The sequence below is a fragment of the Spea bombifrons genome, chromosome 5 (genome assembly GCF_027358695.1).
Source record: "Spea bombifrons isolate aSpeBom1 chromosome 5, aSpeBom1.2.pri, whole genome shotgun sequence".
Taxonomy (NCBI): Eukaryota; Metazoa; Chordata; class Amphibia; order Anura; family Pelobatidae; genus Spea; species Spea bombifrons.
The window spans coordinates 86,000,184-86,288,541 of record NC_071091.1 but is presented as its reverse complement, the minus strand read 5'-3'; the positions used below and the strand labels follow the sequence as shown (position 1 = coordinate 86,288,541).

Here is a 288,358-nt window from a genome sequence, read left to right as displayed (position 1 = left end):
TAAACTGAGGTTGCAATGAACTTTTTCCATGTAAAGCTATGTAATGGAAAAACACATTACTACTTCTCACTGAGCATGTAGTTTAGTATCCTTTTCTTGGACAGCATAAAATATCTCCTTTTTTCTTGCATGGTAGATCCACAAAAGGTGGCATGGCTCAATATCTGTTGGGTCTTGCAACAGATTATGGGGTCAGAGAACTGTAGCTGCAGTCTCTTTGTTTAATACTAGATAGAAATAGAAATATTTGGTCAACATCTTATCGGGGGTCACTTGCCACACAATAACTAATTAGAACTGTAACATTGTTTTGAAAGAGCAATAATAACATCAAAATGGCACAAAAGCTGTTTCAGGTGGTAGAGAGCACACGTTAAAGTGGCATTGCTGTTACTTACTTTTTCAGCTATTTCTGTGTAATTCTGTGTAAAGCATGAAAAGTTGGATATATTTTAAATGTGAGGTTTTATCTTTCAATTAACTTGAAATGTCATCCTCATATTTGGCTGTTTGTTTAATCAAAGCACTGCCTCACAGGTACTGGTACCTTAGGCCTGTACCACCCCAAACTTTGTTAATTTGAAGTACTTGTACCAACAAGCTCTAAATCTCCTATGCCAAACTACCTTTAAAGAGCTGGACTCTTTCCGCCTTTTCTCATGTCCAATTAACCTATTATAGAAAAACTATTAGTAGTATTTACAAAAAGGCTTTAAAACATTGTGTCAAACATGTTTCATGACACACTATATGGGAGCTTATAGGTGCTCAAGACTCTAATTGGTGCTTAAGAAAAATAGAGGAAAATTCCTTCAGATAAGGAAGATCCTCTCAGGAAAAGAATCCCTAATTGCAACCAACAACAACTGGACTTGGCATTTTCACACGCAATGGTCTTGTTCTCGGTTTGATGCAGGGATTGGTGGCTCTTTGAAGAGAGAATATAAGTAAAAAATCCATATTTACTTAGCCAAGCACTAATGGTGGTACACTATAACTCCCATCAAGATATACTGAGCCAGAGATTGACGGTTGTACAGCATAACTCCCATCATTACATAGCAAGCCGTACACTGGCAGTGGTACAGCATAACTCACATCATTATATTGTAATCCAAAAACTTGAACCGGCTTAAAATCACTCAAGGGAGCCGGAGGTCTGTTAAAGACCTCCGATACCGCTCCCTTGCGAGCCTGCTCCTCCAGCGGCGGACATTACTGTCCGTCTCTGGAGGGGTGCCAGGTGCCCCCTGATGAGCGGCACCCGGTGCGGACCGCCCCCCCCCCGCTAGGTACGCTGCTGGCGGCAACATCCAGGTGCTCAGCATCAATTGCCGGCGCGTAGTGATTAGGGAGCACGGAAGCCAGGGTTTGAAGTGTCTGACCTTGGGCTCCCTATTGATGGGCCGGTTGAAGGGGGATTGTGATCTCCCCAACCAATCCGGCAGCTGCTCAATCGGGACTGTCCCGCCCGAATCGGGACAGTTGGGAGGCATGCCCTTATTAGTGTAAGTTATGACTAGAAACCATAGCTTCCAACTTTGGTTAAGGTAGTCCCTGCAGCAACGTTTTATTTCCTGAAACATTTGAACAGAATATTGCTCATTATGACTAAAAAATATTGTTCTGAATATTAAACAATCCCTCAATGCCTAATTTTCCACTGTCATTTACTAAATATTCATGAATGTAAGTTGATTTGTGAATTGCACTTCTTAAGGTAGAATTAGATGAAAATGTAAAAGCAATTTTGGATTTTAATGTTTTTCACTTGATTATGTTATTAAAATTAGATCATAAACATAGCTTTGCTGTGCTTCATGTCTATTGATGCCCTTGTCACAGTGTGGTATGAAGTGTACATTAAAATAAAGCATAAATATTTAAGTAAAACAGAAAATTCTCCATAATAGTTTCCTCAAATATACCTGGTATTTACATTCTGCTTTTTAAATTCCAAAAATAACTTTTACTTTCATAAACGCCAGTTTATTTTGCCTAACCCTTTTGTTTACAAAATCAGGCTATTACAGTATTTTATCCTAAAGCTAAAAATCTAAGAGCAAATTTTTTAAACACTTAGGGCAATCATGATTCTGTAGAAGCCTTCAGTGTAACCTATTTTACTGACAAACAATTATATTTTAGATTGAAGAGGTGAAATGATTAAGAATATTTGACTTAGTTGCCATGACAGCATGCATTTTTCATCAGGCAGAGTGTAATTACTACAATTTCAATGATGTAAAATCAAGAAAGATGATAACAAACACCAGAACCATGGAGATATTGCCTTTGCAACTAGGTTACCATGACAACAGTGATAATAATCCCAGTGATAGATGTTTTCTCTTGCTCTTTCTATTTTGTTCAGTTATAACATTCTGAGCCAGTTTTTACCACAGCTTTTTATAGTTTATTAGACTGTCAAAATAGTTTATGAGATGTTGTTGCAAAGGAAATGACTGAGTTTCTCCATCCTAATAAAAATGCCAAATACTTGGTTTCCATACTGGTTCAGCATGTATGAAACATTAAAATAAAGTATAAGATATATATATATATATATATATATATATATATATATATATATATACATATATACTGTATATACACACACCCTGGTATTTTTTTTGTTATGTAAAGTAATTTATAGCAACACAACTATATTTGCTATTATAAAGAATAATATATATTATTATATAATATATATTATTATATATTATATTTCAGCCCCCACCTTAACACTATTTCATCATATGTCGTCATGTAAGGGTTCTGGAGAAAAGGTCATTTTTACCTGATACCTATTGTATTGTTATGCTTGTGACTGATTTATTGTTTTTTTTTCATTTATTGTTGTGCATTAGATTTTTTTAAATTACCATCTGATTACCAGCCAATTTCATATCCATCATTAACGCTTGACGGTGAGGTCATCATTCGACAGAGATGTATGGGATCGATGTTTACAATAGAAAAGCCTGTTTGATATCATGTTGGATTAAACATTTTATGAATGGGCCCTCATGCTTATTTTTAAATATTTTAGTTTTACATTGAGCAAGTAGTCGCTAACACTCCTGTTAGCAATCAAAAGAAAAAAAAAATTATATATTTTCTGCATAATTTTTTTTAATAAAGTACTGAATACTGAGATACTGAGCTAGGCTTTTCAAGACCCATGTGGATAATAATGGATAATTATAGATAATAAAGCTCACCCCAATACTGTCCTTAACGGAGTAAATAAATTATGCAGAAGAAATTATACAAAATCAAAGAATCAACGGAAATCATAAGGAACAAATTAAAGTCCATAGGGATATAAACACTAGATATCAGAATTCACTAGGAAAAAATTATTATGAAAAAGCCCAAGTCTTAGATCCACGTGATTTTTCATAAAAATCGCTTTGTCTCTGGCTGAGAAGGACCTACCCCCTGGGGGCGGCAGAATCCCAAAGAGGGCCCACTCTAGCGTTAAATCAAACTGAACGCCCAAAACCCGCACCACGAAGTGATGAACGTCCCTCCCAACACTCGGATACACCCAGAAGCCATGAAACAAGTCAGCTTCCAGAACACCACATTTAAAACATTGGGAACTACCCCCAAATCCCACGGCAATGTAAAGCCATCTATTTTTGTTCTATAGAAAAATAATAATACATTTCATTGTATTAAATATTTCATACAAATGCATCCAAGTGAATGCAATGATTGCTAACCATTATATGTGACTTATGAATAAGTTTATCAAAAGCAATTTAGTTCTGTCTGTATTATTTTTTGGCACCCTTCACAAATTGTAGGTAAGAACTTAATCAGATAGGTATAAGCACCCTCAGCTGATCCGTACAGCAGCATTAGCCATTGCCAGATAATACATCATATTTCTAATTCTCAGAAGCTTATATTAACATGCTCTTATATGTCTCTATCCACAAATGAAATGAACTGTGTTTGGAGGTTTCATATGTTCAGTGACTCAACACATATACATTTTGCTTAACCACATTTTCTACTTAAGTCACGTGATCAATGTGCTTTAAATTGTTACATCTTAGAGGTAGCATGGCACTGGCCGTGGGCAAAAATGCATTAAAGAATTAATTTATTATGAGACAGATATTGTAGTAGACAGGTTTGATTTAGATTTTTTTTTTAGTATAGAAATGTTCAGTGTTATATGATTGTTAATGTATTGTTATTATTATAGTCATATGAATAACTTAAGAACAGAAAATGGTATTTAAGAAAAATTGGCCACAAAACGAATACTGAGAATTTAATACAATAACCAGCATTTAAGAAGAAAATTCACGAACCTCTATTACGCTCTTCCATCTACACAATCTGCTTCTCTGGCAGTTAACATTGATATGAAAAAATGGTTAACCCAAAGATATAGAGAACAATTTGGTAACCTATAAATATAAAAACTTTATTTTAATAGGACCTAATCTAAAAGTGTACAGACCAGCAAAACATGCACCAAAAGGAGTAGGTAATTAAAGATACGGAATGAGAAGCCAGAAATATAGCAAATGTGGCAAGTGGCGAAATAAAATATGTAGACATTCCGAATTAAACACAAACTATCTGGGAATATGTGCTGTACACATTCATTTTAAGATTGCCATACAATACTCTCAAAACAAGTTCAACATGTTTTTTCTATAAGGCTTCATCAAGGGAAGAACTGTATGTTTTTACATTATATTCATTAAATTTATTCAGTTTTAAATATATTTCCCAACTTCCCAAATAAGGCCAGCCCAAGGCCGGGTTCGAGCCCTTTGTAATAGTTCACACCATGTGCAAAGTGTCCTGAAAACAGGCTAGTGTATAATTCTGCATACCTGTGTACAAAGCGTTATTTCAATGTGTTTTACAGTGGGTGAGTGAGTGAGGGTCTTTCTCTATGTTACGTGTGTTAGTGTTTGTGTGTAAACATGCTAGTGTCTGTGTGTGCTTAGTACAGTTCCCACGAGCCAGAATGAGCCAGCTCTCCCCTGCTCTGTGTTGACAGTTCTACCACCTTTTCTTTCATAATTTTATCAAAAAAATTGTGTTCAAAAATCAAAACTATGTTTCTGTATGCAATCTTGTGATTGCTTGAATATGTCTTAAGACAAATATAATAAATGTATTTGTATTATATCTTATGTTTAACTGTTGAAAGGTGATCCAAAATACTTTGAACTATAGTATTTCTGTGACGACTGTTAGCTTCTAAGTCACATTGTTTTTTATACTAGTTAATATTAAGTTTTTAATCTAAAGAGACTTAATCATATACCCTTAAAGTTGAATTCTACTTTTGGAAGAGATTTTGAACAAACCTGTAAAGCAAAATTCAGACTGATAATGTCTGTTTTTCAACAGTAAAATCCAACTATTTGAATATGTTACAGCTACATATATGATAAGGAAAGAAAAGGGAGATATATCACAAGCTTTAATACATTGGCCTATTCTTAAACAAAATCATTACATAGCCTTTTTCATACAATGTAGCTTTCAGCAGCTGAACACATACTTGTATTGACATTCCTTTCATATAATTTAAAATGAAACCTTTTATTAGTCCGGAGTTCCCTGGGACTGGAAACAATAGTAGCTCAGGGAGAGTAATTACTTTGGTCCTGTTGTATGGGATATTTAAGCCTTTGATTATTTGCTCAGCACTTTAGTCCTCTAACTCTTCTATGATTAATAATATGAATTACTATTTACTTTAATTGCATTCAGACAGCTTTGTTATATTTATCTATACATGTATATAATACACATAAAACAACCTCAATATTGTCAAGCCATAATATAATAATTCATTTTGTAATGTTAAATATTTTGAATCATATATTGCTAAATTACAGGCATACTTCACAGAGCTGCTAGCAAGTTCAGGAGAACTACGGATCAATTCATAGAGTTATTTTTCACAACTAATACCATATCTGTAAAACAAGTTCTGTGACTTTTCCCAAATATTGCTTTCTGCTGTTCAGTACTCTAAATAAACCTATGTAATATTGTTTTCGGGGGGGGGGGACACCACCACAGCGCCACCATTTGGGTGGAAGTTGCCAGTGGGCTATGTCGGCCGCGAACGGAAAAAGAAGATAGCAAATTAAAGGAACATTTAAGCATGAGAGTGAGAAAGAGAATGAGAGTGTGAAAGAATGTGAGTCAATGTGGACCCATACATTTTGCTTTGTTTACATCCAATTTGTGGGAGGTCTGGCCTTGTTTTCAGGGCTTCGCACAAATTGCAGAATTTACCAAAATTTTGTTAATTTGCAATTCATACAAATCCAAATCCGCAAGTCTATTAATTACCACACTAATACACTCTAGAGACTTGTAGACTATACTTTAAAACACATTTGGCACAGGACATTGCAGTATTGTCAAATTGTAGAAATATATATACAGGTGAATGTAGTTTTTCAGTATTTGATAATTGTCTTTTTTATTTTAGTATGAGTTGGTTACTTTTTTACTAAAAGAAAACATCCATACTTAAGTATCTTTGAACATATACTTTCGAAAACAAACCTTTTAATGGGTGTTTTATGCCAAAATTCTTTTAATGGCTAATAAAAAGTTCTTTTTTATTTAGTACAAAAAAATTTCAATTTCCATCTCTTCAGCAAAGGAATATATTTTATTAAAGAGGAATGTGAAGGCCTGAAACATGGGCTAAAACTGTAATAACATCGGGATCATAAATTTTGTTGAAACTCTAGATCACCAAATACTTGAATCTAACCTTTTGAAAAGATTTGTGAATGCTGACCTTGAAACTCACTAGCATTTTCATGGACTGAGCTTACCGGGCACTGTTAACTCTCAGTGTTTAAAATGAAGATAGATGGTTGTAATGGCCCATACCTCTCTAATGTTGACAGAACATTCTGGTTTACATGCATGATGTGGTGATTACCACAGTAAATAAACAAAAGGGTTGCAAACTGTCCTGATTTCTACAGGATGGTCCCTAACTTAGGGATTTTAGCCCACATTCCACATAACTATAGTAGGGACAGTTCTAATGTCCTAATTTACTGCTACAAAACAGGCCATCTGAACTGCCCCTTATAAGACAGACATAGAGACCACTGTCATAAGGCAGGAGGTGTTCGCTGATTTACAGCTCCTGTGTTGATAGAAGCGGACAATCTATCTAGATTTATCAACCTCAAGTCTGCCCTGGAGAGGTAGCTGATCCCACACACACCTCTATTAAAGTCAGGAGGTACACCAAGGACTGCTGTGTGTTTAACAGCAGGCACTGTAGATAACCATACTTTGATAACTATGCCTTGACTAGGGTTGCCACTAGTACATTTAAGACAGTCTGAGGCTTCATGCAAGATAAGTTAGGTATTTGTGTCTGGGTGCATTTGTGGGTGTTAGTGTGAGTGTCTGGGTGTTTGTAAGCGTCTGTGTGTGCGCGCATTACCGAGTGTGTTAGTGTGAGCATCTATGTGTGTCTCACTCATCTCTCCTGTCCTCTAATTTTTTCTGTACTCTGTACTTTCTTGCATCCCTTCTCGTTTTCTATCATCCTACCCTTCTCCTGTAATTTTCCTCCTTTCTTCCCTTGTTTACTCTTCCTTTTTCCCTTCTTGTCTTTCATCCATCTCCTCTCATTTGTCTTTTCTCTCATCATCATCCTCTTTTTTTTCTTTTACTTCTCATCTTCCCTCATTTTCTCTCTTCTGTCATTTTTTTAACCTCCTCTCCTTTTGCTTTTAGAAAAAGGTGGAACCCTAGTTCTGACCCAGCCACTGGCATGCACGCCATTTGGGTCATTAGTGTCACACTATGATGTGTATTAATTTGAGTAGTGTAGGGTGGGTGAGAAAGGTGTGTGTGTGTGCAGCTAAGTGTAGTGTGTGTGGATGCCCGGCCAGTTATGTGGAATGTGGTAGGCATGGTATAAATCTCAAGAGTGCAGATCTGCTATTCCCTCTAGAGCAAGGACCACTCTGGCATATAGGGAGTTAAAAGGCATATCATGGGACAGAGTGGCATATAGGGGGTTAAAAGGCATTTCTAGAGGCAGACTGGCATATAGGGGGCATGTGTTTGCCTGCAAAGAATGCAGGCGTTACGTGAGAGGCACCCATTTTTTGCAGATAATCTTGGAAAGATTTATGCATTTCTTGCAAGATCTATTGACCAGCGTAAGGTGCTACTTTCTGTTTAGACATTTTCAAGTTCAACCAATCCAAATACCCAAATCTGTTGATTTTGCCATTTAACTGTCCCATTGTTTTCTTTTATCCATCTGCAGAGAAATAGCATGCAGTTCCAATCACATTAACTTATATGACTCTGTGTCATCAGTATATAAATAAGTAAATAAAAAGGATGGTACAAAGGACAGGGCCCTGGGCTATACCATTCAAAATGTCTGTCCAAGTGGAAAATGGTACATTAGCAGCAACTCTCTGTAGTGTGTCTTCCAACCAATTCACAAAGTACAAATACTTTCTCTCAATCTTATATGTTTTACACAATAACTGATTGTGCAGAAGCATCTTGAGAGAGGAAGTGCAGACAGTGCTAAGCCGTTTTTGGAGGAGAGGGATGTGTGTGTATTTTGATAATTTAACCTATTTGATGATGGATTTCTAACTTTGTGTGTGAGCGTGTGCATAAGTAAGTAATTATTTAAGCTCTTCAGTGTTGGAGTGCAAAGCATCAATTGCCCATACAGTAGCATACCTTAATGGGGGTACTGCTTCCCCAGCGTGGGAAAACAATTTCCTCACACAGTATGCAGGTGCCACAGCAGTAAGCTGCGGGCCCACGATAGGCAGCTGTCGGGTCACATGTCTGCGGGACCCCAGTACTACTCGGCCGGCTCCCGGACCAGTGAAATCTTCAAGAGAGGTAAGGGGGTGTGGGAGAGTGAATGAGTGAACCAATGGGCGTGTCTAGAGGTAGAAATGGGACAGGCAGGCTATTTAGGGGGGGCAGAGGCACAGGCAGGTTGCAAAAGGGGCAAAGGTGGCACAGACTGGTTGCTAAAGGGGCAGAGGTAGCACAAGTAGGCTGTTTCAGGGGTAGAGGTGGCACAGGCAGGCTGTTTTAGGTGCACAGATGACACAGACAGGCTCTTTCAGGGGCCAAGCTAACACAGGCAGGCTGTTTCAGGAGCACAGGCAGGCTTTTTTAGGGGCAGCTGTGGCAAAAGCAGGCTGTTTTAGGGGCAGAGGCCTACCACGTCAATTACTTAGTGTATAGTAATGGGAGTTACGCTGTACCACCATTAATGTCTGGCTCAGTATATACAAAAAGAGAGGTTGGAATGCAGCACTCAGCAGTGAAATGGTGCACGAGCCAGGGTACCACCAAGTCCCTCAATAAATCCAAAATGAAGAAGGCTTGAGAAAGACCTGTGCGTCGAAACGTTGCCTGTGTGAAATAAACTCACCTTATCATTTGAGTGCTGAGCCTCTGCTTCTTTATTTTGGCTCAGTATATAGTGATGGGAGTTATGCTATACCATATCTGTTCAGTAAATGTAATTTATTTAAACAGATTTAATTTATTTATGAGTTAATATTTTTTTTTAGATTACTAGTTTTTCCAGTTGACATACAGTTTACAAATTTGTAAAATAAATATTTCACATTATTTTTGTGTGTGTGTGTGTGGTGGTGGGGGATGTGTCACATACAGAATCCGCTTCGGGTGCCAAATAATCTAGGTACGCCCCTGGCAATACAACAGCTGCTGCAAAATGAGCGAGCGTCTTATTATGAAGTTGTTAGGTATTTAATATGGCGCTAGGGCACAAAATAACTCACAGAGATTCACAAAGAGGCCCCAAAGAGAACCCCAAGGGATTTCCAACTGAAAATATACATACACAGAAGAGTGAGACTAGATAGCACTTAAGTGGCCGGTCCAATGGTGAATCCCTACTGGGAACAGTCTAAATTTTCCATCTCCTTATGTGCAAAGGTGAGTCCAAATGTGTACAGAAGTATATTAATGGCCCCTGATTTACCAGACCTAGGAGAGGCTGAAACTGCCTAGACTGCCCATATGTGAAGTAGTCTTTGATGGAAGCATTAAAATTTGTGAGTTACAATTTGAGACTCTTCCTATTTTATAGTCACCATAGAGTAGGCTACTTAATCACAGGCTGTTCTCCATTGAGTCTCACTCTTTTGTGTGGGGGTTTGGCCCCATCCCATTTTACGAAAGAAAGCTTTCATATTCTAAGAAATTATGTCTTTATATGTGGTTAGCATACCTTTTAAATGATTAATGAGCTGTTTTGTTGCCTAAGAAGGCATGCCAATGCGTTTCTACTTCCCTCAGTTGGTGTCTGGCATTGTAAACAAACCACAAATGTTACTCCTTAAAAAGGTAATTCCAAAAATATAATTGGCAAAAATATGGCCAAGTTAACAGAAGCAAGAAAAACATAAATGCACTAGCAATCTTTTTTATATAGGGTTCATGTTTGAGTCTTTACATACGGTTTTACTTAAAGTTTCTTAAAGATTGTTGGTAAAATATCAATCTAGGTTTCCATTTTAGTAGCATCAAGGGGTTTTCTGATATTTAAATAAAGTGGCTTAAATAATCTTTAAGTACATTTTACAGTTTTCAGTGATTATTTATAATAGATTTTCTTTCTATAGATATTTGTGTCATCATTTCAACAAGATTGCCATTTTGAAGTTTAACAGGTAGTTTATTTAATACTATTTAAAGAACAGTGCTTGGTGCTCCAAATGTTAAAGATCTGGAAAGTAGATGTTAAAGGTAGTAATTAGTCTGTGCTTTTTAAATATGTTTTAAAATAATAATTTCAGTTTATACGAAAGATTTCCAAAATAAACCATCCAATTCTCTGATAATTAACCAGTTGGTGTTATTTTCTACTGCATGTTTAAAAAGACTAGTAAGCTAAAGAAAAGGTCATTATGTGAGGAATGTGTACAGTATTGGGTGTTTTGCAAGGATAGTTCAAAGGAAATATGTGGAAGCATGCATATGTGATAACAGGAATAAAAAATGAAAAGAGCAAACTAATTTTATGGTCCTGATTATCAAACGAAAACCTTCACAGCTACATTTAACAAATAAAAATAAGTCCAGGAATAAAGAAACAATTAATATGCTATGGTATAAAAGAGTGTTTTATCAGTGCCAGAATTGATCAAGGCTGTAGATTAGGTTCATACGATTACCTGCTCTGTGCGACTGAAATATAGTCATCAGCCAATAGTCCCAATTTACCTATTACGCTAAGTTACGATAACTTAGTGCAGGTTTATGAATTAAGTAGACTATATTGTTTAAACAGTATGTAGATGTGTGAAAGATGGAATTAATACTTAACTATTATTATTATCAAGGAAGACTAAGGATTTTTTAGTTGTATGTGATAAAAAACCTTTAAATACGTAAAAGGATTTTACATAGCACAGAAAGGATATTTATTTCAAAAGAGGAGAAGTGTTAGAATGAGTGCTCATAATCTAAAACTAGAGGCTTAGATGTAATGTAAGGTCAGAGGCTTAGATGTAATGTAAGGAAGTTTTACTTTACTGAGAAGCTGGTGCCTAGAGGTCAACACAGTGAAGGAATTTAAAAATGCAAAGGGTTGGCATATAGGCATATGGTTATCTCGAATAAGGTGAGACTGAATAAGGTTTGAGTCTTTAAAGCATAAAAAAAAACCAGGCAGTCTAGATGGGCCAAATGGTTCTTATGTGCCATCAAATTCTATGTTTATTTGTTTAGAATTAAAATGAATTTCTCAAGAACAAAGGGAGAACAAAATGCCTTAGGCTGTTTGCCAGCTTTATATGCAACTAATGTATCCGGTTGAATTTTGTTTCTCAAATTAATGTTTCCTTTTAGCTATAATTGTGTACCAAGATAACATAATTGACCAAAGTAATCCAGTTTTAAAAGAAAAAGAAGTAGATATGGAACCTTGCCTAGTTGACATTGTGTGGTATATGCTCTGAGTATTAAGTAAATGAGCTATCTCAAAGCAATGTTCCTCAAACTTAGGGTAGGAACACAGTAATGAGTCATGAGATGTCACAAGGTCATACAATGAATCCCACTTGGCCCTCATTGTACTGAGCACTGTACTACATGTTAACTATAATTGCTTTTACAAAGACTTTATGAGGTAATGGAATCCAAATAATGATAAAAATGGGTTTTGAGCTTGCCCAATATGCCAACAGTTACCTGCCCTTCCTGCAAGCACAGTAATGGGGTTGTATATCAGATATTACTACACTGAATAAAACAAAACAAAAATTAAAGAATGTTGTGCCACTCTGTATAGTATTAAATACTTGTTGGTTAACACCAATAGAAAAAAATCTTATGTAAAATGATTGTGCCAAAATACTAATTTAAGTACCAATTCCCTTTTAGTCTACTTCAATTATATGTCAAAAGTAGCTAAACCATTTGAAGCACGGACTTCTATCCTTAACAATTCTGCACCTGTGATTGAGGTAATTGTAACTAAATAAGAGTGGGGTTTATGCAAGATGTCCATTGTTTGCTATCGAGCAAAAGATGAATTCATTTTATTTTATTTCTGTTTTCTGGATTATTTTCTTCTTATTATTATTATTATTTAAACTCTTGGTTGACTTTAATGTGGGCCAAAATTGAGGATCATTGACTTTGTAAAGCACTGCTGGATATGAGATATCATCATTACTTCTACCTTCTAGGACCGCCAGACTCTAAACAGACTTTTAGAGGTATCCTTATTTAACATTATTTTTTTAGCCCTAAGAGCTGAACTCTTTTTTATCTTAACATGGTGTGTATATGAAAGTACATTTCTCAGACATAATTGCAAAATTCAGACTGTTCAAATTCATATTTCACACTTAATCAAAATGTCCTTTCCTGTACAGTTCTTACACTAAAACATACATTTCACAAAACTTATGTTTGTTTAGGCTTTTGTTGTGTTTCTATGGATATATGCTCTATAATTATATAATGACAGTTTCCAAGAGTGTGAAGAGCATCCCAGAATCATGAGGTAGGTTTAACAGCACAATGATTTGTAAGCCATTAGAATCAAATACAGGTATTGGAAAAAGCGGCCTATATGGGTACAAATGAGAATGTCCCACAAATACATCAAATACAGCATGACAGCCTTAAAATGTATAGTCCTTATTTTGCTTAGACCATACAAAACTACTTGAAACACAATGGTCTCACTTGGTTATTGGTGCATTTCATTTCATTTTTATTTCATTTTTCTCAATTAAATTGACACACTCCATAGTTTTCAAGGAATCCACTCCCAACTCTTCTCAGCAATAAGCATAAAAAGCCATAAAAAGAAAACTTGCCTTTCCATAGTACAGACGTAACATGACTAAAGGAGGAAAAACAGTAATATACGGTATAGCAATTACATAGTGAGTAGCAAACAGTCCAGACCATATGCTAATTTCCAACAGCCAGTATATCAGAGATGAGAAGATGGAAAAAAGTAAAATGTGGCTACATTTATACCTTCAAATACCCATCCTAGGTCTAGGAGAAGGATGACCTAGCGTACCTGGCTGTCTTACAATGAAGTGTAGGGTGGAATGATTATGCTTGCTCTGCAGAAAGTTGTCGCAATACGTCTGTGCCATCTCTTTATGACACAATTTTTTAGTGTAGTCTTGGTGCATTCTTCACAGCCGTTAAAGTGTTTTAAAATTAGCATTTATGTGCTTACAACAGATGCAACGAGCAAACTGAATAAATGCAATCCGAAGCCATCCTAGTTCTTCTTCTTGAACATGTCATTGAAATGGCTCACATCATTTGACACAACATTTTTTTATGAAATCACCCAAGATGTTGCATTTTACATTTGATTCTAGACAAAATTAGAAGAATGCTGTTAAATTGGTGAGGGTTTTTTTACATGATGGAAGGTTCTGGCAGCCATCAAATCTTCCTTATGAGCAAACACTACTGCATACACTTACTGAATAGAAAGGTTAAAGTCCTTAGTGCAGTGTTTAAGTGGCAGAGAGCCCAGTCATGGCATGATACCAACATTACTAGTGACTAGGGTCATAAGCCAAGGGAATAAGTAATGGATATTCCTCTGTCTGTCTCTATGCCCAGATACCTATCTTTGTTAACAATATTTTAATCAATATTTTTATGATGTACAATGTGCTCTTATAAAACATATTTTTTTTACAGTCCTTCAAATGTCCACGACATAAACTGTAGTAAAGGTGCAGAAATCCAAGGGGTATCTATCTATCTATCTATCTATCTATATACAGTTTATAGCCATATACTATACCATAAACCCATGATTTAAGTATGTAATGGAAGCAAATACTTTAAATTTTAGTAAAATAGTTTAACTTCTTAATGTACACTGTACTTAATAATTATGTATGGTACAAATAATAAATAGGTTTTTTGAAAATGTATAAAAATGCATTACTTTATTTCAGGAACATTTATGTGAACAAAAATGTATTTACATAGGCACTGACCTATATTCAACTGCTGAGATACTGAAGCCAAATATACTTTTAATTAGATTAATTCTTCATAACTTATAGGGTCTCAAGAAGTTCCTGTAGAAAGAAAATGAAATAGTCTGTTGAGGTGTATTATTTTTTAATATAAACGCATACTTGCTGAAATTATTGAGAAAAACACATTACCAAAAAAACACCCATAATAAATTATACTATGTGTACATTTTAAAGAACTTTTAACTGCACAAAAATGCAAAACCTATGTAAATAAATGTGAAAAGGTATAATGAGTGGGTAATTCTGTCCCTAAATTAGGTGAAATGATTGCACATGATTTCAAGGCACTTATATGCACTAAATTATTTCTACATTGCTAAACCTCTCTATGACAGCATTTTTGAGTCCTGGATTTTGAATAAATTAAACACGACATCTGTTTTCACTCTATGTTGAATTGGTAATGTGGCTAATCATAATTAAAATATTGCCATTTTTTTGGTGGAATAACTTTACATTTATCAACATGTCATATGTCTTCTACCTCTGCATGCCTTTTTGCCTGATCATAAATAAACTATTAGTTCACACCTTAGTTATCCTTAGGTTACAGGTCTTAAGGAAGGCACACATAACTGCATCCTCCTTTTACTATAAGGATATGGCCCACCATAGAGGATAAAGAGTAAAAGCTGTGATCTTTCCAAGGTGGGCTACCCAGAACTCTACATCAAGGGGAAGGGCTAGCCACATGTATGGGTGGAGCTAGCCATTAGAGTGGTGGTGCTGGCAATGGAAGGGGTTGGGCTAGCTGCAGGCAATGATGGGCTGTCCTCCACTGTCTTAAATAGGTTGGGAGTGGTTTGGGTAAGGGTGTGGCTAAATGTCATCACCTTGCCAGGAGGCTGATTTCCTAGTTGGGTCAAACTCCCAAATATAGTAATAAATATAGTAATAAAGAGTAACAGCAATCTTCCATAGTAAAGGTAAACTGTAAATGACAAACGAATAGTTGTATATATAATGTGTTAAGGTTTGAAGAAGGACACATTGCATTGTGGAGGACCAAGAACATTGTGCTGGAGCATTGTCAAGGACCAGAAAGTAGTGAATCCTGTTGACATGGATGTTTTCAGCCCATTAAATAAAATATCATGTCGGTATGAACTGTGAAATGCAGCCTGCAGTCTGGCCCATTTTAATTCTCAACTAGTGAGCCTCTTTAGTGTACAATAATATGATGTATGATATATACAAAGCATGTCTATCCCCTATAACCAATATCTGTATACAATAAATGACAATAAATGACAACAAAGTATCCCACCCTCTTTCAATACCATATTGGCCCGATTATAGCCCACACAACCCCACTTTAAGTCTATATAATTGAGGTTTAGTGCAGGGATGTGCAATCTGTACTGCCTGACGCCCTGGACATGCAGTTCCGGGTGCCGGGCAGGTGTTTTTTGTTTTTTTTTTCATTTGGCCGTGCTGTGGGCAGGCAGCAGGGTTGGGATCCAGAACCCCCACAGCGCTGCAGAGTACCTGTATCCAAAAAATGTTAAAATACATGTGTTCCTGTTGAAACTGTTTAACCATTCCACTCATGTGTATTTTTTCTTTTTTTCAAACTTTAAGGGTGTGGCCTATAATAAGGTGTGGCCTATAATCGAGACAATACGGCATTTGCCCATTTAATAGTCTTAATACATTCCAGGACATGCCCCTTCTTCGTTATTATTCATAGCAACACTTTATAATTACTGTTAGGTGAGTTAATTCTTCCACAGTAAAATAATTCAATTTTCTGATTTTTTAAAAAGGGGTAACTATTTAAAAATACAATATCCATGCTTAAAATTCAATGTATGCTAAGCCTTTAATATACTTTTTAGTACTGCGAAAAGACAAATCTACAACCCAGATTGTATCCCGTTTCTGTTCCCTTATAGTTTAATAGTTTTACCTTTTTATAATTTAAAAGTTAATCTTATCACTCTTCACATGGCTTAGTTTATATGAGATAAAAATCACATAAGTATTGTGGAGTTACTTGCTACATATCCTCCCCATTACATCTGGCAGATTCATTAATCATACTGAGTATTTTACTATTAGAAGTTGCTAAGGAGATGACATCTCATATTTTTTTTCTTTCAGTTGATAAGCATGTATTTTTTTAGTAGATAGATAAAATACATTCTTAGTCTTAAAGAGCCTCTAGATATTTTTTTTCTCATCGTCATTTCGAAAATGCCCTCCCATTTTGCAATGCAAAACACATAATTTCTTTTTTTTTTCCATTTCACTTAACTACAAGATTAAATAAAATACATATGTTTGGATAATGCTAGAGAGGTTTTTTAGAATTAAGTGCCTGTGCACATAAGTCATGTTTTATTTAAAGAAGTACGATCCACTACACATTGAAATAATTAGGTGTGAATGACCCTATTCATGACACACCACCAAATTTTAATTGCTATGTTAAATACAGCACACAAAGAAAATCATTCTTTTTATTTGCATTAAAGTAGAAATGAATCATAACTTTTTGTAATGAGCACGGCAAATATTTATCATTAGAATTTATAAAATATTATAACTAAAGCATGTTTATTTCTGCAAGAATTGGAAACATATAACAAAAAGATTTCAAAATGCCACTGGTCAAGGGAGCCATTTATTTTCCATGATAAGCACGCATGAAAAGATTTAACTATTTTAGAGTATTTTTGAAAAACCTAATTAATGTAAGCCATTTCTCTTAATCAGTTTAAATCATAGAATATAAATGCATTATTTCTTTATTAATTTTAAAAAATGTGAAATGTCAAATGGAAATGATTAATATCTGAACATTGATTTAAATGAAATCATGGGAATTGTGCTCTGGGGCGTTCATTGGATCACAAGGTAAGAGGGGTTCTGGTTAGTTCAATCTATTCTATTCAAGTTCTACCAAATCCTTGTTCTATTTATCTCATTCTCTCATCAAGCATAAAATTAGACCCAGCTACAACTGCCCCCACCCTCTCTGCAATGGTTTAAGGAGATCTCAGTTGTTCTATAAACTTATTTTTAAGTTGAATGTTTTGAATTCTATGTACATTTACAGTAATTCTTAAATGCCCTTATAAAGTGTTGCACGGATTAACATGTTTAGGAATCATATGTTTTTGGCTTCCTTTAGAGATCGGTTTGGTTCTTGTGGCTTGGGTGATAGTGAAACTTGAGGTGGTAAAGTACACAGTGTTTAGCTAGTGCTCACTAACAGCAGATGTAAGTGTTTTTTTACTAAGCTGTCTAAACTTGCAACATCGCTGTATTTTGTGAATCACGAAGCCAACTTTACTTCCCAGTTAATAAGTCGTACTGGTTTAAAATTGTTTAGAAAGGGCCCTTCCGACCTGGACCGCACCTGGCCCTGTCTAAACTATTTTGAACCGGCACGAAGGACAGGAACGTATCAGGGTCATGTAACGCCATGGGACCCCGTGGATAGCAAACTGCAGGAGCGGTGAGAGGTAAGTATGTGTCTGCGAGGATGGATGTGTACTTTTCTGTGAATATGGATGTGTAATTGTGTGTATGTGAGCATGGATGTGTAATTGTGTGTGTGTATGTGAGCATGGATGTGTAAGTGGGGTGAAATGGAGTGTGTGTTAGTGAGTATTAGTAAGTGTGTGTAATTTGTATGTTTACATATGTTTTATGTTGGAAGGAGACTAGTTGTAGTTGGGGGGCCCGAGGGGAATTTTCGCATCAGGGCATCAGGGCCCAGTGGTTTCTAGTTACTTCAGTTGAATATAGCATGTAGTATAAATATTTCTGAGATTTTACATGCAACATCATTGTGGGTAACATAATTCACAATGAATCAAATTTTAAAACCTGGATAAAACTAGAATTCACTAAGACAAACCAATACATTAAGTAAAGAAGCATGGCTCGCAGGCTTACAATCTCTTGTTCCCTAAAACTTCTTTGATATGCGTGTCATAATACTCCTTTGAACAAAATATTTCTCATAATATGTTTAGAATTAAAGTCCTGTATATATATATATATATATATATATATATATGTATTTCATTTTAGCCTGAAGTCAAGGATTAGTTTCATAACAGAATGACAGATAAAGTTCAGATGACATTTTAAACAATGACATTTAGACAGAACTTGCTTTACTGAGACTTACCTTAAAAAATTCAAAGGTCAAAAGGTGATCATGGAATTTAATTTTGAATGCAGTATTACTAACTAAAATAAATACATAACTATGCGAGGTGACATTTTCACTATGATGTAGTCCATCTGGCAAAGACAGAGGTCTTAGTCTAATATGGCAATGAAGTATCTTTTGCAGTAGAATTCATCCTTGTTAAGGATAACCGAAATATCCAGGACTTTGGTTTCTTAATGGCATGCTTTGGTAATCTAGTGATGTGAACTCTTGTGTCATATGATAAATAGGAAAACATTGCCACAATGTTCTGACCTTAACATTTTCCAAATGGTTGAAGGCCGAACACAGAACTATCTATAACTCATACATAATATGCATAATCATCCAATAATGAATGTTATGAGTCATTTGACATTGTGTTGTTAAACATTAAAAACAATTCATTTTTATCCATCTATCCATGACTAAGGATACTAAATAAGACAAGTGGTTCTATGTTTCCATCTCTCTGTATGTACTGTATGTCCTTGATCCAATGGCATGTTGTCACAAAAACACAGTTTCTATGGTCTGTCCTCATCAGGCTCCCACAGATTGTCTGCTCAGATACAAGATGTAACATTGTACTTTTAATTGATAATAAAAGTTTGAATAACTGATGTCTGAACATATTGGTAATGTCTCCTGAATAGTTCAGTTTTTATATTAGCTCACTATTTTTTCCACAATACAGTTGTCATCAAAAGTTTGCACACCTTTGGAGAATTGGTAATATACAGTAAAATACAATTTTTAAAGAAAACATGAATCAGCAGGCAAAACATGTTTCTTTTATTTTTTATGGCATTCATATTTAACTGTAGGTTATAACAGAACGGCAGAATCATAAAACAAAACACGACAACAAAGAAATGAAATTTGTCTGTATACCCTTAGTTCATAATACTGTGTATTGCCCCTTTTAGCATCAAGCATGCAGTCTTTTGTAATAGTTGTCTATGAGGCCTCAAATTCATGCAGGTGGTAAGGTGTCCATTTGTCATGGCAAAATCCCTGCAGGTCATCCAGAGTCTTTAGTCGTCTTGCATGAACCACGCGTTTGAGATCTCTCCCGAGTGGCTCGATGATATTAAGGTAAGGAGACTGTGGTGGCCACTCCAGAACCTTTCACCTTATTTTTGTAACCACTTGAGGGTCAACTTGGCCTTTTAAGAGGGCCCCATGTGCAGCTTTCGTGCTGAAAAATGCAAATCGCCTGCCAGTATTTTCTGATAACATGCTGCATTCATCTTCCCATCAATTTTCACAACATTCCCTGTGCCTTTAGGTCCCCCCCCAAAAAAACAACAGTGAGCCACCACCATGCTTCACATTGGGGATGGTATTCTTTTAGCTTCAACATAGCGCTTATGGTTGTGGCTATAAAGCTTTATTTTGGTCTCGTCACTCCAAATTACAGTGTCAGAAGCTGTGAGGTGTGTCAAGGTTTTGTCGGGCAGATTGTAACCGGGCTTTTTTGTGGCATTGGTGCAGTAAAGGTTTCTTTCTGGTTACTTGACCATGCAGCTCATTTTTGTTCAAGCATCGTCTTATTGTGCTCCTTGAAACAACCATGCCATTTTTTTAAGAGCAGCCTGTACTTATCCTGAGGTTAGCTGTAGGTCAGTACCACAACTGTACGGTTACCACTTTCCTTCTTTTTTTCCTCTTGATATACTGTAATTCATTATTTTTTGTAATACTCTTAGGGCTGTATTATACTAATATATATATTTTCCTTTTTATTCTCAGAGGATTTTAAAGTAGTCAATGAGAACGTTTGCATCCATATACCAGAGTTATAGTATGAGGCTCTTTTAGGCTAACAAACTTATACAGGGTTCCTAGCTTCTTAAGCAACCTACATCTTTGACGCTCCCTTCTGCATGCACTTGTTTGCTAAAATCCAGAAAAAAAGGGGGGGTGGCACCCCTACCAGCTGAGACGACCTTGAAATAAGACGAGGGGCATTTTTCAGAGCATTTGCTCCGAAAAAAACCTTGTCTTATATTCGAGCAAATATGATAATTCTGTCTTTTTGCCATTTATTAGTTGTGCAATTGTTTTTAGTAATATGTATTCATTTTTTTCTTTTTCTAATACTTTTAAACACATTTCTCATGTCATTATTATTATTATTATTATCTTTTAATTATAGAGCGCCAACAGTTTACGCAGCGCTTAATACAATACATAAATTCAAGGGGTATGAATTGACAGTATTTGTTTCTGTGAAGGAAAATCATTATTTTTTTAGTGGATGGCTATTTATTAAAGTATTTTTATATAACACATTATGCTTTTTCCTTTTTCATTGGTGAATATATTTACATCCACAAGAGACTAACAATTTCCCTTAGAGAATTGCGTAATTTTTCTACTGTCCCTTTTGTAGTGTTTTTAATGTGTGTTGCACCAATTTCTTTCTTTAAAGGGAAATATTTTCACATATTTTAATTCTATTTTACTGTTCTTGGAGAATCCAAAAAGCTTTATAGCCTTGCTAAAATAGTCTAATTAACTTACCTTATATGTAAATATTTCAATTGATTATGGAAGATATTGACATATTTAAGAATGCTCTTATTCATTACAGTCAGGTTTCACAGTAAAAATGAATGTTATCTTAAAACATAGACAACACAACCAGAAAACATTAAAGAGTGCCATAGTTTAAATATATTGAGATATTTTTTGGACAAAATTTAAAAGAAGATGTAGATCTCCAACACTGCCCGTAACCTATGTCAAGCAATCCCTACCTATGAGGATGCAGAATGTTACCTTTCAACATTATTTTTTTAAAACTTTTTATTAAATAAATAATCAGTGATCATATACAGTAGTATTTATACAACCAGGGCCGGCCCTACAATGGAGCCGACTGGGGCAATTGCCCCAGGCGGCACTTTAGAAGGGGCGGCACTTTACCGCCCCAAGCGTTTTTTTTGGTTGTTTGTTTTGAAGCGGAGGAGAGAGAGAGAGGGGCACCGAGTAGTTTTCGCATACCCGCTCGGCACCCCTCTCTCTCTCCTCTGTGGCGAGTCTCCCTGTTCAGTCTCGGTGCCGGCTTGTAATGCTGGGCGCCAGAAGTGACGTCAATTTTCGGCGCTCAGCATTACAAACCGACACCGTGGCAGAGCAGGGAGACTCGCCGGCAGGACTCTTTAAAGGTAAGTACCGGGGGGGGAATAATGGCGTCAGCGAAGTTTAAAATGCCGCCCCCCCCCCGCGTCGGCGGGGGGGGGGCGGCATTTTAAACTTCGCCCCAGGCGGCGTTAAGTCTTTGGCCGGCCCTGTATACAACTTCTTATTTTTACCCATAAACCTATTGTTTCATTAATTTGCTTATGAATTATTTTAATAATATATAATAATTTTTTTAAATAATTAGATTAATTGGAGGGTAGTAAGATTAGTAAATTGCACAGGTAAGTGGGGAATTATAAGGGCTACTTCGTATGGAATTTTGGGGACAAGGTCAGGGATACTTTAGGTAGTAAGTGAATTGTGTGGGTGTGTTGGAAGTCATTAGGTCTAAGCTTATTTAGCATGGATAAATGTAATTTTATTTTAATTTGGTAATAGGCTTGGATATTAGTAGGTAAGTAATTAGGAAGTAAAGTCCTGTATTACCAGTGCTCAGCCTGCTGGAGGTCTGGATAGACCCTCTGGGAACTCTTTTACTATGTTATTTACAGAATAAGAATTCAGCTTCATGCAAATTCCATACCTATTCAAATACATTAACATCTAGAAGGCAGTACCACACAATGTTCTCTTCTACAATGGAGAATTTACTAGAACCAAAAAAGATGCATACCATTTTGACAATAGAGCTATATCATAATGTCACAGAACACTTTAATTGGTCCATGTATAGCATTTTCAAACTTAACCTTCATAGCCACATATATAATTTACAGAGAATATATCTTCTAGGTTCTTTTCCCAATTTTGTAAGCAATTTATAGAAATAAATTTATGGAAAGGTCAACTGAAAAAAGCCCAGAGCATATTTGAAATCAGAAACTGGATACTATATCTGCAGTCTTAATAACGCAATAACTTATTTCGCTATTTGATAGGTTATTATCTTTTTACCCAAGGCAGAAAAGATAGTTCAAATAGGTAGTGAGAACATATTGACATTGCTAAGGTTAATGACCCAGTGATTAACAGGACAACACACACTACCAGTCAGATGAATTGTTGTAAATGCATCATTGAACAATGTCACCAACAATCTATACAATGTTCTGCAATATCTTAAAGAATGTCTTTTTGATGTTAAAAATAGGAATTGGGAACATGTCATTAAATTCAAAGTCACTTTGCAACATATTCATGGGCAACGAACACAAAGGACGTAACAAGTTTTTGATCTTTTCATAAATAAAAATAAAAAGCCTACAAAGATTCTGATTCCCCTAAAAAAAAAACTCAGAAAATATCAAAATGTTCCACCCCTCACAAAAAAAATCTTCATCCCACCACAGTTTACAGATCCCAAATAATTAACCCAGAATAAATATAACAGTGTTGATACCTTTTTTTAATTTAAAAACAGTTCCAATGGTTAATAAATATTATACTTTATTTTTTACAAGACAATTAAAACTTACATCAATAAAATACAAAAAAAACCCAAAAAACAACAGCTATTAAAAAATAATAAAAAAATCAAAAAAATAAGGAATAATCCTTGTTAAGTGCCTATGTTAAAAAGACATCTAATTTCTCCCATGCCAATTTTTTCACACAACTTCACATCCATATATCCACATTTAAAAAAAAGATTTTAAGATTTTAAATTAGGCGTTGTAGATAATTGTTACTATTCAGATGTGTCAAAAATAGATTAAGCTCTTGCATCGAATCATGCCAAATAAAAAACACATCATCAATGTAGTGTAACTCTGATAAGTTACCAATTTTTTACCTAGATATGTCCAGCAAAATATTGCTCCCAATAACAAATAAATTGACGTAGCTCAGTGCAAATTTGGTGCCACTTGCCATTTCTTGCTTCTAGAGGCAAAACTGGTCTTGGAATCAAAAATAATTGTTATGGAGAATCGGATTTATTTCCTCCAGTATAAACTCCCTTCGGGTAGCACAGTATTCAGATCCACTGCTCCGCAGCCTTTTGGATGAGGAATATTATTATATAAGTAATTGACCTCACACGTAACTAATATACATTCCTTATCCCAAACTAATTCTTCCAATATCTGTAGGATAACTCAAGAAAGGAGGCCCAGTGGCTGTTATGAATCTTTATGCCCCTTGGGCAAAAAACTAAAACCTGGTATTTTGTATTTATAGCCAAATATTGAAATTATTTTTGGTTTAAAATCCCTGTTGTTGTTCCCTTTTTTAAGTACTGCCAATTTGTCTTATTCATATCTAAAGTGAAGTCAACATTATCCTCCTGTCATTTCTTCCAAGCTACACATGTTATGATCCTTCAACCTTTCAGGGAGAGAGAGAGAGAGAGAGAGAGAGAGAGAGAGAGAGAGAGAGAGAGAGAGAAGGATTCTAAGTCCGCTCACCTAAACTTGCTTGCTTTGTTTATGGAGATCATGAAGACAAGACAAGTAACCACAACCGGTCTGGCAAAAGCACTTCCCTCTAGATCCCAAAGCTTTACCTACAGTGATATCTGTGAGTTGGCTCCTAATCTACTTGTTGTTAAGATAACTCTAGTAAGAGTAACCAGCTAAGTAGACGCCGCTCTGAGTTTGAGTGTGTGATTAGTATGTATTTCTAGAAGAAATGATGTATAACATCACTATATATTGGTATTCCAAACTCTTAATTATACTACAAGCTATTTAGCTACATAAAGTTGAAAATGAATTCATTAAAGAACAAAAGAAGCATCATTATCTCAAAATGGATTTTTAACTTAGATCTGCATCTCTAAATAAGAGTTTTGTTCGGCAGTGACTGGTATCGATATCAAGTCACATTAAAAAATCTATTTATCATGTCTCTGCAGATTTGTCTCTTAGATGCTGTAATAGGAAATTGGAATGCAAAAAGATAGCATTCAGCTTAGGTGCTAATATATATCCAGATGACAACTCCAGTACTATTTCCTTTTTCAAAAACAACAGCAATATTTTTTATGTTTGAGATTGGATGACTTTTAACTGAAAATTGTTCATTACCCTTGTAGGTATCTCAGTGATAAAACTCTTGCCATAGGTAAATTAATCTATTAAAACTTAAATACCTGGTTTGAAAGTAAGGGATTCTTTTAGATCATGGAAATACTGGAAATGTTTCATTATTTTCATTGAAATGGGTGGATACATGCTATGTGCATGCTTTTCTTCTTGCAGCTTAATTCCTAAATTTAGCATGTGCTGTATACCCAAAATGTTGTTGTAGTTTTCTTAATTGTTGCTCAAAGCACATAAAGATGCCTTTCAGATATTAACCCACCTTACTTCAGGAGAATATGTTGATAAATTATTTATATTTTTCATGATTTTTAAATATAATCATTATCTACGATTTCTTAACATAATTCACTGTTATATCACTAGTACTTATTGTATTTGATACCACATTTTTCTTGAATAATGCCCTAAAATATATATATCTGGCCTAATGTCACATAATCTTATATGTATAGGTTGTGCTTCACCCCTGCTCTGGTGTTTGCATTTCAGTTCTGTTGGCCATTCATTTAGTCTATATACATTACTCATTGCTCACCAAAGGCCCCCTGGCCCATCACTAACATTACCCATTGGCTTTAAGCATCTAATTGCAAGTCCATCTTTTAAACATTTATCATCATGGTTTCTAAAATTTAAGAATCCATTTAATTGTCCAATGTCATTTTTTTGAGAAATACAAAGGGTTTGCCTGGGTGAAAACATTAGATGAGGCTAACAGCACATTGTGGCTTCTGATGTAGCCTATGAAGCAACTCCCATGTCAAAGAGCGTTTGGAATCTAACTACTATCAGTCATCTTTACACTTGAAAATCAGAAATGATTAAAGTTCTCACAGAGCATACAATTTCCAGTCTTCCAAAATGAATGAATTAGCTTAGCTTTTAAGTAAAAAGCACAGTTCTGTGTTCAGTGAGCTATGAGATGGTATCTTACGTGCTTTCATTTTATTTTCACTTGTGTTGCTACAAATAGATTAGATATACACTCAGAATGTGATTATTGTATCCCTCTCATAGCACTTGTTCATGAATAATTTGGTCTTTCCTTCTCTGAGCTGAAGATAGATCAGTAGAACTCTGTGAAAAAATGATCCACCCTAGGTAAACAGGCTATATTATTTGATGCACCGTTTTCCCTAACCAAGATATGAATACATTTAATATACGGTATATATATATATATATATATATATATATATATATATATATATAGTCTTTGCAAACACTAAGGGGTCAGCCTCCTATACAGCGATTCTAGACTCTCCCAGGTGAGAGTTTTCCAACATTTCTGGACTTTGTATACATCTGGTGGCAGCAGCACATGGGCAAGTAGTTGATATTGTGTTATTAAAGCTGAATTCTCTTTAGAACTAACACTCAGTGGTGACTACTCAGTCCTGTTTAACGTGTGCTCATCTAAAAGACTTATATAGAGTAGATACGCCAAAGAAGGATCAAGTCTTGCTGCCACTATTTCTTAGAATTCAGACTGTGTGGTCTACCAGGCAGCTCAGTAGCTTGATAAGGAAGTGCATAAAATAGTGGAACACATTTTAAAACAAGGCAAGAATTCAGTGTATATCCATTCAAAAAAGCATAAATATTGGGGATTATGTCACACTATATGGCTATATATTGCTTAGCCTCCACCGTCAAAGTTTGGGTCAGTCCTATCTAATTTTTCATAGCTAAAAAGAGACTGTCAAGCAATTTAAAGCCTTCTCTGGACACCATTAATGAGGCACCTGTGTGGCAGAAGGGGTTGCTTAACCCTAAGGTTTGGTCAGTACCTGCAAAAATGCAAGAAATATTTAGAAAAAAATAAAAGTATTTAAAAAAAATACCAGGGATATATCCATATAGTTAAACTGAAAACATTAGGATATGACATTAAGTTGTGATTTTTTCTTGCAAACGCACATGCAAAATAATTCTACAAATGGTAATGGAATATACATTTACCTAGCAATTACAGGATCTAATATTATTTTAAAATACATGACACAAAGTATTACTCAATTTAAATAAGTCTTGCTAACATTAAATTATTATGTATTATGTAGCTGGCAACTATAACCTATGGCATCATTATGTATCACAAGCAGTCAAGCGAAGTGATTTGTTTTAACAAAAACATAATTGGACTGTATACAGAAAAGTTTAGGCTTCGGTGATTTAATTCTTCAGATGTACAGATTTAAATTATTGGTGTTTAAAAAAATCACTAAGTGAAAATGTATCACAAATCTACATGACAGGGACAAAAATTATGCTAGATGGTTTAGCTATAATTTCGAAAATGCTTTAAAACTTGTACTTTCATTTATTGGAATACATTCCTGGATTAGGTGGTATATTCGGCACCACAAATGTAGGACTACTGTTTGATATTTTTCAGTATGGGGGATAGTCATATATTGCCTACCACACCAGGCCCATTATGCTACTTTAATGGAAGATACATGACTGCGGCCACCACTGTACTACAGTTTTTTCTAGCAGCTAGGGTACAATTTGCCAAGCAAACATTGCATATGTGATTGGCACTAAAAAGTTGAAAGGTCAAGACGGTTGCTGGTTGGATACCCTGACTAGCTCCATAGAGAGATATTTTTTTTGCAGACAGGTTGCATACAGTAGCTAGTTCCTGACTGGCAGACACAGAATCATGTATTTATTTACTGACTCTCAGATAGGAAGCTTTTTATTTTACGCAATGTTTTTCACACTTTTTTTTTGAGGGGGGGGATTAAATACAAGATTGGAGAACATCATTTTCCTTTGTCAGCAATATATTTGCTTTGAGAACCAAAGGATGTGCAAGTATAATATGTAGGATTTGTTAATTGCTAACTAATTTTATTCCTTTCTAATATATTTATGAATTAGACTCCTAATGTAAATGGTGACTACAGAATGTGAGATAAAATTAAGATGAAACATGGAAATGGATGATGTATTTGTGATGCTAAATTATGTCAGATTTTTTTTCCAATGTTCGTGTTTTGAGACAAATCATTAAAATACAATTAGGAGTATATGTTATTTAGCACATATTTTAAATATAGCATATAGTTTTATTTATTTATTTTATATGTTTTGCACATTTATATTTTAAGGGAAGTTTTGGGACAAGATATTTCACTGTACAATGCAAAAACTGAGAAAGTAACAATAATATAAGCATGGAGAAAACAAACTATGAATTTAGATGAAGTTATGTATTCATTGTGATATGAAATTCCAAATGCCATCAATGCAGTCATATACAGCATTATGTGTTTTATTGATTACAACCTTCTTGTGTTCATAAATAATGTAGGATTATTCATGTGGAAAAGTACAATGCACATAGTATGTATACAATGTTCCAGCGTGTCCTTTCTACGACCTTGATCAAATAATTAGTTTGTAAGTCTTTGGGATAATAATTCATTTTGACAGTATTGTTCTGTTTTATTATTCCATTGTGTTCATTCTACAAACATAACAGGAAAAAATCCTAGCCTCTTTTGTGACATACCAGCCAACAAACAAATTCAATAGATTTCTAGATACAAGGACAAAAAAAAAACTTCCTTGTATATAGTGAGAAATATTATGCCATCTCCCACAAATGCTAAGAAACAAAACAAAATGTTTTCTGGTAAGAACTGATAAGCATAAACTGTGTACATAATTATTTAAATAGTCTTCCTATTTATCAAGTGTATGCAAGACAGTTACTGTTGCAGTCTTCTTGAAATTAAATAAAAGAATAGAAAATTAAAGTGCACTATTATTATACAATAGAAATTACAAATTCATTAATGGTATTGCAAGGGAATTATTATGTATGTTAAGGTAATATATAGAAATTGTACAGAAATATATAATTGCAGAACATATATAATCGATATCTCATGAATCCCGAATAAGCTTTTAGAAACTACAATTGAAAGTATCGGACATAACCTCCTCCCTCATGATGCTACTTCTGCAGCTAAACTACTTTTCTTGCCAGCAGCCACCCATTATTATTGTTTTTTATTTATATGGCACCATCTTATTCCGCAGCACTGCGCAATGTATAGCATCAAGTGCTCAACTGCTGTCACCCTAACGAGTTTGCTTGATTTTGCTCTCCCTCCCTTACTTCTCATATTCAGTCACTCACTAAATTGTGTCTACTTCACTTGAGAAATATATCTTGAATTTGTCCATTGCTCACAGATATTAAAATGTTAAATAATTCCCTTGTGATATCATATCTTGGTTATATCAGCGTCCTACTAACTGGCATCCTCCTCTCCAGCCTTTCATTACTCCAATCCATTCTGAACATCTCGACCACACTAGCCTTCTCATCCCATTGCTCTTCATCTGCTTCCCCACTTCGCCAATCCTTCCTGGGCCTCACCTACCGAGCCCTTCACAACAGCTACAGAATCTGTTGGAGCTCTACAAATTCATAATCCATTCAGTAAAACTGGAAAACAGGTAATATTCCCTTAGATATACTCTCTGTCCTCACAGTTGTGTGTGCTTATATTTTACTCAATTCATTTTTTTAGAAATCACATAAATAGTAGCCGGTGTTAATACTAAGAAGTCAATACAACCAACACAACAATATACAGTACGGTATTCATGAGCGTAGGTGTGAGCCATCATTGAGATGAAAGATTTCATGACCTTATGTTATGAAAGGACAACCCCAGAGGTTTTTTTTTCACTGTAAAAAGAGCTGAGTTGGCGATGCACAGTTGATTTTGTGAGATGCATTATGCAGGGCAAAGACAGTCTTTCTTGCAAGATAAACCTAAAGAGAATTTCCATTTACATGCAAAGGTAATGACGCGAAATGTTTAATGTTTTCTGAATTCACCTAAATCCCTAACTCAATGTATAATTCTTATTATTGATTTAAAGCTTTAGATTAATTAGAAACCTTAGAAAAGGTGTCACTCTCAGTACACAGTGTTTTAATATTACTGTTAAAACAATATTAAAATACTTTGCATGTTTTATGAAAGCAATATTAAGACTGTACCAGTATATAACTGTACTGTATGGCACTGAGCTTTACTTTAACACGCAGTCTTATTTTTTCTGTTCTATGGTCTGAGTCGTTTATAAAGAGTTCCTTTATTTTAACAATACTATACAGCCCTTTTCTAGACAATCATTGCAAAGTGTGAGCACAGACGTGTGCCACCTCCACAAGTTTCAGGGAGGGCTGGAACCTACTTGCCTATAAGGCAGGTAAAGCGAAATGCCCAACTTGGTCCCTTGCCCCCTTATAACATATGCACTAGCATACACACACATATACACACATACTCTAACACACTTAACACACTTATGCAAACACACACTTACCTACTAACACAGACATACACATTTAAACACTCACATTAACACACACATAGGCATAATAAATAATCATGCTAACACACACACATACACATTAATGTCAACACACATACAATTACACATATTATATATATATATATATATATATATATATATATATATATATATATATATATATAAACACTCATGCTAACACATTCACTTCCCACTAGCACATACTTACACATTCACTCTCCAAACAAACACTTACATATACACATTCATGCTAACATACACACTTACATATGTTATGCATACACACTAACTCTATCATCACACCAATAACATCATCTTCACACCCTTACCTTGCCCTGAGCACACTGTGTGTGATCAGCTATGCTTTTAAAGCATGGTCACCTTACACTGTGTTCCATGTTCCTCTTCCCGGTGTTCCAGCCACCATTAGTGGGCAGGTCCACATCAGACTGGCCTTTAATAAAAAAAATTTGACCAACCCGCCCTTATCCTTGGCACAATGCATACTCATGTGTAATGCACATGTTTAATTTAGAAGTAGATTTTTAAGGAAAACATAGGCATGCACCTTCTTGTACGTTTTTATAGTTAGTTCAAGTAGACTGATTGCTGTCTTTTGGGAAGCGTACTAATGAAAGAGCCTCCTGAGCTATGTAAGGTCAATTTTAATACTGTCAAGGGTACTTGAAGACCAAAATTGAGAAACCTTGAAATGTTGATTATTGTTCCTGTGAGTATTCCATCATTCTTGGGACACTAATCTCATTTCCAGCCTGTGGTATTAAAGGAAAGTTGAGGCATTCTTCATTTTTTTTTGACGTATTCATTAGAAAGGCACTGTATACAATTTACAACAATTCCATTAACATGCTTCTTTTTGTAGATAGATTTGTAAAGTATCAATGGTTTCGTAGATATATGGAATAGTTGAACATAAGGAAAACAAGTGAAATATAGTATGTCATATCTGGAAATGGGTACTTTAAATCATATGTATTCAATATTATGCATTTGGATGTAAATGAAAAACATTTTCTTCTCTCTTCGATGAAAGATAAAAATGACTTTCATCACATTCGTTGAGGTTATCGTCAAACTGAATGCACAAGTTTTCAGTGCTAAAGCTGTAGTAATTATCATTTTGAATATAGTCATTACTGCAGAAGAAGATCAATTTTCTCTCTAAAAAAATAATAATTATTGTAAATCGTTTTTTTTTAGGTTTAGTGATGGCATCATAGTAAATTATACATTAACCAATTTTAAATGGTGTTATTTAATTAATGGCATTGCATCTTCATATATTAGAAGGTAACAAAAGTGTACACATGTATAATAATGTTATTGCCAATTTTGTATATTGTCAACTTTAATGTTATTGTTGATCTTCGCTCTTCCCCATTGTAAGTGTATAAGGAATCTGCTTGTGCTCTATAAATAAAATGTAATGTAATAATAGTACGAGATGGAGCAGAATGTTATCAAGTTCAATTTAGCTAAGTTGGTGAATTCACTTTTTTATCTCTAACATTAAACAAAAGTTTTAATTAAATAAAGACTGGTAAACATAGAGGCAGTCCAGTTAATCAGACAGATTTATGCTTGGTAACTTTCCGGTGAATTCAGGATGAATGGACTGATTGTCAGCACATTTGGAGCTGACATCTTCATATTCCTATTCCAATTTGATCATATCTGAGGATTCTAGCGGGTGTCCCTTTTCTCTAGTACACCATAGCGTAATTCACTACTTCAGGGATGGGGAACCTTTTTTCTGCCAAGGGCCATTTGGATATTTATAACATCATTCACGGGCCATACAAAATTATCAACTTAAAAATTAGCCCCACATTGTATATTTATCCCACCAGACAGCCCCCCTTTTGTATTGATTTATGTGATTCCCCCAGCCAGGCCCCCTTGTGAATTAATGCCTCATTGCCCCCCACAACCTTATGTATTGCCCTCAGCCAGCTCCACATTATATATTTATCCCACCACCCAGCCTCCATTTAGTATTGATTTATGTGATGCCCCCAGCCTGCACCCCTTTGTGAATTAAAGCCTCCACACCCTTATGTATTGCCCCCAGCCAGCCCCACATTGTGTATTTATGCCACCTAGCCAGCCCCCCCGTTTAATTTGGGGGGATATTCAGTGTCCTGTACGGTGGGGCTGGATATGTGCCCTGTGCACCTACTCCCAGTGCCCTGGTACTACTACTGCTGCTGCCGCTGCCAAATCACCTTTCTTACTCGGAGGGATCAGTTAATCAAACTAACATTTTTGGGAGAAATTGAGTCCTATAGTATACTCCTGGATGTGTACCCATTGGTGCAGTGCTGCTGTTGCTGGATCTCTTCCTTAACCTTGAACATCTTGGAAACAACATTTGTTGCCTGAAAATAAATGCTCTAAAAACTAAATGAAAATTCCAGTTTAGTAAATATCATTAAATATCTGTATTGGTTAAAATAAAAAAAAAAAAAATATGGCTGCTTTTCTTCTTTCCCTAATATTTTCTTTTTATGGCCAATATAATTATTTATAAAGTTGTGTTCTTTTTTAACTATTTGGATGCTAAACATATGAAATTAAAATTTGTTACTCTAAAAACCTTTAGGTTCAACATTTGATTTAGTGGAAGAAAAAAAAGCTGTTAAAATGATTATATCCTGTTTGTTTGTATGAAAGGGTGAGATAATATTTCATCTATCGTATATATTTTAGTGTTAGACTTTATTAGCCCAGAAACTAGTTTCATTTTAGTGTCACTAAGATCAATTTTCAGATACTGCTATCTATTCCCATAAAGGTCAAATCATGACTGAAACATATCTGAGATTAGTGAATTGTAATAGGTCTATAGTGACAGCCAGTTTACATTATTCTTGCATCAATGTCCAAAGCCCATTACGGGAAAAAAAAGATTTTGTGCAAGAGGAAAGGTTAACATAGAGAGGAAAGTAATATGACTCCAAAAAGCTATATGATGTTATGTTATCATATCAATCTAATTCAGTCTGTCTCCAATTGTTTACGTGGCAGATTCATTTTTTAAGTATACCACATGAAAGCATATGCTATATAAAACCATACAATTTGTCAAATGCTGTGTTTAGAAATGCATATATAGTTTAATAAAAAGTTTTGTTTTAAATGTATATAGCACCAGCAGATTCTGCAGTACAGTACAATAAAGGCATGTGTAAAAATGACATCATAATTAAAGAAATGTGTAGAGCCCTATTTTCTAGAGCTTATATATATATATATATATATATATATATATATATATATATATATATATATATATATATATATATAACGTTTCTAAGCATTACATTTTTCAGCTCACTCTGCAATTCAGTATTACTGGAACATGCATCATACTGGAAAGATTTAACAGTTGAAACTAACACTAACATTTCTCAGATTGATGAATACTTAGTGGGTTATGAGGACAGAGGCTGGACAGAGATCTAATGATTCTCATAGCAATGAAATTACAATTACACACAGGCATCAGCTTTTTGGTAGGAAGCGATTGGGATACCTTAACTTGCTCTACTTGTGCTTTTTTATGTAAATGTACTGGAGAAACGATCAAGTCCATGGAACCCTAGTAGGTGTCTACAGAGACCTGCCTCCCTGGATATAGGAAAGTTCCCCTAGAATTATGTTACATAAGAAAACATTACCCCTTCAAATATATATTAATATGTACATAATAGAGATTATTTTCAATTACTGCGAACTGGATCCAAAGTCTAACTAGCACCTAATGCATCAGATATAGCACCCATAGGCATATATAATATATTGGCCACTAGGCTAACAGGTAATGTTCATTGTTAATCATACCTCATACCCAGGGTTGTCTGTTAGACTAAAATGTTACTTGTTAGTCCACAGGCCAATAAAATCATTATATTCCTACTTTTGGTGATTGTGGATGATGTACTTGACCTTTCATTAACTTTTAGCTTTGATCTAGCTTAAACATTCTACAGCACTTTAAGGAACATGTTTAAGATTACATAAATCATGTTTTGGAAAATGCAGTGATAAAAAACTGAATATGGATTACACTGGATGCATGACTAATGTTACATAAAAATACAATACAAGAAATGCTCTTGACATAAACAGTCTATACATATCATACAAAAGCATTCCTTGCTTTGTACTTTTTCTTCTAGGATCACCTTGAGTACATTGCCTTTTAGGTTGCCCAGACACATCAGACACTGGAGTGAGATTCTTTAAAGCTTGGCATGTTTTATTTGTTTCCAGGTATCAAAATAGATGAAACAAAACTGTTGGTCTGCTAAGCAGCCTCTAAACAGTAGTCAGAACCTAACCATACTCGGACAGCTTGTCTGTTTACCAAGTTACCAAGACTAAAGCACAAGAAGTAAAGTTATTATAAATAGCCAAACCCCCATTCTTTATTTATTGTGTATATTATTAATCATGTCATGTACTGTAGAACATGGAACAGCATAGTTAAAGACAGGTCTTCAAGGTCAGGATGGTGCTGTCATTCGAAAGCACCACATTAGTCCAGCCATCATGGAGGATCACCAAGATGGAGGATCACATGGGTCGGAGGCACAGGGGGAGTCTAGGGGAGCTTCAGCTGTAGTGGAGGTAGCTGAGGGTAGCAGTGAAAGGGCGGACTTGTTGGGTACTGTTCAAGACCCAACCCGCCAGAATGCGGGCCCCCAAGGGGTGCATCCTAAAATGGAAGTGAAGGAGAAGATTTGGAAAGGGGAGTTTGTGGGGATATTTTCTCTGCTGCCTCTGGAGAATTATAAACTGATTTAAAGGAGGATGATAAAAAATACATTATGAAAGAGGAGGAAGAGAAAAAGCGCAGGTATAGGAAGATTCACAAGACTTTTGGAAACTGGCTGACAGCATTCTGCATTATGGGTAGTGAAGTGGGAGAAAGGGTGCCAGACGAATGCTCAGCGCTGTTTTGTTTTTTAGATAGCATTTGGGAGTCATATTGTAAGTACGTGGTGGAAGTACAACTAACAGTTTAGGCAGCACAGAAGGCCTCACCCTTTCAGCAGAGGGCTGGTGGGGGAACGAGCAGTGCTTCATCTGCCTTTATCCAAAAGGGTTAATCTTGGCTCTTTAATGAAGGCCAATGAAATATGGTTCAGGATGTAAGTTTAAGCATGATTGCTCAAGATGTGGGGGTGTGGGGTATGTGGTTTTTTATTCCAGTTTGGGATCATGTTAGCGGGGGGTTGTTATAAGAATTTGAGGTTGGTTTTAGAGTTCCCTGAGGCGGTGAGGGAGAAGTTGCGTAAGGAGGTGTAGCTTGGGAGGATGGTGAGGCCATTTACGGAGGAGCCTGGAAATTGATTCTGGAAAAGGGGAGTGTTAGCTCCCGTAGAAGGAAGTTGAGGGTGTTGAGACAAGCAGCGGCGGAGGTTCGAGAAGCTAGGAAGGTCATGTTGAGGCAGCTTCAGTCTTTAATGGGCCAAATGAATTTTGCATGTAGAGTCATACCTATGGGGAGGATTTTTAATGGAAACTTGGCAAGGGCAACGGCAGAAGTTAAGGCTGTGCAGCACTTTATCAGTTACCATGAAGAGGATTTGGGGGAAGTGAGAGACCTTTTTGAGGGATTTTAACTGTACAGTGATTTTTAGGCAACGGGCAGTATCGTCAGTGGATTTGAAGCATTTTATGGATGCATCTGGGAGTATGGGTTTTGGGGCTTATTTTAATGGTAGGTAATGCACAAAGCCATGGCCAGAGGCTTGGGCTATGAGCCCACTGATTCGGAACATGGCTTTTTTGTTATTGGTGTGGTAATTTTTGGGAATGCGGAATAAGAAGGTTTTTTGTTTGTTTTTTTCAAAGATTTTATTATTTCTTGTACATACAAATAAATAGACAAAACAAAGGAAAAATAAAAAAATTGTTTTCGCCCAGAGTGATGAGTGAGGGGACAGAATCTTCATACGTCAAAAATAGGCAGGGCACTCTGCTGACAGGAGCATTTCAATCTTATCTCCACATTTCTCCCATATATTAAACAGTTTTGAGTTGCAGCCTTGAGATTTACTTAATGCCCTTTCCATTCTAATTTGGTATAATAGTTGATTAGTCACTTCGGACCAAGGGGGGAGTGGTAATATCCTTATGAGTCCATATATACATTTTGAGTGATTCTATTGTCAAAATATATAAAATCGATCACAAGGGGCAACCTTGTCTAGTCCCATTTTTAAGTCTAAACCATTCCGAACAGATATTAGGGCCCACTGTTTTAGCTGATGGACGTGTATAACGGCATTATGGCCCGATGTATCCAGACCCTTATTCCATAGTGTACCAAGGAGAGACTCATAAGTTCCCAACTCACTCTGTTGAATGCTTTCTCTGCATCCACTGACAAGAGTCAGAAGGGGAGTCGCATTCCTTGTAGTGGCTTGTAAACTTATTATCCTTTTAGAGTTATGTCTACTTCCTCTTTTGTTATTGGGTGATTCAAACTTTGGCTTTTTGATCAAGTAATCTTCTGTTTCCTCACAGATGTATTTGTGGGCAAGTTATAGAGACTACTGTAGTAGGTATTAAAATATTGGCCTATTTTCTCTAGGGACATATAGACTTCGTTGTTGTTAACCAGTTTAACTATTTTATTAGCACCGTTTTTATTTCTTAATTTACTTGTTAGGAGTTTGTCCGCTCTATTTCCCTTGCTGTAATAATTTAGTTTTCATTTTCCTAAATTTTTAACTGTAAGCTCCATAAGACATTTATTAGTTTTAGTTTGAGTTTCTATTAGTTCTTGTAAGAGGCTATATGAAGGATCGCGTTTAAATGCTTTTGTAAGTGAATTAAATATGTAAAGTTGATAAAAAGTGTCCTCTAGTTTTCATTTTCTTGGGCATTGATGCTAATAAGATGCCCTCTAATCTTTGATTTAAGGGCACACCAATTTATGGCAGCCGAGTTGTCTTCCGGGCAGTGTAAAAAGGCTGTGCGAGTGAGCGTATTGGTCGCCTGCAGGGTCTTCCTCTGGGTTGATGCCAGAGGAGGTCCCTGCAGGCGACCAATAGGCTCACTTGCACTGCCCTTTAACCCCTGACGCGAACCTCCGGATTTCCGCTTCCGTCAACTCCTGCGATGCCGGTAGATGTCTGTAGATATTGTAATAATAATCACCAACTCAAGGTTTGGCGCTTTAAATGGTGAAGAGGTGGCAAAGTAAAGGAGCCTGTCTGACATGCATCTACAGTCAAGTGATATATTGTAGCGGGATCTGTGTATTCAAGATGATGCTCGATAGTGTTTGTATCTGTTGTGAAAGGTTAGGTTCTGGCAAACAATAGTTTTTGGTTATGTAAGCAGGCAACGTGATGTAGAAGAAGGTGTATTAGTTGTGTGGTATTTTTTAAATAGAGGGGGAAACGTGAATATAGTGCTTGTTGTCCAATAAAATATGATAGTTATTTTTTAATTTTTACAGTCACGCTAGAATACAAAAGGGAAGCATAGCATTGTACAAAATGCCTTTATATGCTGAAGGGGACATACCAAGACATTTTGAACAATACTATGCTTCCAACTTTCTAAGAACAGTTTGTGTAAGGTCCTTTTCTAGTCCAGCATGACTGTGCCCCAGTGCACAAAGCAAGGTCCATAAAGACGTGATTGGATGAGTTTGGTGTGGAAGAGATTGACTGGTCAACACAGAGCCCTGACCTGAACCCCATCGAAAACCTTTGGGATCGACTGGAACGGATATTGCGAGCTAAGCCTTCTCATCTAACATCAGTGCCTGACCTCACAAATGCGCTACTGGATAAGAGGGCAAAAAGTCCCACAGAAACACTCCAGGAGACTGTAAGCAGTAATAGCTACAAAGGGGGGAACAACTACATATGTCTATGTATTTAGAATGCAATGTCATAAAAGTCGCTGTTGGTGTAAAGTAAGGTGGAAATCATTTTTCCATATAGTGTATAATGGACATGTGCAATGGGACAACAAATTACGTTCCCTGCCCATTAGGTTTGGCTAAACGAAATTTGTTGCCTGGTGCTTAGATTCATTCTCACTCACTCTCTCATACTTACATTGGAGGATTGGGGAGAGGACGTCACCGGAAGCGCCGCCATTTTGGCTGATGTTCCTGTCGGATTATGTCCGCTTTTTTCTGATTCCTGGGGTGTCTGGCCTTGTTTTCGTTGCTTTGTACAAATCATTGAATTTACAAAAATACGGTACAGTATATATAGCATGTACCCATTGTGGAATTGCTGACTGCTCTGTGCTAGTTTAAAGCCAAGATCAAATAACATTGCACCTCAGACCCTATCTGACTCAGTGTTCTAGTTTCCAGCATATTTACCTCCAGCTCTGTGAAAGGCTAACCAAAGACAGCATTACTTGGCTTCCTCTCCCGTCATGCCTGGGGCTCCACTTTCAAAAGAAGTCAGACTTACAAGGAAATTATGGAGGACCGTGCCGAGTTGGCACATCTCTCCATAGAGTTAATGGACAGGTTGGGGTGATCTCCCTTTTGACCGGCCCACTGAGTAGTGGTGTTCAGGTGCCATCAGCCTACCATCATAGACCTATTTGGCCTAGGCCGGAATAAGCCACTGAGGCATGTGATGTTACGCAGCATGTAGATATAATTCATCTGCAAATAGCTTGTACTAGTAAAGTTATATGCATTTGGTGCGCCTTAACTTATGTTAGGATCTCATTAAGCATGGCAAGATCTCCAAGACTGTTCCTCAGCACACTTTGTCTCCTATACACCTTAGAACTTTAGAGGTAGGTTTGTGTGAAAGGTTGAACTTGATGGCTTGAAGTCTTTTTTCAAACTACCATATTATACTATAGGGCGAAGTAGTATGTGATGTGTATGGAGAGAAACTCGTGGAGAGAGGGAGACATAATATGCTTCAAAAGATGCATGTCAGTATATACGGGCATGTATGTCAGTATAACGTAATAGCAATTGTACATTCTCACAATGAACAAGACTGCTCTAATATGGTATACATCAGGGGTTGGAGCAGCTCTTGTTGCTTGTCTTACATCCTTTTTGTTTTAAAGGGTCCATTGTTTCTTTACATACAAGCTGCATTAACGAAACATGAAAAATTCAAAGTCCTCATAATGTCTTTCTTAAAAAAAGGATTAATTACAGTCTGAATAGGTCAGTCTGTGTGCCTGACATTTCCTTTCTGTTTCCTCTGACCTTTTTATAATAATGCTTCATTTTACTGTGGGGGGAGGGGGCAGTTGGCAAGATTATGAACTAATCTTCTGTAAATGTCCTGAATAAATATGAATTGTGAAAGTGTATCTAGAACTGTACAAGCCAAAAAATAGGTATCAGAATTTATTATAAATTAGCCCCTCAGTTATCAATCTACTTGTATAGCCTGTTTTAATTGGAAGTATTTGTAGGAAGCCATTAATAATCCTCATGTCAAAACATTTATATAATTCTAGTGTATGCAGTGGTTAGTAAAGGTAGTTTGGCCCAAGTTAAGCCAATCCTGAGCCAGCCCATGTTCATGCTTTTTCCATCCCAACAAGTAAAAGGGCAATTCCCACATTGTACTAAAGTCTAGATCAATACCACACCAGCTCACCTGGCTTGAATAAAAAGCAGATTTTCACCCTTTATGTATGGGCTTTCTCAAAGTGTAACTTTCTGCCTTCTTTCGTTAGTTTTAAATGTTTGTCTGAATAATGTTATTTCTGGGTTGGCTTTCATTATATTGTGATATTTTTGGTAATAGTCTTTTTGAAGAGAAAATCTCTGTAGCGTCATTAATCTAGCCATACTAGTGCCATCTTTTTGTTGTTTAGTTTTTCTATGGAGGAAACATTTCCGCTATTTCAAGCAATCTGTACCCCTTTGGAATTCTCATGGTAAATAGTTTCTGTATTTATGTATAGTTTTATTTTTTCTGGTGTGGTGTAAATGCTCCTTCCTATGTATATTTGTTGTAAACTTTTTTTTACTTTAAATTAGAGTGAAATTATATGATTCATAATTTCAGTAGATTTATACTCATTTTAACAGTCTATCACAGAGATTTGCTTAAGATAGCCATTAAATTCTAATGTGATCATAAAACTGTAATTTTGCCTTCAATTTTAATGACAATTAAAAAACAAATAGAAGTATAATTTATCTCTGTATTATTTTACAAATGCTACATTTATTTGGAAAAATAATGTAATCAAATGGCACTTTAGTGAATTGCATTATACACAGAATCAAATCAATGATGATAGAATAGCTCTTCAGTAATAGCTGAGCTCATATTTCCCAATGGAACATTAACTCTGTATTTTAATGCCATATTATTGAATGGAGTCCAATGTAACACATATGGTACATTCAACAATAACGGTGAATAAAAGACATTTTAAAATAAATCTATATAAAATATTTTATTTAACACACATGCAGGTTAATATACATGTTAGTTTGATCTACAAGAAGACAAATTAAATAATTTATTTCCTCTTGTTCAGAAAGCACATCCAAATACTAAAATTCCAGATGATGTGGTTTGTGTTCTAACTATAGAAATAGTCCTTAATCTGTTAATTTCAAAAAATATAATTTGAGGGATTAATCACACCCTCAATTTGTCCTCAAACAAGGCAAGTCCTTATTGTGCTAGTCTCTCTGGCGCAGTCTGGCACAGTCTCTGGGTGGGAAGAGTTGGGAATAGTTTTTATGATACTATTAAAACACCTGGCCTTACCTCTAAGGCTGGAGTTACCCATTCTACTCCACTGCCAGGGCCATGGTACAAACCAGACCTAAATCATGTGAGATTTGAGGTATATGGATTCTGTGAGTATCTCCAACTGAGAATGCTCTAGTAAAAGTAGGTAGCAACTAACAACAAGCTCTAAAATGCCCTACAGACACCAATGACCTTCCAAGTATTGTAACTTGTGTGTCTATTGTATCAGGGCTATTACCTAGTATTGTTTGAGTCTATATCAAGCATTCACATAGATTTTGTCTATCCAACATTAAGAAACACTAGACTGCTGTTTGCTAGTTCAGTTGGTTTGTAAGGAACAGCAATGCAGTTTGCTCCTCCGTGAACTCGTCACAAACAGACGCATGAAGAGTTACACCATACTATTGAGCCATCTCTCTTTGGTTTTCATGCTTTCCTTCAAATTTGTATACACGTTACCTGGCAGTCTGCTTTAACCCCTGTCATATCTTCTCTCTTCCAGGTATGTCCACACTGCAACTGACCCCTTCTCATTTCATGGTTTGATTATCTATTTTTGAATTGGTATATCAACACTACTATTCACGCATGGAGGTGGGAAACATTTGCTTCCTGTATGTCATCAATTGTTCTGGTCACTTGTTAGGTAGTCCTATGAATTCTGAGGCCCTTTGCTTTGAACAGCAAGGTACAGTAGCTCATTCTACACAACTGGAGAAGATAAGAATCACTTTGGTTTGACTAGAGTGAAACTGCAAGACCTCATCTCACTTCCTATGTTTATAATGGTTTCCTCTTATCTTTATCCTCAAAACAACCCTTTTGCAAACCACAACTCACCTAATACTCTATTGTTGCAACCCACTGTAATCAGCCTGTATACAGTATGGAACGCAGAGTCCATAGTGATCTTACTCTGCACTGCACATGCAGCCACATGGCTGTGGAGGCAAGTGGTGGGTGGTGGTAGCTGTAGATAGCAGTCAAAACACATCTCTGGTTGCCACAGCACAGTACAACCATACACTAGCCTCAGGTCTAGATAAGGTTGCTGTTACAGATTTGGCTAGTCTGACTGACTACCTCTGCTGACTTGTGCTCCCTTAGCCTGGGACAACACACTTTCCCGGGTTTCCCAGTCACTAGCCGAGACTCAGTGTAAGGTATAACCAAAATGAAGACTGATTTATTTCTCAGACACAGGGCTGGATATATCCAGCAAAACACACATTAACACAAAACAAGATATTGGGGTACAAACCACCCCCTAAATATGCCTCCCAGAGACAACAGGGGCAGTAACTGGATTAACAATACAATAGGGTCCCAACCTCCACTATCTATTACTGGCCCAAATCAGTTCCAAGGTTTGGCCTGGGTAAATGTCTGTAGTGGTGGAACCGGAGAAGGAGGGGGACAACATAGTAGTGCACCATGGGGTCAGGGGGTCTGATATTAAACTGAAACAATAGTGGTTACTCCCTGGTTGCAGATCCTGGCTGTCTGCCAGAGATAATCCCCTCAGCAAGTGATGGGATGATATACTGCTGGGGGTAGCCACAGAAGTCTTTACAAAGTCAGGGCCCATAGTCAATAGGAAGGAGGCTGGCAGTCAGGCCTCTCCAGTGGCCCCAGTGATGGAGATCTTATTCGTGCAAGCTTTGAAAGGGCAGGGGAAAGAAACAGTACAGTACAGGAAAGGAATAATGTCTATTGCGCCTCATTAAGACTCATCTCAGTGTCTCGTGGGGGGAAACAAAATACAAAAAAAGCACAAGTTATATGTAGTATACGTTGGTTTAACAAATCAATGTATTCATAATCATAACTGTGGCAGCCATTAGGAAGCATGTACTACAAAAAAAATCAAAACAAAGTAGACCTGGCTAAGATGTGTATGCGCTTTTGCTTATTGACAATGACAATGCATAAATTCCCTTAAAAAAAAGGATTCAATTGACTGAATTACATATTTTATGGTTTATGTTCTTACTTTTTCTCATTTCAGTTTATAATAACTCTTGATATATTGGAATTATTAATTTCAGGTAAACGCCGGGCTACTAAATTAAATTATAATTTCAAAAGATCAATTGTAACAAATTACATTTTCAGGAACATTTCTGATGAAAACATGTTCTCTTCCATGCTAAGCATTTCCATTTATGCAAAATTATGAAACAGAGAAACTAATGCCTTAGACACATCTGCTTCCTTGACCATGTGGGAAAAATTTGGAGGCACAGCAGGAACACATGCAATTACAGAGAAATAAACTGCCTCCAATGTATTTGACAGCACAGAAATTTGTAAATTGAATGGATACATGATCTAAAATCATTAGTAATTAGATAAGGAATAAATTGAAGAATGTTAACCTGGCACAGCGGACATCTGCTCTAAGTGTGTTAATAGTTATTCTATTAAAAATAATTTAGAACATAATAAAACAGAACACCAAATCTTTATCGGGGGATTTTATCCCAGTGCAATGCCTACGCCTCACATAACCTTCAATAGTATTACACAGTTGACAAGTGTATTTGTAAGCTTTGGTCTCTAGAAAAAGTAATAGGAATAAATTAATGTGTTTGTGTTGTGTGTAAATTAATGTGTTTGTGTTGTGTGTAAATTAATGTGTTTGTGTTGTGAATATACTATTTGCAGAGATAAAAGGCAAAAAAGTAAGTGGATGTAATTGTGGTAGAGACGGTAAGATTTGGTATAGAATGTAATCAAACCAGTTGTTGAAAGACTTAAAAAATAATTGCCGTAGGTAGGGTAGGGATAATATTAATCCTATAACATTTCTTAAAATATATTATAAGCTCAGAAAAGCCATATATATATATATATATATATATATATATATATATATATATATATATATATATATATACAGTATCTCACAAACTTTTTTATTTTTTTTGTAAATATTTTATTATATCTTTTCATATGACAAGACTGAAGAAATCCAAAATAAAGAAGCAGAGGCTCAGCACTCAAATGGTAAGGTGAGTTTATTTCATGCAAGGTGAGTTTATAAACTCAATAAATAAACTCACCTTACCATTTGAGTGCTGAGCCTCTGCTTCTTTATTTTGGATTTATTGAAGGACTTGGTGGTGCCCTGGCTCGTGCACCATCTCACTGAGTGCTGCATTCCAATCTTTTTTTCTGTGAACACTGAAGAAATAACACTCTGCTACAATGTAAAGTAGTGAGTATACAGTCTGTATAAATTTGCTGTCCCCTCAAATATAACTCAACACACAGTCATTAATGTCTAAACCTTGGCAACAAAAGTGAGTACACCCCAATTAGCCATTTCCCCTCCCCAGTGTCATGTGACTCGTTAGTGTTCCAAGGTCTCAAGTGGGAATAGGGAGCAGGTGTGTTAAATTTGGTGTTATTGCCCTCACAACTGGTCACTGGAAGTTCAGCATGGCAATTCATGGCAAGTGGAAGGTGAGGAAGCGCAAGGCCTCTAATATCAAGAGTGGCATATTAGGACATAGTGGCATATCAGGGGGGCAGCGTGGCATATCTAGGGGGGCAGGGGCATATCAGGGACAGAATGGCATTTCTAGGGGGGGCATAAAGCATATCTGGGGGACAGAGTGACATATCTGGGGGGGACATAAAGCATATCAGGGGGCAGAGTGGCATATCTGGGGGGACCATAAAGCATATCAGGAGTCAAAGTGTTATATTAGGGAAGCAGAGTGTCATATCTGGGGGGTGAAGTTATATTTATATATATATATTTATATAACAGAAGTAAAATGCACAATAAATGTAAAGAACTTGAATCAAACCCAAAACACCCCGCCCGCGGTCCGTGGTAAAATTGTCTTCCACAAAACCGTTCCCTGGTGCCAAAAAAGTTGGGGACCACTGAGCTAGACTACTAGTTGTTCCCAAAGTGTAGCTTTTTGAAACCATATACTAATAGTGAGCTTTATTTGTAGGTTTATGGTAGATTGATCATTTTGTTTATTTGTAACTTTTGTATTTATTTTTATAGTGACATATTACTTATTTTATATAAAACGCTAGGCAGAGTAGTAAAACAAGAAACAAAAACTGTCTTCTCTTCTTACCCTAATAAAGTTGGCAACAAATATATAAACATAATATAAATGAGAGGTTTTGGTTATATGAATTGGCCAAAACATAATTAAGCTCACCCGCCATGTCAAGGCACACTCTCAATAAGGTGAGAACCTACTCTCACCTCCTACATAGTGGGCACACAAAGCAGTTTATACTGCTACCAAAACCTTATTAATGTGTTGGGGGAGGTGCAATTAAACCTCCTCCCCATTAACCCCTGGACAGCAAGCTACAACCAGACTGATGAGGAGCCAACAACCTCAAATATGTGCAAACAGGGAAAAGAAAAAGTGTCGGTGCGCTAAGCTAGTCACAGGCTCAAATAATACAAATGTATAATACGAGGCCTACCAAACAGGTGTAAGCATGCTGCAAAAACAGTGTATTGGCTGTACAATGTATACAAAAAACAAAAACTGTCTGCGCTTCAGAGTAGTAAAACAGGTCAGGGTTCAAACCCACCTTCAGGATGCAGTTTCTCCAGGAAATCAGCCGACCACACTAGGGTGCTTCCGGGTTATTAAACTCAGCACCGAGTCTGCCCTGCCCCTCATTGAACATCAAGGGCATGCCCCCTAGTGCACATAGACCTCGCTCCTGCTAGCTGCACTTTGGGTGCCAGTGGCGGGTCTCCAATGCGTGACACCTGCAATTTGGAAGATTCCTACTGGCCCTTCTTAATGTATAGTTAAGCAATAGGTTAGTTTACTGAGTAAAAGCCATTGTTTACTGAAACTAACTGACTCAACCTAACATTTTCTGGCCATAAGTTAAAGCGAGTTTAGAAATTCAGAAGACACTGTAAATAAACATCTGCAGTTTGACCTGTAACACTCATTTTCTTGACAGCTTTCTACAGCAATGTCAATTGAAGCTGGATAACTGTGTGAATTATTGATTGAAATCATATTGCTTGATGAAAGTTGAGGTGTGACTGATAGGCAGATATTTCATTCTCACTTTACAAATAAAAATAGATCAAGTGATTGATGTAAAAATGAGTGTTCAAGATTTCCAGGGTATGTTGCAAGAAAAGTAAAGAATAACAAAATAGACAGAATATACTAAGTGTTTTATGTTAACGTATGTGATTTAAATATCACAAGCATTCTAGCATATATTCATAAATTAATAAAACTGGAATTCAAGTCCATGCCTTATAATTATAATTTTTTTCATGGTTGTGCTTGAAGTAAACAATAAAACTATTTTTGTATGGAAATAGGCACTACACAAAAAAACTATAATACTCTATAATACTATGGAGGTAATAATAGTAGGAAAATAATTCTGGGGTAAATTTTCATTTTTGATGCAATTATAAAAGGAATGCTGGACAGAATCGGGGGGGGGGTGGCATTTCTGTCATATTATGATTTAAGTTTGTTAGAAGAGGGGCCAACTACAATTAAATATGTAATTGGTCTTAAATTCTGCTTTACTCCTACACTATTTGAGCAATATTCAATACAAAAAAACTAACTATTGAGGGAATTTTGTAATGACATTGAATTTGGTAGATGTATTTTATGGTATTTGAAACAGTTAAAGCAAAATAAAAGGTTGAAGTTGAAATACAACTTATATAAGCTTAAGAAAGTTACAGAGAAAACACTAAATGGGGCAGAAGACTCAATCAGGACACTGTCCTCTGAAAAGGGGGCTATCTGCTTACCATATATTTTTACCATATCATATAAATCACTTTTCATACATATTTTACGGTGTATTCAACCCTGTGGTATTTGAAATCTCATATGTTTGTATCAGCCTTATCCAGGTTACAAACATTGTGTAATTATCACTAGTAGCAACAAATAGTGAGAACTACCAATATTCATTTCAAGTACTCTAATACTACCCCTAATACTACCTCCTTCCATTCTATCTATTTGTTAAGTTACTTGAATAAATTTCTGTACTGAAAATAAAGGCTGCTAAAGGTGGAGGTAAGATTATTTTTAAATATTATTCAATGATTTTGGATGATATCTAGATAAATTGTTATGTTTCATTAAAATGCATGCATGTAAAAATGTATGTTATGAGCATATGGCTGCTTGTTTTGCTTAAAATAGCATTCATTCTATGTATTTTTTTTCTATGTTCTCTATGTATTCTAAGTTATAACGGTGTGTATTATATAATAACATTCATATTATTTGTATTATTATATATGTCAAATTTCAGAGAGATCTTGAATTTTCACACGATTTGCAAAACTGAAAGGAATGCAGACTGATAAATGAATCCGATGATTAAGTAAATGAGAAACAGCAAATTTTATAGAAAAGGCAAAAATAAAGATAGGGGCATGCATAAAAAAACTGTAAGGAATGAAATATAAACAGAAAGGTGTGCCCTTTATATTTTCTTCCTTTTTTTCTTTCTCACATTGCTATGTATGAAATAATTTACACGTCTATGACATTTTAACTTCAATCACATGGGCAATTTAAGCTAGTTTCCACTTTGATCATTTCTCATGTATCTTGTTATTACACTGTATTGGTTGTTTGCCAGTTGTATTACTGAGTCATTTTATCTTCTCCCACTTATGTTAATAGTCCTTTGAAACCCTATCACTTTGTTAGAGGATTGATGTAAGTCTTCTGCAATTAACATAATTACAAGCCTGATTATCTTCTAATTGCATTATGAGTATTTGGATATTTAGTACACAAATTAGTGGAAATATGGATTCTCTGGTGTGAGTGGCATGTCATTTTAATCAATATTGAATATAACTTAATGATCTATTGGAAAACAGCAAAATCCCATCAGAATCTATGTAACATATCAAGTACGGTAAAACCAAAATGTCACATGATTATTTTTAATATTGATTTTTTTTCCTGCTAGTCAGTAATGATTAACCTTTCTTACATGCATTTATTAACACAATAGAAATTGGATCATGGATGAAGTTTGTAATACATTTTCCTGGCTTAACATTTATACATAACATGTAGAGTCACATAAGCTTCAAGGCTTTAGAGGAGCCCTCAGATTACTATTAGAAGAGCTATCACAGACCTCATTGGACATGTCTATTATATTTCAAACATTGGACATCTTGGAAAAAATACAGATATTATAGATGTTTAATTAAATATGTATCAGGTTCAGTCGTGCATTTCCGCAGCAATATGCACACAGAAATCACGTGTGAGCCTCTGTGAAGCTCACTATTTAAATCTTGGAGCAGGGGTGCACTCACTTTGGCAGGTGCGAGGGGTACACCGCACCCAGGTGCCTCTATACTGGAGGAGCACTTGAATCTGGCTCCCATTTTACCTAAACATATCCTGTCTCGCTTAGCTGCTTTTTATGTGTATTAATTTAGGTATTGTGCCAGCAACATGAGTTTTAAATATAGATAAATATATATATATATATATGTAAATATATATATATATATATATATATATATACTGTACTGTAATCTATATATATACTGCTAAAACGTTTCATCCATTTATTGCTAGCTGCAATAACTTAGCACATTATTTAGGGCTGAACTGGCAATCACGAGGAGGCCTTGGCACTTTAAGGCCAAAGGCTGCCTGATGATGTAAGTGTGGCCAAAGACTGGATATGCATAGCCACACACTATTTGGTCGACAAAGAAGGTAGGGAAACATTTAGAGCGCGTGAGAGAGAGTGAACAAGAATGAGAGTGTGAGTCAGAGTGAATGTGGGCACTGAGCAACAACTTTGGTTCCTGAATTTGAAATGCCCCCTGAATTTTGGGCCGAACTGAATGGGCAGGGAACGGAAAGTGAACTGAAAATTTGTCTGAATCGTTTTTGTCTGATTTTTGTACGTGTCTAGTTCTTAGCTTGAAGAGATTAGATTTCCCAGTTGACTTGCTATAGTTCACTAGGAATTATTTTTTTTTTCTATACTGGTCCATGATAATTATCTGCCTTTGTGACACCTGTTTGTCCAGTAATACAATTTTATAGCGTTATGAAGTTACATTACGCAACTGTTTGTTCTTGTGAAGCAATGTGTTTACTTTTGAGAATCTACCCTACCTTTGGTAGCAATCATTTAAAATACAAGTAATGCTCCAGATACCCCTTAGCGTGTAATCTTGCCCTTAATAAGTTATTATATAAGGTATTATAAATGACATTATGTTAACATTATTAACATTAACATTATTCCAGGGTAACATTTTAATTCACTGAGAAGAACTCAGAATATACCATGGTTATAATACCAAATCTTCTTTTTTATTTAGTTATTTTCCAGTATGCAAGTTCAGGAAATGTTTTTCCCTTGTCGCCAGGCATTGTAGGTGGTATCATAAAATCTTTATTACCAAAAATATTGACAATTTGTACAGTGTACAATTACTTTAAGATGTTTTATTTCAGTGTGGTTCTTATGCTTTTTCCTGTGTTATGATAAATACTGCGTTCATTATACATTTCAACTAACCGAATTAAGGATGCATGTATAAGATACTGCTTGTAAGAACTATATATTTATATATATATTGGGTTTTACTCTGAAAAAAAATTGAGATACATATAAAAAAAAAACTTTAGAAATCTTACATTTTCTGTAATAATAGTGAAAGACATTAATATGTCAACAAAATAAGAGTTCACTTGACTGACTTGACTTGCATGCTTACAATCGCAATGCTTCTTGCATATTTATTAAGTAACAGGCGAGAGCATGCAAGTCAATGCAAATTTAGCCCTCGCCTTTAAATCACCAAATTAAACCACCTTTAGTACATTAACATTTAAACCTCAAAATTAATAGGTTTAAGAAAAAAACTAAACAGGAGACCCCAGGCCTAATATTAACAAAAGCAACAAAAGCTTAACGATTGCACCACTCTCTTCCTCCACTCAGCATGCGGTGATAGTAGGTAAATTGATAATTCTGGGGTACATACAAATGAGCAGTGAATGGGGGGGGTTAAAAATTATAGACAGAAAGCCCTACGCGAGGTACAGACCCCAAACTTGGGATCCCAAGTGGCATGATTTACACTTAACTCCCATATTCTATTCCCAGTGTTGGGGGGGCCCTGCTTGGGGTCAATGTCTCCTTTTATATAAAGGAGCATGTACAAATCAGTTTAGTAAATTCCCCCGTAAATTAGCTTTAGTGAATCTGTGTGAGAAACTACACAGACTTTTGTGAACAGACTTGCGCTGTGGGTCTCAATAGTCTCAATAGATGAATCCGCAAGTAAATGTTTGCAATGGAATGGAAGTGTTAGGATTTCCTGTAGTCAGACATGTCTACTTGTAATGTTATAGAGACAGCAAGTGTGTACAATCTTTAATCAAGGTGTGCCATAGTTTAATTGAAGGAAGAATGCTAGACAGCACAAATGGTATGTATTTTAATAAATTAGCTAAAAACTATTAGTGTGCATTCCATTTAAATACAGAAGAAGTGAAACTATTAATATGTAAGAATAAGTTGTTGCATTATTTGAACGTAAGGCACATCAGAATTGTAGAGATATGTATTTATGATGACACATATACTAGGCAAAGAAGAATATTACAGTATTGAATACCTTGAATAAGTATATGCGTAACTACAAGACATTAATGCCTTGAGGGGAATCATAAATCACTTGTAGTTGTGATTTGGCATGTGTAGTTATTCTAGGGAAAATGAGGGACACAATGAGTATCTTCCCATGTAAATACATTATATGTCTGTGCCGAATGCCATTAATTTCCTTCTAAACAAAACTTAAAAGCTTGTATAACTTTGCCAGGTTATAAAAAGTAATGATAAATATATAACTATTCACACAGATCCATTCTCAGTTCACTGCCAGCTATAATCAAAATATCAAATTGCCCAAAGGGAGGTTGTATTTCAAGATATTGTCGTTATGTTCTTTATTTCTTGTGTTGATGTTACAGTTACTTAGTTCAATTTATATTTCAATTAACTGAACTCGGGATACATGTATAAGATATTGCTTATGAGAATTCTATGATGTTAAATCTTGAGCAGACAAATGTACCTTGCTAATACACTTAAAAGCATCAATTTCTTTGAAGGCACAGACAAAGGAATCGTGGTTAGAGGTTTGTGCTCATTTTCCTCGCAAAAAGGTTTTTGAGACATTAACTACGTATCGTTTTTAATAATAAATTTCTATCTATCTCTATCTATCTATCTATCTATCCATATTTCTGTCCATGCATCTTCTGAACAGTGTTTGAAAATACAATGCAGTTGTCACTTTTTATTCTTCTTGTTACCTTTTATTTCTATAGTGCTAACAGATGCCACAGTGCTGCAGAATGAGCATGGTTAGGCATTCCAATAACTATCTGGAACACAGAGTAAATGCCTGGTGTGCCAGTGGACAGTAGCTTGCGTTCTTACCCTTACTGTTCAGTCGCATTTGTACAAATTGCAAATTTAACGAAACCTAGTTAGACTTCCATTCACTCTCTCTCACTTTCTCTGAATGTTTTCCTACCTTAACCAAGGTCCGCTTTCGCTTCCACGTCTAGAAGCTCTACTTCTTCTCTTGCATCTTCTTCATCTTCTTGTCTCTTCTGTCTTTTGTCTTCTTTCTTCATGGCGGACATGACTATCCAATGAACGCTTGTAAAAATTGCTGCGCTACCGTTGACATTATCGCCCTCAATTAGAGGATCAGGGGAGAGAGTGTGCCTGGAATCTCGACCATTTTGCACGGAAATAACCTCCCGTGAACATCCGCAAAAATGACAGAGCTTCCGGTGACATCTTCTGCCCAATTGGAGGATGTCACAGGAAGCGCAGTCATTTTTGCAGAATTTCACCTGTCATAGATCTTGGAGCCCATCCCTGCGGATGTCATCTCTAATTTAATCATTATCTGGGTTTTAATCAGGACCTTATAATCAAACAGTATTCAGGTGTATTTCTCCTCAATGTGAAAATATTAACTTAAATTAGAACTAGATGTATTGTAATTAAGAAAGAAAAAAACACACCAAGACATTTGTTAGTTAGCAGTATACTACCTTCCACAGAATGGCCATGAAGGTGTTGCTTTCAAACATCCAATAACATAGTTGACATTAAATATTGTCGTACACATGCCGACTAGCATAGTAGTTTGCCCGGATTAACTAAATTTATTAAGGTACTTCATACACATTTTGTTGCTTTAAAAAATAAAATATTTACTTTAAATAAGATATAGAACTGGAAACATAATTAGAATTTACCTTAGTCTCTATATGAATGTTTCTCCTGATCAGTTGAAATGGCAAAATGGTGAAAATGCTTTCTATAAAAAGTTTAAAAAGGGAAAAATGTTCCAGTGCCCAGCAGTATTTTGAGAAGTATTCATATCTAAATAGATGCTTTATCTTACTGTAATTACTGTAATTATCTTACTGTAATTTTTTTATATTGCTCTTGTAAACTCAAATAATTCTAATAATATTTACAAACATCTTATATGTAAATATTCTGAATGCTGTTTAAATAATTTTATAGGTAATCTGCTAAATTTATAATGGCCTAAGTAAAATACTGTTCTCCTACAACAAAAAAGTGAAGAATACCAAACACTAGAACAGCTACCAAAATGTATTTCTCTTACTCGAGTTGGTGTGTGTGTTTTAGAGCTTGTCTTTCTGCAAGCAGCATATTGTGAAAAGGCCATCACCGGACATCTGGCACACTGATCGGCCAGTGCCCAATGGTCCCTCCTATATACCTTTAATGCCTCTCATGTGGACAATCATGTCCTTTTGTGCATAGCCACCAGTGAGATACACACTGATGCACACTGTGTAATGTCAGGTGTATCTAGAAGGCAACTGTAGGTCTGTCATTAATAGCCCACCATTCTTAAAGCATCAGGGCACATTTCAATATGTTCATGATCGTAAACTACATACAAAGTACACATGCCCTGTAACCAGAGCCGGTCTTAAGCCCTGTGCGGACTACTCCTCTGGCACCCCCTTCTCACTACCCCCCCTGCCCATTCTCACTACCTCTCCCCTCTGCCCCTTCTCACTATCTCCCCCCTCTGCCCCTTCTCACTATCCCCCCCTCTGCCCCTTCTCATTACCCCCCTCTGCCCTTTCTCACTCTCCCCCCTTCATCCGTCTTCCCGCTCTGCTGCGGTGCCGACATTTCATGATGTCATATTCCGGCACTCAACATGAAATGACGGCACCGCGACGGAGTCACGGAGAGTGAGGTGCGCCGAGCGGTTGCTGAAAACTTCACGAGCAGCCTCTGGCACAGAGCCACACTATTCAAAAAAGACTATCCTGATGTTCCAGTACTATGCACATTCTTTAGTAAGTATAGCAATACTGCCTCTATAGACATGTATAGCTTTATAGTATGAAAAATGGTGGATCATTGTTGTACCCACCCAAGATTACCATCACCTGGAAAACTTTGATGGTCTAAAGAACAAACAACAGATTCCCCTCAAGACAAGCATGTGACTATAACACAAGTCAGATCTGCAGTCATTCCTAAAGAAACCTTACAATGCTAACATGGGCTTTTATGTGTACATTATGGAGAATATAGCTTGGCAAAGGTTCTATGGGCTGTATCAGGTTTAAAAATTATTTTTAAAATTCTTCTCTTGAATGAATTTGTCCATGACAAAATATGCCCTTCGCACCTTCAGAAATACTAAAGAAAAACTAAATGAAATTTATTTTGGAAAAACCTTCAGATATACTATCCATAGACCAGATAACAAAAAAGAAACCCATCTGTGGTTGAACAGCATTTTTAAAGCAATGAATGATGTGATAAATACCATACTATTCTAAACATTTTTTTACTATGCAGAGAATTATAGCATAAAATATTCATAAGAAGTATAATAATGCTAATTGTATTCATGTATACCACATGTGACTGACAAGCATTTTTAAGGGGAAAAAAACCTCTTATCACAATCATAATCAAAAACATTCTTAGAGTAAAATATGCCTAATGGGATTCTTAAGATAGAAAAAGATAAATGTGGTTTCTCAAACTATAATAAATAAAATCAGTAAAAAATGTATAATTCACAAATGAATACTTGTTAAAATTCAAGCATTTTAATTTCAAGACACTAGGAATGGTAATGTAGCTTAAAATATTAGATTTAAAACGTGATAACATCAAGATTCTTACAACGATATTGACATCTGTTACTGTATTATATTTATCTTTTAGTGATGGATGCATTAGAATGCATTTGTGTAATAATTGTTGAGTGCACATATATTTATTTTCATAAAAATAAATAACCATTTATAATTCATTGATCAATCTTTCTCTGGTCTTGGTTGTCTACCCAATCTTAATTCATTTAAGAATAAGACTTACGGACTATATTTAATTTGCTGTGGAATCTCATAAATGTTTTATTGTTACAATTCGCTATTATAATTCAGATCAGGCCAGTAATAGACAATAGACCATTTATTGGGAATCAGAGCTGTATTAAACCTTTTAGTCCATCCAGCTTGCTTAATTACAGGTTCCTCTATCCACAGGTTTCACATTAATGTTGCTCAACTAGAATGTAGACATTAAGATTACAGATACTGCCATTTGTTTGAGCAAAATCATCCAATGTGTCATAAATAACACCACCTTTATATTTTGCTGTGACATCATCATGACGGTCTATATGTTGGCAAAGAAACAGATGCTTAATAGTAATGTATAATGGGAGTCCCCATCCTGTAACCCCTATGATGTGTATCTCTGTATCAAACAATGGAGAATATGCCCTGTTGTGAGGTTATCAATCCATTACACCTTTTTCTTCCAACATCTCAAATAGGCAAATGGGTGTGGATAGGGCAGGTCTTTACTGAAACTTTTTGTATAACTGAATTTTATTTGCAAAATGAAAAATACAAACACCCTTTCTATTGTTTCGATGATATGATGCATTATACACATCAAGAGAACAGAGAGCGACAGAGGGATTTGGGTCCAAAAGATGGACTGTCCCTCCTAAAGAAGGACACTCACTAGGTATATATATTTAATGTGCAATGTCTGCTTACACTGCAAATTAGGTTATATGTACTATCTATTGTGTTTATTGTATGCTTTAACAGCCACAATTCATTCAATTTGCATCTAAATTTAAATTTGGAAACAGGGAGATGGAACAAGTTAAATGCCTGTCATTCTTCACAGTGCAATTTACAGTCCAAAAAACACTCATGGGTAACAGCAACAATGAACAACCACCTGCTTCCCAACTGCTGAACAGGGAGATTGGAAGTCATTTTATTGTAAGATGATAAGGAACACATGCTTTGGGGCACATAATACTAGACAAGTGAAGGATGATATACTGTAACAGAATGATCACAGTGGATGTTACTATTATTGTCATTCTGGTAAATCCTTCCATTGAGGAAATGTATAAACAAAGCTGTCTCTCTAATGCATACCTGGGTCTCAAACTGTCAACGCAAAATAACTTGAGGACTGCCTCATGAAATCCGACACATGTTAGATTGATATTTACAATCTATGTGAGTATGTCTAATTTAACTTTCCATAATTTGATATTTTATTTAAATACATCCCATACCATATAACATGGCTCAACAAATCTAGTTTTAAAGAATCTATAGATACAAACTGAATTGCAGGGTAACTCATAGGACAGTGCTGAGTGATCCATAACATTACTCATTCATTTTATGTTTAAGGGATACCGAAGCCATCAATTGTATTTTAACCCATATCATAGCTAAAAGGTCCCTTTTCCCACGCTGTACTCTTTGGGGATTCTGCAGAATCCGGGCCATATGCATTTGCCCTTTTGGTTTGTCCCTCAGCTATTTGTTGTGCAGGAGATGTGTTCGGACATCCCTGCACATAAAATACTGTCCTCCAGTCAGCTATAGTGCTGGCTCTGTGAACGCTGAGAAAAGGGGTCTCTACTGAGATCCCAGCATGCATGCGGGAACAGCATTACCATTGAATTCAATAGCAGCACTTTCATGTCACTTATTGGCTGGCCCAAACCAGCCAATCGATGGTGTGAATCATCGGACTACAGAGAAGAAGTGCAGATGCAGCAGGAGGGCTAAGTGTTTTTATTTCTTTTTTCCCCTGTATGAACATTGTATGTACTATTTGTTTAGGGGTCTCACTGGGACACTGGAGTGTCCTTTTCATGAGGCATATCCTAAAACGTATAATATTGTATGTGTTCTATATGAGGCCTGTCAAATTCCAGTTTCTGGAAGCCATGTCTGTCAGTAAAACCAGCCACTATTAAGAAACACTCAAGGTCTCTGGGATGTAAATAGTAAGGCATTGTGACATTAGCCAGTCAATATTCAAAGATTCCAAACAAATTTCACATGGAATTCACATTCTGGCAGGAGATTTGGAGTTTAGACTGTGAAGCTATTGTTGGTTCTATGCATACTGTTCATGTGTCGCAAAGCAAATAAATACCAAATCCACTCAAATAAGGGTGGCCCCATTTACAGGGAAAAAATGCAAGCAGCTATTTTTTAAAAAAAAATTAAAAAAATCCTAATTGCAAATATATTCCTGGCATTGCAAAGTTGTGTTATAATTTTTTTTTTTAGTAAACGTTTAGTAAAAATATACCATATATGTCATGTATGCTTTCCCAAGTATTCCAAATATAAAAAAACAGCATATACTTTTCTTGGTTTTGTGGAAGATCAGTAACAGACAACAATTAGGACCATCTAAATCAACAACACTGCATAATGCTGGAATACTGAGCTATAATATTTCCATAATAATTCCACATCTAAGCATCAGTTTACTTTTTTGCATCTTTTACAAGACAGAACTATTCTGCAAACCATACTGAAGGTCAATGTTTATTTATAATCGTAGCACGGATCTAGTTGCTTGTTAAGGGGAAAAAAAATCACTATGTCAGGTAAAAAAAAAAAAAAAAAAAGTGAATGTTTAATTTTGTATGAAGTCAAAAAGTTACAAAGTAATTACTCTTTATATGCTGTTCCAGATTTGGAACTCTAATTGAGAAGCTTAGATTTATTGACATATTTAGACATAAATGATAATACTAAATTCTCAATGCAGTTTAAATGTCCTTGAACAAACTGTATAATAAAAATCCCTCTCCTTGAAACGACACTGTCATGTCACAGCCTTGTATAGTTTTGGTCAGTGTGTTCAATATGTGAAACCGTAGAAGCTGTAGCTGGAACATAAAATCTACAAACAAATAAATCATAACAATGTTGCTTAACAGCAAATGTATTTATAATGGAAAATGGAGAAAAAATGCATTGATTTTTCTGTTGATTGACAACTGTGCTCAGCGCATGGCTCATCTTTATACATTTTGAAACAAAATCCATTATCTTTCATTGTTAGTTGAGAAATGAAAGGTCTGTTACATTAAATGAGGTGCATCTTGCAGCATATGAGTCATCATTGGTTTGATGGCTGTACAGATTAGACCTTTGGAAACTTTAACTCCACAGACAATTACGACTCTTATTCAAATTCTCTTTCAAAAGAATATTGTTTGCAAAGATTTCATAAAGATACAAAATGCAATTTTCTTAGTCAAATACCGTGTGATAAAATGTGTTCACTGTTACTGTACAGTTTATTATTTATTTGCTTATTTGGCATATAGTTTTATTGTTCCATGGTTTATAGCCTGCGAAACAACAAAAATATACCTTATGCTTTTTTATATTTACATGTATTTCATATTATGAACAACAGAGGGTGAACAATAAATGAAAGGTTTCAAGAAGAGAGAGAAAAAAACAGGTAGAGAAAAAGAAAGAACTGGGTTGGGTGACCAGGGTGACCCCTGGTTTATACCATAAAATATATAGATAAAAATGTGGATCTGACTGTTGCAAGAGGATATCAATATGAATGAATTACCCCACCAATTCCTAGGTATAATATCAGGACACACAGGTTACTACAACCACTTATGGGTCTTATGAAAAACAGAATTTTTTTTACAAACAAATCAATTAACACCTCATATTATCTATCTATCTATCTATCTATCTATCTATCTATCTATCTATCTATCTATATATGCAGCTAAATGTATATGTATAGCTAAAGGTATAAGAAGGGTTAGGAGGAAGAATTCGTAAAGTCTAGGACTGTAGAAACTCCAAACAGATCACTGCATGTGGCACAGGGCTAAATATGCTACTATATTTCTAATGGTAAAAAATTGAACATCTAGATAGATGACAGACACAGATGCTTGAGATACTGACTGTAGGTCCATAGGTCCATTTTCTTTTCTTTGATATGTTAGTATATGGGATAAATATCTATAAATTATGTATTTCTGAGACCAGGGCTGGTGAAAGGATTTTTGTCACCTTGACTCTGCCCCTTGTATCGCCCTTGGGGGAGGAGTCATGTGATCGCATTATATACATGACCCGCCCCCCCTGCATTGACTAGGCATAAATTACTGTATACACACCCCAAAGGCCAGCCCCACACACATAGAATTTGCCCAGTACCCAGATTGCCACATAGAACTTGCCCCAGCACCCAGATTGCATCCACAGATCTACCCAGCATCTATATTAAACACATATGACTTGTTCCAGCACCCAGATTTCACACATAAGGACTTGCCCATCACCTAGATTGCACATGTAAAACTTGCCCTAGGACCCAGGTTGCATCCAAAAGACTTGCCCAGCACCTAGGTTGTATCCACAGTACTTGCCCCAGCACCCAGATTGCACATATAAAAACCCCAGCAATCAGAGACTCAGGGGTCCTCTCGATTCACACGCGCCCTTTATTCATTGTATATCTTTTAGGTCCAAAACTGAAACAGTAATGGATAAACTATCAGAATACACTCATACTGTATACTCTCCAAAAATACACACTCCTGCGCTTACACACATATATACATATGCAAATTCATGGTCGCCCCTACACATAAATATCCTAGCTCACACTTGCCCTTGCATCCAAATACTTGCTTGCCCTTAGACATTATTGCCCCACACACTCTTCCCCCTATCTCATTATCTCTGCGCATCTCTCCCTATCTTTTTCTCATTACCCCCCTTTTTCTTCCCTTCTCTTTGATCCTCCCTTGCTCATTATCTCTCCCATTTCTCATAAACATATCTCCCCCCTTTCTTGTTATCTCTCTTTACTTTATCACTCCCTTTTCTCCATCCCTCCTTAACTCTCTTCTTCTTTCTCTTTATCTCCTCTTGTCTATTTCTCCCCTTTCTTTTTATCTTTATTGTCTTCTCTCCACCCTTTTTCTCTCTCATTTCTTTTCCCCTTTTTTCTCCTTTGTTTTTATCTCACCTCCACTTTTTCTTTACCTTACTCTTTTTCACTATCTCTCCCCATCTGCCCTCATCTTTCTGTTTATCACTCCTGCTCATTCTTTTTATCTCTCCTCCTCTTTCTTTCTCTTTTCTCAGTTCTCATTGCTCCATTGCGCCATCATATGCCGGCACCAGCAGCATCAGGAGGGAGCTATGAGACTGAGGTCTGAAGAGACCTTGTGCTCCCTTTATTTAGGGGAGGTTAGAGGGAGATCCATGATCTCCCCAACTGGCCCTGCTCTTCTAGCAGATCTATGTGGGGGCAACACATAGATCTCCACTCTAGGCCAGCATCTACCTTGCCTATAGGTACCGCTGGCCCTGCTAGAGATTTTCCCCTAGAAATGGATATATTTAATATATGTAAAGAAAATGATGGTAACTATATGTCTTAATATTTGTATTCCATATCTGTAATAACATGTTATATATACAAAGTAAGCCATGCCTCCCAAAAAAGTATATTTTTCACGGAACCGCATTTGTTAGTTTTTATAGTTCTGCTGATCTCTTTCAGTACATCTGTAGAAATCTTTACTGTCTTGCTCAGACCATTCCTATTTATCATTGTCCCTTTATCATCTTTCCAAATTGATTTCTCTATCTCATTACTACAGTATGTTTTTCTAGAACTTGACTTATTGCTAGAAGCTCAGTTCTATTAAACCAGAAAATGTTGAACTGTCAATGTACTTTATTCTTCAGACTTTTATCTATATTTCACTGTTAGGTATACCTCTTTATACTCATACTGCAGTGTTATCACAAACCAGTCCCTTAACATGTTACTTTTATCCATTACTTTGTCTCAACAAACTATTTTGCCTTTTCTTAACCTCCAAAACTAACCTTTATGACAGTTCAAAGGATTATACATGTTACTGGCAGTACTGTTTTCTATATTATCTTTCAAAAAAAAAATAGTCAATATATTTTTCTTTGCATTGAAATTTTATTTTAATTTTCTCAAAATTGGATTGGGTAAAAAGAAAGGTGTAAGTTATGCGAAACAAAATCTAGGATAATGTTCTGGGAAGGTAAATTTGAATGAGGAAAGTGAGAGAGCAGGAAGGCTGGCTCGGCCCTTTACACTAGTAAAAAAATAGACATGATAATTGTTTAATTTTATTATTTTTATAATTTAACTAAATGCAAAGCAAGTGAACACAAGAAAAATCTAAATCAAATCAATATCTGATGTGACCACCCTTTGTCTTCAAAACAGCATCAATACTTTTGGGTACACTTGCACACAATTTATCACAGTTCTTCTGTGGATTTAGGCAGCTTCAGTTGCTTCTTCATGTAATCCCTGACAGATGATGTTGAGATTGGGGCTCTGTGGGGACCATACCATAATTTCCAGGACTCCTTGTTCTTCTTTATGCTAAAGATAGTTCTTAAAGACGTTGGCTGTATGGCTGTAGGCCAATCATATACCTCCCTGATGGTATTGCATGATGGATAAATCACCAAAAATGCAGACATATGAAGGAAATTCCACCATGCTTCACTGTTGCGGGTAAACAGTCATTCTTCTAATGCTCCCCAGCCCTTTGGTGAACAAACTGCCTTCTGTTACAGCCAAATATTTTACATTTTCACTCTATTTCCTCCTTTGGCCATCTTACTATGCTGGCAGAGTACCTGATGACCAGTAAGGCGTATGTGTTGATGGTGTGGATCTTGTTCTTCACATTGAGCTGGGAACTGCTTTATCCTTTAATGGTACTTGGATGTTGCCGCCCTCTTTGCCTCCTCATCGTGGTTCCCATGTGAATGTTGGATACCAAGGTACTTATAGCTGGTCTGTATGTCTGCTATGTGGCCTGCTGGTAATTCAATCTGATTAAGTATTGTCCCTCTTTTTACTACAAGCACTTTTCCAGTCCGAATGACATCCTAATGGCTTCACTGTAAATTTGTGTCAGGTGGATCAGCGAGTCACTTTTTCATTCACTCTTGATGTCATCCATGTGGAGGAGGTGGCTGACAGTAGTTCCACTCTTGAACCTGTACCCGTATCCAGTCCTTTCGATTAGAGGGAATTTAAGCCTATACAAAGCGCATCATCTCTTTATATGCCGGACTTGATGGTCACTTGTGCTACCAGTGTTGTTGAGTTCTTGAGGCAGGTCCTTAGTGTCCTGTTGACTTTGTATAGCTCCAGACATTCACAGATCCATGTTTGTGGCATTGAGTCGTAGGCTTTCCTGTAGTACATCCTGGCTGTGCTCAGGTTGGCCTGTCGAGACTTTGAGTTTTGGGCAACTGCCCTGTCTATGAGCAGTTGGTGCTTGGAGCCTCCAGTGTTGTTCCCAATGCCCTTGTGAGCTGTGCTCATGTACTAGCCCATGTGGTCCTTAGCTTGGTGGCTATGATGCCTGATTGGACTTTCCATGTTGTGGGCAGGCATGTTATTGGCAGGTTTTGTACCCTTATGGGGGTCTTTTACGATCAGAACTGTCCTTCTATTTGTTTGCCTGTCTGTATGGAAGCCTGTTGGTAGCAGGTGGTTCATCTGTACTGCTAGGTGTTAATATACTGCTGTCAGTTTCTTCAGCCAGTAGGTATTGACCATATCTGGGCCAAGTGCTGTCCAGCTCTTCATGTTATTAACTTGCTGTTGGATGTCTTTTACTTTGGGGGGTACTGGTTCCTGTTCTGGGAGATTGCTGTGATCTGCTCTCCTGAAGCCACTTTGCCTTGGTATTATGTGTTTTTTTTTTCTTTCTCCCATATGTCCTTTCAGTACCGCTCAGTTTCTGCTGTTACTGTGTTGTTGTTGCACTGCAGTTGGGAGTACACCTTGGAGGGTTCTTTGGAGAACAAAGCATTTACCTTTGTTAGCCTCTGCTTCTCTTGTGTATCTCCTTAGTCTGGTGCCCAGTGCTGTGAGCCTTTGTTTAGCAGTTCAGATGGAGTTAGGCCCTCATATTTTTCCAGTAGGTGAGCATTGATCTTAATCTTCACATCTTTCTGTAGTTCTACCAGCTGGCTAGCTTTTCTCTTGGCTTCCAATCTCATTTGCCATGGAGAGTATGTTCTCTTCACCTTCCTTCTCCACTGAGCCTTGGTAATCGCTTGGTGGTTCGTTCTATTAGCCTATCAGATTTCCCTGGTTCCTTAACATCTAGTGCGGACCTTGTTTATCCAGGCGATGTCCAAGCCAGCATGACTTTCTTATTTCATGCTCCCACATTATGGAGGTAGGCGTTATGTCTAGCCCAAGGACCCCTGATGTAGGTGTAGGTCATGGCAGGTTCTAGCTGGGATTTGAAGCCTGCTCTCCTACATCAGAGGCAATGCTCTTAACCATATGAAATCAAAGCAGGCCAGAGGACAACTGCTCACCTGCCCCTCCGTGTGTGTGTGTCATTACCGGTATAGGCCACAGCCATATTCAGTAGTTTCTTAAGTATTAATTGTTGTTCTGCAAGATTTGATCCAATGTCAAATTTTAGATGCAACCAAATGCTTCAAAGTTTAGAAAAATATATACATGTACACCATGCAGCCTAATATAACATTTGCAGTGTTGCCTTGAGAGCCTAACATATTTCAGATGTATTCAAAAGTACTATTAGTAATAGTAATACTAAGCCATCCCTGGATATGCCCCATGCAACTGCACCTTTGGCTGCTATAAATCTCTCAAATTACACCAGGCCCATTAAATATTTTAAGCATAATTTGTGCATACTAGAGACAACAAAACCTTCAAGACATAGAGCAGGATTTACTCACTACCACATTTTATTCCAATAGGGAGATTCAAAACACTTGGTCCATTAGTGTGCCTTGATAAGTGGTAACAACTATACTTGGGCACCAGGGAGGTCTTTGTGTTCATCTTCGTGCTCTGGGTTAACACGTTACAGACTACACAGCAGCTTTGGCGCCAGTATTTTAAATGTCTGTATGAGCAGCATTGGTCAGGTGTTAAAGGGCAGTGCAAGTGAGTCTATTGGTCGCCAGCAGGGGGCTCTTCTGCCATCAACCAATGGTTAACCAATTGGTTGATGCCAGAGGAGGTCCCTGCAGGCGGCCAATAGGCTCACTTGCACTGCCCTTTAACACCTGACGGCGAACCTACAGATTTCCGCTTCCGTCAACTCCTGCGATGCCGCGAAGATAAGGTAGGCTAGATGGGGAAGGGACCAGGGAGATTAGTAGACGAAGACGATCATGAAGATTCTTTGTGTTGTGTGTCTTCGTCTTCGCTACGTTTTACTGCCGCTATCTTCTCTTCTTCATGTCTTTGAAACGAACACAAAAACGCACTCTTCGCGTTTATTTTCATGTTCGCCCGAAGACAGATGCACAAGTCTAGTAACAACTCCTGTCCTTCAACAAACTGTTTGAAGATCATGAGGACCAATGACTTTTGTATTTATCACACAGTCCATATGGTTGAAAAGCCTATGGACAGGCCCAGATAGGCCATCTGGCAAATGCCTGAAGGGCTAATGGTTGACTGCCCACCCCAATGCTTACCTGATCCGCTGCTGGAATTGCAGATCAGGTGCTGCAGTGAGTGGCTGCTGGTTGAATACGCCCAGCTGCATTCTGTGAAAGATTAAAACCATAATGTGCGGCAATGTCCATGCGTATTCAGCCAATGGCTGAATTTATGTCATTTGGTCATCCCCAGTTCGGCCCTGCCTCTGCACATTCATTCCATGCAATATGGATTTGTTAACATATGCATTAGCAATCATACAATAAATAAGTTTTTTGTCCTCAAAGTCAAAATAGAATTTGGAAAGGCTAGTTCTATGATTTATGGTAATAGCAAAGCAATGCAAAGATCCTGTGTGCCATTTTTCACTTACTGCAATATAAATTACAATCACTATTTTCATGTTTTTTTTTTTCTATTGTGAAACAAAAAGTTGCGCGGAGAATAAAAAATGTTCTATGCATACTATATTGTAGAAAATGCTTCTGGGGACATTAAAACATTGTCAATTTTGTATTAATTCTGACAGCATTTGTGTGATTAAAATGTATTAATTTAAACATAAATCATATTTCTGTTCATATGTCTGTCAGACAGGGATATATATGAATATCATACGTATTGTGAGATAAGGTAGTTACTAGAAAATACATAGAAACGGAGTATGTTCTCAAGACAAAGGGAAAGTTATCTTTTACCAGTAGGTGGCGCTGCACCGGTCAACAGATCCAACGTGTCTAATAAATGAAAACACACTCATATACATACATACACATACACAGACACACATACACTGTCCCTCCTCCTTTAACAGAGCACGGGGCAGCCATTCCGATGGCTGGGGAGAGATAGATCCCCTTCTCTTTCTGTTTCCTCTGCGAAAGGAGAAAAAACAACAATAGAGCAACTTAGAGAATTGCACAACTGGACAAAGCACGAGTAGAAGCAGGCAGACGCACAACTACGGAGACCAAGAGAATTACTACTTTTTGTTTCCTGACTTGCCGTAGATTTGATTGAGCTGCTCTCATCATCTTTGCAGGCTCGTGCCTTCTGGGGAGTTTATTGAAATCGGTTTGATCTGTGTCTTAACCACAAACGGATGTGAAGGAGAAAGGTGCTGGTTTAATTCAATCTGAGATACCCCTGCCTGGATCTTGAAACCATCAGTTTTTTTTTTGTTTTTTATTTATTTCTGCTGTTGAACATAGAAACAAGAAAGGAGTTTAAAAGGAGTTAACTTGATGTTTAAATGGATGTAAGATTTTACCCACCAGCAGCTCAGTCTGCTGCAGTTCCTGATACCCCCTGTTTGGGACCTTCTCCCTGCTTGGATCCCTACTATTGCAACAAGGTGATTTTTTTTATTTTTTATCTGATTTTGTACTCTATCTGTCCATTTTGTTTGCTTTTCTTATATGCATGCACACAAAGCAGTATACATCTCTGTGTTAACGCAACATACAGCTGCAAGCACACGATTCTTCTTTCTATAGCTTGGACACAGTGTGGATGATGTGCTGGAGGGTCTATGTTAAGGTGCAGTGTTGGGGGAGGTGAAGTCACATAACCTCCCATTAACCTTTTGAGTGCCAAAACGACTTACTTGCCCCCCTTCTGGGACTCAAGGAGTTAAGTCCTTGATACTTCACAGACATCATAGGTGTCCATTACCTCTGTTCTTCTTAGTCTACAGTCATTATAAAATGATCCATAACTTCAAAAGAGTCCAGGTTTGTCCAGTGTTCTCTGAATTGGTCAGTGTTTCCTTAAAATGTTTTAGTTCTCAACAAATAATACATTGGGTCTTTTGTGACTTGGGATGTGACAGCTGCACAGGTGCTGTCTAGAGTGGTGACATTGTTGCAGAAGGTTATGTAAACAGTAGCCATTTAACACTGGGTATAGGGCAAGTGACCACATGGCCTCTGATGTTTCAATCAAGACTTAGTGTTTAGGGTAGTAGGTATCCAGTTACCTGCCTATTTATTTTTCCAGTGGCTGAAATCATTTCTTTTATCTGGTTTGATACTTGCTAAAGTAATGCACTTCTAGTAAGTACATTAAGTGATACATGAGAATTAGGTTTAATTAATGGGGTTATTTAATTTTAGACCTGGTAACAAAAGGTGAAACAGTACTGTCAACTGATGAGCAGTGGGCTTTTACTATCTGCTTTACTGAATATAGTAAGCTTGTGTGTGAATTGAGGGTGACTAATTTTGATACAAATATGACTAAACCTAGCATTTGGCACTTTAACATCGATTCCAAAAAAGTCTTGTGCTTAACAGGTTTTTTTTGCACTAAAAGTTTGATATTGATGGTGAGTGGGAGCTCTTGGAGTCTTAATCATCTAATTGCTAGTATGACAAAGGAGATAATGGTTTGGAGAGCAACAATAATCCATATAAAGTATTTCATAAACTATCATAGTGACTGCTGTTTAATACCTTATGGGATATTTACATGCTTTCAATGTGCTTTTATTTTTACAAAAATGTTTTGAGAATTATTATTATTATTATTACAATTGCAAGTACTAGTTGACCATTAACCTTGTAAATCTGTATCTTGTGATCTAATAATGAAATTCAGATCCTTTGTCTATATAAAAACCTACTTTGTATAAACAATAATTACACCCAGTTATTCAGTCAATATATTCCATGCCTATTCTCTAAACAATGTGTCTGTTCTTATTCCTTTAACATTATTGCCTAATATATAAGTGATGGTTTTTAATGACAGCATCATAAAAATGAAACATAGTACACATTCTACACCACTTCTTTCATCTCTATATTTATCGACTTAATACATTACAGAGCTGCAATTGTAAACCCAGTATAATTATTGTTATAGATCATTCATAGAGGATACTGAATATGCATGCACACCACACTCATGTGGTCTAAAATTATATAGAGAAGAAAGAGACAAATGTACAATGTACTGGTAAAAATGCTATAGAATATATATATATATATATGTATATATATATATATATATATATATATATATATATATATATATATATCATAGTACAGTATCTGTACTAAAATGCTGTGTGATTTATTTAGATAATAGAGAAGAACAATATATGCATAAAATATATCCATAAAAGTCACAAACTGAAAAAAGCATGCAAATGATATTACATGCAATACACTATCACTCAACACCACGCTTATTAAAAATTAATTGCAACCAAAAGTAACTTTTTTTTTTTAGTAAGTTATGCCTGTAAATTTTGCTACTATAATGAGAAATTTATGATAGTTTATCATTTGTGATTAATAGGCTGAGGGAAATGGCCTTTAATGCACCCTTCTACAAAGACACAGCTTGTAAACATGTCATTAACAATTAATGTGATATTTGTTTCAGCAAATCTTCTAAACAAGCAGTGTGCTATAAATGTTGTAGGGTTTTTGTCTTTTTTTGTGTGCTACTAAGGGTAATTCTATACTGATGATAGAAAAATGATATGTGGATACTTTGTTTCTATAAATGGAGCAGCATTAGTCAGCTAGTGTATTTTCTTTGTAATTCTGTAAAACTGAAACATTTGAAAATAAAGTGCTTTTTCAAATGTGTTGCATCACAACATTATGGGCCAACATAGCTATTAATTTTGAACAACAACAACCAAAAAAAAAATATATATATATATTGATACATTTATTTTGTGTTACACGACTTTAAAAAATATGTTAGTAATGTGTGATATTTAAGCATAGTCCTTTTTGTCTGAAATAGATAACAGTTGCTTCCTGCTATGCTTGCTTTATTAACCTTCTGACCTAAAATATCTAAAGCAATAAGCAGTTCTGTATCGTCTCACAGTAAATACATCAAAATTGGTTGGCCAGCATTAGAAGAAGCAGCAGGATTTGATGGTAGACTGGACAAACAGACTTAGACACCTTGTGGTGTTCTTAGCTGGAGGGGTAGTTGTCAGACATTTGTAGAACTATCAAATAGCAACCACTAATCAATACAAGGATTCTTTAAGCATCGTGTTCCACAGCGACTGAGTTAACAATAAATCCAAAGCAAAGATTGACAAAGACACCCGCCACATTGAGATTGATGTAGCTATTCAGCAGACCTGCCCAGATTGCTTTATAAATAATCCAGTGTCTTTTTATTTACAGTTTTTCCATGTCCATTGAAAGTTGCGAGGCTGTTTGGGTTTTGTATTTGTACAATGTTTTTATGTGTTATGGAATATCTCTTCACATAAAAATGATGGTAGGCTAATGATATTTTGACACTTCTAGCACATGTTAGTCTCACTGATGAGAGGGAGCCTGACCCCTGCCTTCAGTGGAAGAGAAAATAATGGTCTTTCCTACTCCCTATGGTGAGCCTCAAAGAAATGTGCACTAGATTGTGCGTGCTTAGCTCCTTCAAGAGAAAATGAAGTCTACAACCCCTTCACTTTCCAGCCATACAGATATTTTACCTCTCGGGGTAATGAAAGCGTGTGGAGATGCACTTCAACTCTCCAATGGAAACTGCAGTGCCAATGATCTTTGGACTGCAAAACAGCAAACATTTATAGCTAGGGTGCTTTTTAGTCACCCAACTATTTCCCATATATATTATGTAACGCTAATAAGGAAATCATTTGAGAGTAAATCCATATCATGTGACCTTGATATCTACAGTATATTGTGGTATCTTGACATGCTTTAAGAATTATCATGCTGGAATGCTTTTTTTATATTTTTTTTATTTACTGTTATTTCTAAAACATGCCATTATAGTGTCAGATTACATTTGTGGATAAATGGGGTGATGTATAAACATTATTAAACATCTTCACATACGACATGTTTTGATATCTATCCAAGTTTGTTGCAAACTGGAATTTCTTCTTAATGCCGAAATGCTGGACAAAATGGTATTTCCAGTTTAATTACTTCACTACCCATAGTAGTTTGGATATACTCAAGTATATATTTTTTTATCTTTTCCAAATATCTTACAGAGGTCTAGGATTTGTTTTAATAGCTTCACTTTGGAGTATTTAAGAAGAAAATAATAATTCAGCATTCACGGTTCTTATTTTTTAAGGGACATGACTCTAAAACTTGTAGTAGCCTTGTATTTAAATAATCTTATATTTCTGGAAAAATCTATTTTTTTTCTTGGTATGTAGTATTCTTTAAAAATAAACCAGTATATCTTATTATGCAGCAAACATCTAAATAAAATAATGAGTGATTTAATACTAGAGGTTGAATTGATGTCAAAGAAATACACAGTTAATCCCTTGTGAATGAATCAATCCCCAGGTCCATCACCAATTATACTTGTGGAAACTGTTAAGTGAAGCAGTTGAGTTTCATATATCTCAACTGAACACATATGCACAATGTGTTAAAACATTGAAAGGACTGGGTTCCAAGTAGGGCGACCATGTTCAGCAATTTGTCCAGGACATATATATATTCACATAATGCTGACCAGCATTTGTAAAGAACTGCCTTGCAGGTGAAGGTGGTCATCCTAAAAGTTGCGCAACTCACAGAAACTCATAGAAACTCACAGAAACATTTCGAAGGGACTCATCAGTGTCAATCAAGTTTCTCATATGGCTAGAGTTGAATTGAAGATATAAATACTGATTTTTTTATGTTTTTAAAAACAACTCGCAAAAGTGAAAAATCTCCAACTTTAGTGAATTTCTCCTTTAGCAGAATCATCCTGCAGTGGGCCCATTAAAGTGACTGGGTAAATCACATTTCCATCTTCTGTCCCAATAACATTCTCATCAGAGAAACAGCTTTTTTGGTGGATAAAAGAAACAACCATGAAAGTTTCTAGCAGGTTTAGTCATTTTAGAACAAGAACGGGCTACTTTCTCTTTAATATCATTCCAACAGACACTTTGTCTTTTGATGTTTTTATCCTTGGAGTAGCTCATCATCTTTCATAATGAGCTGATGATATTGTTGCATTACTTTGCTTCTTTTCTGCTGTGTGGTAATTATGGATGTTATGCTTTGTTGCTTTGTACATCATCTTAAACATTGTTTTCCAGGGACAATGAGGAATTCTACTGGGTTATTTGAACTACGCATCATTAGGATAATGAACACATATTACAGACATTTCTGATATTGCCAGTCAAATTTGAAACACTATTTCACATCTATATATTTTCTACAGGCAAAACAACATGGTAATATAATACATTGTAAAGTTTGAAATTAACGATCATCTGTGTTGAGCCACCATGGTAGCCAAGGATGGAACTCTGGTGCCATCTAATATTTGAATTCAGTGTTAGCATCAATAAATGTGTCAACCACAAAATAGACATAAAAGGCATAAAAAGCAGTCAATTCTCAAACAAAAAATTAAAACTTACACTATGTAGTTTACTTTGATCTCCTTAAGAATTTTTGAATTATCTCCAAATTATGTGAAAATGATGGCCATCATACATTAGCATTTGTCTCCAGTGAAGTTAAAGTGTGAATGGTCTAGAGGCCATGAGTTAAATCACAGTTGACCCGGATCTGACATGTATAGTTTCCTCAAATACCATTCTGGATGTCAGTGAGGATCCAAACACAAAAGCTTAAAGGACTAACAAGAATAAAGGTCCTTAAAGAGGAGTGCCTATTAAAATGTTTATTGCTACTATCAGTTAAAATACTTTCTAAAATATTGTGTTTTTTTTTTTTTTAAAACAGTTCTTTTTTTAATCTTTAATGTTTTGAGACAGCTGCATATTAGTCACATGTAAGAATGTACTGAATAAACTGCTCTCCCCAAGGATGCCATCTCAACCCATAGATTGACCAAAATTATATTACTTGCTTTCCTATATGTCCTATTTTCCCACATACTACATGTATAGAGATTCTGATACATAACATGGCCCAATTTCCTGTATGGAAAAAAAAAGTCACGTGGCTTTCTAGCTTTTTCTAATGTCCTAGGTGACATGGTGGTGCTTCCTACAACATCAGTGTTTTATAGTTTACCTATATGGAAGGGTCCTCTCTGTGATAGCAGCAAGAGTGTACATTTGGATAAATGTTAAGTGACCCATTTTACTTTTCCATATGACCCTGCCTAAATAAGTTTTGTCATAGGGAAAAGGGTCATATTATTGACTATAATATAGTGTATTATAGTCAACTATGTATATGAATATACCATATTATTATATACTGCCTTTTTATATTGTCATGATAAAAATAAGATTTGCTCTGAATTCTAAACTGATTGAAGCTTATGAGAATGTTTTACTGCTACAAAGGTGATCCTTGTAATGATGTCCATTCGGAACAGTTAAAATAGTTTTCTCTTCTACACCTTTTATTGTAGATAAAGAGAAAGGTTAGGTTATTTTAGCAGTGTTTGTCTGTTATTTCTACTATTGTATTACAATGAACCATAACATCTACAAGAAATTTGTATGTTATTCCTGGGTAGCTACAGGACAAAGTATGCATGTCGATGGGTTAAAATAACCAACATCTGGAAACTATAACTAGCCACAAAGAATTAGATGTTTTTGTGGTGTACTTCATCTCAATTATTTTTGCATTTTATTGGGTTCCAACTGGCTCAGCCTTTTTGATGATAACCTAGGATATTTTCAATGCTATTTCAAGTTTAAAGACATATTGAGAAATCTCTCTGTCCCAAAAACTGAACCTGCATAGAATAACATACTACACCTTCAGAAAAAGAGCATACATGTGGACATCTCTAGATAACAGATACTGCTCTAGTCACACTGACTGCCATCAAGTGGATCCAAAAGAGCATCTAAATAAAAACAAACTAGGCCAGGAGTTCAAACAAATGATGTGATAGTTTGGTGCGTTCGCTGCTATATAACACATAACATTTCAAAGGGCACACAGGAACAGCAAGTTGGTTGGTTTCTCTAAGATCAACAACTTGACAGCTTGACTTTGCATTTTGCAGTACATGCTCCAGTATGCCTGAGACATAACTGTCCGCTACACATAGTCATATGCCCCCAATGTACAGCTTCCAACATTTCACAGATCAAAATCCAGGCGGGTATCCTAATTAGGATTTCCAGGAAGTCGTTATCATTTCGTGAATTAAATTCTCAGATTTTAAATGTAACATATGGAAATTGTAGATTATTTTCTTAAAAAAAAAACGTTTACCTTTTATATTTTAAAATATTTACACTCCCCACCTTAAAATTGCTATTCAGTGCACATTATCTATATTTATAGCAGCACAATATAATTTTATGCCTTTCAACCATGACTTACTGATTTAATGTATCTTGTACGTGGTTTGTGTTCGGTCATTTAAATCAATATCACATTATATGAGATGGGTTCATAAAAGTCTGTTTTAATGGCTTCAGCTGCTTCTCAATATGATTTTGTTTAATGTACAGAATTATAATTTTTAGCTTACAGAGACTTTTTTTTGTGCTAACATTTAATTTCTTTTCTTTTGCCACAATATTAAAAGGTCCTGGTTTTCTAACGCATTTATGGTCCTGACTGCTTTCAGAATTGCTTTGAAGAGTCAGCTGTCTATTTTTTGCTATGACACTCCATTAACGCTCTATCAGTACAAGTACATTATCATATACCATATATGTATATACCATACTCAGTCGGAGCATACTGACACATTCTCTTAGCTTTTCCATGACTGAATCATTCTCCCTCCCTTGGTTGGGTATGTTTTAAAAGCACAGCATGTGTGTGTTTAGGCAACTAAGCTTCTAAAACTGTTATTTGCATCTTAGAACCTTGGCTAAGATCCTAAAAGGCTTTAGAGGAGGCTCCGCTGTGGTTCCTATTGATATATTAAGTATTTGATCAAAGATATCATAGTAACTACTGGCGCTGTGCAATTGCCTCTATGCAGGAATATTTGTCAATATTATGAATTAGGCCCTGATTGTCTGCAAACCGTTTAAAATAAGTTCATTTCCCCATTTTTTATAAAAACAACACTGAAAAAAAAATGAGAATGCCAGATTGAAACAAATGTGTCCTGCCTACATGGACATATATATTTTTTTCTTTCTTTTTTTTAGATGTGGATCTGAGGATTACTGCCTTATACATTATTTAAACCTTGATCTGGTTCTGCCCCCTAAAAAAAATCGTGAATGCAAAATGATGACATTCTTTTCACAAAAAGAATATATTTCACCATTTGACAGATGCAGACATGACCGCTATTAATAAAAAACCTCTTCACAGTGGAGGCTTAATATCAAAGCTAATGATTTATTTTATGTTAATGACTTTCTGCCGGAGCATAAAAGAATACTTATAATGGACTTTTCAGTTGTGTGTTCAGTTGCTTCGGCTAATGGCCTAATCTTTTCTTTGCCAGATTCAAGCTTTTGAAGTAAATCATGCTGTTGCTTTTACAAGCTTCATTCTGGAAATGCATTGTAAAGTCTAATTTTACAGAGCTGGTTGTAGTGGTAATTACAAAAATGTGAAAAAAAATATATACTTTTGCATATAAACCAACAAAAACAATGTACAATAATGTATTTTTTACAATGTGATCATGATTAGAGTAAAAAAAAAAAAAAAGGATTTTTTTTATTCATTAACTTTTCCTTTTTGTATTTCACTGAAATGAAGGTGATTGTAACCATTATGATTCATGAATTCGTGTATCAGTAATTGACTCTTTTCATTGACATTTTCTACTAATCATAACCAACAATGTATTATTTATTATAATAATAAATAACTTGCCTTGTAAAATTCACATAATGCCCTAATCACGACGAGTTACTATAAACACTTTCTGTCCCACTCCCATGGTGCCTATAAAAAGACTATTATATTCAGTGTCAATGTTAAGGTACAGCTGCTCATTTTAATGATACCGTGTTGTATTACTAATAAACAAATCAATCACCTTAAAATCAAATGAGCCCACATTCTGATTTGGTTACAGTAATGTAATAATGCACACCTGTGTTTTAATCATTTTGGTGGCGGAACTTGCACAGAACAGGCAGCCTCAGTTAAAGTGACAGCAGAAAATAAAATTATATTTAAAAAAAAAATAAGAGCGTTAAATGTTTTCAGGCACAGTGGTCCTCTGTATTACAGAATTTATAATATGATTTTGCTGTTTGAAGATCTGGTAGCTGAAATGCGTTTACTAGGGTCACATATGTCATTGATTTAGTTCGTATTTGATTGGCATATGTTGAACATGCAATACAAGGCTTTTAATATTAATGTAAATGCGTGTCTATAGAAGCTACATATACACAGAGGATTTTAAACACATAGTTAACTGTTGTTGGACTTCAAGATGTGATGGTGGTTAACCGCATGCAGATAATTGTTTTTATGTTGCACATAAAGAAAATACATACAGGGTCTTAGATGTCTTAAGAACCCCCACTTATTTGGGAAGTAAACCTTGCATTAGAATATAGTAAGATTTACCTTGACAGTCGTCTAACTGAAAGGGTTAATGTACTGCACAGGGAGGTACGATCCAAGAGGTCTTTGGCACTGGGTCTGGTGTTTGTAGTTTCTTGTCACACATTGTTCTTTTACACATCATTATTTTGAGTCTGACACAATTTCTTTCCCTTCGTTCTTATACAATTGTCTTATAGAGATATGACACAGTATATTATGGTATAGCAAAAAAAAATTAAAAAAACTCTGGAAAGCAATTTCCAGTGTTGAAGTGGTAAGCATTTCAGCAGCTGTTTCTTTATGCGGAAACAATGATAAGATAAAACGTATTGTTGGATACAGAAAACGCATTAAGATCAAGATCAAAAAAGTACACATTATTTATCGGTCAGTAGCATAGCCTTGATTTAACTTTTAATGTATTCATTTATCCATTTTCATCTGCTTGTAACTTTAACCCTGTTACAATAAGACGTATGTACAATGGCTTGCAAAGGAAATAGCTGTTTACCCAGCTGGCATGAAAGTAGTTAAAACTGAGGCCAAAGTGAATTAGACTGATGTTAGTTTACCAGGCAGAAAATGAATAGGGGCACTTTAAGTTTGAACTTCTGCCAATTTTGCACAAACTACGTGATTGACAAAAGAAAAGAACATTTCAAAGTGGAATGCAAAAATATAAGTAGAGCCTTGGAAAAATAATACTAGGCAACAGAAAACCATGCTGAGGCTGGATCTACAACAAAATGTCTGTGTTTCGGAAAACCATTTGTAACTTTAGTCTTATCCTTTTTATAAAGCTGTTGGGTAAACACAGTATTGAGACATAATTTATAGTGTGCTGTGTTATTTAATAGCGCCCTAGGCCCTAGAGGCCTTTACCATTGTTTGTTATTGGACCACTGCTAGAGTCCCCAAGTCTTTCTGCATCTGATAGTGGAAAACTGTAGTTAAATCAGTTATGGCACTTTCAGTGTGTAACATTCATTAGCAAGGCAATTTGTCATGATTGTTAACAGTCAGGATGCATCTGCATCTTTTCAGTATAAGGTTCACTAACTGTGTGGGCAAATTTCACAATATATTGAATTATGTGCTTTAAAAAAAAAACACTAGTCAATAGTTAATGGCTGGAAACCTTTAAAAATGATCTAACGCAAGCTGAACATTATTTTTTTTTCTAAATGCATAAGTAGTTTGGAAATCTGCCGTTGTTAAGTATTCACTAATTAATTTTTGTAGTCATTGCAGAATAGGTATTGATTATGCACTGTAAACACACACACACGCATAATAATGTTAATAGCTGTTGTTCATTAACAGGAAATGTATAATTTGCAGAATGTGTTGTAAGAAATGTCCATCGCATCTTCAACTGTGATTCCCATCATCCTTAGGGTTGGAAGAAATAACATCTGGAAAGCCACACACTTCCCAACCTTGACTTAATTATTAAATGGTATTGTATTGATTTTTAGTAGAACTTGTTACAGGAGATTAAAGGAGTAGATATGTAGACACAGATAATTTTTTTTAAAAAAAGTTAAAAAACCTTAAAAAAAAACAAATCACATGCTTCTGTGAATATGGCCTGTCTGCCGATCCCAAATAACATTTGACTCTATTTATTGTATCTTTGTCAAAATGCAGAGATGGATTCTTGTTAAATGACAAAGCCACACGTACTAGCTTGGCCTCACTTCATGTTCTCCATGTCTTTTTAGAATGATATTGTTCACCACCCTAAATGTGAAAGCATAAACTGTTTCCTGAATACAAAGGATAACTTTGAATTTTGCATCTCACACATGTTATTATTATTAAAAGCCATGAAATTACAGTATCATGAGTTAAAATGGAGCTTAGCCTTGGAAAAATATTTTGTATTTATTTTTCCATTAACAAAAGCTTTTACTTTTTCAGTTCCTGTTCGTCGCTGAGCAAGTACAGTTCAGTGAATATTGTCAAAAAGACTTTTCTACTGATTGACAATCCTGTAGGAATGTGAATTGATATTTTAATTGTATATCATCAGTGCACATCAGAGAAAAGGAATAGACTAGTACCGGGTAACGTGTTTAAAGATCACAGTATCTGTTACTTTTTTATATATTTTATATGTTATGGATAAAAAAGCAAGTAATATATGAGGGTAAACATACGCAGCCGAAGTAGAAACTACTATTAATCATATAAAAGGATTATATTCAAATGTTATTCCTGGTTTTTTTTCTAAGCTGCATTATCCCTGTCACTTTTCTTAAAGAGCGTAGCAACAAGTTATTTTAGTAAATACTAAACACTAATATGTGCTGATATGCATTGGAAAACTTCAATGTGTTAGTGCTCTGCTCAAAATCTCTACTGAAGATTAGGCTGGAGAAAAGGTTTTATTTTATTTTGTTCCGATAAGAACTAAGCTATATTTGTACCAACAGCTGATGTGAACCATCCAGTTTGATGGGATTGTTTTTGTCCAGAATACTATGGAAATATCAGTTGTTGAAATGTATGGCTCTAGAGAGTTCATTAACCAGAGAGTTATAGGAAAATGTTATCTCACTTCATTGACTATGTGTTATGAAGACCAATGGCATATGTTTGCCTTTTTTAACAAATTTTTACTATTCTTGTGTTAAGACAAGGCATCATATTACAAACGGTACGCATGTCCAAAGTCTGCGATAACAAGAAAAATCTTGCACACAAGTGTGTATAATTATGAATCCTATGAATATAATCAGAGATACATATAAACAAAAGGTTGACAGCAGATAACCTTTAGGCCCATATAGTCTGCCCGTTTTTCCTGATGTAAACACTCACTTTAGTCAGCTCTTGGTCATATCTTATGTATGCCATATGCATGTTTAAATTCCTTAATATGTTAATCACAATTATTGTGTAGGCTTCGACATAAGGAAACCATGGCGGACGAGAGAAAGAATCTGTGGAGTAGTAGATAGAAGAGAAAATGAATGTTGTGCAAAACCGCCTTCCCTCCAAGCACACCCAGCTTTTGCTCCATTAGCTTTGTAGTAAGCTAAATATCACAAAAAAATTATTTCATTTTACTTTTACATGAATGTGCATCAGCTACTGTGATCCCTGCTTTTGCATATCTCTAAAAGTAAATATTTGAAAGATATCCCTTTGATTAAACAGGGCATCAGTTTTTGTGTCCTCCTATACTATAATGTGATATAATTTCACAAAACTATGCACTAAAAATCTAGCCTGTTTTTCCCATGTATTGATGTGAATGGCAGACATTGTTTGTACTCCATGAGAACCCCCATCTGTCTTAGAAGCAACATCTTAGGTTTTGCATATAAAGGGTTTTGAATGGGTTAGCAGATATATTAGGAATTTGAAAAATGTGTGTGCAGATATCACACCAAACCCAATCCAAAAAGAAGATCATTTTATTTGAGTTACTTTATCTGTGAAAACCACTTCTTTTTTCACCAATGTGAAGAATGATAGACTTACAAGGACTAATTGTATGAATCATAAAGCTGCCTGGAGGGTTCTCTAGCCTTGATATGTAACATTCATGTGATATAGATAGATATAGTGGCAAGAAAAAGTAAGTGAATGATATGTATCCAATGTACAATAATGAACAAACTAATAATAACACACAAACTATTGTATTGTACTTTTTCATATTGAATACACCATTCAAACATTTACAGTGTAAGCTGGAAAAAGTTTGTGAAACCCTAGGCTAATCACTTCAACAAAAGTCTATTGGAGTCAGGAATTAGCAAACCTGGAGTCCAATCAATGAAACAGATGTGTGTTTTAGAGCTACTTTGATAAAATAAAAAAACACTCATACATTTTTAGTTTGCTATTTTTAAGAAGCATCTGCTGATGCGAACCATGCCTCACAAAAAAAGAAATCTCAGAAGACCTACAATCAAGAATTGTTGATTTGCATAAATTTGGAAAGTTGGGCACCCAGCCAAGATGACTCTAAAGGCACAATGCAAAATGCTCAATGAGGTATAAAAGAACCATAGAGTAATGGCCAAAGGCTTACTAGGAATTTCTGTTTCCGTTCATGAGTCTACCATTTGGAAAAATTTTCATGGAGGCCATGGCAGGACACCACAGAAGAAGCTGGTGCTCTCCAACTTAACATCGATGTTCGCCTAAGTACCTTGACACTCCACAACACTACTGGAAAAATGTTTATGAAACTAAGGTTGAATTGTTCAGGAAGAACAAGCAGCACTATGTATGGCGTAAAAAGGGCACCGCATATCCACATGAAAACATCACCCCAATGGTGAAGTATGGTGGAGGGAGAAACATGATTTAGGGCTGCTTTGCTGTCTCAGGGTCTGGACTGCTTGTCATCAATGAATTCCCAAGTTTATCAAGGTATCACACACCATGTCGGGGTGACTGTCCATCAGCTGAAGCTCAGCAGATATTGTGTAATGCAGCAGGACAATAACCCTAAACATCAAAGTAAGTCTACTATAGAATGGTTTGAAAAGATAATCTGCCTTTTGGAGTGGCCCAGTCAGAGGCCAGACCTTAACCCATTAGAGGTGCTGTGGAATGACCTGAAGAAAGCCATTCACACCAAAAACTCTAGGAATATGTCTGAGCTTAAGCAGTTATGCAAGGAAGAATGGTCTAGCATTCCTCCTAAATGTTGTACAGATCTGATCCGCAGCTATCAGAAAAAACTGTTTGAGGTTATTGCTGCCGAAAGAAGGTTCCATTATTTATTAAATCCAGGGGTTCACTTACTTTAACACCAGCACTGCAAATGTTTAATGGGTGTATTCAATAAAGACATGAAATGTTATCATTGTTTGTGTGCTATTGGCTTAAGCACATTGTGTTTGTCTATGTTTGTGACTTAGATGTAGATCAGAATTTATGAACAATTAATACAAACAAAACAGGTAATTCAAAAGGATTCACTGGCTTTTACTTGCCACTGTAGATGAGTAATCCCTGTTTAAACTATGTAATTGGTTGTACTTTTACTTCTTAGTGATATCTTGAAATGATGAATATTATGTTGCCCAACTCTACATCAGTGTTTGCAACAATGCATAATGCCGCTATCCATTCTGTAAACTTAGATAGTGAAAAAAAACTATGTTCATCTGGTTCATGAAACACTATAGAAACACTACAGTCTCAGATTAATGTTTTACAGGTTCTTAAAATGCTATATTTAATTAACATAATTTGTAACAAGTCAAATATTTCTCCTTACAATTTAGAGATATTCATTTTAAAAATGTCATTATTATGCACAACAACATTAAATAAAGGAGGAAACATAATAAGCAGTGAAATATGAATAACAAAATATGTTATTTTGATGTAATTGAAATGTTAGGAACATACTAGATTTAAATCATAAATACACACACTGTACAATATATTAGTGTTGCCAGTACTTGTTCGTTAAAATACTAACAATGGTGGCCTTTTGTTTACATTTTCAGGAACAATGCTGACAGATGATACTTAACAAAAACAGCTGTAGACATTACATACAAGATACATTGAAAACCCTATCCCTTTTTTAATAAAATTGAGTTACGATTGCATGTTTACATTTTTTATTATGGTTGCTGAAAAATACAAATTATAATTTACATATAATATTTGGAAGCAAAAGATTGTTGATGACTGTTAATAGGTCACCATAGTTTCACTAGCCGTAGCATTTGCCATTACAAATAAATGTCTTGTGTTTATGAGATTCATATCTTTTCAACAAATTTGTGTGATACCTTAACATTTAAGTTTAATTTCCAGATATAGTATTTACAATACAATTTAAGGGGAAATATTATAGCTGATATTTTGGAACATGAACACGTGTATAAATTTGGAGGTTAGAAAATGTTGCCACCAATAATGCTGATCACCAACAAGTCCCATTCGGTTTGTATCCTGGTATAAGGCTACATTATTCAGTATGTCAAAATTTCAAATAAATGCAAATTACAGAGTTTAAAGTTTACAATGTACATACAGTAAGAACTATTTTTCAATGATGTTGTTCTTTCTAATATAAGGAATCAATATCAATACACAGAGTTGAATTTCTTGACCAACAATGTTTAAAATCTCTGCCATCAACATTTCACAACTTATTATTGAAACATTGGAAAATAGTAGTTATGGCTGGTTGCAATGAAAACATTACATCATACATTATACACCGCAATAAACACATTGTGATACTTATGTTTTATAAATGTAAAATGTCAATAAATGTACTAAATACCACAAACAACTATACAGGGACTGGGAGGTGATGTAAAGTTCTTTAGTAATAGTAAAAATTAAATCTGATTTGAACATGCTGGAGTACTGTATTATGCTGTTTTCAAAATAAATCTGTAATTATCATAGAAGTGCTCTTGTATATTCATATATCACTTTAAGAGCTGATGTTACAGGTCTGATTCCACACAGCACAGATGTATAAGCAGAATATACTACCTCCTCTTCCTGGATGGGAAATAATACTTCCCTATGCTCATTTGCAATGGGCCAGTTCATGGCCCATTATGTTTTCATCCCACATCTTGCTGTACCCATGTACCCAGTTTGTTGTGGAGGGATCAGTGTAGGTGGCAGGTATGACTGGGCTGTGGGACTGGGGTGCACCATGAGAAGCTTGCCCGTGGTACCATTAAAGTTGGCCTAGGCGCTTATTTGGTTGATGATTAAAATAAATGTAGATATTATGTATATAGAGGCAATCATAGTTGTGCCCTTATCCTCAGTCGATTTGCATCCAGTTACTATTAAGTTATATAGTTAAACGGCTTTGTAGTAAATCTAGATTGCATGCAGGACCCTCTTTACCTAATATCAAAGTTTGTATTAGTCTGTAAATTCTAGTTTTGTCATACCCTTTGAATGTATGCACTGTAAGAAGGGCTGTTCAAATTATCAGGTCTATGTAAATAACAGATAATAGTAAGTCAGCTTGGCAATGCCAGCGCAATGTTCTTATATTTGATCCAATATACCTAGGACTTCCAGGCTTAACTATCAAGAAATATTCTTAATACACAGCTGGTCCTTTCAAGTTAATTTAGGAAAAGCAGAACAGATGGACCATGTTACATTTGTTTTGAAAAGTAGATCAAGTGGAATCAGCCGCTCAGCCATACATATGCACCTTTGTCATGATTTCTCTTGTATGGTTTGATTGGTTTCTGATTAATACAATGCAATCGTTATTTGGACGAAGAGTTTTGTACGTATAAAAAAAACACATGAAATACGGTTTGAAATTAGTTTGTAAAAGATTTACTGCAAAATATATTTTGTACCATGTTGTGTGGAGTCTCAAAAAGAATATACAATATTCCGGATTGTTTAGTTAATGTTTTGAGCTAATAAATGATTCATGCCACGGGGGCACTCCACTTTTTTTTACTTACTTCATTCTACCATCAACAGATTAGATTAAATCCCCATTTACTGCATTATATTAATATTTTCAGTGGCAGACTAATCTAAAGAAATAAATGTGTCAGTTTCTATGGAGACGGTGTAATGGGTACAGGCATAAGAGACTGCCTCTAGGCCACACAAGAGGCTTAATGTACAGATTGGATAGGAGCACATTATGTATTACTAAGCTATCAAGCCAGGAGTATTTAGTGATCTCATTTTTATATTTTGGCTCATTTGACCTAAACCAATTTGCTTAGGAGCTAATATTGAACATTTGCAAATGCAATATTTTGATCCCTATTAAGTATCATCGAAGACTAACATTATAGGAAATTTAAAAAAAAACACTTAGCAGGAGAGAAAAGAATACAGGATTTGGGTCATGATGTATAATCACCAATTACTATTAGCAGATGTTAAAAAAAAAATATATATACTGCCATTGGTTACAATATCTCACTGAATCAAGGAAATTACACAATTGTGCTCTAATGTTATAAACAGAGTCAGCTTGAAAACAAATGGATCCCTGGGTGAAAATTAGCCTTAAACAATGTGTTTCTAATTCCCATATGATTAACTGGTCTTAAAGAGCTATATGGGCAAAAGTATTGGGACACCAGACGAGAAGGCCTGGCTTGCAAACATCAATCCAGTTCATCCCAAAGGTGTCCAATGGGATTGAGGTCAGGGCTGTGTGCGTGCCAGCCAAGTTCTTCCATCAGGCTAGGCCCCTTACTTCCAGTGAAGGAAAATCTTAATGCTTCAGCATACCAAGACATTTTGAACAATGCAATGCTTCCAATTTTGTTTGGGGAAGGCCCTTTTGTATTCCAGCATGACTGAGCCCCAGTGAACAAACCAAGTTCCATAAAGACATGAGTTTGATGTGGAAGAACCTTACTGGTTCAAAGACCCTGTTGGTATAACGGTCAGGTGTCCCAATACTTTTGTCCATATAGTGCAAGTTGGCTTCTGTAGGTAGTCTACACCAGGGGTGTCCAAACTGCGGCCCTCCAGCTGCTGCAGGACTACATCTCCCATACTCCTCAACCAGCCTCTTAGCTGAAAGAGTACTATGGGAGATGTAGTCCTGAAGCAGCTGGAGGGCCGCAGTTTGGACACCCCTGGTCTACACTATCCAACATCTCCACCTCTGCGCACCAAGAGGATATGTGCACCATGTAATGGTCACTCATTTCAGAGACATTCAATGATCACATCTCAGCTTAACTTTCTATTTATTAGCATCATCTCAGCTGATATAGCACACGTTTCATAATGACAAATAAAGCCAAGTTCCAGTCAACACACAATAATGTTGGTGTGATATGACTCAAACCCCAAGTGAATGTCTTTATTCTATAATAATGTGTTTTATTCATTTGGTACCTTTTAGGAATAGAATACATTAAACCACCATTTTCATTCTATGTATTTTTGTAAGCTTTTTTTTATATACAAAATTATGTTTTATCCTGTCAAATTCTAATATACAATACAATGTTGCCTAGAGCTCAACGCTGCAGGGTCTCAGAGAGTGTGGCCCGCCCCTTTAGACTTCTCCCTCTGTCCAGGGATCTCGGAAGGAAATGTTCTTTCCATAGCTACCAATGTTTATTGTGTAAAATGATGTATTGTGCAATCAACCAGCTAGCATTCTGGAAAAAAACCCTGGTTCCTGCTAACATGCAACTATTGTGATGTTGGGGGTGCTCTAAGAAAATAAAGTCAACTTTAAAGAAAAAAACCTTCCCCTTATCTAATCAATTGCAAAGATGTACAATGGTTTATTCAAATACATTTACTTCTGTAATTATGTTGATGAGCTTTATGTACTTCAGCTATCACCCTAAGCCAGAATAGTATTGATAGGTATTGATGGTTGTAGCTCTCAAAAGCAGGGGTACTAGGAAGTGCAAAAAGGATTAGCCAGTGAGAACTTTAATATAAATTCTTCAAAATGTAGCTGACTTCTTCTTCCAAAGACCAACATTTCTTGGCGCTGATTGGATGCTTGAAGCAACCAATCAATGTAAGGAAAGCGCTTTCACTAAAATAAATGGGAGCACTTTCTGTGCACTGGCCATGGATATAACCACAAGGTCTACATCAAGTCTCTATTTGGTCATTTGAAATGTTAAGAGGTATGCTATTATATATGTTTTTAAAAACATTTGCCAAGTAGCGTGTTTGATATTTTACCATGGAGATATGTGTTGGAATAATTAAACCACTAAATCACCCATTAGAACATGTTTTTGTCCTGGTGTTGAGTAGAAAAATACTAAAATGAAATGCTTAAAAAGCATTTTATCTTCTCATGGTAATTGTTCTTCTGCTTTGTTAACAGACAGCAGGTGCCTTGCTTTCATCACTGGGTAATGATTGAGTCCCTTTAGTATTTTTTTTTTTTGTTCCATACTGCTTAATTGTTATTTTTTTCACAATGGATGTTTAGAGGGAATTAGTAACCTAGAGATGTCAAACAATCCTCTTTGTGTGCATTTGTGAGCTATTTAACTCTAGTCTATGGTATCTAACACTAATGGAAATCTTAGGCAATGCAAATAGTCAAATATGTTTTCAATTCATTATCATGTGAAGTGTGTGATTTAACAAACTCCCACGGATTGAGAAAAGGAACATTTTGATGGTTTGTAGAAGGGGAGTTTGCCATGGAGCATATTATATAACTCTTGTTTGTATGGGTCTGATCAAATGCTTAGGTAATTACCCTTAATGGCTGGGTGTAGAAAATATGTATGTATGTCTTATATTATAATATATAAACACAATATAGTATACATAGAATAGGTTAATATTTATTATTTTTGATATATGCAGTTTGGATCATAAGTCAAAGAAACAAATAGAAATATGCAAACAATTTAGTAGTCTTATTATTTTGCAGATAATTTTACATTTGCAGTATTATGAGAATAACAATTTCCACCATCTAGTGATGCTGGTTTATCATGTAACTTATCATCTTGTATTCAGTGGTATATACCGGCCTTACTCTTTAGCGAATCCATACCTCTGCATCACACTTAAGGGAGTCTTCTCATCATTTTGTATTACTACTATCAGACAAATAACTTTTTTAAAGGTGGCAGAGTGGGGCTAGTGACCCACTTACCTTACAAGAAGAGTCATCTTATGGTGCTCAGCTTCAGAACGTCATAGCAAACTTTAAAAAGTATACATTATAATGACCTGTATGAATCTCCAACAGCCCTGCCGATTCTTAGAGGAGGCCCTTTTGGCCACTGGGAGCCTTAAGCAGTTGCAGAATTTTCTTATATCTTAACTGGAATATAATCGAACCCACAATGATGTTCATTGCAAATGGACTCTATACTTTTTGGCTTCTCCCTGTCTCCAGAATGTGTTGTAATGGCCATTAACTAAAAGACATTCTAGAAATTCATGCTCGGCGCTCCTTATGTAAGTTTCAAGTTTAAAGAATTAAAGTAAATATTTTCAAGAAAGCCAATACAATGTAATATTTGTCGAATATATATTATAGCATTTTCAGATGAATTACATCAAAACATTTTGATATATTGGTATTAAATGTCAAAAAGCTTCAGTTTGCAGCATTTCTAGGGTATTATTGCTTTTTTCACACTATTTGCAATTGTTTGTCTCCTACAGAATTATTTCATTTTCCACACACAGGCTATTTGTGCAAATTCTAGAGAAGTGCTTCCTGAATTTAAGTGCTATGTAATATACATGAAAAGCATAAGCCTAGGGTGATTTCAGGGGCTGAAATAGAAAACATTACTTGCAGCAGAAGTACTTGAAAGGTATGCTCAATCATGCATTAAGAGACCTCATGCATTCGCATTACAGTTTACTAGCTGTATTCAGTTAATTTGGTTTTTGGGGTTTCTTACGTGCAGCACATAATTACTAATATACGCTGCCAGAAAAAGCTTTTAAATTTAGCCTTACCACAAATATGCAATAGTATAAGTTTATGAGGTTTGGGCTTATGAATGTATGATTGTTCATTTTTCCAATGATCCCGGCTCCATAAATAGGGCCTTGTTGGGAGTTAATAGTTTTGCTCTTACCATGGCAATCTGAATGCTTATGTGTAAACAGTCAGTCATGTTCCTGTATTATCAAAGTAGCAAATGAGCAAAGAACCTTTCGATATGTTATCCCTGTGCAAACAAGCAGCAGATGCACTATTGTTCTAGGTCTGCAAATAAATATAAATTTTAATGACCCGGCGAAGGGAAAAGATAAAGAAAATGATAACATGCTTAGAAATGTCTTTGTTCAAAAAAAAAAAAAGTAATTTCCCAGATAATACTTTCAGCTACCATTTAAGCTATAATTTTCAAATGATTATTTTTTTTTTTTTGCAATGAAATTCAAATTGAAGTCAATTTTTTATTGATTGCGACACATGGTAACAAAAAAAAAAGGTTAACACAGATTCTTAGCAAGAAACGCCCTCATATTTAAACTTGATTCATCTTGCTCTGAGGTGAATTATCTGAAATTTTAGCCTGAGGTAGACTAAATTATATGCATGTGCTTTTTTTTTTTTCAACAGGTCTGTTCATGAAGGTCAATTACTTAATATGCGCATGTCAATTATTTCATTATTTATTATAAACATGCACGTAGAAATATATGTATATGCATAGAGAAAAAGAGAAAACTGAGAAAAGAGAGAATCCTTAATACAATCCTTTTTTTTCTTATTTGATTGTTTTAAGTTAAAAACAATTGCTCTTACTATAGGTACCATGAGTGCTACCACATCTTCTTCTCTATGTCTAAATGTATATGTGTGAGTGTATATATGTATTAAATTATGTGGTGGGGTTGAAATAAATGTATACGCTCCGTTTTAAAAATAATTCACCGTTCTACGGATTTTTTTGAAACCTTTCAACGGCCGACTAATTTTTGCAGACTGTTTGAGAAAGTATTAGTTATTTTAGTACATGTCAGTCATGTTTTTAAAATAAAGTCTTCTTTTTTTTTTTAAGTATGAAAGGAGTTACTCTCTGCTATTTAATTTCCCTGCTAATACATTGGCATGCTTTGTTTTAATCTCCTTTCTGCCAGAGGGGTTAGTAATACATTATCTCTCGCATACATTCCTGGCTGCTTTGGTTGCAAAAGAGTTAATCAGTGCTTTAGGAACTTTATTCTTAACGAAAGGAGCCTTTTTTCATGTAAGTAGGTTAAAATGTGAGTTGTACTGCCTCAGGGCTTCTTTTTTGTTCTACGTTAAAAGCCCCTTTAAGTGGGCCTCTTTTGCAACGTTGGAGTCGTATACTTGTAAGGTTGATTTAAATTACCATCAGAATAGACCTTTTATATTTTGTATTTATATAACATTCCTTTGTGAAAAATATGCACGAGTAAAAAAAAAAAAAAATTGGGATAGGCTAGACTTAAAACTTTATATACGTTGCTGAAAATATTTCAAAAATGTAAACGTTGAATATGTTAAAGGACTTTAAATAAAATGATTTCCCAGACTAACAAATAACAGTGAAGAAATATGTGGAAGAGGAATTATTGTAATAGTTTGCATTTAAGGTATGCCATCAAGTCCCCCCTACTATTACTTTCCATAATATGACCCATATACATACCTCCCAAACACCAACAATAAGCACTTTGTTTTATCGTAACTGAAAACAGCATATTAATAGGCAAAAAGTTAAATGTGCTGTAAGAGAAATATGATTCTAGCTTAATGACAGAAATCTCACCTAAAGGGACACTCCAGCCATCATATTTCATGTAGCCCCCATTGCAAATACATTGAGGGATTCTGCCTTTGAGGGCATCCTTGCCCCCTCTCTCCGCTCTTTAAGAGTTCTAGAGATGTCTAACCAGATGAGCATAAACAGAAAGCACTGCCATTAAATTCAGTGGAAGCAGTATTCTGCCACTGATTGGTTCTATTAAGCAGCCAATCAGGGGAGCCAGACATCGGGCCACATAGCAGTCGTCCTGGAGCTGCAGCTTCTCCCCAAGGTGAGCTTTTTATTTTATTTTGGTAGGTTTAAGGAGTGCATATTTAAGCAATTACAAAGCACTTTAATATGCATGTCCTTCTAACACTGTAATTTTAGAATTGTGCACCACAAAAAGAAATACAGGGTTGTGCTAATGTACTCAGGTGTCTCTAGACTTTGACCAGGAATGGGGGCCTATTTTTGCTTAACATGGTAACTCAACTCTGCGCTCAGTGTGATAATAAGAATAATTATAAATTACTTGCCAAAAAAGAAAATGGAAAAAAATGAAATGCTGAAAATAAAGTTTTTGGCTGCAGTGCGAATAAGCTTGTTCACAACAGCAGTCGTGCAGAGTAGGTCAAGAGAGATAAAAAAAAGAGTAAATGGCTTTCTTACAAACCCTGAATCACCCGCGGGGTAAAACAAATATGGATTAGTGGTCTGTCAAATATGAACATTTCCCTATTTTAGTAGATAGTACATGTATTTTTTAAATAATTATGTTCAAGATGTTATGTCCATAAAGATTTGGTTTTGTTAATAAAAGTAAGCAACCTTAGGCTCTCTGCTGGTTTGGCATTGCTACTTTACTTATAGGACACATGCCACCACTGTAAGTTTTGTTTATCTTAAATTAGTAATGATTTTGTTTGTAATGATGTTTATATGTTTTATATACAATACTGGGCAAAAGTTGTAGGTGGGTGTGATACATGCTTTAAAAAATAGGCATGTTAATCTTATTTTTTGCAGAAGTAAGTGAACAGAAGAAAAATCCAAATCAAATCAACATTTGTCATGACCTTCCTTTGCCTTCTAAACAACATCAATTTTAGGTACACTTGCACAAAGTCAAGGATTTTGTAGGTATATGGTTAGGTACATAATAAACCCAACTAAACTACAGCTGTGTAGGGAGAATAAAACTGGGTGAGGAAAAGCCAAACTCACTAACAAGGTGAGGTTTTCAAAGACAGTTTAATGTCAAAAGTCATATACCAGTGCAAGACTGAGCACAGCAACAAGACACAAGGTAGTTATACTGCATCGGTAAGGTCTCTCTCAGCCCGAACTTTCAAGCAAATGTAATTGGATGTAGTAAGAATTAATGGTCTCCTCAATTCTGAGAGGTATAGGCAGATACTATTTTTCATGCATTACCATCAGGGAGGTATCTGATTGCCCCCAAATTTATTCTGTAGCATGACATCCTATACAACCAAAGACATTAAGAAGTATCTTTAACGTGGTGGTATGGCCCCATCAACATCATCATGTCTGTTTGGGGTTCTGTAAAGAACAAGAAGCAACTGAGGCTGCCTAAATCAACCTACATAAACACACAAAAGAAAGCCCTGCGCTCAAACTCCCATCATTCTTGGGCGGCAGCAACGGCTATAGTATTCATCAGCCCAAAATACATAGAACAAACACCGAAAAAAAGTTACCTGCGCACTATCCCAAACACCTGTGCTTATTTAGACAAATGGAGGTTTTTAGTTTCACTCCAATGGCCATTAAAATGGAAGCTCGCCTGCCACGTCACGGCAAACCTCTTAGGCGAGTCCTACACTATACCATTCACCTCGCTGCTGTGAGCTAAAGGTAAAAATCTCTAATGAGATAAAGAGGGGTATTCTCTTGAACCCCTACACATTTATTAGCCCTTAATAGGGACCACATGGGGTGGGCGGCAGCAATAGCAACCTGGCTGTGAGATACAAAATTGAGACATAAACACACAAAAGAAAGCCCTGCGCTCAAACTCCCATCATTCTTGGGCGGCAGCAACGGCTATAGTATTCATCAGCCCACCCCATGTGGTCCCTATTAAGGGCTAATAAAATCAACCTACATGCCAGGTTCCTTAAAAAAACTGTGTGCAAGTGTAAGATTTGATGCTGTTTTGAAGACAAAGGTTGGTCACACCAAATATTGATATGATTTAGATTTTCCTTCTCTTCACTGCATTTTTTTTAATGATAAAAATAATAATAAAACAGTAATGTGTATATAAAACCAATCTTATATGTGTACTAGTGTGTGCAACCATTATAACTCCTTCCCAAATATTCCACGGTTCCTTTCCCCGTATTGCGGAAGCTTTACAGGTAGGAGTGAGTCAGAATATGTCCAGAAAATAGTGAAGAAAGTTATTAGGAACACAAATAGGCTTCACTTTTAGCTGAAAAGTCCTGAATTTTGGAGCAAAAATCTCATAGGAAATTGGTCTTGCATTGGTCCTCACAAAATATATATTGACTAGAGAGGGTCACCATGGTTTACGTGGTTTATGTCAGTCTCTGACCTATTGATAGGAAATAATGTAATTGAGCAAGGCATTTAAATGAAGAATATTAAATGTTATGTATACAATTTAATTTGTAAACACATTTCATGCTGTTTCTGTCCTCGTTATTGTGTTGTTTAAGAGCTATAAAACAGTGTGATACACTCATACCCAGCAAATATCTTTAGCTCCTAAAAGAGAGGGACACCAGATAGGAAAAGAGGAACAGAGGCATTTGGGTCCCAAACAGAGGCTGTCTGTCCTAAACAGGGACACGTGATACATGTTTTGCCTATTGCAACTATTTCTTTTATAATATTGCAAAAATACATAATTAGAATGTAACATTTCTTTCATTTTTCAAATACTTCCATAACTACGTTATTTTTTTTAGTATCTTATAGGAAGCTGGTTCTGTTTAACATCATGTGTTATGCATCCAAAAACCTAAAATTATTGCTTAACATTACATGAGCAGGAGTTAGGGTCTGTATGACTGTAACATTTGGAAAATCATTGGGTCCACTAAGTCAGCAAGAGGAATTTGAAGTGTTTGTAAACAATTTATTTATTTGTAGGGTTCTCCATCAAGATTGGCTGAGCTTGCCCTGTGTAATGCTTTATCCGATGAAGAAATCTCACTGATGTAACTGTGTATATATATATATATATATATATATACTGACAATTTACATTGGACAGTGGATTTGGTTCATTTCCCTTATTATGTCTTTTATTTTATTCAGTGTGATTGCATCATTCATATACAGTTAAGTTTGCACTTAATGAAGTGTTGTAACCAGGGGGATATACGTTTTTTAAGTAGCCCTCCACTAGAGTTGATATGTAACAAAATCTGGTATACATCTGCACAATGTCAAGTATAGTTCACTCAACTGCAGTTTGTCTGACCAAGGTTTGTAGCTTTTCCAGATGGTAGATTTTATTTTAAAAACAGTTCCATGTATTACATAATAATATACATAGTGCATTTTGTAGCATAGATTGTATACATATTGTGTTACTGAGCTGCTTTTAACCAGCTGACATGGAACTTAAGTTTACCACACTGGGGTTTTAGTTCAACATCCTCTGGGTTGGTCAACATTGTATAAATTCCATGTAACTTCCCGAATGGTGTATAAAGATATCATGTTTCTATTCAGGTTTTACTATATTTTATTCATATTAGTGGTATTGATCAGTACATGCAAAACGAGTAAGTCTTTACTTATCCATGTTGTTAAGAAGTCCAAGTAATAAAGCCACTGAGAATGCTGTATTATATGTATGCTGTCTTATTCGTGTTCTCTTAGCTAGTGCATGGCATTCCACATTGTCTACTTCCTTCTCACTTCCCACCATACTCGTTCAAAAAAAAAAAGAGAGAGATATTAACATTGGGTTTCACCAAGAAATAAATTTCCAAGAAACATATGAATTTAAAATAAATAGTTTTATGTAACCACTATATACAAAAAATATATAAAATACTTTTGTACACTTATTTGGATCACATTGATCAAATGAACTGACAAACATGTTCATTCTTCTTCATTCTTAATTGGTGCAACCTTATGCATCATTAAAGGCATCATGCGTATACAGCCAGAAAGCATTACACATCTACTTCCAAGGAATTTTCCCAATGTTTTTTTTAAGTCATGTTTAAGGCACCTTTGTATGTAAGTTAACCAATATAGCTGTTACTAATATACTAAATCTATTAGAGGACTTAATAAACCCTGATCCATTTGATGAACACAATTAATACTAAATTGACCGTAGACCTATGTATGGATATAAAAAAATATCAAAAATTAGTTTAGATATTTAGTACAAAAAAGTTTTGCTTTACATTGGCAGACTGGTGTATCATTGTCTGTCACACTACAAAATATTATTGATTTACATATGAGATGTCCTGCTTTTTGTCATTAAATTGATTAGAAAACTTATATACTCCTATTTTTGAGTCTTACAGCTGGTAATTCTTTAAATGTATCAGCCACAGAATACTAAAAAGACCTCTCCTTTTTTAGAGACTGCACTAATCTAAACTTTAGGAGCATTCAATTAGAATACACGACTTTGAGAAAACAATAACAATATATCACAGAAGATGCAGTTAAAGAAAAATAAATTATCCCTGTATTTTCTGATAAAAGTCATCATTGGTTTTAAAACTTAGATTGAAGAACGTTTACTATTATTTCTCTACATAGATACAATTCTTTTCAAACATGGTGTAATGTAGAGTTATGCTACAAGATCATTTATAGACCATTATGTTGGAAATCCTCAATATGGAGTAAATAAGTATACAGCAGATGATCACGTAGGTAGGGCAAATTTAGGCTGATGACAACGGCCTATGCATTTATCCCAGTTAACTTATGACACTGGGCAGTGAGGCACGTGTATTACATGCACACATTCTAGAGGAAGTGCTAAACGCTGAGCAGTTAAGACAAAACATTTAATTTCAATGGAGATTTATGATAATATTTATCACTTTGCCCTAGAATTGGCCTTTTGTAATATATCCCTTATGTACATATTTTTTTATAATTATTTTTATAGTGCAATTATTTGTCCCACCTAAGGTCTGTACAAGGCGTCCATTGCATTGCTAATCAGACAGGTGGTTTGCAGTGGATCTTAGATCCGTATGACCTGCGACGGGTAAAAGGAAGTGTTGCCAGAAAAATAACCTTGCTGCTCGTTAAACAATGGTAAATTGGCCACAATATTACGTTACATTGTGAATAGGCACGTCCTCTACACAACTATATTTGTGTATTTTCCTTTATTAAGAGTCATGCAGAGTAGTAGGTCCCTTCTTTAAGCCATCCAATAAAATTGCATTCTGATTTGAGTAGGGCTGCAACAACTAATCGATAAAATCGATAATAATCGATAATGAAATTCGTTGGCAACGAATTTCATTATCGATTAGTTGAATCGATTATTATCGATTATAAAATGAGGGTTTTTTCAGAGCAAACGCTCTGAAAAATCCCCCTCATTATATAATCCGTTTAGTCTGACTCACCGTCTCACAGCAGCAGCTCCTACTTACTCCCCCTCCCTGTAATCACTGTGACAACTGGCCCCGCCCCTTCCTTCTCCAGGCCAGAACCACATGGCTGTGACACTCATCTAACTGTAAGTATATGTGTATATAGATATATATATATATATATATATATATAATGTGTATGTGTGTATATATATATATATATATATATATATATATATGTGTATATATATATATATGTGTGTGTGTATATATGTATGTAATATATATATATATATATATATATATATATATATATATATATTTGGGCTGCTGAAAGTTAGGGGAGGTGGGGGTTAATTTAGGGGCAGTTATGGTTAGTGGGGTGTTTAGGGTTAATTTAGGGGCAGTTATGGTTAATTGGGTGTTTAGGGTTAATTTAGGGGCAGTTATGTTAATAGGGTGTTTAGGGTTCATTTAGGAGCAGCTGTGGTTAATGGGGTGTTTGGGGTTAATTTGAGGCAGTTGTGGTTAATGGTGTGTTTAGGGTTAATTTAGGGGATGCTGTGGTTGATGGGGTCTTTAGGGTTAATTTAGGGGATGCTGTGGTTAAGGGGGTGTTAAGGGTTAATTTAGGGGCAGTTATGGTTAATGGGGAGTTTAGGGTTAATTTAGGGGAATCTAAATCCTGGGGGCAGTGAAGTGACATATCTGGGGGTATAAGGCATATACAGTATATAAGGCATATGTGGGGAGGGCAGTGTGGCATGTCTGGGGAGGACGGAGTGATGTATCAGGGTGTATAAGGCATATCTGGGGGTAGAGAAGTGGCATGTCTGGGAGGCAGGGTGGCATGTCTGGGGAGGATGGAGTGGGGTATCAGGGGATATAAGGCGTATCAGGCACAGTGGCAGATGTGGGAGGCAGCGTGGAGTGGCAGATGTGGGAGGCAGCGTGGCATATGTGGGAGGCAGCATGGCGTGGCATATGTGGGGAGGGCATGGTGGCATGTCTGGGGAGGATGGAGTGGTGTTTCAGGGGGTATAAGGCGTATCAGGCACAGTGGCATGTGGGGGGTAGAGTGGAGTGGCATATGTGGGAGGCAGCGTGGAGTGGCAGATGTGGGAGGCAGCGTGGTGTGGGATATGTGGGAGGCAGCGTGGAGTGCTGTGGTAGGCAGTGTGGCATATGTGGGGGGGCAGTATGGCATGTCTGGGAGGCAGCGTGGCAAGCCTGGGCTCAAATGTGCATATATTGAGGGGCTGGTTGGGAAATAAAGACAAGAAATGTATTATCAAAGTTTTTTTATTCTGCTGTTTGTATTTAACATCATTTGTTTAGTAAATTATTTTAAATAAATGAAAAATTTACATTCATTTTTTTTATCCGATTAATCGATTAATCGAAAAAATAATCGGCCAACTAATCGATTATTAAAATAATCGTTAGTTGCAGCCCTAGATTTGAGTACAAATGAAAAAATGGTCACGCAGCCCTTTTTTGAAATCGGTTATATTGATGCATTTCACAGCCCACGTCTTTTTGAGAATATCTTTTGGTTTACATACAAATAACACTTACATAACTGATATGCATTGAGTCAGGGGATTTGAACAAATAGTCATAATGGGGAAAAAAAGTAATTTTGAAATTGCTTTTTTCCAGGATTATATTAAATACAGCAACTCAGTGTTTTCCAAACCGTAAAAAGTGCATTTGTTAAATGTAGGTCATACATACCCTTGTTATTTGTATGAAATGCAGACTTGCACGTTCTGATAACATCAGAAGAATGTGTACACTTTGTTCTAGCATTAAAATTATTAATACCATAGGGAATGTCAATAGTTTTAAGCTGCATAAAGTACTGACTGCATCACAACAAACAAGAATATTACTATATCGTTTGAAGAAGAGTCTTTCTTCTATGAGCTTAGTATCTTTGCTTCTATTTATATTAGACTCTTATACGATTAGAGCTAATTACTGTTTAAATGAACCAATACAATGGCAACTTTGCAAAAAAAATTTAACATTCATAGGTGGTTATACATTTTCAGTTGGACATATGCAAAACGTCATTCTTCCGTTCATTCATACACTGTTCTTTTAACAATGTTTTGTGCTTTAGTTAAGTCCATCTAGTTAAATTCGGTATCGTTGTAAATAACGTTTCTCTTTTTCTCTTAGATACATTATGTAAGTGTTTATGGTATCTATAATACTCTATTTTAGGCATGTACAAATGGACCAAAAATGATTTGGATTAATTTTTCGGTTTGTTTTTGGGCCATTTGTTTTCCGACAACAAATTCAATTTCCTGCCCATGCGTTTCAGATGAAAATCAGGGGCTTTTTAAATTCGTTCAACACCCACATTAGCTTTCACTCTCACACCCTCGTTTACTTTCACTCTCCGAATGTCTCCCTACCTTCTTTACCCGCCACTATGAAGTCCTATCCCAGCGCTCCATAGTGAGGATGATGAGTTCTCGAAGAAGGGGTGGTTGGGCTTCTCTGTTTTAGGCCTTGGGCCTATGTGTTTAATAAGCTAAAGTAGATATATATATTGTTAGTCCACAGGTTAGGGTCGTACTACAAAGTACTGGAATCTGTATGCTTCAGTAGTACCCCGCTGCCATCTGGAAACTCAACATGAAGAGTGAATTGTAACACAAACATTTCAAGATACTCACCACCTCTTTATCAATGTGTAAATCAAATTTAATGACAAAATCAAATATAAAAATATCAAATATAAAAATATAAAAATCCCTCTAATTTTTGCAAAGGTTTTGAAAGTTACTTTTACAGTATTAAATCATCACTTGGAATCTTTCGTATTATAATATGCAGTCATACTTTGCCTGTACCCCATAACCCAACAACATTTCAGGTGCCCAAATTGGCTAGTAAAGGGAGTAGGCAGGGCCATGGATAGAAGTGGGTAGGAGACATTATCACCCACTCACCTTACACAAAGAGCCATCTTGCATCACTCATCTGCATAGCATTGCAAGGTAGCCATGTGGGAGCTGCAGTGGAGGTCTATGTGGAAACATAAATGCCACGTGTAGTAAATGTGCTGGTGAGAGGTTTTTTTGTTCATGTTTATTTTAAAATGTTTTAATGCAAATATGAACTTCTAAAGAAAGTAATTTGTGATCTTGAAAGATTTCATGAAAATCCCTTACTCTCTGAGCAGTATCCTAATATAAAGTGATTATTATGTACCTTTCACAGTTATCAAGGGAATGTTCCTGCTTATTAGTAACTTCCATTGATTGCTATAGTGACTTTTTAATTTTATTCCAAAGTCACTATATGTTGCTACTTACAGTCACATGAGTGTTATACGGTATATATAGGTGTGCGTGTATATCGTTTATGGTTTAAGAAAAATTCTTGAAATTAGTTTGTTCTTGAAAATACCAAATGGTTAAATATTGGTGCTTCATAAATTAGTAAAACCTGCTGCGAGGATCTTGGAGCACATCGTAGTGACTGTACCAGCCTGGTATTCAGCAACAACTGGGATGATTTTTTAAACTTTACAAAAGTAGCTTTAAGAAGTAATGTGTGGCTCAGATACAGTAGATTCATTAAAGATAAGGCTGCCCTGGATATATTGACTATTTTGAGGGAGTCAAGAAGATTTTCAATACCAAATGTGTCCCAAGACAAGGTTAGAAGGTTCCTATATTTATATATAATATAATACACAAAGTATCGATTCTAGATATTTTGACCCCATATTTACATGAATATCTATCTATCTATCAATTTCCCTCTATCTATCTATCTATCTATCAATCTATCAATTTCTCTCTATCTATCTATATCTCTATGTTTATTTCATGGCACTCCTGCTTTAAATGTTCAGTGCCCACGGTGCATTCAAACAGCAACAAAATATCTACCAATAATTCAAAGCACTCATGGGTCTTGTATCAACAATAAAAATATTTTATTCACATAAAAAAAAATGTTTTGTCCCCTTCCCAGAAACCTTTACCAAGGATAAAGTTAAAATGCATCTAAGCAGTGTAATATACAATAAATATTATAACTATATATATATATTGATTCTTTATAAATTGAAACACCTACGTTCTCTTGTACAATTATATTTTTTTAATATTAATATATTCATGTTTTAATATTTTGCAATAAATCATATCATAGTGTATTTTAATATAATATATGGCAAAACATAAATCATTCATGAGATTTAATTTAAGACAATAAATCTATTTTATGAGACTGAACACAGTTTGCCTATGTCGCAATCCTTTTTTTTTAATATATATATTTCATAATTGGTTTAACACTGACATTATCAATTATTGCATGGTGCAGTGGTTTTGACATGTTTCATATTACTTTTTTGCCTCTATCTGCAATAATTTAAATGGAAATTAAGTTCATTTGGAATATACATTTTCTACTTTAAAATGTGAATCAGAAATTCTGTGGAAAATACTGTAGGTAAAATGTAAAAATAACCTGTCTGCTTGTTACTGTAATATTTTTCCATTGCAGTAAAATTACAAGTGGGCTTGGAAACAAATACAATAATATGTTCAGATGTAAAACATAAAACATCAATCTGCTGAGATAACTTACTATTCATTGAGAATTATGTTGTTATTTTCAGTTCTACCTTTACCTTTATTGTTTCAATGCAAAACCATGTAGCAACTGTTACAGTGGGAGCCACCATCTTAACTTTGGATAATTATTCAGCTAAGGTTTTGTTCTTCAGTGTGTTCTGTATTGTATGAACATTTATGGTGGTCTCTCAGCTCTACAAATGGTCTTCCAATCTTTCTAGTCTGGATGCGTCATGGTTCCATAACACTGTTTTCATCTGTATCCCAGATACCTCACAAATATTGAAATCAAAGTTAAGAATGAATATTTAAATTTGAAAACAAGAAAAGAACACATAACTCAAAACTTTAACAACAACTTGTACTACCAACATTTTACCTTGGTACTGGTTCCCCCTAGCAATGTTCTCCCCTATTCCATCTAGGTCTTGCCCAGTGCCTCTTCCCAGCAGGTCCCCTCCAACCAGGAGTCTACCAGCGTACCATGAAGTATATTGAAATGTGTATTGAATCTAGGATTTTTACATAGGGTCCCCAGATCTGGACACATTTCTTGGTTTTTAGTTATTTGGCACATTTCAACCATTCCATATGTGTGGAACTGTTTGCCATGGATGTTAGTTTTGGATTCAGTCAGCGATGGAGTATAGATTTCTTACCTGCAGCAAATATGACTATACACAGGAGTTTACTAACCAAAAAACTGACCAAAAAGACCAAAAAACTGTGTATGGTTGCCATGGCAAAACCCCCCAGCTTTTTACTATTGTCATACCTATATAACTTCCTCCAACTTTTAGCTCTGGGGATGCCCACAACCCATGGAGCATGTTGGGTATTCGCAACTAATGAAAGAGTATAGTGTACTTGTAGAGTGTAACTAGCCTTGTCATTCATAATAAAAGTGTCTAAGGGATTAATCCAGTTTGCCTGGGCAAAGCGTCTGAGAACCAAAGTAATGTAGCTCGACATTTATATGTAGCCATACAATGGGATATGTAATGTGGGGAATTTATCTTTGTATTGTTGTAATGTTATAACACATTGATTAGATGTGTCTACAAATAAGACTGTTTGACATTCCATCTTGTGCCATTGTAAGACGGCAGTCTGAACTCTACAATCTTTAAAGTCCTTATTCTGTAACAGTGGTAAGTGAAATACATTTTATAGCACATATTTTAATCACACTTTAGAGTTTGTGACAGGCAACCTCTGGATCCCATGGGAACTTTAGCCCCTTTATAAAAAATATATTTCCCATTTGTATGGCATACAATTTGAAACAGAACAGTGGTCACCATTGTCTTGTTCCCCACACAAAAGCTTCCTTATGTGCATTTGTACAGTCAGTTGTTTCATCTCTTTCAACAGCTGTTTTATTGATGCATGGAGAAATATATCTGCATTATTATTTTAGACAATCAGAGTAAATGGTGTTTTTAGAATATGATCTTCATTTACATCTCATTGTGTGTGCAACATGTGATTTTCATGTTATACATTATTATAGTAAAGTACACCATTTATTTTTCTTAGCTGTTGCTAAATATCTTCAAAATAATGTTTGTCAGAATGGAATTCTAGACTATGTGTTAAATAACACTGCCTGCTTTGGAGAAATAAATGCATGCACTAAAGTTTCATCCCTTGTCTTTCTTTTAGTTATTGTTTGTTTATATAAAAAAAAAGTTTAAAATCACGAAAAATGTATGAAAATGATTTCCATAATTATGTGAACATACAATTAGCCTCTCCTTTTCCTGAACACCAGGACAGTGTACAACATACAAAAATGAACTTTAACCTGCTTCACAGCAGATGGTACCTTCTGTGAACAATTACCCGTGTGTAAATGTTAAGTTGTTTACCTTTAGCATGCAATGAGTAAAAAACTACCAGCATATGCTGATCAACTTTCACGTTATCAGGTTTTATTACCATTCAAATCTACTTGTTCTGCAAACATTAAAAAGTGGCTAGGCACATGGCAGATGCATTAAGCCAGCTCAGTATAACTTGTATATTAAATTATCCTGTTTACAATGAAAACATACAGAAAAAAAAAAGATCTACAAGACTGTGGAGTTCTACGGTAGTTATTTAATTGAGAAATTGATGTGTACCAAGTGATATTGCTATTAATTTTTATAAAAATTACATTTATGTGCAGTGCAATTAGTAAGCTTTAATGATGATTTTTTTAGACCTTTGCAATAGGTAGTTTATAAGGAATAATAGCTCTGTTTAAATCCTGCTCTTTAGTATTTTAAACAGATGGCAACGGCTTTGCTCTTGATTATAACTTTGAGGCATGCTTTACTAAATGGAATCAGCAGGGTTCATTAAGGTCCGATTTGATGTATCAGTATTATAAAAATACCATGTTAATTATCCTCAAACGTTGCAAGTTACCTCCATTTTCTTGCAATCAGAAGATGAGAGAAACCCTGTGAAGCAAATTAGTCCTAATTGAAAGAGGGCTGATTAATATTTAAATAAGGCATTGTGTGAGTGATTCTGCCATGAGAAAAATAGGGTGAACATCTGAATTAATTGCATAGCAGGTTAAATTAAATTTTATATAATGGGCTGGAGGATGAGTTGGCACAGTGCTCTAACAGCGAGTACAATAGCTGAAATACCATGCTTTTCTCTCACTCTTGGCTAAATTCCACTGAGATCCTTGTAGCCCTCAAGTCTTTGTTGTCTCTCTTTTAATAAAAACAAAGGTACTAATACAAAATTGCAACATTAAAAAAAAATCTTAATCCTTTTGTAAGGGTGGGGAATGGCACACAATAGTACGTGTAACATTTTTAAAGAAAATATTCCTACCTAAATCCTAAAAAATGTAGATTAATATTTAGTACCCTCTTCCTTGCCATGTTTAATAAGGTTCAGTGTCATGTAATAGAAATGACATAGACGAGGTTAGAACCGCACTATTAGCTGGTTATCATCGTCTGACATTTTCACTCCACGGGATCATACATGTGGTGCCTTTTTAAAGTGATTGGGTTACTTAAGGATCCCTGTAAGGGATATTTAATCCAACATAAATTACTTATGCACTTTGTTAGTGTTCAAAGGAAAAGTGTCACGTTCTACTTGTTGGCAGTTTTCCAGTCAAGAGCTGTTAATTACTGTAAAGCTTGTGAACATATCCCGTGCCAAAAGGGAAGAAAATATATCTATATTTCATCTAGTTACATTACATTCACATTGACGAGAACAGACCAATTAGATGATTGTTTCTTTTTCTGTAATGAATATCAACAAACAACTCCATTTTTAAAATTCTGTTTAACTTAAGAAGACAATGCTCACAGTGAAGTGATTAGCTGATGGTAAGCCCTGTGTAAGATTTATATCTAACAAGCGTAAATTACATTTCGAATGACATAATTGACGCAGCTTTGTAAACAGTTTAAGAATGTTTACCCTGAATGTGTATCTCAAGGATGTATTTTTTTTATATTGTGTGTTATACAGTTACAATTTTCTTAACCCTACATTTTTCTGTAAATCAACAGGATAAACTTTGCTCAAAGAGATATTGTATCACGGTGTTACATAAAGGTGAGGAAGCTGGCCTTAGTATGGCTTGCTTGGCACAAGCTAAAGTAAGGGTTGTGCCAAACTCTGGCACTTGTCACACTCCAGAGACAAAAGTCCTTCTGGATACAGTGCCATTTGTGACTCCAGAGACAAAGGCCCTTCTGGATACAGTGCCATTTGTGACTCCAGAGACAAAGGTCCTACTGGATACAGTGCCATTTGTGACTCCAGAGACAAAGGTCCTTCTGGATACAGTGCCATTTGTGACTCCAGAGACAAAGGTCCTTCTGGATACAGTGCCATTTGTGACTCCAGAGACAAAGGTCCTACTGGATACAGTGCCATTTGTGACTCCAGAGACAAAGGTCCTTCTGGATACAGTGCCATTTGTGACTCCAGAGACAAAGGTCCTACTGGATACAGTGCCATTTGTGACTCCAGAGACAAAGGTCCTTCTGGATACAGTGCCATTTGTGACTCCAGAGACAAAGGTCCTTCTGGATACAGTGCCATTTGTGACTCCAGAGACAAAGGTCCTACTGGATACAGTGCCATTTGTGACTCCAGAGACAAAGGTCCTTCTGGATACAGTGCCATTTGTGACTCCAGAGACAAAGGTCCTACTGGATACAGTGCCATTTGTGACTCCAGAGACAAAGGTCCTTCTGGATACAGTGCCATTTGTGACTCCAGAGACAAATGTCCTACTGGACACAGTGCCATTTGTGACTCCAGAGACAAAGGTCCTACTGGATACAGTGCCATTTGTGACTATACCTATATGGGAAGATGATCAGTCCATAATTATTAGTTATTTTCTTCTCAAATTCTCAAATTCTTTCTGAAGCCCTCATAATTAACAAAGCGTCAAGTGTTCTCAATATCATTGTAGTGGTTAAAAGTTGGATATACTTGGATATACTTTATCAGTTTACCCAAAATCTATAGTTTCCAGACCCATACACATGTTTACATATTAAAATAAGATATGTACATGTATTAAAACTCATATTACATATGTACTATGGGGAAAGTATCATATTCTCATCATTCTTCTCCATTAACTACCCATATTTCCAAACCTTAAATTGCTGATTGTTCATGTAACCTTTGTATGGGTAAGCAAGAAAGGTTAGATTGATTAAATAATGTTGGTCATTTCACAGACATCTGCCATTCTCAGTTTCAATGAGGCAGACTTCTCACAAAATATCTCCAAACTAATAATACTGATTCGCAAACAAAAACATAAGCTTTAGGTAGGTTTTAATTATGCTATAATCTGTGATAGTTCTAAGATTGGGACAAAAACACTGAAACTGATCAAAACTGGTCAAAACACAGATCCTTTCCCTATAGAGACCACCATAATGAATATTCCCACTTTCACATAGTTATGGAAAGGCAGCAAATTCTCCTAAAAGCAGTTTCCTCCTCACGCGAGAAAAGGATAGTTTGGGTGCATGAAAAAATGTCAGGTCTTTTGTTATATAATGTTTTCACAGGAATGAGTTCACAAAGTGAGTAATATGGGTATTTGTGTAGCATTCTAGATCTGTAGGTTTGTGAGATGTGACCAAGCAGTGTAGGTGCATAGAGAATGTTTCTGTATGTATGTATCTATCTATCTATCTATATAAATCAACATTATTAAAGTATATTTTTAAATGGATCTTATCATCAGTTGTTGCTATGTTGAACGGGTATCAAAAAGTATAGTTGAATGCTGTCATGTTAAATATAACTTTGGTGGCGGCGGAAAGTTCGTGTCCGTTTTTGTGTTCGTTTTAGGGGGGATCCACGCATTTGACAAAATGTGTTCGTCGCCATCTTTGACGAAATGCATCTAACTTTTTCATTTTCGGAAATCCCATTCGTCCGTCTGGGTTGCCATGGAAACAAGAAGCTGAATTAAAATGGCCAGGTTGTCCTCATCCTAGTGTAGTTAAAATGACGGCCGTGGCGAGGAACGAATGGATGAAAATGTACGCATTGCTCACATTCGTTTTCTGTTTCTTTCGTCCAATGTTGCATTTGCTTGTTCGTTATACAGACGAATGAATCAAACGGCAAAATTCAGCACAAAAGCTCGTTCGTATGAAAACGAATGGGCAAGACTATAATTTACTAGAAGGATGGCCATTTCACTCAATTTATTGGTAGGTGACAGCAACACCAACACGTTTAATATAACCTGCCTTTAAATCATGACATATATTTCTATTAAGCAGTTCATGGTGGGATCAGCAGATAATTTAGAGTATATTTCCAATTAGACCAAGAAAATATGTTCTATACATCAGGAATGTGCTTTAATCTCCCGGCACTACTATATGACTTCAACTACCTCAACGGCACAGTGTGATGTAAGCAGCTCAATATACTGGCGTGTCCAAATTAAACATTTTCTTTCTGGTTAAATTATGTCATCATTCGTCTTTGTTCGGTTAACACACCTCCAGATCTCCACACAAATAAAGTAGAAAAAAAGTTAATTAAATAAAACAGCATAGCTGTTGTCCTGTGTATGTAACACTAATTTTCACATGTTTAATTAACACATTGTTTTTTTGTTAATAAATCAGGCTGATTGGGAATCATTTTCTCAACATATTGTTCTGATCATGCAATCATTTTAGGATTGCCTTATACTTTTGACAGTTCTTTTGTGTCGGCCAGGAAAAAGGTAGGCTGCTTGCCCTACATCTGTCTGTTTTCATTATCGTAGCATTTTATTGTATGCTCGCTATCATCGGTTGAGTGTGTTTGCTGAGAGGATAAAGCTTCTGAAATGGTTTCAATATGATCTAGCTTCATAGTTACAGTATAGATGCTTACTATTAGTTATTGTTATAGAAGAATACATACATTAAGTGTGAAATAGTTAATAGTTATTTTAATGCAGGATTGATTGTTCATTATGATTTATCCAGGATTTTAAAAAAACAAAAAAAAAGAATTGCGACACTGATAAAAGTGTTAAATGGGTGGATATTTGGAGGAACAGCTTAAAAATATGTAAGAATAATTTAGTGTAAAATACATTGGATCAGGCACTAACTATTACCGTATTTGCTCGATTATAAGACGACCCTGATTATAAGACGACCCCCCAAAATCTGAATATTAACTTAGGAAAAAAAGAAAAAGCCTGAATATAAGACGACCCCAAAGGAAAAAAGTTTTACCAGTAAATGTTAATTCATGTAAACTCTTTTTTTAATAAAAGCTATGATTGAGAAAAAGATTTCTTTTGTTTTTATTTCTTGTATTTTCCAAACTGTCCCCCAGTTACGCACATCTGCCCCCAGGCTTGCCACTCCAATATGGCACTGTGGCCCATGATATGCCTCTTAACCCTCTATATGCCACTGTGCCCCATGGTATGCCTTTTGACCCCCTATGTGCCACTCTGCCTCCAGAAATGCCTTATACCCCTATATCCCATTCTGGCATTTAGGGGGTTAAAATGCATATTATGGGGCAGAGTGGCATATAGGGAGGTATAAGGCATTTCAGGAGGCAGAGTGGCATTAAGGGAGTTAAAAGGCATTGTATAGAGCACTCTGCCTCCAGAAATGCCTTATACCCCTATATGCCACTCTGCCATTTAGGGGGTTAAAAGGCATATTATGGGGCAGAGTGGCATATAGGGAGGTATAAGGCATTTCAGGAGGCAGAGTGCTCTATTAAATGCCCCCTTAACGCCACTCCAGAAATGCCCTATGCCCCCATTTAACACACACACACCCTATAACCCCATTTAACTAACACACTCTCTCTCTCTCTCTCTCTCTCTCTCTCTCTCTCACCCCCTCTCTCTCTCCCCCCCTCTCTCTCTCACCCCCCTTCCCCCGCTCTCCCCCCTCTCTTACCGGTGCTTCCAGCCGGGGCAGCGGGTTGACGTCGCCTTCTGCTGCAGCCGGAAGGAGGTGTGGCTAGCAGCGGGGGTTTGTATGCGTCCGTCGCGTATACTTTCCCCGACTCTGACAGTCGGGGAAGGTCTATGCGACGGACGCAGACAACCCCCGCTGCTAGCCACACCTCCTTCCGGCTGCAGCGGACGTTGTCTACGCGCATCGCGTAGACGTCAACCCGCTGCCCCGGCAACAAAGCAGGAAGCACCGGTAAGTGTGTGTATGGGGGGGGGTGGTCGGGTGAGACAGGAGGATCCAGGTCCCCTGCAGCGGTGCGGGGGATCTGGATCTTAGTCTCCTAATCAGACCTCTATTTGAGGTCTGATTAGAAGACGACCCCGATTAGAAGACGAGGGGTATTTTTCAGAGCATTTGCTCTGAAAAAAACCTCGTCTTATAATCGAGCAAATACGGTACCTTACAAAAATAAATCTAAATCAGAAAACTTAAGCCAATTATTTATACTGGAAAAATTCTCAAAAACTATGGTTTCAATGATTAAACGTTTGCTGAGGATATCTTTTCATGCTAAAGATTATACACAAATATTTCTTATTGTTAAGAAAGCACCTTTGTTTGAGGCTAGACCTTAGCGCACATAGGACATCACCAAGCAAGATGGTAATCCCATCCTGCTCAGTGCTGACTGATAGCACAACCTGATACCTTTGATTTTAGAAAATCATCCCTACCTACGACTTAGACCCTAGTGTAAATATTTAAGTTAAAATGATTCTTGGGAGACCTTGTTGTGTCTGCCAAGGGCATGCTGAATATGTAAAATAAGTTAATGTTTTGTTGCCAACTGTTATCCTCTAAAAAAAGTAACCAATCATTTATATTACACCAGTCTTCCACCATGTACATCTGTGTAGTCTTGTTGACTGCAACACCACCCTTTATCTAGTCTTGAGGATAATTTGTGTTTTTAATGGGTTTTAATTTTCCTACTTAATTAGTTCTTATTATGATACCTGAAGTTATGGAACTCTACCCCCCAATGTATTGACTTACATAGTTTAAACGCAAGCCAATATCAGCAGTCTCACTGGTAATGGGAAGTCCTTAAAATGAGTGGAGCTATCCATATGAGGAAACATAGCAATGGTCTGATAAGTACATCTAAATCAGATACAAACCTGTTTCACTTGTTGATGATAATGCTGTTTTTGCAGTAGACCTTTGAAATATGAGTGTTTATAATCATTTGAATTTACTATAACTAGTAAACAAAACACATTCTGCTAACAAAATACATGAACTGGAGAAAAAGTTCTTTGGGTAATGATCAGAGGTGTTGTATCGCATGTCGCTTACGGGATGTCCCATGCCTTAGAGATCAGGAATATAGGGAAAAACATTAGATATGGTGGTGTGTTTACAATGGCTGTATGGGGGGACAGGTAGGTGAATGCAGTGTGTTTGTAGGGGTATAGAATGTATTTATGATGTATATGGAGTCCATCTGGATGGAAAAGAGTTGTGAAATTCTGCTTATATTAGTATAAAATAAACAAATGTTTTCAGCATGACAGCACCACTGGTGATGGGTTTAGAACAGGCTGTTTATATTTAAATGAGTCTCTTTTAAGTATTTATTCATTGCATACATTGTGAGTGATTTTGGCAAGCTGTGTCATCACACTCTTCTAATTTGTTTACATTTATTTTATTACCATTTTTTTGCTTTTCATGTTTTCTGTCATATATTCTAAACGTTATTAATCAACTGTAAAACATAAATAACTCTTATACGGACGGTCAGATCTATCTTCATCATAAATACACCACCACACTGTAATCATACAAAGGTTTTCTGTCTTTGTTATATGCAGTGGTCTACAAGCTACTAGTAATTGAATTGTTAACTTTTTCTTTTGGCGGGATGTTCATAATTTGTAAATAATTGGCGATATCTTTTAACATGTCGTGTGGAATGTAGAACACAAATAAAAAATGTATTTGAGACACAATGACAAATGCTAAATTTACAAAACATGGGGCAGGCGATACAAGGACACTAAATCAAGGAGTCGGCAATAAGCAGATAACATTATTTTGTAAAAAAAAACATTTACCTCAAAATAAACTCAATTATTCATCAATCGCTACTGTAAGAAATGTCAAACTATTACAGCTATGGAATGAGGTACATGGAATCATATACTTAATATAATTTAGAATTATACAACATTATAATGGAACATTTCAGGTAACTTTCAAGCGCATAACTGAAAAGATGAAGAAATGTAAGAGATTTAGTCAACCAGTCTAAATGCGACCTATAGCTTGTACCTTATCTCACTCCGAATGCACTCCTTTTGCAGTCTCAGCATTAAATATACCCTGACAAGAAGACCTATATCTCCTCACCTTGTTTAATATATTCTGTCATGGCTCCTACAACCATCTGTCACTGAATGCTAATCTTATGTATGAGTGTTTCAAATGTTTTAGCTCTCTTCATTCCAATGTGACCTACTGCAACGTGTGCAAAATTAGAGAAAGTGAGATTATCATGATTGGCAACTGTCCCATTTTTCCCGGGGAAGACCAAGGATTTTGGAGCTTGTCCCAGTGCTTTCAGTGAATTAGAGCGGGTGGAGTGTGTACGAACAGTGTGTTAGTGTATTGTTTGAGTGTCAGGTGTTAGAACTTGTATTTGTGTATGGTGTATAGAGTGACATGCATGGAGTAGAGTACCGAGTAGGGGGCAGGGCAATTATTTCCGGTGCGTCGGTGCGATGCACCATGTGTAACTAGCTCTCTACAGCTTCTTTACTGATTACTGCTCTGCTCCATAATAACTAGGTGGAGCTAAATTATGCTAATGATGGGGGTTGAGTTGAGTGGCCAGTAGATGCGGTAATTTTCAAGTAAATAATTGATAACTGTGCTACAAAGTGTCCCTAGATTTTTTTTCAAACCGCAGAAAATCACGCAGAAATGTCCGATTTAAATGGCGTGATTAACACATACATACTAAATATACACTACAGACACAACATGAGTTAAGAAGCCTGCCCAACACCATTTGGCCAAAAAGAAACAATGTCCACAAAAACATTTTATTTTTTAGCAGAGGGCTTGTGGTGTGTCATGAAAGCTTTGATAACTTGCAGTGAGCCTCTCTCAAGATGGTGGCTAGCAGAGGGCTTGTGGTGTTCCAGGGAAGTGTTGATACATTTATTTTTAAATGCATTGTTTTTCATCGGTGCCTATACTTGGGATAGTACAACAAAAGCAATTTGAAAGATTGTTGAATATATATATATATATATATATATATATATATATATATATATATATATATATATATATTGTATGTTGCTCCTCTGTTGACCATGCATACCATGAACCCTCTAAAACATTGGGGTCTTAATGACTGTCCAACAGTGTTACTTTCTGTAGTAACAATGAAAACATTTTGCTCTAAAGATACAGGAAAGAACCTGAACGTGTTATGAATGTTTGTGAATGAACAATACAGGTTGACAATATGGCATAGTGTTACGTTCAGCTTTACTTATAGATTGCTAGCAGATTCTGTAGAGCTACTGCCAAAAGGACTGTGAAAATTAATGATAACATTAAATTTGGCAATATGCAAACTGACAACAATACTAACACGATTTAAAACTTTTTGCTCTGCTTGCGAGCTTACAATCTATTAGAATCTATTAGGAGTGCAATCCATTGCAGCTGTCCCCTTTCTTGTTGTGTATGGCTATTGAGCTAACTATTGGTTTCTAAATATATTTTCTTACCTTTTGCTTTTATTCTTTGATCTGTCCCCAGCTGTTATAAACAGAACATTGCAGGAAATCTTGGTGAGCAGTTACAGTTGAGGCAAACCTATTTTTTACACACATCTTTAACTGAAATAGCTATATCAAAAAAAATATTGTTTTTATCTTCTGGTCTAGCACCGTTCTGAGCTATTTTAAGCCAAAGGAAAACTACAATAAAACAAAATCATATATTTCACAAACCCCAAGACATAATTTAACAGACTACTATATAGTCAAATACTTTTTTCAAACATTAATTCTTTCCTAAGTAGGTAATATTCTATGTAGCTATTTTATTGTAACAAAAATAATCACTAATTTATATGGTGTTACCTAGATAATAGTTGTTTTTTTCTGTCTAGTGGATTGACAATAATCTACATGTCTTCTAAAGACTACTAGAGGGACACTCCAGCCATTGAATGCACTTTAATGCATATGATAGGTGTGTGGTCCCCTTAAATTTTAGTAGTCCATTGGCAAATGCATGAGGTATTCTGAAGAATCCTCTAAAATTTGCACCTTTCCCTACCCACTAGATGAATGTATTCGGCAAAATGCCTCACACTATACAGTACGTGATATATTCATCTCCAGTCGGCTCCAGCCCTGGCTCTGGTGAACACTGCATGCAGGAATCCGTTAAGACCCTGGTGCGCATGTGTAAAGTTCTCCCATTAACTTCTATGAGAGCCCTTTCCTGCCCCTGATTGGCTGCTTAAGATGTCAATGGGTGACAGGACTGTCCTCAGTGATTACATTAGAAGTACTTTACCGACACTGATTGTCCGCTTAACTAGCCAATCAGTGGCAAGAAAGGAAATACGATTTTGCAGTATTGCTGAAAAAGTGTTATTTTTACTTTTTTTAGTTTTGGAAGAATGCATATTAACGTATTCACAGAAGGTTAGGGTTATTCACAGAGTTATTTACAAACATACATTATTCTGTAGTAGGGGTTGCATGGACACTAAACTGTATACAAATAAATGATTTCGATTTTTTAAATAATGTGTTGACATCTTCAACAAATAAACATTACTTGTTTTTGCACAGAACTTGAAACTGGATTAGAATCTTGGTTTTCCCATGGTGCCATTTTTTGACCTGTGTCTTTGTACATGTTTAAAGAAAGCAAATTGCAAATCTGTTTGCCATGTCAACATTCTATTAGATTTAGAGCTCATTCTCCAAACAAACATAACACTTTGTTTAAAGCTGAAGCTGGTAATTATATAATTTCTAAAATTCTGTTTTATTTTTTGGGCATGGTCACATTCATGTTTTAAGTGCTTTAATTAAATCATGTTAAGGACTGGAAGTGGTTGTATAAAATAAGACAACTATTTAAATAAAAACAAAAAAAAACCCCTTTAAAACAGATCACTTGAGTGCAAGCTTGTGCATTGTAGAATAGTTTTAGTTTTATGGTTAATAATGTCTGGCTTAATTACCACAATATAACTGATGATTACTGTAAAATAACTAATGACAAAGTCACTAATATTAATTCAACTTCTGATAATAATGACAAAAGAATAAACATTATTAACATGAAGCATAAAAGCATTCATTACTCATCTTGTTAGCAGAAGGCAGAGTTATGTTTGCTTATCCAACTTGATAGTTTCATCCAGATGGGGAACCGAGAATAAAGTACATCTTCTGCTAGATAAGAATATAGAATTTATGTACAAATTAATTTTCCAGAACACCTTGCTTATAGCGAACATGAATAATTCTACTACCATTAAATTAAAAGCTTATCTTTTATTTTGAAACATAAAATGTAGAAGTTTTCAAATAAATTGTAAATTTGTAATGGTAAACACATTAGCAGGATAGGTGTTTTCAGTAAACTTTAACATTTCTAAAAATACAGTTTTTAAGAGGTTATTTTTTTTAGAGTCAGCCAATTTTAATGTTCTTTTAATTGGGGTTTTCCTTTTAATGGTCTTCAAAGGCCATTGCTTTGTAGCTTCTGCACATAGAAAAACTTACACGTACATAATAAAATACTGGTGAACCAATTAAAAAATATATACTAATTAGTTCTGTGTTTACTCATTTTTGCTGAGGCATATTATTGTGGATATTTGTTCTACCTCTCCATTTTATTTCCAAATGGTCTTATTTGGGGGAGGAAAAAATGCCGACAAGCATAATTACAGTTTAAAACAACTGCTATTGGTTATGGAAAAGTACATAGGCATCTGTTCCGACAATACTACATATCTGTCTTTTTGCTGCCTTTAGTGTATACAGCTATATATCATCTGTATAGTTAAACAGATTTTCCTTTCCACGTTGACCTTCTGATGCCCTTCATCAGGTTAACATGTGCTTTGGTTTTTTTTTTGTTCTTTTGTTTTAACTTATCCAAACTGTTTACCTCATTAGCCCTAAGCCTTTGCAAATCAGTAGACAAAAGACTGCATTTTCCATTTCTCTACATTTACCTTTTTTTTATATATAATTAATTTACATTTTAAAATCTTGGAGCAGCAAATGAAATCGGCTCTGAGAAAGATTAATTCAGTCCTGCTTGCAGCTGCAAAAGATTGTGAAAATAAATATCATCTTGCAATAATGTATTCTTGACAAAGGGCATAACAAAAGAACGATTTCCACTTGGAGGCTGTGAGGATATTTATTTTGCATGTTGGGGGAGGGGATATGGGCGATTGCTTGAAACCCTGACCTAGTTTTTTTTAGCTTATTATTATTCAGTTATACGTGGGAGGAACTGGTGTAATTTAATTTGGCATCTTCTTCTGCACCTATATGTGCATTTCTCCACCTATATATAACCAGGTGGAATATATAATAAATATATATATATATATATATATATATATAATACACATGTACACACACTTATAAATTCAACTGCATAATGCATTACTCATAAAAGCTGTTAATTGTTACCAGGGAACTGCCTTATTTTAGAAGGCATGTCTTGTTCCGAGCCCTGCCATAATTAGTAACCACTGTTGACATTTAGACTTAAATTGAATTTTGTTCTAATTAAACCCAGAGGGGGTTGATCCTTTCAGTTGTACAGGTTAATAAAATTAGTCAGAAACTGTTAAACAGTAAGCCGAATTCTCTGTGAGCCCTTCTTATGTATCGCTATTCTGTAATTAGAATCTACTCCAAAAGAGCCAGTAACATGTTGCCCTGTGACTCTCTAACCTCAATAGGTAAATATGCTAAAATAATTTTCTGGTGATGGTGTATGATTTCCTTGAGTACGTTTTCCTTTTAATTTATTTGTGAGTAATCATCTGTTTATTGTACCTTGATAGATGTTTCTTTTGCTCCTGAATGCAAATGCTGCAGTCAGTAGCCCTGTTATTATGAGCTATGGAATGAATCAAATTGAACACCCTTTGAAAAAATTAACTGCTTAGATTTGCATAATTGGCTACTTATTTTGGTTCAAATCTAGATCTGTGATCAAAGGGGAGATGGACCTAAATTAGATTTTGTAACTGTTCAGCTGAGGGCCAATCAGTAGCCTTGCTACACGTGTTGTTTCCAGTATTTCTAAATGAGATACATGGTTTGCCTTCTCTGGCCAATCATACACATGTGTCAATCATTAATGTGATTTTTTTATGTATATATGCAATTTTTCATAAACATGTTTTCATAATTAAAGTTCCTTAAGGTATTTTGTACTATTAATTTAAAAAGATTGATTCTTGTCCCCTAGTATGAAACGTACTCTTGTTCATGGACTGTGTTTCCTCTTTATGTAGATACCTAAAATGTGACTTAATGAAAATTTAAATACTGTGTATATTTTTGTCTGGTTCATGTATGCTACTTCATAGACGTGATATGGTGTGAGGCCTTTGTTTTTTTCTTACATTGTTTATTGGTTAATCTCTAAAACTGCACTTTTTACACTGTTAACAAATTGTGATCCTGTAGAAGACACAGATTATTCACAACCCATGACAAAGAAAATGTGTGAGTCCTTTAGGCTTAAATTAAAGGCTTCTAAATTGTAGTGCGTAGTCTGTCTGAAATACAACTGTGTAGATTTCTATACTCACAGGAAGAGCTTCTTCAGTTGAGAACCCATATATTTCCCACCCTACAACGCCTATTGTATCACGTTGGTCACCATCACTCATTACCATAAATATTACTGAAATGCCTTCCAGCTGTAACAAAGTAGATTACGAGATCAAGAATGTAGTGCAGTTAATGCACTGCTTACAATATGGCCTGGCTTTAAAAGAGAAAGACATACATAAACATTTTACACATCTGATAGGTTTGACTACTTGTGTAAACATGTAGATAGATGTTTAGAAATCAAAGCAAAATTCCATTGGTTTTATGTTGATAAGGCCACTTTTGCAGCTTAAAAGTATGTATATATTATACTAGCTTAAGACTGGAAACCCTAAATGCATAGCAGGCAATATGCATGTTGTACCTTAAAGATGAACCACCACTGGCACACATTTAAAGATAAATATAAGTTAATTCAGTGAAAATACCTGAAGCTTTTGCATTTGTCTTTGTAAATTAGTGTAATTGTTCTGGAAATATTAAGTTTACCATATAAGCTTAGATTGAAAGCCTAAGGCAGAGGCAGCATCACACCGAGACTGGCCATAGGGCACAAAGAGCAAAGCAAATGCCTAGTGTTCCAGTGCCTGATAGCGCCTTCTTCCTAGCTGTCATTCCTTTTGTAAGGCCAATGTACTCTTTTGGCATGAAGCTGTCTGCTGGATACATGCCTTGCGGCAAAAGTAGCACGTAGCCACATGTGCTGTGTGTCTGACTTATTGGCAACTGGCCTTAAAGTGCCAGAACCGATTTTCAACCTCAATCGGGTCTTTTGGCGGCATTATACAATGACAATATGTATGACATAGTTTGCTGTGTATGAATTATTGCTTAGGATTGTATATATGTAGATACAATAACGAAGCCATAGAATTGAGTAACATTAAATATTCAGGGGTTGGCAGACTTACAGCAAAACAAGTAGAAGATTAAGTATTTGTTTTATCTATTTTAACGTCAACACTTAATATGTTTTTTATTCAAATCAAAGTCGTATTGTTATATGTAATTTTTTAGATAATGCTGTTGCACAAAAATCTGATGTTAGTAAGCAAACCATTAGTACTTTGTAGGAAATAACAAAATATGTCATCCATAAACTCTCCTCTCTTTAATAATCATGAAATGAATCATTGAACACTGTTTAAAATTCTTTTTGGGTAGTTCATTAAATATTTATAAACTTAACTAATTATAATATCAAAGTGGAAGCATAATCTTATCATATATTCAATGGGTTGTGGGGCAATTCGATTTACTGATATAGTGTGTTGCTCCAAGTATCTTTTCTTTTTTTGTATTTATAGTGCGTACTGTTTGTACTGCTACCATTTTTATAGAACAAACGCTACATATAACGTGTAACTAAAGCCCGTTGAAATTTCTACATTCTTCAGAACTGTAGTGGCTTGTGATAAATTGTTTCCTAAAGGTTAAAAATTCCTTAAGAATACACCATTGTACTATTATACATCGTAAGGGCATCAATGAAACCGAGATTTATTTACCAAAAAGGAAAAAGGAGAATTAACTTAAAACATAAAACCTTTTTTTCCACTGTTGTAACTTAGCAATAACATATATATTTACTTGCTAGATATACCGTATGTGTATATCCTGCTGAAATCATAATAAAAAAAATTCTGTGATAGACACAAAAGTGCATAATTATGGAATGTAACTAAAGAAAAGATTTCACCATGGGTAGTAAATTATAAACCAAGCGCTACAAAATCTTTTTTTTTTAAGTATGATGTGATTGTTTTGTTATAGGTATCTGCTACCAGTGCAGATAAATGCAAATTCTAAAAAAAAATACTGGGAAGAAAAAAAACACACAAACTTAGATTTCAACTTTTTTGTAGGTTTGTAGTTGTACTTTCCAGACAAATGTCAAGCAGACTAATGGAAATTTCTTTGTTTTTGATTTTTTTTTTCTATGAATCATATAAAATGGAGATGCCACTTCTGGTCATTTTTAAGTTTAAATAAATTCTGCTTTTTTTCAATTTTTTCTTTGTACGTTGTGGTGCATTGTGGTTGTCTGTCTTACCACTGAGAGTTTATATATATTTAGGTTTAATACTTCTGTATTGTGATCTATAGAGGGACATATCATGTTCTATTTGCATTATATGTTAATGGATTGGTTGTACAGTAAATTAAGGGTGGAGGTGGCCTTTGACTTAGAAGGTATGTCAAAAGGACAGATAAAAGAACTGCTTATTTTATTAGGAGGGTGCAGTATTTGTTTAGAATTGATTGTATGCCCCTCCAAGATAAATTAGAACATAGAATACTGCAGTAGAAAAGTGGTTTAGATGTCACAGTAATAGTATGGCTATTTTTATCTCACAGTTGTAAACCATAGCTTATACGGGCTGAAATGACATTGAACTGTTTTCCTCTTTGATGATTTACAGCTGGGATAGTGCATTTGTAAGAGCAGGTGCCACATTTTATATATTGGAAAGTGTCAGCCCTGATGACTTATGTTTAAAAATTCTATGCTTGAATCAATAGAATGCCGTGATTTCCATTTCTTCGAAGACTATTTCCAACATAATAAACATCATATTTCAGTCATTTTAATGACACAGTTCTGCCCTGTATTTAATAGAAATGTGTTTTTTTTTTCCTTAAAGGTTTTAAATACGATTGTTTAGTAGTAAAGCTACGGTCAAAACATAATTTCTAATTGTGAACTTGAAGTAAAGATGGAAAGAAAGAATACATCTTATGGTTATGTTTTGTTTTTATCCCAATTGCCTAAATTGCCCTTGAAAAATGACAATATTTTTCATTTTTCAAAAGGTATTCTTTTTTATATAAAAAAAGGTAAGGAACTTGATCAATTGTATTTAGAATTCTGGGTTTCACAACACCCCCTAACAAACCAAAAAAAACATTAAAAAGGAAATCAATTTACTTATACGTTGCTGTAGACTGAACAAAGAAAATAAATTCTGGCATCCAGTATTAAACTAAAAAGACCACAGTGTTTGTATTAAAAAACAAACAAAACATGTTTCGTTTTTGTAGCTTTTCATTGCACTTCTTGTAACCTCTACTTGTTCTTTAAAACACTAAATAGAGAAATTTGCATTTAAATCGAAATACTCCAGTCATCTGAGATCTAACAAAACACACTGTTCTTTCTTTCTGCTTAAGCTAATAATTTAGGTTTGTACTTTTTTAATATTGTACTTTTATATTTTAAATATTAAGAAACGTGTTTTTTTGGTTGTTGCATACTATTACAGTTTTTATGAAAATAAGAATATCAATAAATGTGTCAACCTTTTTTGGGAGTTATGTTTTCGTAATGAACGCTGTAATATATTTACTCATAATGCATTATAGGGCAATCTTCATTATCATAAATAAAAATTGTAACATACCTCCCAACTTCTACCCCTGCCGGGGGCAGAGCTTGGGATGTAGACTGACACTCAAAATGGCAGTGCTTCTGTGCATGTGCACAATTCTGCACATGTGCAGTATGCATCCTCCGGTGCCAGACTCTGGTTTAACTAAATTTGCAGATTTTAGCAATTCGTACAAATCTCCAAAAAAGAGGTAAGACCACCCATAAAACAAACGATAACAAAGCCAAAAAGCTCAGAATTTCCATTAAAATTTTGTGGGCTCATAAACTCCCACTCTCTTACTCATGCTCTCTGAATATCTCTGTACTTTCTCTGAGGAGCGTTTGTGTCTCGCAGCTCTACTTGTTCTCTAGCATCTTCATCATCTTCTTGTTCTTCTTTTTTCTGTTTTGCCCAAAGATAACCTTCTGTGAACCTCCCCAAAAATGGCATTGCTTCCGGTGACATTCTCTCCTCAATTGAAGGATCAGGGGAGAGGATGGGCCCAAAGCTCCACCATTTTGCCTGAACATAACATTCAGTGAAGTTACGCAAAATTGGCGGAAGCACTGCCATTTCTCCGGAAGTTCTTCAGGCGGTTGTGTCCATGGAGATACAGACGAAGAAAGAAGATGGAAGGCAAAAAAGAGAAGAATTAGGAAAAAAGAACATGAGGATGATGCCAGATAAGAAGCAGAGCTGTGAGACACAGAAGAACTTGGTGGAGAAGGTAGGGAGCCATTTAGAGAGTGTGAGAGAGAGTGAATGAAAGTGTGAGAGTGAATGTGGATGTCAGACAACAGATTTCATTTCCAAATGTAAATAGCCCCCCTGACTCTGCTTCGTAACGAATCGGCAGGAAACGGAATTCGTTGCCCGAAAACAAATGGGTCATTTCCGCATGTCTACTCAAAAGACTGTATTATGAATAATTTCAAATATGAGTGAAAAAAATACTTAATTTCGTTAAATAAGTTATATGTTAATAAAATAGTTTTCTACACCTTATCATTGATGGTTGTCATTTAATTAAAAAAAGAAGAGCTAACAATCAATCATTCACTTAATCATTATTGGATAGGGAGTAATTATTGATATAATGCCAAAATAAGTACTGTTATTATTATCATTATGTACCCATAAAATATATTTGATTATTAACTTAATCCGAATGAGTATGTTGTCATTTTTATTAAAGGGAATATATTGATTAATTGATTTGATCAGAGTTTTTCTTCAATGGAGCTCAGCAAATCAGATTTACTTTTATACTGTTAATGTGTAACTGAGTTTCCTGAAACCCTATATTGATGTAATGTATAATCAATGCAGTAGCTCTGAGTCAGCTGAAAGTTCCTATAATCCATGGCTTATTATAAAGTTGAAGTCAGGATTTAATAACGTCAGCGTTTAGATATCATGTGGTTCAGCTTTTTCAAAAGATTAAGTTGTTATTTGACCATATGGTTTACTGTCCTAAGACCCCTCACTGAATGAAGTCTATGCTGTGCCAGCATTGTTTATTATGTAAGAGTTGGGTTATACATGTTCTGGATTGTGGTTTATTTAAGCGGGTGAGTTGAACATCTCAACTTCTTCTGCCCTGTAAGTGTGCCTTGAGCACTTAACTGGGAACCACTCATGGATAGATAGGTTGGTGAGGTGATTTATATAGCTTTTCTTGTAGGAGACATTCACTAAGGTTGCCCTTTTCTACTACACAGTGAAGTTGGTGAACTGAAAACTCAGCTTGCCTAGAAACATACCTGCAAAGTAGAGAATTTTTAGTTAACAAACCCCAATGGTGGGAGGGAACATGGAGATTCAACACAGGATATAAAACAAGTGTATATCCAAACTAAGGCAAACCTTTTCAAATTGGCCCTGCTTTTAATTATGTTTTCATTGCTGACTAGGCGACAATGGCAATTTATTAATATGGCAAATATAATGATAAACTAAATACATTAAAAGTAATAATCACTCAAGACTTCGAACAATTAACAAATAAAGATATACTGTTTTGTTCAGATATGCAGTTTGATTTGTTTTGTCATTATAAGTGTAGCTAACATGTTGTGTGTTAACTTGATATTATCACTTTACAAATAGTGTGAATGTATTTTGCTATCTCCCTAGGCTGTTGCATTACGCTGTTATTTTTCATATAAAAGTTGAAACCTGCTACCCTATTCTTTTTAGTAAACAACTGTTTTAACATACGTTGCTAGGCCGCTGAGAACGGTTTGTACAGCAGATAGATTGCCTAAGGTAGACCTGAGAGCTTTCATTTCATCAATGTGAAAAACATAACAAGGCCTTCTAGGTATACACAGGGAAACCCTGGCTTTAGCATCTATATCATGTGGTAAACTCCTGCCAGCACAGGTCTTTTGCGGTGATAGATTGGTAAAATTTAGACTCTGCTGATCATGCTGCTTTTATTGATTATTTTGTAAAGAGAATTAACTCTGTCTAAGCTATAGAGATCCTGCACCATTATAGGTAACAGAGCTTGGCGTTGGGGATATGTGGCTTTATGATCTGCTTTCCCCTATAGTAATTATATGTTTTCATGGAATAACCACACAAAAAGTAGTGGTATGCTGCATATTGCTGTTTTACCTAGGGTCTGGTATGATTTTTTTTTTTAATTTTGTTAGGGGTCTCTATTTAGACAAAAAAAATGAAGCTATGGATTTTGTAAAGTAAGAATTTAAGTTCACCCAAAAAAGTGTATACGTAAAAGTTCAATGTGAAAGACTATTTGAAGGTATGTGTTTTGCTTGGGATCTTCTTCTGTCAGAAGATTTAAGGAAGAAAATGCCAGGGAAGATTGTTTTATTGTGGCAGGTATTGATGCTCTAAATACCCCAAGTTCTGCAAGGAATAGTAACATATACATTAGGTAGCTCTTTTATCCTTTATCTACATAGTTTTAGTATGTAGTATTATAAGAATCATTATAATAATTAATGAAATAATTTTGAGTCACGAAAATGATGTACTATTTGTATCTAGGCCAAAGTATTATTTTGTTAAACAAATTGTTTAATTTGAATCCGTTAATCCATCACACACATAAGAGTTTATTGATTCAATACAAGAACATTAAGGTGTACTGAATTCACACATGTCATCAATGATCAATGATCATTCACAATTTTCCAAATACCACCTTTGGAAAAGTGTGGTGGGCCACGCTTGTTGCAACTTCCATCACTGAACACCATCCGAGGGGAGAGCTGTTACTTGAAGATAATATATGGCTAGTCAGACCCATAACTTATTTTCTATTTCCAGACATTTTCCAGAAATATCCAACAGGATCCCCCCCCCAAAACCACTTTGACATATATCTAACCTACCAGTGCAAGGGTGAGTGGGAGTTACTGGTGTTTCTTCTGAGGGTTCTTCTCATCCTAGAACAACGCTCTTTCAGCTAACAACAAAGAATCTCTCTCGACATTGCCAGCTTCCTCACTCTGTCATGCATCTCTTCCACCTAAGCCTTGCGCTGGACCATCTGTAAAAAATGTAACCAAGATGCCATGTTTTACCTGCGATTGTTTTGCAAAACAAATGGCATTAAAATGTCAAGTCATTGTAGGACTAATCTACACCTGATTAACAGAGTTACAAGAGCTATTAGAGTAATTCACACAATTATTTTTTAAATGTTCTTTAGCTTAATATCACATGACATTTACTGTTTATTTTTGTTTATTTTTTTGAAAGTAGTCACAATATGGTGCATCTTCTCAGTTAATATGTTTCCTAGCACAATCTCCTATTTACTTAATTGTTTAGTTTATTTATGTATTATTGATGAGTTTAGATGAACACTGATTTCCCTGGAGGCTGTTTGTATAATCTGTAGAATAATCCTGTCTAAAACACTGAATAACCCAGTAAAGCAACAGAAAAACTGTTGCCTTCCATTTGCATTCATAAAACTCCAATTTAAGTGTATCCAGCGATTTGTATATTTTGTGCAATTAAAATAAATTGCATAAACCATGCTGTGCTGTGATGATGGGCCTAATATATTGAGGTGTATTTACAAAACTAGGAGTTTGCAAGTGAGCTGAACATTTACACTCCCAGATATAGCTAAACATTGTAAAGAGCTAAGCACAGCGAGGGTCTCCTGCAAGAAGGGATGAAATGACCACTTACAATGTACAGACACATTAGAAAGTGGATATTGGCACATACTGTACGGTATATATAACATGGTATAAAACCCGCTATTCCCATATTCCATATATTCCAATATACTTCGACTGTTTACTTTTATCGTGTACATCAGGGCTGAACTTGCAATAACAGGGTGGCCGTGGCAATTTAAGGGCAGCAGCTGTCTGGTGACAGAAGTGTGGCTGATGCCACTGGCTTAACTACATGGGACCCTGCGACCCCTTCTTCCTGTATCCTCATACCGGTTCAAAATAGGTTAGAAAGGGCCCTTCCGACCCAGACTGCACCGATAAATAAACTCGTTTGAATCAGCACAGGGAGACAGGAGAGTATTGGGGTCACGTGACGTCATGTGACCCCACGATGAAACAGAGGCTGCCCGCACAGTGTACGAGCTTCTGGATAGCAAGCTGCAGGAAAGGTGAGAGGCAAGTGGGGGCACGTGGGATGTATGTGCTGTATATGTTTTGTGTATATGTATGTGAGCACGGATGTGTAACTGTGTATCAGCATGGATGTGTAATTTTGTGTGTGTGTCAGCATGGATGTGTACTTTTGTGTGTGTGAGCATGCATGTGTAATTGTGTATGTATGAGAGCATGAATGTGTAATTGTGTGTATCAGCATGGATGTGTTATTGTGTGTGTGTCAGCATGAATGTGTAATTGTGTGTAAGGATAAATGTGTAAGTGTGTGTGTGTGTGTTAGTGAGTATGACTGTGTGTAATTTGTGTATGTGTGTTTACATATGTGTGCCATAGTGTATGTTGGGAGGTGGGGCACAGACAATTTGGGGGGCCTGGGCAATGTTTGCACCAGGGCCCTGTGGTTTCTAGTTACGCCCCTGGCTGATGGTAAGGATTTTTATGGTTACAGAGCTTGCTGCCGGACATATCCAGCCACTGGCCGCACGCTGGGACAGCAGATCAGGTGAGTGTGTGCCAGATGGCCATTCTAGGCCTGATATACACACTCCCACTCCAGTCGGATCTCTTTTCAATACCCATAATTTACTTTTCTTTGTTGGGTGTGTCATATATGCCTACAGTTTAGCAAGTTTCAGCTTGTATTGCATTTTGATCTGCCCCAAATAAAGAATACATTTTATAATTTGTATAATTGTATAATTGTATAATTGTATCAGGTGTTTTTGTCTCTATCCCAATATATATATATATATATATATATATATATATATATATATATATAAATATTTGGAATTAAACCCATTTTATGTGTGCCTACCGTATGATATATAATGTCTTATATGTGGGCTTTGCAATCATCGCATGCAGATTACTTATAACATCATCTTATCCCAGGGAATTACAATTCAAACATCCTGATTTTTTACAGCATCTGGAATAATGCATTAATAAATGACATATGTACCAGTTTCAGTGTTTGAATAAATGTTCATTATTGTCTAACTCTTCTATGTGAAATCCTCCTACTGATTTATGACTAACAAAATGACAGAATGGAAGGTGTAATTGACACACCAGTCAAACTTTAGTCTGTATGTGTGGAAAATCAGTGCCTCCCTTTAAATAACCAAGAAAAAAAATAGAGGTCATTATTTGTTTCAAATACGTTTTTCTGTGGTACGCATTAAACCATGTAAAGGTATAAAACTCAAACTTTAAGCCTTTCTCAGAAATTCTCACGTATCCAGTTGTCAGCTGCACTTATGTAATCAGGCTGCCGCTGGCCTTAAAGTGCCAGGGCTGTCTCGACATTATTATGCACAAATTAAGTCTTTTCTGTTGTTGGTGGGTTTTTTTACTTTTAGTTTAAGTTTATAAAACTGAAGTAGGCCACATGAAAAGAAAAAAAAAGAGAAAATATGAAAATTAGATACAAAAGCATTATTGACAGTCAGGAGCTGTTATCTGCCCGTTGCACTGTGCAGAAAGGAGGTAATTCAAAGAAAGTAATGAAGGAGATTGCCCTTAATATCATCACACATTCTTCATGAAGAAGAGAATAAACCACAAAGCGATGGCCTCCTTTATTGTACAAGCGGCAGGATTTCTGCTTTGAGTGGTGATGTTAATCTGGAGGAGTTGTTAAAGTCAATCATAGATGTGATTGGAGGCAAAGGAAAGTGATAGGGCATTTGTGAATGGAAGCCAGAGAAATGTACTCTTTTATGAATATACTGTCCTTGCTCTTATTTTAATCTCATGTATTTGTAATCTAGAAGGAAGTAATCAAATCAGTTGATACTTTAAAACATTTCAGTTGGCTCCATAATTCCCAAACATAATAAAGATACTCGTTGATAGTTGCTCAGGGACAATTTCCCTCTGGGTGGATTAGGCACATAGCAATGTCAACATGTCCAGTTGCTATGATTTTGACTAAACTCTGTGCAGTTCCCACACATTTTCTGTTCATGTCCTGGTCATTTATGCGTCTCCCACAATGCCAGGAGCTACAATGGTCTTTGTGGCCAGGGGTGTTGATGGAGCCTTCCACTGGCTGCTAAACCTAAGGACCACCATTAACCATTGTACCTTGCGTAACAGCAGCAACGTTATAGTAGCTTACAAAAACAAGCACCATTTTTATTTAAACCTTTACAATAGAGCCCATTGTATTTTTTTTTTACATCTATTCAAACCGAAGAAATGTTTGGCTTATATTATTTCTAGATGTTTATTAATATTTACAAATGAAACAATTAGCTCATGAAAAGCTTCAATTAAATAGGTTTACATCCATTAAGCAAAAGAAAAGCCAGTTAGAGTGAAAGCAAATGTTTGCTTTGCTACTCAACCTGCAATCTAATCGCCATCAGGGATTTCTTAATCTTCCATTGATATTTTAAAGGAAAAAGGAACTTCGCTGATGGGTTTTGGCAGGTATGGACAGCAAAAGGTAACCCTTTGAGTGCCAGAGGAAACAATAGTTCCTTGCCCAGCAGAGCATAGCTAATCCCTTTGGTACTCGGTTGTCCTGCCCCCTCTGGTGCTCAAAAGGTTAAGCAAGTGTTCCCATTGAAATAAGATATCAACATGGCCAGTATCATCGGACTACCTCATTTATAAAGGTGTCACCACTTCATGCATCAGGTAATCATTTTTGGTGGTTGTATAGAAAACACAAAGGCTCTGTAAGTTTTCCCAGGCTTTTTGTAACAATGCTGACTAGGCATGTTGAAGAGTACAGAGTGTCTATTTCATGTTCGTCACTTCTCTGGCAAATCTGTGATTTGTTCTGGTGGACAAAGAAGGCCAGAATCTTGACAGACATCCACTAGGGATGCAACTGATACCACGGAGCCCTGTTTCCATAACACAGAGGTTGATTTGGTATGGAGAAGACATACAAATCTGATAATGTCGGAGTGTATATCCATATGTGTGTATGTATATGTGTGGGTGTGTCCACATGTGTAACACCTTCATCAGCCCCTAGTGAAGGGATGGTGGAATCTCTGGTTACTTTGCGAGGTCCTTAGCCTCTGCATGAATGAGAGATTGAAGATTTGCTTCAGATTTCAATGCCACCACTCAGTGCTGAACAAGATAGTTTCTGAATGGAGTAGATATGGTACCACCACTTTTGTATAAAGAAAATGCCTTGATACTGTATAACCAGGAGCAATTAGCATTTACTGATTATGTATAGAAAAATGCAAATTTAGAAAAAGACAATGTAATGTGAATGCTTAATGGCAATAACCAGCAAAATAATATTGCCATTGCTTATATAGTTGCAAACTAATATCACTACCATATGTGAATGAGTATATGTGAATAGCCTCAGAACAGGGTCAGCCTGGTGATGGCCAGGTGGCCCCGGGCACTTTAAGTTGGCATGATTATGCCAATTCAGCCAACAGCTAGAAATGCGCAGCCACATGCTACTTTTATTCTGTCCGTGCTGGAGCAGCAGATCGGGTGATCATGTAGGGATTTTCCCAGTGTGCTACATGGCTAGTCCAGGCTTGGCACAGAACAGTTAGGTACAAGGGTTGAACTTGATGGTCTTTTTTTCAACCTTATGTACTATGTACTATGTAACTATGTATGTAACATTTCAAATGACCAAAGAGGGACACACTTGCTTTACGGGCTGTGGTTAGAGGTGTGGCTGGGGAGGGGCATCTATAGAGGCATTTAGAATAATTTAACATAAAACATATTTTTGCTGTTTCTATACACATTATTGTAACTTTTAGAGATCTAGAACACTGGGATACACCAAACATAACATAGAAAATAAGGACATCGGAGGAGGAAAGAGGGATGGGAGATTTTGGAACTTTCCCTTTTAATTAAGGACACTCGGGAGGTATGCTCCTGCTCTGGTACATTGTTTTAGGAATTGACAACAAACATAAGACCAGACCTTGGGAAGGCCTTTGTCTAGACTGCACTAGAGGACTCCACAGAAGTCACTTAGTCTTTACTTTTCCGGAACAGCCTGCACTCAAGATGGCTGCCTTGTCATTTGTTTTTTTAAGCTTACTTCTGATTGGCACACTTTGATGCCTATTACACGGGTTGATGGAGAACAGGTTACCTTACTAATCATAGAGGAAAAACAGCCCTGTTGTGGGTGAGCCCATCACCATGACAACTGGAGTTCTTGCGCTACGGCTGCATATGTAATAGTTTTTATTTGGTATATTTTTTAACCACTTAAAATACATTGCTATTGATTCAATATTCAGTGAGCAGTGAGTATAAATTGCCGTAATTTTTTATTTTATCGTGTGCAAAATCACAGATATGTATTTGTTAGCTTTATGGAAAGCATACCCAATAAGAATACAAACCATGGCTACTGACCAGAAAACATGCACAGCAACCATCTGTTCACCATTAGCAATATAACTTTTACCTATGTATTGAATGTGAACTCTTTTAAGTCTTCTCTTATGGAAAACATGACCTTGTGTAATTATTATTCTCTTGATTTCAAATATTTTCTTTGCCAAAAGGAACACATTTTTATGACTTACACTGATGGCATGTATAATCACTTTCTTTGAAGATTTCAGAAAGACACAACAAACAATAATTATTTTGCCAGAGGCATACGGCTGCATTTTTCATGGTGATAGGAAGATAAACCATCATTGCTTACATTACTGTTGACAATGAGTAAGAAGCCGTATAAAATGGTTGAAAATAGTTCTGAGAAAATTAATGGAACAGACATTCTGACTCCTGCAGCATGCAGCTAATATAACCAGTGAAATTTCTGAATGATCATTATCTTAAACATACATGTATGTGTTTCTCAATAACTATATAATGTGTGTGTTATTAAGCAACCCTTTACACTGCTATTAAACACAGGTGGTCCAATGTCATACTCAGGGCTGGACTGTGTATATCTAAGCAACCTTAGCACACCAAGGCCAGTGGCCTCCATAGACTTGCAGCCCAAGATATGCGGCCACACGTTACGTTATAATTCACTGCACTTAGGAAAGCAAATTTGGTACATAAACCATTTTATTTTTTATTTATTATTTATTTATTTTATTTTTTTAGAATTTTTTTTTAGAATTTACCATTTACCATTTTATAAACACCTTTAATCTTAACTATGGCCATATAAGTTGATTATGTGGTCTTAGACCCTGGGACAGTACAATAGCTGTTAAGTAGCTTTATGGTGAAATGAAATCTCGTCCTGTCCCATACAGGTCTATACAGGAGCAAAATCAGGGATAGCATTTGCTTTATGGAATGAATCACTATAATTTTTGTATGGGAATAGCACTATATTTATATTCATATATATTCTATTTAGTACTATATTTATATTTTAATTTTTTTTATTGACGCTCTAACAATCATGTGTATGTGCTGAATATTTAAATGATTTATTTTTGCTTGTGGTGATTCACACTGATGCTGTTCTCATATGATGTATTGAATACATGTATCAATTAATTTACCTATATTAATGTTTCTGTGAGTGCTAATGTGGGGGGCTACTTTACAAGGGGTAGTGTTGCCCCTGATTTGGTAAATTAATTTTTATAGCTCCAAGCATTTTGAATTAGGAAATGATGGTGCATGTAATATATATGCGTGTGGATATATCTAGATGTAAATATTATAAAGGGAGGCATAAACACAGTGAGGGAGCACTTCTTATATTATTTAATGATATGCATAACTATAATAGATATCTGCTTCTATTAACTTCAGATAACCCTAATATAAAAAGACAAGAACCGAGGCTGTTTGCCTACTTTTCCTTTATGACTTGCTCATGAAGAAATCATGTTCCTTCTCCCTAACCTAAAATCGAATCAGATACATATTTTCATTTTTATTCGCAATGAAACATTAAGAAATATATTGTTTTAATATGATAATACGTTTGAATATATGATTATACATTTTGGAACCAGCCTAGGATTCACCCTCTCCCTTGAGAAAATACACAATTTATTTTGTATTTCATTAGGCCCGGCAGCAGTATCTGTTCACGGTGTACACACAGATCCATTTTGTTTTGTAACAGATTGTGGATGAAAGGAAACCATTTATTTATTGTGGGTTTGGTATAATTACCAGTGCACTAATTATCCCAAATCACTGCTAGCTCAATGGATATAGAACTACAACAAAACAACATGGAAACTGATCTTTTTTTAACTACACATGTGCCTTATGTAGCTTGTATGAAGAAGAGATGCTGATAAGACGTCACGGTTCTAAAAATGCTTATTTTATTTTATTTGCAGTTTGATGGTGAGAACATGTATATGAGTATGACGGAACCAAACCAGGACTATGTGCCAGCAAGCCAGGTGGGTTAATTAATCTTCTATGTCTTGCTTCAAATTGTAATTAAACAAATTGAAAGAGCTGCAATGCAAATGAGTGGCACTATACATAACTGCCGCAATCAAGAATTGTCATAATTTATCAACAAAGTGTTTAAACCTTTTTTTTGCCATTTTATGAGATAGGACTGATGTATTAAAAAAAAAAGAAAAGAAAAACATTGCTGAAAAATTATCTTGTTCTCTCTCCAACGTGTAAGCAGCTGTTTTGCCAGCATGATCCTGCCTAAACAGTTGTTGTTACCTTAAGGAATCAACCTCTTACAGGTGCTGCTTATTTGGATCTGTAACTGCAGACACGTTAATCATTTTAAGCTTACATGTCACAAAATGTTTTAATTAGAAGCTGGAAACAAGCTGAGTTTCAGCACACATTTTATGGTTAAAGTTTTTAATGCGGAATTCACATTACTCAGAAACAAAGCAGCAGGGCCCAAATTACTAATTACACATTAACAAAATAATGGAGTTTAAGTGAGATCTGTGATGTTTTCCATAGAAAGACCAGGTTTTTTTTCCCTCTATTTACAGTCTGTGGAGATTTAAAGGGCAAACATTTTAGATAAGGGATTAATCGTATGGTTAATATTATTTAAAATGTACTTAGAATATAAACATTTAGTGCAGCTGCACAGAACTTCCGTATGGTTTTTTAATCATAAATTAAGAGTTAAGAGTGTAATATAATCCGGTGCTCACTCAATGACAAAATGTACAATAAAACAAGATGTATTGGTTTTAGTAGGTACTGACGAAAGTGAAATAGCATGACGTGCACTGCCATACTCTGACCTAAGTCAAAGAGGCTAAGGACTAGGGTGCCAGGGTTGAGCAAAGCTGCAACTTCTGGGCTTTTGTGGCAAGGGCAGATTACCCCGTTAGGAGATTAGCCTTTCCGGTGTAGTTGGAGAGATGGGCTGGTTGAGGAGATTAGAGATATTCTTTGAATTTGCACTATTTATTGTTGTTATATAGTGCGAACATATTCTGTGCTGCTGTGTTATGAAGGATACAAACAAAAACAAATATAAGAGACTGAAGATTTTGAAAGATTTTAATTTAACTAATTTTGTTCAATTTGCGTGAACATTTAAAAACGAGAAGGGGCCCAAACGAAACAAAAGGAAACGAAGCAGAGAGCTCAGAATTTTTATTTGCATTTCCTTGGGTTTTTTCACTCTTTCTAGCTCTCTCTCTGTCACATGCTCTCTTTCAATGTTTCCCTACCTTCTCTGTGTGTTCACTTCTTTCTCACTCTGCTTCTTCTGCCTTCTTTCTTCTTGTCATGGAGCCTCAGTGCAGGTATGAGGGAAAGCCAGTCCCGGTGTTGTGAGGTTTCACCCTGTTGCAGAAATACTACACATAGGCAGCTGCCCGAAACGTAAACTGAACTACCCATACATACCACAAGAGAAAAAGGTCATTAGGACATTCAGTTTATTAGTTTTGACAGTAGCCATCTCCTCATAGGCAATACTTTGGACTGGATTCCATGCCAGGAGTAAATATATCATTAATAATGAAAGAGATTTGCTGTGTGGGGGTCGGATTGCAATGGGGAGTTTTTGATAGAAAATAGAGATGCATTTTATGTCAGTTATGGAATTTGGGCCGAAATAACCATGCTTTTTATCTCATTTCCAATTGCATTATATGTGAGGATTGTTATTCAATTGTGATATTATTGTGTAGGGTATCATAGGGTATCGTACCTCCTGACCGCTTAGTTAAACATTTGAAAATATGGTCAATAAAACTATGATGTGTATACTAAAATTCAACTAAATGCATAAATACTATGATACCTCTTTGCCTTAAATGCATAACCTTATGTTTTTCCATGTCTAACTGTATCTATTACTTACTGACTCTTAAGATAATTAAAGACAAATTGATTGTCTTTGTTTTTAAAAATATATTTATTTTTTTAACAAAAGATAGTATAGGTCATACCTAGATTGAGTATATGCCAAGTAAGCTTACAGTTCCTAAAAATAACCCCCTAATGTTCCATATCACTCCATATGTGCTGTCTGACTTAATAGGATGCACGCGGGGTGGCAAAAGACACTATTACCTCATTTCTGCTCAAGCCATCCTATGATTAACAACAATCTCCGTTATAACATATCTCATGCAATACAATGTGACTATTGCTCCATTATGCACAACTATTTTAAATATTGAGCCATACTAGTGGCTGACTGGGAACCTTATCTGTCGTTGACTACAACTTCACTAAGTTGCAGCCATTTGGCTGAATATAGTAATGGTTGCATTCTATGCCATGAGTGGCCTATGCCTGACCTATGGGTCCTGCCCCACATTTAAGAGTAATGCTAGAGTTATAGAGTACACTAGACAGAGAGTGATGTAAAGCACCCAAGGCCATACATATACACAAAATTGCACCAAGGTGAACCAATAATTGGTTGGACAACATACTGAATTATATAAAACCATTACCAGTTTTCCTGTAATACAGTAGAAACAAAATAATCATGTTAAATGAACCAACTACTTTTTGCCTTATAACTGTTATCTTGGTACGACTTTACAGCAAAAACAACTCTATGTTTATCAAGGGAAAGAAATTCAATAGAAAGTAATATGTTTTTCCCTAGATAAACTAGTGTGACATTCTTTCATACTAATTATGCTCCAGGATTTCCTGTTATAAAAACATAAATGCGGAATATTGTGTTAACCTTTTGCAAAACTATAGTTTCATTTATAATTCCTATACTGCAGCCTTTATCTTCTCTTAATTCTGTATTTGTGTCGGCAATTACTATTGTTTTTATTTTATAATCTTGGTGTACTTTCATATTAGTCACATGACTACAGCTATCTTATAGTTGTGGATGGCTGATAAGTAAAAAATGGAATTTGAAACTGGTGGCCACTGTTAACAAAACTGGAATTACGCTTGTTATAGATCTCTCAAAATATGTAATAGACGAGCCTCTGGATGTCTGGACTGTTACTATAAATGATTCCCTTATTTTAGATAAATCCACAGTATACATTGTCCTTCTTTTGATTACTATCAATATATTTTTAAATCTTCGTTATTTTGGGGTTGCGCCCATATGTCAAACTTTCGCCAATTATAGGCCTTTTGGAACTTTAGCAAGGTTTTATATCTTCACACATTCAATGTTGTTAGACATACCTGTGTCAGGCGAAGACTCTTCACACATTGTAAACAGTATTAAAGTAAGTGATCTTAGTAAGATGGACAATACTTTGTTTGTCAATGACCAAGGTCCCCTTTTCATTACCTTGCTTGTATATGTACACATAGATGCAAAGGCACATTCACATATTCTCATTTCTCTATTTAGTGAGCAAAAAAACTACGGAATGAATCGACTTTTCCTGTATGGTCTGCTAAAGATTTGAACAAATGAGAGCATCTTTATTACCTTTTGAGCTTAATGTGTCAGCTTTGTTACCATCACAACAAAGAAAATTAAGGCAAATTTATCATATGTCCATCTAGATACATTTGTGCAAATGGATCAAAAATTATTTGGACACATTTTGAGTTGTGTTTTTGGCCCATTCGTTTTCGGATAATGAACTTTGTTTCCTACACTTTTGGTTCAGATGAAATTCGGACGACTTTTTCCATTCAGAAACAAATTCGTTGTCACTCACCCTCACACTTTTTCACACTCTCTTTTGCTCTCTTACACTCTCACGAAGTCTCTCATTCACTCTTTCTCACGCTTTTACCCAATGTCGCCTCCAGCGACCGCTTCCATGTCCCTGTCTCATTTTTCACAGCTCGATTTTTTTATCTTGCCTATTTTTGTTCTCCTGTATTTTGTCTTTATCCGCTTCTCCCTGGTATCACCTCAGTTCACTAGGCCTCCCGAAGCTCTTTTGCAAAAATGAGCCACGTGCACCCCCTCTCCCCCCGAATGGACAAACAAGGAGAGGCTGTTCCTATGGTGTTCACTGTGGCTCCGCCTTTTGTGAAATCGCTCTGGGAAGCCTATTTAGCAGAGCTGTTACCATGAAAGCCTATTTAGCGGGAAAAGCGAACAAAGAAAGAAGACAGCGTTTCAGCACCTCTCTTTCTCAGTGAATCTTTATGTATTATTCTGGCCTCTCTGAGTACTTCTGCAAAAAAAACAGCCTCTCCCTGTCCCTCCAATTGTGCATAACTGCACCGGGAGGCCTGGTTATTGGAGCTGATACTGGGGAGAAGCAGACGAAGAAAGAAGTTAGAAGAACAAGAACAAGAAGAGGCAAAGCGGAGCTGCGGAAAAGCAGCCAGGGACGCACAAGCGATTGGTGAAGAAGGTAGTGAGATATTGAGAGAGTGTGAGAGAGCGTGAGTGAAAAACCAGCAAAATGCAAAAGCATTTCAGAGCTCTCTACTTCCTCTACGGATTGGTTTGTTCCGTTGGGGTATTCAGATATTCAGATATCTTATGGGAGTCATGAGAGTGAAACCAGGGTAGATAATTTGGATCCATCAGCCCCAGAATATCATAGCGGCCAAACAACAATTAACTGGGAGGGCAGGCAATAAAAATGTGTTGGATTCCTCCACCCTTCCACAGAGTTTCTACTTAGAACCTTCGTTTTCAAGGCAAAACTGGAGCAAATCTATGGGCTGTCTACAGAAACGTTATTGGTATCTTTGGCAATTGATACTGACTTTGGCAATGTTTCTAAAAATACTAGTTTTGCATTGACATTGATATAGCTCTTTTTTTTTTCTCATCTTCATCATAAAGGACATTATTTTTTCTCATTTTGTCAAACCTATAGGAAAAGGAAATTTGATCAAAAAAGTTCAATGATTTAAACCTTTGCTAACTCCACGTAGGTTAAACCACTGTAACAATATTTATTGCCTGCTCTGTATGCACTGTGAGTTGTTTATCACTACTTGTCCACAACTATGTTATCATTTTATGTTTATTTCTAACATATGTGCCTATCACATTTGCATACAATTATACAGTTTGAATAATAGCAGGATGAATTTGCATACATATGGTTCTTCTAAAAACCTGGCTTGCAGATAATAAAAAAGAAATAAGAAATATGCAATAACTGATATGCAAATTATTATATATTGTTGCTATATTAACTTTACACTTCCTCAGTGGGCCTTGAAGGACACTCAAAAATCATTGAAGGGAAACATGCAAAAAGTCTTAATGAAGATTTTCTTTTCAACCCCCCCTCCCCCCTTATTTTTAGGTACGTTAGGTTTAAATTCTGAATGCAGAATGTTGTTCCCAGGCCGAGACTGGCCATTTGGCACACTGGCTAAATGTGAGTGGCCAATAGGGCCACATACTTACTGATACTGCAGCTCCAGAGGTAGATTGAGTCTTCCAGTGAGAGGCTGCTGGCTGGGTATGTGTGGCTGTGCGCCATGATAGCATAAAAACATAACAAGCGGTTGTGTATATCCAGCAGGCGGCCGCAAGTGCATCATTTGGCAGCCGCTGCATTAAAGTGCTAGGGCTGCTTAATCATCTCCAATCCAGCCCTGGCTGTTTAACCAGTGACAATTGCATAGCTGCCAACAGAACAGTCCCGCCATCCAGGCAGTACATTTATGGCTATAAGCTCATATTCCGGGCAACCATTACACTATGACACCACCACATAATGTGGGCATTGATTGACAGGTGCTGCAGTGTGCAGCTGTGTAAATCCACTCGCTGGCCGCACCCTCCAACACATGAGCATAAAAACACAACCAAGTATATCCAGAAATTGTCCGAATTTACATCACCAGGCGGCCGCTGGCCTTAAAGCGCCAGGATGCCCCGTCATCGCCAGAGATCACAGCATGTATTAAGTCACAAAATATTTCTAGTAATTTTAATAGGAGGTGAAGAGTGAATTTAATTTTAAACAGTATATATCGAGCCATGTTTGTGTTTTATGCAATTATTTCCTTTAATCTTTTCACAACAGGCATTAGGGTTGTAAATAGGATTAAAAAAAGAAGCATGTGTATGCTTTGTTTTATGATTCTACTTCATTTATTAGAGAACTCTCTGTGACCTCTGTATTGCTTTGGATGTATGGCTATTTATATTACTACAAAGAAACAAACAACACTATTACATTTCTTCTTTAAAATATTTGTTAATAGTAAAATATTTTTTCAGATATGAGTCCAAAAACAGTGCAGACAATTTCATCTGAGCATTAGATTAAAGAGTCCTGGTATCATCAGCTTACTGCCTTAAGGGTTTTGAAGTGCAAGAGCTAATTGAATTTGTTTGAAACACTGGAAACATGAACTTGGGGAATGAGTGTTATTATAAAACAGCTGCTACCTTCCAGAAAACCATGTTAAATTATTTTGAATAAAGGACTTAAAATTCATACATCTTCTATCTTTACTCTCTTGTAAATTATTATTTTTCTGTAATTATATACATAACACTGCATTTTAAATTTAAAGTGGCTCTGCCACATTTCCTGAATACTACATTTTACAGTTTTATACACTAAATAAACAAAATGCAATACAATTTATTGGTATACCACATGGAATTTAATTTATTATCTCTCCTATATTGTTGAGTTGCTGATTTTTGTTGATTAGTTTAAACAGCCTTCAAATGGTAACCCTGCCATCATGAAACATAGATCCGTGCTTCCATGAGGTTAACATTTAAATTTCCCTAAAGAAAACATGAGCTGTAGGTAGATTTGATTTTTGATTTTTATTATGCTAAAATCAGTGACGAGGATAGTGTAATTGTAAAGAAATAACCTTCTTATATATAGTATTTTTATACATATATTGTATGCTTATTTCTCTCATAAATTAGGGTAAGTAAATGAGCAAGAGTGTCTATTGGAAATTAAATTACATTTTATATGAGTACCAGCTTCACAAATAAGCTATTACTTTCATAAAATAAACTTTTAGCTAAGTCATATTTGAGAATGCTTTCCCATAATAATATTAAGTTATCATTTGGGGTCAGAAAATCTCCAAAACTACAATCCAACATCACCAATATTACCATAAGTTGTTTGGAAGGGTTTTAAGAAGAAAACCTCTACTCTCATCCAAAAACAAACTCAACCATCTTCAGTTTGCCAGACACTACTAAAACTTAAAATAGGATCAGGTTCTATATAGAGCTTTTTGGCAATAAACACTAGAGGTAGGCATATGGAAAAGTACCTCATGCCCACAGTTAAATGTGGTGGCTCTTTGTTTTGGGGCTGCTTTTCTGCCGTTGGACCTAGACATTTTGTTAGGATAAACAGCACAATGATCCAAAACATATATCAAAATTAATACAAACATGGTTTACTGACCATAAAATCAAGGTCCTACAATGGCCATTCCAGTCCCCTGACTTGAACCCCCGTAGAAAACCTGTGGGATGAACTTTAGAGGAGAGTCCACCAGCATCAACCTTGAAATTTGAAGGATCTAGATAGATTCTGTATGGAGGAATTGTCTCAGATCCCTTGCCATGTATTCTCTAACCTCATCAGGCATTATAGGAGAAGACTCAAAGCTGTTATCTTGGCAAAAGGAAGTAGTTTAAAGTATTTACTAAAAGGTTGCCAATACTAACATACATATACTAACATACTTAAAAACACTAACAGCTGGAGCTGGTGCTGGGGGCCACTTAGGAATGAGGGAGCTTTAGGGGCCTCTCTTATGACAGTGGTACGGAGACTCTCTTTAGAACTAAACTGCGTATTATGGTATTTGTGTCCTAGGAAGGTAAGATGGATGCTCACATGGTGTTTCTCTAATACGTGTAGCTTACATTAATAATCTGTAACAATATTACATTGGTTCAATATTGTACTGTAATGTCAAATTTATTTGCCAAATTATAACAATTTTCTATGATACTTTTCACTTGACCATTGATTACAATAAGACTCCTTTACTCTTTTCCTGTAGGATGTGCCCTATAACAATGAAAAGGTATCATTAATGTAACCATTGTGAAAAATTGGTTATCTACGCTAGGGTGACCACAGCAGGCATTTTGATCCGGATACATATCATTTCCACATATTGCAGACCAGCAAGTATTAGAGCTGGATTGTAATTGCTGTTATCTAGCTGTTTCGGTTCCAACCCAAATTAACTTGTAAAATGTAATATTTTAATAAATAATCATCAGGCCGGCAGAACATGCCTGAAGCTTGAGTTTTATTAGATTATTCTTAATAAAAAAGTCAGAAATTTTGAATATCAAACATGATCAGGCTATCTATAAGCTAGAGTTGTTTACGTGGTGTATATCAGAGCTGTCACAATGTTAATCAAATTCTGCTTTGGAAATTTATCGCCAACTTGAAAGCATCAGAAAGTGTGATAGTGGTGATATTGGTTTGCATGGTCAATCGCCAGTTCATTTTAAGAATACCCAATAAATGTAGTAAAAACTGCATAGATGCTTTGTTTTGTGTTTCAGTTCCTGAAAAATAATCTCAGTAGTGTTAAAATAGACAGTCACCCATATGAAAATAACAATGTTGTTGCTGTTAAATGTCATTGTTTGTTGTGTCATCTTGTGAGCAGATAATTAGATGATATCCAGAAGGCAAATCCAGATCTGAAAATGTAATTATCTCTTTCTTGTCATAGTGAAAATTAATTTACATTCTCGGGTGAACCACTGGTTTAAATACTCATAATATTGTGCCAGACATTTTTATATGGGTTTAATTTATTTTGTATAGCCACCTTTGTGCCTATTTCCCTTTAGGCCTGGCTACCTGTATGCCACTAATTACACAGAACAGGCTTTACTTCTGTACTTACATGACTGCAATAAGGCCACGAGGGTATAATAAACTGATTGTTGTTTTATAATAACACAAAGAAATAATTACATTTAATAGTTTATGTAGAACATCTGTATAAATATTGTATTAAGAAAAATATTCTCTATTGGAGTACCCTAAGGAATAGTGCTCAGATTAACCAGTTCTTTACCCAGAAGTTGAAAGTTGTATGAAGAAAAAAATAAAAGCTCCTAAATATTACCCAAACCTTTTAGGAATTCACATTAACATGATATGTATTATTTTATTGTCTACATAATGAAAATACTATTTTGAATTATATATAAAATGTGTTACACGTGTAACACGGGAAGATCTAGGACAATGACTCCAGAATAATTTTTCTTTTATATAATTTTATTGCAAATGGACATAGAAAGAAATGATGCAAACAAAACAACTGAAAAATGCAGAATGGAAAACCAAAAAAAGATACACATACAAATAATAGTAAAATGGAATTGCTTTGATTATCTGTCTGCTATATGTCATTCTTACAAAGCTGTTTGTTTCCATAAAATTGCCTATGCTCAAGAACTGAATAGGTTAACTTTTTAACCAGACCACAGCTCTGGGACATACATAGAAAATTGCTAAGTAGTAACATATGGCTCACTACTGTTTCTGTGATGTAGCTGCAAGCAAATAACAAAATACTACTTTTGAAATGATTTTTACAGAAACCCAGCTTTGGATTTATGCCATAAAACCAAACATACAGTGAAAATTAATGATGTTTTTTGAAACAATCCCAGAGGTCTGTTTGGCACCACAGTCTGATGGGGCATTGGTTATGTTGGCTGTTGCTGAATTCTTCTTACATATTTATTTATCTTGGTCATCTAATCAATATGCAAGTGGTTAAGGTTGATTATGAAAGCAGTGTTAACTTATTTAGGCTACCCAGTTTTAACCACTTGAAGAAACAAAAACCTAACGTTCCAAGTGATATTGATTGCAATGAAAAATGACCATGGGATTGTAATTTAAGGACATTTTTAGATAAGTGTGTGAATTTAAACATAGATAGGATAGACATAAAACTATCTAGGATATAAGATGAGTCCAAGGACCGATTAAAGTTTTTACATCAGGAGAAATGGCCACACTAGATTTGTCTATCATCAAATTCTATGTTTCTTTATATGAACTATATTTTCCCCTAAATAAATTACTTTCTACATAATAGTACGTATTGTAGTGTCTTAAACATGTTTTAAATGTTTCAGATGACACTGTAAAATTATAGTATAATTGTTCGCATATGGTGCCATAAAATCTAATCAATGGTATACAAATTAATTAATTTTGTGATATTTACAATGAATGCGTGTTAAGAAGCAGCCCTCATAGCGCATTATGAAACCTATTGGCATTCTCCGGCATGTTTCTGTCAGATGTTAAAAACCTGCCTGTGGAAACATCCCAGCTGCAGAATAATGCCCCCTCTGCTTTCCATAAGCAGAGAGGCTCAATGCAAACAATCACTTCGCAGGAATCGGCTATGACTGAAACCAGTGGGACCACCAAAAGTGTATATGATGTTAGATGGAGGTGAGCAGGTCAGGACTGGGGATGACTAGGTAGTCCTGGCAGCTGGCACCAAATTATGTTCAGTGCAGCTGCTGGTTTGATACACATAGCTGCACGTTACTTCCTTATACTCACACAGTTTGCAGTGGGCCAAACACTGGAAGACCAAATTTGCTGCTGGAGATGCAGTGTGTGCCAGATGGCCACTCCGGGCCTGGTAGTGAGTACCTCACACTTGTACAGTCCTGCATTCGGCCAAATGCATCTCCTGCAAGAGGCCGGGAAAATATGGCAAATGTATAGAAATTATTTTTAAACAATACCCTTATGCACTTGGATGTTAAGAAAGGCATTTATAAGGTAATACTGAACTATCATATACATTACAATACATATGACGACTGGAGTGTTTAAAAATGTCTTCCACTGGGTTTATCTTTTCCCTTGTGGATCCTAAAAGCAGAGTGAAGAGACGTGGGGCATTATGCACTTGTTATCTAGGTAACAGTTACCTTTGGAAACATACATTAACTTGTTTCTGTATGACACTTTTTCTGCTCAATTATGAATAAAGCACAAAATACTATTTACAAAGTTTGTAATTGCACATCCTCAATTAAAAACATTTAAAGCCGACACAAACAAAACATTTGTATAGATTATAGGTTGGAGTCTCTTAATATTGTAATAGACTATCAAAGACTATCAAAAAATTATACTTCTTTATTTTATACTTGTATAAACAATCTAGCCATCTTCTAGCTCTTTATCACTATGTCTTAGCATGTCTTAATCTTATTGTCAAATTGTATGGTTTCAATTTTAATACTATTGTTAATTTCCAGCGCTCTCTTATTGTAATAGGAATCTGCTGGTGCACTATAATAAATGTTGTATAGTGGGAATCTGTCAAATAGTAGATCACAGAGTGAAAAAGTGATTTTGTGCTACCCTATTGAATTTATTTTTAGATAAATTCCATCTGATTTGAAGATTTTCCTGAATAAACACGTCAACATGTCTGGAATACTAAATATATACTAAAGATTTCCAAATATATTTTGGGTTACCTCCATTTTTTCCAATATAGTGACAGTAGAGGTAAACAAGATGGTGGTAGTTGGAAATAAGCCACGCCAGATCCCTACGTAGCTGTGCCATAGAGAAATTATAACTGCTTCTCTTGGGTCTTTTACAATGTTAGTGACAACCCTAGATTATGCGGTTATATCTGAAATTAGTACAGTGTGACAGCAAACAGCCTGCATGGGAGCAGGGAATATATTTTCAATATACATATGAAGATTACCATACAGGGGATTTTAATATAAAAAATATTACTAGGTAAATAGCCACAAAACGGATTACATTGTATAATTATTGGTGTATTCACAAGATGATCAAATTGTGCACATTTTACAGTTATAGATATTAAAAAATACAAGAGCTGACAATACCTTCTTGTCATTACATTACACAATATGAGTTACTACCCCAAACCTTAAATATTCTCAACACTGTGTATGTTTAATAATTTATATAAAAAAGTCTAATTAGTGTGGCTAGTAACATATTTTCCCATGTCAATAAAAAGTATATGTCAAATAAATAAATCATTTTAAATTAAGCCATGTCTATTATAGACAGATACCATTCTGTGATAAGAGAGATGCTTTGATTGACTGAACAAAATCTTGTGATCTTAAACTAGTAACTAAAACCAGTTTCAGTGCAAGATTGTAATGATTAGAGTATACTCTCCCAGAGGTATTCATTATAGGCTGAAATGCTCTTGCTGCCTTGCATAGAAGCTGGTTTTTCAATGGGAAATAAAGGGCTACAGAAATAGGGCATCTAATTAAGTTAAACTACTCTAGCATTTGGCTTGACATCTTCATTATTCAAAATTAAAAAGATACTTCACGTAAGCACACAACCTACTATTGTTTATATTCGTTCTTGCTTGGGAGTCAGTTTTTATGATCATATTTTATTGCAGTATTTTTGTCATGTATTAACGCACTAATAGTTCTTTGTTTCCAGAGAGCAGTGTTGGAGAACTTTAGCGCCATGGGATTAAACCGGAAAATGCAACCTTTGTGTGAATTTACTTTAAATACACAATATATTTATTTTTTAAAATCATGTAAACCCGTTTTTTTTATTTATAATGTCAATTCCCTTTTAATAATGAAAGCATTTGCAGTATATAATTAAGTGAATATCAGACTAGATTAGAAGGCTATGCATCTGCTTTATTAGGATAAGGACAAGTGGATTTTATTTGTGTTTATTTTATGACTGTTTAGTACCTATAATTAGTTGTAGAATTATTCATAGTGTTCTTTGAATGTGGTTTCTAAGTATCCAGTGCCCCAAATACTCATCATCCATTGTAGTTGTCAAGTAAGGGAGGGTTATTAAGAACACACTGTATATGGACAAACACAGGAATTTGGACATTAACAAAAAATTATATTCTAAATGCAACCTTTACTTTGTAATGCAAAATGTAGTTATTGTAATTAATAATTATATCCATATAGCCTCATTATAAGGAAATAAAATCTTGGGTTAGGGTACCAATGATGCTCTTATTATGCTTGTATATTCCTAATCTACCATTAATCCATATGCAAAATTGGAAGGTGTGTGAAATTAGTAAAGGCTTTAATGATTCTGTATATATATCCTTTAGACATCTTATTCTGTCACCTTAATGCATAAGAACGAAATGTATACAGAGCAGAAAAGGCCACTTATGTAAGCTTTCCTGTAAGGATTTTAGGTTTCGTTAACATTAATGCTAAAAAATTTACTATTCATATATAATTTTATTTTTTGAAATACACATATATCATGCCCTAGTATAGTATTATGAGATATGTTTTTATTTCTAAATTCTCTGTCATTATAGCTTAACAGTTGTCTCTGTTCTTCAGTACATTAAGATGTAATTTTACTATCATATTACATTTCCTAGAAAGCTAATCATATACGAGACATATGAAAACAATAATGAGGTCTACAAATAGATGCATACAAAAACCACTTGGCCAACTTGATCTACCCATTATCCTATCTGTAAAAAAACCTCAGAGCTGTTAATATCCTTGGCTCTATTTCATATTTGAATTTCTGCCAAACAGAAGTAGTGATGATACATATACCACTGAATATAAGTATTGATGTCTGGTGTCTCTCATTTAATGCTACTCGTGTTCTACTTTCTTTCCTGCATTAAGCTGTTAGACTGAGCTAGGTCTTAACTGTTAATGTCCCCCTCCATTGATTTACAGTACCAAATATCTGTCCTAATATTTGTGACCTTTTTAGGTTTCTTCATTCTTACTTCCTTGTTAATAATTAATAAATAGTAATATGAATAAAACTGAGAACAAGAATGATGGTAATGAGTGACAAACATTTAAAGGGGGATTGCTAAATTCTACTCTCGTAAACCAAAGATAGGGTCCAGGTAGGCTCCAAGAAGTGTGGTCTTCATTAAGGCATCATGGGAGATAAAACATATTTGAATATCAGTACAAGGGTGGATCCAGGGGGCAACGGGGCAGTTGAACCCACCAAGAAAGATAGCAGCAAGCTCTGGTCGTAGGCATAATGAGTAAGTCTGGGTTTACCACTTTATGCCCCTCATTTCGAGTAGGTGGGGTTGTAGCACAGCAGTTCACACAGGCTGAGGGTTAACCATGGTAAGTGAGAGTGCCTGGTTGTGTTAGTGTGAGTGTCTGGATGGGTGTTTTAGTGTGAGTGTCTGGATGAGTGTGTTAGTATGAGTTTCTGTGTGAGTGTCAGGGTATGTGCATTAGTGTGAGCGTCAAGGTGTTTGTTAGTGTGGATGTCTGTGTGCATGTGTGTTAGTGTGAATGTTTGTCTTAGTGTGTCTGGGTGTTAGTATGTTAGTGTTAGAGTTACAGCATGTATTATTGTGAGTGCCCCTCTCGAAATCAGGCTCTGGACCCACCCTTGTGTCTGGATATGTGTGTGTGGGTATGTTAGTATGGGTGACTGTGGGCATGTGTTATTGTGTCTGGTTGTGTTAGTTTGAGTGTCTGGGTGTTGGTGTGTGTTATTGTCTGATTGAGTTAGTGTATGTGTTATTGTGAGTCCCCCTCTTGAAATCAGGCTCTGGATCCACCCTTGTATCTGTTCACCCTTGGTGGATGGCAGAACTGGAAACATATGAATAATGACATGATTACTAGATGGTTTTTTAATCTCAGATGTAACACTTCCTCTTTAGTATTTGAAAAGCTTTATGGGATTTATTTTGCAGGTTCACTTCTATGTGGGCTCTTTTATGTATTTTTCATCAGAGTTTAGCTAAAAAACTACTAAATATTACATAAAATTGTTAATAGGACCTGACTCATGAATAATTTTTGTAAACTGTTCATCCCTCATCACAGATTGGCATTACTGGGAAAATCACTGTTCATGTCTGTGTTTAATTGACCAGGCTTGCCTTAAACCAAAAGAACCAGCATGTGACATTTGCAACTTACTTTTGTCTAAGCTAGTTGATTCAGCCAAACTCAGGGTATCTATTGCTTATATATATATATATATATATATATATATATATATATATATATATATATATATATATATATATATATTACATTCTGATATGTAAAGCCATAGAATTCAAAGAGGTGTACTTTCTTTTTCAAATTAATAATATTCATACTCATGAAAGTTGATATTCATATATGTATAATGTATGGAATAAATTAAGATATTTGTACAATCCATGTGATTGCAGAGCATAGATATTCATTGTGCTTGTAATATAGTAAGACAGTATTTACAATCAGGAGTGGTTCTAGTTTTGTAGGGGCCCTTTCTGTAATGCAAGTTATGAAAAAAATAATTAGGCATTAGAGTAAAATACATATAATCACAAAATTGTTTTAAAAAGTGATAGATTTTAGATTTGGATTATTTCACAACCTTTGAAGAAGCCTTTTAGACTAGGGGTTCTTTAAGAAGCAGCTTAACCTGTTTATAAGGTAGCACAACACCTGATTTGCAATGTTGGGTGAATGTATGTTGGTGAAAAAACCTACAATTTGGTAAGGTTAGAAGTCCTACTAAATACATTTTGGCTTTTGTTGGATTCTTATTGTACATCATCTGTATACAATAAGAAACTGATGAGAAACATAAAAAATGTTTTAAAAGATCAGATGGTTTCGATAACTGTGACTTGATAAATTATACTGCCGAGTGCTTTTAAATGAAGATGATCTATTAGCGTTTTTGAACATTTGAAGACAAAAAGTTGTTTTCAGGATCATTGACTTAAACATATCAATGGCACTGTTGGACAATTCTTGCTGAGAGTTGAAATGATTTATGTAATGGACTCCAGGTTTCCAAAGCAATACATTATGTTCTGAAACTATTGAGACTAAGTCATGCTGAGACAAAAGAAACTGAAACACTTGATTCTGAACATACTACATTCAGAAATTAAAGATAAGTTCCATCCTATTTTAGTGTCCTCTGTGAAATACATTATCATAATATAAGAGTGAGTAAAATATGAATTTAGTGAGCTATGTGCTATATATTGCATATTACGACTGTTTAATGTAATAATGTTTGCTTAAATGCAGTCAGAATACACTGGCCATAAATAAAACTTAAGCCTTATTCTATTTACAACTAAATTTCATGAACCAAGGGAAAAGCCATCATTATGTTAACAGAACACTGGCGATCGTTACTTTGTTGGGCAAATGAGTAACACAAAGAAGACTATGTTAATTTAGTAAGATTGCATTTATCAAAATAACTACGCTAAAGTGTTAATTGAGTTCAACGTTCTAATGTGCTTTAACGCGGCAGTATTTTTACGCACCATGGAATTTGTAAAACATTTCAGTTTTAAAGGGATGTGTTAATGAGGCTTATTAAATCAATTCTATTAAGTGCAATTAGAAAAGACTGTGAAATAGGAACCATAGGGGGAAAATGTTTCCAGTATCAAGAATGCAGTGTAAAACACCAAAAAATACACTATATGGACAAAAGTATTGGGACACCTGACCATTACACAAACAGGGACTTTTATAACAATGCATTCTAAATACATAGACATTAATGTGTAGGTGGTCCCCCCTTTGCAGCTATAACTCTTCTGGGAAGACTTTCCACAAGATGTTGTATTGTTTCTGTGGGACTTTTTGCCATTTATACAGTAGAGCATTTGTGAGGTCAGGCACTGATGTTGGATGAGAAGGCCTGGCTCGCAATCTCCATTCTAGTTCATCCCAAAGGTTCTCAAAAGGGTTGAGTTTAGGGTCAACCCAATGTGCAGGCTAATCAAGTTCTTCCACACCAAATTCATCCAACCATAGCTGGAATTTTTTTTTAAAAAAAAAGGTCCTTTCCAATCATTGTCCAAAATGTCTTGGTATGCTGAAGGGGACATACCAAGACATTCCCTTATTTTAATAGTTTTGGAAATTTGGAACTATAAGGAGACCAGACTAAATGATAGAATGCAGTACAAAGTATATTTATACATTGGAAATGTGTAGATTGAAATAAGCCGATTTTTTTAATTCATTTAGATTTTTTGACCACTTGACAACTATTTTTATTTCTAGTAAAATAATAATTGCCACTGTCATATTTCATACAATGACAGAAGTGAAGCAAAAGCAATCTCAAATCAGAACAGAAGACTAAGCCTCAAGTCAGTAATTGCCTTTTTTGTTTGACTGTGCAGCTTTCATCAGCAATATAGCCTCAAATGTATATTTTTCTATGTATTTAATTAAATGTAATGTATCTGAAGACTGAATATCAGATGTGCTTCTGTATTGTTAGTATTTCTACTTTACTTAAGCTGCTTTTAACTGAGACCTTTGATCTCATCTGTTGGCAATCAGGTAAAAGCACTTTTTTGATCAAATGTTGATTTTATATAAATTACATTTGTTTTTACCAGACTTGATGAGAAGTATATTCAACAACAACGAGACTCTTGAATAATCTTAATGGGGCCCTAGGAATTTATTAAATGATTTTTGATTCTTGAGAAAACTGCATGTAATGGAAATTCTACGAATGCCAGGCTTTCTTATGCCTTTGGGGAAATAATGTTCCAAACACGGCAGTAAAAAAAGCAGCATTTTAATCTATTAGGTTTCAAAATGTGCTTTTAGTGAATAAAAATGATTTTGCTTGAATTACTTCTTCTATTTGTGTTTACGGCAATACATTTATATATGTTTTCTTTCTACAGTCATATACTGGACCCAGCTTAGAAAATGAAGATTTTAATATCCCACCAATAACTCCTCCATCACTGCCAGACCATGCACTGGTGCCGTTATCGGAGACAGAGTCTGGATACACCTCTCTCTGTCACCCAATGAATCAAAATGGCCTGCTCTCATTTCATCCCCAGAATATGGAATTACCTGCAATTACTGTATCAAACATGCTGAGTCAAGATGGGACCCTGCTGTCTAACTCCATTTCAGTGGTATGGTGATTACTTTTTAACGTACTGTGTGAAATATGTCAAAACATGGTAATATGTTGCATCTTCAATTGACATATTTAAAAAAAAAAAAATATAGGAAATATGTCCTCATTTTAGTCAAAAATGTCGGATTCTAAGTGTAGGTGGTCCAATAAAATTACAAAAATAATTATCACAACTACATCATTAAAGGAACATTTTAAGTTTTAATAATACAATAGATAGTAAGGAGGGGAGCCAGAAAAGGTAGGGTATAAGCCGGTACAAAGCCCATACCTACCTGCTGCTAGTAGCGGGTGTAAAATATAAGTTCCCTGCATTGGAATAAAAGCGTGGAAGATGGAAGTCAATGTTTCTTGATGGTTGTAGCTTAAAATTGGATCATGCTTCTTCCCTAAAGCCATGACAAACATCTAGGTTGAGCCTGTACCAGTTCATAAATCCCAATGTATAGTTTAGTATGTATTAGACATTGGGAAATTTTCAGGAATGCTCCTAGGACACCAGCCCTTGATATCTCAAAGCTCAAAGCCACTTTAGATTCACCAAACATTGTAAAATACTGGGGTGTGGGCTTCTATTATTATTATTATCTTTTATTTATATAGCGCCAACAGTTTACGCAGCGCTTAATCTGGACCCTGAAATATACTGCAAATAAACTCCTCCAGCTAAACCTCACACACCCTTACAATCTTTGTTTTCAAATACAGTTAATCCTTAAAATAATACATACATATGTTTTATATTAAGCATATATTTCAAAAGTATTTCAATTTTGTAATATATTGATAAGGAACACAAAACAATGATTTAATTGCTCTGTTTTCCTCCTGACGTCGCTGTTTTTCTTTTGTACTTCCACTTCATTGTTGTGAAACACATATATATATTGTGCACAGGGACTATAAAAGAAAGAGATTTTTTTTTTCTTGGGTCTTTGGGGAGTATAGTGAATCAACAAATGGAGATTTATTAAAGTTACATGCATTTCTAATACAGTATGTTGCTATTACAGAAAGCGCCAGTAGCATATTGAATGATGCACCTTTCAAAGCTCAGCAGAAAATTTCATTATAAACAATTTGATTACTGGTTTCTGGAGAGATATTTCCAAAATATTGTGGCATTTCGCTCGTGTAATGCATAAAACATAACAGTGGACGCGGCTGCAAGTCCTTTTAGGACAGAAAAGAATAAATGATGTCAGCTCTAATTACTTCAATATCAAATAATGCAAGCATTAGTCTGAAATGAAATGGATGTCAGATTGTATAAAGAGAAATGCTTTTAAACAATGTGACAGGGGAATAAAGGCAAGGAATAATTAGATATTCTTTGCACAATTTATCATAGCTTTATCAGTCAAGTTCTTTATTTTGGGAATGATTTCATTCTATTGAGTAGTTTTTATACAAAATCTATCTGATTTGACATCTAAAGCATAAATAGTAGTTCCGCAACAATGTCAGTGTTGTAGTTTCCATTGTTTTCTTCAGTTAATGTTTCACTAACCCACACTTCTTGTAAAAATGTTTGCTGCGATTCGTGCCTGAACTAAAAGAGGGAGTTGGTGAAGAGAGTGGGGGTTTAATGCTATATGGAAAAAAGCATATAGGTAAAAAATCATTTACTACATATTTACATTGGTCCCCGAAAGCATGTTTAACCCAGAAGACAGATCTTCTATGCAATCTAATGTTTATACATGTAAGGATCCTGTTACAAGCTATGCTTTTACCCTACTGGCAAATAAAATATATGTAGACAGCTCTGTGTGACACCTCCTTGGAGGGAAGTTGCCCTAATACAAAGCAATAACCTTTTGTGTGCCGGTCCTGTACCTTGCTAAGTCCTCACAGAAGGATTGCGGTGGTAGTGCTTCCTAATGTACTTAAGCCACAGGAAGAGCTATCTGCCATTACCTCAGCTGCTCTCTCTTATCCTCATTGCCCAGCTGTTTGCTAGTAGCAGCGTCTCATTGTTTTGATCTTCTGTTGTGATCCGGTTTGCTGTCCTGACTTCTCCAATCCTGGTCTTGGCTAGTTCCTGTTTCTGCTTGTTTGCTGCCTGTACTGACTTTTGGCCTGATTCTTGTCCATTTATACATCTCCCTTCTTGTACCGGCTTCATTCTACTTTACCTGGGCTCTCAGGTCATCAGCAACTCTCACGGCCACTTAAACCAAAGTGCTCAACCTGGGGGATAACTAGTTGGGGAGTGAAGGCAAGTATTGGAAAGTCAGGAGAGGATATAACTTGAAGCTCCACCATTTTGCCCTACAATAACCTTGTGGGAACTTCCATCAAAATGGCAAAGCTTCTGGAGATGCAGATGAAGAATGAAGAGAGAAGAAATAAGAGAGAGACGAGAGGATAGTAGAAAGGGAAACGCGTAAGATGCGAGACATGGAAAGGGATGCATTCCCAAAATTAAAAGAAAATCATCCAAAACTAAAGGAAAAGGAATTCTTTGTCCATTGAGACATTGTTTTCATGAATTGCAAAGTATTATTTAAAAAATGATATGTTGTCTGACATATTTGGGGCAAAAGAACAGAAAATACATTTCTATAAATTGTTTTATACTAATCACTTTTACATTGCATAACAGGAAACAATTTATGCCAAATGAAAGTCGCTATGCTTTAATATTTTACTTTTTTACTCTTTGAATGAAAGGAGAGAGTAAGTTAAGGGAAATGTATTATTTGCTGAAAGTTATGTTTCAGCTTGAAATGCATTTATCACAATTCAAGTAAATAAAACCTGCCATATGCTTCTGAACTATTTTTAAGGACACATTTATTAGTTATTCTTTGCTGCTGGTCATATTTTTGTTTTCTTATTTTAAAAATTACATTGTTCAACTGCTTATATTGAATTATTTTAGTATAACATATAACATTTCTACATCCGTTTCATCAAACAAAAGTATTCTAGGTGTACTGGATGCAAACATATTTGCATATTTATAAGCGGATTTTGGTTTATCATTTGTAGGGGATATGGCTGTACTGACCATTTTAGGACAGGACCTACCTGTGGGAACAGGCAGATTGTTTCCAGAATAAGACTAAAGGATCTCAACATGTATAGCTCAGAGGAGAGAAAAGAGACAGGGGATGTGATAGAAACATTTAAACACTTAAAGTGATTTAACAAAGTAAAGAAGAAATGTTTATTTCAAAGGAGCGGAAATGTTAAGACAAAAGCTCATAGTCTAAAACTAGAGGGTCAGAGGTTTAGATGTTATGTAGGGAACAATCACCTTACTGAGAATGGTAGTAGATATACCTGGGAACTCTCTTAAATATCACCCTGGTCGTGCAGGTTAGTTTCTTTTTCTCCGACAGGGCAGTGCTGTGACCTTGTCCCCGCCCACTTTTCCTTAAACCCTGCCCATATTCCCTTCTCAAATGGCTCACTGATGCTAGCTCCACCCCCACACATATCTAGCCACACCTCCACACAATGCTCCTTTCCCAAAAGAGGGAGAGGTCCTGTTGCCCAAGGGAAGACCCAAGGTATGGTAGAGTAAGAGGACTTAAACATACGCAAGGATAGGCAAAAGGCTGGAACGAGGAAAAAAATAATAATGTGCAGCACCCAACGTAATTCACAGTGTGATCACTGTACACAAATGATTACCCACTCCAGATGTAGAGAGTAAAAATAAACTGTGAATTGCTGATAATTTAAATTACTCAGATCTGTGTTTTTATAAATCGCTATGTGGTACACAACCGCTTTCTGTTTCCAATAAACCTTTTTGATGGTTTCAGTGATATTCCCCAGCAATGTTATACATAGGAAATTGTTTATTTCATATATTGTTATGTTTTTTCAGCATGATTGATCACCAACCCCTGTAATTACATTTATTTATGCTATAAAATTGTGTTGTTCTTTCTAGAAATTTAAGACACTTTTTTTCTAGAGTTGTTCTCTATTTTTTTTTCTTTCTTTAGATTTATTTACTACCTTTTGGAGTAGAAAAGGCCAATTTCAATCATGTTTGAAATAACTCATTTTAGACAAGTACGTGCTGCTCTGCTTACAAAACATATATGAGTGGAATATGCAATTACCACAACTCAGTTTCCTGCCACAGAAACATTTCAGCATTATAGCATTACAGAAATAGAATGACATGCATAATGAAAGATTTCAAGATTCACCCAAGGCATTTATTCTCTTCACCTTAATGTTCTCAGCAGAGGCAGAGTATCCATTAAAAGGTACTATGAATTATGGTTGCTTAGCAACTGCAAAGAGCTTGTAACAGCACCAAAGAAAGGAATGGCTGGTTGATAAAATGAATTTTCTTTGAGCATTAGCCTGTTCAAACTGCCTTTTCTTTTGGAACATAAAGTGCATTTATTTTTCTCATGCATTTTTTATTAGAAAATTATTTGAGTTCTAGGGGCTTGAATCATTTTACTGCACAAGATATTTGATGTAAATGTGTTGTACTAAAAGAAATAATAAAATACATTTTCTTCAAAGCAAAAAGTCATCAAAATCCTTGATAGAAGCCTCTTTGAAGTTTAAACTAAAATATACATACAAATATAAACATACGTACGCATGACAAGGCACCAATGTGTTTTAAAGAACACTTACTGAATTTATAGAAGCGCAATAGCTGACTGAAGAATGAAACTAACATTTGTGAGATTTTAATTACACAAAACAAGCATCTTATACATTTTTAGTCAAAAGCACCATGTCCCGTTCGCCAAAGCCAAATTGTTATTTTTGAAGCCTTTGCCACCATTATTTCATGAAAACATTTGATTAAAGGATGCTTTTTATAAACCTAAATGCTCTTGAATACAGATTGTTAGTTATTTCATATTTATAGTTATATTACATATTCATACTTTTATTCAAAATATTTACATAGAGATCCGCTTTTAATCATTTACAAAAATCAGTAATAAAATAATTGTAAAATGTTACAACATAATTTGCCATAAATCAGAGAGCAGAGCTAAGATGTATCCTTGCATTTATATATATTTAATGTAATCATTTATTGTTTAAATGGCTTCTTGGTTGCCACTGCAGTGCCCTTAGTTAAAAATCTGTTGGTAGTGTTGCTTTTCCATTATAAAAAATTGAATTTAATATTTTGGTGTGGTACTAAAGAAATATAACTTAATAGATCAACCTGGCCAGATACCATTTTGCAATTCAACATGTCTAATGGAAAAATATTTCTGATTTGACATGGAGGCCTCAATCTATTTATAGTAATTTATAACTGCATGCAAGACTTTTTTAATAATAATGAAAAAACTCTTAAAACATCAAAGGCATCAATGTTTGAAAATAATTCTACCAAATTATATTTTCTGTCAGGCTTTTCCAATCTAATAAAGTTTTAAACATTGGTTTCGTTTTGGATCAAATTCATCCAAAAATTACCTCTGAATACATCTCCTAGAACTGGAGCTTGATTTGAATTAAATCTATTTTTATTGTATGGATTAACTTTATTATATTTATGTTATCTAAATAATTTCCACTTATATGAGCAAACTTGAAACAGGAAATGCAGCAACATTAACACTAATTTGAATGGAATATAAAAACATTTTTTTTTTAGCAATAATTGAAAATACGGTAATTACAAATATAAAGCAAAAGAGTCTGTGCATTTGAAGTTAAATTTACATTTGGCTTTAAAATTATCCAAATGATTGTAAAAGTAAATAAGTTGATAAACTATGCAACCCTTTCTTATTTATCCTGTGTTCTTTAAGTAGTGCATCTGTAACTTTTAAATAACTTCAAATAAATATGATATGTTGCTTACATAATAAAATAAACAAAATACCCATACTGAAAACCCACTTAATACCATTATTTGTATTGTTCAGTTATTTCTTACAGTAGTTTAGTAGAAAGTTCAGAACAATAAATTGATTAGATGATGTTGACTTTGCTACAGTCTGCCATTGTTCTCAGCTTCCCTACCGTGAACTTCTAATCTATTCCCATAGAAAATATATTGATTGCAGAGCAACAAGACACAAGCTATGGGTAATTTTAATAAATCAATTTAGTTCCACTAAGTTCAGGGGGAGAGTCCCAGGTGGGGCAACTCTTGGAAGTTCCATGGTACGGTAGTGATCAACAGGGATATTTTCTTTAGCATTGACAATTACAGTTGTACCCAGTGTTGCATTTATCCTCTACTAACATATGGGACTACATTATATGTAGTTATGTGATCCACTCCAACCAAGAGTGATTTCTTTATGATTGTTAAGTTCCTTTTCTTATAAGTCTGCTTAAGTCAACTCCGTGTGTTGTGACCAGATAGTTTAAATTGTATCACATCACTGTTAAGATACCGATACCGTTACCGTTAACAATTATCAACAAACAGATTTTACACAAATTAAGGGGACCCGGGCAACTAAAAAACTCTCAAAAAAGGGCCGGTCTAACATTGATTGGCCTACTCATCGGAAACAGGAATGTAGTGAAATCACAATCCCCCTTTTTGAAAATGTGGTTGCTCGTACACAGACTGCGAGAGAAAGAAGCATCTGGGAAGATAAGGCGGACATATTGAGAGGATGAGGAACTAAGAGAAAGGATAAGGAAGTGAGTGAGGGAGGGAGGGGATATGTATGCATGCATGTATGTTACAGCGAATGTGCATGTGTTAGCATGAGTGTGTATGTGTACGTTACCGTGTGTGTGTGTATGTGTAAGTGTGTGTTAGCATGAGTGTGTAAATGTGGGAGAGTGTATTAAGGTATGTATGTTTGTAGAATGAGTGTGTATGCGTGTTAGTGTAAGCGTGTGTAAAATATGTTTCACAGTTTGTTACCAAGGAGGCGGCAAGAGGCTGATAGGGCCACTTCCCCTTACCTACCCCCCGGGCCTTCTTTGATTGAAACGTAAAAAACAACAGCAGATATGTTGAAATGAGAACTCAATCTAATGAAGAAATTCTACACAAAAAGATAATTTTAAACCTCCAAATCAGGGTGGACACAATTGTGTCATAGTGGGGAGGGAGCTTCAATAGACAAAGAGAACATATACCTAGACTGCCTTGTTTTTTAGGTCCACCATGGAAGTGTCAGTCCCATCAAACCCCTACCCCCATTTTGACAGATCACACACTACCTATTTTAAGTTTATACCAGTGTTTCTTATTTATTTTTTATTTATCTATGGGACGCAAGCTTTGTATTTCAGGAACTCTTGGAGTATAATCCAAACCCTGCCTAAACTGGGTAAAACACTGAACGCTTTAAGGGAGCCCTAATTTACAAAGGTAGATAATGTCCCCCAATTAAACATATACAACATGACTTTATTCATAAACATGTAATATATGCATGTTAAATGTGTTTTAAACTATTAGTAAATCAGTGTTTGAGAAAATACAATATCAATAATTATTTAAAAAATCTCCTTACCTAATATATATGCTTACAGTGGGCTATACTTGAGCTTAAATGTAATGCAGTTACCATAGTAACCAATGAACTGTTCCTACCAATTACTCAATTTTGCACTATGGTTTTTCTAGCATTTCCATAACAATGTCTCAATGTAACATGGAGAATGAAATGGTTCCTTTCCAGCACCCCCTCCATAGAATTCAAATCATTTTCAGCGTAACATAATTGTCAATAAAATTAACCTAGACACGGAGAACTAAAGAAAGTTAACAGTTTTTCCTTGATTTGAAATTGTGCAAGGTTTGGATAAGATAAGATGGTTTGCATCAAATACAACTGCAATTTTAGCTGTAATGATTGTATTCCACATTTCTTCATCACTCACAGTAATGTTCATCAAGTATTACATGAGAACATCTGGGGCAATCTTCTGTTTTAATGGATTTTATTACATTTCCATTTAACATAATTTGCAGTTTAACATATTTTTAAGCAGTTTGTCTCTGCATGTTTATTTGCATTCATGTGTGTCAGTTTATTCTAGTAATTAAATACTTGAACATTGTCTAACTGTTAATATTTTTCAGGATAAAATACAATTATTTTGCTTTCCTTTACTCAATCCTGCAAATAAATGAATGGATTAAAAGTTATTATTTTTTACTATATAATTTTCTGATATTGGTATCATGGGTATTGCCAATTGCCATGATGAGAATTTCCATTGTAGAGCAAGTTTAATTCATAGACAATTGTTATAGATGGATGGATTTCCCTATACTAGTTTATCATCTTATTATTTATTGATTTACATAGCACCATCATATCCTGCAGCACTGTATATAGTGTTACCTTCTTTTCGCTTTGTTATTTTAATTGTGATATTCAGCGCACTTAGTCACTCTAGCAGTTTTTTTTATTGTATGGTGTGCACAGGGGTACCGCAGTAACATTTTATATTAGTTAACTGAATATTTTTTTCTTTATTCATACTATGCTTTTGTTACTATACATTACATTCAAACTTAAAGTTGATATCTTAGTTGAATTGTACCATCACTATTGAGTATTGTTATTGACAAAGTTAGACCTGCTTGTAAGCAGAAATAGCTAACGGGTAGCTTGTAAACTGATGCTGAACTACAAATTCCATGATATTTACCCATTTTTAGTACTGCTACTCCTCCCTAATGTTTTAAATCTTATGGTTTCATTCTACATAGAAAAACAGTAAGATGTATATGTCTAGCGTTTCTAGCATGGCTATGGTTTTTGCTTACTCAGCCTTATTTGTTATATGTTATTTCTTATTCTAAGGTTTACACAAAACAGGATGTCACATAAGCTTGTGGGTCTTCAGAAACCCCTTTAAATGTAATCTTACCACAAAAATGTAATTCATACAAGATCTATTAATTGAATTATCACTTTGTTCAATGTTCACCCAAAGATAAATTGCGTTAGCTTGCAACAGAATCTTGCAATGGCTTAAAGCATTTTTTGCAGAGGTAAGGAAAATAGTTAAGTTCCAATTATTTGATAACTCTTAATAATGTGTTACACTTTTAAGGAGTATTTAATAACTCGTACAAGTGGATGTTTTTAGTGCTAAAAGAGCAGTAAAGCACATTTTCAGCTGGTAAAATGGGCTCAGATTAATGGAATTCTATTATGTCATGCATTATTTTTTGGAGGTAAGTACAACACTTTCCCTAGAAATGGCACCCAAGCTTGTTTTGCTGGGACTTATGCCATCAGCATTTAGGGGTCCAATGATCCATGACATAGAAAGTTAGGAAACCATACTAAAATATGATGTTAGTCTCTTATTGGTATTGAAAAAATGGTGTATGGATAGTTTTGCACTACTATGGCAATTATGGATTATGTTGATTTAAGTATTCTAAAATGCTATTTTGGTATTTATTTATGAAAGGTGATTAAACATATTATTTGCTTACAGAAATCTTTTGTTGAGGATAAATGAATTCCGTATTAAAATATACTGGTATAAATTGATATTTTATAATTCAGAAGGCAAAAGTTAATAAGTGCCATATAGTGTTATTTAGATGAAAGCAATATAAACACAGTATAAAACCAAATATTCTTACTGTGCTTTTATTTCTTCTAACAGAGATCATTTCATAAAGCCACAACCCTACTTCCAATGACTCTGCCAAAACAATAATTACAATTCTTACTGTTTTAATGTTCAGAGATGTCAGACTTTCGACCTGGGAGGCTTTTAAAACTGACCTTGTCGCTGCTATTCATTCATTAAACTACAACCTTTTGCTAGCTGGTCACACAGGATAAATGAAGATTCATATAATCTTTGTTCAAAAGAAGATTTATTGTTTGCTTTACTGTGAATTATATGAAAAACCTCTATTTGTTATGCCAATCACCATCTCTAAAATCTAATTTAGATACCTAATTCACATAGCCAATGTTTATAAATGTTTCTATCAACATAGCAATTTCAAAGATTAAAAGCACATTTAATAGCACATTTGGTTTTGGAACCAAATGCAACAACATTAAATTCAAAGAAGTCTTATTCCTAGTAACAATAAAATGACTGACATTTATAGTTTATAAAAATGTACTTTATGCAAAGAATGCTTCTGCTTCTTAAATCTAATTAGTATTTTAACTTAAAAGCATTTGAGTGTATTCTCCAGTGGGCAAATTAAAACAAGAGACTGTTTTCTAGTCAATATATGGCCGCAGATACAAATACATAAAACTATGAGAATATATGTAAAAAAATACAGGTTATTCTATAGTGTATATATATATATATATATATATATATATATATACACATTAATGCATTCCTCTCTCTCTCTCTACATATATATATATTTGTATGTGTGTGTATTGTATATTATGTAAATGTATTCTATAAAATTATTATTTCTATTAAATAAAATAGAAAATATATAACCTAATGTATAAGAAAAATGCGCTTAGAGGTATCTAGCTATGTAGTTAGTCTACCAACCTACCTTGAATGTGCTTAAAGGCCAAGCTGATATGTTGAGCATTGTCTCTAGATGTTGTCATTTAGATCACATGATGATTCTTTGCTGTAGTATGACCTCTGTGAAGTGCCGCTATATGTGTCTGCTGTGCTTTCTACAATGTTTTACTTACATTTTTCTATTTAATCATTCCATATATTAAGATTGTAAATTTGGAAGCAGGGCCCTCTCTAACCTAATGTATCAGTTTTTCTTAGTCTGTCAATTCTAGTCTTGTCATACCCCTTGAATATATGTATTGGAAGAAGCGCTGCATACATTTTTTGAGCTATATAAATAAAAGATAAGAATATATTATATGTTGATTTAGTACTTGAGACCTGGATACAAAGAGGAGTTGGTAGGAACGTTTGCAAGAAAGTTGCCGTTTTATCTCACTGACTTCACTTTACATTATGAAGGGCAAATCCCAGTGAACATCTGCTCCAAGAAGAGCCTGGATATTCCCGTATAATGCATATTTAAATCAATATGTTTTAATCACCTCACTAATTGCATTGTTCAGGACAAGCTCAGACACTCTTGCAGCGAAATGTACCAGTGACAACCCTTCATAATGCATAGTGAATTAAGGGAGATGAAGACACAACTCTCCTGGCAACCCCCACCCTAGTGAATAAACCACAATTGTTTATTCCTATACTGTGACTGTGATATACAAATAAGGAAATCAAAGAAATTATTATTTTATGATATTTTCTAAACCCTTTGTTGTTTTTTAAAAGATTAAGAAAATGTAGCATAAGATTATAAATAAACCAATTATTAACCAATTATTAACATACATGTAGTCACTTAAAATGCTGTCTGATTGATGGAGTACGTTTAATTAGTGGACGTTTAAAATCTCAAAAGAGATATTAAAAAGTAAGTACAATTTGTTGGTCAATTGTAAAGCCTCATCCTTTACTATAGTCCAATCTTCACACTACAGGAGAAAGTTTTAATTATAAGAAAGAAGTATCTCTAAACAGCATGTATCTGCGGCAAAATTTGATTTCTTCAAATAGTCTTAGGTCCATGGTCTTTTATAAAAAAAAAAACAGAAAAACTATTCTAGCTATAACACATTTCTAATTTCACGGTCCAATGATTAGTCAGCATAAACATTTCAATAATTCAGGAAGAAAGCATATTCTGATTGTTTTTTAAAAACTTTAAATCAAGGGGCGATTTTTGACACTTAATAGGTTTTTAACCCTTTTAACAGTTTTTTTTATCATGAGAGTATATAGAGTGTTGGCATAATGAAGGTGAATAGCAGTCAATTACTCTTTTGATTAGTTTTCAGACCTTTACGCTTTCATGTAAAACATGAAAGAGAGAAATGCTGCAAAATAAAATCATGCCCTCCATCGATTTTGTGTTAAGTGATGAGATTGGAACCATGGCTAGTAAGTGTAGGTTTACCAAGACTGTTTCTTACGTTGTGGTCTATTGATTGGTACTTTTATTGAAGTGGGGGGTACACTTATATTCTTCTTGAAGAGATACTAGTGAAAATAAAGTGCTCAGAGGTGCCACAGTGGAACAACAGATCTCATATCTTCATTTTCCAGCCAGCACTCCCAAAAGTATATGCAGCCACTTCTTTCCCTCCTTAGCCAAAAAGACTTTAAGAGGACTAGATCTTCATGGCCATCCACTGCAATGGGGAGCTACTTAAATCTTTGGGGGAGGTAGGGACTCAAAAGGACAACTGACCTCTCCCACCAAAAGAGTTGAATAAATGCTATTTATAAGAAAAGAAGATTAAAGTGTTTTAGTTACACAATGCATAAGACAGCACCCTGCTGTTTTTATACAAGTTGCACACAAATACAAATGCACACAAATATAGCGTCTACAGCCAATACAGTAAACAAATGTATGGAATCAAAGTCATTTTATGTTCTTTTAAAACTCGTCTATATAATTCAAATAATAAAAAATGAAACATTTGAAATTTTAAAATGTACTATATGTCACCTGAAGTTTTGTGGAACTTGATATGGAAGAATGCATACATGGGTAAGCACATTAACACTATGGATTTATAAAACAATAGCGATTTACGTCAACATGGCTGTCAGTGGTCCCAGAGTTGCCAAGACAGTACCCACAACTCAACTTATGCCACAGCTGTTGGCTGTCCAGGCAAATGTTTCGACAGTCATCCCTAGTATAGTTCAGCTCTAGGAGGGTCCTTCATTAGCCTTGGAACAGCACCCGTCAATGTTTAGTGTCAAGTGATGATAGACAGAAGTAAATAAAAATCCTTTAAATATACTTCACTGTCTCTGGCTTTTGCTGAAGCTGGCATTCATCCAGGCCTTGCCTGCTAACGCCACATAAAGCAGCAGCTGGTGAATAACATTAGCAAACAGGGCCTGAGGGCTACCCATGTTCTAGCTCTCTGTTCACCAACTGCTATTCAGTAAAACAGCTGGATCAAAAGAGATTCAGTCAAGATGTAGTTAGAGCTTTATGTGTAGAACTGTTTTGATACAGATTGTCTGCTAGAGGCAGTGATAATGATAGCTTTGCAAGTGAACATATTTGACTGCGAGTAATGCTGGTATGTTTTCTCTATTTTCATACAGTGTATACTGCACAGGCAGCAGTGATTTTACAGCCTAGCAATCACATTTGGTAAATGATACACAGGGGGCAAGTGGCTTAGCCACAAACACAAGGAACGTGTCATCTGCCATGAAACTGATTATCCCCATATAACTACAGCAATTACCTTATTACATATCACACAAAATACGTGTGTCATTAAATATTAATATTTATTAATTATCATTATGAATATTCTCTGAATACATTTTTGTGATTATAAAACTACTTGGGTTGTTGTTCTTTAGAAAGCTTGTTGTGTAATCTTAAATTATATTTTCTATTTTTGTAAAAAGTTATGTTTTCTTCTATGATAAAATAACTGGAAATTTGCTATGAAAACCAGTGACTAATTCAAATTCCTAATATATTTAAACATAAATGGCAACATTCTTTCTTTTACTTTTAAGATGTGATCACATGTTGGAGGTCTTTTGTTGACAAATTAGTGATGATTTGATGCCACATCATGAGTTGTAACTCCAGCCATTGAACATTCCAGTCCTGTCAACAGCATGTGCAGAATACCAGTTTTTCTACAATAACAGATAAATGAGCAGTGGCCGACACATCGGCCTTTAGGGCAGCCTTTGGGACACACATCCTACTCCAGGGATTTTGCTCAACTCGATATGATTTCCAACCATCAGGTGTGGATTTTTGTTAGCCTGAGTACCGAGTACTGTCTTCAGAAAACAGGGATATTTGATCAATGTTTTCTAATTCTGACCAATTACATTGGACAACAAAAAATACTTCCTTAATTAATAATACGGAAACAGTAATGAGAAACAGAAATTTGCTAATGCAGTTAATGATATAAATATAATATTATTTAGGTATATATTCAGTATTTGATATACAGCTTTATCATGTGATTTCTAAATTATTGTTTGTATTAAAAGTAATGTATTTACAAGAATGTTAAGAAACATAACATAAAGATTAAATTTTCCTCACACAAGATGCCACTAAGGCTCTTGTCCATGCCCTCAATATCTCCGGCCTCGATCATTGTAACTCAGTCTTAGCCGGTCTCCCTCTTACCCGTCTCGCCCCTCTACAATCCACCATGAATGCTGCTGCCAGACTTATCTTTCTCTCCCATCGCTTCACTAACACCTCTGCCCTCTCTTAGTCTCTTCATTGGCTTGTGCGCTTCAGGATTCATTTCAAAATCCCGACTCTTACTTTTAAGGCCCTTCCCCTACTTATATCTCATTACGCATCTCGAAATACACTTCTAACCGGTCTCTCCGCTCATCTGAAGATCTCCGTCTCTCCTCTCCTCTGGTTTCTAGCTCTCATGTACACTTACAAGACTTCTCATGGCCTGCCTCTATCCTCTGGAATACCCTTCCTCGGCCTATCCATCTTTCCCCCTGTCTAATGTCCTTCAAAAAATCCCTCAAGACCCACTTCTTTAAGGACACTTACAACATTACACATTAACACCCTCCCATATTACTTTAGCTGACCTTTCCTAGTCGATCTCCTGCAATACTTAAACTAGTGTGGCTGTTCCATCCCTAACAGTGGGACTTTTATCTGTTACCCATTGTATAATACATCCTAACTCCCTCTTGATTGTAAGCTCGTTTGAGCAGGGCACTTTTCACCTTGTTGTCCCTGTAAATCAAATTATGTTATATACTACTTGTTATGTTCTGTCTACCCATTGTACAGCACTAAGGAATATTATGGCACTGTATAAAACAATAAATAATAATAATATGATCATCCGATAAATTTCCCACGATCATTCAGTCTTCAGGGATTTCTTTAAGTTTCCTACGGTTTCACAAATTTTCTGTATCTAGAACAAAAACCCCATGAGTTGCATTCACTAATCGGCACTTTGGCTAAAATAATAAACTCAAGAAATGTAATGAAATGTTTGAAAGGGCACTTTTGTTCCCATAGGAATAATTTGTCAATGTTTTGTGCCACCAATGGAGAGTCCCACTGAAATGAATGATGCATTTCACTTGGTTGCAGGAAACATATGCCTCCAGTTTCATTTGAGTTGTGCTTGTGAGTGAAATCAATAGTTACTGAACTTGTGCCGCCATTTTGGCAGAAGTTCCTGCATAGTTATGTCCGCGGAGATGTGGCAAACATAGCAGATTGAAGGTAGCAGATTGAAGGTAGAAAAGAAGAGGGAGAATATATAAAAATAAAAGCTAAAAGTTGAAGAAGCAGATGCCGAAGTGGTCAACAGGAGCAGAAGCAGTTAGCAGAGAAGGTAGGAAGACATTTAGAGAGCGAGTGAACGAGAGTGTGAGTGAAAATATGAGTAAATGTGGGCGTATTTCAGACAAAAATTTTGAGCTTTTTGTTTTGATTTTGTCCGATTCGTGGGGGTCTGGCCTCGTTTTCATGGCTTCATATGAATCGCAAAGTTTACCAAAAATTGGTAAATTTACAATTCATACAAATCCGAATGCACACATCTAATTTGCATGTTCTCCTCTGTGTATCTGTGTTACCACAGGATCTTTATTATCCTTTACCTACCCTGGTGGGTAAGTGAGTGTATACCACCCCAACAATGTATTTGTGTAGTAACTTTGTACTAGATGAACAACTATTCTGCTGGGGACTCATTAGAATAGGCAATCTAAGGAAAATGAAATAGGTAATTGGTAAATTATTGTAAATATTAAACAAGCAAACAAAAAAAAGGTAAATGTCAAGCATATCTGGTAAATAACATTTAGATTTATCTTTTTGAGGTTTTAAGGTTAGGTGTCATTAATAATTATGAATGTATGCATTTTTTTATCACATTACCATTTACAATAGTTCCCTTATATTTCATAATTATGTTCTAGAGTGCAATCTTTTTTAAGTATTATGGCATTTAATATTAATACAAATAAACAAGTAGATACACACGTGTTTGTTACATGCTTACTTCATGTGCTATTTGGGAGGATTAATCAACAATACTATTTCAAAATGAAATTTTCTACTGTGAAAAAATGAAAATTGTTATCTTGTGGAATCGGACTAAATTGCTCATTAAATCTAAAATGCAATACACTTAATGCACCGTATTCACATCCCCATTATTTCAGATAAAATATTCCCATATTCAGATATAATTCCGAAATGAATGATATAGTAAAAACATAAATGTTATACTGATTGCACTATATAATTTGCAATAAAGCATACACGAGTATGTAGTAATATATCATGTTTGTGATTTGGACATTTACAATAACATTTATAAAAATCTCGTGATTTATAAAAAGCATGTGGACTCAGTATGTTGGATTTATTAGTCTCTTTTTCAGAATTAAACTAAAGAAATTCAGTATTAATAATTTAAACAATTGCTTGATGATCCCAGTTGAATTGTAAATGCATTTTTTTTTGGCAAGGTAATTTCTTTTTTATGAACCATAAAATATTTAAAATGTATTACAAATTACATTTAATACATAAAAAATAATATATTCTGTAAACTATAATTTTGTTTAAGTATGTTTAGAATATATATCTGAATTACTTAAGAGTTGCATGAAAATTTTAATGAAGTAATTTTCTATTATTGGACAGATGCAAGAGATGCAGAATTCTGATGGAACGCGCTATTCTTCTCATTCCCAAATGGCAGCTATGAGACCAAGAGTTCAGGCATCAGAAATCAGACAGGCAGGAATGATGCAGCACGGGCAATTAACTACAATCAACCAATCACAACTGAGTGCTCAACTTGGACTGAATATGACAGGAAACAATGTTGCCCATAATTCTCCATCTCCACCAGGAAGTAAATCTGCAACACCTTCTCCATCTAGTTCAGTCCATGAAGATGAAGTGGATGAAACTGCCAAGGTATGACTTGATTATCTTCAAACAGTGTGGTGTAAAACCATTAGGCTTAACAAGATCATTCACACGCCTTACTATTAATACCCCATGTGTCTCTGGAAAGCAGCAAACAAGGACATTGGGTTATGAGATCTTATTCTCATATTCCATTCAACATAGCATAGCTTATCAGTAGTGCCCAAGTCTTGTATAGGAGTATATGGGAGATAGTGTATATATATATATGTGTGTGTGTGTGTGTGTGTAAGTCTATGGGGTTAGAGTGTATGAAACATAAATTCTAGCAGAGGTTAATCCATTTCCCCCCAAATTGAAGCATACAGGCAGAAATGTGAAAGAAAAACTTGACTTTCCTAGATAGGGCAGTTATCGTTCATCCCATTTCCTACAGCTGACTCATTTGACTGTCAATAATTTCAAGCATTTTTTGTGAAAGAAATAACACAATATGATAATCGCAAAACCTTAACTAAAGGACCTCTCTCAAAAAGGTACTGTCATAAGATTGTCCAAGAACCCAGTACCATTTGCTTTATGCTTCAGTCATTTGTCTGTAACGTGTATCATTTGGTAATGCTATCTTGGTTTAACGCATCAATCTGTATTTGTTACTAAACAGAGTGAGTAAAAATATAATGTTACATACAAAATTAATTCCTAATCTATAACGTATGACATATGTTCTATGTTCCCTACAGCACCAATTGTAAGTGTTTGAGTGAGCATATGCCTTAACAACAATATTGGGTTAGGCATTTTTCAATGACAAAAAACTTTGTTCTATAAATGTAAAGCTAAGTTGGAACTTGCATACATCCTGAGGCCGTGCTGTGTGTTCATAAAAAACTCCCAAAATATATAAAACAAAACTAAAAATTTTAGTTTTATTTCTGGATAGGCAGTCTAGAATTTCTAGATGTCTTGGATAATACTAAAGCCAAATTTGGGGCTAAAGGGACAAATTTAGCCCACTTACCAACTGCAAATGAAATATTCTTGTGCATTTACCAACATTTAGTTCTGTACCCCACACATGTCCCATTTCTGTTTTTATATCGTTTAGTCCTATGATTTAAATTAGAAATTCTAGTTTGTTACATCAGAGGTCCGCATATGAAGTTTTGTATTTAAAGCAAAATGTTTTAATATGTCTTATGTTATCCAACCACCCATTTCATTTTGTTACTCGTCTCCCTTATCCAAAATATCTTTCTTTGTATTGTTTTGTATTGGTACAGAGGCCCTTTATCAGCCACTATCACACCTGTGTTCCAATGGCACATTGTATTCGCTAATCCATGTTTAGATTGAAAAGGCTAATTTATCATGCAAATTTTGTAATTATTTTAGCACAGCTACAAATGTCCTTGTTTTCCATGAAAACAGCTAAGCTATATATATAATGAATAATTTATGTGTTAAATGCTATGTGGCATAGATAAATACAATTTGTATGAAATGTCTGTTTTAGTTGAAAAATTATACCAATACATACCTAGTTTTACATCTGTGACGTCTGGATGACATCTGAAGCCAATTATCCATTCTTAGACAATATCAACTTTGTTTCAGAATGCTAGCAAGCATCAGATTTCAGGTTAATACATGCATTAGAATGTTCCCACCATTTAGCAGAGAGGAAACTTTTGTGGCCAATATTGCCAAGCCAAAGTATTGTAATTATTAACATGTATGGCATAATGCACTCAACTCAAATTAATCATTCTTTTGTGTTTACAAATTAAAAATTGGGAGGGGTTCATGTCAATAAGGCATTTGTCCTCAATAAGTTGTTATATTTGTTTATATCAGGTGCATTGACAGGCACAGAACATTGTTGTTTGTATTGTCCATATTAACATAGACAATCACCCAGCCTTTAAAAATCTTGTAAACTGTTATTTACAGTTTCATAGTCACATATAACAATCTTACTGTAATGGCACTCTGACATGTTTTGACAGTGTTCTAGAGATTAAATATTTAACAGCAACTCTTTACAAAGAGTGAAAGAATATACTCTACACTTATTTCCACATCCATCTAAACATCTAAACATGTCTAAGTGTTTATCAGAGATTGAAATGTTATGCATTAAACAAATGTTATTTATTAAAATGTATGTTTTCAGAAGTGTTGCTTATAGTTTCATGCTATATACCTCTTCATGTTAATCTTTATGTACTTACATAGTTACATAGGCTGAAAAAAGACATGGGTCCATCAAGTTCAGCCTTTCCCATATCTGCTAATTGCTGTTGATCCAAAAGAAGGCTTTTTCCAATTTTGCAACAAACCAGGGGAAATAAATTCCTTTTTGCCGGCGCTTCACGCTCATCATATGCCGGCGCTCAGCAGTGAAGCCGTGCGCACCGCAGGGGGGCTGGCAGGACTCCAGGGCCCGGTCGCAGTCGCGACCCGTGCGACCCTGGTAGTTCTGCCACTGCTAACCGTGTCAAATGCCTTGGCAAAATCCAAGTAGATTACATCCACTGCAACACCCTGATCTACACTTCTACTAACTTCTTCGTAGAATGCAATTTAATTAGCTTGACATGACCTATGTTTCATAAAACCATTCTGATATCTGCTAATAACACTGTTCTTTCCCAGCCACAAAAGTTAAGCTCACAGGTCTATAATTTCCGGGCACAGAGTTTGAACCCTTTTTGAATATAGGAACCACATCTGCCTTCCTCCAATCCTCTGGTACAATTCCTAAAAGAAAAGAATCCCAGAAGATTAGAAACAGAGGTTCACTTATTTCCAGACTCAGCTTAAGTACTTGTGGGTGAATACCGTCAGATCCCCGGAGCTTTGTTGACATTAACTTTCTTTAGTTGCTGCAGCACCTTGTCCTGAGTCATCCAATCACAATTTGTCTGCAAGTTTTTTTGCAGTAGTTATTTGTATCTATTGCCATAGGGTCCTCCTTAATATATACTGAGGAAAAATAGTTATTTAAAGTTTCTGCTTTTTCCTGGTCCTCATTAACTAACACACCCATCTCTGTTACTTAATAGAGTAATAACAGTTTAACAGTGCAAATCAATGTCTACTGTTTCAATAAAATATCAGTGTTTATATTGAGGTTTATGTTAAATATTTTGATTTCATACTATTACACACGCATTTATTATATTAATTGTAAATAAGCTCCCAAATATTTAAATATTACAAATATATAATCTTACTAATACATCATGACACTAATTGAGTTTTCTTAAAAATGTAATTTGCTACCTCATTTTATCCAATGAACATAATTAGACCTACACTTAGGCCTAAAATGTATTTAATTTTCATAGTATTGGTGATGTAGTATTTTACTCTCATTATTTAGTGACCATAATTATATATGTGCATAATTATTTATTCACAGATCAATGCAGCTGAAAAAAGGCCAGCACCAGATATGGCAAAAAAGCCAAAAACACCCAAAAAGAAAAAGAAGAAAGATCCTAATGAGCCACAGAAGCCTGTGTCGGCCTATGCGTTATTCTTCCGAGATACTCAAGCAGCCATTAAAGGCCAAAATCCAAATGCTACATTTGGGGAGGTTTCAAAAATAGTTGCTTCAATGTGGGATGGACTAGGAGAAGAACAAAAACAGGTAAGTCATACACAATTAAAGTTAGATGGCAGAAATATAGCTGGTTGTTAGCTGTCTCAGCAGATATCCTGAAAATTGGGACAGTTGTCACCTTGTGCAATACCTGAATTGGCTACATGCAAAAAACAAATTGTCAAAGACAGAGTGTTGTGTGTATAATGTGGCAGAACCATCCATATCTCATACACAAAAAGAGATGATGTCTGATGAAGTAAATGCAGCCGTCTGCTGGATATGCGCAGCTACACGCTACATTTGTATGCGTAACCAGCTGTTGGCTGGACGCTGCAGCACGGCAGATCAAGTAAGTGTGTGGTTCTGACGGTCAGTGGCCCGCCAGGTATTTGCCTGGTGTGCCAGATGGCCAGTACAGGTCGGCATGCAGGAACCGGCACCAGAGATACAGGGCCTAGGGTACTGGGAATTCTAAGGATGACCCTGATTGCCTTTGCCTCTCAAGACAATAATACTTTATGTACCAGTATAATCATTTCAAGGGTTTTCTACCGTGTGTCTCATTCATGAGATATACTATCTACTGCTCACTGTTACGCTGGTACGTTCAGGATATTTAACTATGTTTCTATAGCCTAACAATTCACAAAAACCACCAAGACAACTTTCTAGTTTTGTAATATAGTTGTTAAGTGGAAAATGGCACTAGGGATCTAAACCAGATGGAGCTTTGCTAAATAAACCTTGCATCTCTAATTGAAAGCACAGTATGACTAAAATACATTTTCCATATTACAAACAAACTAGTCGTCTTGTTTACATTCCTGTCAATGGCTTCCAGGCCCCAGCCAGTGATACGAGTATGCGTGTGGTTTTGCTAGAATCTGAAATGTAATACCCACTTAGAGTTCAGGGTAGTAAGTAAAAATTATTATGATTACTATTGTCTGCATGTGTATTTAGTGTTGTTTATTAAAACATAAAATCATGCAGTACAGAGGCATGGATTCTCTGAGGGATCGTAGCAGTGATTTAATGGTCAGGAAAACCAAACCACTTTTTTATACGGCCTCTACTTATTTTGCATGCTACATATGCAGTGAAATTACAAAAAAAGCAGATTTGTTTATTATTTTACAGTATTTTACAGTGTTTGACGCCTCATGAAACTATTGCTAGTGTGTTGCAACAAGTGAGAAGAATATGATTTGCCCTTTCTGCTGGAGTATCCTCTTGTTCCCAGCAAGAGTGAATAGTTAATTAACTTCAATTATGAACCTGTTCTGCTAAGTTAGAAGCAGCAGGGAAATTAAGGTAGAATTCCACAAACCAATGACTTTTTCTTTAAGCCGCAGTGATACTGTTAATAGTTAAATTAATAAAAATCAAAATTTGGACAGTATAGATGCATTCATTTTCTTTCCTCATTCAATTCCATTTTCATGGAACTAAACCTGATTTAAAGGAAACTCATCTTCCAAACTTTATCCCAATCTGCAACAGGCATAAATATGTCAAAATATAGCATGGTGGTGGACACTAATACTCGGGTCAGATGGTGTGAAAGTAGAAACAGACCTCTAAAACCCCCAGGATAAAACCAAATAGAGTTTCATATGGAGGCACACAAGGATCAGAAAATAATGACAAGTAGTAATAGTACCAGGTGTGAAGAGGATGGCAAGGTCAGGAACAAGTCTAGAACGAGGAGCAAAATCTGACTGATCGCTGAATTGTCCTTTCTGTGGGTGACATGCACCTAAAGTAAAAAATAGGGCAGTGTTGAGGTGACCATGCATCAAAGTGGCATAATTACTGTCTATGTATGGCTGCGCTACATTTAGTCTCCTTGGCAATAGATGACTTCATGACAAAGCTACAGATTTCACTTCTCGGTAGCATTCAATTCATCTATTCCATCTTCTCTCTTTGTTTAGACAATTATGTGCAATCTGAGATTTGTATAGCTGTAATTTGTTTAGTACTGTGTTTCTTGTGCTTATTCATATTAATAAGATTATATATAGATACAAATCTAATCGGTAGAGATCTTACAACAATGTCGTAGGATTGGCAAGACACTTCAAATTTAAGACATATGTTTGAGTCCTAGGTTACCTCTCCAATATATAGGGTGGTCAGGACTCAGATTTTTTTTAATTTTTTCCTTTGGTGAAAACAAACATAATGTCTTGAATATATGAAAAATGTATTTTATATTTCTTACAAATAAAATCAATATTAAGGGCTGTATTTTATTTCCTTGACTTCAGGCTCAAAAAAAGATGAAAAAAACATAATATAATATACTATATTTCTCTATATAGGCACCCATCGTCTTCAATCCAAACTAATGGGTAGAAGTAGAAAACTTGTGGAATAATCATTAATGTGCTTTAATATAGATGTAGTAGACAGAAAAATATGTAAATCACTAACCACTGACCGCAAAAATATTATGTAACTTCATGATTCATATATATTTTTATTTCAGGTGTACAAAAAGAAGACAGAGGCTGCCAAAAAAGAGTATCTTAAGCAATTGGCGGCATACAGAGCAAGTCTTGTATCCAAGGTAACTTCAAATATTTGTGGCATATGTTAATCTAATATCAACTGAATATATTGCCAAAAAAGAGCAAGTGCAATCCAAGAGTGCAAGACTGTTATATTATACACATCAACAGAAGTCATTTGTTGCCATGTTTGCTAAACCACCGTTTACAGAAAGAGAAGTGTAGTACCGTGTATTTGTGGGGAATGAAGCATGCATGTTTTATTATTATTTATTGTTTTAGTACATAAAAGATGATGTATGAAGGTGTTGCTATGGGAAATATAAAATCTGAGTGCCAATGACATTGCTACTTAAAATGTGTGCGCTAATGATTATTATGTGTGGTTGATAAGATGGCATGATGTGACAATGGTAGAAAATAAGATGATAGTAGAGATAAACATTTTGCACTGTTGTACGAGGTAGCCATCCTCACCGCCAATTTAGCCTATATCTCACCTCCAAGCAAAGTATGGTCACTAGAACACGCAAGAGCTTTAGACTAAATGAACGCTTGATGAAGTACAACTGTGCCACTAGACTGCCAAGGAGGAACCCCAAAATGCAAGAAAATGAGTTGTGAGGCTCTGGAATCAGCTTGCTTTATATAAATAAAATGCAATCGGTTAGGGAAGCTACTCAAATGCATCACTGGATTCATATAAATACAGCTGAGGAAACAGAACATAAAATTAATACTCGGCTGTGATATTTACTTTCTTTCTGAATGGAAGTCAACAAAAATCTGATTCCATTTGCAAAAACACACAATTCATAGAATGCTAAGCAGATCTGCAGAGTGGCATCTGAAGAGGTAAGCGATAGATGATTCACCAACTGTTTGAAATTAAGCATACACAAGAATGCAAGATTCTTCAACCCTCTCGAATTTAATATGCCATACACATTTAGTGAATGGAAAAATACATGACTATAAGTTAACTTGTACATAACCCTTTCGGGAAAAGAGTATTTCCAATTAAGTAATTAGCCATCGCAGCCATCACTGTTATAGGAGCCCAACAATTTTGTGTGTGCTACTAAAGGACTGGAGCATAGTCATAGTATATTGACAGCGGACTTTTCAACATCATCAGTGTCATAAGAAATATATAAAGGTGTGGCATTTAGGAAGCATGTAATCATTAGTATGACTAGAAAGGAAGTCTTCATTACTAGCAATATTTACAGCCCACTATGCTGAGCATATACATATGATATAGTTTGAGGGATAGCTATTAGATTGGATAGCCACATCTCATTGAATATCAGTAATAATGCCAGCGCTAAAACAATATTTTTCCTTTATGTTTAATTTGGTACAAGATCAGCAAAATGGAAGGCGATGGTACAGATCAAACAGATTTAATTGCATCAATGTCATATGCGCTATGACAGACCAACCCCATTAAGTTTCTCTGGTAATAAGGTCTGAGTTGGCCCACATAATACATATCCGTAGATCTAACTATGCATTGTACAGGGCAAGTGTGGCATTTTTTCAGGCAATAAGACAATGCATATTAAAGTATGATGAAAGGTTATATCAAACCTTAGTTCATTTTAATAAATAAACCCCAGAGGGATATTTGTGATTAATGGCCAGTATGAACAATTTGATGTTGTTACTAAGAAAAATGGATATTGCATTTTTAGCCCTAGAGAGATTTGAATCCTTAGTTTAAGTTAATACCTTTTATTTGGCCAACATAGAAAACTATGTAACGTAACATAAGCTTTCAGAGGTCTCTTCATAAGACTAAAGACTCCATATGTTACTAGAAAGTTAATAATGTTTTTTTCTAATGCCATTTCAGTTGACTGATGTACATTAATATTCTATCAATCTAAATAAAAAACAGTATGCCAGCTTTCCTTATACTTATATATACTTATTATTATATTTTGGAGCAAATATTAAGCTGTCGATGTAACATTGCTTTATTAATAAACAGAATAGGTAAAATGTACTGGATATAGATGGCATGGAAAATTATATCATTATTCTTAAAAAATAAATTGCTTTACTGATGGCTTGTAACAAACAAGCCACCATTAAAGCACTCTTAAAATTAAAACAACTCATGAGGCTTTACTCTTAAATGGTAAATTCTGACTTTACAGTAGTAAGGCAGACTCTGTAAGTTCAAATGCTGGAACCTGGATTCCTAAAGTCATACAGAACAGGAATACCTCTCTCCTCCTGCCATATGCGGGATTCTGGATTAGGGTAGAGCCTTTGCTGGAGGTGGGGTCTGCTATGGGTGGTTTGGGAAATCGTCCGATAAGCAGAACACCATAGTGGATGGATGAGGCTAAATGTCCACTTCCCCTTCATACCTTCCTGCATTTCCAATGCATAGGGGGACATTTTACTGACAAAGTGTACACTTTTTATTCTTTTTATTATTATTATTATTTTATACACATTAAGGGTTGTAGAACACTGTACTACACTAATACCCAGCAAATATTCTGAGCTTCTAGAAAAAAAGCTCCTGGAAGTAAAGGGGACTTGTATCCTAAAGAGGGACTCTTGGGAGCAATGTTTCCTTCACTCATGACTAATAGTCTGCGCTGAAGCCCTGTCAATAAGCGGCCGTACCCCGAGTACCCGTATCACAGGTATGCTAAATATTTGGCACCAAGCCATCAAAGCGATACCTCAAACAGGTAACTTGGCTATGGAAATGGTGTTAGCTTTTGACAGACACCCCACGTCCGGCCTGTAATACTGTACCACATGCGTGGAAAATGAATGATGGCTTATATGACCCTCATCTGCATTTGTCTGTGTGAATTTACTTTATGTGCTAGCCCATGCTTAGTGGGCATAGGCTGTATAATTCAGTTTATCAAATATGACCAAAGCTGGTAGCTCTTGAAATTAGTCAAAATGATCATACATAAATCATTTGCAAAACCTCCTGAAGGGAAAATAATTACATTCCTATTAGTAACAACCTGTCTTCTCAATAGATGATGGATGACTTAGAAAGACTATCCAAATAATCAAAGGAACATTTGTTAAGTCAATCTAATATAGACCTAGAGGCTTTAAGCCACTAAAATGATTTACATGTATGTCATATTTATCATAAACTCACACATATGTACCTTAGATTGCAATAGATCTTCAACCCATCATTAAAATACTATTATCTTTTTACAAAATTCGATTTATTAAAGGAAATGCATTTATTAAACATTAAAAGTAATTATTTAAAGTAACTTATTTATAAACAAAACCCCCTGACAGAGCTAAAGTGAAAGCATAGCACCTGGTATCCTAACAAAACAATGATTACCAACTGCTTTATATATAAAATAATTAAAGAAAAAAGAACTTAATCCGTTGTCACAGTGGAACTTTTGTTTAACAGATCTTATCTGTTCTTCCTTTCTCAGATTTTGAGTTGTTACTATCAATACCATTATTGTTACTTTAAAAATAAATTCATATATAAATTAGGATAAATCATTTTAGTAAAACAAATGTTACACCTACCTATAAATAAGACATTGTCATAAAATATATACAGTAATTTGCAAGCTCCCTCTTCTTTTCTTTCCTGCTTAATCCTTTTCATTTTAAAATTCCTGCTAATTCCTTGCAACTTCTCTTAACGCCTTTTTTACATTTAATATTCTCCGCATCCTTACCATACTCTTGCTAAAAATATTCTGATGAGGTCCCTCCCTTGTGCTTTTCTTTATCTATACAGAGGGTACCTGGTATTGTCTGTGGTCTGTGCCCCATCCTGTACTCACCTTGCTATAAAAAATATATATATTGGGTCAATTAACAGGCAGATGTATTATCTGTGTTGATTTTCCATTTGTAGACTGCTCCTCGCTGGCACTAAGTGATGCTCCCTTCCAGTCAGTGCCCTAGACATCTGTCTAGGCCACCTAAATGGTGGCGCCAGCATTGTATAGTATCATAGTATACATAATATTATAACATTATTCTATATATATTCATTGAGCACTTCCTTTTTTGTTTAATAATTTTACTTGATGTTTTCTGTGTGCATAAGCATTACAAATATGATTTTTCTGTACAGTTCCCTAAAGAAATAACACATATTCATTTCAAGAATTGCTGTATCCCAAGCACCCCAGAAAGGGCATTAATTGAATTTGCAATGCGCCGCTAGCCCCTTCAAGGCCTTGTGGAAGATCAATTAAAATTCAGGACAGCGTGTATGTAATCTATCATGCTAATAGCCTTTTCACTAAACAGAACTAGCAGTTTACATTATATAAACATAAGTCTCCAGTAGTGGCAACACATCATATCATATTTAACTGGTACTGAGTGTGGCGACATATCTGCCTAACACAACTCCGAGAGCACATAGTTACATAGTTCACACCCAGTACCAGTTAAATACGATATCATGCAATATTTCTTACTATATTTTAATTTCTTTTATTGTATACCATGCAGAGCTGAAGTCATTTTTGTAAGGGAACATAAAACGGAGAAAATGGGTGGATTCCCTTTTTATAAAGCAATTACACTTAATTGCAATTAATGTATTTTTAATTACACGTTTTTTAAGAAACAGGTAGATAAAGTGCTGTTGAATCTGCATCATTTACTTTACTTGTTTCCGCTATAAATCTGAAATGACATGAAGCTAGAACAAATGATCACTGACAGCTCTTTCAGAATGTTGCTAACCATAAAAATATGGTCAGTGACCACAAATAAAATGCTATTCTTTGCAGAAAAGTCAAGCGAGAGCAGAAAATTATTACTGTTAAGTATTGTACATTCCTGAACTGTTTGTCATTCCACTATGTTCTGTGTCTTCCTTTTCTAATGACACGGCACACATGCACACGTATGTGCATATCTATTTATTATTGTTTTATTATTATTGTTTGTTCATATTCCTTTAAATGCAGAAACATTTTACTTCTGGGGCAAAACTTTTCATAAGTCCCTGCTGTATAGGATTATAGTTATCATTATGGTGTAATAAAGTTAAACATTCACAATTTAATTTATTCATACTATGTGTTATTTATAATATATTCTGTATTGTTTTCCAACAGAGCTATAATGACCCTATAGATGTTAAGACATCTCAGTCATCACAGATGATGAATTCCAAACCTCCTGTGTTTCATGGGCCTACACAAGCACACTCCGCTCTTTATCTCAGCTCACCATATCATCAACAATCAACAATGAGTCCTCATTTATCTGCCATGCACCCAGGTATCAACAGGAACATAGCTCCTAAACCCAACAACCAAATGCCAGTGACTGTTTCCCTAGCAAGCATGGCTGTATCTCCTCCTCCAAGTCTTCAGATGAGTCCACCTCTTCATCAGCATCTGCATATGCCGCAACACCAGCAAATATCGATGCAGCAGTCCATTGGAAACCACCAGCTACAGATGCAGAGCCACTCCATTTTACATTCATCAGCAATGCAGCAGGTGCGTCCACATTGTCATGTGAATTTAAATGTGCTGTGCCACCTACTTGGCTGATTATAGAACTTATTTTTTTTAGTACTCCCCAAGAAATAATTATTGAATCTTGCCATAATTTCCCAAAAAGCCACTGATTCTTAAAAGTTTCCGTGCTGGCATTATGTGATTAATTCATTGGAGAAAATACTAAATATATAGTTCTACCAAGTTTTAGCTGATTACCATACTGGAGAGTGAAATTAATGTTTTGTCCAAATGGAACAGCACCTTTAATTATTAACTTTGCCTAAAATGCTAAATAGAAATAGAAATAAAACATATGATTATGTGTCCAGATCAAATTATGAGATTCCTGTATATTTAATATTGCAAAACCTCAGTGAGGCTTTGTATTTGAAAAACTATTTTTTTGTTTTCATAGAGGGGGAGAAAGCATATTACATAAGAGCAAGTTCAACACAAATATTTTGGGCTGGGTACTGAAAGATAAAACTGCAATTTGAAATATGTTATACAAACGTAATATTCTTAGTCACAGTATTAACCCTAAAAGTATATGGTTGTTCCAGAGGAGTCAAGTAACCAAAATGTTTAACTTTCAACACCACGTATTTTCATTTTTTAGATACTAAATAATTCAAAATACGTAGATTCCATTATTAAAATAAGAAACCAATATCATTGTTTTGTAAAACACAGAAAAAATATAAAAAAATAATCAAATACAAGTATTTATTGTAATCCCTGCAGAGAAATTGACATTGAGTAATTGTGGTGTTTAACATAGTTAAATATGCAGTTGTGCATTTTTGCAAATCAAAATCTCTATTTAAAACAAAAAGATAAAAAGTGTTCAAATTCTAAAGAAATAAGGCACTGATACATGTATTTTCTATTAATATGATAGGTTAACCAAATAAGATCCATTTGCCTTATAGTGACCAATAGGAATTCTAATTTCTATGTAGAAACCTTAAAGGCAATTCTCATGGGACATTTTCATGCCAAGGATTACACTAATTACGCATGGTCATCCTTCCACATTAGAGAGAAGGCTGATTCACCATGCATGGTCTGTCAGTTCACATTCAGCACCAACAGCTGATGGTTAGAAGAATATGCATGGTTGGTTGCCCTGTAAGCTTCAATAAAAATATCAATACAATGAAAACAAAGAGAAGATTTGATATGGAAAATCATTTTGGAATACCATGCCCTTAAAAAATGCTTGATCTGCAAAAGAATCAGATGTCCAAAAGAGTCATCTATTGTTTAAGACCAAATGAAAGATATTTCATACAAATAAACTCCAGTAATATAAATACAATAATCAATGCTCTATTTTCTCATATTCAGATACTGGTACATATTTCACTGATTTTACAAAAGTAATTATTATCTAAGGAGCATAATCTCTTATTTCCTGTTACATTAACACATTTAAGAGGAAATGCATTATGATATTCCTGTACGTTTTATAACTTGTTATTAACCACAATTTTTTTTGTTTTCCTACATCTTATTGCTTTAGTGTTTACATGTCTTGACAGCAATTATATTGTCATTTGTGAGGGTGAGCAGTTATCATTGGAATTACATACTTTCTCTCTATCTGTGGGTGACAAGAGCATTAAGGATAATATATATTAAAAAATTAGATATCCACAATTTCAGAGAAGTGTTGGCATTGGAATGAGAAGGAGAAGGTTGTAATGCTAGATTTTCTAAAATCAAATGTGTTGTTGGATATTGCAACTGGCTAACAGTTTCTTTGAGCTTTTAAGTAGCACTTACCTGTACTGTACAGGCTCAATTGCCATAAATTAAGAGAACAGCCCTCGATGAGGTTCCTTTTTTAGAATAAAATTCATACCTGAGAACATCCCTGGGCAGGCTACCCAGAGCTTTCCCTACTTTGAGGGAGCGGCTTTGTGTGGAGGTGGGTCCAGCCTTTCAAATGGGCTGGGCTAGCTGTTTGAGGGGCGTGGTTAGCCATGTGAGGGGCTACCCATGGACAAGGGCAGCCATAGATAAATATAATTGGGCGGGCAGTGGGTGTGGATAAATGCCATTCCTCTGCCCCAGAGAAAGAGGAGAGTGGCTTGGAGATCCAGGGAATTAGCACTTTACTCCAGAGACTCTGGGTCAAATCCTAGAAATGATTTATATTTACGTCATATAAGGAGGTGGAAATCTGGTATAACACACTGTAATAAGCATTATTTAAAATAATATGTAAGTGTTCCTTCAGTCAAAGGAATTTTATCATAATGTGTCAATTTATCAATAATTTATATTGTTTAAATGTACCATCCTCCTATCTTCTGAATGTAATATTTTTTGCAACCAAAAGCAGATTTAGAAACAGCATATCTAGTACTGTTGAATCATGTAATATTTTGCCTCATTAATACGTTTTGCCAAAACACTTTATTTTCACATGACACTACGGCATGCACTGATAGGTTGTTACTATAAAAACTGAATATTGTTTTAACATTTTCCTTGTTGTTTTTTTTATGTGATTAAACCTTAAGAGGAAATAATACAATATCAGACATTTGTTTAGAAGGTACAATGAATATGTGGAATAAATGGAACATCACCTTTAATAGGCATTAGCAAAACTCTTGAGAAATGAGGGTCAATGAAACAAATATATGTTATATGGGGTTTGAAGAATTTGCTTCTTAAAATATTTTTATGATTTGGTTGCCCAAATGAAAGCAAGGCCTTGGTTTTTATTCAGTTATATATTTTAGAGATCAGGAAAAATAATGAGACAAACACAAGATTCATAGACGTTCCACAGGTGTACCCAAATTGCACTAGTTCCTATTTGAATTTCTGAGATTTAAATAACTGCAATGTTTATAATGATTACCACAAGACATAATGGAATCCATATATTTATACCTGATAACCTATATCACTAGGTGGAAAATAGGAAAGCCTAGTATTGGCAAGTATTTACAAAGGGACTTTTTGGTTTAAATAAGAGGTATTAAAGAACTGACTTCTGTTTAGTTATGTTGATCCATCCTTTAGAGTTTCTTTTTTTTTACACATTTGCCTTTTTCCTGGTTCCTGAAGGAAATAAAATGACTGTGTATGATTGCAATCTGGATATTATCTTTCTATCTGCTCTGTGTGAAAAACAAAATTGATAGCATTATGAAAAATACTTTACTATTACTACATCCACAATTTCTTATTGGTTATTATTTTTACTTGCAGACCCAGCTTGCTGTTCTAACTCCGATACCCAGAAATATATTCGTAGGACAAATAGATCCTTTACTACTAATATTAATTTGCAATCAAATATACATTTTCTTTTGAAATGAAATGCGTAGTTTCATATGCTATAGTGGTAAAAATGACATTGCTATATAATTAAATATACATTTTCAAGCAAATTAATAACTACATTGCTATATAATTAAATATACATGTTCAAACAAATTCATAAGAATTCTTATTCTGAAAGTCAAAACTAGATACAGCTTTTAAGACTGAATTTCAAAATGTTTAAAATATTTGGGAGAAGAGTTTCATTAAAAGTGAAATTTCCTCATCTTGCTGTTATGTAAATGTTCTCCATGATGGGCTTTAAAAGGAAAAAAATGTTATGTTACATATTTTAGCTTTTGGTTATTCCGGCTATACATCAGTCTCACTCCCTAGCTGATTTTTGTAAGCATAACATTTTTTTTATATGTCTTCCAATCACATATAAACTCCCAGCCTGGTTCTTGAAACTATTTAACTTTTGGGGACACTGTTACTGTCTTTACTCTCCACAAGTAACGTACTTCCAGACAGTGCTTCCCAGACTAAGGCTACATTTTATGATTTTATTTACTTAAAAATAAATATGTATTCTTATCAAGAAGTCATACCATCCAATATTTCATATGGTCAAAGAGGGACTTTTTTGTTTGGATGGGGTGTGTCTAGGATGTGGGGGCTTTACCAACAGGTTTTTTTGTGAATTTGTGACTTCTAGATTTATCAAGCCAAGTAAGGCATTCAAAAGAATAATATATTTGAATTAAACATTTTAACTTTTCTGGTGTTTCATACACATTATTGTGACTTTTAAGGCCTTACATACTGGGAACCTCATACCCACCAAATATTTTGAGATTGTAGAAAGGAGAGACATCAGGGGTGGAAAGAGGCATAGGGGGATTTGAGGCCAAAAAGAGGGACTGCTGCCCCTAAAGGACACTTGAGAAGTGTGACAAGTATACATGGCAGGCCTCACTATATCTGTGAACTAGGCATTTGCTTAGGATGCCTTTCCCCTAAAAATGTAACCGTTTTATAAATACGTTATAGTCCCAATAAGATTTTTATTTCAGCAGAGCTTCATAAAATAGATATATTTAAAGGATATATTTAAAAACTAGAATTGACAGACTATGACAAGGTAAGAATAACATGTGCAAATGTTTACTTGGAATATATCCTTTTAAGAGACAGGAAATGAAATTACTTATCTTGAAACCAGGTTGTAAACTCATTTGACCGGGCCCTCCTCACCTTATATTTCCGTCCAAATTGGACAAAATGTCCAATGTCCAAATGTGATTAGTAGTAGTATTTACTTATGTCCTGTTTACCCATTGTACAGAGCTGTGGAATATAATGGTGTTATAGAAATCAATATATATAAAAAGACAGGAGCGTATTCTTCAGTTTTTTCAACAATCCTAGTTTTACTAAAAATTCATACTACAAATGTCCTTTGTGTATCGAATATATCTTTATTAAATGTCAGTTTCCTGTAGCTTGGCATGAACAAAATCAGTTTGTTAATTCTAGGCATGATAGAAAACAGTTGGCGATGTTCTCTTGAGAATAACAATGCAAAATATCCATAAAATGTAATTGAACCGCACTTGTTTTACATGTTTTTGAGATTTGATCACGGCTTGTTACATTTTTACAGCAAGTGGACAACATGCAGAGAGCAAAGCAGACATGGGGGCAGATAAAGAGTTGCTCGGTGTTGAAGTAGACATAGGATATACTTACAGTGTGCATACAGTTTTATAATAACATTATGTTAAAACAGAAAAATCTTTTCTTTAAGCGAATATAAATACAAAAGTATAGTTTACAAAGGAAATGTATTTAACAATACACATTTTCTACCAAATACTAAACATAATTAACTGAATAGGATTTACCACATTGTTGAAAGCCTTCAAGTAGGGCCCTCTTTACCTAATGTATTGGTTTGTCTTAGTCTGTCGATTCTGGTTTTGTCATATGCTTTGAATGTATTTACCGTAAGAAGCGTGGCGTAAATTGATGCCGGTATATAAATAAAAGATGATAATAATACACCAGAAGATGAGGACAGCTCTAGGCCACCAGTGTTCCATGTTATACATTACATGACAAAATGTACATTTCTATAATGAAACACTACATAGGATTTTTACCAACTTTGAGGATTAAAATAATAAACAACTTCATTTTATAAGCATTGTACCTCAAGGTCATTTTGAACAAGCATGATTTCGGCAGCATATTTAACTGTGCCATTCTGAAAATGTTAGTCAACAAATCGATATTAGAATTTATTTATTGGAAGGGACTTTTCATTAGTGTAGTTCCTTCCATTATTTACACTCGCTGAGTGGCTTTTTTTCTCATCACTGGAAACATCTTTAACTGAATACAATTCTATATTATTCATTTCTCTTCAGTCACTATGTATGTGCAGCCATTTTCAATCATTGTCTCTTCTCAGCAATATAAATTGGAGTCATTTATTTTTCTTCAGGCAAAAAATGGAAGCATAGCTCTGCCAGACTTTTTTTTTTCTTTTACCCTGACCTTGACAAACCAATCTCCCCTGTTAAGCAAAGACACTTGCAGAAAATCTGCCTTGTTATTTGACCCCAGGGTATTTTTTTTCTTTCTCTTTAAAATATTGGTAAAATTGTACCATTTAAACTTCAGGTACTGAGTTAATGTCTGGTTCATAAATAGCACAGTACTATTAGTCATTTTATATGCTGAATATATAAATATATATAGAATTATGTTAGCAACAGAGCCATTAGGTTGCACATGGAAAAATGTATAATGTATAATTTGAAAGCCCTAAAATATTTTAATTTGAACATTTATTTTACATTTTTGCTTTGAATTAATTTTATTCAAAAGTCTTTATTTTCCTCCCCCCATAACATCGAGTTTTGAAATCCCTACTTTAGCCCTTTGCTTATTTTTTTGTTTTAGTTGAAAAAGAAGTGAGTACAAAAAGAAGCAGATGGTCCCTTTGTGATTGAATGAAGAAAAAGGGGTTCTTAGAACAATACATGATAGGTGTACTCTTATAAAACACTCGAGCCACCTGCTGCCAGTGTGTTTCAAAAAAGACTCTGTTGCATATTTACAGAATTAACAAGCAATGTATCCTTGAGTTTTTTTTTAAAAAATGTACAGACCTCAAAATACAAATATATTTGTTTTCAAAGTCGATTACATTTTCCTTTTCACAAAATGCATATATCCTGTGTTGTTTTTATGCAAAAAAAAGAAAGGAAACTTGCATTTTTTTGTAACCTTGGTTTTCTTCACAAAATACATTTTCATATTTGTTATTAAAGGATTCATTTGAAATTTACATTATTTAACCCATTTTAAGTGTCTTTTTTGGTATAGCTCTATTTGTATGTTGGCTTCTTGTACAATTATTTTGTTTGTTTCTTTGTTTAGGGATTTTCTCTTCAACAAGAATATCAGAATCTTATTAACCCGACATCTACAGCAGCCCAGGTCGTTTCACAAGCAATGGAATATGTTCGTTCAGGTTGCCGGAATCCTCCTGGACAAACTGTAGACTGGAACAATGACTACTGCAGTAATGGGTGAGAAGCCAACCAGCACACTCTAGTGTTGCAAATTAGGATTTTTTTTTTCAATATTTGGGGATGTCTATCTATCAATCATTTCTCCCTCTATCCCATTTTTTTTACATAAGAACCAAATATGTTGTAACATACTTAAGGAAACTAAGTATGCAGTTCTAACATCTTGTGGATCAGCATTGCATAGTTTGCCAATATAGTGGGATCAGCCCTGTACGTTTATTGTTATGCCTTGAGGCCTTCTGAACTTCTTATGTGGGGGACATTTTTTACTATTTTATAGTGTGGTGACTAAAGTGAGAAATTAAAAAGGTACAAAAACAGGGTCCTTAACCATCTCCTTAACATGTTTATATTCACTTAAAACAGCTCCTTCCATTTTCTTTTCCAAAATAAGAATTATATATGTAGTGGCGTATTCTGACCTAGGCCTACTAGGGAGAGGTGCCACATAACCCCACTAACCAATGGGCTAGTTATAAGGGAGATTACTGATCTCCACAACCGGCCCATAAACACTATGAAGGGTTGTGCTGAGTTGGCATATTCTTCCATAGTTTCCTGTTGCGCTTCCTTTAAAAGTGGAGCGATGGGATATGATGTCATATCCCAACACTCAATAGAAAGGACGCCACTGCGTTAGACCTAGGGCACCTCCGAAAGTAAATGCGCCACTGTTTATATGTAAATGTATTTGTGTGCACTTAATCATAAAATCTCGTATTCAATTTTTTTTTGTCTAAACATGTTAAGGTATTTATATGAAAATGTTGGAATAATAGAATTTATATTTTTACATATTAAACATAGGGATATTTTTAACAGTGGTCCTTAGTGAAATACATCAAATATTTTCATTTGGAGTTGTATATTGGTTTTAAAAAAGATGTTATGGAATAAATCTGTTTACGGAAAAAAAAAAGATCCCTCAAACATGAATTTGTTTTTATATTTGACCAGGAATATGCAGAGAGACAAAGCACTGTACTTAACCTGAAACCCGAATCACGTAAAGAACCGTCTTTCGGACGAGGAATGCAGGGACGGCATTTGTCAAGGATTGCACCAAGTGATCACAGGAGTTTTGCATTTTATTAGAAAATATAAGTTGCTAAGCACTTAGGACATTAACGTTTGTGGGCTATCCACTCTGGGAATAAACAAATAAAAATTAGTCTTGCTTTTTTTGCTTTTACTTTTACAAAAAAAAATCTTTAAATGGACATGTCTCCCTTTCCTTACTGAAAGAAAATCGGATCATTCAATTGTTATGTTGGTTTTGCTGTGAAGTGCTGCACTAGTAACTAACTGCCTTAGCAACAGTAGACATCTCGGATAAAAGTCCTGGATTCTCCATTGGTTTTCATAATGGTTGTTTATATAAATCAATGAAAGACTTTTTAAATGGCTTGATGTAGCACTCATAGAAAGTTTGTAAATAGCATCTATGTCCTCTCTTCTAGAGCATAAAAAAATGTGAATGTTTTTGTAGCTAAATTGCAATTTGAAACTCATGCATTCCAGTTGGTTAATTTCAGAAATGGGGCAAAATTGGCAAGCAGTCATATTTTTACTTGTTTTTTAATGCCTAATATGTCTATATTTTGAAAATATTTTGGAGAAGACATTTCTCCAAGAAAATGAAAATAATATTATTAATAATACTGTTATTAAATAAGGAATTTGGTCACATATCTATGGAGAAAAAGAAAAAAAATCTACTTGGGGCATAGGGAAAGCAAACATGTTTATTTTGTACTGCGTTCAAATGGCTTTTTGTATCACTTGTGTAACTGTTAGTAAATGTCATTATGTCCTTATCTGTATAAAACTGCTAAATGCCGACATGTTACTTTTGATGCAGAAACAGATTGGAAACAGCTAAATTATAACCTTGATATATGGCTATGTACTATTGTTTCTTCATACTGTGTCTGTATTTAATCTTTTATTTTTTAATGGAGCCTGTTGCGCCTATTTATGAAATAATAAATCTAGGTGTTTGTAAGTAATTTTTTTCTTAGCATTTTAAATATGTTTCTTTGATGTTTTTACTTTTGCTGGAAAAAATATTGATTCACAAATCATGTGAACATGTTTTCCTTTCTACTGTGACATTCAATAAAGCCAAACTTGCATTTTTAAGCTACAAAATAAAACTGATCATTTTTTAACCCCATTCCTAGATGAGTTTAAGCAGATGAGAAGAAACACGTGTTGATGTAGCAAATGTTTGTCTTTTCCTGTGGTAGAATGCTATAAGGCCCAAGAGTAAATAATACTTAAAATATGAAATGTCCTCTCCTCCTCGATCACGTTTTGGCTTTGGAACTTAGCAAGAGGATGGTGATAAATGATTCTTATAAACTCCTATGATCACACGTCAAATCTAGTGATAGGACCGTGAAGCAAGGAAAAATGCCCTAGTTGTGCTGTATTTAACATGAATATGAAAGGTCTTTTGACAAATGGGAGAATTCCCCCAAGCCACAGATCAGTCAAAATGTCTTTTTAAGTGAAAGGCAAATGGAGGAGACGCAAAATCAAATCTTTTAAGATTAATCATAGAACCTTAAAATGTTCTTTCATGTTAGTACTACAGATATCCCAATTGTATATTTATTTTATTATGGTTCTCATATTTAATTTGAATTTAAGAGTTTAAGAATACTCAAAGTATATAGCACATACCATACAGTAAACCCACTACATTGCTCTCCTAGAAAATATGCAAAATATTATTCTATTTATAATTTAAATATAAATCAGATTAGATTAGTTAGCAGTAATGTGCTATCATATGTTCATATATGTTAGCAAAGAGTGGTATTTACTTCAGGTGAACCAACACAGAGGACCAAATAACCAACAGTGATTAATTACTTTTTGGTGGATGACAGCAGTCAATATATTCTTAAAGAAATGTATAAATCTAAGGTAGGTGGCCCCAGGTAGGACATTGTTAAAACATTTTGTATAGCAGCCTGTGCAATTGAGTTGCCAAAACACATGCCTAGTCTCTTCACAGGATGTGTAAGTTGAACAACCTGCAACTGCTGTCTAGCTGTGTGCGTGTAACGTCACCACCAGATATATTACACCATGTCATGATTTCTTCAATAACAATAAAGCCAAAATGGAGAAGCCATGTGTGAAGAGCTAAGTATGTACACCTTATGATTCAATAACATGTACAACCAACTTTAGCAGCAATAACTTGCAGTAATCATTTTCAATATGACTTTATCAGTCTCTCACATCGTTGTGGAGGAATTTTGGCCCACTCTTCTCTACAAAGTTGCTTAAGTTCATTGAGGTTTGCGAGCATTTATTTATGCACAGCTCTCTTAAGGTCCCGCCACAGTATTTCAGTCGAGTTAAGGTCTAGACTTTAACTGGACCATTATAACATTGATTATTTTCTTTTTCAGCTATTCTGTTGTAGATTTGCTGGTGTGCATGGGATCATTTTCCTGTTGCATGACCCAACTTCAGCTAAGCTTTAGCTGTTGGACCGATGGCCTCACATTTGACTAGGAATACTTTGGTATACAGAGGCGTTCATGGTCGACTAAATTACTGCAGGGTTCCTAGTCCTGTGGCTGCAAAACAAGCCCAAATCACACCCCACCACCACCACCGTGCTTGACAGGTGGTGTTTGTGCTGATATGCTGTGTTTGGTTTCCGCCAAATGTGGCACTGTGCATTATGGCCAAACATCTCCACTTTGGTTTTGTCTGGCCAAATGACATTGTTTTCAAAAAGTCTGTTCAGATGCAACTTTGCAAACCTAAGCTGTGCTGCCATGTTCTTTTTAGAAAGAGGAGGCTTTCTCCTGGCAATCCTTCCAAACAAACCATACTTGTTCAGTCTTTTTATACTGTCCTTGAATTTAACATGCTAACTGAGGTCTATATAGTCTGATATGTATTTATGCATTTTTTTGCAATTTCTCTGAGCATTTCACGGTCTGACCTTGGGGTGAAATTGCTGGTGCATCGACTCCTGTAAAGGTTGGCAACGGTATTAAATGTTTTCTACTTTTGAATAATCTTTGTCACTGTAGAAAAATGGATTTTAAATTGTTTGCAAATGGCCTTATAATATTTCCTAGAATGATCGGCAGCAACAATTGCTTCTCTAAGATCATTGCTGGTCTTTTTTCCTTGGTATTGCATTAACACACACCTGAATGCTCCAGACAAGCAAACTGCTAAAACTTTGGCTTTTATAGAGGTGGTCACACATGTCTGCTGTTTATCATCTTAATTTCTATGGAAGCAGTTAAGATGTACTTAGTTTTTCACACATGGCTTCTCCATTTTGGCTATTTACCTCATTTTTAGACCTGCTAAGGAACAGGTGATTATGTCCTGATATGTAAAACCACAGAATTCAAAGAGAGTGTACATTCTTGGTTTCCTACATCAAGCCTCAGTCCAGTTCTGTTGCTATTCCATGCACTGGGACTGCAACCTTATATAAAACACCAGGCCTCAACATGAAATCCACTGGGATGGCACAAGCTATTTCAGCCTTGGTTCAATAGCTCTCAATGCTTTAAAAATCTCCTGCCCTAGACATATCACTGCATGCTTTTACCTATTTTACACCTGGTTTTACAGAAGCATCTTCAACTCTTTATAAACCTTATCTACCTTTGCCACATACTTTATTTGGAGACCACCAAGTGCTTATAAGGTACTCTTCTCCACAGTAGCATACATAAAGGGGGGCTAGGGGGGCGGTCCGCCCTGGGTGCCACTTCTCAGAGCAGGGAGAGCAGGAACAGTGGGCAGGAATAGTTTCCTCATACACTGCACAGGTGCCACAACAGTAAGTCTGCACAGCCCCCCAGTGATGCTCAGACGGCCTCCGAACCAGTGAAATCTTTAAGAGAGGTAAGGGAGCGCGGGAGAGTGAATGGGTGAATGAATGGTAGTAGGTGATTGAATGAGGTGGCACAGGCATGCTGATAAGGGGGCAGAAGTGGCATAGGCAGGCTGTTTAAGGGGCAGACTTGGCACAGGCAGGCTGTTTCAGGGGCAGAGATGGCACAGGCAGGCTGCTTCAGTGGCAGCAGGGGCACAGGCAGGCTGCTTCAGGGGCAGCGGTGGCACAGGCAGACTGTGTCAGGGGCAGCGGTGGCATAGGCAGGCTGCTAAATGGGTAGCGGTGACACAGACAGGCTGTCTCAGGGGCAGAGGCCTACCACATCAACGTCTGGCTTATTATATAGTTGGGTTATTTTGCACTACCGTCAATGTCCGGCTCAGTGTATAGTGGTGGGAATTATGCTGTACCATATCTGTTCAGTAAATGTTATTTATTTAAATTAATAATTTAATTAATAATTTATTTTTCCCAATTTCTATTTTTTTCCAGCTGGCCTACAGCAAAAATTTGTGAAATAAATATTCCTGTCAACATTAATTTTCTTGTGCGTGGGGGGGAGGGGTGCCAAATACAGGATTCACCCAATACTCTAGGTACGCCCATGCTTGTCCATTCAGCTAACTATTGTATTGGAATTGTCAAAATTATCATCTCATGAACATCAGATGCTCTGCTAATCATTACAATATATATAGGTAGGGGGCTTCATGAAAGAAGGCAAAAACAAACAGCTGTGTCAACGCAATTCTCCATGAGATCACTAGCTCAAATGTTTAACAATGGTGATCTCTACTACACATACAAACAAAACTAATATGGTGTCACCTATCAACGTTGGAAATTGCATAGAGAAGAACTCAATTTGTGTTTTTATTATAGTAAACACATTCAGATCCTTTGCTCCTGCCCCTTACATGCTAATCCCAGGGAAATAAATGCTCCTTTCTGAGTAATCCTCAGTGTACAGTCAGGACTGCAACATCCAATTATATCTGGACTGAAGATTTTTCTTCATTAAGAATAAAGCAGCTGAAGAAATAACAATAAAGAATCAATACTTGGTATTCACTCCTCTTATACCCGAGATGCTTACTGTAGACTACAGACTATAAAGACCTTTGCAAATATCAATTGGATAGGAGCCTAGGACAAATACGTCAAGGAGATGAGTGACATATACTTTTGAGCCCTTCTGTTCCTGAAATAGATATCGTGAGTATGTTGTAGGGCTTTTTGAAGTCTGCAGTGCCACAGCAAAATTCCAACATTTCCTGAACAACATATTCTTTACAAATCAAGAGCACAGACAGGGCATTTGGTAAGTGCTACATTGATTACCCCTTAACAGACTGTATGCTAAATTGGAAAAATGCCTGAGATAAAGTGGTTTGTCCTAATCTTGGAGAGAATAGTGGACCCTTAAAATAGCTAGAGCTAGTGAGTGGAAAAGTAAGGGACTGAGTGGGAGGTTAAGGGAGGGTGTACGTATGAATGCATGTTAGAACGTGAAACAATGTATAAGTGTATGTGAGCATGAATGTGTATGTGTACTTATGTAGGCTTATGTATTTGTGTGAACATGGATCTGTAAGTGTTTTCGGGCAATATTTGCACAGACAGGCTGTTTAGGGGGACTAACAAGTTGTTTAACAAAGTTGGAACAGGTAGGATATTTGGGGAGAAAAAAGGTACATAAAAGCTGAAAAAACAGATTCTACAAATGCAACACTGATAAATGTTCTATCATTAGTTCATCAAGTTATGTATTAAGCATAAAGAAATTATTGCTGTGTTAGTTGATAGGCAGATGTTTAAGCTGCAAAAGGAATGAGAGTAACCGCCAATGGTACCTTATAAAATATTACTGAAACATTAATTGTGTTCTTTTATTTATATTGTGAAATGAGCCAGTAAACAATTTAATGGAAAAGGGCTGAAACAAACAAATCATAGGAACAGATGCATGCTTATTTGGTGAAAATTAACATAGTTAAAAAAATAAACTATTAAAGATACAATAGATCTATTCTTCAATATTAATAAACAAGCATGTGAGGATTAATGGTCATTCATTAAAGAAAGCAAGCAGCAATACTTTATAAAAATAATAACTACAGATGTTTTTACTACCAGGTTTTAATTCCAAAGCTTTATAATATCAAAACATTAAAAAGCAATTTACTATTGAAATGTATATATAATATTGTTCCCTCAAAATTCACGCTCAAGGAAATAAAAGGTAGGCAGCATTTATGTTGGCTTATAATTTTTCTTAATCGTTATATTTATTCTTAATTATTGTTATAATTATTATTATTATTATTAAGGAGCTGTTCCATTTAGACAAAACATTAGTTGCACACTCTATTATGCCCAACAAATAAACATTTGCAGATCTGTCATTTATTTTATCTTTTGAGGTTTAATCACCTAAAATCAACACAGATACTTTAAGAAGCTGTTTTTTTCAGCTTGTTTGGCAACATCAACGCCTGCTTAAATGTGCCTAGCAAAAATTATGAATGACACAAAATTTAACAAGATTAAATAATTTTTTTCTAAGAATAGTTTGGCCATTAAACAGTACAATGAATAGTATTTTATAAAGTAATATTTCTCAACAAGTAAATGGAACAACACCTTTAGGTAAAGTTTCAGCTTGGTAATGCTTACAATAGTGACACAGAAAGTTGATGTAATAGGGGTTTTGTTTTTTTGAACTGAAGACATAAGGAAGAAAAAGTCTTTCATACTCTTTGGGATTCTTGGTGGCAATTGTACTGCAATTGTACTGATCTATAAATTATGATGATTACCAGCCTAAAATGTGAAGAAAATATACACCTATAGACATGCATTTAAATTACATGTACATTACAGTTGCTCAGAAACAAGTATTAAACCCTTAAGGACGAGGTTGTTTTTTGTAACCTTTGTGATCGAGGCACCCAATATGTGTTCAGCAGCATCCCCTAAGTACAGTGATGCTATCCATGCTTGGGTTTGTCAGGATATGTGGGGGCTAAAAGGACAAATTTGGGACATGTGCAATTATATTTTTCAACTTGGAATTTTGACATCTGGTCCTTCTGCCCCATGTCCTATTTGGGACATATTTGAAGTCGACCAATCCAATTTACCCCCATCAAACCATATATTTTTAAAAACTAGACATACCAATGCATTTCAAATGGTGGCATTTTAACTTTTTCCAAGCACTTATTCTACTACCAGCCTTTGTCAAAGATTGTGGTAGTAATTTTTGTGTGCTTTTTAAGACACATTGTACTTCAGGTATGAATTTATAGCTCCTGGTATATGTCACTGTCAAACAATGCCCAAACATGTGTTCAGCACTAATTTTAGTACTTGCTCATAAAAATACATTTTTTAATTATATATATATATATATATATATATATATATATATATATATATACACACATTTTGTTGAAACTGGATGGTTCCCCTGATGGTGACATCATTGCATTACCAAATGTTCCCAATTTTTTTTCTATTTGTATATATATTTTACTAATCACATTGTGATTACAAAGCTGGGCTCCACTGTCTTGCATGGTTGAATGCAGTACTTGTATTCAGCCTGTAGGGGGAGGGTCTGGGCCGCAGGCACTTCTTGCAATGGCACTTGTGACCACTCTTCGGAGCAGTCACAGTGCTTCCTGGCAGTGTTCCCTCTAAGCTGTGCACTTGAGAGCGCACACGTCCAAAAATTGTGCGCACAACAGTTTTTCCCCAAAAAAGAAAAAAATAATTTTTTTTTTGAAACTTTATGCGGCGCGGATATTGTGCGCAAAAATGTTTTGCTCTGTGAACATTTTTGCACAAGAGAAATTTTCTGCACACGCCAACTAAGAAAAATTAGATGAAACATTGCTTCCTGGGTGCGTTTTTGGTGTCGCTTTTTAGGCTTCAGCCACCATATATAATATAGAGGATGTTAATGCCCCAGGGAGGGGCGACACCGGTCCTCTGCTGCAGGTTTCTGTGTTGCTGAACACCTTGACATTGAGTAAACATTCATATTAACACACTTATACATACATTATTCTACCATACAGTTATACATACTCCTCCTTCTCTTACCCTCTCACTCACTAGCTCTCTTACCCTCTCACGTAACTTATTTATTAGACGTGCAAATGGGCCAACAGCGATTTGCCCATTTGTTTTTGGGCAACTATTTTTGTTCCCTGCCTGTTCAGTTCAGCCAAAAATACAGTGGCATTTGTAATTAGGGAAGGAAATTTGTTGCCTGGTGGCCACATTCACTTTCATTCACTCATACTCTCACTCACTCTCTATCTTTTCTACGTCATACATTTTCTGAACACAATGTTTGTTGCAATAAAAATGGTTATGTTTGTAGATAACTACATTCCTTTTATAATGTAATTTCAGTTGTTGAAATCATCATGTACTATTACAGGATATTTTGTTCTTTTTTATGTACATTACAAAGAAAGCTGATATACACAACAAACAAATTGAACAATTTGTAAAGTTTGCCAAATGAAGACAGGCTAAATGCAAAACTATATTGCAAATTAAAGCAAAATGTGCCTAAGCATTGTGTGTTTACAATGAGAGCAGGCATAATTGCTCTGAAGGGCTGTCAGAGAAAAAAGATTAATTTGGCAAAGATTAGTATTGACTTGCTGTTTATTAAGGCTTTTGAACAGCTGTATCTGGCAACATTCCTGTAAGTGCTTGTCATATCTGAAAATCAGACCCATACAAACGGTGCTTACCAGCTGTTACTAAACAATCTTACACCACTTTGTATGTCTCACTCCGAACATAACAGAAAAGTATAAAGTATTGCCAAATAAAGTATTTTCCCCCATCTGTCAACTTTTAGATTACTAGAATTTAAAAAGGCAGTTTATTGCTGATGGATAAGCTGATAACATAAACCGGAAGACCAGGTGGTTTAGAAGGTGGAGCTGGGAAGAACCTCTTTCTAGTGGTATTTTCTGTTGTTGACCTGATAAGGCCAACAAACCACAGAACCCAACTGCTTTATGTAGATAACATAAGAACAGACAGGTGAACATGTTCACATTGAAGATTAAAAGTTTGAAAACCCACTGTTTCCAGAGGCATCCCATCTGTGTATACTTAATATTATGTCTAGTTTATCATCCTATATTTCCTGTATCTGCGGAGGAAAATTGTTTTGTACATCTCCCAGCAGAAAGTTCCTGTTTACCTTCTCCATCTGCAGAATAGTATGTAGATGGTTATTCAGATAACCCCTTTTAAGGTTTTACCATGAGAAGGTTTTATTTAAGAAAAGTGCTAATCATATTTTACCAAATATGACATATGTGCAATACAGGATATTGTACTGAAATCTACAATGCTTAAAAGGAGATATATTTTTTTTTCTTTAAAAGTCTCAATGAAAAAGTAAACAGATTATGTGATTTTTGTTCTAGTTTTTACTGGAGCATGGTAGACATCTTAATGGCGAGACTCACATGAGTGGACAATGGAAATGACAAAACGATATACATCATTAACTACTTAACAGTGGAAGATCACTGTTACACCTGGGTCCCTTGATGAAAAACAGTATCAGGGGAACTTGCAGGAGGGAGAGAGAAGCAAGTCAACACAGAACACCCCCCAAGAGACAGCATAATGGCTGATCAGGCCTTTTGAAAATATATCTTATATATATATATGTTATTTTCAATTGTTTGTGTTTTTTTCAACTTCCTGTTTTGTGACATCATTAGACAGTGTTCAGTTGTATCTAGGTTGCTGACTTAAGCAGCTGGCACAGAACTAAGCTGTATCTCTGCTGGCTTCTACAACTCCACTGTGTGATTGGGTTAGTCCTGCTAACAAGCTTGGTAATATTGTTTGGCAAATCACAATGTTTTTTTTTAACTTCAATAAACAAACTTCAACATTCTCTTTTAAGATATTTAAGCCAGTAAATCCAAAAATTATAGGTTTCAAGTGAAACAAGTATCAAAAACTTGTCAGCTTCTCTGGCAAGACATCACAAGAACCCTTCCACTTTTGGTTGACGTCCCCCAAGGTTCAGTCCTTGGCCCTCTGCTGTTCTCTTTTTATACTTCATCTATTGGTAAATCAATCAACTCATTTGGCCTCCAGTGTCATTTATATGCAGATGACACCCAAATCTACCTGTCTTCTCCTGATCTCTTAGGTCCCGTATTACCAATTGCTTTTCTGCTATTTCTTCATGGATATCACAACGCTACCTGAAACTTAATCTTTCTAAAACTGAACTCTTTATCTTCCCTCCTTCCATCTCCACTACCTGAATTCTCTATCAACATTAACAACACAACTATCTCTCCTACTAACCAGGCCTGATGCCTTGGGCTTATCTTCCTTGCACGCCACTCCTCTTCTGCTTCCCCACTCTGTGAAACCCTCCACTGGCTCCCAATTACCTTTAGAATTAAATTTAAAATCCTGGTAGTAACATATAAGGCACTCCATAACACTGCTCCTCCATACATTTCCACGCTCATAAGCAAATACTCTCCTATTCGATCCTTACGTACTTCTCATGGGCTGCGGAATCTGTTGGCACTTTATAAATAAAGTATAACAATATAATAATCATAATAATAATAATGGGCTAAGGCTCTCCTCCTCACTTATCACCTCTTCCTTTTCCCGTTTACAAGATTTCACTCTGGCTGCCCCATATCTCTGGAACCCATATCTACTGAACCTTCAGCATTCACCCTCCCTCCCAACATTCAAGAAACATCTCAAAACTCACTTCTTCAGAGAAGCATACCATCTTAGCTGCTAGAACTTCCTTTTCACTGATATAACCACCACACTACCTCTCACCCCTTCTCTGTGCCTTATGTTTGTCACCCCATTCCCTCAAGATTGTAAACTTGCGAGCAGGGCTCTCTCCGCCTTTGTCTTAGTCTGTCAATATTGTCTTAAGCGCTGTGTAAATTGTTGGTGCTATATAAATAAAAGATAATAATAATAATCTGAGGCCACAAGTGCACAAAATGTCCTACAATCAGGTAATATCATAATATTTTGATATGACTAGCCAACAGTTGCGTTGGGGATGTGGCAAGAGGTGGCGAAGGGCATGCTTCCGAACCCCAGTTAATTAACAATACCCCTTCCTACTGATGTTGCATGCTCTGTCGCCTTGTTCAAATTGTATTCCCTCCCCAGAAGCCATTTTTTTGGCATAAGATACAAAAACATAAATTAGGACAACAGATCCATCCACTCGGTGTTCTTGTCCAGATACAAAATAAGATACACAAGCCATTCAGTGTAGAATGTTTTTGAATCCTGAAACGTTTGTGTTTAAACCATTAGTATATTTAATATACAGTAAACAGAAACACAAGTAAATTAATATATATTTATCTCTAGTTATCTGGCTGTCAAACAGTAACAGCCTTTAGACAGGCTACTACATGTACCATTAAACTGCTCTCCAAGGATCTCTGAGTGAATTCACATTTTCTTCAACAACAGATGGTTTGGATAAAATCTATTAGTTTCATTAGTGCAAATGTTTTTATACAAAAATGTCTGTTATTAACATACCGCCTAAAGGCTTCGACTAAACAACTGCAAAAGAAAGGAATGTTTGCCAAGGTCTTTAAAACTTTAATCAGCATAATCGCTATCAAATAAAACACAGAATTTATAACCTAACTCACGTCTTCACCAAAGAATAATTTAATTACTTAGAGAGTGTGTTACTTTTAATAGAAACATGTCATTATATTTTATAATCTTATTTACCATTGTGTTTAGTCTTAAAACAGCATTCTAACTATTTTAAATGCTACCTTGCAAGTTCCTCGTTTGTTACTTTGTTTCATTGTTTTTGTATGATCTGCTTTCACTTTCAAGAAACTCATGAATCATATTGGTCTTCGATATTAACTACTGAAGTGGAATTTTTCTAGGGAAAAAAAACCATACAATGATTTACATGTTTTTACGTCTTATAGCATCATTATGATCATTTTCATAGCTAAATAATATAACGTTGTTATTTTTTTTTGCGTTTTTCTAGTTACCAAGTACAAGTACTGAAACTACATATACACGTATACGTAAGGTTTGTCATCACAAAAAAAAAGAATCAGCTTTAAAGTGAACATAGCGAGGCAAACATTTCACTATTCTACGGACTCGCTATGATATCACTGAGAGGAAGTTACATCACATTGTCACGTTTATTGTTCTGATTAATCAATCACAGATGGTCTTACTTTAACGTGTCTTTATGAATCAATTCACCCTCACAAGATACATTATTTCAATGATATTTATCCAGCCTTTCCTTACTCTACTCTTCATACATTTAATGTATTTAAGTCCCTAACATAATGACTCTAATATATATTTAATGATGCTTGATTTTATGGGCCCCACAGGAAGGTATTTTAATTCCAGGGTGTTATTATAGGGGAAATGTTTTGAGCTCCCCAACATTGAAGAAGAAACATGATAGTTTCTTCTTACTTTTTTGCTCAAAGGTGGGAGTTACAGTGACTGCTATCACTCATGATCTCAGGAGAAAGCATCAGCACATGTCTTTCCTACCCCCTGTTAGCTAGTTTGTCACCCAAGTTATGATGAAAAGTAAAAGGGGTTGCAAGGTAGCTAGGCTCCTTGAGACATGAGACAGTCGCTCTTTCTCTGGTTTACTGTTTCTCTTTACTATATTAGCTATTTTAACATTTTGTTACATTAAAGCTATACAAGTATATGTTTAGAGTATAACCCACGCATGCCATTTTCTATGCATTTTTAAAATTAAATTACGGTAGAATTTGCTTGATATGTAGCATCTGTCTTGTGATGCAAAACTAAACAAAAGAATATAGATCTAAATCTTTTGTAAAAGGTATACCTTCAACAAAGGTGATCTAACAATGAAAATATAGTTCGATGCAGGAGAGCAGATTTTCTATATTCAAATTAATCTACACCGATTCACATTTTTTGGTGGCACTCAAGACGTTTTCCTAAAGGACAGGAGAGGACCTTTGTATATGTTTGCTTGAGCACTAGCAGCCTTTAATCTTTGCAGCCATCAAGGCCTAGAGTTCAACATCTGTAATAATGTTTGGATTTATGAAATTATTTAATATTCATGTTATTTAGTAAATCATATCTTATTTCCCATACAAATCATTTTGTACAGCTGGTTCTGAAAATACAAATCATCCCTTTTCCAGCAGTACAAGTCTGAATGGGACAAATGCATTTTTTGGAAAATATTGTCAAATTCAGTCTGATTTTCACTGTAGTTTGGGGTAGCCGTCTTAGTCCAGTGTATAAGAATGCAAAAAAACCTCAGAATGTTGCAGAATCTTGTAATACCTTTTTTATTGGACTAACAGTATCTTCTGTTTTTTTTTACAGTTAGTCCAATAAAAAAGGTATTACAAGATTCTGCAACATTCTGTTTTTTTGCAGTCTGATTTTCAGAAATAAGCTTTGTAGATGTGTACTGTGAAAATGTAAAAGGGAAGATAATATATTTTTACTTCAATGCAAAACATGTACTGACCCTGACTAAGATGTCCCAATGAGAGCTTCACTACCCATCTGTAATTTTCTTTTAGAAAGCTAAGTTTAGCAGCTATTTTGGCCCCGAATGCCACACAGATCTATACAGTACATTAAGCACTTGGTGGCAGTAATATTACAAAATAGTATCTGGCTACTGTTGTTTAAATATACATAAATATCATATAATTGAATTCACATTATGCATGAATTGAGGGCAGATCTCAATGAACTGTAGTTCCATGAGCTGAAATGTATGTAGGAGAATAAAATGCCAACTAAAGTATGTTTGCTTTACTGTCTCTTTCGTGCAGCAAAGAAAACAAGGTTTCATTTTGAGATGTTCATTGAGTTAATTGATGGGTGCCTTCTGACGTCAGGTCAAAACAGGTGGGAGCGTCAGCTCGGTGATCTAGGTAACTTATATGGTGGGGTCAGCCCTGACCCCCAAAAGCCAACCTTCTATTCCCACTGGGAAGCTAGGGTGGGCTTAACAGCCCTATACATTACAGTGTTTCTTAACAGAACACTTGGCAGGGCATAGGGAAACTATGGGGCTTCTATTTTAGTATTCTCATAATTCACATTAAGAAAAAGATTGCTCAGTTACTTTATTATTTAACCTTATTTTATGGCAATTTAAGCACATTTAGTTTATTTGTAAATTGTGCACAAATAGAATATGCATATTTTCAAAAGAATATTTTGTATAAACATCTGTTCTTTATTATTTACAAATCTCATTGTTTGTTTCCAAGCTGGGGTGTTAAATTACTCACCACATGCCTACCTTATGTTCATGCTCTAAAGAAAAAATTGTACTGTGATTATTTCATTATGATTTGATTTTGATTTATTACATGCTATAAATGCATTTCTAGTTAATGTCTAAAATAATATGGCTTCAACAAAGGTTATAAAGATATACCATATAGTGGAATGTAGTTATAAAGTATATCATTTCTATACATAAATACTATATACAGAATTCATGTAACAAGACCGAACACATTTATTGGAATAAAACTTTCAATAATGGGAACTATCCATTAAAAAGCATCTATAGATATCCTTAACACTAGCCAAGTAGAGTTTTCTTTCCGGTGCAACTCAGGCGCAATATTTAAATTTCCAAAAAAGTGGCACTCACAGGTCTTTTGAAGCTATAAATTCACAATTTATTCATAGCATGTACAGATAAAAATTTGAGTCCACACAGTAGGCTTTTATCAAGGCAAATATACTGTGAAATAACATCCTATTTATACATATCTTAACCATTCCTACCTTTTAGCTAATTAATCTCATGAACGCAACCAAACCTTTAGCGATGCCAAAGGAATGATTTCCATGGTAACATGTGAAACCACCAATACTTGGGAAATTACATAAAAAAACACCCACCAGACAATTGTTTTCATGAATAATACCCTTAATGTGATCAACATTGTTAAAGTTTGTGTCTCAAATGTAAGTTTATTTTTAATCACACATTCGTTCTTATTTCTACATGTCTCTTTCATCTTAACACTATGCATGTTTGCTCCTTTCCCTGTAAATCATTGAATCTATATAAATACAAAATTAAAAAAAAAACCAAGCTTGTCTTAAAATTATTTCCTTGTATCCTTGTGTGTGTCGTTTAGACATGCCCATATTGGCATGAATTTATTTTAATTTACTTGCTTCGTCAAACATCTCTGTGCTTGGTATAATACTCTTTTTTTCTTGATTTGACATGAACTGCAGTCAACATGGAGTCTGCTAATTCCCAAGGTTCCTTATGGAATATAAAGAATATTAAAATGATTAGCAATATCCCTCTAATCCATAAGGCCCTTTCCATACTATATTCTATTTTGAGATGAGTTTTTGAAACTAATGCCGCTACACTATTTTATTAGAAATCTCAAGCATTTACATTAATTGTAACTTTAATAACCTGTGTAACTAATCTATTCAATAAAACATGAACAAATAATATTTTTTCTTAAAAATGTCCATTCTCATTAGCAGTTAATGCAATAACCTGTTGCACTTGTGTTTGTCTTGAAGGGGCCATATACTACAATATATTTTCTTCAGTTTAGATTGGCGGAAGGAGTTTTTAAAAAAAAAATTCTAGTAGGAGGGGCACAAGATGTTTGGGAACCTATTTTTTAAGAAAAACTTCCACTTTTATTTTACATTTTACACTTGTTTGGCGGGAGATCCCTTTAAGGTTATTAAAGACCCTAGCAATCTCTCTTCGAGCTAGATGGTACCCCTTATGATGTCATGGTGAAATAACTGGAGTCTGTTTAGTTATTATTTTATCATTTTCATTTCTATTACCGTATTTGCTCGATTATAAGACGACCCTGATTATAAGACGACCCCCCAAAATCTGAATATTAACTTAGGAAAAAAAGAAAAAGCCTGAATATAAGACGACCCTAAAGGAAAAAAGTTTTACCAGTAAATGTTAATTCATGTAAACTATTTTTTTTAATAAAAGCTATGATTGAGAAAAATATATTTTTTTTGTTTTTATTTCTTTTATATTTTCTATTGTATTTTCCAACCTGTCCCCCAGTTACGCACATCTGCCCCCAGGCTTGCCACACCAATATGGCACTGTGGCCCATGATATGCCTTTTAACCCTCTATATGCCACTGTGCCCCATGGTATGCCTTTTGACCCCCTATGTGCCACTCTGCCTCCAGAAATGCCTTATACCCCTATATCCCATTCTGGCATTTAGGGGGTTAAAATGCATATTATGGGGCAGAGTGGCATATAGGGAGGTATAAGGCATTCCAGGAGGCAGAGTGGCATTAAGGGAGTTAAAAGGCATTATATAGAGCACTCTGCCTCCAGAAATGCCTTATACCCCTATATGCCACTCTGGCATTTAGGGGGTTAAAAGGCATATTATGGGGCAGAGTGGCATATAGGGAGGTATAAGGCATTTCAGGAGGCAGAGTGCACTATTAAATGCCCCCTTAACGCCACTCTGCCTCCTGAAATGCCTTATACCTCCCTATATGCCACTCTGCCCCATAATATGCCTTTTAACCCCCTAAGTGCCAGAGTGGCATATAGGGGTGTAAGGCATTCCAGAAATGCCCTACACACACACACACACACACACACACACACTTACTTACTTACTTACCGGTGCTTCCAATTTCCTGCTGTATTGCCGGGGCAGCGGGTTGACGTCTCATTCCGCGGCAGCCGGAAGGAGGTGGAGTTGGCAGCGGGGGTTTGTATGTGTCCGTCGCAAATACCTTCCCCGGCTGTCAGAGATCAGGAACTCTGCAACAATGATCTCTGACAGTCGGGGAAGGTATTTGCGACGGACGCATACAAACCCCCGCTGCCAACTTCACCTCCGGAAGCACCGGTAAGTGTGTGTGTGTGGGGGGGGCGACGACAGGAGGATCCAGGTCCCCTGCAGCGGTGCGGGGGATCTGGATCTTAGTCTCCTAATCAGACCTCTATTTGAGGTCTGATTAGAAGACGACCCCGATTATAAGACGAGGGGTATTTTTCAGAGCATTTGCTCTGAAAAAAACCTCGTCTTATAATCGAGCAAATACGGTATTTAGCTGTTTTAAAATATTTCTATTCTTTTATATTTTGAACAGGGAGAAACACTGTTTCTTTCTCTTTTCATTTTGATCTCCACTTCTGCTGATCACAGAGTGGTCAGTAAGCAGGGTTCTATTGCCTCATGAGAGGTCTCAGGGGGGGTCTGGAAAGACCTTTGGGGAACCTTTTTACTTTACTGTTGTTTCTGGTGGGTGTGGTTTAATCCCAGATTGTTCAGCAGGAAGCTAGTGATGCTGGCTCCTGCTGACAGGGGGGACTCCAGGCTGTCTAAGGTACTAACAAGTCCTCTGTCATCTAGACCATGTTTTATATGGTACTTGTATACAGAAGATAAGCCTTTCCACTAAGTGAGTCAAAAGTCAGGCAAAACAACAAAAAATTGTCCCAAAACACTATCCAATAAAAAATAGTTATGGATTGTATTCACTGTTATAATGAAACTTTATCTCACAGAACACCTTGTTTCTATACCTCACTTTGCTTTCATCTATCCAGGAGTATATAAGTGGAGGACTCCGTGTAGACAGATTCAGAGTATACCAAAGTGCCTTTCTAGTTTCCTTTTCAGGTTTGGAATAAGCAATACAAAATGTTCTGTAGGCTTCCTAAACAGTTAGTTTTGAAAAAGTGACTTATGTTTCAGTATGCCCATTAGCGTTCACAAAACACATATTCTTGGTAAAAACATAATTTTTAGGCACACAGTTTTGAAGGTTTATTCAACAGCAGGAGGATTACAATAGTTAACTCACAGTCTAGGAATGTGCCTTCGCAATGCCAGCAGCATCTGCAGCAATATTTACGACGTACAAATGAGGCACAAATTAGGATCAATGTTGCACTTGTGATTTGTATACTACACTTAGAATATTTTGCTGCCGGGACATTTTTTGCCTTCAGGAGAAGGGACAAAATGTTTATATCTGTCATATTGTAAAGATTATATATCACTGCACTTACCATGACTGCCCTTTAGTACGTTGTGGTAAAACAAAGTCCCTTTGATGTTTATACAATGAAACATTGTATGGTTTCAGTACATTATTATAATGAACATAAAGCACCCATTAAAATGGCATATATGACCTATGACAACTTGTGACACAATATTTGTGGGCAAATATTCCCCCCCCTAGGAGGCCAGGACATTTTCAACAATTTCTCCATCATACTATCAGGGGCGTAGCTAGAGTTGTATGCATTTAACTAAACATTTTATAATTATAAAAGGACAAAGTATGAGAAATGATCTGAATATGATAATTGATTAATTTTCTATTAGACTTGTGCACATGGACCAAATTAGATTTAGTTCCCTGCACTTTTGGTTCAGGTGTAATTCAAGGGCTTTCTTTAAGCTGTGTTACACACTTTCTCACTCTCTCTCTCACACACACACATTCTCTCTCAATGTGTCCCCACCTCATCCATGTCTCCACAGCTCTGATCCTTTTCTCCACTTCTTCTCCAGTTCTTCCTGTTTTCCGCTTCTTCATACTTCTCAGTTGATCCACTTTTCCCGGTGATCTGCTGCATTACCGTGGCCTGAGGAGCACCTCGCATGGGGGCAGAGCCTCATCGCACAACAATCGGGAAAGTGGTTGTCTCTGTGATTGAGAGACATCCCTATAGAAGTGGGTCTTAAGGGACATTTTGAAGGACCAAACATTGATGCAGCTAGACCTAGGCCGACTAGATCTAGGGTGACAGGTCTAGGTGGGGCACTAGTCCCCCTGTTACAAAACCAGGGGGACTGCTACCCAAAACCTAATGGGCCAGTTATGGGCCAGTTACTTATGCTATAGATGCGGTGCCAGCTCAGCACAGCCTCCATAGACTTCACTAAAAGGCACCATGTCCTATTTGCCTTTGAATGCATTCAGGGTGCCGACTGTCGAGGAGGTGACTGTAGGCACTGCCCTGAGACCGACCCAAAGTAAATACACCATTGGAACCAAAAAGGAGAGTCAGATATGCTGGGGAAGGGCGATCTACGGGATGGGGGCAGTACTTGCAAAATTTTGTAGGCATGAATAAGAAGTCGAAATAAGAGCAGAGGACAGGTCAAAATCAGATGAGCAGAGAGACCGGGAATCAGCCTATTTGGACATCAGTGAGGACATGTAAGTAGGGGAATAACTATAAAGTGCTTTGAAAGTAAGAGCCATGGTTTTAAATTGAGTCCTGAAGTGACTCACAAGGGGGAGAGGTTTTAGTAGAGCGATGGGTAAGAAAGATAAATCTGGCAGTGGCATTTATGATAGATTGTAAGTGGGCAAGATGGGTATCAGGGAGACCAACTAAGGCAGAGTTACAGTAATCAAGACAGGAAATAATGAGCTTTAGTTGAATCTTGCATTAGGAATGGATAGTGGTGGACAATATTTTCAAGGTGTAAACAGCTGTTTCTTTGAGATGTGTGGGGTGAATGAGAGGTCATAGTCATGGATGACACCAAGGCAGCGAGAATGAGGAGTTGGGATGATAACTGCATCATTAACATTAAGCAAAAATGGTGAAGGAATGCTAGCATTGTATGAAGATAGGATAAGATGTTCTGTTTTGGACTTTTTGTAAATAATGTTTTTTGTTGCCCTAGAAAAGGCAATATAAATTTTCCATGCACATCTACAAAAACTAATACTTAATACATATACCTCTCACAGCTTCTTATCTTGTTGTATACCACATGGGGATATATATAAACACAGGGAGATTATTCCTATCCCTTATTGTTAAAGGCGAATTATTACAAATGTCAAAACTAAATGTATTAATTAAAGTACCTTTCACTTGTGCTTCTTGTTTAGCAATTAGTGTAATTCTTTTGGAGTAGTTTCAATGTTAATCTCATGGAAGCTATATCCCCCTCAGCATGACGGCCAGCATTATCTTATCAATTAACTTAACTTCTCTCCCATCTCCATAAGAGGCAGCCATATCAAATTTACAATGCCTGCCTCAACCAATCAGAGACAATCAGCAGGTGAGAGATAACACATGTAGGGGATAGAAGTAATCATGCAGAAAGGAAGTTAAGATACACTAAACCTGAGCATTACAGCAACAGAGACTTTTATGACATTGCATTCTAAATACATAGTCATTAATATGTAGTTCCACTCAGCTGGGAAGGCTTTGCACAAAATTTTGAAATGCTTCTGTGGGATTGTATGTCCATTTATCCAGTAGAGCCTTTGTGAGGTAAGGCACAGATGCTGGACAAGGCCTGGCTCGCAATTTCCATTCCAGTTCATCCCAAAAATGTTCGATGGGGTGGAGGTCAAGGCTCTGTGCTGCCATTGTCCAAAATGTCTTTGAATGTCCCCTTCAGCATACCAAGACAATTTGGACAATGCTATACTTCCAACTTTGTAGGACCAGTTTGTCCTACCAGTGCACAAATCAAGATCCATAAAGACATGATTGGATGAGTTGGGCGTGGAAGAACTTGACTGGCCTTTACAGAGCCCTGACCTTTATTGATTTATATACTGCTATCATATTGTTAAATATATAATGGGTTTGTTATATCTATTAACAGAAGAAATGTTAAAATAATCCATTGTTGAAGCTGTGTTTTTATGTGTATATTTTGTAGTTTTTTTTTTTTACAGAAACTTAATTTGGCAAGACTACATGGTGTATACTCTATGCAGCCCATCTGTTCTCTTTAACAGTTTATTTTCGATAAGTAACAGTGAGTATTATATTTAAATGATCCACAGTATGGAGTGCATTACTATGCCTAAAATGACTAAGACACTCCACCCTTCTATCAAATAGTCCGAATTAAATTCTACTTGGAAACATGCCTGTAGCTTTATCCCAAGTATTACCTTCTGGTATCGCTTAAATACCATCTGTTTCATCAACAGTAATAGTGGCCCAGGAAACCAAATGTATTCTCAAAAGATAGATTTGTTTTCTTAATACAGATACTAATACAGATGTAAATACCATTAAATATGTTGTTGTATCTGTATCTGTTTTATGAAGAGAAATAAATTAAAATGTACCTGTTTTTTCAAACTAAATTAAAAAAAATATATTATTAGCTAGGGAAATAAGATTGGGTAGTTAATGGAACAAGCTATAGCTGTTTTTAATAAATTAAGTTAATCATGCTAAAATTTGTGATGGTGACAGCTTCTCTTTAAAACATTATCTATATCAGTAACTATTGGTAACAAAACTCTTCATTGTTATTTTTAGTTATCAGCATTGTATGCCTATATTTTATATGAGAATGTAAAATCTAATGCAACATAAAGAATAATATACAAAACACTGGTAGGTTTGATTGCAAATTAAAAGGAGCATATTAGCAAGCAATGATAAAAAAATTACAATGTACATATACTGCCATCTAGTGTTCTACAAAGATTATGGCACAATCAAAAGTCATTGGGAGTCAACTCCCTCTAAACGCAAATAAGTAGTGGTTTGTTCTATAATCTGTGACTGCTAATAAAAATGTATAGCAAAGGATCATAAATGCTTATACCACTCTGTAGGTAGCAACAATGAATATACAAAAAGCTCTCAATGAGAGAGACAGGGGAAACAGAGGAGTATGTACTCACTGGATACAAATGTATCACCCTCAATCATGAGTTAGAAAAAAGTCAAAAACTCAGCCAGGACAATAGTCAAAGCAGTTCTTTTCTTTATTTCTGGAAACACTGACCGGTTTCAGCGTGAAAAAACACCCTTATCACGATGTTTCACCATAAGTGAACATCACTGCAATTGTTTTGAAATGTTAGCACTTTTTTTAGCAATTTTTTTTCCATATTTTTTTTTATTATTTTTTAAATATTTTACTAATCAGATTGTGATTAGAAAGCTGGGCTCCATTGACTTACACGGTTGAATGCAGTACCTGTATTCAACCTGCAAGTGGAGCCAGAGTTCTCAAGAGGGTCTGGAGAGACCCTCAAAAGAACTTTTTCAACTTCTTGTTTTTTTACAGGAAGCGCTGCCATCTTGCAAGTGGCAAAGTTTCTCTCAGTAGCGGTTTGTTTTTTCCCTCAGAAATCTCATGGTGCTGCCACAACCACGAGGGTAGGTGCATCCAAATGCAAAGAATGACCACCTTTTGCCTCTATATCCACTTTATACATGGATCCCTTGAAAGTAATTGCCCGCTGTACAAGACAGCCTTTAGACAAAACTCCGGTAAAAGGTGCAATAGCCAGATCACCACTCATGGACAGCTGTTTTGTCCTTAATGGGACTCATCAGCATGAGGTTGTGATACTGGCTTAATACTTGAGGCTTGGGGAAGCCTTAATCTTTACTAGTCATAGACATAAAGCATTTAGACACCCCTACTAATTATTGAGTTTAGGTGTTTCAGCCACACACATTGCTAACAGGTGCACAAAATGAAGCATATAGGCAGACATCTCTGTTGAAAAACATTGGCATTACAATGGGCTGTACTGAAGATCTCAGTTGTTTTAAACATGGCATTGTCATAGGATACCACCTTTGTGCCAAGTCAGTTCATGAAATTTCTGCCCTGTTAAATCTGCCCTGGTCCACTATAAGTGTTGTTATTGTGTAGTGGAAAGGTGTAGAAGTAACAACTGCTCAGCCATGAAGTAGTAGACCATGCACACTCACAGAGCGGGGACAATCAGTGAGTTAAAATATCCTGTCCTCTATAGCATTACTCACTACAGAGAGCCAAACTCTGGAAGCTACATCAGCACAAACACTGTGTATCAGGAGCTTCACGAAATGGGTTTCCATGCCTGAGTAGCCCCACACAAGCCAAAGATCACTATACACATGCCACGTGTTGGCAGGAGTGGTGTAAGTGCACTACCATTGGTCTCTGGAAGCACTGGAAACATGCTCTCTGGAGCGATCAATCACCCATCACTGGAAGTCTGATGGACCAATCTCGGTTTGGAAGATGCCAAGAGAAGGCTACCTGACAGAATGCATAGTGCCTACTATAAAGTTCAGTGGAAGAGGGATAATGGTCTGGAGCTGCTGTTTAGGGTCCGTGCACTTATGGTAATAAATAATTATGGAAATCATTAGCATCAAATGTAATCTGCATGAAGAAGCCACTGGGGTCCCTGAGACCCAGGGCTTTCTCCAACACAAATCCTGAGGCCCTTCCCAAGGACTCCTGAATGCATAAAGGCTCATATCTTTACCAAAGCCTGGCATTTATTGTGCGCAGTTTCCAGTAGCAGCCTTTGGAGGGTTCAATACCCCAAAATTTTTAATTGTGTCAAAATCAGGACACTCGTATTAGGATGTGTGGCAGGAGGGTGGGAGGGGAGGGACTGGCACCAGAAGTGGGCAGAGACATAGACATAGCGAACTACCCACCTTACCTGATCAGTAGCGCTGTCATCCATTGATTTTACACTCCCTGGGCTGGTCAGGCGAGATCAGAGGCTCTTCTCAACTAGTACATGATCCCCAATGTGCACAAAAGTGGGAAAGTGGTGCAGTTATCCTGAAAGATTGGGACTGTCCCATGAGGTTGTTGGGAGTTGTTGACCATTTGGAGGCATTTAGTTCTGTGATTTTATCAGCTTTCCCAACCTGAACAGCAATAAACGTGTAGCACAGTATCTACTTCTAGTGCACGTGAAGCCTAATAATGAAAAGTACTAAGATGTCTGCACTAATCCGAGTAAGACTTTTAGAAGAGTACTGTATTAACTTACACAATTTAATTTATGAACAGACAAACTGCCTTTGTAAAATAATTGTTCCTGTTATAAACATAGGAACTTTCGAGGTCTGTTGTAGCTGGCTTTTTTATGTTTTACTTACAAATAAAATGTGGTCCCCTTAGACCAACGCTGTAGAGTTTCTTGTATGACATAGGCCTTGTTTTGTATGTTTTACTATCCGTTTTTATTGATGTTATTAAACAGTTACATTTTTTTTTTTTTTTTTTTTTTCTTTTTTTCTAATTTTCTTTTTTTGACGAGAGAGAAAGAAAAAAAAAAAAAAACAAAAAAAAAAAAAAAAAAAAAACAAACAAAAAAAAAAAAAAAAAAAAAAAAAAAAACAAAAAAAAAAAAAAAAAAAAAATTATATAAAAAACACACTACAAGAAACATCAAGTATCCGAGATGAGGCTGGGAAGATGGGTAATGGGTAATGTAAGATATGGCGAGTATTGCTGCTAAAATAAGCTTATACTGTTAACTTTTTTGAGACATGTGTCCCATATTTGAGTTTTTTTATAAGACTTGTGACTTATGCACGACACTTCCCTCTCCATTGTAAGCTGAAACTTAAGTTGATTTATCACTTGAAAAAGATTAAAATATCTATTTTGTTTCCACTCTTTAGCTATTGTTTTCTTAGCGGCCATACAGGTATGAATAGTTATATTTAATTGAGTTTGGGTTAAGGGGGGCCATCCTAAATGTAATAACAAAGATGCCGGAGTTTCTGGAATTATAATGTTGTCTATTTTCTTTAGATAATACAGAATTTCTTTCCAGAAAATATTTACTTTAGGACAGGACCACCATATGTGAATATAAGCTCCTATCGATTGGTCGCATCGCCAACATTTATTAGAAGTCAATGGAAACATCCTAAAAATGCGAGTTGGAACTAAATACCATTTATTTATAACCTTATATTGTGTCTCCAGAAGGGAGAGATCATGTATCTTTGATAGGCAGTTTTTAATTTCTTTTAGCCAATCTCCAACAGATATCGAAATATTAAGTTCTTTCTCCCAGTCTAGGATTATTTTCGTAGTAGGGGTGTTTCTTTCTTTTAATCTTATTATCTCTGCACATTTAGAGAGAAGTTTCGTTGGTTTTGTTAAACTAAAAATTTGAGCGAGTTTCTTAATGTATATGTCCTGTGAAATTAGGACATGTTTGTTAATACAATTCTTTACTCGTAGAAAATTAAAAATAGTTAGTTTTATCGATTTAAATTTAGTAAGAATAGAGGAGAAAGAAATTATCTCTCCGTAAGCCATTATATCTGCTATGGTGTTGACTCCTGCTTGTTGCCAATATTTTAATGAGATATTATCCATAAGTTCTTCTAGAATATTAATCTTTAATGTATCAACTAACTTGTCTTTAATACCCAAATTTTTTTTAATAATTAGCCATTCCGGAATGATATTCTCTAATATCATGTTTTTGTTTTTAACTTTATTTACTAAATCTTTATCATTCAAGGACCAAATAAAACTATTAAGACTAGTTACCTCGCACGACTTACATTCTAACTTGTACCATACTTCTTGTCTAGAAGTTTCTTGGTAAGTTTTAACAATGTGATACAAAGTGCTCGTTTCATAATATTTTTTAACCTGTGGAAAACTCATACCCCCGTCTCTAACGCGTGCACTCATCCGATTTACATTAATCCTGGGGATCTTCCCCTTCCAAACAAAATTTAGAAAGGACGTATGGATTATAGCGAGCCAACATTGTGGAAATTTTAATGGTATCATACGAAATAAGTAACTCCATTTTGGCATTAAGTAAAAATTTAAAGCATTGACACGGCCCCACCAAGACAGTTCAATTTTTCTCCATTCCTTCAAAAAAGTATTTGACACTCTTAATAGACGAAGAAAATTTATTTCTACTAAATTATCTATTTTCTCAGGGATAAGAATCCCTAGATGTTCAAAGTCCATTACTTTTAGATTTAAAGAAAATTGTTTAGATAAGGTATCTCTATCTTGAGCACTAATATTCTTAGCTTGTGCTATAGTTTTATCAAGATTTAGTTTGTAATTTGACACTAAACTATAGTTTTCAACTTCTCTTAGAAAATATTTCACTGAAGTTAATGGATTAGTTATCGTAATAATCACATCGTCTGCATAGAGCGATATTTTAAATTCTTCATTGTCTATTTTAATACCAGTTATATCTTGATTAGTACGAATTTTGTTAGCGAAGGATTCCAAAGTAAGAATATAAAGAATTGGTGAGAGAGGGCAACCCTGTCTGGTGCCATTTTTAAGGTCGAACCAGGTAGAGCATAGTCCATGTCCAACCACCCGTGCACTGGGATTGGAATAGAGAGATATAATGGCATTATAGAACCAGCCCGAAATTCCGAATGCGCTAAGGGTGGCCCTAAGAAACCCCCAACTGACCCTGTCAAAAGCCTTCTCGGCATCTAATGAGAGGGTCAGGAGGGGGTAACCTTGTTTTTCTGCATGATCTAATTCGTCAATCAGACGTCTAATATTATTAGTAGAATCTCTACTTGGGACGAACCCCACTTGGTCTGAATGTATCAAGTTATTTAATGTAAATTTTAATCTTTCTGCCAGTAGTGCGGAGAATAATTTAATATCTACGTTAATTAAGGAAATAGGACGGTAGCTTTTTAATTCCTCTGAGTTCTTATTTTTTTTTATTATTGGGAGAATGTTAACCTGCAAGATCTCTTTTGGGAGTACGCCCGTATTTGCAATTTCTTTAAAAATCAAAATAAGATGGTCTAATAGTTCTGATTTCATAATTTTATAAAAAAGGTTGGTAAAACCATCCGGGCCTGGGGTCTTGTATTTCTGCAGTTTATCAATAATATCATTTAGTTCCTTTTTCTCCAGTGGCCTATATAGAATTTCCTTTTGTTCTTCAGACAGTGTTGGTAAGTTTGTTGTTGCTAAATATTTTTCTATTTCGATATCGTTTACTTCGTTTGAGCTACTATACAATTTTTCATAGTATAGCCTGAATCCCTCAGCTATATCCTCTGGAGACAATCTTGTACAACCATCGGAAACTATTTTTGTTATTTTTTCACTTGCTCTTTTCTTTTTAAGCTGACTACTCAAGATTTTATCTGGTCTATTACTTTTATGATAGTATGTTGCTCTTAATTTTTCCATATAGTATCTTGTTCTTTCTATTTCCCTTTGGTTTATTTTGTCTCTAATAGTTTGGACTTGGGATATAGACTCTGGTGTTGGATTTGTTTTAGCTTTTAACGATAAATTATAATATAATATATAGAGTTCATTTAATGGCTGCTCCCTATTTATTCGCATCTTCTTCTTTATTTTAATGAAGTGACCTCTTATAACTGCCTTATAGGCACACCATCTGGTGATTTGTGTTGTTTGCCCTATTTTATTTTCTAGAAAAAAGGCCTTAGTCATCTCTATAATATAGTTTCTATTTTCCTCGGAGTGTAAAATATAATCGTCTAGACGCCATGTTGTAAATGGCGATGGCACCCACCTATCCTTTACCTCAAAAATAATATAACTGTGATCAGACCAAACGTTATCTTTCATCTTTATTTTCTGTAGTTGGCTTACTGCTTTCCCATCCCCAAAAATCATGTCTATTCTAGAGAAAGTATTATGTACTTTCGAAAAGTGGGAGTAATCTCTTGTTGTGGGATATTTCAGTCTCCATAAATCATATAAGTCTGCTTTTAATATCATTTTACAGAAGGATTTTGCTCTTTTTTTTAAGTTTTTATTGATTTTGTTAATTCCCACCTCTTTATCCATTTTCTCATCTAGAAAGCAGTTATAATCTCCTGCCATAATGAGTACTCCAGTTTTTATCTTATCAACTTTATCTAAGATTTTTTGGAAATATGAAAGTGGGGCTGTATTAGGGAGATAAATGTTTACTAATGTATATTTTATATCGTTGAGGGTCCCAACCCATATTAAATAACACCCATCTTCATCTTGCTCTAGAAAATTCATTTTAGTCCGAATTTTATTTGAAAATACGATGGCCACTCCTCTCTTCTTTTTATCAAGCATCGATGCCTGACACATAGTAGGGAACATTTTACCACCCCATTTAATTTTGTCTATAATCCTCCAGTGTGTTTCCTGGAAGAAAGCCAAGTCTATTTTTTCTTTACGTAAGCAGGAATATACTCGATTTCGTTTAATCGGCGAATTCAGCCCCTGAGTGTTTACCGAAATACACTTAATTCCCATTTTATTGGGTAATTTTGAGATCCTTCTACTACAGGGGCTGTCATTCGTCCATATACCATATCACTATGACCCATCTCACCCCACTTCCTCCCAGCTCCATCTCGGAAATAAACATAAACATACTGAAACATAAAAAAGACATAATAAAAAATATACTTAAACACAAATAGACTAAACATATGCATCGAAATAACACCATGTTTATCTAGATACATACTTAGGTTCTTATTGAACCAAAAAGAGGAGTACAGATGGGTATCCTAGATGATAGTGAAAGCCCAGGAAAGGGTCGACAAATATTACTGCAGAATTAATTAGTGAGAACTGTCAAATTTCTAATAATTAGAGAAATAAAGTACTTAATAATAAAGTGCATTCTTGTAAGAGTTTCATTTTCAATCTTATTATGAAGCCTAAATTTCACCATCTTCAAAAAAATACATATAAATTTGTTTATATCAAATAGTGAAAAATTTAAAACACCGATAAGACAAAAGATAAATAGATGAGTAAGATAAAGTGCCAAGTGTAATAAAGTGCATTCATATAATAAATTCATTTCAAATTCCTCTATAGATCCTAGATTAATTAATATCTTCTTAATAAAGTGCATGAATATTTCTTTATCTAATGGAGGTACAAAAATCAAGACCTATTTATATATTAATCTTTACTCCAAAGATTGTCTTCTTAATTAATACATTGATACTTAAATATAAAAGTGCAAAGTAATTAGTGCATCTCTATACTTATTATATTTCCAATTTTAACTCTAATATCTAATTGGTTACCGTCCTATTAATAAAGTGCAAGGGAAATAAAGTGCCAAAGTGATAAAGTGCCTTCCTATAAAAATTTCATTACAGATTGTACTGTGAAAACCAATTTAATTGTCATCATCTATATAATCATATATAATTAATTATTATGTGAACATTAAATATAAGTTAAAGTGCGCTATTTTATCTTATTAATTACTCCCAAGTTTATCATAAGAATTGATATAGATATCTAAAAAGAGTAGATTATAAAATGATATAGACAGTCATGTGACTGTTTTATTTCCAATTTAGCTATATATCAAGATTTAAATATTATCCTCTTAATAAAATGCCATAAGTTACTTTGTACATAGAAATTTTATCTTTTTTCTTTTTCCCTTTTTTTCCCTCTCTTTTAAAGAGAGTTTGATCCACTCAAAATTTAAGTATTATTCCCAGTTTTATAATATGAACATAAAATAGAAAAAAAAAAAAAAAAAAAAAAAAAAAAAAAAAAAATTTACTAATCTCTCACAAAGGTACACTAATCTCTTTTGTGCATGCGAGTAATATTTAAACCACATATAAATTTTAGTGAATACTCTTAATTTATAATATTAAATTAGAGTACTAACATGATTTTAATTTCAACTATCGCTCTTATTTAAACTACCTTCATCCTAATAGTATATATATTAAGTTCATCATATTTTAGTGAATACTCTTAATTTGTATTATTGAGCTAAAGAACTATCATGATTTAAATTCAACTATAGGTCATATTTAAGGTACCATCATCCTAATAAAATATGTATTAAATTCATTATGTGAGAGAATAAAATAGATATTAGTATAAAAAAAACTATATATTTCTGGTTGTTTCCAAATTTTTACAGATTAGGTGGTACAAAAAAAAAAAAAAAAAAAAAAAAAAAAAAAAAGGGAAAATCAGATTTTGTTCTGTTTTATCCATTCTTTCAATGAGTTTGGATTCCTGAATAACTCTGTAGAGCCAGTCCAAAATACTCTTATGGCCCTCGGAAAGGCCCATATGTACTTGATGTTCTTTTCTCGTAAGTATTTTAAATCATACAAAAAAGATCGCCTCCAAATTCTGGTTGCTGGGGACAAATCAGGATATATTTGGATTTCCGAAAATTTTGCATCTATAGAAGTGTTCTGTCTTCGTGATTTTAGTATGTTTTCTTTCCAATCGGCTGAAATGAAGGAGACAATAACGTCTCTGGGGATGTTATCTGCCAAATCTTTAGGTTTCCTCAGACGGTGACATCCATTTATTAGATTAGAAGGCAATTCTTCTTCTGTAATCATATCTTTAATCAAGTCTAGAATAAAAGATTGGAGTTTATCTGTTGAATAAGATTCAGGAATATTTCTGAATCGTAAATTTAATCTTCGAGAACGATCTTCCAGTTCTGAGATTTTGATTTGTAGATCTTCAAATTTGTCTTCTAAAGATTTTATCGATTCTGAAGTTGACTTATGTTGTTTCTCTAATATTTCATATTTAGCTTCTATATTTATGATTTTTGTTGATAGATTGGCAATTTCCAGCCTAATTTCTGTAGAACTAGTAGAAATTTCTTGTTTTATATTTTTTAGTAGATCATCTAGAGCGCCTTTTAATATATCTTGTGTAATTACAATAGGATCTGATCTAATAGGGCTAGACAAAGTATCCTCCATAGAAGCCATTGATTCTGCTTGAGAATAGTCCAGACACTCTTTTGTATGTCTCGGTGAAAAGAAAGCCGTGGCTCCTTTATTTGATCTAGAGTCTTTTTTGTCTTTTTCTCTGTTTTTAACTGTCTGCAGTTTAGGAGGCATTTTGAGCTTATATATCTGAATTAATAACGCTTTATAAGACGTACAGATAAAAGCTCATTAGCTCTTATAATAGAATTATGTATTTTAAATATTCAGATTATGTAGTGAATGTATATTGCCTTGTAGAGATAGCCTTCAGTAGACCTCCGAGAAAAAAAAAAAAAAAAAAAAATAAAAAAAAAAATAAAAAAAAAAAAAAAATAAATAAATAAATAAATAAATATTTTGCCTCAGCCGTTTAATAGTCTTTTTCTTCTTCTTGTTTTTTTCTTTATTCCGTTTTCCAAATGCTGGGGATCTACCCTCAGCATAACAGTATTAGCACTTCTTATATTATCTTATAAACGGTTCAGCACAATGATTGCTTTTATGTTCATTTCAATCGTCAAAGCATTTATGTTCATAAAGGCAGTGTGGGAATAAATAAAAGATTTCAGACACTTATCTGCAGAGTTTTTGAATTGCCCAGGCGTCCCAGTCCGATATAGAAAGAGGGAGAGGCGTCTCTGTTCTTTATATCTTTCCTTCAAAGTTCAAAATATGTAAAGAAAAACCTTCATTGAGTATCATTGATATCAGCTCGTGCAGAACAGAAATCTGGATGACTAAATTGCATCACGGACAGCGGAGATAATCCACGCCACGCCACGCCACCGCCAGCTCCACCACAGACACAACAGGCTCAGACGACCATCGATAGCAACACGTTGCAAAACGCTTCCCTCCAGCGGCTCCTCTCCACCTCAGCGTCCGAAACAGGCGGCCATACCGGCCTTCATATCGCAGGAGGAAGAGTTCGAGCTAACGCGGGGAGAGGAGTAACGGCAGTTTAGGAGGTCCAGGCACCCGACCCGACCGACCCGGCACCCGACCCGGCACCCGACCCGACCGTCTCGGCACCCGGTCCGACCGTCCCGGCTCAGCACTCTTTCGCGGCACAAGCCCAGGCCACAGCCGCGTGGAGACCCATCACCCTCCTCCTACTGGTGCGTGCAGCGTGTAAACAGTTACATTTAAGGGGTGGTCAGTCATCATTCACTCACTACCTATAAAACAATACCCATCATGCATATCAATTGATGTTACCATGATGATGGGAACTACAATCAATTCAAGCTTATGTACTGGTAATTTGGAATATCTATGAGGATTTACTACACATACAGTATGAGGACAGACGGGTGTTTCTTCCTGCCATTTATGGTGTCCACAATAATACAAACCTGTCATTTAGAGAATACTGTCACTGGAATGACAGAAAGGTAAGCAACACACTTCAATGCACAAAATGTCTTTATTTATTGGTGATGGTTACAAATATTTCTGTATTTCACTTACCTGTTTAATGTTTTAAGACAATAAAACTATTAAAGAGGTCTATTCACAAAGCTCATATAGTCCAGAAGTATAGCCCCCTCATTTCCATCCCCTGCCTAGAAGCATGGGATGGGATCTGTAGCCCTTCAAAGTGTTTTTTTGTGTTAAATTTCTTTGTAACCACACTCATCCCAGTGGGAACAGGGAGGGATATGGGGCAATGATGTCCTGAAAGAGGGTTTAACCAGCCAATTTCAACAGGAACAGGGCCGGGGTGAGGAGAGCCACAGCTTGTGCTACCTCCCATAGGGTAATTTTAGTTATTTTATCCCCCCAGGGTTATACTTGAAGACTATACCCAGGATGATTTAAGTACTCCCTGGTGGGATAATTGTTGCCCCCATTTTAATAGGGAATCTTGAGGACTCATACTTGTATATTTTGAGGGACAGTTAAAGTATAACAGCTACCAATTTAAATAGCCATTCAAAATATTTGCTATTCCACCCAATATTAAATCTGAAACAAGATAGTAGCTAACACATGTTGTTATATTTTCTCTCCTGTTTAATGAGCTCAGTTACGCTTGATTAAACTGTGTAGCTAATTAAGTGCAACATCTGTTGATCTAATTGACTTTCTAAACATCTGTATAAACAATACGAATGATTCTCATCTCACAATATAATTCATTAAGTTATACAATGTACTTGTACTGATGTTAGTTTATTATATATTTATGAAGAAGCTGAAGTGCCTTCTTATTCAATATTGTCAGTGTCAAACACGCACACCTATTACGCTTAACAACGTAGAAGGTAAAATACACTACTTCTTAAGCTTGGTGTGTGGCACCACAATTAGCCAGACCACAAGCTTGGCTTATCAAGCTATGCGGAACTTTCTTACAACAGAAGGCTTGGGAGAATCCAAATGAACACTTGGGGATCAGAATGCGTCCAGGAGGCTTGGAGGGACCAAAGCAAATGCTTGGGAGTATCCATATGCTCATTGAGCTGGGCTCAATTCCACTTACAGAAATGCATTATGAAACCCTAAGCATAAAACAGTATATAAAAGATGATACATGACAATCGAAACACATTAATTATTGCTAACACATTTAAACATTAGTTGTACAAACAACGTCTCAAAATGCAACCAAGCTGTATAAACCAACCACAGCCTATATTAATTGCTTAGTTGTTTAGCTATGTCAACACAATTTGGTGGTTCTCTGATTTCATTCTCCCTAGACTTTAGCTTGGGTATTCGTTTCTCCCCATTAAACATGCAACCCTTATTGTTGCCCTAACCTTTGACCCTCATTTGCCTTTGTTCTGGTATTTTAGATGTTATATGTTCAACGTAAGGCAAGCACTGAACTTGCTGCTGGTGAGTGGCTGCCCTGAACAAACCTAACAAACTCAACCAATCATCCTTGTCCCTCCAGAAAAGCCCTGACATATGATTTGTCCCATCACTGTTAGCCAGTGTAGCCCGTTACTTTGGATTACCTGCCCTCTTCTACCTTTGACTTTCTGCCTGTTGCCTGCACCATGAATTATAGCCTTCAGCACTGACTTTTGCTATCATCTGACTCTCTGGCCTCTCCTCCCTTGGCATTTTGTACTTGGCTTGTGGATAATTCTTAATTTCTCCTCATTCACTGTCCATATAGTTGTTACCACCTCCAGCTATTTGGGACAATGTCTTTGCATGTGTGTGTGGCCTTTCTCCTGCTCTTGTACTCCATTATCTGTGTTAAGAAACACAATAGATACTAGCATTCCAAAGAACACCCTCTAATAGTAATGTTTTATAATCAGACACACGTGTTCCTAGCCCTCATGTTTCACTCAGGCCTAATGTGAATATACACATGGGGAACCAAGAAAACATTGATTTCACTCACAATTCATATCACATTCAATAAATGCAGGGAGATATGTACATGAATACATTATAAAAGAGGATCTAGGGACTGCTGTATCTTATATCTAAATGTTTCCCTTAATAAAATATATATCCCTGTTTTATCCCCTTCTTGAACATCTGCTTCTTTTAATTGTTTTTGTAAGACATTTAACAATCTTTCATCCCTTCTGATCTCATCTGCCATGGAAATCCATTTACTTGTAACAAATTAACTGAAGTGCCAAAACATTTAATTTGATGGAACTAATTTGTGAAATATTAGCGTTCCATATATATTGATTGATATTGGATCTTATTCATTGCAATATAAACATTTTGATAATAGTTCTGAATATTTTCTTACTATCCCTCTTTGTTCCAGGTCATTTATCACAATATAGCTTCTAGGGGAAACCTGTATCCCCCCCCCTCTCATATTCCCTCACAATCACATTCTCTCTTTCTTTCTCTCTCTCTCACATATTCCCTCAAAATCATGTTCTCTCTCTCCCCCCTCTCTCATATTCCCTCACAATCACGTTCTCTCACACTCTCATTCATTCTCTCTCACTCTCATGTCTCCCTGCCTTCTCAAGCATCTGCCATGCTGTCCCTGTCTATTTGTCACACAGCTCTGATTCTTCTCTTGCATGTTCTTGTTATTCTATCATATTTCTTTGTCTTTACTGCTCCAAAAAAAAAATCTTATTTCTTCGTCTGCTTCTCCCTGGACAACTGGGCACAACTGAGCCTCCGGGCACAAACTCTCACCCAATTAGAGGAATGGGGGAAGTACACAGCGGATCTGTCATTATTCTAGCCTCCCAAGAACTCAGGCAAAATGGTTTTACAATTGCAGATAGGATAATATCTCTGAATTACAATAATTTATTTTCTGATGCTTAATGATATTTGGGTTATTTATTACAAGTTGATTGAATGCAAATTGGCAGTCAGCTTCAGTTTGTACATATTGCTACCCTCTCAAGACTCAACAGAGCTGCAAGTCAACACAAATTATCATACATAATCATAGGGTATAACAGCTGCTAAATTCAAATGAAGATCACTATGTGCAACTTGGCAGACTCAGCTTGACTTACACATTTTAACTCACCTCCTTAGAAGGAAGCAAATTAAACAAACCACTTTTCTACTATATTACTTTAATGACTTAAATTGTGTGTGCTAGTTAAGTATTAATTCCCACATCCAGTTAATCTCAATAAAAAGTAGGGAATGCCCCTTCATAACTGGATAACACTAAAACAATACTTTCTACTGAAAGGTGGTTTCTCTTCAGATTTATGTATATTTATTAAACTAGCATAAGGATTATCAAGAAATCAACTTCAAAATTCTCGCATTGTCAGTGACAAGATTTCTGCTTCTATGAAGACTTCAGCAAAAACGGTGGAGTTGTGGGGACAGCTTCTCCCCGTTCTGCCAATTGAGGCCAGGTATGCCTGTTTCCCACCCATCAAAATAAGCAAGAGCCAAAATGTACGCAGTTATGAAGGCAGGGGCTCAGATCGTCATTGTGGAAAAAGTAAATTGTTCCTTAACTTTGTATGTTTCCCAACACAGCTTTGTCCGTCTCGCAAGTCAGTCACATTATTTGCATTAGCAACAATTTCCATAACGTCTTATATGAGTGGTGCATATGATGATTCTCTCTTGTTACATTTGCTGTATTTAAATGACTTCTATCTATTTTATCAGAATTTTGAACAAATCGACTTAATTTCCAGCGTCTTTTAAATTGTATATTATAAACAACATTGTCTCTTAAAGTGACCTGTCTAGTTGCAGTAGAAACACTCTATAAGTACTTTGTCCTCAATCCTTTGTCCCTTGGGAGCCTGCATATTATGTTTTAAACATAAAGTATTTCAATTGTTGGATTAGTTTTCCCTGTTGTAAATCTTATCAGCTCTAGAGGTCTATCTCTACCTGTATCATGTGTTATGTTATTTTGTTTAAATCATCGCTCACACATTCTCTAGTGTTCTCCGTAGTTCAGTGCAATCTATTGACATAAAATACAATCAGTGAATTAGACTATACTGCATTGCACTGCAATGATGACACATATTTGACTTCATCTTCCAATGAAAGAGCAGACAAGATGGGACAATCGCTTTGCTTCCGCCTCCACTATCTACGTATCTATATAAACCATTAAATGAAACCATTTAAATTATATCAATGGCAATGTGATATGGAACAAAGGAATGTAGATATTGCTACACAGAATAACAAGTGATTTTATTGTATAAAATATTCTGTATCACAACCTCAGTCACTACTATCCTGTAACGCTCCTTGGCCTCAGCTAAAGAAGCAAAAACATTCTTAATACGTGCTTAGAATTGCACTAAAGAACATCCTAAGAAGATTCACCATCACTTCTTTCAATGTAACAACATATTGATTTCTTCAGTTTTAAAGATTTCTTCATATGTGACCTGACATAAGGGTCTCTAACATGCTGTGTGAACTATGTCTCTAACATCTTACTCTTTCATAAGAGAAAAGTGATAAAAAGTGGTCCTCTATTTGGTTCAGTCACTCAGGCTTTAAAATTTGAGTGACAGAGGTCCCCCTAATTTCTTGTGCCAGGTAGTGTACCTGTCTCATGCGTTATTTTCAATCTGAACACAAGATGGCAGTATTTGATTACAGCAAAAGATCTGCAAACTTCTTGAGCATACACCTTTTTGAGCTTTTCTATGAGAAAAATTCTAAAAACAGATAAGTCATTTTCCATGATCATACATATAAACCTATGAAATAGAGTTTATGGATTAAAAAAAACAATATTTACATTAACCCCTTAATGACAATTGCCGGTTCTGGCACGGCACGGAAAAACAAGTCGATTATGACAAATGACGTGCCAGAACCGGCACGTCTTTAAACGGGTGCAGAAAGCGATCTACGTGTATGTGTAAGTGTGTGAGCATAGACATCTATGTGTTAGTGCATAATAGTATGTGTGCATGTGTTTAAAAATGTGTGCCAGTGCACATGTGAGTTACTGGGGAGAGGCAATGGAAAGATGGGGGTGCCAAATATAATAATTAATAAGAGGAGAGATAGGACGATAGGAAAAAGATAATGAGATGGAGCAAATATGGTGCGGGGAACTCTGATCTCTGACAGCCGGGGAAGGTCTGCGCGATGGACGCAGACAACCCTCGCTGCTAGCCACGCCTCCTTCCGGCTGCAGCATAAGTGCGTGGGATCTACACGCTGCCCCGGCTACATGACAGGGAAGTCAGAAGCACCGGTAAGTTTGGGGGGGGGCTGGGGGGTGTTAAATGGGGGCATAAGGCATTTCTGGAGGCAGAGTGCTCTGTGAAATGCCTTTTAACCCCCTTAATGCCACTCTGCCTCCAGAAATGCCTTTTAACCCTCTAAATGCCAGAGTGGCATAAAGGCGTATAAGGCATTTCTGGAGGCAGAGTGGCACATAGGTGGTCAAAAGGCATATCATGGGGCACAGTGGCATAAAGGGTTAAAAGGCATATCATGGGGCACAGTGGCATTTAGAGGGTTAAAAGGCATATCATGGGGCACAGTGGCATATAGGGGGTATAAGGCATTTCTGGGGCAGATGTGCATAACTGGGGGGCAGGTTGGAAAATAGAAGGAAATAAAACCAAAATATTTTTCTCAATCATGGCTTTTATTAAAAAAAATAGTTTAGATGAATTTACATTTACTGGTAAAACTTTTTTCCTATAGGGTCGTCTTATATTCAGGTTTTTTCTTTTTTTCCTAAATTAATATTCAGATTTGGGGGGTCATCTTATAATCAGGGTCATCTTATAATCGAGCAAATACGGTATATATTGGCCCCTCACAATGTTGAAATTTAATATGCAATTCATATAGCAGCTTACAACTTTCTTTCAGCACTTGCTGTTGCTTTGTGTTATTAGAAATGTTGTATAACATTCCAGTAAGTGAGCACTGAACCATAAATTATATCCATGCTATAGGAGAATCTCCATTTATACAGATATCGTGTGTCATATTACATCCAATATGCACAAAGCCTGTGGTTCTCAAAGAGACAGTCCAGTGTCCCATACAACATCCCAACCTTCAATGAGCAACGCATGTGAACTTCAATAAGCACAGGGGTGATACTGGGGTTAGGGGCAACTGGGTGCCAGTATTTATTTGGAGTACCTCTTCTGTAACTAAACACATGTACATACTAATGCAAAGCCATCCCTCTTGCTTCTCTACAGACACTGTCTTCACTGCAGCTTGCACCATTTGAGCTTCTAGACTGCTGCCACCCTACTAATGTGGGGTCATGTAACATGTGCAGTGTTCACAAAAAACCGAGACTGCAAATTACATACAAGTATTTAACCTTCCATTTTTTGGAAAATCATTGAAAAACTAGTGGCAACTCAACTGGAGGCCCATCTATCAAACTATAACAACTTTGATCCTTTCCAGTCAGGTTCCACTTCCGTGTCTAATTCTGTATCTTTCAAATGGAGGAGAGGACGTCACCAAAGGCGCCGTCATTTTGCTCTCATGGGAAAGGAGGGCAATATGGCGGCTATTGCAGTGATGTCTTTTCCCCCGATTGGAGGTAGCGATGTCCGGATCATGAACGAATCGTTCATTTGATCCGATTCTTTTCAGTGATCCGGATGTATCGGTTCAGTATAATGAATGATTCATTTGTAGCAGTTCAGTCTGTGAATCATGCAGTTGTAACCTGATCCTAGAGTGAGTCATCTGCAGAGCACTCAGACACAGACTCTGGGATCAGGTTACAGCTCATTAATTCACAGAGGAACGATGACTCATAGAGTCAAAGATTCAAATGATTCAAAGATTCGAAATTTACAGGGATCTGGATCTTACAGCGATCCTAATCATTCATACAATATCACTGACACAATACTTTTATAAAGAAATACATTAATAATCTTCACTGCCCCCAGGATTTAGATTCCCCATAGTTTGCCCCCTTTACCGCTAACTGCACCTTAACATTATTAAATTAATTAAATTAACCCTCAGTCATCAGCATTAAATTAACCCTAAAGACCGCATTAACCATAATACCCTTAAATCAGGGGTGTCCAAACTGCGGCCCTCCAGCTGCTGCAGGACTACATTTCCCATAATGCTCTTTCAGCTAAGGGGCTGGCTGAGGAGGATGGGAGATGTAGTCCTGCAGCAGCTGGAGGGCCGCAGTTTGGACACCCCTGCCCTAAATTAACCCTAAACACCCCATCAACCATAACTGCCCCTAAATTAACCCTAAACACCCCATCAACCACAACTGCCCCTAAGTTAACCCTTAACACCTCATCAACCATAACTGCCTCTAAATTAACCCTAAAGACCCCATTAACCATAACTGCCCCTAAATTAATTGCATGTACTCCAGATAAATTACCTAATAAATTGGTATGGTTGATGGGGTCTTTAGTGTTAATTTAGTGGCAGTTATGGTTTTGGAGATGTTCAGACCCAATCATCTAGCCAATTTGGCCCTCGTCCAACACATCAACTTTAAGGCCCAAATGCTCACTTGCTGCCTAATATATCCCACCCACTGACAGGTGCCATGATAACAAGATTATCAATGTACACATCAATGTACACTTCGCCTTTTAGTGGTCATAATGTTATGGATGATCAGTGTATATATAACATGCGCGGCTGCACTAAACAAGAGAGGAGAAAATTACAGCTAAACACAAAAGCCCGTAAAAATGTTAAAACAGTCTCTGTCAAGGGGGGTATAAAAAGAAAAAAAAATAACCCAGTCCGTGAGGGGTTCAGATATTTGTACATATAGATACTGTCCAATGATCTGTCAATCTGTCGATATATATTAGGATGACAGTTTAGAGACATAGAAACCTAGAATTTGAGGGCAAAAAAAACAGTCTGCCCATATTTCGTGACGTAAAACTTTAATCAGCCTTGGGCCTACAACCTCTGCTTATTGTTATATTGATAGACAGATATGTATCCAAATATGGTGTATGTTCCCATGAGAGCTAATAATAATCGATGAATAATGCTAGTTTTGTGTCTCAGGAATACTTCAGCTCCAGTTATGTAAATGAAGTAACGTTTCACACCGGCACTGACAGCCAATCCCAGGTGAACTTTCACATAAGGAAGTAACAAACCACCAATCAGTTTCCTCTCGATGCTGCCCCCAACCTCTACCCAATTACGATTGGACTTACACTACTGTCTTTAGTAACTTCTAGCCAATCAGACATCTCCTTTCACTCTCGCAAGTCAGCTATTGAGCAATTGGGGGGTGTGTCTTATGCCAGGCTGCTCGCAGATGCAGGGCTCGTATTACCCTTGCCGGATCTATTGTATTGCCGGGTGCTCCGGATGACCAGCGGCTGACTGCTACTGACGGCGCAAGCCATGGCTTTCTGGAAGAAGGCACCGTGTCTCCAGCGTTCCTCCAAGGAGAGGTACGTGTCTTACCGTGTGTCATGAAACTGACCTTGTTCCCGTCTGGTGTAATGGACAGATCCGTTCTTTTTAGACCAATCATAACACTTCTAGATATTTGGGTTATTTTTAGAATGTATTGCAAGCCCCCGTGGCACTTAAAGGGTTCATAGGTTCCTGGTATACTAGTCCGTGATGTTAAACCGAATGTGTTGCATGCAGGATTCTTCATCAGTGAAGCAGGTCGCTTAATCGATGGACGATGAGCCTTATAAGCTCGCGTGCTATTGATATTATTGGGTATGAAGGTGAGCTACATACATGTGCTTTAGAACTCTGCAGACAAAGATGCTGTGTTGTCTGGATGCAAAGACATATGTAGTTCATTGAGTGGTATAAATAAAATTCAGGCTGTGTCATAAAGCCATCGGACAACTGGTTATGTAATGACTTATATCCTGTAAACTGGATCAACCTCTATTTCTGGTTTCCTATTTGAACTGTCCACAAAAACACAACACAGGAAAAAAAAAAAAGACACACAGAAGCACGCCACGCTGTGACACTAATATAAGAAATACGCTGTGTGCATTATATATGCCTGCGGACAAATAGATTTTATTTATCTGGAATGTTATTGTCATTTTAATGGCCTTTTGTAAATATTTTATGTGTCCCCCTACATATATATATATATATATATATATATATATATATATATATATATATATATGTGTGTGTGTAAATACATACAGGGGTCCTGACTCGTGCCCCTTCCTATACACTGACAAACACACCGTACCATCATACACAAACAGCTATCTACTTTCACACACTCCCATTATGGTGGCCCCTGTCTCGCAGTACTCGGGTCGCGCACCTCTAAGGCTGGCGCTGTTTCCTGTGTGTTTAATATTGGGGCGTATTACAAAATGTTTCTCTCCAACTCACTTTTTGTCACCTGATTGATGACGAACTGTGAGTTTTTGTTTTTTTCTTTAAAATGCTAGTATTATTTATCAGCCAGCAGGGGGAATTGCTTTATGTACTGCATGGAGTACACACTCATATATATTATAGTTAACATCCAACCTGGACTATTTTTATTTTAGAAAACCCGCTTGTCATGGTGGAATACGTCTGTGCTTATCTATGGCACAAAATGTTATTTACATATAATGCCGAAGGAAGTTTCTCTCATAAAGGATGAATGGGTGGAAATGTAGAGATGTTGTGTCACGAGTGTGGAATTGATGAGTTATTTTGTCATTCCAGCATTTCATCATGCATTATGTCCACAGGAAACAGATATTCAATTTTGTGTGATGCATTTAGAAGTTATGCTGTTTGAGCTTTCTCGTTGGAAAAGAGACTCTGAAAGGAATGTTAATGTTTAGTACTTCTGAATATATATATATATATATATATATATATATAATATCTGTGTGTGTATATATAAATGTATAATTCATTATCGTACATTCTGTAAACATAATTTTTTTTCACAAAAACGGAAAGGCGGGCCTTGCTCACAGGCAGGTTGAACTGGCAGGAAAGCGGTGGGTCACGTAATGTGATATTAGGTTGCCCTGTGGTAAAAGTAAATAAGAAGGCTGTGGGATAAGGGAGGAAGTAGGTTACATATGTAAGCATGAATGTGTATCTGTGAGCATGCATGTTTGTTTTCAGTGTGCGTAAATATGTGTGCCAGTGCGAATGTGAGATACGGGGGTGGTGGCTGATGGGGCCATTTGGTTTTACTTACTGCCTTGGCCACAAGGTGCCAGCCGTTCCTTGCTCACATGAGCTCACGGTCTAGCTCAGTGGTCCCCAACCTTTTTGGCACCAGGGACTGGTTTTGTGGAAGACAATTTTTCCACGGACCGCGGGTGGGGTGTTTTGGGCTTGATTCAAGTACGTTATGTTTATTGTGCATTTTACTTCTATTATTATTACATTTAAAATATAATGAAATATATTTGCAACTTCTCTTTCTTTCCATCCATAAAAAGCACATAAAATTATGCCACACTGCCCCTCAGATATGCCACGCTGCCCCTGATATGCCACTCTAGATATGTCACTCATTTTTATGACAGTGATGAAAGTGCTGCTGCAATTTCAGACCAAATTTTAAATACTCTTAAAACAAATGGCCTATATGTGGATATGATGTCTGCATATTCTACTGACGATGCAAGCGTTTGGTAAGCGTAATGGTGTATACCAGAAACTTCATGCTGTAAATGACCATATATTGCCAGCTGGCTGCCCAGCTCACACATTTCATATGACAGCTAAAAAAGCATCAGATGTCTTGTGGCGTGGAAAGTCTCATTTGGAAATTATATGTCTCAACATCAGCTAAGAGAGTTGCCACCCTGAAATAAATATTTGACTGTGTTGACCTTGAATGGTCAGAACTTCTTTGCCATGTACCAACGAGATGGCCATCTCTCTTTTTCCAGTAATTGAAAGCGTTTTAAAGAATTGACCAGCTGTAAAAGATTACTTTCAAAGCACTGGAGAGGACGAAATGGAAATTTATTGTGGATGAAGACTATTTTTCAGACAGTCATATTAAAACTGGAGCAAAATGACCTCACTGCAGTTGATATTTATGAGATCATGACATCAATGAGAGGCAAATATAGGCTAATCCAAATACAGACAGACATTTTTTTTGGATACGTTCTTGGGAAATCTTTAAAGAAGCTACCTCCCCTGCAAGCAAAGAAAACAGAATCTGAATTCCTTGCATTTTATCAAAAAGCTGTTAAATCTTTAGGACAGTGGTTTGATTTTTTCAGACAAAAACTATTTGTCTAAAATCCAGTGCTTAAATGTGAAGGAGAACCATAATAAACTTTATAAACTGGTGACGGTGGCGTAAGTTCTAAATTAACTCTTTCAATGGATGTAATTTACGAAGAATATGCTTGTGTTTGTCCACATCTTCGGTACTGAAGTGGAGGATGACCTCAACAGTGATGTTAAAAATATTCATGAAAGCCGGACCCTAAAACCTGCCTAACCTCTTGAAAGTGGTTGCATTTGTCACCAGCATTCCATGCCAAAATGCAGCAGTTGCAAGAGTTTTCTGCTTGATGCGATTGTGCTGGTCTGACACGAGGAACAGATGCAGCATTAAGCTGATAAAATCTGAATTTAAGGGTGAAAGTCAATTTTGACATGGACACTTTACAGCGTTTTAAAAGGAAATACACATTTAGGCATTGGTGTTAAAAACAAAAAGTGCTGAGCTGATGCCATGTATTACTAATGTGTTTGTCATATTGCCATGTGAGCTGAATTAGATACAGCATTAATATTTCAGAGGTTGTATTTATAATTTACTGTGTTGTTAGTATGTTATTTTCAATAATATATTTATTACATTTAAGACATCTGTAAACATTTTTTTTTGCAGTTCATTAAATTAGGGATGCACCGATATAATTTTTTTGAGACCGAGTACAATTACCGATACTTTTTTAAAACAAACCTATGATTGTTTTTTGTTTTTATTTGCCCCCCAGTTATGCACATCTGCCCCAAGGCTTGCCACTCTGCCCCCAAAAATGCCTTACACCCCCCTATATGCCACTCTGCCTCCCTGATATGCCTTATACCCTGCTATATGCCACTCTGCCCCATGATATGCCTTTTAACACCCTATATGCCACTTTGCCTCCAGAAATTAAAGGGGGTGGCGTGCACGCACTGCACCGCCCAATGGCCGTGCCTCAGCTCTTCGTCCCACCCCTTTTAAGACGTGGCACGAAGTGCTAAGGAACGGCCATTGGGCGGCGTGGTGCGTGCACGCCAGCCCCTTTACTTTCATTAGGCGGCTGGAGGAGGCATCTTTCAATCCCTGTGTCCTAATGAAAGTCGTGTGTGTGTGTGTGTGTGTGTGTGTGTGTGTGTGTGTGTGTGTGTGTGTGTGTGTGTGTGTGTGTGTGTGTGTATATATATATATATATATATATATATATATATATATATATATATATATATATATATATATATATATATATACAGTACTTAAAATAATTATAGTATACAAGAAATTGGAACAATAACAAACGAAATGTAAGTCAGGCACCTTTTTTTCCTTTAAGCAACAAGCATAAACTGTTTACTTTATTGAGAGATTGGTAGACAAGTAAACCAGACTCCCAGCAGGAATGGTAGAGGCTAATACAGTGAGGCAATTTAGAAATGAGATGAGACCAAAGACTGATTAAGATCTGAGTCTCTAGAGCAGAAAAACAGACAGAGCAGACTTCCTGAAGTGTTTCTTATCTGCCATCAGATTTATGTTTCTAACTTCTATGTTTGGTGGAAAGCAAGTGCAATTTCACTTATTCCACTTCAGTATCAGTCTGTTGATATTAGATATAGAGAATAAATAAAATATAAATATATAGAATAGTTAGATCAGCTGGAATTGTGTTTTTATTAGACTCGTGCATTCAGATTTGTACAATTTGTAAATGTAACGAAATTTGCATATTTTGTCAGTTCGTACAAACCTCTGAAAACGAGGCAGAACACCTGAAACAAATGTAAACAAAGCATAACATTTCCGTTTTCATTTGAAATGCATGGACTCATTCATTCCCAGTCTCTCACACTCTCAATCACTCTCACTCTGAATCTTCCCCTACCTTCTCTGCCTTCTGCTTCCATGCCTTGCAGCTCTGCTTCTTCTCTAGCATCTTCTTCATCTTCTTGTCTTCTTTCTTCTGCATCTCTGAGGAGATAACCCCCCAGAGTGGCGCAGCTTCTGCTGACATCCTCTCCCCAATTGGAGGATTGGGGAGAGGGTGCGCCCAAAAGCTCTGCCATTTTTCCCAAAGATGGCAAAAATGGCAGAGCTACTGGCGACTTCCTCTCCCCGATCGGAGGATGTCACTGGAAGCACCACCAGTTTTGCAAAAGTTCATCGGGAGGTTATGTCTACAGGGATGTGGAAGAAGAGAGAAGAAGATGAAGAGGATGCTAGAGAAGAAGCAGAGCTGTGAGACGTGGCAGTGGTCAGCAAAGAAGGTAGGCAGGCATTCGGAGAGCGTCAGAGAGTGAATGAGAATGGGAGTGAATGTGGGTGTCGGGCATCAAATTTCTTTAAAAAGGAGCCCCTGATTTTCGTCTGACACAAACTGAGAAGAACCGGAATTATTTGTCCAAGAATGAATGGGCCACAAACGAACTGAAAATGTGTCTAAAATGTTTTTGACCCATTTGCTCAAGTCTAGTGTTTATAAATAAATAGGGGCTATGTCTTACTTGTTTACATAGACAGTTATCACAAAGCCACATAAAAGCATCAATAAGGTAATGCCCCGCAGCCACGCAAGTAGCCACTCTCCCTAAAACCAAAATTTCTTATTTCAAATGTTAGGAGGTATGTGATTGGGGTGCCTTGGATGCTGTGTAGAATATATTGTGAGTGTGTGTGTGTGGTTTTAACCCCTTAATGACAATGTACGGGCTCAAAATGCATTGTTTTCAGTGGTTTTAGGGACTGTCCATAGTCCTTAAGGGGTTAATGATTTTATAGATAGCTATCAGATGTATATTTTATTAAATTGAAGTGCCTGAGTTCAAGCTTGGATATCTAAACATTCTGGCTTGTTTGCGGCCCTTGGGGACTTACGTTGTGCAGCTCTGCTTCAGTAATATTATAAATTCACATTTTTTTGCATAATATATGTAATTTTTATGCTTTTGACTTTTATAGATTTTCTCTCTTATTACTGGACCAAGGAGAGTATTTCTTTGAACAACATTTGGCATATCATATATGTAAAGAAACTGAACTCTCAGAAAGGTAAGAATTTATACAGAGTATAAGCAAAAAATTGCTTTACAAATTTTTTTTCTGGAATTGTGATTTTTAAATTGAAATGTTTGTATTCTCTAGAAACATTTATGGCTCCCTTAAGATATGTTCGAAATCACTTATTTTTGAACCAGATGACATCACAATACCAATATTTAAGGTATGTTCTCACTCTGTTTTCAGGGTGTTTTATCTTTTTTTTTTTTTCTCTGAAAATAATATTTTTATGCTGGTTACGAGAGGTGTCGAGTACATTATTACATGAGATAGAAATCCTTAGCTGTATTTTGGGTATTACAGATAGCCTTGCGGGACTGTGCAAAAATAGAAGAAGTGGAAGAAGGAGAAGATGGATTATTATTTGCAAGGTATAAACTATTTATTTATTTTTATTACTTGTGTAAAGATGTAGTTTTCTATAGTAAACAAGAATATTTACTATTTTTTGCAGTCATACACAACGGAGAATCTCTGTACTTTTCAATCAGGTAAGGTTTTTATACCACACTGAGCTTTACCATCTACATTTTCCTTCTTCATCTTCATATGTAGTTCATTTTTATGATTGTTTTTTGAATGTATTTATTCTTTTTTGGTGTTTGTTTTGTTTTTTGGCAATATGCCAGATTACTGTTGTCAAAGCACAGTGAATTTGTAAGTGTGAATTGTGCCTAGTTTTGTAGAGATCTACCTCATTCATATATAAACCTATATCTGGTTTGTTCCCTTTCCGATATATTCGTTTCCATTGACATTTAGCGCTCTATTGCACAATTGACCCAAACCTTGGATAGACTAACAGACGTATTCTACGGTATTATTATACATTGCAAGGGTTAACATTTGATGCAGATATTCATTGGCCCTTTACCAAACTACACAATGTATTTCTCTCTGTTCCTGATGATTTTTATAACAAACAAGTGCATATTTTGATCATGGATCTAGATAAAGCAGGCAGGTATTGAATACTATTGTGTAACAACCAAGCCTTTATGCTTGCGTACAGTTATTTGCAGTGGTCGTTCAGCTGCCATATAATCAAATCAAACCGGTATTTTCCCTGCTTTGATTTAAAATGTGCTTTTGTACATAACTTTTTTTCTGATTGTCATCAGGTGTACCTGATTAAAGAGCAAAACATAGTTGCACCTTACCAGATTCAGCGTGTAAGTATTGGTTTGCATTATTCCTATGACAATTGTCTTTCAAGCTCTGAAACGTTTATCAACCCTACCAACTGGTCAAGTGTTTACACAAACACCACGTGCTGCAATTTTTTTTTTCCCGTTTTCAAGTGATTTTTGGTACGATAAGATTTGCGTTTATGTCAGTGTGTTGTTAATGATGATTGACTCGCCACCAAGAAAATGCACGGTTGACAAAATCATTATTAGGAAAAAAATGGAAGGAGAGATATCTGCGACCTTAAGTTAGATAAGAGCTAATGTGTCTATACAATGGCAAGAGGAGGTTATTTCAAATAGTACATTGTAGGAGAGTGGATCTTAGAGACTTATTAATGTTGCTATTTACCATTAACCCAACCCGTGTATTGTGTCCTGTTTATCACATGTTACAAGAAATGAGCATTATTTACTACTACTAGTATTTTCCATGGAGGTGCACAATAACAGTTTGTTGTATATGTAGTTGCATGTGTTTTATGTTTAAAATACTCTGCCCATTACTTCCTGTTTTTCTTAAACCACACTTTTACAAAATAGCAAACACAAGGTTTCAACAGCTGTGCCATTTATTTCCCTTTCTGACATAATGAAACCTTTAAAAAATAAACATGGAATATCAGTATGGCTCATTATTAATATTAATAAGGTAATTAAGTGATCCCAGCTGTGGTAGCAAACCCTATACATGAACTGCTTTGCGTAAAACCAGATATTGTATTTTTTTTATTGTTATGGAAATGTTGCAGTCATTACAGTGTTTAAAGTTCAAAGAAAATTTAAAGGGCCCTTTACACTTAAGCATTTCTTGATGTAATTTAGTTGTATAGAAGCAGAAGATTGTTAGATCATATGTCTCTTGCTCTGATATCCACTCTAAAACCAATGGTCAGCTGTAAATGTATGATATAAAATAAAGGCTATTAGACTAGCATTAAGCTATTTGGTAAATCCTGTCTTTGCTATCCTCTATTTGCCCAACCTATAACCCCATTAATTTAATGGCAGTCCCTTCAGTATTGTCTTGAAGTAACTTCAAAAAACGTCTGTCTGCAGATGTCAAAACTGTCCCATGGCAGTGCTGTGACAAAGTATGATGTCATCAACAGAGGCCCATTTATTCTACGATAGCCAAGCCCAAATTGACCAAAATATCAAGATTTTCTCCACAAGAAAAAGTAACAAAACCTTAGTACCCAATACAATCTCTGCTGTAGTCTGAACCATGTCCTGTTAAAGGTGTTATCAGCGTCTCATTTGCCCTGATTTTTTTTTTTTTTTTTTTGCATTAAAACAAGAAGCGCCAGAACAAAGCTGGTTAAAGTTGAGCATGATGAAAGAATTGGCTTTCTAATGTTTTTTTTTCTTCCCTCTTACTATTCAAACATCTCTAGGGTGAAAATAACTTTACCTTTCAGTTGGAAGGTTCCAGGAAAGTTGATGATGTTGTGCAAACCTTGCATCAGGTATGGAGATTTCACGAGGACTTGCAAGACCTTTTTCATCATTGTGTGTTTAGTTCACTGCCAAATAACATTTAAAAATGTGGATGGTTACCCGCTCTGGTGTTCGGTGTATATAACTCAATAGTAAATTCCTCAGTGAACTTGGCTGGGACTCTCCCCATTGTGGATCCTGTAAGTGTTAAGCTATGTGCATGAGCTGGCTTTTTAAAAGCTAAACCACTGAGTTTTGACACTGAGCAACAATCATAGGTGCTTGTTTCACCCAAAATCCCCTTAACTAACTATTCATCTAAAATTGTGTCCTTCCTATTCTTTTGTTGGGACACTTGTGACATAAATGCAGGAACTGATAGGTTTTTAACCATAGAAACTGAAAACCATCTTAAGTTTATGAAATTCACAAAGGGGGTAGTGGTTGCGCTTCAACAATATAAAATAGAAAAAAGAATAGCAGCTTTTTCAGTGTTAAAAATCTTAAATTTATGTATTTTTAAATGAAACCTTCAGACAAATTTAATGATAAGATGCAGCAAAAAATATGAAGGTAAAAGCGCTAAGGACAATAAAAACAGCACTAGGGTAAATAGTCCTATAAATAGCAGCAGCCCACTTGCCAAGGTTTCCTCCTCTTGGCTTGAAAAATAACTTTAATGATAAGTCTATTAAGGTTTTTTTTTGTTGTTGTTTTTTTAGAAAATGTATGTGTTGTTTTGTGGGACAGCATCTTAGAAACCTAAACTGTTTCAGCTCAGCAGGACTTGAAGCACTAATTTGTGGCTTTTGTATGTGAATGTTTTTCTTTTAATTTCAGTGTAACAATGATAATTGATCGTTACATTTTGTTAATCTCATGCTGGAATGTATCACATTTTTATTTATTTTTTTTCTTCCATAGCTTCAAAGAGCTTCGAGACTTGACAAGCTTGGAGATCAGACTGCCATGGTAATAATTAATATCTCCTGTAGCCTAAAATCATCACCAAATTTTGAAATAAAGTGTTGAGTATAATGGGAAACGAGGAGAACATATGAGGGTCATTGGACCGGATTAAAGTACATCTTTCTCTACAAAATGAGTTTGCCTTAAGGAAACTTTTGTTAAGTTTTACGCTATGAAAAACAGTCACCGCTGTACTAGAAAGCATATAGCTGCGCAAGTGTAACTAAGCAATTATTTACTTTCTCCCTTGGCAGGTATACGTCAAGTAGTTGTCGTTATTTCCAGGCATGCTGTCTGTTGAAATTTATTTTACATGTAATATAGAAGACGCTTGGGTTGCTGGCTTAAATTCTTCTTCAGATCCTCCCCCTTTAAATGTTTTTTTATTCCTTTCTTTAAACTTATGTTTATTTAAATTATTTTTCTACCAAGGCATATTTGTTCCATTTTCAGTTATCTTTAGACTTTAGTTGAAGCTAGTGTTTTCCAAAGGATCTTTTTAACACAAAAAGTGTTGGTGAGAAAATAACTTGTTTTTCTTCTCTGCCCCCTCCCCCGCTTCACTTTAGATAACAGCTATTCTGCAGTCACGTTTGGCACGGACATCGTTTGATAAGAACAGGTATATATGATTTCTGTATTGCTGGTGGGTTGTACAATACAGAATAGGATAGAGATGTGCAGCTTCGGTTAGCAATAGAGTAGACCCAGAATTAGTGCAGGAGTTAGATTATGGAGTAGTCAATGCAGTTGTCAGTCGGTTACGGTAAAATAACAAAGATGGGTCAAACGTGGAAGATCAACAAATAAAAAACCAGACTAACCAGGACTAGCGCTTATGGGTATTGCTGATTATTATTAATATTAATATTATTAACAGTGTTAAATGGAGGCAATGGGCAATGACTACTTTTTTAGATTCCGTATTGGGCCTGGATACTGATATTTTCGTTTCTTAAGGCAACAAGTTCCTATACCCACAAATGTGCTCATTAAATGCCACATCACAATCTATCAAGGGAATATGATCTGTTTGTGACGAAGGCCCTAGCTGACTGAAATAGTGTTTGTGCATAATCATATTAACCTAATTGTGTTTGATCACTAACTGAAACCTTACCACGCATTTATTTTCATTTCTTTGTCATCGTTACCATCCTTTTAAAATGTGTTGTTAAACATAAGGCAGCTATTTTTTTTATATTTTGTTAATTTAGGTCATTGGGCTTTGACTTAAGAAAAACATATATTTTGCATACATATTTTGATGTTTTAAAAAGCGGAACTGTAAAATATTCCTTATGGTTTAGTGATTTCTATATAACCTTTAGTAGGTGGGGGAATTTATCCAAGTAATCCTCAAGCATTTTTAAAAGACGTACTTTAAGGGAAGTCGACCTTCTAGTTTACATATTGCGCTCAACACTGGGTATTTCATCTACCATAGTTTATACGTTTTCCACGACTATTTCCATCTTCGTGTCTCCCACATAAAAGTAACTTAACCACAAAATGTAAGCCAACAGAACAGTCTTAAAGGGGGGAACTATTGCCTTTGCAGCTTTTCGCAAATAAACTAAATTAATCTGCTAGAATTCCTTTAGCTTTTTTTTTGTATATCAATCAGTGTAATTGTTGAGATTTTGAGAATCTAACAGATTCACATTATCAAAGGTTGAGATCAACAGCCAGCATTGTCCAACTTCCTGTCCTTAAGTTCTCACTTATCGTTACAAAGACTGCCTTTACCTTAGCGACTTAACAATATGGTGGATATGACTTAATGGTGAGGAGTAACAGGACAGATCTTTAGAACATTATTATTAGTATTATCTTTTATTTGTATAGCGCCAACAATCTACGCAGCACTTAATACAATACATTTATTCAAGGGGTCTGGCAAGACTAGAATTGACAGACTAAGACAGACCGATACATTAGGTGGAGAGAGCCCGGCTCACAAGCTTACAATCTTGAGAACATGACCTTAAGATGACTCCACACACACAGTGTTATAAATTTATTTGTTTTGATCTGCAAGTACAATTCTATAGGCTTATTTAATATATAGAACTGTAAAAATGTCGGATTTTGGAAAAATAACACTAGCTTTATGCATCTTTTTCAAGCTCACCGTTTTTATTGAGCTCTTCTATGGTAAGCCATGAGCACCATCCAAAAGCTTCCTCAATCTAGATTGCACGCAGGGCTCTCTTCATCTAGTGTATGAGAGAGTTTATCATAGCCTGTCAGTTCTAGTTTTGTCATACTATTGAATATATGTATTGTTGGTGCTTTATTAATAACACATAATAATAATAATAATTCAAGGTTGAGACTTTCTACTGGGTTGAGGTATACAGCTGTGGTAGGCAGTGTTAGAATTTAGTCTGTATTTACCATAGAAATAATTTTCCCAAATTCTCTCTAGCTGCTGAACTTTGTGTACCTCCGGTTTCAGGTAAGATAGGGTAGTTTTAGTGAAAACACAGATTATTGTATTAGACTTGTGTGATGGCAGAACGTGACTTTGACAGTTTTGTGCATAGTTGTGAATGCGCTCTAATATTAAACCTTTCATTGTGAAATATCTTCCAGTTTTCGAAACATGTCTGAAATATCGAACATGGAATGCGAAGCAGAAATGGTGACGCCGCTCGTCACCAATCCAGGACACGTTTGCATCACTGATAAATGCCTGTATTTCCAGCCTTTAAATGGTTACCCAGTAAGCAAATACTTTTATCACTTTTATTATTCCTCTAAGCTTTTTTTTTCCCCCATACATGACCTCATTACTGGTTTCAGATTTCAAAGTATAGGAAATCGAAATATCTAGCTTTTGTTATTTTGTAAACGTAATAAAATTTAATTCTCTTTGCATGTGTTATTTCATTAGGACGTGGTTAACGATCTTGGACTATAGAACAATTTTCTGTCTTAAGTGTATGTTTTGTGACGTTGTTGGAGCGGGGGTGCTAGGCTTCAATGTTCCAATGTGACGGAGGTGGTCAAACTATTAAAGTCTATTTCTGCCAGTAAGCCTGTACATTAGCAGAAAATTAAGACCTGACAAATGAAATTACCACTTTAAAAAAAAATCAAAAAAAAATCTGACCTACCGGTATTTATTATACAACATAAATTTTAAAAGTCACTTTTGATATGTACCCTTCTTTACTGTTGGCTCTGTTCCAGCAGTTAGGGTGACATAACTATGTGTTAAAATGCATGCAAGTCTTAAAAGATAAATCCATATATGTTTAGATTTTTTTTTATTATTCCTGACAGTATTTTAATTGATGTGCATGTTTGGTATCCTCTTTACGTGCAAAATGAACGTCTTTCTTTTCTTTTCTGCAGAAGCCAGTAGTTTTCATTAGTCTAACAGATATCCGACGGATTTATAAAAGAAGACATATGCTGATGCCTATGGTAAAATAGGTCTTTTTTATAATAGAATTATACATTGCAAATTTTACTCGCATGCAGGTGTCGATCTGGCATCTAAAGTTTTTCGTTTGTTTTTTTGACGTAGGAACACTAGAATTTCACACAAGAATTAGACAACTGAATTAGAATGTGCAAGGAACTGTATTTGGGGCTGTAGTAGCAAATTTGAGAAAATATTTTACTTTTTATAATTATAATATATATAATTATTTAGATTAAAAAAATAAACAACTTATGTCTGTCGGAAACCAACATTTATGTTTACACCACTGGAGCAGCCATCTTAACTTTTTTCAGGATCTGCATGATTATTGCTTCCTTTTATGTTATCTCTAAACTCGTTAGGTTGCTGACTGTTGTTGATTGGTTCAATCAGCCTTTGTAAGGAGTGGATTAGATATGCTAGTTATGCCACATTGTGATGCAGGACTCTGTTACACTGGGGTGAACTTTTAAACAACACCTCAAGAAGGATTACACCAATTCAACATCCAAAAGTTATTACAGAGCCCCCCTGATAGAAACATAGAATTTAATAGCAGATGAGAACCATTTGGCCCAACTAGTCGGTCCGCCGTTCCTGATGTAGAGACTCGGCCCTTAATCGGTCCTTGGTTTTGTCTTGGATCCAGGATATGCTTACCCCTATCCCATGTTTAAATTCTCATGCTATATCTGTAACTCCTACACTGTAACTTCCTTACATTGCAGCTAAACCTCTGATCTTCCAGTTTTAGATTATGGCCTCTTGTTCTAACATTTCTCCCCTGAAATAAATTTTCGGCCTAATTCCCGTGGACGAAGGTTTAATTCCCGTGTGGTTGAGCATTATCGATTTTTTGTTTCTTTTTATTAGGGTTTGGAAGTGTTTTGCACTGAAAATGACTTGTGCTCAGACATTTATCTGAAATTTTATAATCCCAAAGATCGCGATGGACTTTACTACTACATTGCAGCTTATCTAGGTTTGTATATACCCAATAGAAACAGGATTTGACGGCAAATAACCATGTGACTATTTTTCCTGATTTAAGACTCAGGTCTTAATCAGTTCTTGATCTTGTCTTAGCTTTATGCCTATCCCATGCATGTTTAAATATCCTTATTGTATTTGAATCTAACACTTCTGATGGGAGTCTGTTCCATTTATGTACCACCCCCTTAATACTAATAGCATAGTGGGGGGGGGGAGTAAATCTCTGCTTAAAATGCAATTCAGTAATTTTACTAATATTGTTCACACGCAAAGAAATGTGTACATCGTTTTCCAGCGGATTATTCTTAAATCTTGTCTGTTTCCTGGCTCATCACCTATTCACGTTAAGAGAAATGATTGCACATCTTCTAAAAATGTAACGCGGTTCTTTACGTACAGAGAATCATTTAGCTGAGCAAACGGCAGAAAACTACATGCTGCAATGGCAGAGAGGCTACATCTCGAATTACCAGTATCTCCTGCACCTCAATAACCTGGCAGATCGAAGCTGCAATGACCTCTCTCAGTATCCTATATTTCCTTGGATCCTAGCCGACTACACTAGCCCTGAACTGGGTACGGACCTACATTTTACTGCCCCTACATTTTACTGGGTGGTTGAATGGATGGTGTAAACATGTTTGTATGCGTGTGTATGTATGTGTATATAGAATTATGTTGCGGATCAAGTCTCAAAAAATGGTGGTTGAGTAGGCAGAAGCTGAATGGAACAATCACAGAAGTATTATTTCTTATGTTCTTTCTGGTGATGTAACTAACTAGCATATGATTTATGATTATTTCAAAATTATCTATAGCTACCTCTGCTTTATATCACACGTTCTGGATTTTGATCAATCTTTGAACACTGAATGATGGTGTTAATGTTTCTAGTGCAGTAAATCACATGTTTTAGGTTTTTGATTGACTTGATGCCATACATGCGTTTTTTTTTTGTTTTTTTTACTTATGTATTTTGCACTAAAGTACCTTTTCCTTCTTAAAGATTTAACTGCTGCTAAAACTTTCCGGGATCTTAGTAAACCAGTGGGAGCATTGAATAAGGAAAGGCTTGAAAGGTTAATGGTATGTATTGTGCTGATGGTTTTTATGGTTACATTTAACCTCTCTCCATATATTTATTATAGGTATATTGTTGTAATTAAACTTTCAGGATTACATCCAATGAGGCATAGCTGGCAAACAAGTGGTATGGAATTGCAGGTGGGCTTGTTAATGAAGAGATGTATCTTGTATTGGTCCCAGATCAGAAAGAATCTGAATAAGAAAACTTGGAAGTCTTCAATGCATAGTGAATAGACTCCTGAATGTTATGATTGCTGCATGATTAGAAAATATAGGAAGAATAAGGTGCAAAAAGGATATTCTCCTCAAAATGCCTACTGCTTTTTAGTTGTTTTTGTCGTGTAACTTTGGTAATGAAGCATGAACTTGGCACAAAGCCTCTGTTATGTGATATATTGTATATGTGTATTACAGATGCGTTACCATGAAATGCCGGAACCAAAATTTATTTATGGAAGCCACTACTCCTCTCCGGGCTACGTTCTGTTCTATTTGGTCAGAGTTGGTAAGGTTTTGTTCTTCAAGCTTTTGTTTTAGTCTTTTTTTTTTATGAATGTTACCAGTGCCATTTGATCCATGGAAATCCTCCTTGTGATAAGAAGATAAATTGCGATGTCCATGCTTTTTTTCCTTTAGTCCCTTTGAATTATTTTAACCCCTTCAATCCCCTATAGACGTACAGGGACGTACAAAAAACGCCTATTAAGAAACCCCTGTGGACGTCCTGGTACGTCCAGCACTTCTTGCAGCGTCAGAGACACATCCCTGCCGCTGCACGGGAGACTAGGCTGTCGTTTGACAGTCTGGACTCCCCACTGACAGCAGAATCCTTGAGGGAACCCAGTATCGTATTCTGGGCTTCTGTTGCCTCTTTGGCACAGAACAGCACCCAAGGAGCACGCACCTCGGGCTCCAATAATAATAAAAAAAAAAAAATACTACACCTTAACCCCCAAACCTGTTCACCCCACAACCTCTAAACTTTATTTGCTGCCTCCACCAAGTTCTATTTAAGGTTTTAAAAATACCTAAGGCGGCTTCTGTAACCCCCTGAACTGCTCAAACTATAACACAATTTGGTAAAACATGGCAGGAAACTCCTGCCTGATATTTTAATATCTCGTGCTGTTATGGCACCATGGAGGTTAGTAACTCTGGGGTAATCGCACCCACCATGTTGTGGGAAGGTATCAAACACCCCCAACCTACCTGATAACTAGGTGACCTATCCTTATTTCTCAGGCCCTGCTAAATTCCCTCCTGCCATTCTGAGGGGCACACGGCCAACACAGAGAACATCTTCATGAAATGATTCTACTATGGAAATGTTACCATATTTCTCAAATCATAATTCTGAAGATGCTCGGGGCTGCGCCCCCTGTGTGACCCCAGTGCCTGGTCCCCTGTAAGAGTTTATGGCACCCAGGACTGGACATCTGGTATCCTTTGGAGATGCCCTGCTTAGGTGCTGTTCCTGCTCCATTGATTTTATGATAGGAACTCCAGATAACATTTATGGCAGGATGTGGCCTAAGAAAAACTAATGTTTCTCCTTCATGTAAGATGCCTTGTTAACCCTTTAACATCAGCATTTTGTATGACACTCGGCATTTAAATAACTGCCGCATTTGTTCAGCAGCCTTGGTGCAGTGAGGTCAATAGCTGTGAGTCCAAAATAGTCACACATTCGCAGAACTTTGCAAATAAATTGATAGGTTTGAGTCCCTTTGGGAGAAAGGCACTATAGAAGTACCAGTACTTTCTGTGTCTTTTGTCTATGCCTCCATTATAACCAGGAGAAATGCATTTCTGACAATCAGTCCGTCAATGATTTATTCCGTTGTTGCCATCGTTGAAACCTATGAGATTACACAGCACCCTCTGGTGGTTAAAATGAAAGAATAAAGTGGCTAGGGTTAACAGTATTTGGCATACAGTTAAAAAGTTAAGAACAATGAACTGTTTGGATACACCAAAATAGTGCTCATGCTCCTTATAGTGAATAAAATATTAATAATTTTATGGTGTTTTTCGTGTATTGTTTGAATATTCACTGCTATTTTCTTTGCAGCTCCAGAATACATGCTCTGTATCCAAAATGGGAAGTTTGACTACGCAGATAGGATGTTCAACAGGTTGGCTACAAATCTGATTTGTTTAATAAGAACATGATCCTAATAATGTTAGTATTGCATATACTTTATCTTCTGTGTTTCGGTTTAGTATTGCAGAAACCTGGAAGAACTGCCTAGAAGGGGTAACTGACTTTAAGGAGGTAATTTGCAATTTTATTTTTATTTTTTAAGTGTGCCACACATACTTCCATTTGTACGGTCACAGCTATAATTTTGTTTTTATCGTTTGTTTACAGTTAATTCCAGAGTTTTATGGAAATGATTGGAGCTTCCTACTTAACAGCATGAACCTCGAAATGGGGAAGAGACAAGGAGGGAAATTAGTTGATGATATTGAGCTGCCTCCTTGGGCATCCGGTCAGTAAACGTACATTGTGAACATAAAACAGATATGAGCATATTTAAATAATAAACAAAAAATCACTAATAAAGTCATTTAGTGTACTGGGAAGTGGAAAGGCAAGGTCTTTCATCTTGTTACCTTATAACTTATGACTTTGCATCACATTTCTTTTAATACTAAAATAGTTGGGTTTTTTTCTTCTTCTTTAGGTGTCACTAACTCCCAAAAATTGTCTTTTTTTTTTTAAACTTGTTAGATCCTGAAGACTTCCTGCAGAAAAACAGAGAAGCGTTAGAAAGTCAGTACGTATCGGACCATCTTCATGAATGGATTGACTTGATATTTGGCTGTAAGCAGAGGGGCTGTGAAGCAGTGGCTGCTCATAATGGTAAGGCAAACGTAGCATTTATAAAGCCACGCCAATGGCTACCTCGGCTTACAGATCACTAAAATTTAGATTATATTTTGTTGTCAAAACAAAAGATCCTTATTTATCATCCACATGACCAAACTATACATGGTTGTCTGGACTTTAAGAGATTGTTTAATGATATGTCATACCTTCTATATAGCGTCTGTTACCTTTTGGTTTATCCTGAACCAAGTATTTAAGACTTTGTGTATAGTGCCTGCGTTTGTAATTTTATTAATTGTTGTTTAATGGCTCGAAGATGCTTCTCCATAAATGTGATTTCCAGTATCTGATCTTCATAGCAAGGCATTGATAATTGACTTTGCTAATCTGCATGATATAATATGAATTTGCATTTTTATTCACTTTCATGAATATATTCATATTTTCATTAAGTGGCATTGTCCTCCTTTTTGCAAACACTTTTCTAATGCAGAATAACTTTGCCTTTAGCATAATTGTTTATTATTTATGTAATGTAGATACTGTATCTTTTGTTCCTTACACCCTTTTTGTACTTGTATAGGAATAAAGATGGTATATGTTACCGTATTTCCCCATGTATAAGACGCACCTTAATTTTGGGGCCCAAAATTGGAAAAAAAATGTATTACATAGTTATTGAACTCAAGTTTTATTTAGAATAAAAATCATACTCATCCTTCTCACTCCCATCCATTAACTGCCCCTAAACTAACCCTAAAGACCCAATTAACAATAACTGCCCCTAAATTAATCCCCACCTCCCCTAACTTTCAGCAGCCCAAATATTAATTTTTTTACTTACTGTTAGATGAGTTGCTTAGCCCAGGGCTTGACAAATTTGTTGTGAATCTAGGCGCCAGGTAAAAAAGTTAGGAGCCAGGATTTTTTTAAACTAACACTTGGTCAGGAGTGATCTGATCATCATCAGCCCACTTACTAAACTCACAGCGCTTGACCTGGAAGCACCCTGGACTTTCAGGTCAGTGCTGGTTTTTTTTAATTAATTTTTTAATTTTATTTTTAACTCTTTCGATGCTGATGTTCCATTGGAGCACAGCATTGATTGATATTTAGTCCCCACAAGCTTGTGGGGACAAATGTTAACCCCTGCAATGCCACAAATGTGTCATACACAATTGTGGCATTGAAGGGGTTAATGCTGCACTGTCGCTCTCATGGAGCGATCAGGCAGCAGGGGGGGTGTTGGGGCTGGTCTCCACACTCATGTGGAGACCAAAGAACCCTCTCCCCTGTCCCTGAAGCTGCCTCTGGTAGCTGGGACTCAATTGCTGGTCTATAGACCAGCCATTGCAGGGAGGGGAGTCTTTGATGACTGCTGTAGGCTTCCATGCCTACAGGAATCATCAAAGGGCTTGTGGGGGCTCGTTTTTGCTGTTGCTGGTCTGCCTGGGCTTCCAGGTAGACCACCAGCAGCAGAGCCCCGTACAAAACGGGAATTAACCCCTAAATGCCGCGATCGCGGCACTGAAGGGGTTAACGCTGCACTGTCGCTCTCATGGAGCGATCAGGCAGCTGGGGGGTGTTGGGTCCGGTCCCCACACTTGTGTGGGGACCCAATCAACACACAACCCCCTTCCCTGAAGCTGCCTGTGGCAGCTGAAAACACGATTGCTGGTTTTGCAGCAACCGCGTTTTCAGCCTACAGGCTCACTCCGTGGGAGTGATCTCAGGCTCGGGGGGCAGCCCGCCCTGAAGTGGCTGTGCTGTCTGCCCAGACTTCTGGGCAGACAGTAGCAGCAGCGCCCCCGTGTGGTGACTCAGCCTCTTACATCCACAATTTTTTCTGGATGTAAGAGGCTGACAAAACCTAGGCGCCAGGACAAAATTCTCTGTCGCCATGGCGACCTGGCGCCTGGGATTTGTCGAGCCCTGGCTTAGCCATGTGGATGCTGTAAGGAAAGGGGCGGGGCCAATCATCAGTGTGACTGCAGGGAGGGACTGTTACTCAGAAAGGGGCGGGGCGATTGTCAGTGTGACTGCAGGGAGGGACTGGGAAGTAGTAACTGCAATCTACAACCACTGTATAAGACGCACGTTTTTAGAACCCAAATTGTCTTATACATGGGGAAATACGGTAATCTGTTAATATATTTTTTAGTGTTAATGCTTTACGAATATTGACTTTGTTTATTATTGGACTAGTGGAAATGAAACCTGAAGAGCCCGTCTAGCTAATTCTGGAGTTTATTTACTAAAGGGTAAGTTTGCAGTAGAGTTGTGTTTCAGCTCCTTGATTTCACTATACATCATGGAGGTCCAACCCCAATGAGCGTTTGCTGCAGGGAACTCTTGGCTGAACCTAAAAAATGTATAGTTAAAATAGAGCTCCAAGTCTGCTCATACAATGAATTGTAAATTATGTAGATCAGCCATTTTACCCCGAGGAATCTGCAAGTGTCTATAATGAAGTTGGAGAGTTTTAACTACAGCTCTACTGCAAACTCTACCTTTAATGAATGAACCCCTTTAAATGCCACTTTGAAAATGACTGATGGCCAATGAGAGCTGTTACACGCAGTATTTTATTTTTAATAAAATGACCTCTGTGTACCTGTATATTTTTACTGAGATAATCTTTTTTACTATTCCATATGTTTTAGTGTTTCATCCAGTAACTTATGAAGGTGAAGTTGACTTAAACAGGTATATCAGTGGTTTGTGTTTTTTACTTTGTAGTATTATTTATTTACAACCTTATTGTTGTTTTAAAACGCAGCCATTATACATACTTTCTTGTATTTTTTTTCTTTTATTTAGCATTGAGGAGCCGGATCAGAAAATCGCTATGTTAACTCAAATTTTGGAATTTGGCCAAACTCCGAAGCAACTTTTCACTAAACCTCATCCGAAAAGAATTTGTACAATAACTAGGAGTGTTTCTCGTTCCTCCAGTCAAAATATGTCCATGGTAGAATCCCCAGGTAAGTGGACGTTACTAAAACAGGCGCTACCATCTTTGTGTGTGTGTGTGTGTGTATTAAGTTTTTACTTAGATAATGTGTTTCAATTGTGTGTTGACCCAATCTACAGCGATCTTAAAATATTCTGCAACAAACATGTCTGGAAAACTAATTTTGTAATGAACCATGAAGACTGTATAATTACATCTGTCTCTTCTTAGTAATGTAGCTAAGTACCTTTTTATTATAGTGATTTAAAATAGTAACGACATTTTTTTATTTATTATTTCTTGCAGTTTCCATCACAGAAGAATTATTCGAGGATCTGATGGAAGAAAGTAAATCTTTTTCTTGGAGCAACATTACTAAATTGAAGAAAGAAAACGGCCATAAAATTCACAAAGAGTAAGTTAAAACCTCCTTTAACGTGTTTATGTAAATGTTTCATTAACCAGAAACCTGCACAATTTCCTGTAGATGGCAATGAAGTATTTTTGTCATTAAACAGTCCACAGAACGGGATAAACTCTTTTCATGCTGTCTTCAGTGGGTTTCAGTTACTATTATGCTCCAAGTCACCTTAAGTTCTGGTCTGATGTGCATGAGATGCCATAAACAAAGTTGATTTCTTAATTTGATAAAAATGTATTTGAAACTGTTGTTGGTTCACTTCAGTCTTTGTTTTTTACTTAACTTTACTGAGGGGTGGTAAACAAACACCATCCCATCAGAAAATGGACAAATGGTGCTTATCTGCCATGATATTATGTTTCTATACCTGACCTACCACAGCTCTTCATTTTTCTAATCCTGATCCTTAAAGTCCTGTGCATTTTCCCCTTTACCTCGTGTGGCTTACAGCAATACATGTCTTACTATATAGTATTCGAGTCAGGGGCGTAACTAGAAACCTCAGGGCCCCGGTGCAAGAATCTGTTACGCCTCACGCTCCCAAAACTGCACTCTGGGCAGCGCTGAGGCAGACGGCGGCGACGGCGGCAGCAGCGGGGAGCAGCGGCATCCTGGATTTCTGTCAGTCAGGGGGGCCCAAGAGTTGCCGAGCGGTCGTTTTCAGCAACCGCTCGGCACCCCTTGGGCCCCACTGACTGGCAGAACTCCAGGGCCCGGCGACCCCGGTAGTTCCGCCACTGATTCGAGTATCGATAGTCACTCTGTAAATCTTGATTATTTTCTCTTATCTTTTAAAATACCGTATTTGCTCGATTATAAGACGACCCTGATTATAAGACGACCCCCCAAAATCTGAATATTAACTTAGGAAAAAAAGAAAAAGCCTGAATATAAGACGACCCCAAAGGAAAAAAGTTTTACCAGTAAATGTTAATTCATGTAAACTATTTTTTTTAATAAAAGCTATGATTGAGAAAAAGATTTTTTTTGTTTTTATTTCTTGTATTTTCCAACCTGTCCCCCAGTTACGCACATCTGCCCCCAGGCTTGCCACTCCAATATGGCACTGTGGCCCATGATATGCCTTTTAACCCTCTATATGCCACTGTGCCCCATGGTATGCCTTTTGACCCCCTATGTGCCACTCTGCCTCCAGAAATGCCTTATACCCCTATATCCCATTCTGGCATTTAGGGGGTTAAAATGCATATTATGGGGCAGAGTGGCATATAGGGAGGTATAAGGCATTTCAGGAGGCAGAGTGACATTATGGGAGTTAAAAGGCATTGTATAGAGCACTCTGCCTCCAGAAATGCCTTATACCCCTATATGCCACTCTGCCATTTAGGGGGTTAAAAGGCATATTATGGGGCAGAGTGGCATATAGGGAGGTATAAGGCATTTCAGGAGGCAGAGTGCGCTATTAAATCCCCCCTTAACGCCACTCCAGAAATGCCCTATGCCCCCATTTAACACACACACACACCCTATACCCCCATTTAACTAACTAACACACACACACACACACACACACACACTCTCTCTCTCTCTCTCTCTCCCCCCCTCTCTCACCCCCCTTCCCCCGCTCTCCCCCCTCTCTTACCGGTGCTTCCAGCCGGGGCAGCGGGTTGACGTCGCCTTCTGCTGCAGCCGGAAGGATGTGTGGCTAGCAGCGGGGGTTTGTATGCGTCCGTCGCGTATACTTTCCCCGGCTGTCAGAGATCAAAGTTCCCCGCACCGGTGCGGGGAACTCTAATCTCTGACAGTCGGGGAAGGTCTATGCGACGGACGCAGACAACCCCCGCTGCTAGCCACACCTCCTTCCGGCTGCAGCGGACGTTGTCTACGCGGATCGCGTAGACGTCAACCCGCTGCCCCGGCAACGCAGTAGGAAGCAAGGAAGCACCGGTAAGTGTGTGTATGATGGGGGGGGGGTGAGACAGGAGGATCCAGGTCCCCTGCAGCAGTGCGGGGGATCTGGATCTTAGTCTCCTAATCAGACCTCTATTTGAGGTCTGATTAGAAGACGACCCCGATTAGAAGACGAGGGGTATTTTTCAGAGCATTTGCTCTGAAAAAAACCTCGTCTTATAATCGAGCAAATACGGTAAGACACGGTTATTCCTCAAGTTCTCCGAATGATTACATGTATGTTTGAACACTTCCTTCAGTTTAGCGGTTTATACATAGAAAGCCCACAGGATCCCTTACTCATTTGTATTCTGCGTACGGTTCACTGTTTTTTGGATTTGTTTATGAATGTTGATACTTGAAAATAGGACAGAAGTTTATATATTTTGATAGATTACTAGCAGGTTTACTCAAATAGAGTAGAGGCTAGAGAAGATTAATATAGACCTGATGTACAATGTATGCTGCTAAAGGGACTGCTGCCCCACACAGCCTCGCCAAACATGAAAGCCTATTAAATACTTAGTATTTTAATATGCATTTTTGTGGCGAGAGAAATACCTACCCTATTCAGATGGTGCAGCAAAGGGGTCTCCATGAAATCCTCGCAGATGTCCTTGTAAGACCCACTGGAAATGTTGCTCAAGCCAGAGCTGAAGATGAATGTGGTTGAGGTTCAGCTATCCGTTGGATTAAAGTACATATGAGGGTTGGGGGTTGGATTAAAGTACATATGAGGGTTGGAGTGTACCTTGAAACAAACAATTGTCCATTACTACTAAATTTGCTATAAAAATAACAGTACAATTATAGTTCTAGGAACAGTGTCACGACTCTGATGCAGTATTATTGTCAATTAATTTCCTTATGTAGTAAGCGCAAATCTAAAACCATTTTCGGGCACTTTGAAATGCTTTGAAATTGTCTTCTCATTGTATACAGGTCTATTACTGGGATTACTGTGACTTCCAATGGATCTTCTGTATTCACAACATCTCAAGGTTAGTCTTTAGCCGTTGTGATAGTTAATGTGATGACTGTGGGTGTTAAAATATCCTTAATGTTTTAGAAGCATAGAACCCTTTCACTGTGATGGGTTTCTAAATCACCAGTGAAACAGCATTGTGTTAATTTTATACACAAACCATTTCTTTTATGGTGATCGTAAATTACTTTGCAGACTCCGAATGATTACATGTATGTTTGAACACTTCCTTCAGTTTAGCGGTTTATACATAGAAAGCCCACAGGATCCCTTACTCATTTGTATTCTGCGTACGGTGACTGTAGCGTTAATCTCCAATGCTCTTCGCTGTTTTTTGGATTTGTTTATGAATGTTGATACTTGAAAATAGGACAGAAGTTTATATATTTTGATAGATTACTAGCAGGTTTACTCAAATAGAGTAGAGGCTAGAGAAGATTAATATAGACCTGATGTACAATGTATGCTGCTAAAGGGACTGCTGCCCCACACAGCCTCGCAACATCTCAAGGTTAGTCTTTAGCCGTTGTGATAGTTAATGTGAGGACTGTGGGTGTTAAAATATCCTTAATGTTTTAGAAGCATAGAACCCTTTCACTGTGATGAGTTTCTAAATCACCAGTGAAACAGCATTGTGTTAATTTTATACACAAACCATTTCTTTTATGGTGATCGTAAATTACTTTGCAGACTCCACACTGAAAATGTTCTCTACAAGTCAGAAGTCTCTTCAAAGAAGCGTTTCGTTCTCAAACATGGTAAGAATCTGATTTGTGTGCATGATAAAGCATGTGAAAACGAAGTAAAACGAATGCATTATACCTACGTAATGTGTGACCGCAGCGTGAGAACTATATTTACACAGCCGGTGTGGTTGCCAACCACTGTTTCACCTACTAAGCAGCAGTAAAGGAGAGGCTCCTTAACAAGATTGTGATGACATCATGGCAATTTTAAAGCTGTTGTAAAATCTTAACAGACTGTCATAAACATATCAATCTTTTGCTTGTGATAGTTGGTAGTTAGAAGCCTTTCCGAGAGAGAGAGAGAGAGAGAGGGCTAGACGCACACATGAATAAAGGCACCGCATTAACCATGGAAGAGTGGGGCATTCAGAGTGAGACACACAGTAGAGACCAAAGACAGCCAAAAACACCTCTGAAACGCTCAGAATGTTAACATGGCATGAAAGTTATGAAGCCAGTGACACGTTTACTTTCGGTACGGTGATTGTGATGAGTTCACGGCATTGTCTTGAACTTTTTTTTTTTTTTTTACTAGGCTTTGTCATCCTGTGTCCTCCTGCCTGGAGATACAACTGTCATGTGCTCTTCCTGGGACAACAATGTGTGCGTATTGAACACCATTTTAACAAATCTGGACTTTTACAAACTGAGAACAAAAATAGATGATCCTTTTCACATGACAGATTATCCGGTTTTATAGCAAAACGGCTCACAAAGTCCTTACCAAATCAAAAGGCACCAACCTTCAATGTATTTAAAAAAAAAAAAAAAAACAACTTCAGTGTAACACTATTAAGCCCTGTAAAAAGAAATCTGCATGTAGATTTAAATAAAAATTTAATATTTAAATTAGCGAATTAATCTGTATTAATCAGTTTTTTTTTTTAACCATAAATTGGCTGATTTAATTTTTTTCCTCTTAGTTATTTTTATTCTGTTGCGTTTGGAAGAAGACAAGACACATTAATGGGACATGATGATGCTGTGAGTAAGATCCACTGGAGTAACGATAGGCTATGCACGGCTTCCTGGGACTCTACAGTAAAGGTTTGTATGGTTTCTCCTTTATCCTTAATATACTGCCACCCACTGATATTATGCATTAATACTAGACTTTGCACATGGATCAAACATTATTCAGGCAACTTTTTCGTTTAGTTAGTCCATTTGTTTTTTAAAATTTCGATTTTCGATTGGGACACATTTCGTTGTCGCTCACACTCTCCCTACCTTCCTTGTGTCTCCAAAGCTCTGTTTCTTCTCCTCCTCCTTCCTCGTTTTCTTTGTGTTCCATGCTTCTTCTTTCTGTCTTCGTTACTCTGGCATCCTCGAGCAATTTACGCGTCAAGGCAGTTCAAACAAAATATTTTTCTTCTGTGAAAAAGACTCTCTTGTCTCTTCCTATCTGCTAAGACGACGTCTGATACAATTTGCTGCGAGCAACTTCTGGCCAATGCTGCTCATTGTCTTTACAAATATCTACGTCTTTTGTCCTTTTTTTTTTAACACAAAGTGAAAGTTACTTCTAGTCTGCTTTACATTTAATTCCATACTTTGTAGATATTGTATTTGTACTCTGAAGGTAATACTTCTTCTCATAAAGTTAAATCAAGGCTTTATGTTTATTTTGTTAGGTGTGGAGCTGTGTCCCTGACAATGTATGTGGAACAAAGAGGAATGATTTTGAAATGCTTGCTGAATTAGAACATGATGCCGGTGTAAGTTCTGGTGGTTTTTGTGTTATTTTTTTTTGCCTTTTCAGTCCTGAATAATATTACTAATTAAAATTATAACATAAATTGTAGATGTGTACAGAAAAATAATCTCGTTTTTCACATTGCAATAGAGATCGCTTTTAAGTAGAGCCCAAGTTGATTGTCTTGACATTGTGTGTTCAGATCTCAACATATCAGCTGTGATATATGTATATATATTTACAGGATAATTATGTTTTATTATATATATATATATATATATATATATATATATATATATATATATATATATATAATACACACACACAGTGATTTTTTTTTTGATTTTTTTGATCCCCCCCCCGCATTTTGTCACGTCATCAATTCACACATTCCAAAGCTGCCCCAAAAAGTTTATTTGTAGAAAGCAGGTACCCTCTGATATCACAAAAGTCATTCTAAAGCCATTTCTCCAAAAATGTATGTTTCTTTTTGCACACTCTTTGCAATGTGCCTTATGTAGATAATGGGCGATAATACCTGCTTGGATCTCCTTAAGTGGGCCCTATAACCATTTTTGTTAATGGACCATCCTTTTTCTTGTTTTCATCTATAGGTAAGCACAATCACGGTGAGCTCTGACGGTTCCCTTCTAGTGTCTGGGACAAAGGAGGGCCATATGAGCATATGGGACATTCCCACAGCTACTTTGCTCCATCAGCTTCCTTGCCACAGGGGAACGATGCATGATGTAGCATTCAGTCCTGGTAGGTTGGGAATTCTCGCTCGAAGTTCACTGTGTTTTAGGGTTCTTTACCCATTTGTGCAGAGTTTTGCAAAATATTCATAGGAATGGTAACACCATGGGTATGTCATTTAAACCGTTGTTTGGTTGTACAATGGAGATACGAGGACCTACTATCAGTAGATGTTGATGATATAGTAGTTCAGTAGCTAAAGGAGACACACATTGCCACCTGTGACTTGTGGAGGAAGTATTTTTGGCATGAATGTGTAGTTGAGCGCAATACATCAGTCCCTTTTTAGTAAGTGTAATTCTATCGAGGATTTATTTGGATTCTAGCAAGGACTCGAGCTTTCCGGATGTTTAAGTTGGGAAATCCAATGTTCAATTTAACTGATTAACACAGGAGTAAATATTTTAATGAGACCCTGTTGTGCAAGGAATATGTGCCTGCAGCTACAAAATACTTGCCCTCGTCTTTCAGACAATAGACACGTTCTTTCTACTGGAGAAGATGGATGCTTGAAAGTGGTTGATGTTCAAACTGGAATGTTGCTGTCCTCTCTGCCCTCAGGGGAAGAGCAAAGGTAACATGTTCATGGAAATAATATGTGCTTTTATTTGTCTAGTTATTCTGTCAGCTTTCCATTCATACGTACACATTCCAAAGTGGTGTAATGGCAAATGACATCATAGTGATATCATTTGTGTGAATATTAATCTTTGTGGTTGGCCACTATGATATTCTGCAATACAGTGCCTGCGACTTAAGGGACAGCCAAAAACCATATATATATTATATATAAAACTATAACCTATTCTGTTGTATGCAGGTGTTTCTGTTGGAATGGACATACAGTTCTGTCTGGAAATGACGCTGGTGAGATATTGGTTTGGGACCTACTTGGAGGGCGAATTCTTGAAAGGATGCCAGGACATTCAGGTACTTGAACCAATGTCCCCTATAAATATTTTGTCAAGCGTAGCTTTGCACAGCAACCTAAGTATATGATGAGCTTATGAACTAAATGTCATTTCTATAAACGGTTAACTGAGGGAAATGATAATGAGGGGTGTACAGCAACAGGCTGTTTGAAGTCCTGATGTCTACCAATATCCCCGCTGATAGACCAAATGAATATTGAAAACAAAAGACGACGTTTGTGAGGCCACCTTCATTATCTTTCACCTTTAGTCTGTGGAACTAAATATCTGCTTGCAGCACTCTGTTCAGTGATATCACATTACTCGTGACATAGTGTAACATTACGACACCTCTCTGATATGTGATCTTGGTAATAATCCAGAAAAGTAGTTTGTAGTAAAATATATATATCTTTTGAGTACTCTCCCTGCTTGGATTTCAGAATTTAGTCTATGTTGGTGGTTCTCAGCTGTTCTGTAGTATTTTTGTGTGTGTAGGATGTCATTTAATAAATATTGTGTTGTTCATTCAAGTGTATATTTTTTTTCACCCCCATAGATGCGGTAACGTGTATTTGGATGAATAAACCATGCAACACTATGATTACAGGATCTGCAGACAGACAAATTTTATTCTGGAAACTACTATAGTGATTGCTAATTCTTTCTCTTTCCACATGAATTCCTGTATGAAACTTGAATATATTTTTAACTTTTATTTTAATGTACGATTCAACGTTTCCGCTGAATGTATGCCCTCGCGAGACTGTGCCTTGGCCATTTTACCTTTGGTTTTTTTTGTACCGCTTTTGTGATGTGCCTTGATTTTTAGAAACTGATCCTTCTAATGCGGTTGTTTTTTATGAAAAACTGTAAATTAGGAGTCTGAGCTAAACCTACCTCTAAGGTGATCCCCTTTTGATTCTGAAAAGAAAGGCGATTAATATAAAGTCTTCCACAAGTCATGCATAGGACTTTTTTGGTCTTATTAGCAAGTCTAATATTCTGCCTCTAATTTACCAAGCTTGTGCATTTTCTAAGGTAGAATTAAATGAGGCAACAAGATGTAGCCTATTCAGTTCGCTTTTGTAAACATACAGAATAAATCATGGAGCAAAACCATGGAGTTTCTAAAGCCTAGGTGGTGACATGGTCCATGTTTCTGTAGATTTCATAATTTTTAACCCCTTCAGTCCTAGGGGTTTTGGGTACCTCAAGTCCTGGAGCAGTTTTGCCATTTTTGCGGTATGTCATTTCAGCGATTATTCCCGTTTCCTGAGAATAGTGTACCCATGTAAACTATATATTGTTTTTTTTTTTCAAGGGATTGCAACCCAAAAATACCCACTCGCGCGATCTGGCATTTTAAATGTAAAGGCAGCTGTTACAAGCAATCGACCAGCATCGGCTTCTGCTGACAAGGAGGAGTCTAGGCTTTCGAGGATGTGTCCCTACCGCTGGACTGTACGTCCTAAAAGGCTTTACTAGATGCATTTTTAGGATGTACAGGAATGGCTATAGGGGACTGAAGGGGTTAAAGTTAATGGAAAAGCTATTGTGGGGGAAAGAAATTATACTGCAAAAAGTACCGTCTCCTTGTGCTGTGCAGAAGACTCGGAGGCAAATGTCACCGTCAAATTCAGAACAATTAATACACGTGTGTGAAGCTGTGCATGCTATGTACGTAGTGTTGGAGAAGCTAGAGTAACTGTTGTCCGGACAACAGGTGTGATTATTCCTTAACGATAGAGCTGAGGAATACACATGTGGACTTTAAGGATAGAAGGGAGCAAAGGTCAGAAAATCATTCCTTTGCAGATCCCGTCAGAGGATTTAAAACGAAATCCAGCGGAAAAGCGTAAATGCTCCTGTGGTAACGCCAGCAGCACTTCTTGCAAAGAAAAGGGGCAGCCGCCACTAAGGTGTAAAATAGTAGTGTTTACAATGACACCACCACTCAGCTTTGGCAGGAAGGGCATCAGTGACACAGACACTTCTTGCTTTGTGGTGACCAAGTATTTCTAACAACCATACTCGAAACGTGTTAATAATCTAAATTCATCGCTAAATACGTAAACAGTAGGTAACTTTTTTTTTTTTTTTTTAAGTGGAAGTGTACGATTTAACAGCAGCTGTTTAACCCCTTCAGTCCCAGGTCTAAAATATCTTTTGGGGGTGTTTTTTTGACATGTGTAAGCCACGATTCTCCTTTTTCATATTTCTTGAACCTGTATAAACTGTGTTTTTTTTTTTTAGGAGATGTTTTAAAATCATAGAACTACATAAAAAAAAAAAGCTTGATCTGAATGTTTTTATTTTTCTTATGCACTCGGCTTTTAATAGCATTGTCAGAAGTCTGCATTCTCCGGTCATCCTGTTATGTGCTTTAACTTTCGTTACGTGTGAAGGGCAGGCCCTTCCTTGTGGATACATAGTGGTTGTTTATCTTATTTGTATTCAATGGATTTGTCAGTATGTAAATATTAAAAACTGTTTAGATGACACATTACGAGTATGTTCTACTTACAACTGAGGGATGTTTAAGCTGGACTGTACTGCTGATTGTACACTGCAACTCCTAGGATTCTCAGCAAATCTTAACTGAGCATTATGGGGTTTACTGTACAACAGCCAGAGAGTTAATTGATTGCCCAGTTCTCCTTTAGCACTTCATTTTGATGAATGCATATTTGGTGGTTGTACAGTAGATATGGGATAAATCATTGTTTACACCTATAGCTGCCCTTTCAAGATGTGCAACTATCACCAGAATTCTGATACAGATGCCTGTTTAACAGAAATGCTTCTCTACATCTACAACATGTTATAGCAGTGGATTAATAAACTCTGTACAACAGCATGTTCTCATTCTCCATGATAACGGGAGGTTTATTTTAAAAGATGCGCAATATATCGGACCCACGTTAAGAAAAACAAGGTATGATTTACTAATATGATCTGTAGAATGCGGTGACAATAGAAATAAAGGCCTTGTGTTTTTTTTGGAATTGTCATGTTAGTGGATGTGACTATAAAGCTTAAAATATACATTTGAATGGGTAATAAGTAGCCATTGTATACAAAGACCACTGTTTTAATGTATTTGTTAAAATATATATAACATCCCGTTAAATAAAACGTGAAAAGTGTTGCCACCAGTTAACACAAAATAAATGCAGACACGTGGGGGTTATTATGTATATTTGATGAAATATAACATTTTGTACATATACAAAAAGATACAGATCTGAACAGTAAGAATTGTTTAAAGTAATAGACCGTTTATGGGCAAAGCACTACATGCCAAGATCATGGAGAGGAAGGAGGTTGTATGTTATTTTGACCAGAAACCAAAATCTTTATATTTAGCAAAACCTCGACTCGCTGTTTGGTGAATAATCCCCAAAGCGGTATGAAATGAAGTCTTATTTTATTGCAAGCGATTTTTACATTAGCCATACATATGAAAATAGCTATCTTGTACACGTGATATAAAATTACAGCATTTTCAGGCACACTTTCCTTTCTAAAATGATTTGTCAATCAAAGCATAGTGCATTTGTTTGTTTTAAGAAAACAGATAATTGTATGCGGACAGCAGAATTTTCAGGATACTGTACGTTTAGGAGTAAAAGTAGGATGTTTAACGAATACATTTTATTGATATCTTAATTCAGAGCATACATGACAGGAAACGGTATTTATTAAACCCATCATTGATTTCACAGAATTGCAGTTTCCTACCTAAATAGTAGAGTAGCACATAACAGATCTAGATCTGACTGAAATAGGCCCTGCAGGATTACAGAATGCAAATGTTAACATGCAGTGTTAGGAAAAATCTTGGTCTCATATCTTGATGGCTGCCATGTAAAACAAGTCCAAGCTCAGTCAAGATTATACATCCAGGCAAAAAAGCAACTATTACTTTTAAACCTCAGGAACACCATGGTCCATTAAGTTCTTCATAATACTTGAAGCCATTCTGTAGGAAGAACAAAAAAATAAATAAATTAATAGCGCCGTCATATTCCGCAGGACTGTACAATGGGTAAACAGGACAAGTATATAACACACTTGCGAGGGGGGCCCTGTTATATATAATCCTTTAGCTCTGTTTTCATGTTAAAGTGACCCTCCAGTGCCCCATGCAGCTTCACAAAACACACATTAACCCCTTCAGGACCGACATTGCCAAACTGCATTTTCCCTTGAAGACCGCAGTTTTTTTTTTAAAACTAAATTCAGTGCTCGTGATTCGCTTCAAAGCGATCACGTGCACAGACTTGAGGGGGAGTGGCTGCTATGGATCACTGGGGACACCCAGCGGTCAGTAGCAGCCGCCCCTCGCGATCCCAGCGTTCATAGCAACGCTGGATAGCGCATCATCGATGATGTACCTGGTAAGTCCCAGTCTGTCGGTGACCTTTGACCCGGAAGTACCAGGTACGTCCCGGTCTTGAAGGGGTTAAAGTACTTTTTGTAATCTTCATCCTGTTAAAATCATCTTAAGCCAAAAGCATTTGTGGTCCCATTTTTTGTGTCACTGACTGAGCAAGTACTGGTTCTCACAGCGCATGTGATTCTCCAACACCTGGGATTGAGGGATTCTGCAGACTACCACCACGCTATTATTTGATGGCTGGAGTGTCCCTTTAAATGCCAAGCCAGAGCACTTGAGAGATGGGCTACTACTAAAAAAGGCAAGACACGAACATGTACTTTCCTAACAAGACTAGAATATGATAAGACATTATATGCATTGGAGATGTGGTCACTCACCTCTTTATCATGTGTTCAAAGATGTAGGATGGCATAATTGTAAGAGTCACCACATTTGGGGATGCAGCAAGTAAGTCAGCAACCTGGGAATCCTGTAAAAACATAATTCAATCGTTTCAATTTCTAAAACAGTTTTGCAGTAATGTCACATTTATCTGTGGGTAGGAGTACACAAACTGTAACATTAGCTTTTGTTTGCAATAGAAGAAAGAAAATGCATTTGACAGGATTTTAGGAGATACCGGAATTACAATACTTCACATATGTCAATTTTAAAAATAAAATGTATTTTATACATTTCATGAAATGAACAGTTTTACTTGCTGAATAGATACGTCATCGGCTTACATATTGCACTGTATAACGTAAACCGGTATATGAAACAGGCGTTTGCATATCTATCTGTAAAAGTATATTTAAAAAATCTGCAAGAATTAAAAGGCTAGGGTGATGAAAATGCCCTTTCTGGGTCCAATTTCATTTACTATCACAATTCTCTCTGGTCTTCAGTTATAACATCTGCCAGATGAGTGAATAACACAGCCCATTAAAATGCATCCTATATTCCAATATTCCTAGTGTATGATAGAACACATTTTGCCTTGTAACTTTTTGTGTTGAAGAGATGGGGTTAAATGGTAAAACAAAGTAAAAAGGCCCCTTTACCTTTAGTCCAATTACATTCTGGCCATTAATTTCACAAAGGTTATGATCAGTAAGGAGACCATTTCTTGCTGCAGAGCCATCCTTGACAATGGAGGTGATTTTACCATTTTTGAAAATAAAGCCAACATGTCCAGTACTATCCTTGTGCATGGTTATTGTGCGTTCAAATGGTCTTAAAGAAGGAGAAAAAAAGTTACAGAAACACAATAGTGGCAAGTTAAAATAGCAAGGGAAAAGCATTGAATTATACATTTACAGATATACGTACAAGAACTGATTTGGGACATTTTTTTTTTTTTTTTAATCTTTTTTCCTTCTTGAACTTTTCATTATAACAGTGTTTTGGGACATTTTTTTTTAAATTGTCATCTCATAATAACAATCTGTCTCAGAGCAGAAAGGGAAGATTGGGGCCCTGAATCTGAACCTGTCCACAAAGCAACATAAAGACCATTTACCAGCTTGCATGTAACCAGCGTTTCAGATGCCCGCTAGGTTCTCAGGCCTGCTGCCTGTGGAGTTCTGGCCACTTGGCCTCCACAGAGATCGTGAGTTCAGGAAGGATTTTAAAAGAGAACATGACTAACATAACAAAAACAATCATACCTGTCTCGAACAACCATAGAAATTCTGTCTCCACCAGCCTGCTTTAAAAATTTATGAGATTTGTCAGAACTCCAGCCAGCACAGTTTTCACCATTTATCTGCAAAACCTGGTCACCAAATTTCAGGCCGACCAGGGATGCTGGAGAGTTGGCTTGAACAAGTTGTACAAAAATACCCTAAAATGCAAATAAAAAAAAAAAAAAGGAATCGTCAGAGTAGAGACAGAGACCACCGCTGACAACCCCCCCCCCCAAGACAAAATCATATACGATTCTGGTACCAAACGTACATTATCAACAGATTTCAGACGGAGGCCAATTTTTCCATCCTGGTCTTTGCACAGTATTATTTCACGGAGCCCCTGTTTTATTTCTGCCCTTCTGATTCCAACATCACTTCCACTCACTGGGGCCACCATGTTGTTCAGGGCTGATGGTCTTGCAACCTGGAGCTAAAAAAAAAATATACAAATAAATAGAATTCAAAACTAGACTGCTTACTGCCCAGGGACGCATATGAAGCATGTATAAGCATTAAAATATATTATAGGCGAAAAGGACAACCAGATGTTATAATATCCAGTACAGTTACTGAAATATAAGATCGAAAGGGGAAGTCTCACTGGGCATAAGTTGTATGTGGTGATCTTGCTTCGCACTGACAGACGACTGGTCATGTTTTGTTCTAATAAAACCTCCAGTTGTCAGTGGTGGGAATTTGAATGCACCACACAGACGATTCTTTACGGCAATGCTAATGACATCCATTCCTTGATAGACTCATTAGTCAGAGGGTCTGACTGAATGATTAAGATAAACAGCTCTTAATCCCTGGTTTGAGGCGATACGGCATCTTGGATTTTTACTTCGTAACAAGAGTGTGGTATACAGAACTCCTTATACCTTTTTCCGCTTCATTCTCTCTCGATTGTGTGCATGTACAATTCTCTAATATAGCCCTTCTAGCTATACATTTATTGATTTCACAAAAACCTGATACTTCACATAGGGGGTGTTTGAGGTCTCAGGATGAGGATCCCCTAACAAAGCTGCGTCAGTTTTTTGTATATACAAAGTGTTTTAATTCATTTTTTTAAAACTAACTTTTAGAAATAGGCTTTTTTATTGTTTTAAGACATAGCTGGTGGTTAATTAAATGGTTGGGGTTGATGATTCTATTACCCTCTTGGCATTCTTTACTGGGAGGGTGGTAAGTGAAACAGCCCCCTCTGAGCAGAAGATGCAGAGCATTAAACATTGCATGGGACAGACAATAAGTTATCATGTAAAGAGAGCTGCCATCTGTAACATTCTAGGACCTGTGGAAATTTGGCTGCTAGCATCCAGTCACATAACATTTTGTCTTACTTTAAACTGATCTCTATGAATGCATTTACATTCTATGGATCCTGAATTTTTCCAGCCTTAGAGCAAATACAGAACGTAAATCACAACACAGGTTACCATATGTAATAAAGAAAATATATTACAAACCCCATCGGATGGAACCAGTGACATATTTTTGTGTATTTCATCTTCACTCAAACTTAAGCCCATATACTGGGCAAGTTCAGGATAAAGTTTAGGGTACAGCCCTGTGTAAAAAGAGAACATATAAAAAATATTGCACAACATATAAACCAGAACTTTAGATGTTTAAATATGTTCTTTTTTTATTATGTTGAGTTTCCTGGCAATATGATCTATTTCGCATATATCCCTATCGCAGAATATACATTTGAAAGTTACCTATGGGTTGGGGTGCTGAGGCTGAAGCTTCCGACAAAATTGCTGGGTTGGCAGGATTTGTTGAAAAAGCCGTCTGTGCCTGGGTATATATGTAATAAAACAAATATAGGTATAAAAATAGGAATTCATTCTATATGCGTAAAAGAATAATAAAAGGGTCGTTAAAAACGTGCATGGTCACCCTAATGCTTTAGAATATTGTTCTGGTATGCATATAAAACATTTTTTTCCCCAATTGTACAGGACATTTTGAAAGTGAATGTATAATATCTATTTGTAAACATACAACAAAGTTAAAAAAAAAAAAAACATACTGCCTGCATATTATACATCATTTTACTGCAGTTTAAGACAAATCTCAAAATGTTTTTTTTAAATAGAAATACTTCAAACAACATCATAAGAAAATGAGAACCAAGCTCCGAAGAAAGGGCACTATCAGATTAAATAACGCAGCAATTTCTTCCCATCCCCCTAATGGATTATTCAATTTACTTCATCTGGTTGGCTGCTGAAGCCACTTCTTGTGTAACAGTAAAGTATTTGCACATCATCTCTGCTACCCTGAAAACTTCATTATAACAGACCTATAGTCAGAGAATAGAGTACAACGGATCTGCTTCGGGAAGGCATAGGATTTGACATACGGTGTGTGTCTGTGTGTGTGTGTGTATGTATGTATGTATATACATACACACACACATATTATATATATACAGACATACACACATATATTGTACTAGGAATACAAGTGGCAACAAAAAGAAAGGAAGGTAGAGAGGGGGAGGAAAAAAATAGATGCAACCATGAAGGGTCATATGTGCTGCTGTTAACACCTCATGGAACAAACCCATGCCAGGAACACCTAGCATTCTAACACGAAGTAACAGCACCCGAAAAAATAAAATAAAAACTATTTGCTTTGGCTTATAGTTTTTTTGCTAATGGGAAAAAAGGACCTCTTACGCACATAAATCCATAAATACACAATTCGAACGGTCCCTGGCTGTCTAACCAGCACTGTTCTTGGGCAGGGGCATTTAGATACACATGTATTTCTGTACTAATGTTTGCAAAGGTAATTAAGAATTCAAGTCAGGGATCAGCTTGCTTCACGAATCCGGGTAACTTGAAGCCTTTCCATTTATAACGTCACATTTGTATTCTGAGTAAAATCAGACTCAGGTTTCCTTTACCCAGTGTTCGAATTTGCATAGAAAAATAAGAAAAATATATGAGGATGTTAAAAATTGCATAACGTTATTACAAATATTATTATGTGGTGAGAAAAAAAAAAAAACACTTACCTGAATAACTTTGTCAACCTTGAGGTCTTCGAGTGATGGGTATAAAGACATTGTTGAAGTTCTTCTAAAAGCAAGAAAAGGAAAAAGTGTCTGATGAGGAGTGAAAATTACTTCAAAAGCATCATGACAGGGATTAGTTCACATGCTGACCGTAGTCAGATGATAATCACATGACGCTCATTATAAACGCCATTGAATCATACATAGAAAATTATACAACGTACTCATTTCAGAACATAGATTACACAATATATATATATATATATATATATATATATATATATATATACACACACATACACTTTTTAAGAGTCATAGGCCATAAATCTTTTTCATGACAGATGTATCAAGGTTTTTTGTATTTATATATATATATTACAGCTTTTTTTCTTCACAAAATGATTAGGTTAATGAACAGAGACATGGTTTCAACTGCTTACAGCACTGAGGCCAGACATAACGCAAAATGGTTTACCTAACAAGCTAAAATCATTAAACGGCCATGAATGTAAGTAAAAAAAAAAAAAAAAACGTATTTGCCGAACATAGACCGCAACCCCCCCTTTAAGTCTTTAAAGTGGGGGTGCGGTTTAGCGCAGGGATGCGCAGTTCATGTCACATGTTTCTTTTTCATTAAGGATCCAGATCCCCCGCAGCGCTGCAGGGGACCTGGATACTCCTCTCCGGCAGCCGTGGACTTCTGCGTGATACCCGCAGACAACCTCTGCGGTCAGCACTTCCGCTGGGGCTTCTATAACGTGACATAACCTTCCTGTGCTCCACCATAGAAGCCCCGGCGGAAGTGCCGGCAGCACAGGGTTGCGCACAGACGTCCACCGGATGGCCCTGCTAGACACCAGGGAGTCTGGGGGTGCATTGGTAAGTCTGGGGGGGGAGCGTGGCATATCTAAAGAGCAGAGTGGCATATCTATGTATTTGTGTATTTTTTCTTTTAAATAGAACCAAACTTTAAGGGTGCAGCCTATAATCAAGCCAATACATTATTTATATATTTTTCCTAGGGGCGTACAAACAATACATCTTGTTTCACAAAAAAAAAAAAAACAGGGGAAAGGGAGACTTGTGGGGTGGCATCAATTATTTTAGAAACAAAATATATCTTTCGCACACAAAAATATTGTCTCTTTAAAATAATGTATTTGTTCAGACCGCACCTCCGATGGGGGTTTCCAGCTTTTACAAATAAAGACAGGAATTTCAAAACAGGATGCATTCTATACTCAAGCTAGAGGGAAAAAGTCATCACTTGCGCAAGTTTGAGTAAGGAACCATACTACTCCAGAATACAATATATATACAATGTGCCCCGCTAACTAACAAAGAAATCCTACCCTATATAAAAGAACACGTTTAATGTTTGGCTCTTGGCAGATTCTGTAGCACCATTCCAATAAGGGAGAGCGAAAATGCAACAAGAACATTAAAAACTTACCAATATACAGAAGCGACAACAGCATTAACTCAGGTTAAGACACACCGGCACGGAAGAAGAAGAGGGCCCTGTTCTAGTAAGTTTAGAATCTACCAGATCCCACCTGGAGATCTCTTATTCTATGAACGTGCATCTTCTAGATACCCCTTGTTAGCGTGATTTGAATGTTACATGCATGTATATTTACATACAAGTAGCACTGTCTTTGGAAACCATGTCAATACATACATAATAATAACAACAAGTTATATAAAATGGAACGTATATAAAATGAAGTTAGGGAAACCTTCTGCTTTAAAAGAGCGAAGGCTATAAATATTGGCACAAGCCAATACGGACGGCACCGAGTCTGTGCACAGGGACCCCATTCCAATGGATGTCACCTGAGGGAAGATTTGGGAAAGCTCAGCCCAACCCACCGCTTTACTCGGTCCCGCCCCTTACTCCTGTGAACAGAGAAAGCGCTCGCCAAATCTCAACACCCTCTCACAAAACAACACCACTGAGAGAAAGTACTGTGCGCATTAATCCATTCTTGGGCAATAGGGCTTGGTAAAGCAGCACTTGGTCCGCATCTCGTAAATGACTAAACACTGCTGGGAGTGGGAGCAATAAACAGCCGTCAATCACCAAAACAGCCGGACTACAAGAAATATTCAGCAACGACAACTATGAGCCCCGTGAACACCGGCTAGCGGACTTCCTTACCTGTAAGCGGAAGGAGAAACAATAATGAGGTTGCCACCGAAAGCAGACCGTTAGCCTCAGGAGGAACCTTCACACTGTGTGCTGCTGGGAAAGGCGATGACGTCAGACGCTTACGGTCATACAGGGAGGAAGACAAAGACAGGAGGAAGAGGGCGGGGTTAGGTTAAGGGCGGGGTTATGGAAAGGGGAGGGTATTTCATGTAAACGTCAATGGGGATAGGCAGTCTCGTGATTGTTGCTAAGAGACGAAGTGTCTCTTCGGTAGCTCGTTGGCAAAATAGTAACAATCGTGACGGTGACAGGAAGTTGTGGTGTAAACATTTTTAGTGTTCAGCTTAATAGTGTCTTATAAGTTAATGACGTAACACGCATACTCTGTGAAAACATATTAAAATCATCTTAAATGTATTGTTTTTACCTCAGAAGAGCTAGGAATAGTCTGTCATCACCTTGTCATCAGAAGCCCGGTGTCCCGCTTTTCCATTGCTGTGGGTAGTAGGGTATGAGCAGTCTGCACAGCAAGCGACATAACATACTTGTGCTAATACCTAACTCATGTTTGCTCCTCATTTATGGAGACGAGAGGTCAGTAATGAAGCAGAAGACAAGTGATTTGAGCCCAAAAGGATATAAGAAATATATGTATGATAACCTTTACATTTTGTAAAAAATATAGTCAGAATTCCAAAATTTGGCATATATAAGATAAAAATATATATAGTGTAATATTGCAATGGTAAAATAATTGGTGCAATACAAAATTGCACACACAGACACATACAAAAATTGCAGACACAGACAAAAATAAAGGGAACACTTAAACAACACAATGCAACTCGAAGTCAATCACACTAGAGGACTGCATTGGGAGGCGGGTCCCGTGGGGGCTTGAGGGTGCGGGCGGTCTTTCTGGGGCTGCGGGCGGGAGCGGGCGGTCAGGTGCTGTACCTGCGGGTCCCGGTAATCCCGTGCAGTCCCGCAAGGATGCCTTCTCGCTACTCCATTACAGTGTCTCCTATCTTGCTCCGCCCATGAACAAGGCGGAGTCACGTGATGTGCCGTCACTTCCCGTGACTCTGCCTTGTTCCTGGGCGGAGCAAAAGAAGAGATACTGTGAGGGAACAACTCGAGGGCAGCCTTGCGGGACTGCGCGGCAAATCAGGTAAGGAGGTGGGCGTGATTGGCCACAAATGTGGCGGGAGCGGGCGGGATTGGCCACAAATGTGGCGGGAGTGGGTGGGAGTGGAACGCCCACATTGCGGGAGCGGGATTCAAAACAGCTGGAGCGGGATTAAAAAAGCAGTCTCGCGCAGGGCTCTAAATCACACTGTCTACTCAGGAAGCAACACTGATGGACAATCAATTTCACATGCTGTTATGCAAATGGAACAGAAAACAGGTGGAAATTATAGGCAATTAGCAAGACACCCCCAATAAAGGAGTGGTTCTGCAGTTGGTGACCACAGACCACTTCTCAGTTCCTATGCTTCCTGGCTGATGTTTTGGTCACTTTTGAATGCTGGCGGTGCTTTCACTCTAGTGGTAGCATGACATAGAGTCTACAACCCACACAAGTGGCTCAGGTAGTGCAGCTCATCCAGGATGGCACATCAATGCGAGCTGTGGCAAGAAGGTTTGCTGTGTCTGTCAGCGTAGTGTCCAGAGCATGGAGACGCTACCAGGAGACAGGCCAGTACATCAGGAGACGTGTAGGAGGGCAACAACCCAGCAGCAGGACCGCTACCTCCGCCTTTGTGCAAGGAGGAGCACTGCCAGAGCCCTGCAAAATTACCTCTAGCAGGCCACAAATGTGCATGTGTCCACTCAAACGGTCAGAAACAGACTCCATGAGGGTGGTATGAGGGCCCGATGTCCACAGGTGGGGGTTGTGCTTACAGCCCAACACCGTGCAGGACGTTTGGCGTTTGCCAAAGAACACCAGGATTGGCATTGGCGCCCTGTGCTCTTCACAGATGAAAGCAGGTTCACACTGAGCACATATGACAGACATGACAGAGTCGGAGACGGGTCAGTAATGGTGTGGGGTGGCATTTCTTTGGGGGGCCGCACAGCACTCCATGTGCTTGCCAGAGGTAGCCTGACTGCCATTAGGTACCGAGTTTAGATCCTCAGACCCCTTGTGAGGCCATATGCTGGTGCGGTTGGCCCTGGGTTCCTCCTAATGCAAGACAATGCTAGACCTCATGTGGCTGGAGTGTGTCAGCAGTTCCTGCAAGAGGAAGGCATTGATGCCATGGACCGGCCCGCCCGTTCCCCAGACCTGAATCCAATTGAGCACATCTGGAACATCATGTCTCATTCCATCCACCAACGCCACGTTGCACCACAGACTGTCCAGGAGTTGGTGGATGCTTTAGTCCAGGTCTGGGAGGACATCCCTCAGGAGACCATCCACAACCTCATCAGGAGCATGCCCAGGCGTTGTAGGGAGGTCTTACGGGCACGTGGAGGCCACACACACTACTGAGCCTCATTGTGACTTGTTTTAAGGACATTACATCAAAGTTGGATCAGCCTGTAGTGTGGTTTTCCATTTTGATTTTGAGTGTGACTCCATATCCAGACCTCCATGGGTTGATAAATTTGATTTCCATTGAGAATTTTTGTGTGATTTTGTTGTCAGCACATATACGCATATATATATATATATATATATATATATATATATAATTTCAAAAGTGTATCCCATAAAAATAGAAGCTTACATTAAAAATGCAGCATCCAGCTTTCAGTATGTCAAGCGAGGATGCAAGTAGAATAAGAGAACAAACCTCAAAAAGTAAATTAATAAATAAATAGCAAAAATGAATGTACGAAAAGTATAAAAGCATGGGAGTTACATTGATTCACTGTGCAGGTTGTGTTGGTTGAGCACTAAATATCTCTGCACAATATCCACAAGGTTGTGACTTCAGTTACCTCATTATAAAGGGCCACCACTGGCAGGGCCCAGCAAGAAATATGCATAATGTATAGTTCAATCAATGGGTTAGAAGACTAGATAAAACTTACAGATTTGACTATGCATAGGGCCAGCCAAACTTTTCCTGCAGCAAGAGCTCTTTGGGGATGGTGCTTCATAACGTATAGTGAAGTCTCTAATGTGAACTTTCCTGATGCCTCTTTTAGTGGGTAAACCCCATTGTGTACCAATGGTAATGATGCTATTCGACCCCATCCAAAATATATTAAGTGTGAGGAGAACAAGATACCGGGAATGTAAATCCACTCCAAGAAAAACCTGTATTGATTGTGAATGATATGACTGCGGTGTAATAAAAAACAAAAATGCTGACACACTCTCATAATTTTGACATCCAAGACACACACAAGGCCCTCGCAGACTAAAAACATTCCAAAAACTAAACAGCGCTACAGAATCTTTAATAAAAATCAAGTATTTGTTATTTAATACAGTGACATCCATTATAATTGGCAACCATTTTCTAATATTTCATAAATTCTAAAGGTTGGAAATATGTATATGTTTTAAAATCCTGATATCTCTTCTTGCATCATATTTGATCCATACTTTCCTCTGTCTACTAACTAAATTAATGTTTCCTTCTATTTTGAAAACATATTTTATAAGGCAGTATAGGTTAAAGAGACACTCCAGTGACCCAGTGAGCCCTCTGTGCAATGACTAGTTATAAAAGTACTTTGTATGCATTCATACAACTACAAAAAAGCACCTTGTGTAGAAACTGCCCCATTTGTGGTTCCCGCAGAGCAATCGCAGAGCCAATGCGGGAGTTGACTGGCAGTAATTCTATCAGCATCAGGAGATCCGTTCTCCTGAACACGTCTCCTGCAGATCAAGTAGCTAAGTAGTTTGTAAAGGGGCAAATGCAAATGACAAAGGGAACACCACAAAAATGAAAGTGATGGCTGTATGATGGCTGTAGTTTGCCTTTAAAAACAAGCAGAATATTGTAATATTGTGTTTTCTTTGTCTCTGAAACATCTATTTATTGTTCTAAAGGCAAATTGAGACACAATTTGATTTTATGTTGTACATTATACAGTGACCAGCTACAATGTATTCTCTTAAATGAAATGCTTTCTAGATAAAAGCCTTACATAGTAAAATCTTACAAGGCAACTCCTTCCCGCTACGAAAATAACTTCCTGGGTAATCACGTAATGTTAATATTTAATGTTGCCATTAATATTAGATCACCACTATGCTTTAAGAGAGCTGACAAATACCGTAGGGTTTTGGATTTGGTTATATTGGGCCAGACTACTATTACTGTACTATTCGAAGATTGTTGGAATCAATAAATACCGGTACTAGGTTACAAGATTTTGCAGCAAGCCTATAAAATGAGTCATTTTGAATTGACTAATAAAGCTTTAACTACAGACTAACTATCAAAATATTTATTCTGTTAATACTTAAAATTCTGGTTTTGTTTCTTTATACTAACTAAAGTAAAGTATATAGTGATTGCATAAAGATGGTAAAGTCTCTAAATGTATGTAGTCAGTACAAAAAACAAAGCAATTATGTGTTCTTTTCCATGCTATATTTAAAACCTAACCCATACATTATGTGCAGAGTATAGGATGTTTGTGCGGCTTACACCCGCAGTCTACTGGAACTCAGTTGAATTTACAGTCTGGCCGTTTGACCCTCTGGATTCAACATCTCAAAACCTTACTTTTTTCCATGTATTGTCCCTCCTCCTGCAAAAATCCTATCAGCTTTAAAACTAAGAAGAAGAAGTAAGGAAAGCTTCTGACAGACTATCAGCATATGCAACAGAAGACTCAAGATCACAGTAAGTAATGCTGTGTAAAGACTGGTTTGGCCCTGCATAACGCATAGGTGGCCTAGTGGATGCATAAACCTGCATACTCCATCTTCCTTAGTTTGTGGCCAGTATCAGACTGCTGAGTGCCAGATATGGTATCATATCCCAGTATTCAATCTCAGAAAGTAGAGAGCAGCACAAAGGATGCGTTGATGGATGTACACTCATTCTACTGTTCAAACTGCTGCTTTGCAGGCCAGTCAGAGAGAGAATGAGATCTCTGATCTCTCCAGATGACCTTGCTGCATGGGTTGTAGTGGAGTGATTTGTTACTCATTAGTTGTGTATGAAGTACCACTACTGGCCACACACCGGAGCTCTTCTGTCAGAATCCAATTTGTGACATACATACATCTGATCTTCTGATAGAGATCAAATGGATATAGTACTAGACTGGCGAGCAATACAATATGTAACCAAGGAAGAACAATCTTTGGATTTCTTTCTCACACAGAGGCAAAGACAAAATGGTACAAAAAGCAACAATGGAAGGCTTATAAGCAAGTACAACATTATATGGATGGATAAAACTTAAATATGTAATAATATTAGAAACCATAATGCCAATTCAACTGATAGGACAAAAGAATGTAATAGCAGTCATACTTATAGACATACAAGCATTTATCTGCAACATAATAATAAGAGCTGCCAAAGCACAAGCGGAAGAGCAAATAGCCAATTAAGTAAAAAAAATAAGGGAAATACAACAATTTTTGGGATACATAAATTGTGCCCATTTACAAGAAAGGTAGTAGGGAGGAGTTGGGCAACTATAGGCCAGTTGGTCTCACATCAGTAGTGGGGAAATTAATGGAAACTATGTTAAAGGATAGGATTGTTGAACATCTAAAGTCACATGGGTTTCAAGATCAGAAACAACATGGGTTTACTTCACAAAGATCATGCCAGACTAATCTCATTGATTTTTAAATGGATGTCTAAAGTAATTGATCGCAGTGGTGCAGTAGACATTGCGTATCTAGATTTCAGTAAGGCTTTTGACTCTGTCCCACATAGAAGACTTATCAGTTGAGTTTGGGCACCCTGACTGGTCTGGATTGGCCCTTGTCAAAGTTGCTCAGATCCTTACGCTTGCCCATTTCTCCTGCTTCTAACACATCAACTTTGACAGCAAAATGTTCTCTTGCTGCCTAATATATCTCACCCACTGATCAGGTGCCAGGATAACAAGATTATCAGTGTTATTCACTTCGCCTGTCAGTGGTCAGTATTTATGTCTGAATTATCAGAATCATTTAATCAGTCCCTATTGACTGGAATACTTCAAGTAGATTGGAAGTTGGCAACTGTAGTACCATTTACAAAAAATAAAGCAGGGACAACTCGGCCAACTACAGACATTTAACTCTTACAACAGTAATTTGGGAAATTAGTGGAAACCTTGCTAGAGGAAAGATTGTTAAATGGTTTACAAGATCATAAATTAATAATTAAAAATTATGGACCAAGAAGAACAGTGGATACAGCCAATTTAGTAAAATATTTGAGACCGTCCCAGATCAAAGATTTTTGTTAATTTTGTATATTCAAAGAAAGTTGGGTACTTCAGGGATCTGTACTAGGATTCATATTTTTTAATATTGTAATTAGCAACATTTCAAAAGTCTCAAAGGCAAGGTATCCCTTTGGTGCAGACTAGAAGAATGGTAAAGAATGTGACAGCTCCAATTTCATGTTAATAAATATCAAGCAATGCATTTAGGAAGTAAAAATGTAAAGGCAAAATATAGAATAACAACTGGAGAGAGGGACATGGTAGTAATTATTTCTGAGAATTTACTGGCAATACAAAAAACTGTTGGAAAAAGCAAGCAGAGTGATGGGCAATATAGGCATAAGAGTATACTAGAGTATTGTATACAGTTCTGGATACCCCATCTCCACTCATGCTGGACACAATTCAGAGAAGGACTACTAAAGGTGTCAGAGGCAATGGAGTTTTACTTTACTAAGTGGGTGGTAGATAAGTTAAACAACCTCCCAACAGAAGTGGTAGAGGTTAATACAATCAGGAAATGTAACCATGCAGGGAGACCAGTCTTCATATGCACATACATCAATGTATGTACCAAGCATTTGCATACAAAATAGGTAACATATAAGGTAAAACTCGGCTATCATTTGTGTTAAAATACATATGATGGCTAGAGTATTCCTATGCACTGCCACAATGTCACCAGAGGATGGAGCACGCTTTCCAGGTAATAATCGAAACTAAAGGCGCTTTAGGTTTAAACACAAATGCTAGCAGGCATTTTACAGCACTTTGTGTTATAGTGTAGCATATTAGTTTATTAGGACCCCAGAACCCCACAGATAAGTCAAATTTTACTAGATTTCTTCTTTTCTCTCCATTATTCTCATTTTAAAGGAGAAGTCAGGTCTATGTTTTACTTTATTAAAATATTAAAGCCCCTTTATTCTTTTATATGTCTTTGTTCCCAAGCCTCCCCAAGATTTCACAATTAAAGTCATTTTCACAGTAGGGCTTAGGTCTAGTTATATTGTGGATAGAAATAAAGGTATCAACATGTTTTGTATAATACTAATAGGGTGCAAAGCTTACTGATTGTGTCCCCAACAAATAGAAAATTATTTATTGATTTATATAGATGTATTATATTCTGCAGCACTAAATAAATATACAATAAGGGCCACACTAATTTGCAGTTTTAGATACTTTAATCTTTGTAATAATTCATACATATATTGATATTTAAATATCGTAATAAAATGGGATGGAGCATACTACTACGAATGTGTCAAAGAGGAGACACCCAAAGACGGAGATCCCCCAGTATTTTAGTAGCCCCCTGCAACATTTCTCAAGGGATGGATTTAATGGAAGCATGATATGACTTTGCAACTCTCATCATGGCTTGTGGACTGACCAAGGCAGAAAAAAGCCACATACAAACGTGATAACAGCCGACACTGGTGTTTGACATCAACTACCCAGCAGGAAAATGTGTGTGTGATGTCATTCACATGATTTGTTGGTAACGTTGTGATGTCACATCTGAGTAATGCCAATGTTATCTAAATACAGAACCTCTTTAAAGAATATGGTCAATGAATGCTACATTGTTGCATCATTTCATCAGAACATTTCATCGCACAATGCATTACTTCAGTTTCATGCCTGTGGACACAGAATGTTTGCTGATAAATGAAAGTAAACATGAGGAGGAGTCACTTCACAAGTGATACTGAGAATAAGTGCTCAAGTCCTCAAATACCTGTATAGTTAAACCATTTTAAATTAGTACATGAAACTAGGGCTAAAAAGATATTGGTGAAAAGGGGAGTTTGTAGATATATAAATTATACTTTAAATATTACATTTATTTGTATAGTGCCAGCAGATTCCATAGCGTTGTTATAATAGGGTACAGTGAAAGTAAATAAATCTCATTAACAGACGTTATACTGGTACAGAAGGAGGAGAAGGACCTGCTTTTGCAAGCTTACAATCTAAAAAGTTTTTGTTTGTTTTTGGTGCATTTTTTCAAAAATAAATTTGGTGCAATATTTTAATGCCACCTTCTGAACTCCCATTTCAACAACTTACTTACTTCAATCAGCTTAGGAGTTAAGAGATCCAGGGTAGAGTTTGCATTGCAGGACCACCAACACCACCACCACCAGCAAGACTAGCGCTACACCTATGGATAGACTCATCCAATTATATAAACTGATCCATCAGAGTAAGCAGCAGTGCAAATGGCTGGCACGGCAGAAACACACATCCAACAACATGGTATGGGCCTGAATTTTCCCCAAAACTGGACAATTTTTATACATTGATCTCTCAGGAAGACGATAGAGCGGCAGCAATAGAGCAATGGGCAGTTGGATGATGCAAGAATCACACCTCACTTAGTCTGAATATTGAGTGTTCGACAACCTATTTTAACCTTCTAGGAAGCCATCTGCTTTCTAGAAGAGCTGTGTTCTTTGATGGTTGTGGATGTTGCCCTTTTGTTACCCTCTTACTTTGGACGATGGTGTGTGTAATAAAAGCAGTTATTGGGCCATCTGTGAAATCACATGGGACCACCTGTGCCAACTGATATCTAAGCAAAATGCACTGCTCTCTGAGAAGAATGGTAAGGTCATGATGATGCCAAAACTGACAAATGAATTAATGGATAAAAAATATTCTAAGGTTTTCTAGTTCCTTTTGCACAAGTCTAATATGTATAGGCATTGTACAGACCCAGGTAGATGTTTCAAATGAATCGTGTGCACAAATACAGCACAAATCATGTATACATATCCCTCAGGTGAAGCGATTGGAGAACAGGGTAGGCCAAAGCGCCACTCCGCTTCAGCTTGCAACTGACTGGAAATCCATGAAGGCAGTTCTAGATTCTGAAGCTTGAAACAGATGCAGTAGATTTCAACTACCTCAATTCAATGACCTGACTAAAACAACCCCCCCCCCAAAAAAAAGCAATTCAACAGATTGACAAAACCTCACAGAATGGTCATATATTTCATGGTGCAAACAAACAGAAAATGTTACGTTGAAACCATAAAAAGATCCCTATCCCGAAAGCGGAAAAAAAATCAGCTCCATAAAGGAGCAGACAGTAGGAGTGTCAGGTTTGAGCCTATGGTTAGTGGTTCAGGGGAGAGGATGTGTGTATGTTTGAGTGAGAATGTGTGTGTTTTAGTTATGGTGGGTGCCAAAGAAATACTGCAACCAGGCACCGCTAACCCTAGGCTCACCTCTGCCTCTCTCATTCCATTACCTTTTGCCATGAATATTTTTGTCCTCGTTCAGTGCTAGCCCCTCAAACGAAGGTCATGACTTGGCCCAGTGCACAAACCAGGGTCCATAAAGACATGTTGGATGAGTTTGTCAAAGAAAATGTTACATTGAAATCATATAAAGATCCCTATCTTGAAAGCAAATAAAAAAATCAGCTCCATAAAGGAGCAGACAGTAAGAGTGTATGGAGAGTGTTTCATACCCGGGCGAATCCTATGTGTGGCACCACCACCAACACACGTTTATATAACACAAACCTCTCCCCAAAAAACACAGGTCTAAAATGGAGCATGGAGGAGGACACTGCTTGCAGACCCAAGTAAGTGGCGCCCATTCCCCTAGCTTAGCTAAAATCTGTGCAGAGACCCCAGACTTCTATAATTGGCTTGACCTAGAGTCTACAGCAATAATAAACGGGAGCTGCAGCCTACCTGATGTAGGCAGGAGAAACACTGAGAGCTATAGGGGGAGAACAGCACTTTGTTGTGCACTGGCTAGGGAGAGCTGTTCTGCTCCCTCGTGGTCCTCATTGCCTATGTCTGTGCTCTGCAAAATGCACTGGACAGGGGTCCCCACGATGCAGGGCTGCAGGGACCTCCATTACACCAGTACTTTTCCCCTTTGCAATGCTTTTGTTGTGGAGATCAATATATCTTTACCATATTTATGTGTACATAAAGAGAAGGAAATGCATATTTCTAAATGCCCTTATATGAAACTAATTTTATTATGATGCTATGTTTAGATGATGTGTTATGGATCAATGATTGACATTCAACAAAATACAGATTCAAATACATTTGCATATAGCAGCATTATTTGTGTTTCTGTGTCTTTAAAATATACCCAGAGCTACACCTTATCTTTACTGTAGTTGAACTGATATCTGAGCTGACAGTTGTCACTGCCAATAAATTCCACAAGGTCATATAGAATCTGCTGTGAGAATGGATATTATACCTACATCCATTTTCTGTATTATCAGTCAATAAAGCATATAGAAAATAGTACCCTGCCATACTTCAATGACTAAATAAGTACAGAATATTATGTTGTCTCAGACATAAATTGTGCTTATAAATTGTGCTTATCTGATGAGACAAATGCTGTAGCATATGCAAAAGGCATCTTTTAAAATCTAAAAAGAAAACAAGACTATGTATGTAAAAATGACAAAATGTGATTAACTGTGTGTAATAAGTGATGTCAACCCTGGCATCCCTATGTTCTAGGTGTCTGCCTTGACTTTTTGGTAGGGCGAACAGTGTTTGGCCCCACATCATGGCAGTCTTTAATAATAATGGACACCTGGGAAAGCACCCAGTTAGTGCCCGTCCCCTGCCCAGTCATACTTACTACCAGCAGCCTATGACCCCTGGTCATTTCTCCTTCCTTCCTGCAATATGCTGATCTTGTGCATATTCCCCCCAAGGCCAGACCAGCCATCTGGCATACAGGGAAAGTGTCTGGTGGGCTGAAGGCCAATAGGGCCATTTACTTACCCATACTGCTACTCATGGCATATCAGGCTCTGCAATGTGCTGCTTCCATCTGGATATGCTTGGCTGCATGCTGCAAGAGTTTAAAAATATATAGTGCCATGGCTTCTTAGTAATCCTCTGTCCAGCCCTTGGGGTTGATGTGGTTCATGGCAGCTGTCCCTTCTTACCTTGCATTACCCTAACTCACATGCTTCCACTCCAATGGGCACGCTAAGGTGAGTGGCACTGGTGCACCACACTCAAGCTCCAGGTACCTGAGGCACACAGTAGTGGTCACGCAATGTGTGTTATGTGGCCCCACTGTAGTAGGGTAAGCAAAGCATGGCTCCATGTGAAATACATGTGCAAGCTAAAGGATGATGGGAGAGGGAGTGAGGGTGTGTATATGTATGTATGTGTAAGTGTATGGTGAGTGAGTTTGTGTTAGTATTTGGTATCAGTGTGTGTTAGTTTTGTGTTAGTGTATGGTGTTAGTATGTGTGTGTCAGCATACGGTGGTAGAGTATCAAGTTTGAGCCTATGGTTAGTGGTGCAGTGGAGAGGATGTGTGTTTGTTTCAGTGAGAATCTGTGTGTTTTAGACTGGTGGGCGCCACAAAATACTGCAACCAGGCACCGATAACCCTAGGCTCACCTCTGAATGAATGGGCAAAAATTCTCACAGAAACTCCCCAGCTTTCTTGTGGAAAGTATTCTCTATTCTTTGAAGAGTGGAAGCTGCTACAGCTGCAAAGATGGGACCAACTACATATTAATGTCTATGTACCGTATTTATCGGCGTATAACACGCACTGGTGTATAACACGCACCCCCATTTTTGAACAAAAAAACTGAACAAAAAAAACTTCATCAGAATCACTGCTATCTGGGAAACCACACACACACACACACACACACACACACAGTAAGACACACACACAGTAAGACACACACACAGTAAGACACACTCACACTCAGACACACACACCCTAACCCCCCTTCTCAGGATCTCCCCTCTCTCTCCCTAACCCCACCCCGGTCACTTACCTTCAACTCCTGTGTTGGAAGCGTGAGGCGTTTGTCTCGGGTGCCGGCGCTTCACTGCTGAGCGCCGGCACCCGAGACAAACGCCTCACGCTTCCAACACAGGAGTTGAAGGGCTGAGGCAGGCGGCGGCTGCTGCTGCTGAGGCTGAGGCAGGCGGCGGCGGCTGAGGCAGGCGGCAGGCGGCGGCGGCAGGCGGCTGAGGCAGGCGGCAGGCGGCTGAGGCAGGCGGCGGCCGCCAGCAGAGGAGTCCTGGATTTCTGTCAGTCAGGGGGGCCCGAGAGTTGCCGAGCGGTCGTCTTCAGCAACCGCTCGGCACCCCTTGGGCCCCCCCTGACTGGCAGAACTCCAGGGCCCGGTCGCAGTTGCGACCCCGGTAGTTCCGCCACTGGCTCTAGGATTTATCGGCGTATAACACGCAGGTAGGTTTTCAGCTACATATTTTAGTTAAAAAAGTGCGTGTTATACGCCGATAAATACGGTATTTACAATGTGATGTCATCAAAGTCCCTGTGGGTGTAATGGACAGGTGTCCCAATATTTTCATCTATATAGTGTGTATATATACATTATATAGATGAAAATATTGTAATTGAATCTAGCTTCAGATGCGTATGAAAGAATCTAGCCCTAAAACATCTATGTATATGTGTGTGTGTATATACACACACACACACACACACACACACATATACATGGACGTTTTAGGGCTAGATTCTTTCATACGCATCTGAAGCTAGATTCAATTACAGTGTTATATAACTGTAAAGAATTATGATATATTTGCCCTACTAAGATAAGGGCAGATTTTTTTATGGAACTACAGATAAATAAATTGCTATCAGCACGTGGACTTTGCAGTAAAGTTACAATATGGTTTTAAGGGTCAATCTTTAGCATTTTTTATTTCATCGGAGATGAGTAAACCAAATCATGCTGCCCCAGATCCAAATGCTGGTTGCCTGCATGCAGTGGCGACTCTAGAAACAATATATAGGGGGGGCACACAAGATATCACAGTCAAACTGGGGGGGCATTCATCATTTCCAAAAGTAATGTGCTATGGAATTATACTTTTGTTATTGGGCTAAAATAATACTTGATCATTCAACATGGGAAGCCTGAAGCCACAATTGAGTGCGACTAATCCTTGAAATAAATATTATAACACAATAAATAACTTTTCCACTAAATGATTTCAGGGCCTTGAACGTTTTGTCCCCTGAAGTCACTACAACTTCAGGAGGGCATTTTATCTCTGGATAAATATAAATGAAATAATTCCTACTGTAAGTTAAGTGCCAGGAACAGATGACCAAACACACACACCAACACAGGCTCTGTCACACCAACACCCAGACACACACACACCAACACAGGCTCTGTCACACCAACACTCAGACACACACACCAGGACAGGCTCTGCGACACCAACAACCAAACATACACACACACACCAGGACAGGCTCTGCCACACAGACACCCAGACTCACACACCAACACAGGCTCTGTCGCACCAACACTCAGACACACACACCAGGACAGGCTCTGCGACACCGACAACCAAACATACACACACACACCAGGACAGGCTCTGCCACACAGACACCCACACACATCAGGACAGGCTTTGCCACATCCAAACATACACACACACACACCAGGACAGGCTCTGCCACACAGACACCCACACACACCAGGACAGGCTCTGCCACACTGACAACTGAACACACACATCAGGACAGGCTCTTCCACACCCACATCCAAACACACACACGGACAGGCTCTGACACACTGACACCCAAACACACACCCTAGGACAGGCTCTGCCACACTGACAACTGAACACACACACCAGGACAGGCTCTGCCACACCAACACCCAAACACACACCAGGACAGGCTCTGCCACACCAAAACCTATACACACACACACACACCCGAGGACAGGCTCTGCTACACTGATAACCAGAAACACACAAACAGCAGGACACAATCCACGTCACAGATGTCTGCATCAGGATGGATTTTTCACACTGCATTGTCGTTTATACCCCCCTTAGTGTTTTTGCCCCTGCTGCCCATATATATTAATATTAGCCCCAGTTGCCGATAGCAGGTATAGATCAACACATTAACACACAAACCAAGCTTTGCATGGATAGATCAACTGAAATTCACTTGTGATCTCAGCACTGAAGGTATATATCAAATAAACAGAATCAGACATACAAATCCTGTATTTGCAGGTATACAATAATAATATATGAAATGTAGCATCGCAGGTATAGATCAAATCAATACATGAAAACAGCATTGCAGGTATTAATCAACTGAATAAGACATACAAACACTGTATTTGCAGGTATACATAAATAATGTATGGAAATATATAGATATGGATCTACAGAATAACGCAAAAACCCAGCTTTGCAGGTAAAGATCAATTGGAATTCACATAAAAACACGTCATTAAAAGGTATTTAAAACCCCCTAAGTTACAGGCATAGATCACAGGTTGCACACCCCAAAGCCAGCCCTGCCGTCCACACTGCCCACACAGCAATCACACTCCTATCATACCCAGGGAACCAGTAAATGCTGGTACCTAGGCATCAGGGGCGGGCTGGGCAGGGGGGCAATTGCCCCCCAGGCCGCCCGAAATCTAATCTAAACGGGCGCTGGGTGCTGATGCCGCCGGCCGGCGCAACTTTTTTTTAAAATTGAATATGGCAAGCCGGATCGGCTATTAAATGAAAAAAAAATAGTATTAAAGCAGCGCCGGCCGGCGGCATCAGCACCCAGCGGCCGTATGCGATGGCCGCCAAGTGATGGGAGCAGCGTGAGGGGTGAAAGCTCCGCCCCCTCGCACTCACCTTTCACCCCTCACGCTGCTCCCATCACTATGCGGCCATCAGACTGCTGGAAAACTTATCTAAACGGCCGCTGGGTGCTGATGCTGCCGGCCGGCGCTACTTTAATACTTTATTTATTTATTTTTAATATGGCAAGCCGATCCGGCATATTAAATAAATAAAAAAAAGGATTAAAGTAGCTCCGGCCGGTGGCATCAGCACCCAGCGGCCGTTTAGATAAGTTTTCCAGCAGTCTGATGGCCGCATAGTGATGGGAGCAGCGTGAGGGGTGAAAGGTGAGTGCGAGGGGGCGGAGCCACTTCACTTGACTTGCCCCCCAGGCCTTAGGCTGCCAGCCCTCCCCTGCTAGGCATGATGGGACTGTGCTTGCTGTTAGCAATCACACTCCTATCATGCCAGGTCAGCCAGTACATGCTGGTACAGGGTGGCTGTAAGTGATGTGCAGACCCCATACTGCTGGCAGCATCAATACACAAGGGGGCAGCTAGCTAGGTTTCAGCATGTACTGGCTGACTTGGTATGATAGGAGTGTGATTGCTAACTGCAATCAAAGTCCCATCATTCCTAGGTTCCAGCACTTACACATCCAACCAGTAAATGCTGGAACCTAGGCATGATGGGACTGTAATTGCTGTTAGCAATCACACTCCTTTCATGCCAAGTCAGCCAGTGTATGCTGGTACAGGGTGGCTGTAAGTGATGGGCAGACCCCATACTGCTGGCAGCATCAATAGACAAGGGGGGCAGCTAGCTAGGTTTCAGCATGTACTGGCTGACTTGGCATGATAGGAGTTTGATTGCTAACAGCAATCAAAGTCCCATCATGCCTAGGTTCCAGCACTTACACATCCAACCAGTAAATGCTGAAACCTAGGCATGATGGGATTGTGATTGCGGTTAGCACTGCAGTTCCTCGACGCCACTCACAGACTTCAGCAGAGGGCGCGGCCTCCCTCTGCATTCTCTGGTAAAGCACAGAGGAAGCGGGACTGAAGCAGAGTCATGTGATGTCACGTGAACTCTGCTAGGTTCCGCTTCCTCTATGCAGTACAGAAGACCCTCCCACAGCCTTGGCTGCCGATCTTACTCGGGCCGCACCCTCTCTCTCCTCCGCGTTAAAAAAAGAAATAAAAGAAAAGAAAGACAGGATCCAAATTCGGCAGGGGGGCAACAGGGGGGGCAAGGATTAACCTAGGGGGGGCAATTGCCCCCTTGCCCCCCTGTAGCGACGCCACTGCCTGCATGCTGCCTGACACCCCTTGTTTAGTTAATGAACCCGCTTTATTAGCCGCATCATATATGTGCTTACAGAAATGTTGATAGTTTGCTTTTGTGCTTCCAATGCGTTTATGTAGTGTAGTCGTATAGATAACTTAGCATGCCAATGTCAGCCAAGGGGATAGGTTCAGGTTTTGATGACGATCTATATGAAATGTCACTTACAGATACGCAATTAACAATATATCTGTACATTTTATCTGTACATTGTATTAGGTGCTATATATGTTATCTTCACCTACTAACCTACTGAAAACCTACAAGATGTTTTTAAACTAATTGCTACTTTTATTTATTTCATACATACAGTATATACTTCATATTTTATTACAAACCATAGTAAAAAACCTTAATGCAATGCGAACTGCCTAGATAGCCGGCCCCCAGCAGTGCTGTACCAGCTCAGCTCCCAATAGAGCCTAAACAGGTAGAGAAAACCAATAGGTAAATTATAAGTGTCATATGTGCAGTATAAGAAATATGCGTGTGTGCAATGTAGATTCATGGATGTGCATGAATAGTTCAAATTTGTATGGGACTAAGATGTATTATTACCCTGTTGTCCATGAGTGGAATTATTTTATGTTCTCTACACAGACATCCTTTAGCTGGTTACATAAACAAGTACATAAATACTAACAGCACGAATAGTTTCTTTTAGACATATTTCTATAATAATGTAGGTTGTTAGACATATATGAAAATTGCTCTAAGCGTACAAATATTTAGGAAACTTTGAGAAATAACTGTGTGGCTAAATAGTGGTGTTCCAGACACTGTTTACAGAAAGTCCCATGTTCCATCTTTTTGGGTGACACTTGCTGTGTCTTCACAAAGTGCCTCAACTGTTTTCTGGCATAGGTCACTTTTTAAGGCAGAATCTCATTAAAGTTTCTGATGTACCTGATAGTTCTGATAGTTGTAATCTGTGCAATCCCGCTGTCCTTTTTTCACAGCTCCCCAAAGATTCACTGCCTCTTTTGGAACCAAAATTTTACTCTCAGAGATAGAGATTTAATTTCTTAAAATGATAGAAATCTACAATTTGCCCGCAGAGTCTTGGGAGCAGTATTTATGCACACCCCACTCCTGCCCAGGAACTTGCTAAAATAGTTTAATTTAACTCGTGGTTGTCTAATACATTCAATATTATTTTATATTCTATACATCACATAAACACTGGTAATCAATAAATACAGCTTTAAGGAATAAAACATCCATTAGAAAGAATTGTAGTGCTACAGACTTAAAAGCAAATATTATAGTATTATCACTTGTAGTTGTCAGATGCTTGTCCAAAAAACTATTTGAATTTAACCACAGCCAATATACCAACTTCAGGAGACATCACCAAAATACACAATTTAATTTATTTCTATGGAATCACTCTTTTAGACACACACCTTACACTGAGCTTCCATTACAGATCAAAGAGAATCCAAATTACCTTACTATTAAAGGTTAGAAACTGACAAGGAAAATGCTACGGACTACAAGATGCACCATATATTACATTTCTAAACAACCCAAAATTTCAAGAAGGTATACCTGATCACATATTCAAAATTTGGTATACTAAAGAAATAACGTAATTGGTGGACCACACAAAGAGAGGACACAAACAAGGATACCAGAAGACTACCCAAATATTAGGATATGCACTGAATTTGGTTCTACTCAATCATAAAATGTTTACGGCACCGTGATCTTCAATTGTCCCCAAAATGGCAATTCTTAGTCTAAATAAAAATCAGAACAGAGCAAGCAGCACAATAGAACACAGCAGTAGCAAGGAAAGCAGGCCTGCAACTTTGGATGAGACCCAAAAACCCAACAGTGACAACCTTTTTTGTTTAGAATTACATACCTCAAACAAAGGTAAAAGCAAGACAATTTTGCACTTTTGGTAGTTTTCTGTTTTTTGTTCACACCATAAAAATTTTATTTGTTGATCTGTGATGAATCAATGTTCATAATCTTAATTGTGCATTCTGATGGGCCAACCTTTTGTAGTTTCTTCTAGCTAGTCTTTTTATACACATGTCTTACCTACAGCTTCTTGGTGTTAAAACTAGGAAAGCTTGCACCAATAGCCCAGCACATATAATTAAAAAGTTAATTAATATACTGATGTAATATTGTGAGTTAAGCTGTACCACCATCAGTGTCTGGCTCAGTATATAGTGATGGGAGTTATGGTATATCACCATCAATATCTGATACAGTATATAGTGATTGGAGATGCCGTACGCCTGTGTCTGTCGTTCTATAATGATAAGATATACCATGTACCATCATCATTGTCTGGATGACTATATTGTAATAGGAGTTGTACTGTTGTGGTTGTGGTGATGGAAGTTGTGGTATACCACCCTCAGTGTCAAAATGTGAATAAATCACTGGGTTTGGGGACATTTGTTTTACTTTTTTTTTTTTAACTCTCTGCAGTTATAATATAATGAATAGCTTTGCCCCTCTTGCTCAGCAACTTCTTTAAAGTCAGAGTGCTGGATGTCACTGATACATTTAGTGTAATGCTGTTTGGGGTGCAAAGATGACACTGGCAAACTGCTTGGGCCCAACATGGCACTGACAAGTTGTTTGGGGGCAAAGAGGGCACTGTGGGATGTGAGTGACATGTTATGTGGTGAAGTCAGGGGGGCCCAAAGAGGTACCGTGGTTGCCATAGAAGATGGGTTTTGTTAAAGGTATTCTCTTTGTTAAGAGGAGGAGTTAGCAATATTGCCACACCCAGCTGCAGGTGCCAAAACGTTCTGGCACCCAGGCATCAGTGACTCAGGATCGGCCCTCGTCCAACAGTACAGCTGATGCAACACAAGCAATATTTTGTTATGTAATTTTTGAGCTTTTTCCAAACTAACTGTAATTTGTCATTGCATAGTATAAAATCAAATAACAGATCAGATCTATCATTAGTGAATAAGTGTTTTTTTTTTAAATAAGTAGCCCCATAGCAGAAGGGCTAAAGGCTAATTGAGTGAGGGAATTAAAACATTAATGGGATTGGCATACGGCTATCCTGATTAAAGTTTAAGTCTTCACATCAGCAAGAATATGCAAACTAGTTCGCCGAATGGTTCTTCTTATCTGCCATCAAATTCTGTTTCTTGTGTCTCAAACATGTTAATTTGGCCAGTCTGATGCTTTGATTTTTACTTGAGTTCATAATCTCTGGACATAGAATCTGAAAAGTACAAAGGTCAAGGTTGTTGTTAAAGTATTAGATAATATGCTATTTTTACATTGCATTTACCTTTATCATGTAAAGCCATATAATATTTACTACACACTTTATACACATATTGTGAACCATCTACCATGGAATCTGTTCTGAAGTAACTTTAGGATTGAACTATAATGTATGGAAAGCAAATATATATATAAGATATCATAAACACACCTTTGAGTCCTTCAAATTATCATTCATAATGAGCCTCTAAAATGTTTTTGTTTAGATAATTGTCATGGATAGAGGTCCATAAAAAAGTTCCCCTTTGGAAGAAAAATGAATTAATACCTCTCCACGGTTACTATAGTTCACCAGTAAGGCATTCTGTTCTACTCGTCAGGGTATAAAAGTGTGACTGTGTCCTGATGTCCAAGCATTATGCTTGGCTGATTGTGTGCTTCATCCCCCATATGAGATTATTGTACTAAGAAAGATGTTAACTGTATCACTAATATGGGGTCTAGTGGTCACCCTGTGCTGTTTCTTCTGGCTTGTTGTTAGCATACGTAGAAGGTAAGAAAATAAAACATTTTTAAATTTAATTTTTTAAAACTTTTTTTTCATGCATGTTCTATTGTACATATTACATCTTATTTTTTATATATAGAATGCTTATTTTTTGGATTTTTTCATTGAAAATGGACTTTATTTTGTATTATGCTGCAACATACCTTAAAAACCATGTAGTTATTATAAATAAGAATAAGAAAAATAGTAGTTTAGTTTATGTAGCAAGCAGATCGTTCTCAATGCATTGAGAACAGGGATATCGGATCAAACATTTCTCTATGAATATTATATTAGATATTTTATTTCAGATATAGGCTAGGACTGCTCAGTATTCTTGTGATCTTGTGTAAATAGTATATGTATATATGTAGCAAACAAGATATGTATTCTACCTAGCAAATTATTGTCTACAAAATGAATGTGGCTTCAGATATCATTATGTAATAAATGAACATGGTTTCACCTTCAGAAAAGGACTATATTGTGTTTTTCTTCCTATACAGGCAGCCAGGAGAACCACAACTTGAAAATGGGCTAATGCCTTATTTTGGATGTGCATTACAGTTTGGTGCCAATCCACTTGAATTTCTCAGGTCAAGAGAAAAGAAATATGGCAAGATTTTCACCTGTAAAATTGCTGGGAATTTTGTTCACTTTGTCACAGACCCATTCTCATTCAGCTCAGTGATGCGTTATGGAAAGCATTTCGACTGGCAGAAATTTCACTTTGCAACTTCAGCAAAGGTATAAAATCAAGGCCGGGGTAGTCATCAGATATATCCACACTTCTTAATGACTCTTAAATTAAGATGATGGCTATGACTTGGCTAAGCATTTTAGGAGCTGTTTTTTTGTTAATACCAATACAGGGATGAGCTACAGATTGGGTATCCTTGTTTTATACTGACCAGCGACAATAGTCCTAGGATTTTTGAACAGTCTAGTAATATGTATATTCATAGAATTCATAAATTATATATATTTAGTGATAAATAGTAATTACATTATGAAAACCTAATAACACACTGGCAAATGTGTAGAATACTGTCCACACTGGTTAAAATAAAGTGTGGCAAACCTGCTCCTGTGGGTGTGGGTCTGTCCCCATCTTTGTTGGGGAAATGCAGTTGCTTCCAGGCACATAGTGAGGTTTTTAGAAAGCACTTACTATACATAGATTACTAGCTACAGTGAAGAAGCTCCTCTGCTTATCCACACTGTCCTAAGGAGTTACAAACGCCTCAATCATCAGTTTATCAGCCTCTCTCCTAGCTGCTAAGGTCTATAACTGGCCCAAAGCCCAGTGACCTCTTCAACTACATAGTGCCACGTAAACAAGCAATGCGTGAGCCTAATTACCTGTAACGCTCAGAGTAAGAGGAAACCTGGCCTGGACTCTTAGTCCTCCCTGCTCTCATGGATTGCAAACCATACCATGGTTGAGACGCCTTAATCAGCTCTCCCTATTGTAAGAAGTGTTGTGCTATCTTATGAAAGTTAATTATCATAATCATGATATTTGTAAGCTAAAGTGCAAGTGTGTATTTCAGGTATTTGGCCATCACAATCTGGATCCAGCGGATGAGAGAGCTGAAAATGTGCATGAAACCTTTATGAAAACCATGCAAGGTGATGCCCTGGACCCTCTTCTCACAACCATGATGGAAAATCTTCAGCACACCATGTTGCAACCCAGTGCATTTAAACTATCCAGCAAAGATTGGGCAACCGAAGGACTGTATGCCTTCTGCTACCGTGTCATGTTTGAGTCCGGTTACCTAACTCTTTTTGGCAAAGAGCTTAATTCAAAAGAAGATACAAATGCTGCAAGACAAGAAGCACAGAGAGCACTCATCCTAAATGCCATAGAAAACTTCAAAGAGTTTGACAAAATATTTCCTGCCCTTGTAGCAGGTCTGCCAATCCACGTCTTCAAATCTGCCTACAGTGCAAGAGAGAACCTAGCCAAAGACCTGCTACATGAGAAATTAAGAAAGAGGATCAACGTCTCTGACATTGTAGAACTCAGAATGTTGTTGACAGACTCAGTTTCAACCTTAAGTGATACAGATAAAGCAAGGACTCACCTTGCGCTCCTCTGGGCTTCCTTAGCCAACACCTTACCTGCCACATTCTGGAGTGTATTCAACATACTCAGGTAAAGAGACAGAAGTTATAGAAGACTCAGAAGAGCCAATAAGAGGCTAAATTTGAACACTTAAAATAAATGTGATTCTTATACGCAATTAATTATTACAATTTTGCTTTTATAACTAGCATATCATCCTTGTTAGGAATTAATAATTTTATAAGGGTTCATACAATGGCCACTAAAGCATTACAATAGATTCTCGGTATTAGCAAATGTGTATAATTATTTCTGGGTAAATAGTTATTTCGGAAGTCCTAGCTAGTCTATATTTTCTGACAAATCTGCAACCAAGTATCCTGTTAAAAATGTTCGCATGAATGGTATTTTAGCTCAAACCACTGAGTTACTGAGAACATGTTATTTCTGTTTGTTAATTATAAGTTATTATAATAAGAGTATAAGTTATTATATTATTTATACTAACATGTATATTGTAATGCTATTATAATAGGTGTTCAAATGCAATGAAGGCAGCTAGTGCGGAAATCCATCAGGTTTTAGAGAAGACTTCTCAGAAAGTCAGTTTTGATGGAAAATACATTTTTCTTAACCGTCATCAGTTAGATGATATGCCTATTTTGGGTAAGTTTGCCATTGATGCCAAATACACAACAAAAGAACATTGAATTCATATAAACATTTAACAATGTGGTATGTAGCATTTATTTTGCATAAACTAGTTCCATTTTGGTATCCTCTGGCTCAAATAACTAACATATAAGCTAGAGCACATACAACTCACACTCACACCAACAAACCCTTATGCATACACACCCACACTAACACATATTTATCATACATACTCTATCACACTGCCCTCAATCTATCTAACACTGCTTACCTGGCCTGAAACAGCCACCCTATCACCACAGGGTCACATAACATCACGTTACGTGGCCCTACTGCTCTCCTTGGTTTCCCCGTGCCCTGGCCACCCTGCCCGTGCTTTTTAGGGTATTTAAAACCAAAATATAAGTTGATATCCCTGCAGTTTACAAAGATTGTTAATGTCAACTATATGATTGTCAGCTTTGAAGCATTATACTAGATAAGGATAGATATATGTAATCAGCTGTTAAAAGTACTAACCTTTATATTGCTATCCTACAGACAGCATAATTAAAGAGTCTATGAGATTATCCAGTGCATCCCTCAATGTCAGAGTTGCCAAGGAGAACTTTACTCTTCAATTGGACAACGATGAGCCATACAATATCCGAAAAGATGATATTGTAGCATTTTACCCACAGATGGTACATTTGGATCCTGAAGTTTATGAAGACCCGATGGTGAGTAATATCAGGTTTTACAGTTGATAACCAAAAAATGCATTTAAAAAATATTTTTGCCTGGTTACTAAAGTAACTTTTTGTTCAAACAAGATCTTTATATAGATTTTGAATGCTATACATTACTGTACAATATGTAGACAACTATGCTGAGTCCCAGGTAATGGTGTTCAGTGTTCCATAGTGTCTATGGGCCAGTTTCAAGGGTAATCTCTGATTTTCCCAACTGGCCCATGAAGAAGTGACACCAGTTACAGTATGTGGCAGAGGGTCCACAATATGCCTAGTCTGTCTGGTCCACAATTTACCAATGGGGAAAGCCCTGGTGGGACCCAGTGACTGGCATCCCATGACCCAGAAGCCTGTCTTATTGTATATATCCTATGAAATTATTTTAAGTTGTTCTGCAAGAACCCCCTACATCAACACCCTACATTGCTCAATAGTCCCTGAGACATAGCAATCAGTCTAGTCTATTCACTATAGGCCAAAGAAATCCGAGTTGGCTCTCAAAAAGTTTCCAACTCACTTCACTACAGCAAAACTACATTTATACCTAACTGGAACTGAACTCGGTTGGCATCAACTTCACTGAAAAAAAAATAATAGGTGAAAAACTAAATATAACTTTAAATACCTGGGAAGGCATATAATAAAGTTAACATGACAAAAAAAATAAGATAAAAAAACCTTTTTTTTATTTATAAAAATGTATAAAAAAATCTCAGTGCCCTGTATATACTGAATACTTTAATCTTAAAATACAATAGTATTAATACAGTATTGTATAACAAAACTCCAAACTTATATTTTTCTGTTTCATTTCTAGACTTTTAAGCATGACCGCTACTTAGATGAAAATTTGAAAGAGAAGACCAACTTCTACCTAAAAGGCCGGAAATTAAAATATTACTATTTGCCCTTTGGATCTGGCAAAACCAAGTGCCCGGGTCGACACTTTGCTGTCCATGAGATCAAACAGTTACTGACTTTGCTGATTTCTTACTTTGATCTGGAACTTGTAGATAAAAACACAAAGTGCCCCCCTTTAGATCAGTCCCGGGCAGGTTTAGGGATCTTGCAGCCAAAACATGAAGTTGACTTCCGGTACAGGTTAAAATCACATTGAATTTTTTTGCTGCCCCTGACAAATATTCCAATGAACCTCAAGCAGTTTTGAGCCTCCTCCTCTATTTCTACCATTTCTGCAGCATGAATGGGTTAATTTCTGGCTGCATAGTGACATGGGAGTGCACAATTTCTGCCATTACCACCCCAAATATTTTTATATTTGGGGTGCCAAATTATGATACACAAAGACTTTAAAGGTGTGGCCCTTGTACAAGGCATTAATAGCTTACGTCCATAAGACATACAAATCGGCATTGGTACTATTCCGTAGTAACCCTTTGGGAGGAAATATCAGAACTTTACGTTCACAATGGAGTCCCTTGACTTACTTAAGGCAGCCACGTAAGAACAAAATATATAGGGACTGCCAGTTCGGATACATTTGAATAACAAAGCTGGCTGCCACAGTACTTCTGATTAGTGTCCTCTGTACATTTCCACCACTGCCAGAATGTTTCGTTATAATAAATGATAAAATAAGAATTACAATATTGTTTACAGAATAAGCTAAAAAACCCTTGTTAAGCCTTGAAAACCATGTCCTCCCAGGCATAACAAAGAAAATAATTCTATAGAAACTTTAGCTGTTGAAACTAAACTAAAATCCATTTGTCTTATATGTTTCAAGTCATTAAAAATGGCTAAATATATCAAATTAAATTAAAACATCCTAAGAAATGTGGCACAATACATAAAATAACACAACGGAAGGATACCATTTGTAAAAATGTAACTATAGCTGAGTTGTTGGATATTACACATATATATGTATAAGTAGGACATTTATTGAATGTGCAAGGGGATTTGGAAAGATATAAAAAAAACCTGTATTTTATATGTGATTGCATATAAATAATTTAGGTAGGCTCACTGATCTCTGATAGTTGTGTATATATGTTTGTGAGTTGTAGAACTATATAAGCACTATGTGAAAGTGTACCAATTCCCTCAATGTCATATCATATTTTAAATACTGATTTATTTTACTAGTTTGTATAGTATCTTTTTGGTATAACGTTTTATAATAAAGCAAAGAGTTAAAACATTTTATAATAAAGCAAAGAGTTAAAACATTGTTATGAGCATTAGAAGATTGCTATGTTTGTAATTATTTTTTTTTGTCTTGTTTCTGTAAGAAATAAATGTATTTTGGCAAATAAATAAATGTTGGTTTGATAGAGCTTTTTTTGTGGCATCACGGACAGACTGCCATTTGGAATTCTGCAACACGAAGCTGAAAGCACATTCATGTTTCCTCTTTCTCTCTCGTTGTTTTGAGAGAATGGTAGATGGTAGTTTCTCGATAGAGACAGACCAAAATGCATCCACACATATGCGTATACGAATACAAGAAATGCACACAGCAAAGAAACAGACAATCATACATACAGTACTGTGCTAAAGGTCTAGCAAGGTGTGAAAAATGCTGAAAAGTAAGAATGCTAATACAAATAGTCATGTTAATACTTTATTTTCTATCATTTAACAAAATGCAAAGTGGGTAAACAGAAGAAAACTCTAAATCTAATAAATATTTGGTGTGACCAACCTTTGCCTTCAAGAAACAAAATCAATTCTAGGTACACTTGCACAAAGTCGGGGATTTTGTAGGCATATAGTTAGGTGTTTGATTCAATAATTATACCAAACAGGTGCTAATGATCATCAATTTAACCCCTTAAGGACCAGGGCGTGTTTTACCTTTTGTACCCTATGGGACCGAGGCTGTTTTAACACTTTTGCAGTAGTCGTGTTTAGATGTCATTTTCAAGACAGGAAGGGCTTTCTTCAGATACCATTGTTGATCATATTATCTAATTTTCCATAAAAAATAATAAAATATGATGAAAAATTTAAAAAATACAAATTTTCTGACTTTTACCTGAAAAATCGTTTACTTTAAGCTAATAAATTCTACTATTTGTCCTAAGTTTAGAAATACCCAATGTTTCTATATTTTTTTGCTTTTTTCTGTAAGTTATTGGGCAATAAGTACAAGTAGCGTTTTGCTAATTTAAAACTATCTTTGAAGCCGGCCAATACAATTTACCCCATCA

The 288,358-nt window shown here is 36.4% G+C and overlaps 4 protein-coding genes across 4 annotated transcripts; 3 read left to right on the top strand and 1 right to left on the bottom strand.

Moving 5' to 3' along the window:
- Positions 1-64,793: 64,793 nt before the first annotated feature.
- Positions 64,794-183,041, top strand: TOX (thymocyte selection associated high mobility group box). Its single transcript, XM_053466882.1, has 9 exons — positions 64,794-65,384; positions 127,505-127,570; positions 145,242-145,484; positions 162,135-162,413; positions 165,793-166,023; positions 168,473-168,553; positions 173,603-173,992; positions 180,731-180,882; positions 181,843-183,041. Exons 1-9 carry the CDS (start codon positions 65,283-65,285, stop codon positions 181,877-181,879), a joined length of 1,581 nt encoding a protein of 526 aa, XP_053322857.1. The 5' UTR covers positions 64,794-65,282; the 3' UTR covers positions 181,880-183,041.
- Positions 183,042-222,069: 39,028 nt separating this feature from the next.
- Positions 222,070-251,515, top strand: NSMAF (neutral sphingomyelinase activation associated factor). Its single transcript, XM_053468313.1, has 31 exons — positions 222,070-222,235; positions 227,959-228,048; positions 228,142-228,220; positions 228,361-228,428; positions 228,512-228,548; positions 229,179-229,229; positions 230,642-230,713; positions 231,609-231,656; positions 232,223-232,275; positions 234,252-234,381; positions 235,017-235,088; positions 235,963-236,071; positions 236,482-236,658; positions 237,089-237,168; positions 237,583-237,673; positions 239,240-239,303; positions 239,392-239,443; positions 239,540-239,660; positions 239,903-240,034; positions 242,665-242,707; positions 242,822-242,985; positions 243,261-243,369; positions 246,229-246,287; positions 246,962-247,029; positions 247,553-247,620; positions 247,941-248,064; positions 248,652-248,735; positions 249,328-249,478; positions 249,941-250,043; positions 250,290-250,399; positions 250,940-251,515. Exons 1-31 carry the CDS (start codon positions 222,186-222,188, stop codon positions 251,029-251,031), a joined length of 2,751 nt encoding a protein of 916 aa, XP_053324288.1. The 5' UTR covers positions 222,070-222,185; the 3' UTR covers positions 251,032-251,515.
- Positions 251,516-253,793: 2,278 nt separating this feature from the next.
- On the bottom strand, positions 253,794-261,793 carry SDCBP (syndecan binding protein). The gene is made up of 9 exons (XM_053468317.1): positions 261,651-261,793; positions 259,490-259,553; positions 258,183-258,261; positions 257,928-258,028; positions 256,724-256,885; positions 256,435-256,610; positions 255,829-256,000; positions 255,163-255,254; positions 253,794-254,365 (listed from the first exon to the last, which is right to left on the bottom strand). Exons 2-9 carry the CDS (start codon positions 259,538-259,540, stop codon positions 254,311-254,313), a joined length of 888 nt encoding a protein of 295 aa, XP_053324292.1. The 5' UTR covers positions 259,541-259,553; positions 261,651-261,793; the 3' UTR covers positions 253,794-254,310.
- A 19,814-nt stretch (positions 261,794-281,607) lies between these two features.
- LOC128498042 (cytochrome P450 7A1-like) lies at positions 281,608-286,910 on the top strand. Its single transcript, XM_053468316.1, has 6 exons — positions 281,608-281,732; positions 282,233-282,473; positions 283,280-283,887; positions 284,333-284,463; positions 284,992-285,170; positions 286,000-286,910. Exons 1-6 carry the CDS (start codon positions 281,653-281,655, stop codon positions 286,297-286,299), a joined length of 1,539 nt encoding a protein of 512 aa, XP_053324291.1. The 5' UTR covers positions 281,608-281,652; the 3' UTR covers positions 286,300-286,910.
- Positions 286,911-288,358: the final 1,448 nt, after the last annotated feature.

Excerpts from the sequence above, each read along its gene's own strand:
- TOX (XM_053466882.1), top strand. The coding sequence starts at position 65,283 with ATGGATGTAAGATTTTACCCACCAGCAGCTCAGTCTGCTGCAGTTCCT. Across the intron at positions 166,024-168,472 it reads TAGGAGAAGAACAAAAACAG|GTGTACAAAAAGAAGACAGA; the intron begins GTAAGTCATACA and ends TTTTTATTTCAG. Across the intron at positions 180,883-181,842 it reads AATGACTACTGCAGTAATGG|GAATATGCAGAGAGACAAAG; the intron begins GTGAGAAGCCAA and ends ATATTTGACCAG.
- NSMAF (XM_053468313.1), top strand. The coding sequence starts at position 222,186 with ATGGCTTTCTGGAAGAAGGCACCGTGTCTCCAGCGTTCCTCCAAGGAG. Across the intron at positions 239,444-239,539 it reads GGGTAACTGACTTTAAGGAG|TTAATTCCAGAGTTTTATGG; the intron begins GTAATTTGCAAT and ends GTTTGTTTACAG. Across the intron at positions 248,736-249,327 it reads AATTAGAACATGATGCCGGT|GTAAGCACAATCACGGTGAG; the intron begins GTAAGTTCTGGT and ends TTTCATCTATAG.
- SDCBP (XM_053468317.1), bottom strand. The coding sequence starts at position 259,540 with ATGTCTTTATACCCATCACTCGAAGACCTCAAGGTTGACAAAGTTATT. Across the intron at positions 256,886-257,927 it reads CACTGGTTCCATCCGATGGG|CTCCAGGTTGCAAGACCATC; the intron begins GTTTGTAATATA and ends TTTTTTTTTTAG. Across the intron at positions 256,001-256,434 it reads TCTATGGTTGTTCGAGACAG|ACCATTTGAACGCACAATAA; the intron begins GTATGATTGTTT and ends TCCTTCTTTAAG.
- LOC128498042 (XM_053468316.1), top strand. The coding sequence starts at position 281,653 with ATGTTAACTGTATCACTAATATGGGGTCTAGTGGTCACCCTGTGCTGT. Across the intron at positions 281,733-282,232 it reads GTTGTTAGCATACGTAGAAG|GCAGCCAGGAGAACCACAAC; the intron begins GTAAGAAAATAA and ends CTTCCTATACAG. Across the intron at positions 285,171-285,999 it reads AAGTTTATGAAGACCCGATG|ACTTTTAAGCATGACCGCTA; the intron begins GTGAGTAATATC and ends TTTCATTTCTAG.